Genomic DNA, 235,062 nt, shown 5'->3' with positions numbered 1-235,062 from the left:
TGGTCCCAGGCAATGCAAAGGTGGTAGGGACAGTGCACAGGCCACTGGAAGCCCACCAAGCCCAAGCTTCCTTGAGCATGCCTGAGTTTACAGTGCCTTGTCCACAGTTGGATTAGGCCAGGTGCTGCGTGCAAGCTGCGGCAGCACCCACACAGCTAGCACACTGCCCAGACAGACCTGGGGGTTCTGTTGTTGTGGAGGGAAGCACCGGGACTCCCCACAGCTCAAGGGTTGCTCAACCCAGAGGAAGCTCACACGGGCAGGGTCCACCGCACAGGAAAAAAAATTAAAAAGAAAAAGCAGCAAGGGGCCTGTTTTGGTTTTTTTTCTCTCGGCAGAGCCTGCCCACATCTCCCACAGCTGGGGAGTGAGCTGCCACTGGGCTGAGGTGGGTGCTGCCCGAGGGATGCCACCACCATGGAGGGTAGCACTGGGCCCTCCCGCAGCTCAGGGCTCGCTGGCAGCATACCCCACAACCATGGGAGAGGCGGCCAGGCTCTGGGGTAAAAAAAAACAGGATTCAGCCCCTCACTGCTTGTTTTTTTTTTCCTTTGACACAGCCTGCCTGGGGTGGGGGGTATGAGCTGATGGGGGCCATCACTGTTCCGTCCCTGAATAAAAACAGTGGGTTTTCAATTGACACAATTAAAAACCCACTGTTTCAATTTAGGGAGAACTAAACACCGAGCATGTGTACTGTCATGACCCAATAATTGTGTGTGTGCTTCGGCACTGCAGAATTATTTCCCACCGCATGGAGCTTTCTTTGCACGGTGCAATTCTCAGCTGCAGAGAGAAAACCCCGGTGCAAAGGAGTTCCCGCCACCCGTATGTAAATTTGTTTCCCACTATTGGCTGTTTCTAAATTATTCCCACGTGGCGGCTAGTGATTGGCTTGCTAGTCGTATAAGAAGTTTGAGCAGTTCCCGCCCAAGTTGTAGAGGACTCCACAACCATCTCATGGGGACTCTGAAAACGCGGCACAGTAATAGAAACTTTGTGTGTGTCTCAGAGGAGTTCGGCGGCCTGATCATCCACCAAACTCTTCCCGTCTCGTTTGTTAAATTCTTAAGACATATCTACGGTTTTTGCGCGCTCGTCAAGGGTATCCAGAGCTCTGTCGTGTTTGTTTTTGTGGAGCCTAGCAAACTCCGTGTGTGTGTCTTCGGTGGAGCCTAGCAAACTCCACTTGTGTTTGTCTGTAACTGCAACTCAAGAAAGTTTTTCCTGCCTGCACCACGACCACCTACGGTGTAAGTAAAACAATCTTTAATTAACTGCTACGAATCCGTGCCTAATTCTAGTCCGTCATGCAAAAGTACCTGTCCTACCGTTGCGGGCTCCCGGGCACAGCCCGCCGCGCGCTCCCGAAAGCCTCGGACCGCTCCCGGCCCGCACATGTACAAGCACTCTTATAGCGCTGACAATGCTCTGGACTCCATGTTAAATCCCCAGTAGATATCCCCAAGATTTACATTCAAATAAATGGAATCTTGCAATAATGAGCAATATGGAGTATTGATACCTTCTTGTTTGTATGTATTTTTATATTTTACAATTATATTTTTAATTGGAAAAATGTTTTTAATAATTTTACAGTGTTTAAAAGCTAGTCCTATGTTTCTTAAACTTTTGATACCTAAGGCATACTTTTTGGGGGGATTAAAACTGGTGGCACATTTCATTCTCACACCTGAAAAAGTGTATGTTATGTATGTATGTCTGTCTTCTGTGTGTGTGTGTTTGCATACACCCCGCCATCATATATATATAAATATATAGTTATAGTTATAGATACGTATGTATCTATGTATGTATATATATGTATACATATATATATAAGTATGTATGTGACTTATGCTATGATGCTCAGCCATGGCACCAGTCCACGGCCCTGATCTCAACCATGGCCAGGGCCCAGTCTCACTGTATGGGGCTTGGAAATTTGGCAGCAGGGGAGTAATGGCAGTGTTTATTGCTACTATTCTCCCCGCTGACAATTTTCTGGACCTGTGGGAAGCTCTGTGGGCCAGCTGACATGGTTCCATGGACTGGATCTGATACTGATAAAGTATCATTTTTTGTGGCATTCTTCTACCACTTTCAAATGTGGCACATTCTTTAGGATTCACTGAGCTAGTCTTTCTACTTGGAAATGTAATCAAAATATGAAATAAGTCTAAAAAAAACCTCATTTCCTCTGAGGTCTCCTCCGTATGATTGGCAGGCTGTGTCTGCTCAGGGCTAGAAGGCTGAGAGGCCATGGGCCTGAAACAGTGGCTATCCAAGTTAGGGTTACCATATACCCAGGTTTTCCCAGACATGTCCTCTTTTTGTGTCCTCCCATCTCCATCTGGGTGGCTTTTTTTAAATATCAGCAGATGTCTGGGATTTTGCTCTGCCTCTGCTTTCCTGTTACTTCCCGGCTTGCCGTAGCAAGGAGTAGCTTGGGGCTGGGGGAACAGGGGGCAGGGCAATTGGAGGCAGAGCCATCACGTATGTCTGCGTGCAGGCCCCAGCAGCTGCTGTGTGTGTGTGTGTGTGTGTGCGCACACATGCATGCACGCACGCACGCGTGTGTGTATGTGTGCATGCCTGCCAGTGCTGGGGCTGCAGCAGGGGGGAGGCAGGGGAGGTGCAGCAGTCAGCAGTCAGCAGTTCAGCTGACTTCCCATCCCCGGTGCTGGATCAGACTAGCTGGACTGACTTCCATCCCCAGAGCTAGCTGGACTGACTTCTAGCTGGACTTACTTCCAACCAACTGGACTGTCTTCCATCCCCAGCGCTATGGTTGAAACATTTTGACTTTCAAAACGTTTTGACTAGCCTCATTTTGTTTCGAGGCTTTTTCAAAGCCCTTTGTTTCATTTCGATTTTGCTGTTTTGACCTTGAAATGAGTCGAAACAGTGTCGAAACAAAACGGCTGATAAAATTTCACACAGCCCTAATGCACAGTACCACAAGCTTATGTTTTTTAAGTGATGCTTAATGCGCAGTAGCCTATTTTACTGTGCATTTACATAATTACAGGTTTTTACATCACGCTTTAATAAGTAGTAAAACAAGATACTTGCACATTAAAGCACACGTGTAGACGCACCCACTATATGCAACATCTCACTTGCTATGAGACATCTCACCTGCTGCTTCAGGTACAAGTTATAGCCAAAAGTTGCTGCAAATTCTTTAGTGACCGTGAGCAGAGGCATAATAAGCAGGATTGGTGCCCTGGGCAAACCCTGCAGGAGAATCAGATTGGGAGAACACCAGAGGAGTGCACATTCTGAGGGAGGGGGTGGGAGCCACAAGTGTTTTACCTATGCCAGAGAATCAAAACCAGTCCCTGGCTGCAGCAACATGTTCTACCTGCCGCCCCCAGCTATTGCTTTTATTTCAGCAACACAGTGTCTGGGCACCCAGCTGCTGCTGCAAGAGCAATGCCATAGGACTGCTTTTGCTGCCAGGATGTGGACTCTGCAGAGATGTGGTGTGATTCTGGTACCCTCCTAAGTTGGTACCCAGGGCTGGTATCCCACTTGCCCACTCCTAGCTATGCTACTGGTTGTGAGGACATTCACATAGTACTCAGCTGATTCTGCTTGCTGGGGCCAAAGTTGCAGCCATCTTTGCAGCTATCAGAGTATAGTGTCTACATACGTCTATTCCAGCCAAAAAAAGGGCTTTCATACTTCAGACACGCACCCCAATTTTGGAGGGCTGATTTTGTAGGGAGGGGGTGTATGGTATGTAAGTAAATACAGCACTCTTGTATGTGATTGAAGGCCTATTTTTAATTCTGAGCATTCCCTTTCTTGTTTCTGTGCCAGTTTGTCTCTTTCCCATCTCAGTTACTTCTTCCTTAACAGATAAAGTAGCTAAAATCTTTGTATTTATTTCCACTTTCATCACTTTAAAATTGGTAAGCAGTGTCTGATATTGGCCTTTATTGCAAGATAGCTCCATTATTTCTCCTCTTTGTTCACGTTGGGTGCATCTACATGAGATGCTTAATGTGCAGTAGACTGATTGACTGCACATTTTACAGCATCATGGCAAAAAGTGTGCTATTCCACTAATGCACAGTAGTATTAGTCTATTCCACAGTAACCATCATGAAAAAAACATGCGATTGCACTAATGCACAGTAGGGCAGCCTACTGTGCATTTATTTAGTACTTCCTTTTGCAAGTACTAAATTTAATACGTAGTAGGCACTGCACATTAATGAATGTGTAGATGCAACCATTATGTCAGATTCTGCATATTCTATGAGTAATTCAAAGGACTGCATTGCAGGGTTGGAATGTTGTAACCATGATGGTCCAGGAACTACACAAGAAGCAAGTTTGTTTGGTGACAACTGTTTAGGTGGGAGAGATGTTAGACAAGCTTTACGGCACAAAGTGCCCTTCTTCTGGTCTTCAGGTCAGGCATTTTGTGCCTGAAAGCTTGTCTAAGATTTCTCCCACCTATACAGTTGGTCCAATAAAAGATATCACTAAAAAAAGCTTGTTTCTTTCATAGGGTTACCATATTTGAAGTATTATTTCATCCTGAGGGGTTAATCTTTAAACTGGTTTTGTGGGATTCCATCGTCTTTGTGACTTTCTATATCTCACTATAAAATTTCTATATAAAGTGTATTCTGTTGCAAGTAAAAAGATGGCTTTTTTAACTGATATGCCCATACTCAGGGTCTGTTCTGTTCTCCAGGTCAAACTAGTCTAGCTCACACATCATCACTATAAAGATCAATAGGTAGCTGTGAGAGCCTCTTCTAAAGACAAGTGGTCCATACAGATGTCACTAGGCGCATCTACACCAGATGCTAAATGCGCAGTAGACTAATTTTACTGCACATTAGTGAGGAAGACAAAAACCATGCAAATGCTCTTGTGCACAATAGAATTAGTCTGTTAAACATTAGAATCGTACACAAAAAGTGTGTGCCAGCTCTACTGCATAGTAGTGTTGATTACAACACCTGAAGTTAGTATCTGTTATTAGAGGTACTAAACTTAATGCACCATAATTACAGGGCATCAGTGAAGATGTAGCTGCATCCACCAAGTGTCTTATTTAAGCTAATCTATTTTAGTGGGAATCTGACTTTACAAAAAAATTAAATCTGGCCTTGATTGGGCAAAATAGTCTTGTCATACATACTTTGCTCAGGTGCAGCTAAAATAGGTGGGCTGTAGACAATATTTGATACCAAAAGGCTTGTAGGAGTACTATCTAATATAATATATAGAAAGATCCTAAATCTGTAGAAACTGCTAATTTTAATAACCATATATATAGGTACATATATTAAATTCTTTGGTTGAAACCAGTCATATTAATCTCCTTTAAAAAACATTATCCTCAAGGGGTCACTATTGGTCTAAATACATTATATAGTAGGTATATTAGTTTAATCTAGATTTTTCTTTTTTGGGCACTGACAAAAAAGTCTAAGTTAAGATCTCATAGGAATCAGCATGTTCAAACCATTATATAGACAAAATATCTCATATGAGATTCTTCGATTCTTCAGCTCGTTAACTAAGCCTTACACAAAGGCATATTTGTATTCAGATTATGATTTTTTTTTTTTACATATTGAGCCTAGTCATATAATGCTTAGAGTCAGGATTTGGGGAACAGGAAAATATCAGAAAAGGAATTTTACTGCAATCTTCAGGAACTTAGAATTTAGTTAACTTCCCAGTTTTGTTAAATTGTCCTGCTTTGCTCCTGTGAGTGCTATTGAATAAACTTATAAGAAATTCAGTAAAATTACAGTTTAGAATTTGATGCAGGGAAAATCAATTATTATAATATATACTATCTTGCCTTTCCTGCTTCTATTGGCAAAGATTTGTAAGATAATCAGATCCATGATGATAATGTAAAGGACATCAAATGCCTGGGAATAATGTATTTGGTAGTTGATAGAAAGCTTCCTGCTTGGTATCTCAGTTTCTAAATCTGATTGTTAAATGCAATTATTTGTAAAGCTTCATACCTTTAGTGTTCTTGCATAACTGTTGAGGACCAAATAAAGTTCTGAGTTTGTATCATCCTCATCCTCCACAATCATCCCCTAGGTTCACAGTGTGTGTCAAATCAAGTACAGAGCATAGCAGGCTATGAATGGTCAAGCTGTGCCTACTTGCTCACAAAGGGAGAACTTTTAAGATAATCTTCACTATCCATAAGAATGAACGTTTTTTAATAAGTAAAACAGGTTGCTCCATTTCCAGCATTCTTTAGGCCTTCACAGTTGTCTTTTATACAACTTCATTCACAGACAGCACTACTATGCTCACTTTCTTGAACCACCAGATTGACTTCATTTCTGTGGCCATAGCATTATAGCTTCTTAGCACACCATCAGAGAAAAACTGCCTATGGTCACCTAGCAAGGCAGCAACGTTAATGAGTAGTGATATCCTGGCCTTGTTCACAACCATGATGTCTGGTCAGTTGTATAGCATGGCTCATCTGTGATGGTTGTTGAATCCCAGCAAATATTTGTTTTGTCATTTTTCAGCACTGGCAGTGAGTGACCTATATTTGTACCAAGGGGTGATGGTATTGATTGGTGTTTTTATTATGAGCCAATAGCTGATAGACTACTTCAACCAAGACATAGTGCTATTCGCTATTCTGTGTACCCTTGACTCTAGCATCCATCTGTGATATGGCGGATCATTCACTGTCAAAGGTTTCATAACCTACATATATTGGGCATGTCTTCTTTCTGGATATATTTCATATAAATAATTACTGCATCATCATCATCACCAACATAAATTGGACATCTCCAAATAGCAAATGTATGAATGTTAAATATTTAATTCCAAAGTGGAATAGATACATTAATGATACATCCATTTTACAGGTCATGGCATTGAGAGTTTAACCTGTATAGCTCAAGGCCATGGAGGGGTTAAAACTCTATGGCATTCTGTTTCCAAATCGGTCCACTAGACCATGTTGGGCATGGGTGCAAAAATTAAAACAGTAATTTGCTACGAGTGTTACAACCCACTTACAAAGCCCATACTCTTACATACTAGAATTGTGTATCTTTGTACTTCAGTGGGAACTGGATCTAGCCCTGAATGGAAAATAATCCTAAATGTCTGCTTTACAAATTATAGCAGTGGTTCACAATCTTTTTAGACTCAGCCACCCCTAGGGAAATGCCAGCTCTTAGCTTTCACTTATTTTTTACTATGGAAAAATAATAGAGCAGTTCTGTTGCAAGGAACTCAAGCAGAGCACAACAGGTCAGAATGATTATGAAACTAGGGACTCCTATTGAAATCTCTGAACGTGTCCAGACGAGAGCTCATGTGCAGTATGTGGCACTGCAGACCCATCTGTGGTACCACAAACTACACATGCTGTGCCTGCAGGTGTTTGCCACACTGCTAATTAGCAAAGCGGCAGGTTTTTTGACATTAGGCGATCCTGGTGTAAAAAAAAAAGTGCCTGGGAATAGCAGGGAGGTGCACGTGGAAGCCGCATGCACCATACAAAACTAGAGCCTGGCTGGACAGAGCCATGCTCCAGCTGCTGGCCAGGCTCCGCACACCTGGATTGCTGCCACTGGAGCCCCAAGAGACCCCCAGGACCCCACGTAAACCTGCTGGGGCTAGCCCAGGTGGTGGCCCCAGCCTCTCCTACCCCACCCACAGCATTTTTCCCCATGCTAACCACACATGCAGGGGCATGCGCTGGTGCAAAAACCAATGGTATGAATTTGGGTTGCTGCTTTTTTCCATTCAGCAACTGCACGCCCCTGCTTATGGGACACGGCTTCTGGGTTTATCTTGTAAATCATGTGCAGGCATTTGTACACCTAACTGTGCTAATATTGCACAGCACCCTTAATATGTCATAGCACCCTGGTTGAGAATCACTGAACTACAGAATAGCAGAAATCATTTCACAACTATTTCTGTATGAAAGAAGAGTTAATTGCTGACCTGCAGCTGGTATGCTTTTTTATTTAGGTAAGCCTTGTTATGTTTTATAGTTGCATTAATACCGTATTTTCCCACATACACCATGCATCTTTCCTCCCAAAATCAGCCCTGTGAAATTGGGGTGCATGTTTTAAGTGGGGAAGCTGTTTTCTTTGCTGGAAAAGAGGCACTCCTGGAGACTCCATGCATTCCATGCAGCTGCCAAGATGGTTGCCACTTGTGGCAGCTCAGCAAGATGAAGGGGTGGAGTGTTGTGTTAACCCTCTCACAGCTGTAGCTAATGGCTGAAGACTATAGCTTGTGCCCAAAGTGACAAGTAAACTGTTAGTAGTATCTTGATGGGGCTTGTGGTGTGGAAACAACTTTTCATTTACAGGAACTTATATCAAGAACTACTTACAGTAAAGAAGTAACACTGTTGCTGCTGCCCTTTGCAAGGGTCTGTAGCTTAACTTTGTTTGTCATAAAGTAAGTCCTCTTGAGAACATGTCCAGAAAGTGTGGCATTGCAGGAAATGGTCTGCCATACCAGGAAGTTCCTCTTGCCACACTTCCTGGGCACTCCATGTTTCCAGGAGGACTTATTCTATGTCACACAGTTGGCCTTGAATATGGGAAAACCTTTTATTCCTACATTCTGCCTTCCAAAAATAAGATGCATATTTTATTTTGGGGTGTATTATATGGTAGAAAATATGGTAATAGAGTGCTAACTCCACTTTGATTGAGGCATCAGGAAAAGGGCCACAAGAAAATCTGGCAGGAAAACAGAAAATTGAACTGTTTAAACAGTTTTATTTTATTTCCACTGCTGAATGATTTAGTAGATAAACCAGCCCGCATGTTGGACCCTGATGTGTGTTTGAGAGAGAAATTCCTTCAAAGCAACAAGGCTTGTATTCTTCGCAAGGAGGATTAGCTGTTCATAAAAGCCTAACTAATTTCTTAAACACAGCTCATGTCACTACAAAGGAAACTCCAGCCTTTCTAATACTTGGCTGACTGCTGCTTGTTTCCACTTAACTGCAATCACCAAGGAAGATACAGGCAAAAAGTCTAACAGAGAGCTAGACAGGAAGGATAACAGAGCCAATCTAGCTCCTTTCTCTGCTAAAAGGTAATATGATTTCCTTTTGTAGTCAATGCAGAAACAGGACCAGCTCTGGAATACATAAAATAGTCTCAGAAGATGGATACATGTCAGTCTTTTTTTGCAGAAGCCATGCATGGCACCTTAATTGGATGAATCAGATGGAAGTGTAAGCATTTTGCATACAAAACATCTCTGAGTCTTAAGTCTTAGATTTACATTTAATTTCCATTATTAGTGCTAAGGGTCTATGAGATTCTTTTTTCATGTCATTTACAATGTTCAGTTGTCTAGTTCACACATATCATGTCCTGATGAAAGCTCCAGTTCAGTACACTATAACTGAGTCATCATTTAACAACAGTCAGAAGACCTCCCAATACCTTGAATTAATAAGAATTAATATTAGTGGCAATAGTCCTCTTTGCGGATAGAATAATCATCATGCTAAACTAGAATTCAAGACAGTCTGCCTTCATGTACTTATTAAGCTCATTTGTAGAATGCTTCTTTAGGGGTAAAGAATAACTGTTACTGGAACTTAAATAGACTCTCAAATAAAATACAATAACCAGCTGCAGGTCAGCAACAAACCATTCTTTGTTGAGGTGTTTTCCTTCTACAAAGATCCAGTCTCAAGATGGCTGAATCAATCTCATCCTTTTAAGGTAGACTGTTAAGGTGGACAATATATCCTTTCTAGAGCCATGAAAAATAGTAATACATAAAAAATTACCTATGATTAGTAGCTTCTGAGGGGAAGCATTCACCTTAAAAAAGCTATTGTATTATTTTAACTGGTTAACATAACCTTTGATAAAAAGCCCTGTCTAAAAGGACTAAAATCTTGTCTTTTTTTCGTTAATATTTTATATGTATTTCCTGCTGTGCTTTCCTTAACTTCTAAAATATAAATTGAAAATTAATATTTAATTATATTTAAAACAAAATAAAACACAGGTAAACATGCATAAATCCCTTTCCCATTTAAACATAACAATTTTAAATTATCAGAACTATACTACATGGAGACTGGAATTTACACACACAAAAAATCTACTACCCTCATTTAGGGGATTGTTTTCTAAGTTTTATAACATGTGACAGAAAATTAGTAGTATGTGAAATGGCCTAGAACAGATTCACAAGGCAGGCATCTAAATATACATCCAAAACCAGGGAGAAAATTAGTTTTTTCTAGGACCACAGTTTATGTTCTCAGCCAATACCACCCTGTGCTAATCCCTCAGGTTATGAAGAAACATTTAGAGAAGTTTTGGAAGCACTACAGAGAAAAAAAATAAAAGCTGCATTGCAGCATGACCTCCTTAAAAGAAAAAGTGGCAGTTTATATTTTTTTTTACAAAAATGCACATTAAAGGGAGCCAGACATACAATATGGAAAACCAATTTAGACCACGTGGAAGAGTCTATACAGGGAAACAGCTGTTGAAATGACAATGATTCAGAAAACTGTATATAAAGAAAACAGTGATATATGACTGCAGATTTGAAGTGCAGTACAGTGAAAATATTTTAATATAGTGAATGGAATGGAAAAGTCATGATCCAATAAGTTTTGTTAAAATAATTATCTGAATCTGATTTGCAGCATTTCAGAAGCTTTATAAAAAAGTAGTATGTGAACCTGAAAACTCCATGTTTCTAAAGGGATTGAGACTACCTTCATCAATGTAAAAATGAAAGAGTTTGACAAACAGTATTGTTTAATTTTGCATAAACAAGCAAGAAAAAATATGAGAAAAAACAGTTAAATACAGAAAAATGTTCATAATATAATATTGACTCTAACAAACAAATCTTTATATTTTGTTTTGTTTAAAAGAAACTTTTTGACAGAAACCTTCCACAAGACAAGTTCTGGTAATGCAGGTAAGAACACCAGGAGACACAGGAAGAAGGAAAGACAATTACGCGCACAGAAATAGAGTTAAGGAATGCAAGTTTTTATTGCCTGACCATATCTCATTATATATTTTTGTTTGTCTCTAGATGGAGATAATTTGTCCATGTAGTGCCAATATGGGCAGTACACAATGATTTTTATAGAATATATGAAAGTTGGAAGTCCATTTCCTCAGTTTCACTCTTTTTGGTCACTAGTATTGACAATGTCATTCATTTAACTAATATTATTAGACAATATTAAATGGTTCAATAATATTCACAAGTTATGGTTGGATACAAGTGACAATAATTGCATTGTTTATAGTATGACCAAAGACTTAAAGAGTTCTATTGAATACATCATTAACTCTTACTGCGGTTGCTAATCCTGCTCTGAATTAAAGTTCTGATATCTGATTGTAACAAGGAACCCTTACCCTTGTTACTAGGAAGGGGGAGCACGCATAGCCAGGGAAGATTGCAGAAAGCTGGACTGCCAGGGACAGCAGGTGTGAGCTTTCCGTATAAACTGAGCCACTGGCTACAGAGGGCCAGGCACTGGGGCTCTACGAGTGAAGAACTGGCTCAGATGACTAGAAGGGGACCATGTCGAGAGCATATAAATCCAGCCTCGGGACAGAGGCAGCAGTCTGACCCTGGCTGCTGCAGGGCAAGGAGCTCTGAAAAGAACTGACTGTAGTTTGCAGTGAGGGTGGCTCAGGTAAGGTACCTGTTGGGCTGGGAAGAAGCAAGCCTGCCTAGGTGGGAGGGCTAATGGAAACAGAGACCCAAGGAGAGGTTTATATTTGAGTTAGAGCCATTTGGCTTGGTGTTTTGTGTGTAAATTTGCTCAGAGGTTTGGAAGCAACATGATAGTGTGCCAGGCATGCTTTGTAGAACAAGACTTGCTCTGGGCAGGGATGCAAAGGATGAAGCCTGGGAGCCAAGGTCTGAGTGGACCTGGGCTGAGGGTTTGCCCAGAGGAAGAGGGGGCCAAGGCTGGGATACCTAAAGCCCCAACAAGGGCTTTGAGGCCTGGGGGAGAGGGGGTTGTCTTAAAGTGGAAGCACCCCTGAGGGAAAAATAGAAATCCCTGGGATTAAGCCTGGGCAGAGAAAATCAAGGGCAGACCTAGAAGGGAGGAGCACCACAGAAGCTCCTCCAGGGATCATCTCATCAGTATAATAACACTAACACCAAACGTGTGGTGGGTCTTTACTTGGAGGGGGAGGGGGGCAGGGCCAGAGAATTTGGTAGGTGGGTTAAAATCTGTTTCATCCATCAGATTTGGTGATCTCAAGGTACTTTTATATTTTGTGCATAAAGCTTTACAGGAATAAGCAGAAATGGATGAAAATTTTATTTTCCTATTTGTCTCTTAGATCCAAATTAAATTGCTATTATAGTGAATTAATCTATATGTATGTAATGCAAACAAAGATTTTGACAAAGACCTGTCAAAGATATAAATGACGAGGCTGTTCCCATTTATACAGGGCTTATGATCCATATTGGCTGTAGGAAGGTCTGCTGTGGGAATGTTATCTGATCATTATTATGGATATAATCAAATGGAAAGACTTGATAGATTCATAGATTGTAGAGTCAGAAGGGACCACTATGGATCATTGTGTCTGACCCCCTGCCCCTGGCAGGAAAGAGGACCGAGGTCAGATGACCCCAGTCGGGTAACTATCTAGCCTCTTCTTGAAGACCTCCAAGCTAGGTGATAGCACCACCTCTCTCGAAAGCCCATTCCAGATCCTGGCCACCCTTACTGTGAAAAATTTCTTCTTAATATCTAACGTAAATCCACTCTCAACTAATTTACACCCGTTATTCCTAGTCACTCCCTGGGGCGCCCTAGTAAACAGCGCATCACCTATTCCCTGTTGACCTCCCCTAATAAATTTATAGGTGGCCACAAGATCTCCCTTCAGCCGTCTCTTGTGAAGGCTGAAGAGATTCATCCCTCTCAACCTCCCCCTGTAGGGTCTATCACAAAGGCCACTAATCATGCAAGTGGCCTTCCTCTGGACCCTCTCCAGATTCTCCGTGTCCCTCTTATAGTGTGGCACCCAAGACTGCACACAGTACTCCAACTGCGGCCTGATCAGTGCCGCATAGAGGGGGAGCATCACCTCCTTTGATCTATTAGTCATGCACCTGCTAATGCACGACAAGGTGCGATTGGCTTTGTTGATGGCCTCGTTACACTGCTGGCTCATGTTCATCTTGGAGTCAGTTATGACTCCAAGGTCCCTCTCTGCCTCTGAGCTGCTGAGAAGGACACTCCCCAACCTATAGGTGTGCTGGGGATTTCTCCTTCCCAGGTGGAGTACCTTACATTTATCTTTATTAAATTGAATCCTATTTCTCTCTTCCCATTGATTCAACCTGTCCAGGTCAGCCTGAATCTGCTCCCTGCCCTCCAGTGTACTAACTTTGCCCCATAACTTGGTATCATCAGCGAACTTAGAGAGGGTGCTCTCCACACCCTCGTCCAAATTGCTGATGAAGATATTAAATAATATCAGTCTGAGGACCAAACCCTTAATTTCAGTTATTGTTTTTTTTTGGACGTGCTAAATGTTTTCTATTAATTTAAAATATCAAAATTTAAACTACAGGTTTTAATTCTCTCTCTCTCTCTCTCTCTCTCTCTCTCTCTCTATATATAAGGGCTTAGTCCATCTGTCTGTCTGTAACACTCTTTAAGGGCACCAGGAGCCCTGTGCGGCAGGGAGGGTAAAGGGAGAGGCCAGCTGAGGAAAAGTGAGTCAGAAGACAATTAGATGCACAACACCATCAAGAAAGTGGCCATCAAGAAAGTCGCCATTCATTTGTCATTCTTGATGGGCAATTCGCTAGTACTGACATAAAAGTACAGCTAGTGAGGTCTTTCCCCGCAATCATGTCAATTATCTCATTAGTAAAGCAGGTTTTCCTTAAAAATATATTTTTCCACTTGTTTAAATTGTGAGTTGCCCATAAAGGGGGAAAATTAGTCTCTGTGATAAGCAAATGGACAAAAGACACAAAATCAGATGAAAGATCCTGATGCAGAAAACTTAAAAACAATCAACCAACCCCCCTTTCCCAAACAGACCTAGAATGGCTGTAACTTTGAATTACCTCTATTACTTATAGTCTTATATATTTTACTTCCTAGTGTTGGTATAACCAAGCCCAAATGTAGAAACTGAAGCTATCCAAAAAATGGGCAGATCTGGAGGGGCACAATGGTGTAGCTGACCCCCGTTTTAGACCATTGTTCAGGAGCAGTAGCTGGGGACTCTAACTGCTCAAAGCAGGTAAAAGACGTGCCCCTCCCGCCCCCCGTACTCTCCTCTTTCCCCTCCATGCTCCCATTCCCTCCCTCCTCCACCCACTGCTGCTGCTGCCCCACTGTTTCTGGCTGACCCAGGAGTGGGAGAAGATCCAGTTTCAGGTGTTTTCTGGCAACCCAGGAGGAGGCAGGGAGGGAGAACCCTCTGTGTGCCACCACTGTTCCTGTCAAAGCCTAATTTTTTTTTATGCAACCGCTCCATGTAGTCCCAGTTGGAGTGGGGCAGGAGCTGTTGGGACAGTGGCAATGGCGAGCAGGTCTTCCCTTCCTGAACCCAGAGGCATAAATAGAGGAGAATGGGAGGAGAGGGGAGGTGCTGCTGAGCATGGAGGAGGAGGCGCGGTGAGCTTTTGGGGTAGATTCTTACCTGATTTGAGGACTTAAACAAAAGTCCCCATAGTGTAGTCTGCCTACCCTGGTGGCAGGAGGGAGGCTGGGAGTAGGCAGTGTAGCCACTCCTGCAGTGCCAGATACTATTCCTACACTCTCCTTTTTAAAAACCTGGATCTGGCTATGCCAAAAATATTCACTCTGGGTTATCTGCTGAACTCTGGAAGATTGTAGAAGAATTTAATGCCTTCATTATTGATTCTGCTGACATTCTATGGTACATTTTATGGGTACCATGTACCCATAGAATATGGGTACATGGTCCCACTAGGGGGAATGCCTTGCTGGACCTGGTATTGGCAATGGGGGATGACATGGTAGGAGACCTACAGATCGGTGGTCACCTGGGGGACAGTGATCGCCAAATAATAGAATTCATCATAAGACGTTGAGTGGGTAATGTAACTAGTAGGGTGAAAGTGCTAGATTTTAGGAAAGCTGATTTAAATTAACTCAGGCGTTTAGTCAAGGACGCACTGCAGAGTAAGAGTTTTGAAGAGATGGGAGCCCAGGAAGGGTGGCTGTGCCTTAAGGAAATGATCCTTCGGGCACAGAGGGAGACGATTCCGATGCGGGGAAAAAGGGGGAAAGGGGCCAAGAGGCTTCCTTGGCTGACCAGAGAAACCCAGAGCAGCCTACGGGCAAAAAGGGGGGCATATAAAAAGTGGAAACGGGGAGAGACTACTAAAGAGGAGCATACCTCCTCTGCTCGCGCTTGTAAGGAGGCAGTTAGACAGGCCAAAGCTACCATGGAGCCGAGGATGGCATCCCAAGTTAAGGATAACAAAAAATTGTTTTTTAGATATATAGGGAGTAAATGGAAGGCCCAGGGTGGAATAGGACCCCTACTAGATGGACATAAGCAACTGGTGATGGACAGGGGGGACAAGGCTGAACTCCTCAATGAGTTCTTTGCCTCAGTGTTTCTAAGTGAGGGGCAAGACAAGTCTCTCACTGGGATTGTAGAGAGGCAGCAGCAGGGTGCCAGACTACCAAGCGTAGACCCTGAGATGGTGCAGAGTCACTTGGAGGAACTGGATGTGTTTAAGTCGGCAGGCCCGGATGAGCTCCATCTGAGGGTACTGAAGGCACTGTCTGACGTCATTGCACAGCCACTGGCGGTAATATTTGAACACTCGTGGCGCACGGGCCAGGTCTCGGGGGACTGGAAAAAGGCCAATGTGGTCCCCATTTTCAAGAAGGGGAGGAAGGAGGACCCAGGCAACTATAGGCCAGTCAGTCTCATCTCCATCCTTGGCAAAGTCTTTGAAAAAATTATCAAGGCTCACATTTGCGAGAGCCTGGCAGGAAAAATCATGCTGAGGGGAAACCAGCATGGGTTCGTAGCAGGCAGATTGTGCCTGACTAATCTAGTCTCTTTTTATGACCAGGTTACAAAACACCTGGACGCAGGAGTAGGGGTAGACGTCGTTTACTTAGACTTCAGTAAGGCCTTCGATACAGTATCCCACACCATACTGGTGAACAAGTTAAGAGGCTGTGACTTGGATGACTGCACGGTCCAATGGGTGGCGAATTGGCTAGAGGGTCTCACCCAGAGAGTCGTAGTGGATGGGTCAGTATCAACCTGGAAGGGTGTGGGCAGTGGGGTCCCGCAGGGCTCGGTCCTTGGACCGATACTCTTCAATGTCTTCGTCAGCGACTTGGACAAGGGAGTGAAGTGCACTCTGTCCAAGTTTGCGGATGACACAAAATTGTGGGGAGAAGTGGACACACTGGAGGGCAGGGAACAACTACAAGCAGACCGGGACAGGTTGGACATATGGGCACAAAACAATAGAATGCAGTTCAACAAGGAGAAATGCAAAATGCTGCACCTAGGGAGGAAAAATGTCCAGCACACCTACTGCCTAGGAAATGACCTGCTTGGTGGAACGGAAGCGGAAAGGGATCTTGGAGTCCTAGTGGACTCCAAGATGAACATGAGTTGTCAGTGTGATGAAGTCATCAGGAAAGTTAATGGCACTTTATCGTGCATCAGCAGATGCATGATGAACAGAACCAAGGAGGTGATAATTCCCCTCTATCAGGTGCTGGTCAGACCGCAGTTGGCATACTGCGTGCAATTTTGGGCGCCGTGCTTCAAGATGGATGTGGATAACCTGGAGAGGGTCCAGAGAAGGGCCACTCATATGGTTAAGGGCTTGCAGGCCAAGCCCTATGAGGAGGAACTAGGGCACCTGGACCTCTTCAGCCTCCGCAAGAGAAGGTTGAGAGGCGACCTTGTGGCTGCCTATAAGTTCATCAAGGGGGCACAGAAGGGAATTGGTGAGGCTTTACTCACCAAGGCACCCTTAGGGGTTACAAGAAATAATGGCCATAAGCTAGCAGAGAGCAGATTTAGACTAGACATTAGGAAGAACTTCTTCGCAGTTAGAGTGGCCAAGGTCTGGAATGGGCTTCCAAGGAAGGTGGTGCTCTCTCCTACCCTGGGGGTCTTCAAGAGGAGGTTAGATAGGCATCTAGCTGGGGTCATCTAAACCCAGCACTCTTTCCTGCCATGGAGGGGGTTGGACTCGATGATCTATTGAGGTCCTTTCCGACCCTAACATCTATGGATCTATGAACCTATGGATAGAACTAGTCTTAAAGACAAATATTGTTTGCAAAAAAACTACAGGCTTATCTTTATTGGTGACATTTTATTATACAATGTAGTTTGAAACTCAAAAACAATGCTGGATTTAAAGCCCTGTGCAGTCACCGGGGCATTGCAGTTACTGTTGACATCAGTTGGCCATAGATTCATAGATGCTAGGGTCAGAAGGGACCTCAACAGATCATTGAGTCCGACCCCCTGCCTAGGCAGGAAAGAGTGCTGGGGTTAGATGACCTGAGTCAGATGCCCATCCAGCCTTCTCTTAAAGACCCCCAAGGTAAGGGAGAGCATCACCTCCCTTGGAAGCCCATTCCAAATTTTGGGCACCCTTACCATGACGTTTTTTCCATGTATTAGGACTGTATGGCAAAAAAGCTTTTTACTTATTTCTTCTTGGTTTCCTAACTGGATAGAGATATGTTATCTGGTCTGGATTGGTTTTCAGAACAAATAAAAAGGCTGAAACATTCCAGCCACTCACAGTGAACACAATGGGATACTCCCCACACTTTGCAAAGATCCAAAAATGAATATAAACAGCAGCACTGTTGTTACTTTAAGGGCAGGTCTATGATCCTGCTCAGCCCCATTCAAAATGCCCAGCCTTTCTGGAAGGTGTCATTCCCAAAGGGGTACAGGAGTTGGTAACTGGGTAAGGAAGCAAGCTGAGAAGCGATATTATAATGATTGTTTGCTTTCCTTAGTGTATGGAAAGACTTGAGGAAATAGGATTGGGTCTCTTCAGAGCCCAATTAAGGCTTTTTGAAAGAAATGAAAGAGGAAGGGAAAGGAACACTAGGGAGAGAAAACTATGTTGCTACTGTAAAAGCCTGTTTGTGAACAGAACTGGAGGTGTTTACAGAGATGGTTTTCCCTAAAGATAAAGCTTAGGGATGAGGCCTGAGGACAAGAGAAGTGAAGAACATGTTTGAGATTGTACCAGCTGACTTCTTCTGAGTTCAACTCCCAAGACTTTTATGTTTGACAGACATGCTAAAGCTGACCCAGAGGATCTGAATGAAGTAACATAATCTTATCAGTAGAGGGAAATTGGGGCAGCAGCTGCTCTTGAGTTGGAACCTGAGTAAACAAATCATTTTTAGGGAATGAAGGGCCTAGAGAACATCTATCTATTAAAGCTGAAGGGCCAGATTTCTCTATAGTGTAGAAATCACTAGCGAAGAAAGTCAGGTAGTGCAACAATCTGCATTATTTCTCCAAGGTCATATCTATGCTGCCTTTGTGCCATGCCTAGCAGTTCCATCTTGAAGCATGTCTTGGCCACTTGCTCCCACTTCACATGAGCCAAATCCCAGAAGAGAGGCAGTGTAGCCCATTCACAATGTGCTGAGCATGTGCCCAATAGCATTTTTAGGCTCTCTGTGAATATAGTAGCAAGGTGACAATTTGTGGCCATGGGGATAGTGTACAGCTCTCCCAGTTATTTAGCTGTGTACATGTAGTTGGTTGCAAACTCTGCTTATTAGCTGGCAGACACAAGCTGTCTTTTTTCTTAGAAAAGATGTAAAATACACTTAATAATTTATCCCACTGCTGCATTGTAAGAAATACTGCCCAAACTGACAGCAAATTTTTTGATAGGAGGCATACAAGTGAGTGCTCTGCCTTGCTTCACCGACTATGGCAGGATTTAGCACAAAAGCTGTTATCCTAGGAAAATGCTGCTATTAATGTATAATTTTTGTCTTGCTTTTGCGGTTATTATTCTGTTTTTATGCATGAAACAAAAAGGAAATTGAAAGAAGGAAGTATTATCAACAAACTCGTAGCGAACTGACAAGGATCAGAAAACGGGCAGCATTTCTTATATTTAAGTTAGATAAGCAAAAATAAAGTCTGAATTAAAAGAACAAAGTAGTAAGATAAGTAGAACTTATGTGTAAGACATTAGTTGTCTTTTATTGTCACTTCTGACTTTCAAAATAGTCAACAACTAATTGCAACTACAGTTAAAAACGTAGTTACAACAACCTCACTATTTTATTTTTGGTTGGATCAGCAGACTTTTCACAATGATATCATATGGTTTCCTGCCAAACAAATCTGAAATGTTTGTAATGAGAGGCTGACTAAAAAGAAATAGAGCAAGTCTGTGTACGTCTCCCCATCTTAAATACTAGAATAAATGTTAATATTATCTTGAATACTTTCACAGATTGTTTTACAGGTTAAGCAAAACAAACATTAAAAAGTATAATGCTTAGAATGTGTGTAGAGCTCAAAATGCCTTTACAAACATACATAAACATGATTCTTTAGACAGGAAAACTAATGTATAATAAAGTAAAGTAACTTCCAGTGCAAATCAGTGACAAAGCCAGAACCAGAATCCTTGTCTTTTGTTCCAATCCCATGTCTTCTTCACTGTCAGACCATACTGATTCCCTTTGAAGTGGTTTTTAAAATGTTACTTTGTCTTCTCAAATGTCATATGTAGTCATAGTTTGTTGTAGAATCCATCATTATAAAATGAACCTTTTCAAATAACTGAAATCAACACTAGAGGTTACTGCAAGAGGAATGGTACATTCTGTTATGCTTCAGTTGGGAACATAAAGTGTTTAGTATCAACATGGCCTAAACTGGAGTCATATGTATTGCTAGGTATGATTTAGCTATATATGGTTGGAAACAATAAAATATATATTGTAAGTGGTGTTCTGTTTTGTATCATGGTTTAATGCATTGCTTTGGATACAGTAGTGCGGAAGAGCAATTTTGGAGTTAAAGATAGCCACACAGGATATATAATCTCTGTCCTTCTTTCCTTCCTCTTGTTCTGACCTCAGGTCTTCCTCTGCTTGTACCATTTGAGCATAGGCACTCAGAATGTCAACATTGGAGTACAAGTAAAAATATTAAAAGGAGGCAACTGCCATTTGGCCCCAATGCCCTCTTGTCATCCCATACTATTCTCTTCACACTATTATCTCCCTTTACATTCAGAGTTCTTTGGCACTAAAACTAAACTTTATAACCCTTACTCAGGCAAAATTATCCTGGAATTAATAGGGGCTTTTGCTCAACAAACAGGCGACAGGCTAGCAGAGAGGAAATCTGGGAGTTTTTGTGGCATTTCCCCTGCATGAATCACTCATCAGGGAGAGTTTCTCTCCACTGCCATCCTCCTACAGAATAGGCAGTGAATTTACTGCTAACTCACAGAAATCCCCTTGGTTCTGCAAAAGTCAGTCATCCTCAGCCACTCTGGGTGTCCTCAGTGCCCTTACTCATCTGCCTATGGTTGTCCGTGGGCCTCTACAGAGGTGAGGAGACATATAATGTTCCTTGGAGAATGATGACAGGTGCCTGTGAGATGACAATGTAAATCTCTCTTTAGCTTTACCCATTCCAATATGGGCTTGCAGAGTCTTCCTAGACCCAGATGAAGGCAATCTGGAACCCTGGGAATGTTCCTGTAGCCCTCTGGTCCCAGTCTTAGTGTCTTGGAAGCAGAAGGTACCTTCTCACTTCCAGAGAAGCCAGGGCGATTGTGTGAGGGTTCATCTTTGCAAGAGCAGCAGGAATAACAGCATTGGGATTGTCTTTTTCTGCGTCCCCCAAGAAGCAAGAGTATCAGTAGGGAGGTCCTCACTAGTAATTTCAATCAAGGTTCACCTGTTTTGGTGAGAAGATTTAGGCCTGCACTCTTCCTCCAACATGCATACAGCTGGGTTTTGGCATTAGTTTGTTAGAATGAATGGAGCTGTTGACATCTCTGAGCCATTGTCTGGCTACCTGCAGACTCAAAAAGACATTGCTGCTTTAGTTACACCCAGGTCATCAACAGTTTCTTTGCAGCCATTAGGACTGAAAAATTATTTTTAACTTAAAAGGAAAAAGAAAGTAGGGAAGATCAGATGTTGATGTAATTGCATGATTTGAGATGGTAAGGCCCTAAGCATGAGACTATCATGTCTATAATTTATCCCTTATTGGGAGTGGCCTGTGTGTTGCAAGAGGGCGGTCAGGAGTGACTGACATCCCTCTTGAGAAAACAGGGTAATTCACATTTGGATCTTCTCAATCCATATAATTTTGGAACACAATTAATTTTGGAGAAAGATGGAAGGATTTTGGGTTTAGTCTGCTAATGCAAATTCCAGGGATATGCTATTCCATCCCTAGGGACTAGCTGCATCAAGGCTAGGGATTTATTCAGAATCTGTCCCACTGAGGCCCTGTCCAGAACAGTGGTGAATGTATTCTTAATCAGAGCACAAGTGCCCCTAATATAATGAGCACCAATAGTGTGTCTCTCTGGAACCTTCGTAAAATAAGTGCTGGATTCATTAATATTCTTGAGGATAAGAAATTATCTTCTAGAACAAATACATTTAGATGCAAACGCTACATTATACATCAGAAGGAGGTTAATCCTTAAAGCTGTTCTCATAAATAGTAGGCCACATACTGTATTAAATACTGACAGATCTGTTTTAGATTATGGAAACCTGAAAGAGCAGGATTTTTCCTTCCTCTCTTCACATATAGACAGATTACTGAACTAATCATGTCATATGAATAAATAATGAAAATGTGGCACTGAAATGCTTTAAATGGTTAATATCAAGTGAGCTGTAAAGCTATTCTAAAGTGTCCATAATATCTGTTTTCAAAGTAAGAAGAAAAAATGTTTAAAATATTTTCCTAATTAATTCCACCCAAAACCCCCAAAAACCACCAGTTTGCACATTTTGTGGAGATGAAGAAATAGTTTTGAATTAAATGCTACCCTTTAGAGCTATATGTGTTCTAATTAAATCAGCCAACTTCGAAAGCTTTGAGTGGAATGCAACTTTGCTGGTAGATGTACAGCGGGGGGTGTTTTTGTTGTTTTTAATATCCATCTACAAGTATACCTAAGCAGATCTAGTGGCAGGGGAGTTTAGAATTATTCCTCACAACCTTAATTTCTGTGTGACAACAGTCATTCATAATGTGTATACCAGTTTGTATATGTTCTTTGCTTTCCTTTTCTTGTTTAAAAATTATAGATGGTCATGGCTTTTGTGAGGCGGTGGGGGCGGGGGGGAGGTAGAAGGGGTCAGAGGAGGGGAAGAGAGATTGGAAAGAATGTTAAGTTTAAAAAGAAAAACAAATTTAATATTGAGGTAATCCTGAGCACCTTTATTAATATAAGCAGAAGCCTGAAGATTCAGGTACTTTATTTGCATCTTTGGGTAATACCCGATTTAAAATAAATTTAATCTAACAAACAATACGAAAATTAAAAGTCCCCAAAAGTTAAATAAAGACAAGGATAATCTTCATCAAACAGAAGTCTGTGGCAAAACTTTGATTTTGTTAGTTGAGAATTACATTCTTAATACCTGGCCCCACAAATCTAACGAGTAACTCCAGGGAGCCTGATCCCAGGGCACAGATGTTAGCAAAAATGGTGAGAATAAGCTAAATGCTGAAAGGCAGATTTGTTCTCTTTGCTTCTGTAATTTGAAGGGCCTTCGTCTGACAGATGTGGTTACAGAATGTATGATCTTTACAATTTAAATGTTATTCCTTCCGCAGTCAGACAGAAGCTCCTCCTTTTCCTCCTCATGCGTATTCACTGGAACTCAACTCCATAGTTCAGGGGAGACCAATCAAGAGGGTGGAGTTTTATGGGCACAACTATGGGACTGTATTATACTAATGCTGCAAAAATTTGCAAAATAAGGGATTTGAATTATATACTATACATCCCTTGATGTTAATTTCAACGTAACAATCAAACAGCTTTCCAGCATCAAATGTCAATCACAATTTACTATAATTTATAATGCTCACATTTTATCAAAAATGCTTACATGAAGAATTGTATTACAGCTATATAGTCAGTAAAATATATCATTACAAATCTTAGCATTTGGGAACTTTTTAATAGACATATAAATATGTCTGTACATCTGTGGAATAGATTTCCATCATGAGAGACAACACCACAATTTATTTTCTTAAGAGGCCAAAGTTCTACTCTTCAAAAGGGATGCAGAAATACTCATTCTCGGGGAATATTTGGAATATTCCTATCTTTTCCCCCATGCCATATTATCCAATTTCAAATTAATTTTGATTTTTTTTTGCAGGATGTAGACTAGAAAGCAATTTCTCACCATATATACAATAGTATTTATGGCTTGACATGCAAAGCCTCCAAATTGCTTTAGCTGAATAGGCAGTCAACCCTGAATAGGGAGGAGTTGCTAAATTCCTCATGTATTACCAGGCCCTACTGACAAAGTTCCTGGAGCAGCTGAGCAGTTCTACAGCTCCATTAGAAAATAAAATGAAAGTCAACAAATGTGTTCTCAAAGAAAACCCCAGGTAAATAGCATTATAGCAACCCACCGTAGAGGCTACAGGGCATTAATTGCATTAATGAGGGCTGTCCCTCAGAAGAACAGAAATTACTTGTAAATGTTTCAGAGATGAACAAGGACACTCTTGAACACTATTGAAAGTTAGCCTTTCATATCGTCCTATGCGTTGAAAAAAACTCTTTGTACCTTTAGTGACTCATTTGAGACAAACCTTATCAGGAGGTAGGTCAGCTATCCAGCACAAGCAATTCTCCATCCTATCATCAATACCTTTGCTGTAGACTGGTTTAGTTTCCACTAAGTGTTTTACATCACTGAAATCTTGACCAAGCATTGGAAGAATGCCAAGATGGGGTAGATATGACTGGCTGAAGCTGTATGGGTGTACTAGCAGTGTACTTACTTATGCCCAACATCAGGCTAGTGTATCAGCTATTACAAGGAAGTCACATAAATGCTAAACCATAATGACAAATGAAAAAATGTTTAGCTTGTCCCAATTTTTGTACCCATTGTTGCAAGACATGGCTATCCCACTACACATTCACAAGTAAGGGTACATAATGGAGATCAGGTTGAATTATTTTACACTTACAGTTTGAATTTAAAAAGGTAATTACTGAAATTAGAACATTTTAGGCTTGTTATTCTAAGAGCAGATGATAAAAAAGCTTTCTTAGTCTGTTTTCTTAAAGTGTTGGTTTTCCTCTGCTACCACCTCCAGACTTTTCAATTATCTATAAACCAGCCTTTAATGATGCACTGTTTTACAGTGGACTTCTGAACACAATTATAAAATGAATAATGTTATAATTATTTATTAAAACTCAGATTTAGTGGTCTGACTGCCCAGTGTCCTAAGCACTAACACATCATAAATGCTGAGAACACGTGCAGTGAGTGCCACTGGTGTTGATGAAGTCATATAACACAGCGGAAAAGAACAAAAAAAATATTTTCAGAACTGATTCATCACACTTTTACCTCAATCTCAGCACAAAGTATTTTCCAGGAATTAATGACCAACTGATGTTACTAACCTGTGAATGAGCCTTGGACTAGCAATTCCTCCTAGCCCATCTTTAATTCCCAGGAAATGCTTTAAGCCAAGGTCATTGCTGCTTAATTACAGTGCACAAGAAACAGACTGATGAGCCAGAGAAGTTCCATAGTATTGTGTACACAATTGTGTATTATATACTGTTGCCAGACACAGAGAACTTAGTGGTTAGTTATTCAGGCTTTTACAAAAATGCTTTTGTAGTTGTTTTTAAGGGCTAGTTGTTTATTGGCAGTTTTTTCACTCATGTATCACCAGTCCTTTACTTGGTCCAAGACGGCAATTTTTTATCCTGCTTTTTTTCCCTATTTCACTTGTTTCATGGGAAAACTAATCCTGCAACTCCCCTCCAAATCTGGTTGGGGCAATGAAGGGGAGGGAAAAGACCTGGCTCTGGGTATGCCCAAGACTTTTTTTTTCCAGACAGGAAACTTCATCTTTGCAAGAGTCAAAACCAAGTCACCTAAATATACAGTTTTAGTTTCTGCATGTTCATTTGCCACAAAATCCTTTTTCTAACTGAAATCTTAAGAACTGGTGCGTGATATAGTCAAGCATTTGAGTTACAAACAGGGTGCCCATCACAGAGGACAGTCCAGTTGTCCTCTGTCCTCTATTGATATGAAACTGGATGTCTTTAATTTTTCTCTTGAAGAGAAAAACAGAGGATGTAAAGGCGTCGGGTTTCGTATCAATAGAGGACAGAGCAGCAGAAAACTGGACTGTCCTCTCTGATGGCCACCCTAGTTACAAATCTTTCTCTACATCCTAACTGTCACACAATTACATTACAATGGATATATTAAAACTAAAAAAACAGAAAATTAACAGTCATGGTCTTTAAGATCTATAGCTGAAAATATCTATCAGACTTAAGTATATACTGTTATTTTTAATATAACCTACATGTGTATTTTAAAGCCTCTAGATATCCAATAGCAGTGCTATTGGACATCTAGGGGCATTAAAATATGCATCTATTATATACATCTATTTAAATACACAACTATATATTAAATACACAACTATTATAGCAGTTTCCCAAAATTGGTTCATAATTTTTTTTTTATTATTAATTGTTGTTGCCTTATTATCGTTGTTGTTGCTCATGGATCAATTGTTAGGGGCTGTAAGGCACCTGGTAGACCATGGGGTCCAGCCCCCCTGCACTAGGCAGGAAAAGACAACTGGGGTCAAGTGACCGTCCAGCAAGGTGTCGTCTCTTTATTACTATTCATTCCTGATTGTCCTTGCTGTCCTTGTCATTATTTTGATGTCTAGAGAACGAGGTCGGGGGGGGGGGAGGGGGAGGGAGGTTTTCTTTTTAATCTGGGGAGAAATAGGGCAAACAGGACGTGGAGGTCAGGGAACATCAGTCCGTGGAGGTGCCACCCTACTCGGAAACACATCCAGCGTGTCATCCCCCTCCACCTCGCAGCTAAGGGACAGAGGTCCCTGCTGGGGTGACGTGGGCGTGCCCTCAGGGCAGACAAAGCTCCGCCGCCCCCATCACCCGTGCGGGGCCAGCGGGCTGAGGAGCCCGGCGGGGGCCGCCCCCTTCGGAGCCGTTAACAGCGCTGAGCGCGCGCGCGGCGGCCGTTGAAAGACCAGCGCCCGCGCCCCCCTCCCACCGCCCCCCCCTTTGTGCCCGCGCCTCGCACGTGCCCGGCGCCCATGTGCAGCGACAGGAGCGGCCACCACGCCCCTGTCTCTCTCTCTCAGTCTCTCCAGAGAGGGGGAAAAAAAGTCCCCCCTCCCCCCAGCGGGCCCCTCAGGGACAGTCACCCCACGCGCAAGCAGCCAGAGCCGGCAGGGCGCACTACCCCCTCAAACATTTTTTTTTAAATTAGAAATATATCAAATATACATACAACACAACAAACGCCTCAGCCCAACATAAACCACCCCCAGCTTCCTCCAGCTACACGTCTGCAGCTGCAGTGCGCCCCCCCCCCGCCCCGCCAGCCAGCTAGTACCAATGGGGCTGGCGGAGGAATCCTGTCAGCGAGGCCGGCGGAGGGATCCGTGCCATCCATTGGGCGGGAGGCGGCGGAGGGGTGTGACGCGGCTCGTCGGGGCCGTTACTCGGACGAGGCGGGTGGCGGCTGAGGGAGTTTGCACGGTCCCTATCTCTACCTCTACCTCTGCCCGGGCGGGGGGCGCTTGCCAGCCATGGAAGCATCTCCCGCGCGCTGAGCCCGGCTGGGGCTGGGGCTGGGGCTGGGGCTGCGGCTAAGGGTGCCCGTCCCCTCCTTTCTCTGCTCCTTAGCATGCGGGCGGGGCGCGAGCCGGGACGGGGAGGGCGGCGGCGCCTGTAGGGCGGGCTGCCCCTGCATCCCCGCAGCACCTCCTGCGGGGACGCGGCTCGGGGTGCCCCGGGGCTCTGCCCGCCGCACGCAGGCACCCGCGCTAGGGAGCCGCGTGGATGTGAGATCCGGATTTTGTGTGGCTTTTTTTTTTTTTTTCCAATTTGGGGGAAAATGGAGAATGAGATCTTCACGCCCCTCTTGGAGCAGTTCATGTCCAGCCCGCTTGTCACCTGGGTAAGGCTGCGGTTCGCCCCCCCACCCCGCCTTGCGTGGCTGAAGATGGAGCTGCCGGGCCTGGGGCTGCGGGAGTGAGGAGGGGGGCAGCTGGCGGCTCATGGGGTGCCCCCGGTTCCCTTGCAGGTGAAGACGTTTGGGCCTTTAGCCGGAGGACATGGAACCCACCTGGAGGAGTATGTGGCCCTGGTGGATGGCGTCTTCCTCAACGAGGTCATGCTGCAAATGTAAGTCTGTGTGTACGGGTTACACCCCCATATACTTTTGCCTCCCCCTGGATCATTCCTGAAGATTGAACCTACCTTCCCATCTAAAACACAGTCATCCAGCAACAATGATATGAACATCCCTACAATTAGAGAAAGCAGGATCCGGGTGAGAGGCAAGGATTTCTGTTCTGCTGTCTTTTGTGGTCCTCCCCACCCCCTTGTATTTTCTGGTGAAGGCTTTTTGGGTTCCTACAGCATGCTCTTGACATCTATAGACATTGCTTGGTAAAGATGTCTGCTGGGAAAGCAGAGTCTTTCTGTTGCTGGGTATGTTTTTTGGGGTTTTTTTTCCCCCCCTTGTTTTGTTTTTTACCAGAAGTATGCCTACTGTCAGCTATTCAGAAAATCTAAACCAGACCTGTTCTCATTTGTTGCCACTAGATTTGTTAACCTGAAAGCGTATGCTGGAGGCACAAACAGCCTTGAGTGTACAGTGCCCAGAGGATAACGAAATCTCAGATTCAGTAGAATGTGTTTTAAAGGCGCTTCTTTGTGAGTTTCTGTTTTGAGTGAAATAGCAAAAAAGAAACACTGAATTTAGGGAAGTTGTAGTGGACCCTACTTCTTGAGCATAACTTTCAAGAATTACCCAGGAGGATAAAAATTTGCCTGTTAGTGAGATTCTAGTATTTACCTTAACCAATTGTGGCATACAAATTCCAGAAACTGCAAGGCATCATCACACATCCAATTGTGTGCTTATCAAGTGGGCAGATCTGTTTTTGACCCTCCTCACTTCATTTTCATAGGATTGTGAATGGCAGTTGTTAAGCAGAGTGGCACTGAGATTTTGATTGCTGCTGCAGCAACTAAAATGATCGGTGAACTGTTTTGTTCCTTGTCACAAACTGTACAACAGGGTTTTTCTTTTTGTGTGTGTGTGTGTGTGTGTGTGTGTGTGTGTGTGTGTGTATGGTGTTAAAAATAATTATTGAAAATCTTGACCGCTTGAAAGGCTGTATAATTATAAATGACATGAAATGATATCAGTGAAAGAATTAGATGAATGTCATAATTTATAAAATCTCTAGTTTAGCAAAAATTAAACATTCCATATATTCTATACACATTTCAGTCAATGGAGTGCTGATGTATTCATGTGCTGGTTAAGTATTCCGATTTTTTTTTTTTTAATTTTTTTTTTTTTTAAGCTCACTTGCACAGTGCCAGATACCCACATGTGGAAAATGTTACTATTCATGTAGTACTTCTATAATAAGAAGCAAGATGTTACTAGTGAAAAGACCTTTTCATAATAATTATATTTAATTCATAAACAATATTCCCTTAAGTCATATTTTCCCCTAATAAATAAGTCTTTATACAGAAACTTATTTTATGCATATATATATAATGGCAAGGTAAAATAAATGTTGGCCTACAGATGCACCGATATATGAACAACTGGCAGTACAAAATACTCATCCAGTATGCTGTTCAGTGATGGTTATGTACAGTCTTGCACATTGTGTCTGTGGTCTTCAGTCATCATAAAAATACTGAATTCTTAGTTTTATGTGTAGTATTGTAAATAAATCTACAGGCTCTCTTAAATAGAGCTAAGACCAAATCGTGGGATGCTACAAAACGTGTGAATTTTGTTGCCAACTTCAATAAGATTAATATATAAATATAATTATTGAAGTGTAATATTTGAAGAATTACCCAAAATATGGTGAAGTCAGTGAAAAGCCTTCTCAAAAGTGTTATTTCTTCCGGGAAACTCTCATTATATCATTTGCTGTGATAAGGCATTGAAGAATATTTTTATCTTTCACATATGGATTTACATCTTTCTCTTTCATTTAAAAAAAAATTGAAATAATCCAAGTAAGAAATGTTAAGTGATTTTGTAAAAAGGTGTCAGCTAGAACAACAGTCTTACCTTCTTATGCTACTTACAGAAGTTCCCATACAGAGGTATTTAGGTATATGTTGAAGTTGATCTCCCACTTGATTGAGGAACAGAATTAATTTTGAGGAGTTTAATCTTGAAACTATTTTAAAGATTTCTCCATAAATCTTTAGAATAAGAGCTAAGAATAGGAGTAGATGTGCATGTTTGTAGCAGATATGTATGTTGGTAGCCTGTCTCACAACTGTTTCAAAGAACATCTGCAATAGTGAGTTGTCATGAAGACATAAGTGCATGTCAGACATTGGTGACTTTGTTTTGGCTTTGTATGGAAATCTTTGACCACATATCCTGATAAATATAGTCCATTTAGCTAAAATACAAAACATACGAGCTCCAGGGCTGAGGAAATTTGAAATAATTTGATAGTTATGCTAATAAAAACCACATCAGTTTTTATCCAATAAATAGTATATAGGGTTTGAAATTTGTTATATATTTTCTTTCTTCAAATTTGTTAAACTTTTAAGAGATGTCAAAATCTGTATTTTTTTTTTTTTTTTTACTCTTAGTCAAAAATGGAAGCTAACTTTTAAAAACTGGTCCTGTAGCCAGTAAAGTCACTACAGAACATTCTGTTTTTTGTTTGTTTGTTTTACTTTGTTTTTGGCCTTACCCACACTCTTTTCCCTGTCTTAGGGAAAGTAAGTCACAATGTTGAACTTGCATGCGTAGTCTATCTCTGCCTGCTTCCCAATTAAAGCTACTGGTTGCTGGCTTTTTTTTTTTCCAGCTTTTTTGAAAAATTAAACCTCATTTTGAAGCCTTTAAACTGCCATACTCTTTTTAGAACCAAAGAGGGAGCAGAAAGTGCTGTGTCAGTGATTGCCAGGAGTGCTAGTTGTTATCTGCGAGGACTACAACTGGAACTAGCTGTCTAATACATTAATCAGGGGTACGAAACAAATCCAATTGGAGGGCTGCATTCTCTGTTTTCTAGCTGCCCACAAGCCATGCCCCAGTTTCTTCATGAGCAGCCCCATGGGAAGAAGCCCTGTTTGAGTGTTTAGAGCCCCAGCTCTGGCCACAGGGACAGGGCTTCCACTGGTGGCAGCCAGTGCCACGCGAGACCTGGGATGAGTGTGGCCCCAACAGAACCATAAGCTGAAGATCTGTCACTGCAGTCAGAGTCCTGGCTCTGGTGGAAGGACCTCCAGCAGTGGCAGCCCACACTCCTTGTCATTTCTTCCCCCAACCTTTGGTGGGGAGCAGGCAGTCCCCATGGCACCACAGTCAAAAGACCTGCCATTGGTGGCGGGGTTTCCCCATTGGGGTATCCACTTCCTCCCTGGCTCTTGCCAGGGCATTAATAGCCCCAGTAGTACCATCCCTGGAAGCCCCATCACCTCAACCAGAGCTCCAGCTCTTGACTGGTGGCGGAGCTTCCCACAATGGCAGGCAGTGCCCTTAGTACTTGCTGCTGCGCTGGCCAATGCTGCAGGAAGTCCTGCTGCATGGCAAGGGCTGGAGGAAAAGTCTGCAGACCAGATCATCTGACCTGTGAGCCTTATGTTTGACATCCCTACATTAAGTGTGTAAGCTTCTTGGTTCCTGACTCAAGGGTTCCTTAAGTGTCTGATGTTAATGTTTTACTGTCACAATATGGCATGGAAGTATATATTGGTTGAAGACGTATGAAAGCACTTTGTGTGTCTTGGGGCTGTGTCATCTGGCCTGTGGTACTCCTCACAAGTCTGGAAATTTGGCAGCAGGAGAGCAGTGGCACTGTGGACTGGCCTTGTGCCATTCATCTGGCCCACAGCCAAAAGCTAGAACACCACTGTTCTAGACTTACGCTGTTGTTATTGCCAAAATGTATGGTTGGTGGTGGAGGGGTTCCTACAAGATAGGAAAGTCCTCTTCTAGGAAATTATTTACCTGAGTTTAAAAAATGAGTAAGTAGGTATCATTTGAGCAGTTGGCATTCAGCTGCCTTTCTCCATTGCTTTGTATTTAATGTTACCAAATGTTTTGAAACAAATGAATAACAAAGAGTATTCATTTCAGGTTGGTCATGGTTTATAGAGACGACTACACATAAAATGAGGCTTTGTTACAGAAGACGTTTATGTAGTTTAAAAAAGAAAGATGATTAGCCAGCTATCTTTGGTTTGTAAGCATGGCATTTACTGTGTTCTTTTCTTAGTTCCAGTGAAACTGACCAGTATGTCCCAGAAAGACGCTGATAACTATCAAAATAATTAGTTTCCAGTAGTAATATAATTAGTACTGAGACTCCCTTTTGCATTAAAATTGGCTTCAGTACTGAGAGAGAAATGTCTGTGCTTTGTGTCCTTGCAAATATAAACAAAAATGTATACAAAGAGATTGAAAAACAATGGGAATCATATGGTACCCAAACTTTAGCTGAGGATCTCTTCCTTATTGGGGATGGTACGGGCAACTTAAAACTTCTAAACTAGTATTCTTTAAGGGAGGAGGAGGATCTGATTGTTGTGTTAGTTTGGAACTTGGAACATATGTGTTGATTTCCTTTCCCCCACAGATTTCCTGCATGTCTGTGGAAAAAGTCACTTAGGCTTAGATCCTCAGATGTATTTTTGCATCTTGTCCCCTATTGAAATCAGTGGTGTGCCTCAATACCAGTACTTTTGAGCATTTGAAACTTAGTGCCTTATTGTAAGAACAAATGCATTAAAGATTTAATTGCTTGGATACTGTGATAAAGCACACCTGTTTTAAATGAAACTGTAGTTAAAATTCTGGATTTAAATTTATTTTAATGTGTATTGTACAGCTATTGGACATCTAGGTGCATTAAAATACACGTGTAGATTATGTTAAAAATAACAGTATATACTTAGGTCTGATAGATATTTTCAGCTATAGGTCTTAAAGACTGACTTAATTTTCTGGTTTTTGAGTTTTAATATACCTGTTGTAATATACATAATTGTGTGAAGGTTATGATGTATAGAAAGATTTGTAACTCAAATGTGTATATATTTAATGTATCAGTTACTAAAAGAATACAAAGAAGAAAATAGGTTTTATTTATTTATTTTTTTCACTCGCATGTTCTCAAGGTTTTGATACACAGGTTAGTTTTGTTCTATAAGCTAAGCTATTTAAAAACATCATACAAATGTAAAATTTCTTCTTGGCTCCATAGTGACTACTACAGTTTTATGTTGTGAGTCCGAGATACTATGCTGGATCTCATACATTTTCCAGTATTTTTCAGTGTTTAACAAAACTGACTTGTGTCTGCTTGCTGTAGACATAAACATTCCAATGTACAGTAAAATGTCAAGACTGTAGAACGTTATGCCAGATGAGAAACCAGTATTTTGTTTAATGCCTGCTTGGAAACTATCCTACCATAGCTGTTTTATGTAATTCTATCAGTAACCAACAATCAAAGAAACAACCTTTTATCTGTTCCATAAAACCTTATTTAGAATTGAAGAATGCTGGCTAATGAGGATAGCTGTTGCTGTATTTTTTCTGTTTAAAATATGGAAGTGGTAGGATAATTACTTCTAGTCACTTAAAATAAATCCCTAAGATTATTCTTAATGTTTTTGTTTTACATCTGTTAAGTGTCTTTTATATGCCTGTTCATTCCAGTGAGATTTTTATAGGTATCTCTTGGAGTTTCGTGAATATCCAGCATCAGTTGTAGTTCTTAAAATACCCATTTAACACAGTTTTTAATGGGTATAAATGTTTGCAGGAGAGGGGACCTTTATCGTCATATACACACTACCCATTCACATCCATAGAACTGTATCTTGTAACTGTATTTTGACTTCCATGGACTGCAGCTTCTTGGATTGTGCTTTGTATCCATCTATGGAAACAGGCATTTGAAAGTAATTTCTCAGTCAGAAATCTCTTGTATTTATGTGCAATGTGTCCTTTTAATGGGGGGGGGGGGAGCACGAGGCATAGGAATACTTAGTGGCTTAAAAGAGCTGACTTTGAAAACCTATAATGACTGTGTGCAGACACATGCTGTATTAATTCCCAAGTAGTTTGCACTAGATTTTATTCTGTGGTAAGGAATGGACACATGAGCAAGTTCCTCAGGCTTGTTGTCCAAAGCAAGAGCTATTAGGTGCCTGGTATTAGCTACTAGTTTGCATTGAGCAAATGGTCATCACTAAGGGAAGCTGACAGTAGCAGCAGACATGTGACACACATACTGGGCTAATTTCCCTTCTAACATGGTCAGAGGTAACTTTTGGAGAACAGAATTTTCTGTGGAGTTAATACTGTGCATCATGTGTCATTCCCTAATATCTTCTTGAGGTAACACTGTTTTCAATACTGAGTTAGAAGAATCCACCTGACATCTGCCAGAAGGATGAATAAAAATTGTTAATGAAATAGTCTCACCCAAGACCACTGCTGATGCATTAAATTTTAATGCAGGGGTGTCAAATTCACCCCCTAACCAGGCTGGATCCAGACTCTGTGGGCCAGGGGTGGCAGCGATAGAGGTAACAGAGATGGGAAAGCAATGATGCAGTAGGTCAAGTGGCTGTGGGATGAATGGGGCTGTATTAACATAGCCCTTGCCTGATCCCCTGTATTAGCATAGCCCTTGCCATGTCCATTGGGGTTCTGGATTCTACAGCAGGCCTTGCTCCCCACTAGCCATGTCCCTAAATTCCTTGGCCTGCCAGTAGCCCTGCAGGCTCGATGGAGCTACTTCATTGGCCAGTTGCTTGACAACCATGATTTAATGAATCCAGCCTGTTCCCATTGCTATGTAATTTTTTTTATTGCTGTCTGTCACTGTGTGACTTGCTTTACCCCATTGTTATCAGGAGCCTTTTATCCTTTGATGTATAAGACCAGTGGTGCCCAACCTTTTTGCTCTTCACACTGGATGGGTAGTGCCAGGTCGATTGGAAGACTGGATCCTACTGCTGGGCTTGATCTGGATTAGCAGTGGGAGCCACCAGACGAGCACTGGATGAGCCATGTGCAGCAGCGGGAGCTGTAACCCCCCGACAACCACACCTCTGTCCTGCCCCAGCCCCGACTGGGCAGCCCTGGCCCCAACCCCACACCTTCCCTCACTGCGGGGGACCTTGATCTGCCCCCCCTTCCACCACACCAGACTTACCAACTGCACTTAGCACTCCACGCTGCCGGCTCCTCTCTGCCTACGTGCTACACTATGGCTGCACGCACCCCTGGGCGTTTATTGGACAAATTATTGGCAGCATTGAGCTGATTTCTGATAGAGAAAATATACTTTATATCAGTGCCGATCCAATATTGGATCAATGTATCGGTGCACCTCTAGTTGGAAGTCTCTTGGTCAAGGGAAAAGGAAGAACTAACTGTAAGAGTGCTGTCATGGAGGGTGTCTGCTATACACCACTAATCTGGGGGATGAGGTGGGGGCTGTGAGGGGGAATGTAGGGGTGGCCTAGATGAGTTATTTTTTAACAAACAACTGAGCGAAATATCCAAATAGGACCTGTTGCTGATAGGAGTGATATTTGTTGGGAGGGCAGCTTTTTGAATTTGTTGGGGATAGTATTTTAGTGCAGATGGTGAAGTCAACTAGGAAAAAAGCTCTTCTTGATTTGCTCCTCATTTAATAGAGAAGATTAGTTGAGAATGTCAAGGTGAAGGCAACCTGGGTGACAGTGACCCTGAAATAATAGTTTAAGATCCTGAGGAAAGAAGAGTAGTAGAACAAAAACACTGAATTTCAGAAAAGTAGATTCTAACAAACTCAATGGACTGGTAGGCAGGATTATCTGGAAAGTAAGTGTAAGGGGAAAGAATAAGTGGTTGTATCTTGGAGAAACAATATTAGTGGCATAAGAGCAGCCTGTTGTGATGAATAGGAAGTGCAGCAGGAGACCAACTTCCCAATGAGCTAAACCTCCAAAAGGAATCTTAACCAAAAGTGGAAACTTAGCCATATTACTAGGTATGAGTATAAGAGTATTGTACAGGAATGCAGGGGAAAATAGGGAAGGCCAACGCACAAATTAAAATGCAACTAGCAAGGGATGTAAAAGACAATTAAAAAGCAAGTTCTACAAGCATGTTAGAGGAGGAAGACCAAGGCAAGTGTACGTCTCTTAGTGAGTGAGGAGGGCAATTTAGTAATGGAAGACATGGAAGAGATAAAAAAATATTTAATACCTCTTTTTACTTCAGACTTTATGAATAAATTAAGTTATCAGATGAGAAGCACATTTAGCTGCAAGGAGAGGGGTGTTGCTAATTGGCCTAAAATAGGGATAGAGCAGATTAGGGCAGTGATTCTCAACTGGGGTGCCATGAGATTCTTTTAAAGGTGATGTGGGGTGCTGCCCCATATTAGCACTGTTAGGTATGCAAAAGCCTACAAGTGGTTCATAAGGTAAACCCAGAATTTCTAATTAATAGGCATCCATAATGTCAAAAACACTTTGACCTGTTGTGATTTTTCTGAGTTTTTTGCAACAGAAGAAATGTTCTGTTGTTTTTCTGTAGTCAAAGAATGACTAAAATAAGTTTTTTGAAATGGGGTGCCAGTAAATTCAGAAAAGTTATGGAGACATGCCTTGTGCTCTTGTTCCAAAAAAAGTGTACAACCCAGTATACCACTGGTTTCAAGGTCTCTTGCAAGTTGAGGGAAGTGATTTTTCTCCCCCCCTCCCCGCCCTTCTGTTCAGCAGTACTAAAACCCTATCTGATACCCTATCCACTTTGGGAATCTGCTCTTCAAGAAAGATGTGGACAAAATTAAAAGAATCCAGTGGAGAGCAACTAAAATGTTCACAGGTTTGAGATATAGGACTTATGAGAAAATTTTAGAAGAATAGGGTTTATCTACACTGGAGAAGAGAAGACTAATTGCAGATTTTATGATAGTTTCTAAGTACATGAAGGGTGGTTATGAACTGGATGGTTGTAAACCATATGCTGTAGCTTCAAGGTGAGCGCAAAAAATAATCAGTTTAAATAAGCAGCAAGAGAACTTTAGGTTGATTGTTAGGAAGAACTTTCTAACTCTGGGGGTGGTAAAGCACTAGAATATATTGTTTAGACAGGCTTCAAGCATCAGTGAGAATTTTTAAGTGCAGGTTAGATAAACACTTGGATGACAGCATTTAGGCAGGAATGATTCTTTCATGGTTTAGACAGGAATGATTCTGCCATGAAAAGAGGATTGGACTAGCTGACCTTCTGAGGCTTGTTCTAGCCCTATTTTTCTATGATTCTATCCTTGTCATGCTAGCTAGAGCATGTAGACTGCTTCATTAGCTCATCTACTAAGTTCTCCAGGTCAACAGTACTGCTCTGTTTTCCAGGCTAACCAATATGCAAACCTGACTGGCCTGCTGCTTGTCTGAACTCCAGGCTCCAGTTCTGGCTTCATGCAACAATAAAGGGCACATGCACTATGATGCAATTAACTCCTCGTGGGGAAAGCCACAAAGTAAGAGGCAGTCACTGTCGGGTCCTCCGAGGGAAGGGAAGTATAAAACAAGCAGTTGAGCATCTGTATAATGCAAAATAGTGACTTCAGCAGCAAAAATATGAAAGCTACAGCTGCAGTCTGGGTCCCTCCTCATCCAACTGAGATGAATTGGGCAGGTTTGCAACTGTAAGACCTGTTGTTTTCAGTTTTGGGGTGGTTTTTTTTGCAGATCCTAGCAAGTATTGCTGTATCATTTTGTGCTTACCCATATTTCTATCGTTTTCTGCAAGTGTATGGTCCAGAATTTTTTTTTAATGCAAGTTGATGTCATGGCAGAGTTCTGTGGCATGGAATGAATTGGTCACTTTTCTGTGGTCTTTCTTGTATTTGTTGGAAATGGATCTGTGTAAGAAATGGGATTTCATAATCTAGTGACTTGTTGGTTGTGAGAGAAGCAGCTCAGCAGTGAGACTGCCTTGAGGAGGCTTTTCTGGGAGCTGGTGACTTTGGTTGTCTGGTGACATGTGGCTGATTGACTTGTGCCTATCTTACTCTTATTTTTTTTTTCCTGGAGCCATTGCTTGACAGGATTTGTGTTCACAGCTCTATGAGACTGATTTACTTCAAGTGGGGTTAGCTTAGCTAATTGAGGGGTAGAGCTAAGTTAAGCAGTCTTCTAAAAGATAGCTCCATGGGAGCAGAGAGAGCAGTAAATAGGGAGGCAGTTTGCTGTGGGAGGCAACCAGGGAGCAGAAGACTGTGTGGATGCACAGGTGTTTGGTGGGTTCCCCTTCCCTCTTCCCTGCCTGCCCCCTTGTTCTTTCTTTTTTCTTCTTTTTCTTTGCTTTTTTTTTTATATGCTAGGTGTTCTCCAGGGAGCAAGGGAGGCAGCAATGGAGGGTTGGCTCACAACTGTGAGCTGCCTGCAATGTGCCATATTTGTATTCCTCCCTGAGGGTCACGCTTTATCTGCTCCAAGTGTGAACTGGTGAGTGTCTTGGAGGAAAAGATTGGAAGCATAGGTATCCACTCTGCATGCCATCAAAGAAAATGAAGATTTCTTGGACAGGATTTATGAAAGATTTATAGAGGCCAGAGGGAAGAGAGATGTGACAGCATGTGACTGCTAGAAGGAGGGTCCTCACAATTCAAGAGGAACAGGTTGAAGATGGCAGCCACTGTCAAGCACTCTGTGGTGGAACAGCTAAGGAAAGGCAGAGGTGAGGACATATGTGCTCATGGCCTAGTGGATTTGTCAGTCTAGAGAGCAGGAAGCAGGATCCCAGGGATGTGGACTCTTAAGACCACTACAGATCATGGTAGGCAAGGGCCTGAACAGGGATCATTATGTTATGGAAGTAAACATGTGGCTGAGATGGGTGTTGACCTGAAGACTTTGGCTTCTTTGATATTGGATGAATGAGAGGAGGACTGCTATCAAGAAATGGGATCCATCTAACCAGAACTGGAAAGAGCATCTTTGGGTGTTGTTTTACCTGAGTAGTAATGTGGGCTTTAAATTAGGTTCCAAAAGGGATGGTGAAAGCCTCCAGCAGCAGAGCAAACAATTCAGAGGGGAAACGACTGGAAGAAATAACTCAGTTCTGGGAAAGGGCCAGAGACCCACAGAACAGCAATAGATGATGCAAAAGGGAAATAAGTAGGTTGAAATGCAAATTGTGTGATATGTGTGTACAAATGTGAAAAGTATAGGGAACAAACAAGATAACCTGGAAGTCACAGCCTATAAAAAGAGCTATGATCTGATTGGTATCATAGAGACCTGATAGGACAGCTCTTATGGCTGGAATGTCAACACCTGAGGGCTACTCTTTGTTTCAGAAAGACAGGGTTGACCGAAAAGGTGGTGAGGTCATCTTGTATGTTAAACATGCATTTGGTCCCTCATTCAGGAGGGAGAAGGTAGTAGATCAAAATGTATTTGGGTGAAGATAAAAGTTGACAGGTACAGCACTTATATTGGTGGAGATATAGAAGAGGTGGAAAAGACACTCTTCAAGGTGGTTACAAAATTATCCTAGGGGTGCACCGATAAAGATTTTTTTGGGTCGATACTGATGGCTGATTTTTATTAATGGGCCATATTGACCAGTACTGATCCAATTGCTGATATGCAGCCTGGCAGCTTGGAGAGCAGCATCTGGCTAGTATGTCTGGAGAGGAAGGGGTGTGGGGGAGCAGATCAAGGTCCCTGCGGTGAGGAAAGGGGGGGCTGGGGTAGGAACAGGTGCCGCTCAGCTGGTGTGTGGGATGGAGCCACAAGCATAGCCCCCTGTAGCCCCTCTCCCAGTGCTGCCATTGCCCGCCCCAAGCACAGCCCTGGCCCAGCCCCCCTGTTGGGAAGAGCCTGTTGCTGCCCCTGGCCCCAGCCTGCAGTGGCAGCCTGCCCTTGCACATCCAGGAGGCACATGCCAACCCCATGCTTCCCTTGGGGGTGCATGCAATGGCAGGAGCCAACCCCCTCTCTGTCCCCCACGACCCTGGACAAGCTTCTTGCAGCTCCGTCCCACACTGGGCTGGGCAGTGCCTGCCCCTGACCCACTCCCATCCCACACCGGAGGGGCCTCAATCTGCGCTCCCATACCCCTTCCTTCTCCCTTCCCCTTTCCCCCCAAACAGACTTACCAGCCTGATGCTGATCTCCAAGCTTCCGGGCTGGCTGTGTGTGTGCTGCAGCTGCACCTTTATTGGTGACATCAGCCAAAAAAAGCCAATTGCTGACAATGTCAGTTTTCCTTTTTTTGGTGCCAATATGATATGGACTTGTAGTTATCCCAAAGCTGTGAGATGGTACTGAAGCTGAGACTTCAGTTTCTCAAACATTTGCTGGAAGAACAATACAGTTAAGTATAAAATCTTGAGCCAGTTCCTAACTTGTGTGGAGGACAAGTTTCTGTTCCCAAAGGTAGATGATCACCTAGTTGTATCCTCAATCTTAGCTCTTGTCCTGACAGATATGGGAGAACTGGTTGAGGATGTGAAGGTGATGGGGAAACTTGGAAAGAAGTGATCATGATATAAAATCCCAAAGTAAGGAAGAATGAGGTTAACAGAATTAAGATACTAGGTAGTTTAAGATGCTTTTTAAATTAAGATTTCAAAAAGGTAGATTTCAACTGACTCGAGTTGATAGACATAGTGCCTTGGGAAGACGGACTGAAGGATAAAGGCACCTAGGAAGGCTGGAAGTTTCTAAACGGGCATAATATTAGATGCTCAGCAAGAAACTATTCCAATGCGATGGAAGCACAAGAAGTATAAGAGAGACCAATGTGGCTATACAAGGAGCTTCTAGGATGCCTCAAATGCAAAAGGAAAGCATACAGGCAATGGAAAGATAAGCATGTCACCAAGGAAGCATACCAGAAAATTGCAAGAACCCACAGGGACAAAATCATGAAGGCAAAGATAAAAAATGGGCTGCATCTGGCAAGGGAGGCTAAAGACAACAAGAAGCGGTTCTGTAAACATGCTGGTTAGAAAAGAAGGACCAGAAAATTATTAACTAGCTATGGAGAACTCGTAACAGAAGGTGCAAAGAAGGCAGAGCTAATCAACAGCTACTTTTGCCTCAGTCTTCATAAAAAAATTAAGCTGCAACCCTACACCTAATAAGGATTATTTGGATAAGAAAGGGCATAAGCTGTGGGATGAGATAACAAAAGAAAGTCACAGAGCTTTTGATGGCTCTGAATGAATTCAAGTCAGCAGGGCCTGATAAACTTCATCCTGGGATTCTGAAGGACCTGACAGAAAAGAAATTTGATTGCCAAGGACTCCAAAATATGAAGTCATGAGAGATGGGTGAGGTCTCTGAGGACCGTAAAAGGGCCAACATAGCACCTCTCTTTGGAAAAGGCGAAAATAGGATCCAGGGAACTACAGACCAGTTAGCCTCACCTCGGTATCTGGGAAGTTACTGAAGCATATTTATAGGGAAGGCCATCTGCAAGTATCTGGAGGAGAAAAGGCTGATCACAGGCAGCTGACATGGATTTACTATGAACAAATCATGCCAAACAAACCTAATCTATGATTTGACAAGATAACTAATTGGGTGGATGAAAGGAATGCTGTGGATATAGTATATTGGATTTCAGCCAGGCTTTTGACAAGGTTTTCTCAAAGCAATTGGAGAAATGTGGACTAGACAAAACTAGTATAAGGTGGACAGACAATGGTCACAAGCAAAGGATAATTATAAATGGATCCATGTGTGTATAGCAAGAAGTTTTGAGTGGAGTCGCATAAGGGTCTGTCCTGGGCCCAATGCTGTTAAACATGTTTATTAATAGTTTGGATGCTAGAATCAAGAGCTTTTTGAGCAAAATTGCAGATGACACAGAACTGGGAAGGACTGAACATGTTGGAGGACAGAAGCACAATTTGGAAGGATCTTGACAGATTGGAAAGCTTGACTGGGTCTAACAGGATGAAGTTCAGTGCTGACAGATGCAAGGTGCTACACCTTCAGAAGAATAATAAAAATACAGATACAAAATGACTGGATGCCAGCATCAAAGAGAAGGATCTTGGTAGATCACAGACTCTCTGTGGTGTGATGCAGCTGCACAAAAGGCAAATGTGGTTTTGGGCTGCATCAATAGAAGCATTAGGTGGAGGACAGAAGAGGTGATGGTGTCTTTAGTTGGCACTAGTTAGGTGTCATTTGGAGTGTTGTGTGCAGTTTTGTGTTCCATATTTTAAAAGGACATGGAGAAGTTGGAAAGAGTCCAGAGGTGAATGATAAAAGGGCTTGGAAGGGGAGTACTTTGAGGAGAGGCTAAAGGAATTAGGTATGTTCAACTTGCAGAGAATGCGCTTAAGGGGGACATTATAGTAGCTTTCAAATATTTGAAGGGCTGTTATATAGAAAATGGTAGAAGACCTTTTCTTTGTGCTCCAGAGAGCAGGATGTGGACCAATGGCTTGATGTGGCAGCAAAGCAGGTTTAGATTGGATATCAGAAAAAACCTTCTTTATGTGAGAACAGTGAGGGAGTGGAATAGACTGTCTAGGAAAGTTGTGGACTCTCCAGTATTGATAATGTTCAAGAAGAGGTTGGACAGCCAGTGGTCAGGGATGATCTAGGTGTAGCAACACCTGTGTTTTACTGTGGGGATTTCCCAGGCTTCTGGGCTTTTCTGATTGTCACAGAGCCAGGAAGAATTTTTTTTCCCCTCCTGATGCTACATGTCAGCTTTCTTCACCTTCCTCAGAAGCTTTGGGTGTTGGTTGTAGCCAACACCAGGAATTTTAACTGAGTTGTGCCAGTGCTTTTCCTGGATTTAAACCTAGAAATTTGTGGTTAGAGAGTCTGCTCAGAGTTGGACCAATTACAATATTTGGGGTCAGGAAGGAATTGGTACATTTAGTGGGTTTGTGGTTGTTTTTGTTGGGTTTTTGTTTTTTTTGTTTTTGCTTCCTCTGTAGTGGGCAGGGGGAGGGGCATAGCCCCTTTTTTTGAATCTCTCAAGCATACTTTAACAAGCTTTGCAGCAGGAAGCTGTTGGCTGCCATTATTCCTCAGCTTTACCTGTGGCAGGTCAGGTTGTTAAGTCTTGTGGTTGTGTCAAGGTTGACTGTGTGGTCTTGCTAATAGGTTAGATCAGGGGTGCTCAACCTTTGGCCCGTGGATCAGATCTGCCTGGCATCCAGCCTGCAGGGCTCCCCAAAGGTCAGGAAACTGAAAGCGGGGAGCAGTGACAATACTGATACCCCTGCCCTGATGCCTCATTCCCAAGCTCTGGGCATTTGGGCTGAGACTGTGGCCATGTCCCTACACCACTGTGCAGTTAGGCTGGGGTCAGGGGCTGGGTCCTTGTAGCTGAATCAGGTCATATCATGCCCACCAGATTTGGCCCACTGACCTTCCCATTCAGTACTACCCATCCAGTGTGGGGGCAAAAGGGGCGAGTACCATTGGGTTAAACAATGGATTTATATATGTAGAATAGTTTAGATACAGATGATCCTGTTTCAGGCAGTAGGTTTGGACTAAATTATCTCTGGAGGTTGCTTCCAACCCTACTTTTATGAGATTCTGTGACTACTTTTCAACCTGTTCAAAGCAGGACTTTCCTGAGTTGTTAATCATTTTTGCCCAAAAGACAGACTTAACCTGCAAGAGGTGCTTGAGACATAGACATTTTACCCCTGTTTTTTTTACTGGGAAATCTGAGTAAGAGTGTATTATGCCAGGTTACACAAATTCTATGACTTAGTGGGGTGGAGATGCTTTGGTTTTCAAGTTACTTCCAGTAACTAATCCAGTTAATTAGATTAGTATCCAAATAATGCATGTAATCTCTGTTTACTTGGAAGGAGGTATCAAGTGGGCTTCCCCAGGGGTCTGTCCTTGGTCCAGTGCTGAAACTTGTTTCTGTATTTTTCCTCGCACCCTATCTGGAATTGCTTCTTTTCCTTTAGTTCTATTACATATCTTCTGCTCATACTCGTCTTGTTGGTCCTTGCTTTTCATTTTTCATTCTTCTGGGGTAAATCCCTATTTGTTGCTCAGGTCTGCCTGAAGACTGGGTTACCCTAGTCTCGTTGTTACCAGTAGAGTACTCACTGATGTGAAGTTACATGTTATAGTGGCCGTCGGTTTGAGGTTTAGTTACAGAATCAGGCCTTTAATCTCTCTCATGAGTGCACTAATTTTATACATTTAGAGTGGTTAAGTAGCACAATATTTATAAAAGTTCTATGTCCTCCATTAAATCAGAAGAAGCCACTTCAGGTGCTCAGTTGAAGCAGTTGTGAAGGCCTCCTGGGCTATGCATTCCAAGGGGTTGATCTTTACTCTAAACCGCACTCCTAAGCAGGACATTTGTCTTAATACAATAATGGATTCTTTTCCAGCTGGCTCAGTGGTAGACAACTAGGGAAGAGTTTTGGCTATACTGTGTCCGACCTTTCTTGAAAACTGTTGAGAAAACTCTTCCATAAATCCTAAATACTGCCACTTTCTTGTCTTAAAACCTTATGGGTGCTTGATGGAAGGGAATACTTTAAACCATGAGTTGTCAGTGTTTTGTGGTGTGGGGTACTTCTTGAATGGAATTTAGCTCCATGTGCAGGCCACTTCCACACTGTCATAGCTCTCCTCTGACAGTGCTGATGCCACCATTTCTGAACAACATCCAGTGCATCCTAGTCTCCTGCTGCTTAAGTGCCACAGAAGCTCTGCTTGGCTTCACAGACTCAATAAAATGGCTGTATGAGCTAGATCTGGTCTATGAACTGTAGGTTGTTGACCCCTGCTTTAAACCTTAGGGCTTCTGGATGTGAAATACCAGCTTTCCCATACTGCAGCAGTACTTGAAAATGGAGGGAGGTCTTTCACCTGCAAGTGAATAGAGCAGTATGAACTCTAATGGAGTATGGAGAGTAATACAACTGCTGTTTGTGTTATGGTAGTGGATAGGACCCAGGGTTCCTAATGATCAGGGCTCCATTAGGTACTGTACAAGTGGATCACAAGTCTTGACCCTGCTCTGAAGGGCTTACAATCTCCATAGATATTAGAAAACATTTAAAGAATGTTAGGTTTTTAAAAAATTTATACACTTATAAAAAGAACAAAAGATAAAGGAACATTATGTTCAAGGACTATTTTAAAACACAAAAATGATTTGTTTTTTGAACAATCTTACATCAAAGGCTGGGTGTACAGAGTGATGGATAACTTGTATTTTTAATCAGGTTTTTAAAATGTTGCATTTTAAATTTTATTTTGAAAAAGCAAAAATAAACTGGTTTAAAATCCAAATTTAAAACATGTTACGGTATAAATTAGGGATGTGAAAGGTTAAATGGAAGGGGGGAAACCATGGGGGGAATAAAAGTCATGCAGTGGCCCAGCAGGAATCAGAAGGTTGGAGGGCAGGTGGGGGGAGGAGCAAAGGGGAGGGGAAAGAGGGAGGGGCAAGGGGGACTAGTACCCATAGCCTAAGAGGAAAACAGCGAGCAGCCTAATCCAGGGGTCCTGGTTTTCTGTGTTTAAAAATCCCAAATTCTCTGATTAAAACCTCTAAAATCCATGTTTTTCCATGATTAAAATGAAATGCCACTATATGCATATCAGTTGAACACATTTTATTGATATATTTACAATTTTAAAGCAATTTGGAAGCTTACTGGTGCCTCGGTCACTATAATAACATACGTTCTAAATACCTATATATTTTGGTGTTTGATTTTCTATGATTTAAAAAAAAAAAAATCAGAGCTCCCCTTGCCCCTTCCCTCACCAGGACATGGGTCCAGCTGCGGGTCTCCCTCCTGCTGCTTTTTGGTGCTGAGCAGCCCTGATTATGCTGGTGCCCTGTCTCTGCCCATGCCGTTGCTCCTCGCTCCCAAACCCACAGTCCCCCCACCTGTGCCCCTCCTGATCTGCAGCCTCCCCAGTCCCCACCAGTGCCCCTCACTCACTCCTGACCTGCAGTCCCCTCCCCTGCCCCCCTAACCCCAGGCCTGCCTGGTGCCCCTCACTCCTGACCTGCTGCCCCTAGGCCCCAGTCCCTCAATGTGTGGGGAACTGGGTGGGTGTGTGGGCACAGGCGATGCGTTGGGGGCCGGGGGGAACATATCCCTCAGATATTGGTGCCCACAGCAGGGTGTGGGGCTGCAACCTGGCCGGACCAGCACTTCTGCCTGCACACTGCACTTCCGCCTGTGCTCACCATGGTCCCAGCACCAGCCAGTGTCCACAGTTTCTTGGCAGAGCTGCTCCCGGTGTGGCTACTGAGGTGAGAGCCACCCATAGCTTATCCCCCGCCTGGCTGGTTGTCTACTGCTTGGCATGCATCTCTGTAGCTTCTCCATGTTATGGCACAGCAGGGGCAGAAGGAGGATAAGGAAGAGATGCTGGAGCCAGGGGGAGCTGAGCAGTACCTGGGTGACTATGGCAGCAGCCCTGTCAGGAAGCTGCATGTGCTGGCTGGGGCTGGGAGCATGGGTTCCCTTGGGCGGGAGTGCTTGGGGCTCAGCTCCACGTTGCATGCTGTGGGAGCAGCTGCTGGGCAGATGGGGATAGGTTATTGGTGAAGATATTGAACAAAAACAGCCCTGGGAGCGACACCTGGGGCACTCCACTTGATACTAGCCGCCAACTAAACATCGACCCTTTGACAACTACCCTCTGAGTCTGATGATCCTGCCCGTTTTCTATCCACCTTACAACTCATTCATCCAACCTGTACATACTTTATATAGTGGTGCTGTCCTGTGGGAGGGACTCATAATTAAGACCAGAGGGGTGTTAGGCCTCTGCTAGTGTTCCCAAGGTCAGGTGGTGGGTTTAAAAAGGTACATGGCAAGAGGTATAGGCTTGCAGCCCAGCCCCACCTACGGTATGTGAATCAAAAACACACTAAACAAGATTAAGAATCAAACAACAAGACTATATTTAAGAAAAACTAATAAACAAAAGGAAATAGCAGTGACTGGCATAGTATACATAGATATGTACAGGATAGGATTAACAAACAATAGAGAGCAATAACTTCTCTCCCGCTCTCACTACAGGATGGTAACCTGTCAGTAATACCTCATAGCACTGACAGCTGCTGTCTTATCAGTGAAGACTTATGTTCTTTTTCCCTGTGGAGGTACTCAGGCCTTCACAAACCCAAGAAGGGACTATACATTACCAACTGATTGTAGTGATGAGAAGATTAGAGAAGACTTCAGGCTGAAATTGAATAAACCAGGGGTCACAACTCTTCTTTCTGGGAATGATCTCCCATGGCTCTGTTTCTGTCCACTCATGCTTCACACTTCTAGTCACAACTTGTGCACCGTAACTCCAGTAGACATGATCACAGTTGCACACAACCGGAGCCACCACTTGAATACACGTTTCCCATCAAATGCACTTGCACACTGAGGCACTCCTTCACACTAGTTTTATCCATACCACATCACGCCACCTGTCAGTCATTTGGTTTGACCAATTACCATACAGAACCACATGTCCATCAAGTGTCAATCATTCCTTTGAACACTCAGGTGTCCAGTTACCTCAGGTAAGCTCTTCTACAGTAGTAACATTTTTGTGCCAAAACTTGGTTATATAATTAGTATTAATTGCGCCTGTCCCTTGCTGATAAATAGGTCAGAGCATCATCAAGGTCAGAAGTTTAAAGATTCCAGGGACTTCTAACCTTTAGTCATCCTATGCATGCATGGACAAAGCCACAACTCACTGCTAACAGCAGGGAGCCCAAAACTGGACACAAGTTGACTGGCCTGTATTTCCTCAGATCCTCCTTCTTCCCTTTCTTGAAGACTTGTACTATATTTGCCCTTTTCGAATCATCTGGGACCTCCCCCAATTGCCATGAGCTTTCAAAGATAATGACCAGCAGCTCTGCAATCACATCAGCCAACTCCCTCAGCACCCTCAGATGCATTGCATCTGGCCCCATGGACTTGTACACATCCAGCTTTTCTAAATAGTCCCTAACCCCAGGGGTTTTTAAACTGTGGGGTGCACCCCCTGGGGGACGTGAAGGAACATTGCAGGGGGCACAACATAGTTTGCAAGGAGCTGGTGTTGCTGCAGCCTGACAGGGGATGTGTGGGTGGGAAGCCCTGGGCAGGCTCTGCCAGCTTGCTGCTGTTCTTCCTGGAGCCCAGTGTGGTGGGCGTGTAGCCTGTTACCATAGCGGGGCCAAGGTAGGAAACGCTGGAGCTGTGTTGGGTGGTGCCTACCCCGCTGAGCCGAGCCACAGCGGCTGCTAGGATGAGGGGTGCCCTGTGCTTGGCTGCGCTGCTCCTCTGGGGTGGGGCACGAACAAAATTGCATCTCATAGGGGGGCTCAGCTCAAAAGGTTTGAAAACTGCTGCCCTAACCTGTTCTTTCACCACTGAGGGCTGCTCACCTTCTCCCCAAACTCTGCCACTCAGTGTAGTAATCTGGGAGCTGACCTTGCCTGTGAAGACTGAGGTATTGAGTACTTCAGCATTTTTCTCATCATCTGTTGCTAGGTTGCCTCCCCCATTCAGTAAGGACCCACACTTTCCCTGACCGTCCTCTTGTTGCTACCTTATCTACCTGGTGTGGTAGTCTATAGCAGACACCCATCAAAACATCACCCTTGTTGCTTTCCCCTCTGACCCTAACCCAGAGACTTTCAGTGGGCCCATGTCCAATTCCATACTGCAGCTCTGAGCAATCATACAGTTCTTTTCCATGAAACACGACTCCTCCTCCTCTTCTCCCCTGCCTGTCCTTCTTGAACACTCTGTACCCATCCATGACAGTACTCTAGTCATGCTCAAAAATGCGTTATGTATTTGAATGGTTTATTATTTCTCAAAAAATTTAACACAGCAGCATCAGTATATTAGAGATGTAGATGTTTTAGTATGCATCACCATTCTGCACTGCTCAAAACTTGTACCTCAGTTACCGAAACCAGTTTACCTGTTGCAGGACAGGTAGTCAAAGAAACTGAGTAAATACATGAAGTGGTTATCTCAGTCATGTGCTGCTGCAGCTAGAATGCTCCTGTTATCCAGGGTAGCTAGTTTCAGGTGCTGTCTTGGATATCTCTACTTGACCCTGTAATCTCTGCAGTATTAAATCAACACCTTTAGATAACATGTTAGACACCCACTACAAAGCTTGAAGGAAGTTTTCTCTTTCCTATAAAACTGGTGGTCCACAATCCATTGCTACTAAGCTGTAGCTCCTTATCTTCCGAGCATGGAAGCTGCTCTTTATTTATTTATTTATTTATTTATTTATTTTTTACACTATTATCTCTTGCTTTAGAGTGTACTAGCTTTAGGGGAGCTGTTCAGGGAACTGACTTGCTCATTCCCAAGTATCTCATCTCTTTTTGAGGTAGGTTTCTTCAGATCTGTCTTCTCTGTCTCTTCATGGCAGGGTGGGTAATTTGTTTGTTTTTTCCGTTGTAGTTTTTGTATTTTGTTCTGTTTTTTCTGCTGTCTGTTATACAGATCTTTCGAGAAAAGTCTTCAGAAGACACAGCAATGTGCTAGTGTTAGCCATTTTTTAATTTATTAATGAATCCAACTTAACATATTTAACATTTTAAATATACATAAAGACAAATATTCATCATCAGTAGTGCTCTGTTAACCCAGGTCAGTGTCCATAATGGAGTGTTGGGTTTTTTCTTTTTCCTCTTCCTTTCAGTCTCTGACAGTTCCTTTGCGTTTCAATCTATGTTATGCTTTTGTGTTTCTTCATCTCTGTATTAACCTACATAATAATTTATCTCCTCTTCTTCCTCAGAGTTCTGCATAATACAGATTTCACTATTTCTTACTCATCTCTGCTTTTATATTTTGAAGTCATTCCACATTTGTTCTTAACTGTTAGCTCATGAAACTTGCCAGCATTAGTCATTTTATTTAATTTGAGAGTATAAGTCCTAAGGCTCGGCTCTCTGCTATTGTTATCTATCATCCTCTGATTCTATAAAATATCTGTTTAACAATAACAAACCCATTGCTGCATCTCTTCAAGGGTAACAGCAAAGCAGTAGTTGGGGGAAACAACAGTCCTTATAGCTATGTGGGTAAATAGACCAGTAGATTGAGGGCTACCTTGCCACTCTTGATGCAGTTACTGTAAGCCTCCAATAAAATGTTTTTGTGCATTGTGGTGGGAGAAAAAAGAAATCTAAAAGAAAGCACGTACCTAGGTCTTTTCCATTCCCCTCCGCACACCCCTAAGAAATGCACTTCTAGAGAGAACAGTGTTACAGATTTGGGTTACAATCTTTCATTCATCATTTGGCTTCCTAGGAAGAAAGAAACAAAGGACCACAGCATTGCAACTTCATTCAATCAGGAAAAATTACTGCTTGCCCTAGGATTTTCAGGGATTTTAATTCTCTTTCTGTTAGAGAAAATAATTATGTTTAGCCCAATATTTGTTCTCTCCAGGTAGATCAAGGCCTAATGAGTCCAGACAATTTTGATAGAGATTTTTCACTGTGGTGTGTAAAAGTTATGTTATTTTGATTTGTTTTAATTAGAAGTGCTTGTTTCCATGAACTTTTAATACTATTTGAATTTTGCAACATAGTGGATCCATTTCTAATTCTAGCCAATGCCATTTGACTTCACATGTTCCTTATTTTTCTTGAGGCCAGTGGTCTGTGATGGTCAGTTTGTGACAGGAAAGTTGTTGATAGTCCATTTTTGTGAAATAATTTTAATGATATATTAACCAGAGTTCAGGTCCCTTGATTACTTCATCTTTTTTCAGAAGTCATCCTAGTGCCTGTCAAGATCTGACTCACCTTTTTCAGCCTTTTGGGGGGGTTCTAGTCCAGTTGCTCAAGGACAAACTTCTCTAGTTTTCATTTCCTCTACGACAGGAGTGGCAATTCACCTTGTGTCCATGACTGCAGAGCCAGCCCAGGGCTGTGGTGGTAGCAGTGGGGCAAACAGCCACAGGCCAGGCAAGTGTTTGCCCTGGCAGAGGCATATAAGCAGTGGCAGGCCAGGTGGCCACAGGGCAAGCAAGGGCTTTATTACACAGCCCTCATTTGCTTGCCTGCCACAAATAGCCATGTCCACCAGCGTACTAGATTCTTCTCCTGCCTCTAACCACACCTTCAAAATCTCATGCCCACTGGCAGCCTGGTAGGCTGCATGGAGCTGCTCTGCAGGCCAAATGTGGCCTGCAGGCCATATATGTTTGGCACCCCTGTACTAGGAATTTCAAGTAATTGTCCTTCACAGGTTTCTAAATACAACTGTTTGTGATAATGACCAAGTATGGAAACTTTCATAGTTATATTAAACTCTCTCTCTTACAAAAATACCTTCTTTATCAGTGGAATTTCCAAAATCAGGAGAGGGGCCAGGAGTGTTTTGGGGGGTGATATCTTTTCTTGGACCAATTGTATAGCTGAGGAGAGACCTTAAACTTTCAGGTACAAGGTACCCTTCCATAGTTCACCTTGTACCCAAAAACTTGTCTAAGATTTCTCCCTAGTATATACTTGGTCTAAGAAAAAAATCCAGCCCACAAAAATTCTTGCCTCTCCAGTATTTTCTACAACATCACTAGCACTACTACAATGTGGACCAAATCAGGGATTGTGTTCTTGTGCACTGCTGTGTGCGCTCATGCAAACCCAGTTCATTTTAGTGTAAATGGCTGTCTTGGAAATCTTTTCAAAACTAGTTCCTAAAGTTTTAAGTAAGTAAGAACTTGGTCCTGGCTCTTATTGGTTCTTTCTGTACTTGGTTGCCACTCTTGTGAAAAGTAACAGTGTGAACTGCTAAAATTAAAAAACAAACAAAAAAGAAACCTCACAAGGTACAAATCTTAAGTGAAACTTGACTGAAACTTTAAATCCACTGCAGGCTGGGTACTTACCAACCACTGATTGAGGATGGTTTCTGCTTTGAAAGTCAGATGCTTATTCAGAAGTCTCTCTTACTCAGGAAAGACTTCAGACCAAGAGATTGCTGGCAAGGAAATTAATGCTGAATTATGATTTTGCAAGTAAAATATTAGATTTTGTAAGACTTTTATGAAAACAAACCTGAATTTCATTCTGTCATATAGTTTAGTATTATTTTAAAATTCTCAATTTGTTTGCATATAAACAACTTTATTTTAGCATGCAGTCTTTAACTGTCTCTCTATAAAACTTCTGAATGTGAAAGAAACAAGCTTAAAAATAAAGCAAGACAGTTTGTAGAAAAATAACCAAGAGCAGCTTGTAGTTGGTCATTTTGGCTGAAAATGTTATATGTAAAACTGTGGTATACAGTTGGCAGTGATCATCTTGGGTGGTTGACAGTACTTGTTTGTTTTCTTTTAACATATTTAATAATACATGTTTTTATATTACATAAGGGGCACATGTGGCAGATTGAAATAGAACAATAGTTAAGTTGTTTCATGTTCTGTGCTGGTCAGTTGAGACAGCTGTTTTGGTTAATGTAAAAAAAAAAATTGCTTGCAGGAGTTTTAACTTTTAATGTGTGTCTCTCAGAAGGACTTTCAAAAGAGAGGATTCCTAAATGGTAAGAGGAAGTTTTCATTCCTGTGGTTACTAGTTGGCTGTTTGGTAGACAAAGGAAACTCAACGTCAACCTTAAAAATCAAGAAATTAGTTTGACCCTCTTTCCTTTTATTCTTCCTGTCTCTGGTTTTCATCCTCTACTTCTTTCATACAGTTTCATTTCAAGTGTTTCTTCTCTACCATCTTTTTCTCTTAGTTCTACTTTTATATTCTACAATTCTTTCTTTACCCTTCCTTATTTTTTTTCTTGTTTAAGGTTTTTTTTGGGGGGGAGGGGCGGGAAAAGGGAGGCAGGGTAGATTCTGGTTTGTAGAATACCTGCTTTCTCATTGCTTTTTTTGTATGAGTTATATTTACCTTACCTTAGAATCATGTTTGTATTTTTCTGTAACAGGGCACCATCCTCAGGGCAGTTGCAAACCCCTGGAGGCACCCTAGAGTCCCCTTTATTTCAGTCCACTTCTGGGAAGAGTCTCCCCTTTACTTTCCTGCTATGTCTTGATGTTTCTTTTGGTTCTCAAAGGGGAGGCTGCCCCAGGGCTTCCCAGGTCTGGTCTTCGCTCCAAAGAACACCCCACAGTGGGGAGCTCCTGCCCTAAGGACTAATTGCACGGCTCCATACCACCCCCACACCATGCCCCATGCCTCGCAGATGTGACATGACTGTTATCACCTCTGTTGGGGCCTTGGCTTATTCAGCCACTACACCTTTAATGTGGCTAGGCCATCTAGCCTAGGCCCACTGTGTTAGACCTAGCTTTGAGGCATTAGCTCCACTCTCTCCTTTCCTATTGCTGGGTACCTGGCCCCTGTCTGCTGTGGACCTCTGGTTCTGGGCTCTCTGGCCCCTTTCTGTGCCTGGCAGTGCTCAAGGCAGTTGTGTGCCTCTGGGCACTAATGAAGCCTCCAAACCTCCCTTTCAGCCTCATCCCAAACCTCTAGTTTAAACTACAACATAAACACTAAAGCTAGGGACAGACATCACACAAACCAGTTTATGTGATTAGAAACTGGTTTAAACCTGTAACAGAACAGATGTTCATTGCACATAAACCAGGTTGAAAATGGCTGAAATCAGTTTGAGATAAACATGGTTGAATGTAGTATCAGACTTAACCAATATGGGTCAAACCGGTTTATGTAACGTCTGTCTCAGACCCCTTGCTGGTTTAAGATAAACCAGACACCCCCAGTATCCAGCATGCTCTCTGGGCTGGGCAGGGCTCTTTGCTCCACAGCAGGGCTGGGCCCTCTTCTCTGCTCCCTGGCTGCAGCTCTGGCAGAGACTGTGGTTGCTCCCCGCTCCCCATTCCCTGCTAAGCAGGAATTCCCCCCTCCCCTTTGTCTTGTGGAGAAGTGTCTGTGTATTAGCTAGCAGACCACATGCTGGCTATAGTCTATGGTGAGTCACGAGTAGAATCAACAGGTAGTTGGTAATGTCCCTCTGTTGTTTTTTTAATGGGTGATAAACACTGAGTTAGGAGTGATAAACACCGTTATCAATTCCCTGCTGGGCTGATCAGAGCGTCCTGCAAGGACCTGGCCATACCTCTCCCCAGCTCAGTGCTGTGGAAGGTAGGGAGGGCTGCTCTAGTGCCCTCCAGCTTCTAGCCTAAGCCACTGCAGGCGTGTGCCTGCATGTCTGGGATGCCTGTGCAGTTACAGAGTGATTGAGGCTAGGCTGGTTATAACCTGCAAAGATAAAATCAATTCAGGGTCAGGCTTTTTGAATGTCTTTCCCTAGCCTAAGCACCTGGCTATAACAAAGAAAAAATAGAGGCAGCGTGCCTGCTTACCCTGCGGCTCCTTCTCTCCAGGTCACTCTGCCCTGTATCCTGGCCTGTAGAGCTGTTTTCTTTTGGGCATTCAGGAGCCCACACTCTGCCTCAACCTGGGCTGGCTGGCTGCTCTCTTCCCCGTCCCGCCTCAACCCAGAGTTTATATAGCTCTGGCCTGAAATCTCTCTCGGTCATGTGACAGCCCCAGTCAGCTGACCAGCCTGCAGGGGCTACCCTTTAACCCCTGTTCTGCTGGCAGGCTGTGCCCTGGAGATTCTGCTCTTAAAGGGGCCACCCTGCTTTCTAGAAACAGGGCTAGGGTTCCTTGTTACAATCATTTTCAAAAAGGCATCTGCAGTAACAGCATTAAATATGTAAAGAAGATTTTGGGAACACACATTCGTGTATTGCATGAACCTTTAAATTTCTCTAGCTAGATTGTGGCGTGTTCTGTTGGTAACACTTAGCTATTGTAGTAGGCAACCATCGATCCTCTGGATCATGGTGTACACGCAAGAGATCTAGTCAGATGGCTTATCAAACCATTTGTGGCTGACAAGCCCAATTCAAGAATGATACGGCTTGTTAAGAGTTTCATAGATTCATATGTTGTCTATGTTGGAATCCAAATTTACAGCATGCTGCTTTCTTCTTTCTCACTTTGCTTCCATCCTCTGGATCAAAGCTGCTTCATATTGAGCTGCACTCAGTGCCAGATGTTCCCTCCAGATCAGACAGGATTCTGTGCATTCCTCCCAGATTTGTGTTGATGTTGAATGACCTCATATAATTTTTGCACACATTGTGGTACTGCCATAGAGCGTGACCCCACTTTCTAGAGACGTCTCGGATCTCACTATAAAACATGTTCTTGGGAATATACTCTTCTCCCGTTCTCCTGACACGGCCGATCCATTTTAACCTTTTCTTCTTGAAAGTGGTTTTTAAGTGTGTCAGTTTTGTGTGTTCTGGTACCTCTTTGTTTGGTAGTCTGTCTTCCCACTTTATTTCTCAGGATCTTGTGCAGGCATCTCTTGTGGAAGCTGTCCAGTTTCTTGATATGCATGGTATATGTAGTCCATATTTCTGAACTATAAAGCTAGCATGACAGCACACAAGTCTCATAGATTCGTATCTTCACCGTAGCTGATAGCTTGCTATTATTCTATGCACATTTCTGTAATAGCCCAAGATTTTTAGCTGCTTTTCCGCTTCTGTTAGTTCAGCCTGAAGGTCAAGATTCCTGCTGATTATAGAACCCAAGTAGCAAAAACTGTCAACTGCACCAGGAGTTTTATTCTCTATAATGAAGTCAGGTATTGGTTCTTTCACCCCTTGGTACATGATCACAGTCTTATTGAGACAAATTGTAATCTTGAAGCTCTTGCGTGATTCGGAAAATCTGCCCAAGAGATTTTGTAGGGAAGATTCACCATGGGAAACCAAGGTTGAGTCATCTGCAAACAGGAAATCTTTCAGAACCAGTTCTTTTACTTTGGTTTTCACTCTAAATCTTTCAGTGTTGAACAAACTTCCATTTAGTCTGATTTGAAGTTAAATGCCATCATTGTTGTCCTTGAATTCATGAAGAAGCAGGAACAAAGAGTAAATTAAAAAGTATAGGGGCTAAGACACCCCCCATTGTTGATCAAAGGCATTTGATTCTTTGTTTTCATACACTGTAGTTGCTTTCATACCTTGATGTAATGAGCGAATGATGTTCAACATTTTGGGGAGACAACCCAGTTCTTTCAGAACAGTAAAAAGGCCCTATCTGTTGACTGTATTGAAGGTCTTCATCAGATTGATGAAGGCTATGTATAGTGGTATTAGTTATTTTTCTATATCTCTCTTGCAGGTGCCTGACCAAAAATATTACATCAATAGTGGAGCATCCTGAGTAAAGACCAAATTGAATTTCAGGATAGTTTTTCACCTAGAGATAGCAGCCTAGGGAATATAATACAAGTAACAGCTTCTCCAACAAGGTTTAACAGGGATAGATACCTCTATAGTTGTCACAGTCACTTCTCTTCCTTTTCTTTTTGTATAAAAACTGAACATCTTTGAAATCTTGTGATACTGCTTGCTCTTTCCAACACAGCAGCATAACTTCATACAGCTTTCCAAGTAATTTAGTTGTTGGCAAATTTGTAGATTTCAGCAGGCAAACAGTTGCTGCTGGATGGCTTGTTCTCAGGAATCGATTTAATGGCTTTCGGTGAATTTTGTAATATAGGCTCATTGTCTAATCCAATATAACTTTAAACTGTGGTAACTATTTGAGTTCTTCATGTTTAATTTCAGTCTCACTGGAGCATATAATTCTGTAATGTTCAATCCAACACTCAAGTTGTTTTTATTTATCAGTAATGATATTTCCATTTAAGTCTTTCAATGGAGCTGTTTTCTTCTTGACCAATTGCTCGTTTGAAGCCTTTTTACATTCTGTGGTTATCACCTGTGTCAGCTGCTTTCTGAATATCATCACAGAGTTTCAGCCAAAAATCTTGGGCACACTTCTTGGTCTCCTTCTGCATTTCTCTCTGAGCCTTTCTCAGATTTTCTAGGGTTATGGTGTTAGGAGACTTCTTATAGTTGGTTAACACTGTCCTTTTGTTATCAACCAGAGTTTCAGAGTGCTGTACAAACTGGTCTGCAATTTTTGGCTGTTTATAGCAGGATTGTACATGTTAGTTTTTAAGCTTTCTCAAGCTTGGTGGCTGAGTGGTTAGGTAAAGTTGCTTTCACAGCTTCTTTGTTGAATAGTCTTAATTTTTCAGTGTCTTTAGTTTGGCTCATATCTATCTGAGGGCAACTGGTAGTTTTGCTACAGTGGATCTTTTTTACAGTGATTCTGACATGGCATGGCCAGCATCTCAATTAGCACTGTGACCTCTTATGCAGGATTTCTTTCAGGTGGTTAGATGTTTCCACAATGTCTTGGTGTGATTTTTTTTCCCCAGTGAAGTAGGTTGATATCAATAGTTGTTTAAAAAAAAAAAAAATTATTACTTGCCAATTTTAGTCTCCCTTTGTTTTTTCCAATCTTTTCAACATCCTTCTGTTCTATTTTTTTTCCCAGGAACCACCTCTTATGTCTGGAGAGTGCACTCCTGAGCCACACCAGCCTGGCCCCTATCCATCTCTGGCACTTAATTTGTGAGCTCAGGCATGTGCTGAGTGAGTGAGGCTTATGCCCCAGAAGCAGTCCTGAACTCACTCCAGAAGCTGTACTAACTATGCATAGAGATAGAACATGATCTGGTTCATGGTGTACCATCAGTACATAAGAAAAAATGAATTGTCGTGGCACTTGCCACCTCAGATTGTCCCTGATGGTCTAGATAGCAGTTGGCAACCTTGTCTTGCGGGTCAGAATGGCCCAGCTCGGGTCCACAATAGGCCTGTGCTAGGATCCTGCCATTGTTGCATTTCCCCACTGCCTGGCTTCAGCATGGTTCAGTGCAACATGAGCAAAGCCCCTGCTGCCAAACCCCTAGCTCTGTGAGCTGGATTAGATGTCTCTGCGGCCTGGATGCAGCCCGCAACCTGTAGTTTGCCAACCCCTGGTCTAAGTTAGTCCTGCAAAAATAGCATGCTCCAGTTTCTCTTTCAGCTCCTGGCATACTCCACTCACACACTAGAGCTTTGAAAGCCTTACCTGGGTTCTATTCTATTTAGTCCATTTTGCAAATACAGACAGATTCCTTCTCCTTAGTTAAGAAACCCTTAGCTTTTGTGGAGTGTGCATCGTTATAACTCAAAACACCCTAGCAGAGGAATGTCAGAAGTCTCCCTTCCTTGCTTACTGCCAGCTCCTTGAGACTGGATTTTGAGCCCGCTTTAAAGTCACCTGCCTAGGCACCTGATCATTTCCCTTGCATGATAATCTGATAAAGTAAAAAAAAAAAAAAAAAAAAAAAAAAATACCTGTCAAGGCCAGCTCGGAGAGAAGGGATTACTGCTAAAATCATGCTACAAGGCTCCTCATCCCAGGTTCTTAAGAGGAAAAACATCCTGGTTTTTCAATACCTTCCTTTCCTAGATACTATCTGTTCCCTAGGAAGCCTCATTTTCCTCTCTCCCGATGATTCTGATATATTTTAACTCAATTAAATGGTCTTTCAATGTGCATTTTGGCCCTAAAGCCTGTTACACTTCGCTTTAAATGCAAAGAACAGTTCAGTCATAACTGTGGAGCTGCAGCTAGAACCTTCATAATATACTCAGTGGCCTTTTCCAGGTCATTACTGAAGATGTTAAATAAAGCAGGACTTAACACCAAATATGACAGTATCCCAAGGCACCCACTGTACCTAATTTTAGTATTTCCATTTTGGGCTGAAAAGATCCTAGGCAGTGGGGGTTAAGAGAGCCAGGGCAATTCAAGGCTGCTTTAAAAGCCTTGAAATCCATAGAACCTACTTAGCTTCACTGATTACGTGGTTAAGTGGAATACAGTTACATTACAAAGTAGACAGGGAAGGTAAAGAGTTTTTTCTGTGCCTTTAAGTGGTTTATGCACTTTAACCAGTATGTACTATAGCCAAGGCTGCTACAGTGTAAGAGGGAGGCAAAAAATTGAGACCAGTGTTGTGTTTATGCAGTGTAGCAGGTACAGCCCCAGAGGGTGGCTATGTCACCCCCTGGTGGTCAGATTTACCCTGCACCACTTTTCACTGGTCTCCCAAGGCTACTGCTTCATACTTACGTCCCACACCTTTGTTGCTGTTACACAGTCCAGGATGCTGCCTCTGGAGAACTGGAATGTAGTCTTGGGTACTCAACTCCACTCAGGCCAGTCCACTTGGCCTTGCTCGCCCTCTGACGCAGTTCCCTGCTCTAGACCCTGTCAGCTTGGGTTGTGGCCTGGCCCTGCTTGCCTGAAGGACCTTAACTGAGGCAGCCAGCCCCCCCTATAACCATGCCCATACCTTGCAGGTGTCACTCAATCTCTGTTATTTAGGTAATTTGGCCCCTAGGATTCTTGTCCCTTTTGTTTAGGCTTTGACTTCTATTACTTAAGTCCCTTTCTTTTGGCTGAGGCTTTTGGCTCTAATTGACTTGTTCTAGCCTTGCCCCTTCAGTCTCTGTCTCTCTGGGCTCCTGGCCCAAATGCAGCCTTCGCCTCTGGCTAAAACTTCCATCCTTTTGTCCTGGCTCAAGCTATCCCAGCCTTGTTCTTTCTCTATTCCTTCCCCCAGCCTTGATATAGTCACTGCTCAGTGCAGGATGCTCAGTGGAGTGCTCCAGTGCTTCATGGCCTCCTGACTGCCCCTACAACTACAACCCAAATCTCCAGTTAGACCCAAAACCAAAACCATGAGTGAGCTGCTTCACTCCAAATAAAACACTGCTTAGTCACTGTCCCAGATCAACCCCTTTAGCTCCTTAGGGTACCTTGTGCCTGTGGGCCTGTCTGTATTCTCACTCATCAGGAACTCTTCACTCTGCAGCAACCAGACCCAAGGGCTGACTTAAACATCTTCTTGATCATGCCCATATTACTTGAGGTGCTTAAATACTTAGAATAAATCAGACAGAGTTAACCCATACTGTTGTCCACTGATGTACTCCAGTTAATACCCTTGTTATACTACGAGTGTTAAAATAAATTGAGACTGTAGCATTATGCTTGTTTTATTTGTAAAACATGCTTAATATCTTTTCCATTTTATAATGAACAATACAGAGATTGATGCAGTTTTTCAAATCTATGAGGCTTTGGTATTTGAAGTTTTTAAAAAGCAAGGGAAAAAGAATGATAATGTTCTTATTGGAGGGTTTTGGCTGAGAATATAATTTTATTCAACCAATACCATTTATTTACAAAGGTAAGTAGGATACTGTAGGTTAGAATTCAAATCACTCTAGCCATTTTTTGCTGTGCAGATGTTAGAAAGCTTGTGTATTGCTTTATTGTAACAAATTTGAGTAATATTATATTATAAATTATCTTTTAAAATAATTTGCACCATAGTAGTGCATTTAGTTATTAAGTGCCATCAATGAACAGATGGCAAGAGGGGGCACAATTAGTTTGAAGTCTGTTTAGACTTAAGTATGAAGCCATTAAGCTATCAGATTCCTATATCTGTTAGGTTTTAGTCAATGAATAAGATGCACATGCCCTGATTATATGAGGTCTTAATCTGTAATTCATGGTACTTACAGTATTTCAAATGTCTGAGGTTCTCCCCATTTTCTGTGTTTTTTTAAACTAATGCATTATTGTGGTAGATGCTCTTGTCTGTTTTTGTCGCCATTGAAATTAATGTAACTTGTCATAAGTAGGTTGCTCTTAATGTAAAATTGCTTAAGGCTGTCTTTTACTGCTGTGCTGCCTATTGACTTACAGAAAGATTTGCCCTATTTTGTGGGGCTATTTGCCAGTGAAGCATTTTAATTTTCTACCTTACAAAGGGAGCTATTCAGAGTCGTAGGATTCATTTCCTTGGAAAAATAGCTGTAGTGTGACTAGTGAGGGAGCTGTAGCATCTTCTATCTCTATATCATGCAGAATTTATTTTGGCAAGTCATTTTCTGTTTTTCAAAAAGATCAGTTTTTAGAACCAACATACGTGTATTTTAAAAGTTATTTCTCTTTGTCATCTGTTTTGAGTACAGTTATTCTATTTTTTAATTGTATGAATACTTCATTATTTCAGTTTTAGACCAAATACATTCTAGTTGATAGAATTTTCTATTATGATTAGAAATGGGTTTCAAAATTCTGCTTATGCACACACTCATTTAAGAGCAATCAATAATAAAATTAGTTATGGTTAAAAGAAAATTTGAACATTTAGTATAAAATGCAAGCCTCTAATATTTGTGTTAACCAGTCAAATACATTTTATGAGCTTTATTTCATAATATTTATCTTTTTGTATACGGACAAATTTCTTTCCCGTTTCAAGTGTAGCTTGTTGCATTTTTTCCTGATTTTTTTTTTGTTTTTTTAGTTGTTTAAACATGTTATATTTTATAATAGGTTATTTGTTTCATTAAAAAAAAAGATGCCTCTCCTAGGTTTTCTGCACCCTGACAAACTGTTAAATAGACAGTTATAGTGAAAGGCTATAATGAAAATATAAAACTAGCTGCAAATGCATAGTGTTGTAAGACGGCCATCTCCGAGATCTCAGAGCTTCTAAAAGGAATGTCTGAGCAGATGGACTTAGCAAAATGACCTGAAGATCCCCAGATTCAGTTGCAGACAATTTTTGATTAAGGGAGGTAGTTATAGTATACTCATGGAAAATGTCCTGTCAAGGGTACTGTCTCATAAACCAGGCAAGTTCCAGTGATTGTAGCTGTGGTAGCATCACATGGCAGGAGAAATGTTCTCTCAGGCAGGTTCCAAGTTAGCTAATAAGGTATTTTAGGCTAAAATCACTAATTTAAACACCATGCAAAGCCCAAAAGGCAACCAGTGCAGATTGTGAGGTAGTAGTGTCTGTGTACCCAGAAAGATTCTTCACTTGCTGAGTGGGCTGTTGCTTTCTGCATAAGCTTCATGTTCTGAAATTTTTCAATGTGTAGCCCATAGAGAGTACATTGCTATCCATGTCATTGTTCAGTTAAGAATGAATTAATACAAAAGTGAAATCCTATCGTTAATGAAGTTTATGGAAGTAAGAGGAAGACCAAAGAAAGTATAGATCCCTTAGTGAACATAGAAAACAACATAGTTGTGAAGGATGCAGAGAAGGCTGAAGAAGTATTTAATGCTCTTTTTGCTTCAGTCTTGATCAGCAGGGATCTGGGTTTTTTGTTTGCCACGGAAAAATGCAATTAAAACCTGGACTGTCTTATTTTAAGGAGAAAAATCTGGATTTTCTCCTTTTAAAGGAGAAAAACATGGGAAACAGTCAGTTTCCCCTTGCAGGCTGGCAGAGTTCCAGCCTGCAAGGGGCTCGGGGAGCGGGAGAAGAGCGATCAGGCAGGGGGTACCATATGCACATGCATGCATACGCGTGCACATGGCTGCCAAGAAGCCTGGAGAGCAGCTACCTGCAGATAAATCTCAGGTGGGGGATTGAGGCTGCCATAGTGAGGGAAGGAGGGAGTTGGGCAGGGCTGGGGCTGGGGCTGGGGCTGGGGCTGCTGCCCAGCCTGGACGGTGTATGGGGCTTGGGGCCCAGAGTGGAATATGCAGCTGCAGTGCCTGGGTGGGGAGAAGGACAGAGCTGTGGGTGACTCATCCGAGGGGGGGCTGGCACCATGCCCACTGCCCACACTCCCATGGGGGGGCATGGGGGGCATCTGCCCCCCAGATTCATGTATGGGGCGGGTGTGGGCTGGCTGCTGTTGGCTTGGGTTTCCCATCCTGCTGCCTTTCTTCCCCCCCCCCCCCCTCGTGGCCCAGTGAGCAGGACCTGGTGCAGCAGGGCAGCGTGGGGCAGAGAAGCTTGGTGCCACTGTTCCACACCACTAGGGCAAGGTACCCCTTGCTTACACAGCAGCTGTAGGGGTGGCTGTGCAGAGTTGTTCCCCTTGGTGCTGCCGGATGGGCAGGGGGCACCTTGCAGCGTGGAGCTCCCGGTGATGGCAACAAGCTTCCCCGCCTGGTCCTGCTCTGCTGTGCCATACTATGCCCTGCCCACTGTGTTGCGGAGACCCTGGGTGGGGGGGGTTGGGGGGGGAGGCAGCCTGGCAGGGAGTTCCAAGCCCATAGTAGGTAGCCTGCATTGCTGTGCCCGCCCCTCCCCCGCCCCGGACAGGCTGTACTCTGGCTGTGCCACCCATGGGGGAGGGGGAGCTGGGCTCTGTGCTCTGCTATGCTACAGCAGCTGCTGCATCCCGTGGGCGGCAGTCGGGGCTCAGGGGGGGACAGGGGACTGCAGACCTAAGTCCCTAGCCCTCTAGCCTTGGCTGTTGGAGGGCCCCCTCCAGCAGGGCTGGGTGGGGGCAGGGGGACTGCGGTCGGGGAGTGAGGGGCACCAGCAGGGGTGGGAGGGAGGGAGGGCTGTGGGTCTGGAGTGAGAGGCAATGGGGCAATGGCATGGGCAGAGCACCAGCATATCAGGGCTGCTTAGTGCCCCGAAGCGGTGGGGGGAGGTGGGGGAGGAGGATGGCCACAGCTGGACCCGTGTCCTGGTGAACAAAGGGAGCAGGGGGTGCTCTGATTTTCCGTGATAAACCAAAAATGAAACGCCAAAATTTATAGGTATTTAGAATTGGGACATGGGACTCTTCAGCCTGGAGAAGAGAATGCTCAAGGGGGACTTTGTGGCAGCCAGTAAGTTTATAAGAGGGGTGCATGAGGATCTTGGAGAACAGTTGTTCACCAAGGCTCCCCAAGGGATAACAAGGTCTAACAGCCACAAACTTCTGGAAGGCCGATTTAGACTGGACATAAGGAAAAACTTCTTTACAGTCTAAGTGTCCAGGGTCTGGAACAGACACCCCCCAGAGGTGGTGTAGGCACCTACTCTGGACTTTTTCAAAAAGCGTTTGGATCTTTTTGAGGAGGAAGACCAAAGAAAGACCTTATCTTGCTGGGAACATTTGATCCCAGCAGACTTCCTGCCTAAGGCAGGGGAGCTGGACTCGATGATCTTGTGAGGTGTGTTCCAGCCCTAATGTCTATGACTATATGAATTTATTTTATTATAGTGCTTGAGGCACTGGTAGACTTCCAGATACCTTTAAAATTTTAAATATACATAGTGGTGTTTCATTTTAATCACGGGAAAACCTGGATTTGGGGGGGGTGTTTAATTGGATAATTTGCTATTTTTAAACAGAGAAAACCAGGATCCCTGTTGATCAGTAGTACTCAACCTCTGGGCCTTGGGAGCCAGATGAGTAGTGTGGGACTGATCTGCGGGGTGGGCTGGGCTCTGTGTGCCAGCTCCACCATCTGTCTTTCTGTGTGTGGATTAGGCCCTTGGCTGCCTCTTTCTACCCCATGTGTGTTTGGATTGGCCCTGCCTGCCTAATTTGTGTGTGCAAGGCCACTTTATCTGGCCTGTCAAACCTCCCCATGACTCCAGAAATCTGGCAGCAGGGAAACTGCCACCAGTCCCCTGCTGCTAAATATTTGGAGTCATGTAGAGCTTTGCATGTCAGATGGCATGGATCCATAGGCCAGATCTGGCCTGTGGTTTGCAGGTTAAGCAGTCCTGTTTTTGATAAATAAAGTCGGCCATCGGATGGCAAGCATATTTGGCAGTAAACATAGGGAAGGAGATAATTGTGCTAGAGTGAAAGAACAAGTTAGGGATTACTTAGAGAAGTTACATGCTTTCAGGTTGGCTGAGGTAATTTCAGAGCCATTGACTGCCCTCCTTGAGAACTTGTGGAGGTCAGGTGAGGTCCTGAATGACTGAGAAGGGGCAAAAATAGTGCCCATCTTTTAAGAAAGGGAAGAAGGAGGATCTGGAGAACTGCAGTCCAGTCAGTCTGACTTCGATACCTTGAAAGATCATGGAGAAGGTCTTCAAGAAATCTATTTTGAGTTACCTAGAGGAGAACAGGACAAACAGGAACAGCTAGCATAGATTCATCAAGAACAAGTCATGCCTGATTAATCTGATTTCTATGATAAGGCGACAGGCTCTGTGGATGTTATGAGAGCAGCAGGTATGATAAACCTTGTCTTTAGCAAGGCTTTTGATATTGTCTTCCACACCATTTTCATTAACAAGTTAAGAAAATGCAGTCTAGATGAAAGTACTATTATGTGGATACATAAATGGTTGGATCACCATTCTCAACAAGTAGTCATCAATGGCTCAATGTCTAGTTGGAAGAAGGTATCAAATAGAGTTCCCTGGGAGTCTTCATTATGTTTAACCTCTTCATTATTGATTTGGACAATGGAATTGAGTACGCATTTAGCAAATTTGCAGGAGATGCCAAATAAGGTGGAGATAGAGACCCTCTAGAGCAGGGATGGGCAGTTATTTCAGGCGGAGGGCTGCTTAATGACTTTTAGTGAGCTGTTGAGGGCTGCAAGGGTAGCCCCGCCCCTTGACAGGTGTCCTGCCCCTGGTCACCATCTTGGGACCAAAAGTCCTGCCCCTAATCCCTGACATTTGCCACTGGAAGTCCCTCCCCTTGCCCCTTGAAGTACTCTTATTGGGAGGGGGGACTTGCTATCTTGGAACTGGAAAAAAATCATATATTAAAAATCAAACATGCACTATAACATATTTAAATGTTATTTCAAAAAATATTTTGTCCTGATTTGTGTGTTTCCATAGTGTATATAGAGGCAATTGCAGAATAGCTCAAAATAAAAGTCTTTCTCTTTTATATTGGTTGGGGGTGGGGTTTGTGGGGGGAGTGTGGGTATGTTTGTGAGAGAGTGTGGGTGTGGGCTAATGTGGGTACAGGGGGGTGTTGGTGGGTGTGGGATTTGTGGGGGGGGCGTGTTGTATTGTTCCTCACTACATACTCCCTCCCCCAACCATGGTGCACAGCCCCTGATGCTGGCAGTGGCAACAGCCACAGGTGGCAGGCCCTTGGTGTGCTCATCGTCCATGGCAGGCAGAGTTCCCCTTGGTGTGCAGCTCTGGCTGAGTTTTGGGATTTGCATGTGGTGGCATGGAGCTGGTCTGGCCTGGTCTGATGGTACACGGCTTCTCACTAGAGTGCCAGGAGCTGCAGGAAGTTGTGTACCACCAAGCTGGGCTGGCTCTGTGCCTCCATGTGGGGCTCTCAGCACTCCATTGGGGATCTGCATGTGGTGGTACAGAGCTGGCCTGGCATGGCTAATGGCACGGAGCTCTTGCCTGCAGTGCTGGGAGCTCCATGTTCTGACATGAAGCCAGCCTGGTTCAAAGGTTTACGCTGACATGGAGACAGCCTAGCCTGTTTGATAGTGCGCAGCTCCCGGATGGAGTGCAGGAAGTCCCATGTGGCGGCATGGAGCCAGCCCAGTCCAATGTTTGGCTTCCTGCAGCTCCCAGCTGGAGTGCCAGGAGCCACAGGGAGACATGCACCATTGGGCTGTGCTGGCTCCGTGCCACTGCATGGAACTCCTGCCTAGAGTGCCGAGAGCCCCACAGAGGTAGAGGCACAGAGCCAGCCCAGTTTGGTGGTGGGTGACTTCTGAAAGCCCGCATGTCTGGCTGGGTTTCAGAGGGGCAGCCGCAGGCCAGTAATAATTGTGTTTTGGAGGGGCCCTGCAGGCTGGATAAATTGGCCTGGCAGGTTGGATTGAGCTCATGGCCTGTATTTTGCCCACCCCTGCTCTAGTGGGTAGGGTCAGGATCTGGAATGACCTAGATAAATAGAGAACTGGAGAAATTCAGCAAGGACAAGTGCAGAGTGCTCCACTTGGAATGGACTAATTGCATGCACAACTAGGGAATGAGTGGTGAGGCTGCAAGACATCAGAGAAGGACCTGAGGGTTACAGTGGAACACACTGTAACTGAGCCAACAGTGTGCTCTTGTTGCAAAATAAACTGACAGCATATTGGGTTGTATTTTGTCACTTGTAAATCAAGGGAAGTGATTCTTCCACTCTGTTGAGGCGTCACCTGCAGTACTGTGTCCAGGTTTGGGCCTCACACTTGCGAGAAAGATGTAGACAGATTGGAAAGAGTCCAGTGGAGAGTGTTAGAAATGATTAAAGCCTTGAGAAATGTGACTTATGAAGAAAGGCTGAAAGAAGTAGGATTATTTAGTTTGGAGAAAAGAAGACTGAAGGCGGGGCTTTGATAATAGTCTTCAAATACGTGAAGGACAATTACAAAGAGGACCTATGATTTTTAACTTTTTTTTAAAAAAAGAAGCCTCATTCGTCCAGATGTGTTTTTCAAACTGTATAGGAATTAACAAATTAGCTTTTCTATAGGGGGATGGAAGAAGTGTTCGGCCCTGATAATTGCAAACTCTGCCTGGAAATCAGTACCTGCTGTCCCAACTTAAGGAAAACAGCCTTCATCTTCTTGACCCCAGTTGTTTTTTCCTGCCTAGTGCAGGGGGACTGGACCCGATGATCTACAAGGTCCCTTCCAGCTCCTAACAATCTATGAATCTATGAAACAGACTATTCTCTGTGGCTGTGGGGCAGTGTTTGGCAACATACAGCCTTCCGGGTGGATCTAGCCACTGGATCTGACCTGTACAGCCTGAGGATTTTGCCTATGTGGATGCCCAGGTCCTCACTAAGACTAAGCAGTGAGGAGCTGTATTGAGTCCAGGCAACTTCTAGCTGCACCCTTGTTACCATTGTTTCTTCCCCTGGGTTCCAGCTTCCCCTGGGTGCAAGTTGGTGGGGACCTGCATCAGGTTTGGGCAGCTAGTAGGTACACCCATACTTATGGCCCTGCCCCTGCTCCCCTGCCTCACCCTGCCAGTCTCCCAGCTGTGGCACAGAGTCTTGGGGGGGGGGGGGGTGGAAGGGGTGTAATGGAACCCTAGCTGAGTTTTGAAGAAGAGGGGGCCAGGGAAGGAAAGGCAGTGGGCTCTTTAAGGCCTAAACATTTGTAGCCCAGGAAAGGGGGCAACTGCCTGCTGTAAGAGGGACACAGCCAGCATGGAGGGGTTGGAGAAAGACCGCAGCTGTCGAGGGACGCCCTAGCTGGCCAGGAGGGGAGCAAGCAGTTGGCAGTAGAGAGGAGGAGCCAGGGACCCAGAGAAGGGATGAGGCCAGGTTCTGTGCCAGGGGCTCACACTTGCTAAGCTTAGCCAGCTACCAAACCCAGCAGGGGGAAGAAAGCAAGTGATTGAGCACACTTGCACCCAAGGATCAGTAATCCCGGTCAGCTGACCAGGCAGGCATAGCTGAGTAAGATTTGAACTTGCCCCAGGCCAAAGGGAGGGAACTGGCTATGGCACTGGAGGGAGACAGAGCTTTGCAGCGAAGTAAGGCCAGAAGAACTCCTCTGGCCAGGAGAACTGGTGCCTCAAAAGAGGGACTTCGGTTGACCCAGAATGAAGGAGCAAGTACCCAGGAAATACTTGAGTACCTCCTTTTTTCTTTTCCCTTATCACTTTTTTTTTAATGTTTGGAAGGCCCTGAGAAGGGAATACAAAAATTGGAGGTGGTTTTTATGTTCACCCTGGAGGAGCCCCAAAAGGGAGGGGGGAGGTGCTAAGTATGCCCTAACAGACTAAGAACTGTTTGTAGTGACACCAGAGGGGCCTGGGGAAGCGGGTTACCTTAAGGACCACAGACTGTCTTGAGAACCCAATGCAGGCCTGGTTGCTGTTCTTTTTTTTCCTTTTTTCTTTTTTCTCTACTCATGACAGTAGTAACACCCTGTGGACCAGGGTGGCTGTGAGGGGAGGCAAGGAAGCTGCAGGACAGAGGGCTCAGTACATACAGCTGGGTTGATTTTTTTTCTGTGGGGTTTTGGGGTTGTTGTTTTTTTTGCAGGTTTTAGGGAGTGAGAAACCAGGTTGGGGTGGCCAGAACTCAGATTGGACAGATCCTGGATAAAAAGGAGCCTGGGCAAAAAGGAGGACTAAGACAGGCTGAAGCCTGGCAGCACTGGACAGCCAGTAGGCAACTGCTGATCCTCTGGATCATGCTTTTTTTCATACGAGGTCTGGTGAGGTGCCTGATGAATCAACTTGTATGGAGTCAGGCAACCATCACACCATTACACTGTGATCTTTGATACGTATGCCTAGGCAAGAGTATGGAGGAGTGCAGGCTACCCAAGACCTACCATCCCTCCTTTAGATCATTGAGACAGAATCTAAAGGCCAGACCAAGTCCAGACATTCAGTGCCTTTCTTGATGGTTGCAGCTTCTGCTAGAGCAGGGGTGGGCAATTCTTTTGGGTAGAGGGCCATTTACTGAGTTTTGGCAAAGTGTTGAGGGCCGCATGACAGGCAGCCCAGGGCAGATGAATATTCATTTTCTAAAATTTTTAGGGGCCCCGCGGGCCAGATAGAATGGCCTGGTGGGCCGCATCTGGCTCCCGGGCCACATTTTGCCCACCCCTGTGCTAGAGAGTAACAGATAAAAACAACTGTTGACTGTCTAACACCTCAGGGTGCATTTCTGTCAGGGTGATATCTCTTACCCTTCCTGCCCAAGGAGTACCCACAAGGCAGTGGGGACTTACTCTGGAGTTTACAATATTGTGGTATTTTATAGGAGCTACCCCACCATGAGTAGCCTCACCACCTTGCCACCATGTCCTCCAGTCAGATGCAGTTTATGGTCATACCCAGGGCATCCACCTACTGGCAAGAAAAAGAAGGGGGCATGGGAGAAAGAGGGGGTGAAGACCTGTGCAGCCCTGTTAGACTTGGGGCTGGAGACAGGATAGGGAGACAAGGCGCCTATGGCCTAAGCTTAGCTTCCTTAAAGACAGCCTGTCGAAAAACATCTCAACACCAAGATGTGTGGCAGGAGAGAGAAAGAGAAAGAAAGGGGGCCAAACTAGGGGACCAGAATAGGCAGCCAGGTACTGCTCCACCCCAAGGCGGCCACCCAGTTGTTGCTGAAAGAGCACCTTATTACAGGGGGATATACTATATCAGTGGTTCTCAACTTTTTTTGTACCAAGACCCATTTGTAAACATTGATGGCCAGTCTCAACGCAGCGCCCCTCACTTCCAACCTGCTAACCCCTGTCCCCATACCCCAGCTCCCCAGTGTGTGGGGCAGGGGTATGTGAGGGGCATGGGGGCCCTAAGCAGCCTCTTTCAGGCTGGAACCCTTCTATCCTGCAAAGGAAAAGCCACGGTTTCCCATGATTTTCTCCTTTAAAGGAGAATCCATTTTTAAAGTTAGTTGATCCATTTTTAAAGTTTGTTCACTTTCATATATTCACGTGATCCACTTGTGTTCGCGACCCATGGGTTGGGAAACACTGGACTACAAGACCCCATAAGGTGCCTTTTGGCTCTAGTTTCCTATGGTTCTGAGATTTTACCCCAAGACAAGTTCTGAATAGTCTTTCGAGATATAGACTGGATAACGGGCTTAGCTACTCTTGATATGTAATTGTTCTAACCAGACTTGCAAGATACAAGTTAAAAGCAATGGACAGATAACCTCTATCAATGCAAGTATTATAATGATTGCTGTGTTCTATGGATCCTTTCTTCCATTTTTTTTTGGATTGAATCTCAACTGACTGTTTCTTCTCATTGCCTTATTCTGGATCAAGGACATTTGATTCATTGGGATGAAATGGGACTTAGACCTAGGTGTTGCTATTGCACTAAAAATGCCTGTTCATATCTTGTCACTGCTTGTCCTAAAAGTCTATTGTAAGTGTCAGATAGAGTTGATAGTAAGTGTATAGCATCTCACAAAAGAATGCATAGGCGTGCAAAGCAGTTATTTCATGCTACATGTATTTTTTTTTTATAGGAAAAAACCCCAAAGCTATCAGAGCAGTTTTCTGATAGAGCCAGTACTATTAATATGGGTATCACCAAGAGTCAGATGAATCAGGGAACAAGAGTGCTTTTTCTGTGCAGTTGTAGTCTAGTTTAACAAGGGGCATTGATATCCAGATGTAATCTGAAAGGCCAAGGTAGGTCTGAGCAAAATTAAGCAGTCTAAAAGAATGATTAAAGGAAAACTTTAGCAGAACTCTTAATTAAGTAAATATGGAAAGATGTAAAAACTCTTGTTACTTCAGTTACAATTGATAATGGGCTTTTTTAAACTTGAAAACAAGAAACGATTATATAGAATCAGGCAGGTTATGGAAATGAAAAGTTAAATGATTACAAATGATAATGGTTAAAAATCTGGAAAGGTTACAAATAACACATTTTTTAAAACCTAAAGAAAAGAAGACTACAATTCTGTGATCCTGAAGAACAAAGGAAGTTCTTTTAATACTTCAAATTTACTAAGTTCTAAGGTTTTAAAATCATTAACAGGTGCCAGTCTGTTAGGACAAAGTACTTTACCCAAATTTCAGAGACTAAGTCCTGAAAGCAAGGGTATCTAACTTCTGCAGATGGTTTTCTCTTCCTAAACAGAATTTTAGTGCAGAGAGGGACACCATCTGAGGACGTATGATAATGCGAACTGGTCTTAATGTTAATATTTAAAACACATCTTCTATTCTATTATTTTGCAGTCAGAGTAGATACAACCAAGTCAGACCAAACTTTCACTTCCCTGTTCTTCCCCTGTCCTTGTACCATTTCACCTTTATTATAGCTCTACAGATATCTCATCCTATGACACTGCCTTGCTTGCTACTAGTTCCTTCAATTTTATTTCTCTCAGTCTAACTGATTAAGAATATTTGGCTCAGTTTATTCTAAGTTACTCCTGTAAAGCAACTAATGCTTACTGATGTTGTAAGAATTATCTATATTTTTTCCATGCTCTTATCCAGAAATTGAAGACTATGGATAGAGTATGAATATCTTGAGATTTTTCTGTGAGCAACTTAGAATTCTGCATTTCCTATGTTGGTATTGATAGGGTTTGGACAGATATTACATTTGTAGCATTACTGGTGCCACTGAGCTTTGAAACGCTACAAAAATATACTGCTATATGTAGTGACACCCTCCTTCCAAGTTCCTCGGTTGGAGTGCTATAAAATTGTTGTAAAGGCATCTAGTGGCATGCTCTCCAGTGAGGCATGCATGACTGTCCAGATTAGGGTTACCATATTTTGAGGTCCAAAAAAGAAGACACCTGTCGCGGGGGGTGGGGGGGGAGGGAGAATATGATGGGAGAGGGGAGTGACATACCAATGCCCTGCCCATTCTGTTGCCCCTCACTGACAAGCCACACCACCCCAGCCATGCAGCAGCATCTCACTCCAGACCCACTGACCCCAGCCCTGGCAGGGCCCCTCACTCTCGACCCATAGCCCCCTGGCACTGCCAGTGCCCTGTACACCCAACCCACAGTCACCTGTCCCATCCCCCGTGCCCCTCACTCTTGATCCGCAGCCCCTGCCCCCCTGCCCGACCCACAGACCTCTGCCCCACTGCACCCCTGCTGCCCACGCAGCTCCCGCATTGTGCATGGACTGTCTCTCTTTCTCTCGCTTCCTCCCTCCCACTCCCCCCAGCTTGCTGGAGCGGGGAGCACATGACCCCCAGCAGCCAATCACCTTGCCCGCTGCTCACAGCCCTAAGCAGTCAGCCCGGGAGAGTAGAAAACCCGGACATTTACTCTTATTTTAAAAACTCACCTGTACACAGCACAGGAGTCCAAAAAAGATAAGTTAACTGATTTATCACTGCACTAATAGGTTAAACGATTAATAGTTTAACCTTTCACATCCCTGCTATTCATGGCCATAGTCTTCATTATCAAAGGGTTGACATGGGTCTGACGCACAAGTTGTGACAGAATTTTCCCAGCAAATTCAGACTCCTATTGAGCAGCGCTTCCTGAAACTCAAGAAAAAGGGCTGAGTACTTTTCCACTCCGGTTACTGTACTGGTTTCATGGACAGCATATGGTCCAAGTTGCCTTGGTTCTAATCTATTGTTTTTAATACCCATAAGGAGATACTAAATATTCTTTAAAATGCAAGGAATGTTGCTCAGTCATTGAAATGGCCTAGATAAGTAAAGTTCTGCACTCTACAGGAAAAATCTGCTTAATTGACACTGGGTACTCTGGTGAAGGAAAGAAATATTTATTTCTTTTCCACAGTAACACAGAACAAAAGTTACTATATTTACTCAGATAGAAGATGACCCCCTAATAATAAGATTCTGAATATTAAAAATGTATACACTTGTTATAATTTTCCAGGTAGATAATCTAATTATTGGAGGTTTGCCTTGAATTTGTCCCCTTCCCATTGCTACAGCAGGGAAAGTGAATCTGGGAAGCAGAGGTCAGGTGACTTCCTTGACACCCCCTCCCCCCTGCCTTACTGTCAGGGGTATCAGGAAAAACAGAAAGCCCTTCTGCTACTTTTAGGACTGGGAGGTTAGAAATTACAAGAGAAATGAGTGACAGGATGAGAGCGTGTCAATTTTTCAAAGAATAGCAAGTGTTGAAAGAGGGATATCGGGAAGAACAATAATTTAGTTTAAAAATAGGTTCCCAGATGATTAAAAGGTTGATTGGGCAAGATGGTTGTACATGTGGAAACAGATCTGTTATAATATGAGATGGTATGAAAGTGAGAAAAATGGAGAACTTGATTTTAGGAGGAAAGGAAAATGAGAAGCTCAAGGGAGTAGCTTATGGCTGTTAGCCATAAGCTTAAAAACTGGATGGAACAGGGTTTGGAGAAGGCAAAGTAGTAGGAAGGAAAGGTGAATATAAAAAGATCATTTTATATCTATTGATGAGGATGAAAGGAAGAAAAAAACCCAAGTGTGCTCATCATGCATGTTGTAGAAGAGCAGAAGGGAAATGGTAAACCCGTTTCTTACCAAATTAAAATGTTCTGCAAAATTCTGCAAAAAATGGAACTATTTTATGCCATGTCCAGATTCTAATTAACATTGTATTGAATAATTATTGATAAAGCATGAAGGGGGAGACATAGAATTATTACTTGTTCTTAATTTGTAAAAATTATAATTGTATAAGGGTAAAGTGCAATTTTGAATCTGTTTTCAGGCACCTCAGGGCAGCTGTTTTTGTGTCTTGAGTTCCTTTATTGAATTTTTTGTGGCTTGCAAACAAATTTTGAATTGAGTAAGACTGCAATTTTAGATTATGACCTAGGTGGTTGTAGAGTACTTGGGAATGATCAGAAAGAGGGAATTGAAACTAAAATATATGACTGTAAAAGTACTGCCAAACATGATGATAAAGCCTAGAGAGAGAAGCCTGTGTAATAATAATTAAAGGCGAAGATTAAGGGCTTAAATGTGCCTTTTTGGAGATATAAATACACAAGTACAAAACTTCCATTGGTCTCTGCCTGCCATCATGTCCATAAAATTTGTCTTGCAATTTGGCTGTTGAGTTTCATAGATGTCTGTATTAGTTTGGCTCTGGAAGGAATTATTAAATCCAGAGTGCAGGGTGTACAGAGTGTGTAGTCTCTACTTAGTCACTTTTGTGACTGTTGTTTTCGTCTTCAGATTAATTACTCCAAGATGGCTTTTTATTTTTATTTATGGACCATCCTACCAAAGATAACACTTAAATATGATTTATCCCCTAGGAATTTGGTGATTCCCCAAGTAAGGATCAGCTTGTGCACAAATTTTGCTAGATTCATCTTCATAAAAAACTAAGCCAGAAAAAAATGCACGAATAGTGCGTAAAAAATCCAAACCTGTGATGTGTTTGGAAGCTGGATTTTAAAAAATGAATTGGCCTCCTTTTTTGATCTGGATGCTCTACTGTGCTTTCCATCCTATCCCAATTAAACTAAAGAAATACTGACAAAAAAATCTCCCAAACCTTACTCCCACGCTTCCAAATCAAACTAGTATTGTTTTGCACAGTATAAAACCAGGTATAGGGCAACAGAAAATTGAATCCAGTGCATTCCCTAAAAAGATTTATATTTAAAATGTTTAATGTGGTGTACCAGCACTATTATGTCACATTCAGACAGACGCACACGGTATGTCTACATGCGCATTAATGTGCTGTTGTCCTTATGCATTAAGTTTAGTACCTGTAATAACAGGTACTAATTCAATGTGCAGTAACCAGTGCTACTGCGCAGTAGTGCTGGTGCATACATTTTTAGTGATGCTGATGTGCAGTAGACTAATTCTGCTGCGCAATAGCATGGTTTTTGTTGTGACACACTAATGTGCAGTAGAATTAGTTCACTGTGCATTTAATGTCTTGTGTACATGCGTCCACAGACTAGCAGAGAAATGCCAACAGGCTGTGTATGGAACTTTGCTTAGAAGACTTGCAAATTAGCTTCGCAAAGGCTCAACCTAATTAAAAAAGTTATTTCTTAAAATTATTTAAATTAATTACGCTGTTTCACACTGATGCAGGCCAGTATGGAGGCCTCATTCTCTGGATTTTTTAAAATTAAAAAGCTTTACACATGGGTTCATAGAAGTTGGGGAGGGAGTCTGAAATATCTAAAAATTGGTGTAAGGACCCCTGAATAGAAGTTTCTACACTTGAGGAGGATCCCTACTTCAATCTGAAAACAACGATACATAAAAACAATTTTGCTACAAACAGGCAAATGTTGAGGAGAATGCATGCATTCAGTTGGGAGAATTTACTGTATATGGTGTGTGTCCCAGAATCAAACTTCTGGAATAAGGTTGGATATGTAGTGAGAATAACAGGATGCCAGCTATCAAATAATCTGTGTAGTGTTCTTATTGAACCTTCCTGAAAGCTCTGCAAGATGTAAGAGTTATAAGGAATTAACCTCTCATTTTGTAGTGGCGACAAGAATTGCAATTGCAGAAGCCAGGAAGAGAAGTAAAACGCCTAAAATCATTGAATGGTTTTAAAAAGTTTGGGAAGTTTTAGTAATGGAAAATGTTACCCTATCGAGTCAGTGTTCTACAAAGAAGAAGGGGAAAAAAAAAAAAGATTCTGACTTAGAAATTTGGTGGAAATTCTTGGAATTTACAAAAAGGAATCTTTTCCTGCTTCCAAACCAGAAAGTTTGAGAAACATTTTTCAGTACTGAGAGAAGAAAGCTCACAGAATTTGCCCTAACACTTGAGAACAAATTTGGAATAAATTAAAAATTTTAAAGCAGAGATGAATAGAAGATAGTGAGATTTGTATATGTCAACTTCTGAGGAAAAAGAGGGGAGTGAATTATTATTGGGGACCTACCTAATTCATGGAGGCTGGCTCCAGATTTTGCAGTGTTTCACGGTGTTGGGTGCCATTTTTGCAGTACTGCACAGTGGGTTCCTCTAGCACTTCTGGCTGAGGGGCCCTGGAAGTCCCACCCCTTCCTGAAGATTGACGGGTAGCCAAAGTGGAGCACCTTCATTAATTTTTGTCTGCTCCAACACTGGCCTGCTGCAATACAGCCTGGCCCCCAGTGCTGTCTCTGGATGGATGGATGGGGGAGAAGGTGGGGGAAGGGAGGTCCATTCTGGGGTTTTCCCAGCCATGCTGGAGTTGGGGGGTTGGTGGATTGGAGCCCCTCACCCTGGGGGCTTCCCAGTCCACCCCCTCCCCCCACTGTTTCCAGAGATTAGTCTACATCTGCCTTAAACTGTGCTGCCTAAAACTAGTTTCAGGAATCCATCTGAGGCCTTAGTGCCAAGTAGATAGAAATAAATAGCTCCCTGTCTGACATACAATGCTCCTGTTAATGTATTGCCTTTCTGGCACACCCTCATGTTGTTGTAACATTTGGTTTGTAGTTTAATAAAACCTTCATATCCTTTTCAGCTATACTGCCATCTAGCCAGTTATCCCCTATTTTGTATTTTCACATTAGATTACTTTTAGCTAAGTATAGCTTTTTGTACTCCTCTTAATTTAATTTAATTTTACTCATCTCAGAGCATTTTTCTGATTTATCAGGCTCACTGAATTCTAATCCTGTTGTCCAGAGTGCTTTTTAGTCCCTGTAGCTTGGTGTCATACGCAGATTTTATAAGTTCACTCTCTATTCCAGTGGTTCTCAACCTTTGGTACCTTACGTATCCCCTGCCGATCGATGCAACAAAAGCAAAACTGGAAGTCCCACCATGGCACTTCCGGTTTCACTGTCACGAGCTGAGTCCCACTTTTTCCACCACAGCCCGGGACAAAGCCTGCGTGGGGCCTCCCTCCCTATCCCCCGGCACACTGACGCTGGGGAGTGAAAGCCCCTGTGCACCAGACACAGCAGGAGGGGCAGTGGCTGGAACTTCTAGCCCGCAAAGACCAAAACACAGCACCCATGTACCCCCTGCCCGTGTCTTGCCTTACATGCTCTATTCCATCATAAGGTCATTAGTGGCAATATTCAAAGGTATTAAACCAAAAACTGTAATCTGAAGGACCCTGGTTAATAGATTCTCTCAACTGACAGCAAGGTATTGACAACTACTAAGTGGGTGCATCTATACAAGTAATTACTGCACATGAATAAACTCTGGAGCAATACGTTACAGAATGTATTTATATGCAGCATGGTGAGCTGGGGGGGAGCAGCCCTGGGCAGCCTCCACAGTGAAGCACCCTCATGTCCCAGCCAGCCTGGGTAGCATCTACATGTGCGCTGCTGTGAACTAAATTAGTTTACTCTGGCCTAATAGGGGCACATGTGTAGATGCCGAGACATTTACTGCACTGTTAATTAGTCAACTGTGCAGAAAACATCTTGTGTAAACATGCCCAGTGTGTCTCTTCTCCTCCCCCACCAGTTGTATGCTAACTTAATAGTAATATTACCTTTTTGCTTAGGAGATCTTGTTGCGGAACTGTGTTTAGTGTTACTAAAGCCAAGATATATAACATGAAATGCACCCCACCAAAACACTAGGCCAATTACTCTGTCAAAGAAAAAAAAATAGATTGGTTTGACATTGATTTTGATCATGAGAAATTTGTATTGGTTGGTTCTCATCCTTTAGATCAGGGCTGTCCAGCTTGTGAGAAGCCGAGGACCACGGCCATATGGGCTTTGGGACCTCCCAGGTCGCATACCATGTGTCCTCTTCTCTTGCCCCAACCCACCCCACCCACAGAATGGGGGTAAGGGAGTAAGAGGATGAAGGGGGAGTCTGGAGACACCAGCGACAACAGCAAACCAGGGTGATGGGTATAATGGTACCCAGGTGGGAGTTGACAGGCCACAATTTTACCCCTTGACTTTGTGGTTGGAGAACTGGACAGCCCTGCTCTAGATCATTCAAGTTAGATACTTTGTTTCTTGGTATCAAAGTTTGATTGAACTCTCCAGTCCTGTGTTTTTTCTAGATAAGGGGGGAAAGGGTTTATTTTCTTTGTACTTCTGTTAAATCACACCAGAAGTTCATGGTGCAGTGGCACCTTTAATCTTACTCTTTTTGCCATGCGTTCCCTTGCTGTTGAGTTTCCAAGAGTCAATTAATGCCCAAGTTTTCCCATACTCAGTGGGTATGGCAAAAAGAGTGAAATTGAAGGTGCCACTGGTGCTGTGAACTTCCTTTGCAATTTAGGTAGGTCCCTGCCTATACTGTGTTTGAAGGAAAGACTGACAAAAGAAAATATTTGTTGAAGAAATTTTAAGGATGCTTCAAGGTGGGTTTATTAATTCTATTTCTAGAAAGCAAAGAAGTGTCCAGTTAAAGGATATGAAAGAGCCCATTAACTGCAGCTGTAGACTGCAAGGTGGTACATCCCCTGACCTAGTAATTTCACGTTAAAGTTAAGTAGTTAATATAGTGCCCCGCATGATCTGTAAGCTCAAGGACCAGAAGGTTCCAGAGAAGATGAACTTCTCACCTGTGGTGAGGTATTAACTTAGTTTTGAGATGTGGGCATGCCCAGTATGTTCTGTGTTATATAACTTTGTTGGTGCCAAATGCCAAGTTGGTCACTGTCACCTTCCCTGAGGTGTAAGCAGTGACGTAATTGGTATTTGGATGATTGACAGCACCTCTGTGAGGATGATTGGTCCAAAGTATGATTGACAGAGGTGGTGTGATTGAAGGTTATAAAAGGGACCAAATCAGAGGGATCTGTTGTCTCCTGCAGAATGAGTGTGTTCCTTGCATGTGGGTGCTAGTGAGTGTATGTTTAGAACGCTGTGGCTGGAGGAGCCAGAGTAGCCAAAGGCTGGCGTGGTCCAGCGCGTGATTGCATCTAGTGCATTTGAGAAAGTGGCAGGACATTGTAACCCCACAGAGATTGTAACCCCACAGGAGAGTGTGGGAGGGCCTGGGAGGCCAAACTCTTCTCCAGGTGCTTGTGGGTATGTGTGCAGGGTGAGGGTTGTTGTTTGCTGTTCAAGAGCTGAGACTATTCCTTATTGAGCTGAAGCTGAGAATTACTGGTAACCTGCTTGAGGAGTACAACAGTCATGAACAGATCTTTCCAAAAGTTCTTCATTTGCTAGTGAAACATGATGCGGCAGATACTTTGTGTGTTTTTTTATCAGCAGCAGAATCGGTCTTTGTGTAGGATTCACTTCTTCATTAAGTCAAGCTGTCCACCATTTCTTTCAGCAGACAGGGTGTGCAAAATATCTCAAGGTATAACCTAGATCTAGGTGGGAAGCCAGTTTCACTGATACTTTCTGCTTGACTGGGCTCAGAAGTTTTGCTACAAGTTCCCTCAAATTTTGGTGATTCAGGAAGTAATTCAGAACAATAAACAGGATGGACCCAAGATTCTGTTCAAAGCCTTGACCTGATCCGTAGTTTTGACCTGATCAGTAGTTTTGTTTTCTGACTGGAAACTGATATTACAAAAACATGCAAATGTTGCTTTCTGTTGTCTTGGAACCATCTGATATCTTTTATTAGACCAATTAAAATAGTTGGAAAAATTCTTCTTTGCAAGCTTTTGGGTACTGTGGCAGGGCACTGTTTGTGCCTGCCACTTTAAGGGCCTGGAGCTGGCAGCTGCCAGGTGCCCGATGAGGGCAGCCATTTTGAATCAGGGGCTGCCCATATAAACAGGGAAGTTCTGCTGCTGGAGGCCAGGCAATGACATTGCCTGGCTGCAGAGCTGCTGGTATCACCTGGAGGTAAGGGAGGAGCTGTAGGGGATGGTAAAGAGGCTCCTGGTCCTGGATATGACTTAAAACTGCACCCTGCTGCGAGTGGGTGGCCTGGTGGGGTTCCCAGTGGTGCGGGAGCCCCCAGGAAATACCAGGCCAGTTACCACCCCAGTGAAAGGCGGGTTAGGGTGCCTTAACCCCTAACCCCCACAGCCGGGTGGGTTACCCCTTGTTGGAGGGTCTGGAAGGTGGACCCCAGGGAGAAAGAGTGAGGCCATAGACTCACGCCTGTCTGAACTTCCCCTGACTGGTCCATGCTGGGACCAGGACCGGAAGGGTCGAAGGGCCAGGGACCCATCGCGAGAAACGCCCAAGAGCTGCGGGCCTGGGGTTCTAAGTGGCCTGGAGGTGGGCCAGGGCTAGTGAGTTGAAGGTCCCGGGGGGGACCACACCCAAAGGGGAAGCAGTTCAGGGAGCTATGCTGCCCGGTATGAAGGCGGATGAGACTGCCGGAGGAGAGGAATCCAGGTGGGGTCCAATTAGGAGGATTCTGGGGCCCAGTGTGGGGGCCGGTGATAATGATAACATCGAGATGTCATCTGCGAGGCTTGGGCTGCCCCTGGCATCAGGGCAGGAAATGGGCAGCCTCCCACTTAATTACATCTATTAATCAATTAGCAACAGGGCATGGCAGGCGAGAAGGCGGGCAGTTCGCCCAGAAACAGGTGGGCGGGCCACAGTGAGATCGGCCTGGAGTAGGCCCCCTGTTATAGGTACAAACACCCTTCTTCAGACGGAGTATCCTGAAGAAGGGTATTTGTACCCAAAAGCTTGCAAAGAAAAATTTTTTCAACTATTTTAGTTGGTCTAATAAAAGATATCAGACTTACCCAAAGAATCTTGTCTGCCTATGTCTTTGGACCAACATGGCTACAACCAGTAGGGCTGTTCAAAGCTTCGGTCGCTGATTCGATTCGGTGGAGATTCGTCCTGATTTGGTGGCTGAATCTCTGAATCTGGATCAAATCAGGAGGCCCTTTAATCTCACTGAATCGAATCGGAACCCTCCGAATGGATTTGGAGAGATTCAGAAAGATTCGATGTTTTGGACATAGACACAGCTTTAAATGTTTTTTCTACATAACTCAAGGTACCAGGCAGCTCATGAACGCTGAGATGGTGGGGTGGATGGAGCATCCCACAGGAGTGTGTGTGGGGGGTCCCCAACACACTTGGCAGAAGACCTGGAAGTGGACCACAAGCACTTCTGGGTCTGCTGGGGAGTGCGGGAGGGGCCCTGTGCTCCCCTGGCTCAGCAGCTGGTGCCTCCTCCGTCTGGGTGGGGCACCCAGGGTCCTCCCACCATTGATCACTGGGGGGGGCAATGCACGTGCCCCAGCATCACAGTGTTCACGAGCCGCACCTGGTACTTTGAGGTATGTAGAAGAAACATTTAAAGCTGTGTCTGTGGCTGAATCGCTGATTCTCCAAACCAGCATCGAATCTTCAGATTCGGATTCAGCCGAATCGAATCGGGACAGTGATCCAAATCAATGAATTGAAACACTGTCCCCGACTCAGGCTGAATCCAAATAGAATACAGTCCCTTTCGCACACCCCTAATGACCAGGACCCCTGTTGGGACTAGTATTGTGTGCTCATTTAAACTACTTGTGCCCCACTGTGCAGTTGGGACTGAGTATGGATTGGCAATGGGATTCCCCATCCATCTCCTAGTTTACAATGAGCATCAGGAATAGATCAGAACAACCAAAAGATTAGTATGGAAGAGACTGGTGAAAGACAGGCTCTTGAGAAAAGAGAAAACTTTAGCCTGCTGAAAGGTTTCTGATTTTTTTTTAACTGATTTAAATCAATTGAATTCACATTGAAAGAGAAAGACCAGTACTGGAACTTTGGTTATACCAGTCATTTTCTATTTCTGTTTATTTCAGAGAAGTACCTGAAAATGATGATCTTTCAAGATAAGAATTTTAATTTTAATTTTTAAATTTTTTTCAGCTATCCTAAATCTGCCACTCAGCGAATAAATAAAAAAGTCAACAATGATGCATCTCTTAGAATTCAAAATTTGTCCATTTTGGTGAGACAGATAAAATCTTATTATCAGGTAAGTACTTTTTTCCTTGCTCCATTTTGTGTGGAATTTAAAAATGTTCGGATAGTAGCACAAAAAATGTTAAATGAGTGCTCGTACCTATGTGAGTTTTGATTATTTTTTAAATGTCCCTTAGTCAAAATGTATCACTATTTAGTGTAAACTTAGTTCCTATGATAGATTTTAAAACAAAAAGAGGGCTCCTAAACCAACTTATATAGAACTGATGTTCTTTTCATATAATTATCAGTGTCTTTATATATTAGGTTATATGACTGTCAGTAGTATATGATTCAAAATGTATTTTATAATTGTAAAAAGTAAACATATTACCTACAGAATCAGAATCTGCAACTTGCCCTTGTGTTCATAACAAATTTAATGAGATTTCACACTGTTGCAGTGACTGTTTGATTTTCATTTTTTATAGTTTTTATTTTATAATATATAATAATATTTTATTATTTTTTTGAGAAGGTTATTCTCAACTTCAGTTGAGAACCACTGGGCTGCAGATATCAGCTGACTGAGACTGCGTCAGAAGTAATTATCATAAACATATGCCAGCCTGAATCCAGACGTTTGGGATTTTGAGAGAAGATGGGGAAGGGGGGAATCATTGTCTCTTATGGGGAAATAATTTGAGATTTTTGAGAAGCTCCTTTAAGCTAGTTGTACTCCTGGGAATTCTTTTAGTTGTTTATTTATGCATCTCTTTCCACATTTGATTTTTATTTGTAAGTCTTTCTAGTTCAATTTTTCTTTCTGTCACAAGAAGCAGAAAAGGATGCAACACTTTCTTCTGGTTTTGGTAGTTGCAGTTTGAAATTCATTAAGGTTGCACATTTCAAGTTGGGTTTGAATTTCTGCTGTTCTTAGAACTTCTTTCAAAGTTACACATTTTGAAATGGGTAAGGCTAGTTTAGTGTTTTAATCAGCATGAAGTGGTAATTTAGTGGGGGATTTCTTTTCTGTTTGAACTGTTGCCATATAAGTTCTGCAGCATGGTGTTCACATTTGCATGAGATGTAAAATGAAGATTTTGGCCACTTATTATTGTTAATCCTGTTCTCAAGAATAACCTTTAATTGTGATATCCTGACAATGATCCATTTTGAGGAATTACCTCTGAAATTACCATCTCCAGCTGCAACTATTAATGAAGTTGCCTCTCTCAAATTCTTGTCTAATTTTACTGTTTCATTATGGCACTCACTCTGAGTGGCAGCATTTCTTTGGTGGGTGAGATGTTTCATGAGTACTGTCTAGAGAAGCAGTTTTGCATAAAACATAATTATTGATGGATTATCTAGAATTCAGGTTGCTGAGAGATTTTTCCCTTCCTGATTTGTTTTTTCAAGATAACAAGTCTAGAGGCCTGGAGTAATTGTTCCCCATGGCCAAAAAAATTGAAATGTCCTACTTTAATATTAGCTTCAAGTTTCAGTTGTTTCTGTGTCTGGCAGGTGAAAAAAAAGAAGAGATGAAGAGTATAGGAAAAAAAGTAGCTTTCTGAGGCCCAGTGTTTTATGTATGTACAGATAGATTTCCTTACAGACTCACAGAAGTTTAGGCCTGGAAGGGACCTTGTGAGATGATAGAGTCCAGCCCTCCCTGCTCTGGGCAGGAAAGACTGCTGGGGTCAAATAACCCCAGTAAGGTATGAGTCCAGTCTCCTTTTGAAAATCTCCAGGGCCTGTACCACATTTGCTGGGAGTCTATCCCAGAATCTGGTCACATGAACTGTGAAGAAGGTTTTCCTTATATCCAGTCTGAAACTTTCTTCTAGGAGTTTATGACCTTTGCTCCTGGCTTTCCCCTGTGGTACTTTGGTGAATTGTTGTTTGCCTAGCCCCTGATGCTCACCCCTGATATATTTGTAAACTGCCACCCTGAAATCTTCTTTTTTCTAGGCTGAACAGTCCCATATCTGTCAGCCTTTCCTTGTATGGTTTGCTTTTCAGGCCTCTAATCATGCAAGTGTCTCTTCTCTGGACTCTTAAGCAAGCAGCAACCTGCAGGTTCTTGATTCTCTGTGTGTCAGCCACCCTTTGCCAGCATTCGCTATGGCCAGTACTGACCAGTGTTCTGGGCCTGGTCACAGGCACAAAGGTGTATATCTTGCCATTCCTGTTATAAGAGGAGTACTGGAGTCAGATGATTCCTGGTATCCAGGGGGAGGTTAGTGAAAAAGATTTCCATGTGGGAACTTGTTATTGGGATTGCATAGTGTCTAAGGTTATGACTACACATTCAAATAATCATTCCCCTAGGTTTGTTCTGTTGGTAGAGAAACGTAGCCACAGCCACATGTACAGACATTTGAATGTGTTGGAGGGGTGGGGGGAGGTTCCTGCGCACACTTTTCAGTGTTCTTTGCAGGCTACGTTAGTATGCCTGACAACAGATGGCAGTAGTGCATGGCTGCCTCAGACTGCCTGTGGTCAGCCTGTGTTTCAGGAAGACAGGGTCTGCTTTCTGCTGCTTTGAGGTGGTGCTGACAGGTCTCCCTGGCTCCTCTGAGGTGGTGCTGGAGGACTGTGCTTTCTTTTGAGAGAAGCCCATAGCATGTACAGACATTTTCTCTCCCAGGATAGACTCTACTGGGAGTGATTTAATCCTGGTTGTTCCCAGGTTATTTTTCTCCCGGAAGGGCTATTTTTCTCTGGGAGAAAAAGCCTGAACTTCTGTACACTTTTGATTTGTCCTGGGAGAGTGATGATCCTCCCAGGTGCCATTGGGAGTGGGGAGCCATCCAGGGCCCCCCACCCCCAATGACTGTGCTCTCCTTCTCCCTTCCTAGCTGTACAAGGAAGAGATTTTCTTGCCTTCTCCCTGTGGCAGAGCAGGAGCATGACACACAACCCTTGCAGGGAGCATGCAAGTTCCCTAAGGTGCTTTAATTTAGAGCACCTTCATTTTTTTACTTGATTTAACGAGGGTTACTTTTTTTATGCGATAGGCCATTTTAAAAGCACTCTGCAGTCAGGCATGTGTGTTATGACGTGACTGTAGAGTACTGTAAGGGGCCAGATTGCATGAAAAAATGTAACTTCTGTCTGCACCCTTCTTGAGTGAGGTTGATTCATCTCTCCCCTCAGGGAGAAGCACATGTCCCCCGTGCTCATACAAGCTATGGTGGATGCCAGTATGAAACAATCAAGGACTTTTCTACTGTGCCTCCCACTTCCTCCAACACATAATGGGAGAGAGAGCCAGAAAGCAAGCATAACGACCAGAAGCCTTCACTTAAGAGAGTTTCTTGATTAACTAATTAATCCCATCTTAAATTGTGACCTGGCCACACATTCAGTCAATTAATAGTGATAAGGAATAAGCCACAAAGTTATTACATAAAGTATTTGTAATAATTCTTTGGCTGGTTCTTATCACATCTTTAATTGAAAATGTGGCCAGTGCCCAGCCTCTGGAGCACTCAGGAGCCTTTCAATGTATGTGGCGAGCTTAACAGACACCCCAGTCTCCTGCCCCTTCTGTGGGCAGAGGGATACTCTGGCGCACATGACCCTTGAGTGCACCAGGCTGCAGCCCCTCCACCTCCAGAACCTCCTCTCGGTGTTCCCCTCTCGGCTCTGCTTGGTGTCCTCCTCAGGCACACTTATTTTCACATTTTGACCCTTTAACCCACATGTCACTCCTACCTTGTTTTTTCATTAGTTGTCCCAAGTATTTTGTTGTAACGTTCACCCAGTAGCCCCCATACAATAGGGGCTACTCATTAGCCTGGTGGGCATTAGGGCCCACGCTTTTTTGAATGTTACAAATAGACAGGAGCCTTTCAAGACTCCTGTGTGCTCCAGAGGTTGGGAACACCCTTCAGCTGATTGGGGGTATCAGCTGGGGAGCTCACCATGTGGTCCCTCACCTGGGAGCCCCCGGTCAGGTGATTGGAGCTCTTAGACCAGTGTTGGGGGTGCACTATGCAGTCCCCCAGTTAGGAGCTCTTATCATCAGGCTGGGGTTCCCAGGCATGGGAGGCATGGCACACTCAGCTGTTTGGGGCTCTCAGTTCGGGGAGCATAGGGAGCCAGGCTTCCTACTTGGTACAAGATTGGGCTCCCCCTGCACTGACAGTATGGTGTGATGGGATCTGACATGGGATCCAACAATTGCAGCTCCTGCTATGCATGTGTGGCATGGAGGAAGCACAGTTGTTTGGAAACTTGATTAGATTCCATCTCACCTGTACTTTAACCTCTGTCAAGGGCCTCAGACTAGTTTATCTGAGAGGCTGTCATAATTTATGAATGAAAACATCAAATAGAAAATTACTCTGTTATAGTTAAATAATACAGTGTAAAAATATACTTTTATATACACAATATCTGTAGCTGTGTTACACAATAAAAAGAATAATACAACTGTCTTCTTTAAATTAACCTAATCTGAATCTTTTTTTGTTCAGCAGGAAGAAAAGCTAGCCTTACAAACATGAAGTAGTTTATAATTAGATAATGTACATACTCATTACAGACTTATTACGATATGTCATTAATAAAGAAAAGGTCACTCATCTATTTCTCCTTACTACCTTCTCACTGAAAAAGAAAAATCATGTATAACATCTGTTAAATTTTAGATTGTTCTACTGGATAAAGGCCAAACTGAATTTTCATAAGATTTGAAAAAAAATTCACTTACATTTTTCACTTCTAAAAGTTCTCCTCCTGTCCACTGACTGAAATTCTGAGTCTCCTTGGTTTTTGTAGTTTTTCTAAGGTATGAAAAAGAAAAAATGCTACATTCTCCTTTAAATGCAAATGTTTAACTTGCATTGATGTTAATGAGAGCTAAGGATTCCCATTAAAGGAAAAATGGCTATTTGTTCAAGATCCCTATATGATCTGGCCCTATCATGCATTCTAATTACTGCATTAAGACATAAGGGACTAATTAGTGAATGTTTTCTTTTTTTTAACCATAACTCATCTTTTTGTAAATGTGATTCCACAACTGTTCTGACTTAGTCTATGCTAGTTAAACCCCAGGGAATTATGGGCAGAAATATTCAAAATTATGTGTAGAAAATTCAAAATAATGCAAACTTAATAGAGGCCCACCAATGGAGATTTTGGGGGCCAATACTGATAGCCAGTATTTAAGGAGACATATCAGCCAATACCGATCCGATATCTGATATAGCTGCCTCCAAGTGGTAAGTCTGGTGTAGGGGAAGAGCCATGGGGGGCGCAGATCAAGGCCCCTGTTGGTGAGGGAGGGGGTAGGGGTGGGTGCTGCCCAGCTGGGTGCAGGGGGGTGCCGTGGGACGGAGGCATGGCTCGTGGGGTGGGGGCAGCTCCCGCTGCTGCTTGCACCCTGGGAGGGCAGGGGTGTGTATGCCTCTAGATCTGCATGGCATGGGGTGAGCTGGAGCTGCAGGGTGGAGCTGGACCCAGTGCTGTGAAGGGCTTTTCTTGCTGGGAGCTGGGCTTGGAGCTGGATCTGGCGGCGCTGGGAGGAAGCTGCAGCCACCCCATATTTTGCCGCAGCTCTGCTCCCAGCCCAGCCCAGCCTCACCTTTTCCCAGCGCTTGGGTGGAGGCAGGGCGTTCAGGCAAGACTGTGCCAGGTAGCTGGTGTGGCAGCACTGGGGGTGGAGCTGCAGCAAAATTTGGGGTGGCTGCAGTCTCCTGCCAGTGCTGCTGGAGCCTGCTGCGAGCCCAGCCTCTGGCGAGAAAAGCCCTGTGCAGTGCTGGCTCCAGCTCCACCCTGCAGCTACAGCCCACCCCATGTCACACAGATCCAGGGGCACATGCCCCCCTGCCCTTCCAGGGTGCAAACAGCAGTGGGAGCTGCCTCCACCCCATGAGCTGCACCTCTGTCCCACACCACCCTCCTGCCTGGGCTGGGCAGTGCCTGCCCGTGCCCCCTCCCTCACCACGAGGGGCATTGATCTGCCCCCCCATGCCCATCTCCTCCCCCCTCTCCTTCCGACTCACCAGCTGGAGGCAGCTCTCCAAGCTGCTAGCTCTGCTCTGTGCTGTGGTGCAGCACAGGCATTTATCGGCCCCAAAGGGCTGATATCCGATATAGACAATTTTCTTCATATCAGTACCGATCTGATATCGGACCGATGTTTCAGTGCGCCTCTAAAAGTTAATTACATTTTTTTTTTTTTACAAATTATACTAAATAGATCACTGTTTGAACCTTCTTTAGAAATATATGCAGGTACTTGTGCATGTGGGAGGGGTGTGGTTGGGAGATGGATGTTGGGTGTGTTTGTGGGGAGGTTTGTGAAAGTGTGGGTGCGTGTGTGAGGTTTGGGGGTGGGTGAGGGTATAGGAGTGTGTGGGGCTTGTGAGAGAGTATATTGGGTTTCATAGTTTCATAGTTGGTAGGGTTGGAAGGGACCTGAGCAGATCATCAAGTCTGACCCCCTGCCATGGCAGGAAAGAGTATTGGGGTCAAACGACCCCAGCAAGGTGTTCATCCAGTCTCCTTTTAAAAATCCCCAGGGTAGGAGCCAGCACCACTTCTCTTGGAAGTTGGTTGCAGATCCTAGCCTCCCTGACAGTGAAGTAGCGCCTCCTGATATCTAGCCTGAATCTACCCTCTGCTAGCTTGTGACCGTTATTTCTTGTCACTCCTGGTAGTGCTCGGGGGAACAGGGATCCTCCCAATGCCTGTTGGCCCCCAGTGACTAGTTTGTAAACGGCCACTAGATCTGCTCTCAGCCTTCTCTTGTGGAGGCTGAACAGGTTCAGGTCCCTTAGCCTCTTCTCATGGAACCAGCCCTGCTGACCCCTGATCATGCCTGGTGGCCCATCTCTAGATCCTCTCCATGTTGTCCACATCCCTCCTGAAGTGCGGTGCCTAGAACTGGACGCGGTACTCCAACTGCAGCCTGACCAGTGTCGCATAGAGGGGGAGGATCACCTCCTTGGACCTGCTTGAGATGCATCTGTGGATGCATGACAAGGTACGGTTGGCCTTCCTGACTGCGTCCACACACTGTTGGCCCATGTTCATTTTGGCATCAATAATGACTCCAAGATCCTTTTCTGCCTCTGCACTGACGAGAAGGGAGTTCCCCAGCCTGTAGGTGTGCTGCTGGTTCTTTCTCCCCAGGTGCAGTACCCTGCAATTGTCAGTGTTGAAACCCATCCTGTTCTCATCCACCCACCCCTGTAACCTGTCCAGGTCCGATTGCAGCCTATTCCTCCCTTCTAGTGTGCCCACTTCCCCCACATCTTAAGTGTCGTCTGTGAATTTGAACAGGGTGCTTTTTACCCCCTCGTCCAAGTTGCTGATGAAAATGTTGAAAAGTGCGGGCCCGAGGACTGAGCCTTGGGGGACCCCGCTGCCCACATCCCTCCAGGTCGAATAAGAACTGTCCACCACCACTCTCTGGGTGCGGCCCTTCAGCCAATTAGTGACTCATCTGATTGTGTATCAACGCCACAGTCGCCTAGTTTTTTAATGAGAATGGGGTGAGAGACCGTGTCGAAGGCCTTCCTAAAGTCCAGAAAGACTATGTCCACTGCGACACCTGCATCTAAGGATTTTGTGACCTGGTCATAGAAGGCCACCAGGTTGGTCTGACAGGACCTGCCTCTAATGAACCCATGTTGGTTACCCCTAAGCATAATCTTCCCTGCTTGCCCCTCGCGGACATGCGCCAGGATAATTCTCTCAAAAAGCTTACACAGGACCGAGGTAAGACTAACTGGCCTGTAGTTTCCTGGGTCCTCCTTCCTCCCTTTTTTGAAAATGGGAACCACATTGGCCCTTTTCCAGTCCTCTGGCACAATGCTAGAGCACCATGAACACTCGTAAAGCCGTGCCAGGGGTCCCGCAGTGACCTGTGCTAATTCCCTCAGCACTCTAGGGTAGAAATTGTCAGGACCTGCTGATTTAAATACATCCAGTCCCTCTAGAAGTTCCCTGACTAGGTCCTCTCTGACCCTAGGCCTGGGTGTGCCTCCCCTGAGGCCTACAGGGGTCTCAGTGGGGGGGATGACCCAGTCCCTGCTTAGAAAAATGGAGGCAAAGAAAATGTTAAATAGGTTAGCTTTGCTGTCTGGTACGACGACCAGATTTCCTAGCGTGTCCTGCAGAGGCCCCATGTTACCCGGTACCTTCTTTTTACCCCCTATGTATTTAAAAAAAGACTTCTTGTTGTCCTTGATCCGGGTAGCTAGTCCCAGTTCCATCTCCGCCCAGGTTTGTGGTGGAGGATTCCAAACACACCCACATGTCCCCCCAGTACAACCCCCACTGCTACATGCCCCTCTGCGCACAGCCCTCCTGCCACATGCCCCACCGTGTGCAGTCCCTGTCACCACACCCTCCCCAGTACAGCCCTACACTGCCACACGCCTCCCCCATGCACAGGCCCCTGTCACACGCAGCCCCACTGCACAGCTGCTGCCACCACATGCCCGCCCAGCACAGCCCCCACCTCCGGTAGGCCCTTGGGCTGACCCTGGCCACAACAAGCAGAGTCCACAGCAGCATGCAGCCCTGGCGAATCCTAGGACCTGCACGTGGTAGCTCAAAGACAACCTAGTTTGGCCTGCTGGCAGGCACCTTTAGGCCAGATTGGGCTGGATCTGTGCCAACATGTGGTGCTCACAACACTGCAGGCAGGAACCATGTGGGGCCCCAGGCACTCAGCTGCAGCCTTGTGCCACCAGGGGCTCTGCGTGTCCTGGTCAGGAGTGCCCTGAGGGTCCACCATCCGCTGATGCAGTTAATGGTGGGGGCTGTGCACCATGGGGTAAGGTGGTGTAGCAGGGTGGCCCACACCCGGCCACGAACCCCACACACACCCCCACATCCACCCTCCTGTCCTGCAGGCAGGAGCTCCCCTTCCCACTCACCAACTACACCCTAGGAAATTATGCAATATTATGTGCAGTCATACATTTTCCATGCAAAATTACATGGGCATGTAATTGTGTAATTCCCTGGGGGGTAGCTAGTACCTTTCTCTGCTCTGTTTATGAAAGTTGCATGGTCCTTTTTTAACCAGTAAGAAGTAATTATTGCATAAAGCTGCCATTAACTAATGTACTTTCTGCAAGGCCTTCAGTGCAATAGATAAAGGTACAAGATTCAAAATAAATTAAATTGTAATAGGTTTTCTGAATATTTGTCACCTTTTATAGAGATTTGATGTTTCTTATGGTATCATTTAGCCATAGCCAGCTGTCCATGCTGTATACTCTCTGATTTGTAAATTGCCAGGCAACCTGCAACAACCTGTAGTTCCTCTAAATCCCAGTAACTCAGGTCCAGAGGAACTGAACCCAGTTTTTAGATATACATGCATTACCCTCTTCTTCAACATTGCAGTTAACATATGTAATTTCTGGAAGGACGTATTTCTGTCAGTTTCTAGATGTAAACTACAACTAAGTTACACAGCTACAGAAAAGCATGTTATATGAAATCTATTTTGGAGTCCTTGCAAGTTCACTTTTGAAACTTCTTTGAAATGGGAATTGTTTTATTGATGAAATGTGGTATGAGGAGGATTCAGATTGTTGTCTTGCTGTAATAGGGACTATGCTGGCATCTGTCAGTAAAAGCATCACAGTTCTGCTACATCTCTTTCTTACTCTGTCTAATCCTGTTGTTTTCTACGATCACACACAAAATGAATTGGCAAGATTAAGAGCCATGTCCACAAAAGGTATTTATGTACCTATCTTCTTTTTATTTCAATGAGAATTACACACTTAAATAGAAATTAAGTGTCTAAAGTCTAGAAAATTCTGATTCAGACGATATTCCCCTAACTCCCATGTTCAGTAGCTACTGATGCCCCTTTCCTCCAAGAATTTGTCCAATCCTCTTTTGAATCTGGTTAAGCTGTCAGCGTCTACGTCTTCTGGCAATGCATTCTGCACGTTAATTATACAACATGTGAAAAAGAACTTTCTTAGTTAGCTTTAAACTTACTATTTACTAGTTTCATTTTATGACCTCCAGTTTTTGTATTGTGAGGGATGATAAATAAGTCCCTATCTACTTTCTCTTCACCATTTAGTATTTTATAAAGCCCCCTCAAGTGTCCCTTTTCTAAACTGAATAGACCTAGCTTCTCTGGTCTCTCATATGGAAGCCCCTCCATATCATTAGTTATCCTTGTTACCCTTCTCTGTTCCTTCTCTGGAGTGCTTCCTCACTCCTACCTCTGAAAGGATATGCTATAATTAGAAAAGGTACAGAGAAGGGCAGCAAGGTTGATGAGTGTCATGGAGAAGCTTCTGGAAGAGCAAAACTATGCATAAATAGGCTAGAACTTCTTACTTAGAGAAAAGATGACTGAAGGGACATGATAGAAGTTTATAAAATAATGAATGGTGTGGAGAAATTAAATGGGGATTTATTTATTTGATCATCTCTCACTACTAAAGCTAGGGTGCAGTGACATTATTATTAAGCATTATTAATGTTTTTGATGATGATGAAGTGAGAGTCACCACACTTGTATATTGGAAACATGAGGGCCAGCAACAGGTAGAATGGTCAATGTCAATAAGACCTTGGGTGCCCAAAGGAGGACCATAAAGGCATTCATAGATGATGTGGTCAGCCACCTGATCTTGAGCACCACATCTTCAGCCAGCATCATTGGAGAGGCCTCAAGAGTACATGCTTGCCTTAAACTGCCCAATGCTTGTTCTGAGATGGTTAAATGCAGTCCGGGCCCTGCAGGGCAGCTGCCATCCTGAAGGGCAGAAATTGCTGTTGGGGCTGAAGTTCTTTAGCTGCAGTTCTTGTACAGCATATTTCCTGCTCCACAGATGGGATGTCCATGCCATAAGTGACGTACCATCTGAAGTTTTGATGAGCTTATTGGCCTGAGTGGAGAACAGACTCTGAGTCTTTTGGTGGTAGTTGGTTTTCTGGTTTGCTGTTACTAGGCTGCAGTGTAAAGACTAGTCCAGATCTTAGGCTTTGAGGCTTAGTACAAGGGTAGCAGCTTGTCTCTAGATGGTGGGTGGGGGGGAGGGGATGCGTGAGAGGAAGTAAGCAGCGAACTGGGGTTGGCATAAGGCATCCGGGAATGGTCCTCATGATGCTGTTAAGGCTGGAATCCATTAACTTAGTGTGAGTGCTCTGGCCCCATACTGGTGCACAGTATTCAGCAGGAGTATATGCAGGTGCCAAAGCAGAGGTGTGAAGTATTTGGAAACTTGCACCCCAGGTGGTTCCAGCAAGGCAATGGAAAGGAGCTCCTCTGCTGTTAACCCTTCCCTGGACCCCTTCCAGGTGCTGGTGGTAGGTAAGGATCTGGTCCAGCTTGACTCCTAAATAAGTAACAGTGTTCAAGTGCCCAGTTGCCAGTCTTGACTTTTCTCTTTCTTTGCTTGGTTGTTAATTAGTTGGAAGGCTGTTGCCACTGTTTTAATGAGGCTGAGTTGGAGACACCATTTATGGAAGTAGTTAGCAAGGGTATTCCTATCTGATGTAAAAGTAGATTCAGTAGCTTCCCATTGCTTACTTGATTTGATGAGAGCCAAGTTGTTGGCATAGCTCTACTTCTGGGACAGGCAGGCTGACAATGTACACATTGAAAAGCAATGGAGAAAATATTGAGCCTTTTGGGAAACCATTCTTAAGACTTCTACAGCAGCTTTCCTGTCCATCAGTGGTCTTAAGAGTGAAACCTCAGTTCTGAAGCATGAGCATAATAAAGCTGACAGTCGTTTTGTCAGGTATCATTCGGAGGAGGTTGTAGTAGAGGCTATGGAGCCAGTCCACCAGGATAGCATCGACCTTTTCCCCAGCCTCAAAGCTCTCTTCACTAAGGAGAGTTACCTGCTCCACTGTTGAACTTCCATGTCTAAAACCAGCCTGCTCCTTAGGCAGGTGCGGATCAATTATAGGGTAGCCTCTGGCATACTCAGGTGTTCCAGTAGCTCAAATGGAATTCACAGGAGGGAGATATGTCTTTAGATCTTTACATCGTCTTTGGGCTTGTTAGGCTTTAGGACTGCAATGACTATGGTCTTTATCCAAATGAGAGGGATCTTGTTGCTTTTGACACAGTTGGAGATGAACTCATGAAGCCAAATGATCATCATCTCCCCAGAGTTGCGAAGAAATTTAGCATGTGTGGCATCAGGCCCTGGTGGTTTGTTGGTCTTTAAAAGCTTAAGGGCTACCTTCATTTCCTCAGTGCTGAATTCTCCAGACAGGTATTGGGACCGTGAGTCTTTCAGAACTGTTTGACTTTTCTTTATCTGCCTAGTGAATTCCTTGTCAAGTTTGATGTAGAGGCCATTATGCACAAGTTGAGCTGCAACAGCATCAGCTTTGACTTCACACTTGATTACGCTTTGTTTCCTTTTCCTGAGATGATTTTCAGTTTGTATCAGTTTTGAATTTTTCCTATCTGGCTTTGCGAAAGTTCTACCTAAGTGATAGTCTGCTGTTAGTTGATGCTACAAAGCTTAGGTGTACAATTAGCAATGGCCAGTGTAACCGTGGGAGCTTCTCCAGCACTCATCTGGTAGGCTGACAGCTGACACTTATACTTGAGAAAGCCAGGTCAGGGTATCTGCTATCTTCTTTATTCAAAGCTGTTGGGTTCTTTGGAGTCAAATAGCAGATGCAAGTTGTTTGTTGATGCTCAGTTAACCAAGAACTCTCCCCATCAAGATTTATGTTCTTATACCCAACTCCGTGTGCTATAAATTGAAATCGCCAGCTACAACACATGGGTGTTGGATTGGTGGCAGCTGGGCAGAAGATAGAGGAATTTCTGGAGGCTTATAGACATTGACAGTGGAAGTGTCACTGATCTTGATAGTGAGCCACTCAATGTTATCATCTGGTGAGGAAGCAACTTGGCACCACTCAGTGTAGTGTCTCTTCTGACAAAGATTGCAAGTATGTAGGTCTTGCTGAGAGTGAAGGCAGCCAGATTAAAACCTTGCAGCTCTAGTCTATCAGGTGATTCATAGTGTGTTTCCTGCAGGAGGATGACAGCTGCACTGTAATGTTCAGCAGCAGTCTGACCAACAGACAGCTTAGCTGTGCTGCTTCCTTTGATGTTGAGATGTAGGATGGTAGACAGAGATTCATTGCCTACTAGCGGTGGCTGTAACCACTCACCCTAAAAGGGGTACTGTGCTTTGTGTGAGACTCCTGCTAGGAGTCCCATAAACTACTTGGCTGGTAGTAATCTGAATGCAGGAGTGACAACGAAAGTGCAGTATTAGCTTCCCTCAAAGAGGTACTGACTGAGTAGACCATGAGAAGGTTGCCACATAATACCCCTTTTGGTGATAAGTGTAAGACTACTTAGTGGTCTTACTAAGTGGTAAGACTATAAAGGAAAAATATTTGACTGTTTATCAAGACTATAATGTAGTTCTTACATAGTGAGCTGTCTAAATTTTTGTAGTAAGAAACTTGACATTAAACATTTATTTAATCTTATATTTGTCATATAGCAAGCTAAAGTAGGTACAATTTTCACTCGGATTTTTTGTAATATTCTTTCTTCATTATAATAAATATCAAAAATCAGTTTTACGCATTTCAGTATGGTATGCAAAATATATTTTAAAAATTTGAAAATGGGTAACTACTGATAATTAGCTTTCATTAGGAATTACCTTTCTGCTAATAAACTAAGTAGATGTTACTCTAATCCTTCTCCCCCTTTTCCTTCCAGAGAGACGATGAAAAATTCCTGTGTAGTATTTTTTTTCCAAATTATTTTACTTTTGTCTATCAGCAGTGGTAGAATCCAGTAGATACACAGTGGAGCTGTTGTGTGAAAGTGTATTCTCTATATTTTGTTTATATGTAAAATAATTGTTAGTGTTGGTAGCTTATTGCTAATGTCATCAATAAGTACTAAATAAAGTTTGTGTGTACAGACAATAAAGGGAAAGAATATAACAAGGATGTTGGTTTTAATATCAGTCTTCAAAAGGTATTCAACAGTAAAAAAAAAGTTGTCTTTTTTCCCTTTGAAGCAAAGTTATATATTCTACCTAACTTTCAAAACAACAATAAGACCAACATTTGTTTTCCTTTGGAATTTTATGTTAAAAGTTAAGTGTTGTCACCATGCGCGCGTGTGCGCCCCCCTCCCCCCCCCCCCCCCCCCCTTGGTAATAAGTCTTTGTACTGCTGTGTTTCTTCTTTTACCACTTTATAGCAGTGGCATTCACCCTTTTAAAAAAAATATCAAACCTGAAAATCAGAAATGAGCTGAGGGTCACATAGGAAAGTATTATGGTTTTATACTTTTGTATATTAATTTAAATTATTTTAATGTTAGAAAGGAAACATACCCTTTTAGTCATTTTAGGTTTATTAATACAAAGGAAAAAAATCAATATTGTGTAGCATTATTTTAAATTTACTGATTTAAATCTACAGATGGAGATTGCCCAGCTGGCAGGCACTATACCTTACCTCAGCTCCTTGTGCTTCCTAGTGTTCTGCCAGCGTTTTCAGGGGCTGAGGTGGTATGGGCTTCTGTTTGACCGCCTAAAGATTGCAAGTTTGAGGCCATAGCAGAAACGCTCATGGCTGGCCTGTTAGATTCCAATGGATCTGCAAATTCTGCTAAATACTTTGTCACAAGGACACGAAAAAGGAAGGAACAGCATCTTCTGAATAGAGAATTGTTTGCTTTGAGAACATGGTGGGTGTGGGACCATGCTCTGTCCCAGAGCAGTGGGGCTTTCTTTGAAACAGCTCTGCCGTTTTCAGGTGCTGTAGCCGGTCCTGTGCTGTGCCATGTGGGTGTGAGTGCATAGGACTGCCATGGGCAGGTCTCCACTGCTTTTCCCCTTCCAGCTGCCATAGTTTTCACAGGGCTCTGGAGACCAGGAGCCGAGCATCCCTGCCACTTGTTCCCCGGATTGGGGACCACTGAGTTAATATTAAGTATGACTTGGGTCTAATAATATTTCCTTTAATATTAACCAGTTGAGCTCTAAATTTGATCATTTCTATGCTGTGTGCTGAAAATGTATCCCACTAGGGGCATAGATAAAGCAAATTTTCCCATGGTGTTTAACTGGCAAAGTTCCAGTAAATAACATCTTTTTTCATATATGCTGCATGAAGTGAATTAGCTTTTCTCATTTTGATTCTTAAACACTATCGTTTGCTATATTAAACATAATTAAATACCTTTGAATGTAGGTCAGAATACCTGTTTTGTATTGGGAACCAGTATTACACATGTGGCTGAATTAGTTAAGTTTAGAGCAGTGGTTCTCAACCTTTTCAGGGCACCCAGCTTCTACTTTTCTGAATGTGGCAGAACCCCCAGCTGTTGGTTCTGTCTCAGCTTACCTCATTACTTTCAACCAGGTTTTGCTGCCTCTGGATGGAACTGCCTCCAAATGGAACTGCCCATCATGCCTGCTACACAGCCAGCCTTAGAAGAACTGTGCTATGTGTATGCATTCTCCCTGCATTAGGGCCCTCTAATCAGCCTAAAACAGGCAGGAGCTGCCTTGTGCTGTGTAACCCTACCTGGTCTGGCATCCCCTATACGCCTCCTGGAAATAGAAGCTGAACATATACTGAATTTACTTAATGGGGATGGGGATCCTGGTTTTTTGTGTTTAAAAATGGTAAATTCTGTGATTTAACCCCCCCCCCCCCCAATTTCTGGTTAAAAGACCCAAAATATGCAATTAAAATGAAATGCCACTATATATGGGGGGGGGGGGGAATGCCACTAATATATATATATATAGAGAGAGAGAGATAGGTGTGTGTATATTGATCTATCGATCTATCTCTATCGATTGATGTATATGGCTCCCAGTGGCAGGAACAAGCTTCCCCACCTGATCTCTCTCTCTCTCTCTCTCTCTCTCTCTCTCTTTCCTTCCCCCCCCCGTGTGTATATGTGTGTGTGTATGTGTATGTGCGTGTGTGAATCAATTAAACACTATGTTTTATTGATATATTTACAATTTTAAAGTAATTTGGAAGCCTACCAGTGCCTCAATCGCTATAATAAAATAAATGCTAAGTACCTATAAACTTTGGTATTTGATTTTGGGTTTTTGATCATGGAAAATCAGAGCTCCCCTTGCCCCCTTCGCATACCAGGATGCAGGTCCAGGCCCTTCACTCCCAAGCCAAGGCCCCTGAGCCCTGCCGGTTCCTGTCACCCCCCACCCCCTGGCCCTGCTAATGCCCCTCACTCCCTACCCACATCCCTCTGCCCCTCTAGCTGCCAGGGCTACAAAGCCAGAGACCTGGGTCCACAGCCCGTTGCAGCAGCACCTGAACCCCAGCTGCCATCGAGCAGAGTGCAGAGCCTGACTCCCCTCCTCCCTCCCATGGGTAGCACAGCCAGAGTGGAACCTGTGGGGGACCAGGGCTGTATGGGCTGCCTACTGCAGGCTCAGGCTCCCAGCCTTGCTGCCCTCCCTGTGGGATCTCCACAGCCCAGCGGGCGGGACCCAGTGCGGTAGGGCAGAGTGGGGTCAGGTGGGGAAGCTGTTCCTGCCACTGGGAGCCCTATGCTGCCATGGCAAGGCCCCCCATGCCTTCCCAGCAGCAGTGGGGGGGGCGGTGGGCAGGCGGCACAACCCTGCACCATTACCCCCGCTGCTGCTGGGCAGGCAGGGGGTGCCTCACCATGGCGGTGTGGGGTTTGCAGTGGCAAAGAGCTTTCTCACCTGGCCCACTCTGCCCTGATGTGCTCAGTCACACCGGTTGGGCTGTGGAGGCCCTAGGAGGAGGGCAGCCCATCTCTGCACCACGTTCAGATCTGGGAGGCACGTGCTCCCCGCGGGAATGTATGCAGCAGCAGGGAGCCATCCTCCACCGCCCCCCGACGAGCCACCTCTGGCCCCATCCCACTCCCTGCTGGGGCCCTGCAGCTGCACATTCCAGCCCCGGGGCACAAGCCCCATGTACTGCACCAGCTGGGCAGCAGCACCAGCCCCAGCCCCATCCAATTTCCTCCCTTCCTCCTTCCCTACCTTTGGGGCCTGAATCCCCCCTCCCCCACTGCCATACTTACCTATAGGAGCTGCTTTTAGGCTGCCTGACAGCCATGTGCATGTATGAGCTTGCACATGCATATGGCACCTCCTGCCTGATTGCCCTCCTCCCACTCCCCCTAGCCCCTTGCAGGCTGCAACTCTGCCAGCCTACAGAGAGCTTTTTGCAAAAGTGGAAAATCCACATGTTTCTCCCTTAATATGAAAAATCCATGTTTTTCTCGGTTGAAAGGGAAAATCTGCATTTTTTCTATGAGAAATGGAAAACATGGATCCCTGAAGATGATGCCCCAGTAATTTGGTTCGATACAGGTTTCCCTTGATTTATGCTGTACATGTGTTCCTGGAGAACAGCGCATAAATCAAATTCATATAAAGCAAACCCACTTTACAATGTAACAAATAGGGATAGGTTCCCATGGCAGTGAGGGAGGGAGGGAGTGAGGCTGGGACTAGGGAAAGGATGGGGAGAGGAGTGCTGCTCCCAGGGATACACAAGGCGGCAAAGCATAGGGAACAGAGCAGCACTCACCCCAGCCCTGGCTGCAGTGGCCCTGGGAGTGGCTGGTGCCAGCTGCCTGCAGCCACTGGGCTGCACCGTGCTCCACCTGTCCCTACTCACCTCTGCTCCTGGGCTGTTCTGTGCCCTGGTTCAGGCAGCTGGTGTCGACTGCTCCTGGGGCTGCTGCACCCAGGGCTGGGGTGAATGGGGTCATGGCCCTTTGCCCTCCCCCCACAGACATACCTGCTGGCAGGGTGGGGAGTGGGGGGATCTATGCTGAAAGCATAAGAGTGAATTTACCTTGCATATAACGAATAATGGGTCTAAACATGCTCATCGCATAAGAGTGAATTCACATATAAAGAAACTGCATAAATGGAGGAAAACCTGTATATGGAAAATATATAAATTTATTATAGCTTTCCAGGTATAGAATCCAAGTATTGGAAGGTTGTCTTGGATCTCACCCCTGCCTGTTACAGCAGGGAAAGCAGTGGCTGAGGGTGGGGAGTGTGTCAGGTTGGCTCCCTTGCCTTCTGCCCTTCCCACTTCTTCCCCCTGCAGCCTTCCTTCTTCCCTGTCACCTGCTCCCCTTCACCCCCAAATCCCTCCAATCTCTGCCTCTTTCCCTCACCAGTTCTCCCCTAGTCACTGCCTCTTCCCCCTCCCTCTCTGCCCCTTTCTAGCCCCCTTACTGTCAGATGCTGCTTGGATTGCTCCATCCTGGAGCACAGCATATGGAAGCTCAGCTCTTGCCTAGCCATGTAGCACTGTTGGTGCTGCTGATTGTCCAGGCACGCAACGCAACAGCATCAGTTCTGCTGACTGGCTGGGCAGGGGAAGGAGTTTCTGCGTCAGAGATGGGCAAAATGTGGCCCGCGGGCCGGATGTGGCCCACCAGGCCATTCTATCTGGCCCGTGGGGCCGCTAAAAAAATTAGAAAATTAATATTTATCTGCCCCTGGCTGCCTATCATGGGGCCCTTGATGGCTTGCCAAAACTTGGTAAGTGGCCCTCCACCCAAAATAATTGCCCGCTTCTGTTTTATGTGTTCCATGCCTAGGAGAGACCCCAGCCCAAGCTGGAGCCCAGCAGCATATCACAGTGAAGGGGATGGATGGGGGAAGCAGAAACAGCAGAGGGGAAGTGGAATGGGGTGCAGGAGGCTACTGTGGTCCGGACTCTGGCTCTGACTTGGGCTCAGGGCTAGAGTCAGTCATAGCAGCTGTGTGCTCCCACCTCTGCTTGATATGTGAATGTAAGACAAGGGGCTGCTTCCCCCCCATGCTGACTGGGTGAGGGAACCTCATTTTATATTCAGTTAAATATGGAAGTTTTACCTGTATCTGTTTCCGGGAGGAGCATAGTAGGTGCTAGACCAGGAAGCACTGCACAGCATAGCACAAGACAGCTTTACTGCCTGCTTTCGGTTGATTATGCAAGGTGAGCACACAGAGCAGTTTTACTTGGTTGCTGATGCCATGACATCCCTGAAAGGGCCTTACAGCATCCCAGGGTGCTGCAGCACCCCAGTTGAAAACCACTGGTTTAGAGAAATCAAAATATGACTAAAGCTCCATAGAGGGTGATTCTGTTGTGGGATAAACACCTGGCACTGGAGAAAAACTGTTCTGTCTCAGAAAAACTCAATTCTGCCTAGATTGGGCATCTGCCTTGATTACAGACTTTGGTGCCTAATGGTCACCGTAGTTGTCAATGTGGAATCCTTAGTGTAGACAGGTAAAGTGAGAGTCTATATCAGTGCAGCTTATTTCTGCTTTAAACCAACCTACCACCCTTGTGTTCTCTGACCCCTGGTACAGACAGTGGCTTCATTTGGCATAGGATCAGTACACTGGCTATATAGTTTCTAGCAGGTTGGATGATTTTCCTTTGCCTAGTGGTTCCAGCTCCGCAGCCAGCAGAGAACAAAGTTTTTATGGATCTTGGGACTGCAATAACTTTTTATAATAAAGCCTATATAATTAAGTCTGCAGTGTGTGAACTGAATTTGAATAAATTATTACTATATTATTTAGCAGTTATTTTTATTTTATTAACTTCTGTTTTAAAAGTACATAGCATTTGCTTTTGAACTTGGTTCAGTACACATTAATAAAAGGTTTATTGTATTCATTTTTGTAGGAGACTTTGCAGCAGTTGATCATGATGTCTTTGCCAAATGTCTTAATAATTGGCAAAAATCCCTTTTCTGGTAAGTAATTAACATTTTTAAATTGACATAAAGAAATAATTTGATGTTAGTTTCATAGGCCATTTCAGTCTTGCGTGAGCATCCAAGTTAGAACTTGCTAAAGATGTAGAGATGAATATTGACATGCACATATATCTTGTATCACGTCAAGGTTTATTTGCCACATATAAACAGAGCATGGGCTAGGGGTCACAGTTTCCCTGGAAGTCCTTTTCTTTACACTGATGGACAGACCCAATCCAAATATGTAGCAATATAAGCTTTTTGTGGCTGCTACCAAGAAGACTTTGTCCATTCACAGATATAGAACAACTGAAAGCTCTTCTGTGAGACAGTGTCCTTATACATGTTCTGCCATGAATATGTGCTTGCCTTGTTCTCAATTCTGGAGACACGTGCCTAAATCAGCAGACTCCTGTGCTGCTTCTGCCCCACCTCTGTCCCCTGACCCCTGTCAGGCAGCTGCCCTTTGAAAATGAAGCCAGGGACATTTCCACCAGGTAAGAAAATTCCTCAGTACCTGTTGCACAATGAAAATAGTGTCTGCTGGTGGTCTCAGCCTGTTGCATAAAATTGTTTGTAAAAAGTCTAAGAAGGTTAGGAAAAAATTGGCATAATTAGTCCATTCAGAACAAGTCTACTGATACACCCAAAGATTTTAACTAGTATATTAGATGAAGCCGTGGATGGTAGCTGGAGATAATTTCATCTTTTAAAGATGGGAGACATTCAAACATGTCAGTATTATCAGGGGAAAGAGCTTGAGGAGAGTGAGAGGTTAAAGAGTAGTCAGGGAGGAGAAATGGTTTAGATGCACTGGGGATCAGGAGCTGAGATGGGAATGAAGTTACAGGAGTAAGGAAGGAGATTGAGTGAAAGCAGATGAGAAATTTCTTGCATCTGATAAGATGAAAAGAGAAGTGAAGAAGAGGAAATAAAAGTGACCATACCCTGTAGAAAGAGAGCATAGCAGGGGCAAAAGAAGGGAAATGTGAATGAAAGGTGGTAAAGAGGCATCTGGGGTTGTGGATACAGGATTCAGTCCGCTGGGAATCCAGTTGTTCTTTTAAACACTCTTCCTCTCCAGCCTGGGATCTAGTAGAAAACATTCATCATAATATTCATCACTGTGGCTCTGTTGGTGTTCATTGTGCTCCTTTGGTATGTAGGAATCCTTCATCTACTCTCCCAAGGGAGAATAATGCTCCCTCCTCTGCAACACATCATATTTATTTAAGAGAAATAATTGGTACAGTCCCACAGCTTGCACCAGCAGGAGCAGGACTCTGCTTTTCTGTAGCGCAGGGGTGTCAAACTCATCTAGCCCCACAGGCTGGATGACTGGTGCAGGGCCAGTCCATAGGCCAGATGCATGGTGTGTGGCCAGCCCTATGGGCTAGATTGGGCCCAGGCACCCCCCCATCTCACATGCTGGATCTAGCTCATGTGGTGCTTGCTCTGGCTTGTCTGGAACTGTAAGGGTCATAGGTGGCTTGGCATAATGGTTAGGCCACTAAGGGAAACCAGGGATGGGTCAGAGTTCAGGAGCCACATTACTAAATCCAGGGGCAGTGTCCACACCACAGGCCAGGAGTAGGGTCCAGGAATTGAATGCCAAGCTACCAAATCTGGGGGACAATCCACAGAGTGAAATCCAAAAACAAGCCAAAACTAGGCTTAGGAACCAGAAGGCTTGCCCCAGCAGAGGGGGTCAGAAATGTGGGCAGGCCGGAAGTGTGTTGCCACAGTTGGGAATAAATGGGGAGACTGAGCTCCCAACAGCCAGTCAGAAAGCCAGCTGGTTAACTAGCTGGGCAGAGCTTGTTAGCCGGGAACTCAAGGCAGGTGTGACTGCTTAGCCAGTTAGCCCAAGCTGGGCTGTGCCTGCTAGGATTCCTGACTGGGACTGCGCTATGTGCAGCACCCACTCTGGGACTCATGCTGCATGTGGCACTCACCCTGAAGCAGCTGGGAGTGGGGTACCACGTGCAGCCGGGTGATTGGCACAGCAATTACATGTAGCATTATGTCCCAGACTGGCCAGGGTAGGCACTGTGTGTGGCACGTGTCCCAGACTTGAGTGGGGGGAAAGAGGTGTGTTATGTGCATCACACATCCTGGGCCCTGCATGTAGGGTTGGTTCTACATGTGCTGTGTGGGTAAACTCCAGACTCACAACACTGGGAGTTGGATCCAGCCCAGGGACTGTATCTTTGACCCCACTTCTTGGCACCAGGTGTGTTGCCATTATTAGGAGGCAATCAAAACAATTCAGACCACTGTAATTCTTTACCCCCCTTTTGGTAATTGCTTTTTAATTTTCTAGAAGCTTTGAAGAAAAATATGTGCAGGAAACAGATTCTATTAGCCATATTTCCTTTCTCACCAGTTCTTTCTATTGTGAACCAGTTTATAATTATAAAGTGTTTTTGGTTCTCACATGGCAAACACCTTGGAGATTTCTGGGAGGTAGCACAAGAAGTCTTACAAGTTATGGTACATTCTGCACTGCTTTGTGCCTAGTCGACTAGCTGTGCCATTAACAGGGAGGTATTGAAACCAACACAAAAAAAATTGTGGTAGACACCAGCATCTGTAACACCTAACTATAAAAAAGCAGTTGGGCACTATTGAATCTCATCCAAAAGGTTAACATTTTCCTCTATGCATCTTGTACACTTGTAGGATGAAGAGAGTTCCTTTCTTCCAAAACAAAAATTCCAAAAAGTGGTGTTGTCCTCAGATGCCACCAAGGAACAAAGGACCAAAAATTTTGGTGTCTGACCAAAACACACATTCCTCTGTCAGTCTACAGATGCCTTTTTCAGACTAGCAAAGGATCAAATATGATTACGTAATTTGGGATAAGTTGTTGTAATTTATAGAGAAGGTCCTGTAAGTAGAGGGGGAGAGGTAAAGTCTGTTGTGTGCGATTGTAGAATTATTAGTCAGAGTATTGTTAGAACTTTGTTAGATGCTTCTGATATAATGCTGTCTATGTTTATACTGACAAATCCCTGTAGTCTCTAAAAGATTCAAAGCTACTTTTACTCAATTGGAGTTATAAACATCTTCCCTTAGGAAGCAAGTACTATTCCACACAGTTTTACCAAGTAGAGACCCTCTACTCACTATCACAGTTCACAGAGGACATTGGAGCTGCCAAGAAAGAAGAGCTGCTGTCATAAGAGGCCATCTGTCTCATTTTCCTTGAATATACATCTCACATCTGCCTCATGGCAACAGGCTTGATACAATTATCAGGAGCCAGTTGGAGAGCAATAATAATTCCCCCCCCCCCCTTTTTGTCAATGCCAAATTATTTTCTGGAAGCCTTGACTCTGTGGGTCTTGGAAATTATAAACAAGGGATATTCTATCCAGTGTCAGTTACTTCCAACCCCACATCCTCATTCACTGTCTCTAACAGTGTTTCATGAGAAGGGTCCCTGAAGAAAGTAGTTAAATCTGCTTTAAATCTTGGAGCTGTGGAAAAGATGCTTCCTGGAATACAGAGGGAAGGGCTTTTAATGCTGAAGAAGGAACATTAGTAGCTCATTCTCTAGATTCAAGACTTCTCAGATTCAGATTTCAGGATGATACTATGCAAAATTTCTTCTCAAAACGTCCAGGCTTTTGCATATTCACACAGAATATACCTCAGATTTAAAGAAGGAACATCTCACTGCTCTTTCTTAGTCCTTGGTCTTTTAACAGCACAAAAGATATTCACTAAATGCTTAATGGTCATGGCAGGTCACCTCAAGAGACAAAGGATTGAGGAATATCTATCTATATTAAAACAACTGGATCATGTAGGATCTCTGTAGCAGGCAAATGATTCCATCCACTTAAAATTAATTTGTTTTCCACCTTGAGAATTGGGAGCAACAAGGAAAAGTTCACAATGTGAACAATTTCAAGGATAGAATTTGTAGTGGTAGCGTTAGAGTTGAGATCATGAAGAGCGCATCTAAAGCAGAAGTATCTGCAGGTTCACCCAGAAACATATAAAAGCAGGACACATGGACTACTTGCTACTTGTATGTCACAGAGTATACCAAACTTAACCATTTTCACACAGAATATAAGTGAAAAGCAGTATATTTACTCACTATGCAGACTTAAGATAGTGAAGAGAAAATGTTTTTGAGTAAATTGGTAGAAGGAGATCTGAAACTATTGCTATTTTCTCCTCTTTTGCTTACCAAAGGGCAGTTTAGAGTTGCCTCCCCAGGAGGCAACTTGGATGGGGGAGTTCATGTAGCTTGCTTTCAGGTGCCTGGGCTCCCTAGGAAGATCATATGTGTATAAGGTTAGGGACAGAAATTACACATAAACTGGCTTAAGGGATCAGAAACTGGTTCAAATCTGTAACACAACAGAAATTCAGTGCACTTATACTGCTTTTAAAATGGCTGAAACTGGTTTAAGATAAACCTGGTTGGATGTAGTATCAGACTGAAATGCTTTAGGTTAAACCAGTTTATGGAACTTCTGTACCAGACCCCTTCCCAGTTCAAATTAACTTACAGTCCCCCAGCATCCCAAGATGCTTTGCAGCCCTGGGCTGTGCTGTTTGCTCCAGAGGAGCAGGGTTGGGCCCACCCCTCTGTTCCCTATCCAGAGCACTATCACTGTTCTGGCTGGCTGAGAAGAGGGTGAGGGTGGCTGCAGCGTGGGGCACTGGCTACAGGGTAGGGGAGGGGCCATTCTCCTCCACGACAGGAAAGAGCCTGAGAAAAAGCTGTGTGTGGGGGAAAAGTGGCCCCTCCTCCACCCTGTGAATGGTAGCACCCCTGCTGCAGCCACTTGCAGCCCGCAGGGCTGTCTGGAGAAGGCACAGGCAGCCCCATGCGGGCTGCAAGTGGGGTGCTGGCCACGGGGAGAGCGAGGGGCCACTTTTTCCCGGGCTCCTTCCCTGCCTAGAGTCCTGCCTCTCCCCCGCCTTCCCCCTTACCTAAGGTTCCGTCGCTGCCAGGGCAGCCTCATGGTCCCAGGCCAGAAGACCCTGCTGGGGTGTCCGGCTGGGGGAGGTGGGGCTGGGCGGGCCCTGCTGTTGTGGGAACCTGCCAGGCTTCCCCTGGGTCCTACTGCCCTTGGTTCCTGTCAGTTTTTACAGGAACCAAGGGCAGATAAATATTAATTTTCTAAATTTTTAGGGGCCCCACGGGCCGGATAGAACAGCCTTGCGGGCCGGATCTGGTCCGTGGGCTGTATTTTGCCCACCCCTGCTCTAGGGCCTCTCAGCTTCTGGCCAGAGCCACCGCAGGCATGTGGCTGCATTTCCAGAATCAAAAGTTGATGTCTGCTCTCTTGCTTCTTAGTTCAATCTACGCAGTTTAGACTAACATGCAAAGATTAAACGAATTCAGTCTTGGACTTTTTTGGTTGTCTATAGTTATCCCAACCTTTTTAGGACTCGGTAATTGTGGACAGATATAACTTTTAAGTCCTTTTAAAAAGGGGAGAAGTAGTTTCCATTTATAAGTAAGCTAAATTGCTGTAACTAACTCTGTTTCATCCAAACTTTAACACTGATTAAAGTTTTTTACAATGGCTTTTGCTCCACATAATTTTATAAGGGCATATAGATGTAACAGTTATGTTGGAACAGATTATACTAGTATGTTTGTCCACATCCAGAGTCATTAGCTTAGCATGCACCACATTTCTGGAAAAACGCAGCAGCAGTGTTTTATTATGAGACAGGGAAAGTCGTGACTGTTTTTTCCTCTACTCCACTCAGTAAGGAGTGGTTTCTCTGGAATGGCTGCATCTGTTATCCAATTATATTAGCAGTTCTGCATTCAGTAGGCTTACAGAATCTCTTGCTAGATCAACTCAGCAGTATTTTTCTGATCTTCATGAAAAAGCTCAGTCCTGAGGAACATCTTTTATAGGTGAGGAACATCCAAGAATATTTGCTAGATGTCAAAGTAAGAAATGTTAAATACTCTGTTCAAGAAGACAGTTTTGCCCAGTTTCCTTGTTGGGTGCTTTTCTCATCTCACGGTCACTGGGGATCGTTATCCACGCTGTCAAGACTGTTGGATAAATATAAAGCAGGAATAATCATGCTGTCCTTGCTTGGTTTAAACAGTTCTGGCATTTGAACCTAACATGAATCTGTCAACACAGCTTCCAGTCATGTTTCCCCATTACCTAATATAATTTTGCAAAATGAAGGTCATAGTTTATATCCAGACCTAGCATCATTATATTTGACAGCCTGATTGCTGGCTGGCTGATTGTCATTGAAAGAGCTGGTAGATGCTGTCTTGGTGTGGTATTAATCTAGTGCTGGGCAGCCAAATTAAGGAAGTTTTCCATTTGAACAGCACTAAATCAACTTTTTCCTTTGAAAAACTTCATTCCTGTCTGCTGTTCCTAAAGCATTTATAGTTATCTGTCAGCATGGGGAAAACGCCTACGAAAGGTATCCCCATCACAATATGCTGCTGAAGCCCCATGTCTGTGAGTCTGATGCAGAGGTTGCTGAATCTTGGCTCAGTAAGTTACAAAAGGATCATAAGTGATCATGCCTTTAGTGGGTGACTAGTCTGTATAAGTGGTTTTGTAAATCCTAATGGGTACCTGTCAACAACTTCAGGTACTTAGGGTATGTCTTCATGACATGACACAGTGCACCCCAGAGCTAACTTAAGCATCATGGCTAGGGACAAACATTCAAAAAGCCTGAGCCTGAATTGATTCAATCTTTGCAGGTTAGTCTAACCTGACTAGGCTGAACTGGTTTGAAACTGGACAGACATTATCTCTGGACTGAGAAAATTCAGGCACATGCCTGCAGTGGCTCAGGCTAGAAGCTAAGGGGTGCTAGAGCAGCCCTCCCTGCTTCTACAGGGAGCTGAGCTGAGGGCGGCATGGCCAGGTCCCAGCAGGGATGTCTGCCTGCATGGTCCCAGGCTTTTCCCCACTGGCTGCTCAAGGGATGGGAGTGTTGCCAGCCACCAGCCCCAGGCTAGCACTCTGAGGCAAGGAGGGGTGTCCAGTGCATGCATCCGTTGATGATACAGAGCTTTTCAATCTTCCTCCCTGCTTTGTCATACTGTCTGCAGCAAAGTGACAGACGAGCAAGCCAGTGGGGGGGTGGGGGAAGAGGCGGTATCTGATAACAGTCTTTATCACCCAGTTAGCAAAACAATAGCTTCTCTCCACATTATTTCAAACTTCTTAGGCAGCTTACTGGGTGACTTGTTGATTAGCTCCAAAAGCCCTAAGCAGTCACTGTTCTGTCTGCCTATCCCAGTGAAATTGGAGAGGGACACACACATAGACACCTCTCGGCATTAGCTAGCATACCACAAGCTGGCTACGGTCCCTGATGTGGCAGAGAGGAGGAAGGGATCTCTGCTTAATCAGCAAGTGGGAAGGTGGGGGAAGAGGAGGGAATGGGGAAGGCAGGCAGACCCTGCTGTGCCTGCAAGTCTGTGCTGAGCTTCAGTCAGGGAAAAGAGGGGAAGGCCAGCTCTGCGTGAAGCAGAGAGCCCAGTCCAGTCCAGAGAGCATGCCGAGGTGCTGGGGGACTCTGATTTAACTTAAACCAGGAAGGGGTCTGGGACAGACATTGCATAAACCGGTTTGAGCCAAATCAGTTAAGTCTGGTACTACATACAACCAGGTTTATCTCACACATTTCAGCCATTTTCAAACTGGTTTATGTGCACTGAACATCTGTTCTGTTACGGTTTTAAACCAGTTTCTGATCACTTAAACCAGTTTATATATAATGTCTGTCCCTAGCCCATATGCAGTAAAGTCATGTCACTGGTGCTCCACCCAGGCTAAATGCTCTTGCTGAGAAAGTGTTTAGTGGCCTCAGGCAAAGTGCTATTCTAACTTTTCTATGCTGGTTAGAGTAGAACAGGGTTGTCCAACTAGTGGTTTGGGGGTTAGGTTGTGGACCCCAGGCTCTGACCTAGCTGCTGTTCTCCCCAATTCCTCTGGCTGCTCTACCTGCCTCTGTCTCAGGGTGGGGCAGTATGGCTCTGCCATGCACAAGACTGCATGGTGGGGGGTGGTAATGGAGCTGGGCATGTGAGATTGCACCTGTGTGGTGCAATGGTGGTGGTGGGGTATGCACCTGTAAGCATGTGTGTTGCAGTGGATGGGGGGAAATCATGCTTGTACATCCACCCATTGCAGTGATGCGGTGCAATTATATTCGCCTGCCCACATGTTGCAGGGTGGGAGAATCGCACTTGCATGCCTACATAGTACAGCGGGGCAGGGGGTAGGGTGCCTGGTGCTTTGGTAGATAGTGGGCTGCCTACATTGGCGTGAGGTGCAGTGGGAGGGTGGGAGAGGGTAGTCACTCAGCCTAGTGGCTGTGGCTCGACTGCTGTGGCCATAGCATGTGGCCCTCCAGGGGCTTGGAACCTGGACAGCTCTGAAGTAGAATAACATGTTTTATACTTGAAACTATTCATGATCAGTAAAGTATGTGTTTTACAATGAAAGCTGCCTTTCTTATGACAAGCCAATCAAAGAGCTAAAAGTTTGAACCATTTTTCTTCATCTGCCTTGTGATTTTTCTAAACTAGGCCAAAAAGTTCAATTATGTAAATATGCAGAATGTGCAGTTCAGTAAAAGGGCTCTTTTATGCCTGGAAAATGCTTTGAAACCATATGTAAACAATTCCATGTGTAATGAATCATTTTTTATTTTAGAACCAGGTACTGAAGAAATAAAAAAGCTACTATTACTTTTACTTGGTTGTGCAGTTCAGGTAAGTTGAAATATGTTACTGTGCAGATGTAACTCCTTTCTTTAGTTGTGGCTTCCTGATAATGTATCTTCTCCCCAGTTTTAATACATGAATTGAAATGAGGAGATTCTAACAAGTAAAGTTGTTTCAATAATACGTTCTAAATATTTTATGGCATAAGTGAATAATAACAGCATTTATGACACAACTTATTTGATTTATATTTAGTAAGGAAATCTGGAATGCTTTATATTATGTATATACCATATTAATTATTTAGAATTGATGCTTTTTAGAATTTCTCATTGTTTTATTAATGCTAATTTAAGACAAAATGACATGATACTTTAAAATATAGTTTACATTATTTTCCTTCTTAAGTGAATTTGAGAGAGTTTTTGAAACTACCAAAGAATTATCTTACCCTTCCAGAACAAAAAGTATTATGAAATAGTTTTTAAAAGCAATATTTGCATTTTGGCTGACTACTTATATGCTTGATTTAGCTCAATCCAAACTAAAACAACAGATCTTCTGTATGTATTCCTTATAATAAGTTCTTAATACAAATCGTAACATGGATGCATTTCTTAGGAATAGATTGTACTTCTGTTGGTAAGCAGTTATTTAGGCAAGTAGTCTGACTTCAGTGGAATTACTTGTATGATAGCAACACTCAGAAGGAAGTTCCAGGTTCATAGAATGGCTTTAAATAATTTAAATAATGACAAATAATTGATCTTTGATGTGTATGTTAGTGTTACTTTAGGCTTATTAAAATGCTGTTTGTCATTTGCAATTACAAAAACAGAATTGACACGCTAAATATTATGTAAAAAGCAATACAACCTGTAAGTAATTATTTTTGTCTATAATTATGTTATTCTAGGAATGGAATATTATCACAGGATAATAGTCATTTGATGATTGTTTTGGAACCTATAAAATATGACCCAACATGTAATTGGGTTGTTCTTCCAAGTCCGTGGTAGTCAATCTTTTTCCTCACTGGGCTGAATGGGAAGTGCCTGGTCTGGCCATGGGCCATATCCCACTGGTGGTTCGGATCCAGCACTAGGGCCCATACGGGGGGGCAAGAGGGGCAGTCTGGCCCAGCAGAGGGAGAAGGGGGCTTCACGCAGCCTCACAGGGGAGAGTCATGACCCTGCTGGGGGTATAAGTGAAGAGGGCATGGCTCAGCCTTTCCCTGGCTCTGTGGGGGATGGAAAGGGGCATGGCCCAGCCCCAGCCTGGCCCTGCAGGGAGGAAGGGGGCGTGGCCTGGCCCTACAGGGAGAGGGGCCGTGACTTAGCCCCAGCCTGGCCCTCTAGGGGGTAGGGGGTGCTGCCTTCCTTCGACTGGGTGCGCAGGGCTCGGGAATTCGGCAGGGATAGGGTGACCGTATTAGTGGCCACTGCTTCCCCATTGCCAAATATCTTGACCTTTGGGGAGCCCTGTGGGCTGGATTCTAATGCTCCATGGATCTCATTTGGGCCACGAGTTGGAGGTTGAGCACCCCTGTTTTAAAGTGATTTGTTTTAGGTCCTAGGTGCTGCCTGTAACTATTTGTGTTTGTACTTGAATATCTTACCTGATTTTCAGTGCTAAAGCTAAATGAGATTAGTATTAATTAATTGCTTACCAAATTTAGTTCTGCCTGGTACAAATATCTTGCATAGCATCAAGTTGAAGTTGGCCATGTTATTTGCAGATTAGGAGACATAGATCATATGGTAATGCTATAATTTTATTTTTATTACACTGAAAGTTTAGTGTAGTTTTAATTTTTTCTTGTTGAGAGGGCTGAGGAGAGTTACATTTAGTACATGTTTATACTGCTTTAGGAGCAGAACTCTGGAGCGTGCCCCACCTACCTGCTTTTGTTCTGTGCGCATCAGATATGGAAATAAGGTGGTAAAGGACTCCAAAGCTGCCCCCTACGGATCTTCCCTGTGTGGTTGGGAGCAAGTGCGTGGGGTCCTCTCAGAGAATAGCTTCACCGCCTCATTTCCAAGTTTTGTATGTGCAGAGTGGAAGCAGGCTGAGGGGGACATGCTCATTGAAAGCAGTGATCCTGAGAGCACTGCAGAAACAGCAAAGACTGGGGTCCTTACTAGGCCCCCAATCCTGTAAATGTTTACATGCCTGGTGACCGTATGCATAAAGTTTACTTTCATTGTTCATACGCATAACATCATGTAGATGAGTAAATTTTAGTGTCATCAGTCTACTAAACCCACCTACCAAGTCAGGTTAATTAACGTGATATTAACCTTTTAAAACAGACATAAAATTGAGGTTGAATTTTATTAAATGAGCTGTGTCTCCTAATCTAAAAATAATCATTTGAGTTGAATGGCAGTGTTACTATGCAATTGAGCTGGATTACAGCCTGTATACATTACTGACTTGCTACAGTTTGAGTGGATTAAAGAACATAATAGCTTGCTTTCATTATCTAATGACCAGTCTATCCATGAAAGATCTGTATATAAAACACAAGTTTACTATACTTCTCTAAGTAAATTATTTTCTAATGGGCTAAAAGTTTGGAAAGTAAAGTATAGCTGGGTTTAGTTGAATAATATATAAACATGTAAGGTGTATTTTCTTAATAACGTATTATTGGTTGCATGAGTACTAAATGAAGGTATTTAAAAATAATTATGGAAAACTTTGTCATAGAATGTGAGCAAGAAATTAGCAATTTTAAAAAGTTCCACTATCCAATTTCTTTTTTGATTTTTTTTTTAAATATATTTTATAAGACCATAAATTTGAGAAATAAAAACAGATACAGTGACGTTATAAATTAAATAAAAATCTGTACCAGTCGACAAGAACATTAGAGAGCTGATAATTATTGATTACATACCTTTAAACGAACTACATTGTTATTTTCAGTTTTCATCTTTATCTTTTGTAGCGCTCAGAAATGCAAGGATGTGGGAATAATTATGGTTAATGTATTTGTTACAGTGTCAGAAGAAAGAAGAATTTATTGAAAGGATCCAAGGCTTAGATTTTGATACAAGAGCAGCTGTTGCAGCTCATATTCAAGAGGTACTTTTATTTTTGTACTATATGATAGCCAAATGATTTTCATTTTTGCAGTTGTGGAATATTACAGAGAGAATTATTTAATTCATTCAAAATTAAGTGACTCTATTTGACAAACACTAAAGGGACTTGTAATGAAAAGAGGCCTTTTGATTTATATGCATGAGTATAAATTACATTTCTTTCTATAAGAGCTACTTAAATAGCACATTTATTTGATACTTAGTTTCCTGTCATACTAGAATATGTAATAAATATTAAATATGATAGTATCAATTGCACTAGAAAAGAGTGATTGCTTTTATGAATCATAATTTCAACAAATTAATTATCATTGTGGTCTATTGAGGATTTAAGGGAACAAATTGATAGTTTAAGCAAGACTGTTCAACTTTTGGTCTGCAAGTCCCCTGGCCACTTGTTGCATGGGCCGCATGCCATGGCATAATGCCACACAGGTGCTATGTGATGGGTGCACACCCAAAACACTGTACCAGCACCCCCCACACACATTGTGCTGTGTGGTCCCGCTGCACAACATACCCCATACTGTGCAGAATCCCTGGATCCCCATAATCTCCCTGCTGAAGACTCCCTTGGGGTGGGGCAGGGCAGGATGCCATCCTACCCTACTGTACCCTACCCCATTCCTAGGAGTAGGGGCAATTAGTGGAAGCTGAAGGAGGGAGCCTGGAGTCTCTGGCAGCAATAGCAGCAGGTGGAATAGTTGGGAAGAGTGGCATCTGGACTGGGAGCCTAGGGGCCATTCTCTCTCCTCAGGGGTCACTTGCAGTTTGTGGGCTGCCAACTGGTCAGCCCTGGTTGCTGGTTTAGAATGGGATTTGCAGTGGATCTTTCCAAGTGCACGGCAGACTTCATTTGGGCTCCATGTGAGCACAGCAGTGCATTTCTTTGTGGGATCTAGTTCTTACTTAGTCGTTTCACTTTATTTTAAAAAAATGCTTGGATGTTGTGTGTTTTGGAGGGCATGTACATGTTTGGGAGGACCAGTAGCTACTCCATCATTAAAGCTGACTTCAGAAATCAGTATTTCTTTTTAACCAAAAAATAGTAAGTACCTAATTTTATACTTGCTCTTCGGAGTCCTGTTGAAATGTAAACAATATTATTTTAGAAAGAAATGTGACTTTTGCCAGAAACATTTTTAAAAGTTCACTTTCTGAGATTTCTGCCTTACCTAAAAGAATCTGAGACAATAAACAGCTATCTATCCACTGAGCTACATGTGAAGTATACTGCATACTGCAGATTTCTAGATATAATATTTTAAGTTATTTCCTAATTTTGCCATTCAGGTAAGCAGCTCCATAACTACTAGAACTCCTCTGCTCTCTCAGTTCTTAACACACTAGCTGGACTTGTCACAGAGGCCTGGTAAGCCAGGACGGAAGCATTGAGGAAGCATTGAGGAGTCTGGGATTTCAGACTCCGTGTTTCCTTTCGATTTTAAAATTAAATAACTTCATAATTTTATAACTCATAAAATGAACTTCATCTGTATTTTTCTGCTAATAAACCTGCTTTACCATTCCTTTCCTTATTGCAACCATATTATCACCTGCTATCAACTTTGTAAATATGAAGGAAAAAACAGACAATTCCCTATAATGCAACTAAAAACCCAGCATGGTTTGAAAAAAAAACGTTTTTCTACAGTGCACCCAGGTACCTCATCCTGGGGTCACTACATGGATCTACTGTATGGCAGTATAGTGGTGTACCTAGTAAGGAAAGTACCAGTAAAGCTTTGTATTTTACTAGTTTTAATGATTGATTTTTTTTTTTAATGAGCTGAAGTGAAATACTGTTGTATGTTTATAGGACAGGAGAATGCCGAACAACTGTGCTCCCAGTCATCCACATGTTGTCAGACACTGTTTCTGCAGTGCAGTTTCCTTCCTTCTCTTTAAACATCTATCAAGAGCTTATGCTGCTTTTTATTAATCAAATCTCTTGATCTTTGTGAGTGCTTGAAAAAAATGCCTTTTTAAAATTCCTTATTTGTTAACAAACTACTTTAAAATGCAGTCTCTGGCTATGGATGTAGGGCATATTTAAGTGATTCAGAATGGAAGAGGGAGTTGCTGCTTCTGACTGTACATCAACTGCTAGTCTGAAACTGTTAGGGTCCTATTTTCCTGTAGCAGTACAAACAAGCTGCATTGTTGTAATTTAACCCTAAATGAAACAGGGTAAAAAGTTACAACAGTTTTGCTATACTTGAAATTCTACAGAAACATACACAGATCCGCTGCATGATTTCTTAACTCTGCAGGGTTTAGTCTCACTCAGTGCTTGTGTTCAGTTTTCTGCTGTGTTTGATTATTCTTTCATTTTACATAAGCAAGTCACTGCACGATTTTCTTGTACGAGTCACAAAGATGTACTTCCTTAAATGAAACAACTTAGAAAAAGTATTTTTTATCCTTTAAAAAAATCAGGTATTGTAAATGGATGAAGAAAAGGAAGATGTCACAAACAAGTTCTTTATGTAAAAACTTCAACTGAAACTGTTTATAACAATTAATTTCCCATGTATGAATCTACTATTCCAAAAATTCCCTAAAACAACAGGACTTTTTTTTGATTTACTGGATTTTTTTGTGAAAATTCTTCATAAAAATGTACTTATTTAACTAAATAAAAATACAGTTATGTGACAAAGTAGCATTTTTGCTCATATTTTATGTATTTACAATTAGAGAACATAAATTTGTTTTCCTGATTTTAATAACATAAAGAGAAACTATTGCATCAAATCCAAATTAACATAATTTTAATAGTTATACATTTTCTAATAAATTACAACTTGCAAAGATTAAATGGAATTTGGAGACGAGCTAAGAGGAGTTTGCCCAGTTTTTGCTTTTTTTAAAAACTTTTTTGGTGCTGTTACAATTTGAGTATACATAAAGGTCATTTTCACAACTACTTCTTACTTTATATAGGTAACTCATAATCAGGAAAATGTATTTGATCTGCAGTGGATGGATGTCAACGTACTTTTACAAGAGTATATTGAACCTCTCGTGAAGAATATGGCATTACATTTAAAAAGACTTATAGATGAAAGAGATGAACAAGCTGAGGTAAGTATGTGCTTATTGGTCGCCTCTACATGTACATTGAGGCTGCTCCGACATGCTGTAATTACAGTGCATTGGAGCAGACTTGATTAATTGAGTCTGCTGGAGTATGGTAATTACCGCGTTCCAGCAGACTCCAGCATCATGTGCATCAGCATCCCCATACTGAAAAATGGTGGCGAGGGCACTTTAACTAAAGCTCATTCAACGAGCTTTAGTTAAAACACCCCCGACACCATTTTTTCGGCATTGGGACACTGATACACATGACGCTTTGGGCACTTTAATGAGAGCAGCTCTCAGACCTGCTCTAATTAAAGCGCCTCTTCCCAGAGCACGTGTATAAACGCCCATCGTTTTTAAGAAGAGTACAAAAAACCACCTTTTTCAAGTATTTCAAACTGTTTATTGAGCATTCCTTTAATATATCAGTTGTTCACATAATTTAAAATAATACTTCTCTAGACTTGTGGGAAATTGAGGCAGCTATAGGCATATGCAGTCTTGCCTTTGAGCTCAAGAGTGGTTTGTTGGTAAGGGGGAAAATGCTTTAAAAATTCTGTCTAATCTATATGTCTGTGCTTCTTTGTATCCTTTTTCCTATCGCATTTTCAGGAGTGTGAAGCAAAATACATCTGTGTTGGGGGTGTGGAATTGCTACTCCAGAGAAAAAAAATCCAATTATCTCAATTTTCTTGTCATAATGCCATATTTAAAAAGAGAGTACAATGTGAAGGAACAAATAAAGGCTTGATCTCTTCTTTCCTGCCAAACTTTTGGTAAGTAAGCAGTTTTCTTTGGTGAAAATTGCTTGCTGCCAGTGCTAGAAAATTCTGTCCCAGGACATGACAGCAAATCCATCCTAACTGTTCTTAATTACAGTGATTTTATAAAACTCTTGACATGAGTAGTTATATGGTTGCCTTTCACTAGTCTGCGGCCTACCTTTCTTTCACAATCACAGCTGTTAACCACACCACACTAAATGCCATTGCAATCAACAAATTATTTTATCTATCAAAAATGCACCTAGAACAGCACCTTCTGCAAAGACTTCTCAGAGAAAATTGTTCACATCCCATATCACTTCTCTAGCTATGAGGAGCAATGCAACCACATCGCCTGCTTTTTCTGAATCACTTTGTTTCACAACAGGGAGAGCTGAAAACAGTAGGAGATCCCAACACTTTTGCTTGATCAAATAGAGTAAAAATTACTTGAGAAACTGGATAACTGAGAGAACTTGGTACCTCTAGCTAAAGGAAAATCTTGGAGTTTTAGGGCTTGAACACACATAACACTTAAACCAGTTTAAATGGAGTTGAAACCTGAAGCAAACAAGCCTGTTTAAACTCATTTAAAGTTTTGGAATGGTTCAAAATTGTACCTAGAAAATTAAATACTGTTTGAACTGGTTCACTGTCAATCAGTTTAATGTTATTTGTGGATACCAAGCATTCTATGACAAGGTTCTAGTCAGTCCTCCAGGTATCCCACACTGCATCATTCCTTTCTATTCTGCCTCCCCGCTGCTGAAACTGGCCATACTGGTATGCAGGCAGAATTCTGTTGCTACTCCCCCATGCCCTTTTCCCCGCTACCCAAAGCAAAGGGTGCTTTGGTCTTGGGTGAAATATCAGCGTCCTACCCACATAATACAGGCATCCCAGTTTTGGGGACAAAGGTACAAACTGCATGCAAGAGAAGGTCAAAAATGGGACTGGAGACCCTGATTTCTCTTTTATTGTGATCATGCTGGTATTACTGGGACTCTCTACAACAGTTGTCAGGCCATAGAATGATTTTGTCTTTAGAGGTGACATAGGTCAGTAGTATTATAGTTGATACTTGACTGTATGCACAGTGATGATATATGTACCCACTCTGCAACTCAGAGACATTGCCTGGGAAGTTACAAGGATCCATTCTATTCTTCATCAAGTTTCACATCTGTGTGAAGCTGTTATTAAATATCAGTTCAGTACATCTTGTTTCTTTTTTGACTATACTACACAAGCCACTAAAAGTATGTTGCTCCACTTCTCCATTCTTTTCATTAGCTTCTTATTTGACTACAGGGGTTATTTCAGGGTTGCAATCTTGCTCTTCAGCATATTCCAAGGGATTTATTCAGTTTACTTGAGGGATTGCTTCACTGGATTTGATTTTGGCCTCCAGTGATAGTTAGGTTCTGTTACAAAGATGCAGCTATCAGCCTCAAGTGAGAATTGCATTGACAAGCAGAAGATAGTACTTAATAGCCCTTTGACTGTGGAATTTGCTATCAGGACAAATTACCACAAACTTTAGCACTGTACTTTGGAAATTCAAACCTAACTGTCTCAACCTATCCTTACCTCACTACCATAATGTAACTTTTTATAAAAAAAAATGTATTTACTTAAGGGAAAAGTAGATGATACATAGACCACTCTTGTCTTTATCTGTACAGGTCTACCCAACTCAAGGAGGAAGCTGGTCAATTTCACAGGCAGATCTCAGAGCTGGCTGCCATTTTCTTGGGCCTATCATGGCTGCCCCCCATGCCTCTGGTTGGCTGAGGGGCCCTGGTGGCCCTGCCCCTTGCCACTGATTAAATTTGAGGGTTGTTGTCATACAGCCCTAGCCCTTGTTCTGATTAATTGAAAGGGCTACCTATCATGCAGCCCCGCACCTCACCGCTGGTGGGTGGAGAGGGGCAGGCCTGCATGACAGGCAGCCCTCTCAGCCAGTCAGCAGTGAGGGGTGGGGGCAGTAGCCTTCTTGGGCTCCCTTGTGTCTCAGCAGCTGTGCCACAAGCACCACGAGGACTGCTGGCTCCCTCTGGAGAGCCATCATTTTATTTTCAGTAAGTTTTCTCCCTTTTTTTGTTGTTGCAGATTTCACGGATATTGCCCACTTTGTGGGCAATGCTGGATTTTGCTTTTTCTGCAAAATCCACAAAATCATGATTTTGGTAGGCCCCTACTTATCTGCAATAAATGTTTAGGTTACTCAGAAAATAATATCGAGAGATGCAGTGTAAGAACATAACTTAAAACCGCACTTGGTTTCTATTTCTTCTGAATGGTGTAATTTTTGTTGGTTTGCTGTTAATAGTTTGAGTGCGTCGTGTTCTTCTATAGCATGCCTATCTAAAATGTGCACTCTGGATTTAATTTTAAAAGCCCTGAGTTTGCTAAGTATGTAGTTTTTGAGGGTTCTTACTTAGAATTATTAAATCAAAAACACCTGTTTTCTGAATCATGTAAAGGTACTCATTCTTCAGGAAGACTGTGGCTTACCTAAGTTTAAAACAACTTTAATGTATTAAATGCAGTTGGATCTCTTGTTCAGATGTGATTAGCATTTTTAAAAGAGAAAAGAGGAGTTTTTCAAGTTTCTTATGATTCATGAAGAGCTTAGATTTTTGTTCAGATTCCTTCTCTTCTCCATCCTAAAGGAAATCACTAGAGGCTATTTGTGCAGCTAGCCTAACAGTGAATAGTTCTGGTCAGTTCTAAACATCTGAAAACAAGGAGTTAGAAAATATTAAATTTTGTCTTTGTATATTTAACCAGAGAAGATACAGTGAGGTGAGGTGGTACAGTTGTATCTCTCTTTTGATTCCTGCTCCACCCAAAGTTTAAAACCAGCTGTTTAGCAGAGGCATTTAGGCAGCAGTGAGGGAGTTAGCTGACTTCATGATTCATAATCCACCTGATTCCTGCTAATGTCTCTTCACTCTATGGATGTTAACAACCCTTTCTTCTTTTTAATGTGCTTGATATTCTGTTAATCATGCTATGCTTCATCTGTCATTTATTAGCTATTCCTGGTAATGTAGTTCCTATTTCACAGCCCTGCAGACTGCTTTAACTCTAGTCAAAAGCATTAACTTAGCTGTAGAAATGACAGTGCATCCAAAACTTCACCAACAGTCTAGACATACAAAAAGGCTATATATGTTTTATGAATCTGAATAAGAGAGTACATTTAAGGACTACAAACTAATAAAACAACACATTTTGATCATTTTTGCTCACTTTGTTTTTTTTTTATACATAATTTGCAGTATAGCATATTAATGCATATTCCAATAAAGTTATATTTGATCTTAAACTGAATAACATAGCTCTAGGCCCCTAGCATATTAGTAAAGCTTCTAGTCCTGCTCCCTGCCTGGGCCCTGTGGCCATACATGGCCCCAAGCTCTATGCCCCACCCAGGCTGAGCAACAGCCCCAGCCCTGCCCAACTCCCTCCCTTCCTCACTATGGAGGCAAAATTTCCCCCTCCCTACCCAGACTTATCTGCAGGAGCTGCTCTCCATGCTGCCTGGCGGACATGTACCATATGGACATGCACCATGCGGATGATGCACCATACCATCTTCACCCCACTTTTCAAAATCCCAGATCAGCCCATGCATTTTACTTTATAGGTTGCTACTGGTGTGACTAGTATGTCGGAATAAATAGCTTTAGTGCCCTGTTGATTATATAAAAACTAGGGTAGAAAAACAAAAAAGAGCTTAACTAACTAATTTACTGTATGATTCTGTGGATAGAAGTCTGGAAAGCAGTGGAACTCTCAAGGTTCCCAAAGAGAGAGATACTCAAAATAATGTCTTCTGGTAATCTATCATGATACCAGCAAATGATTTTAAAGTAGAATAGTTGCCAACCTTCAGAAAATCTAGTAAGGAAAGGAAGAGTCTCCAGACACTTAAAAAAAAAAAAAGAAAAAAAAAAAAAAGACCCAATTGAAAACATAACTGTGTTTGGGTAGATGCATACTATTTCTAGTCATATGAGACAAGTAATGATAAACGTAGAGAAGGGATTTGAAAGGTACGTGCTTGGTATATACCATCTCATTATGTTAAAAGATGACTAATTTGAAAATTTGAGTATTCAGAAGTTAGGAAATCCCTTAATTTTTTCCCATGTATATCCATCCCATGTAATGGTTTCATGGGCAACTGGAAATCTGGAATTATCTAACTTTTCTGTGCTTCACTTTAAAACATAAATATCATTCTTTTAACATAGAATTGAGTATTCCATTTAAAAAAAATGCTAAAAGAACATTTTTTTAAAGCTTTTTAGGTATAGTATTGCTTTCTTGATCACATAAGTATAGTTGGCTGAATCTGAAAACCCCCAGAAGCCTCAATCAGTTACCTAATGGTCTGCCAGTCCAATATGTTCTTATTTATTTTAAATTATTTGAAAAGTTAAATTATTGGCTTGCTTATTCCCTTTGTTTTTGATTTCCAATCTAGAAAAGTTTTTCAGCTGCAGGAAAGAAAGAAGTGAAAATGTTGTTCTTGTAAGTCAAGCAGGACATCTGGGAAATTAGATTGGGTAAAAAATGGCCATCCAATCTAATTTAGTTCACCTATGTGTAGACCTTAAGCTTACATCCCCAGTTAGGTCAGTCTAAGTGCTGAACCGGACAGACATTCCCCGAAGGTCAGACTGGTTAAAAAATAGTCAGTGTGATTTAACTTTAGTTCACCTGGGATATGTACTAAGTTAAATCGGACATGGTTAGACCAATCTACCCAAACATCCATACACATTTGTAGCGCTGCCCTGGGGCTGCAAAAACCCAACTGCTCGCTGCAGCCCCAGGATCCCTACCTACCCTCCCCGTGCCACTGGGCTGTTGTCCCAAATGGACAAACCCCCTGTGTGGGCCAGCTAGTCCCACTGAGCCCTCTGAACTGCCCCCAACCCTGCAAGCCACCACAGGGCTGGTTTTACCAGCATTCACTTGTGCTGGTAGCCTGATCAAATTATGTCAGAGTAGGGGGGAGGGGTCTGCAGGGTGAGGTTGTTCATTTGGAGGTGGGGATGTGGGGGGAGGGTAGAGAACCTCCTTATCCAGCCAACCCTCCTCAGACTCTACCAACCCCCCACCATGGAGCTGGTAGACCCCAAAACTGCCAGCCCACCCTGGAATCAACCAACCTCCACATGGAGCTTCTGGTCCCCCCCCAATCCCACCAACCCCCCTTTGCAGAGCCACTAGCCCCCTCCCCAATCTGCCTTCACCTCCTCCTGAGGCTTCTGGTACTAGCAAATGCTGGTAAAACTGGCACTGGGAGCAGTTTTTTGGATAAGGAGGGGTTTGCCTGAAATGGGGAGGCTCTCTGACTCTGCCAAACTCTTTTCCCCAATCCTCCCAAATCCCCATGGACCCTGCTAGCCTCCCTAATCCCACTAGCCCCCCAACTCCCCCAAACCTCCATGAGGACCCCACTAGCCCTCAATCCCCCAAGCCTTCCCATGGTTCTGGTAGCCCCCCCCCACCCCTGATCCCACCTGCCCCTCCCCCAGTTTATCTTAGATTGGGTTCTTGTCACCTATGTAACCACTGAGATTGGGTGGCAATTTTTAACTCATCTAACCTCTTGAATTTCTCAGTGTAATGTCTATGCACACCCATCATCAATACAAGTTAGAGATAATTTTGGAGAAGTGAATTATATGGGAAGTTGGCAATTCTGGAAAGGCTTGTACGATTTCACAGAGCAAGTGTAGAATTGTAACCTTGAAGAGAGAAATTATATTTTATTAACTATTACCAGCCAAACAATAAAATACATTTAGAAGGTCAGTGAAATTGCTAGTATTGATGTTGAAAGAAATGTTTTGAAAATAGTTCAGTTTTGTATGTAGCTAAACAGTCTAACTATAGCTTTTTAACACTTACTTTCCTCCTTTCTAATTCACTTTCCTTGTTTATCATGTTTCCTCTTTGCATCTTTTCTTAAATTAGTCCTCAGTCTTGCAAAATGAATGTCTTTAACTTAATGCAGGGGTGCACAACCTCCAGCCTGCAGGCCAAATACAGCCTGTGGAGCCATGGCATCTGCCCTGTGGGGTGAAAATTTGGTGGCAGTAGGGTGGTGTTCATTAATATAGTCACCCTTCCCCCACCAAATTCTCAAACCCCAAGACCTGCGCAGCTGGTTGCAGCCAGGCCTTGCCTCCTTTCTGTATCTGGATCAGGGACAGGCTAGACACCTTTTCCCTCCAGGGCCAGGTTTGGAGCCAAACCATGCCTCCTTTTCCCCCACAGAGCCAAGCTACGCCTCTCTTTCCCTGTGGGGCCTCCCGCCAACCCGCGTTGGGGTTGGGCCATGCCCTTTTCTTCTGCGGGGTCACGTCACACCCCCGTTGCCCACATGGGGCCAGGCCACACCACCTTTTCCACATAGGGCTGGTTTGTGGCTGGGCTGCCCCACAGCACCCCTCCATGTGGCCAGATGGTGCCTTCTGTACTGGCTTTGGTGTGGGGACTACCAGTGGGATCCAGCCAGAGGACGAACAGGGCACTGCCCATCCAGCCCACTGGGGGAAAAGATTGAGCATCCCAGACTTGATGCATTGGGACTTGCCCCATAGGGTATAAAGTTAAGAATGTGTAAGTCTTTCTGGGATTGGAAACTTTAAAATGGGGCTATGTTATTTTAAAAGTTTTGTACAGGACAGAATAATGGTTCTCTACACTTGATTGGAATATACCTCAGGCACTAAGACAGCACTGTTAATCATTCTGTTCAGTTGTATAGCATCTTTTATGTGATGTAGTATCTTGCAACGTTCACTCATTTTACCTCAAAACACATTAGATGGTAAAAATCATTATCTGCCTTTTTGGAAGACCATCCTAATTTATTTTTTGTATCATGTCAATTTTTGGTCTTCTGTAAAGGTTTCCAGCTATAAAAGGTGTTTGTTTGTTTGTCAGAGATAGAAACAGTCTGAAATAATGTCTTTCATGATTTATTTCTTAGACTATCATAGAACTCTCAGAAGAGCGGGACTGTCTTCGTTTTCTACCTCATGCATCAGCAGCACAATCACCTTGTGGCTCTCCGGGCATGAAACGCACTGAAAGCCGACAGCACTTGTCAGTGGAGTTAGCAGATGCCAAAGCAAAAATAAGAAGACTTAGGCAGGAACTGTAAGTATATATTCAGTGGAAAACAAACCTGATTGCGAAAATGTATTGTTGGGTGTTAAGTGTTGCTGAAGACACACAATATGTAGTATTCTTTATGTAATATGTCTGGTTTAAAAATATTTGCAGTTTTGAAATCCATTTTATAACTATTTCTGTTATGATAAGATAATCCCTGGACTGAAAATATTAATAGGAGAGTAGCTCTAGTTCCAGATGCATGTTAGAATGTGTTAAAGGAATCTATTGATGATGTTTTTACTAGAAAACACCAACTAAATAAAGGGTGATCTCCTTGTGTACACTATGGTCATTTTGTGCTGTGGTGATACAGTGGAACGATGACAGTTAAATGCACCTAAGAGCATGTCATGGAGCTTCCTTAGGGTTCCCAGGTATGTTTTCAGCAGTCTTGATGCATCGTGTAGGTCAGTACTTACACTGATCAGTGGTTGCCCATTTAGTGTAACTGAGTGATTTCTCTTATTAGATAATTCAGCATTACCTTTCATTTTACATATTACACCAGTATCATTATTTCAGGCCCAGGTACTTTCTTTATCAGTAGTGAGTGTATCTAATATGTATAGGTATCCTCTTGTAGAGGAATATTCTGACCTTAGCTATTGAGGCCATGTCCAGGAATTCTATTTCTATTGGGAAAATTGCTGCTATCCTGGTAAAAACTAGACATGCATTCACTCAATTTTTCTCAGGGAAAACGTACCCCTTTTGGTTGGAAGATCTTTCAGGTGTCAGCGTTGAAGGTCTCCCTGTGAGACAGTTTCTCTTGCAAGAATGAATGCTTGTGCACTTCCCTTCCAGTCTGGTCTGGGAGAGGAGCAGTGGGGCAATGCTCCCTGCCTCTTAGCCAGACCATGGACTGCCTGTTTTGGAGAGTGGACTGGGGGTTTGCCTCATTGCTCCCCTCCAGGACTAGTCCAGGAGCAGAGGGGTTGGGAGGGGAGCAGTGGGGCAATGCTTACGTCTTACTCAAACCAGGGTCAGGAACTGGGCTTGAAGATGCTGGGTGCAAACTCAGCTTCTGGCTCTGCTGGCTTCACATACCATCTCTGCTTCCTGGCTGGGGAGCAGGTGCAGGGATTGCAAAGCTGATGTGGCCAGCAGTTGGGCTTGGGGAGGCTGTCTCCTCTTTGCTGTCCCACCACCCTACTGGGCAGTGGGGTAGTGATTTAAAAGCTGACAGGGTGAGAAGTGGGCTTGGGGAGATTCCCCCCACCCCAGTTCCCATGTCTTCTAGTTAAATGCTGTGTATGCGACCCAAGTGGGCAACACTCGGCCCACTGGGCCAGGAAAGACCTCCCTGAGGCAGTGGGGCAATGCTCCCAGTGCTTCCTCAGACCAGAGTACCTTCCCCAGACTAGGATCACTAAAGTTTTGGGAAGGCTCAAAGGATGAGGGGGTAATAGCAAGCTGAATGACTCTCTCTGAAACATTTCTAGAAGTGGAAATTTATCATTCATGTTAATGGCCTGAGGCAGTAGGACAAAACAGAATTTGGTGTTACAGGCAAGTCAGGAAGGATAGGTGGAAAACACTTGCCATTATAATTTCCACACGGTCCCCCATGTTGAGTCACTCATTCTCCTACACTTGCTTGTTCTTCTTCTATCTTTGTAATAGTTTCCATCTCTTGCAGCCCACAAAGAGAAGTTTAAACCTTAAGCCCCACTGAAACTCCTGTTCCACTTGAAGCATGGTTGTGAGCCTGGCTATATAAGGAAGCATGTTTTGAGCTAAGTGGCAGGAGCATTTATTTAGAAGAAAGTTTAAAAACAACTGTGTATGTGCGCAATTATTCAGAAAGAAGCAAATAGAGAATCTAGTTTGAGGGCAGAGTTAAAACTACCGCCTGCCCCTAACCACACTTTCTCCATTTATTTCTTTCAGATAAATCATGTACATGTTAGGATTAAACCTGTTAGGATGAAATATATGCAGCCGAAGATTAGTTATGTGTAATTTAAAGGGATACAATTTCTCTGTGTACACTAAACAACTTGTATTGTAGAAAGTGTACCTAAGAGTTTATCCCAATGTGTCTGCTGGAGAGAGAAAACAGATAACATTTAGAGTTGAATAAACCACATTTATTAGATCACTCATCTGCTTTTATAGAACTCAGTAGACCAGATCATCTAAAATTGACTATGCTAAGTATCTGGTTGATTCATTCAGCAAACTCCCTCCCCCACTACATTTTGGTCTTCATGAAGATTAGAATAAAAAGATATGGCTCTCATTTTCTGATGTCTGTATTATTATGTGTCTTTTGAAATGAGCCCGCCCAGGATATTCTATAAACAGCTGCAGCAGGAAAATTAGTGAAAAAATTGCTGTTATTAGTTTGATTGACAGATAATAGATAGCCTAAACAGTGAACACTGCAGTGTTCTGTATAATTTAGTACAATCCTCTCTAGTCTGTAGCTGAAGCATGCAATTAAGACCACAGTGATGGCTCTGAACATTGAACATTTTGCACTGTATTTGAATTTAATTTGTAAATAAATTTCCCCGAGGCAAAGAAATATATTTAAAATTCTAGACCACTTTAAATGATTAAACCATGCATAACACTTGGTACCATATACTATGTAGCATTTTTCGTTTTAAATTATGAACGTACAAATAAATTAATATCTTGAGCCAAAATAAATTGTTATGAAAAATATAACCTATTTTTGGTGGAGGACTTTCTTTTCTTAATGTGCTGCAATAGTGAAGTTTCTTAATAAAAAAGTACATAATATTTTGCTCATGAGATGTATTTTCTACATGATGCACAAGGAATTGCAGAATGTAATACAACATCAGCTGTAAATTTGTTTTGGAAAGGACTCTATTCTATTCATAACAGTTGCAAGCCTAGTTTGTTCTACTAAAATCAAGCTACAGGTTTTTATTTTAAAAGATAATCTTCTTTATTAAAATATTAGTGAGCTGTAAGAGAGGGGGACCATAGTTATCTATTCTGATGATGTTACTCTGGAGTTTTCATTAATTCTCTATGGGCACATCTATACATCATCCTTCTAGTCACATGGGTCTACACATGATCACCAGTTACATCACCATAGCAGCACACTGTTGCAGTATGGCAACGTGTAGACACCCTCTATGTGGATTCTGGAAGTCTGTACATGGGTATGTCTTTGGCTGTTCTTATGAGTCCTGATAGAGCAGTGAAAGATTGGCCCCTGAGCACACGTGGAGCCCCACTGATTTAAGGAACTCTGCCCTGGTACAGGACCTATCCAGCTGGAATTTATTTTAAGACAGGAGCCTTTATAAAAGAACAATGCTATTCTAGTTGTTTATTTTAAGCAAATGTTTATTTTGGTTTTTCTTTTTAGACTGTTATTTTAATTTTTTTTTAACTGATGCTCCACGGTAACTCACTATCGTAAATTCTCTTGTAATCTACCCCTTCTTATGTTTCTGTCTTCTTTCATTAGACATTTAAAATCTTAGCGTATTCAGTAATACAGGAAGATATAAGAATGTATGAGTTCAAATGGAAACATTTTTTTAACTTTCAAGTGATATATTTAGTTATGGAGAAGCAGGGTATTTTCCTAGTTTTAAAGTCATTAGGTTACATTTGGAAAAAAAAAGTTGCTAAGCTGTATCCTGTTATTCTAGGTAGAGGCACTCAACTAAACTTAGCTGACTGAAAGAAATGATTATTTTTTTCCAAAAACACACCCATCTAATTGGGACCACTTACAGATATTCATCAATCAGAAATTTAAGGTTATTGCATGATGTTGCTAAAAGAAGATAATATTCAGACCATATGAATGGCTAATTGTGTATTTCCTTATCTTAATTTGTTTGGATTTCTTTTAGGTTTAACTTATTTATTTTCCTGGGTGTGGAATGCTTGTTTTTGTCATAATTATAATATACCTGTTGTTTTCTGCTCATACAGTTCTGATACATATTGACAATATTAAGTCCAATATACCACAGATATCCACAAATATTATTTAGATATTTCTAAATGTTGCAATAATATTCAAATATTTTTCTGTATAACACATTCATTAAAATATTATAGATTTTCATCTATGGTTCCTACACAACATGGTTATGGATTAAATAAAGACAAAATAATATAAATATTAGCAAAGAAAATAATGATTCAGTTATGTGGGATTATATTACTTTAATAATATTATTTTGTATTTTCAAGTGAGGAAAAGACTGAGCAGTTGCTGGACTGTAAACAAGAACTTGAACAGATGGAAGTTGAACTAAAGAGATTACAGCAGGAGGTATGCATCTTGGGAGCTATTCTCTAAAGGCAGTTTATAAGAAATTTACCACCACAATAATAGTATTAGTTTTCTTTTTCATTTTATACAATTTTTATATTGTTCTTTGTTTAATTGCACACTTGTAACTGTGAACTTGTATAACTTGAATTTTTATTAATTGATCCAGTGAGTTTAATCCACTTAATTAGACAAATTCTCTTTTCTCACTTTGCTGTATATTCCTGTCCCAAACTATATCTTTCTCTGACATTTTCCTTGAATGGGTATTTATAGAGGTCATCTTGAGGAACTCTGTTAACCTTCACTTTTTATATAACTTCAGTTATTCTTCAGGATGACTGTATATAAAAGTGTTTCTGGGCATTCATAGTTCACCACAGTAGATGGAAGACATTTCTTTTTTCTGTTGTGGTGGTAGAGTGAGAGGGGAGAGGTACAAACGCAGATCTTTGTTGGTGAGGGGTAACTTTTGGATTCTGTTGACAAAATGCCAGCATAGTTCTGCCTTAGGAGACAGCTAGAGATTAATAATAGTTTGTAAAATTAATGTAGATACCAGGGGAAACTCAACAGAAATCTTTCAGATACAGATTTATATTGTTCAATATGTTGGAAATGGGATGGGGAAACATAGCTTATTAGTTACATCAGGGGTTCTCAAACTGTGAGTCATGGCCTCCCGGGGGGTCACAAGCAACTTAAAAGGGGGCCACAAACTTCCCACAGAGTATGTGCAGCAGTGGTGTGTGGCAGCGGCATGGATGATGGTGGCAGCTGCTGCGTGCGAGCTTCCCATCTCCTGCCGCTGCCATCCAGCCCTCGGGGTTACAGTATCACAGTTTGAGAACCCCTGAGTTACATGAATACAAGACAAGGTTTTTCCCCCCCTATCGGCATGGGGGGGAAAGCCCCTTGTCTTAAAATTTCATACAGGGAAGTCTCACAAAATAGATAGTCTGTCATTAAATTGCTACCAAAAGCAGCATGTATTCAGCAATGGAAACCAACTGTGAAGCTGTATACATTCAGCCAACACTGAAAATAACTATAAAACATATGGCCCACATTGGACAGACATGCTGATGGGAACCTTTTTATTTTTGTATGGTGCTTAAAAAAAGGGGCAGGGTGAGAATGATATTCCCTGTGCAGGTTGCTGGCACTGGGCCTGGAGGTGCTGCCAGGCTGGCACCAACCAGGTGGGCCAGAGCTAGCCCTGACACTTCTCCCACACCCCTCCCCCCCCCTTGGTGCCAAAAATGTAAAAGTTCAGATGACAAAGTTCAAAGCACAGGGACATACAGAAAGACCTGATCAGGGGGCTGCATAGTGGAGGACAGGGATAGGGGTGGAAATGCAACTAAGCTGCACGTGAAACATGAAGCCAGCTAAACCTGGTGCTACATTTGACCTTAGTCAAAAGGGCTGAGATACTGATGGGACCCTACCACAAGGATAGGGTAGTGCAGTCTATCTGAATAAGACATATGGTAGTGCCTTTTAAGCACAGTTCTCCTCACCATCAACTCTTCTTAAGTCATGATTAGCCACAACATTGCATATATTTTGACTTCCTCTTCACTCCAACATTGGAGCTGCTCTTTTCTTACCGATTTCCAATGATTCCTGTTTCTTCACCAGCCTTAAATGCTTGGCAGACATCATAAAACAGAGCCCCAAATAGTTCACCCAGAATCCTTCTGTCACTCCCTCAGCCTGTTGCATGTGATTAGTATGGCCCTGCCCTCCATGAGGTGAAGCCAGACTAGGTTGCCCTGTGCCTCGTCTGCATGTACATTTTTGAAGCATCCTAGGACTCATAACAAGAACACTTGGTTCCAGTCACGAGTGGGGGCTAATTAGCACATGGGTCCTTTGTGGGGGGTATCTGGAGTACACACATATACTGAGCAGTGCTGAGCCATGTCTTGAAATGCTCTTGACTCTGGTGGGGGCCAACCCAGTGAACTATGTGGTAAATCTCAAGCCTTTGCCTTTGGAGCAAGGTAATTTTTCCAGGGTGAGGCCTGTCCTTTGCATCCAGGCAGGCTGACCCCTGAGAGTTTCCCTAAATGCAGGAAACTTGACTGCATAATTTTGTGGCAATGGGAGACTGCTTTTTTGCTTTTCCCCCTAGCTTGCTCCCTGGCCTTTTGGCTAGGAGCAGGTGAGGCTAGGAGGCATCCAAACCTCAGTGTCTCTGGGCCCTGGGCTTTCATGTAAGATGCCTGCCACTGCTCTGGGGAGTATGTGAAGCCCTGGACAGATGGGTCTGAACAGGAGGATGCTTGCCCAGTGGTAGAGCCACACAGACTTGAATGATTTACCTCTGCTCACTCAAAATTTGGAACATGACTATTGGGTTTTGCCCAATAGAATTTGGATCTGATTAGGCTCTTGAAACAAACAAAAAAACCTGTACTACATATAAGTAGGTATCAAAGTGTTGCTCAAAAGTGTGTTCATAGAGTACCTGTGCTGAAACTTGAATAAATTTTAAAAAAAATAAATTAAAGTAGCATGCATCAATTCTGGATGAACTAAGTGCATTGATACTATATGTAAATTATTACAGCCATATTTCATTTCAAGGTTATTTTCAAATTTTCTCCCCACGTCCATGTGCTCAGGGAGAGCAGAGTCTGACAGTAAGGAGATGGGGAAGGGGCTGCAGGGTAAAAAGTTGGGAGAAGCAAAGGTACTACCTGATTGGGGGAGGTCCCAGATGATTGGAAAAGGGCAAATGCAGTGCCCATCTTTAAGAAAGAGAAGAAGGAGGATCCAGGGAACTACAGACCAATCAGCTTCACGTCAGTTCCCAGAAAAATTATGGAGCAGGTCCTCCAAAGAATCAATTTTTGAGCACTTGGAGGAGAAGGTGATTAAGAACAGTCAGCATGGACTCACCAAGTGCAAGTCATGCCTGACCCAACCTGATTGCCTTCTATGGTGAGGTAACTAGCTCTGTGGACAGAGAAGCTGCTCCGCACTTCTTCCCTGCCCTACAACCTGGTGTGACGGAGATCACAGTTCCGCGTGGGGAGTCATCTCGCCTGCTAGAGGGCATCGGCCCTCCCCCAGACAAGCCAGTCACAGCCCTGTCCTGCTTTCCGCTGGGGCCCCAAGCCCCACCCAGCTAGGCAGTAGGGCTATGAGAAGCTTGCAGCCCATTTAAAACAGATTCGGTGGAGGTTCGGCTGAAATGAAACAGGACAGTGATCTGAAACACCGAAATGAATCACTGTCCTTCGAAACGGCCAAATCCGAAACCGACTCAAAACACAGCTGTTTTGCATAGCCTGACTGTGGGTGTGTCTGTGGGTTGTGGATAGGTGTAGGGGCGTGGGGTGAGGGAGTATATGGGTGTGTGTGGATATGTGGGGTGTGGGTGGGTATGGGGTTTGTGGGGGTTTGTGTGGGGGGGAGGGTAGCTGGGATGTGTGACGGGTGGGGGTGGGGGTCTGGGTGCATGTGCGAAGGGTGGGTGTATGGAGGGGTGTGTGTATGGCACTCGCTCTATGAACACAGACACACACAGTTCCTCCCTACACACACACACACACACATACACACTCATCACCCCTGGGGTACCAGCGCAGCCGCGTGCTGCGTGGTCCAGTGATGCAGCTGGGAGCCAGGTGGCGCCAGAGTAGTGCTGGGGTAGGGAAATGGCTGGGGGTGGGGTGGGGTGGGGCAGGGCTGGGCTGCTGCATTCCTGCTGAGGCTGCCCCTGGGTCCTACAGCCCCTTGCTCCTGTCATCCTTGACAGGCAGCCAGGAGCAGATAAACATTTTTTAAATTTTTGAGGGGCCCCATGGGCCAGATCTGGCCCGTGCGCCAGATTTTGCCCACCCCTGTCCTAAACTGTCCACAAGCTCCCTGAACATTTGTACCACCATTATTGGTGGTGCTGTCCCAAGGTCCTTAAACATTGTTGATCCTATCCAACACACTATCTTATAAAATCAGCAGTTGAAAAATATTTCAGTAAAGCACCCGTTGTTGCAGCCTATTATGCAGAAGGCAATTGGATGCCTTTGTCACTTCCTCTTAGAAAATCCACCTCTACTTCCTTTGACAGAGGCCACAAATATATATAATCAGAAATTGTTTTCTGGAGCCGTATCAATCCAGTCTTTCTCAAGGAGAATACGTGGACAGGACTCCCTTAAGACACCATGTTCATCAACTGGAGAGGCTGCTTTTCAAATATTCAGGAGGTGCTGTTTCCAGGCAGAACTATATCTGTCTCTTCATTATGCTTATGCTGCCAGTGCTGTGGGATGAAATTGCCCCACACACCTGTGTTTTCAGGAGGCACATTGGAGCCAAAATGGGAAGAGGCAATAGCAGAAAGATGCATGTAATGCAGGCATGCCTTTCTGGTGCAACTCTTCCCAGTTTGGCTCCAATGTGCCTCCTGAAAATGGAGGTGTGGGACAATTTAACCCCATGGCAGTGGCAGCCTGGAGATAAATGCCCCTGGATCAGGTAGAACTGTGTCATGCACCTCCATTTTCATGAGACATGTTGGAGACAAACCAGAAAGAGCTGTAGCATAAACAGTATGCCTGCCTGCATTATGCTGCAGCTGCTTTGTCAGTTTGTGTCCAATGTGTCCTGAAAACAGGCACATTAGACAGTTCCATCTGTCCTGTGTGCCTCTGTTTCTGGGAGACACTGTGCAGGGCCAGACCAGGAAGAGCTGAGGCAAGAGCATGCACACGTGCTGAAGCTGTTTCCTGATCTGGCTCTGCAGAAGGTGTGCAGGATGCGTGCGGTGTAGTTCAACTTGCTGAAGTGGCGGTGGCAGCGGGGTGAATATAGAGTAATTCTAATGACCTATTCAAATCAGTTGCTAACATATTAATGAATAATAGAATTATAATATGTATATTTTAATACATATAATATATCTAAATTAGTTTTTTTTAATTAAATGCTGCTAAATTTTGAAAATTTTTGCAGGAGTGGTTGAAAACCACTGGTATAAGGAAATATAGAAAGGTTGTGAATGTAGTGAATACTTTCTTCTTTAACTGAAGGAAGTACTTAATCATTTTAGTTTTTCAATTTTTCATGTGATTACATTAAAAAAAAACAATTTTGAGGTTAATTAAATGTTATGAGTGTCAATGCAAATTGACAGGTGTTTTAAAAATATAATTAACAGCAATCAAAGCCATAAAATGCTTGCCTTTCCAAAGGCTGATAAGAAAGAACCAACGTGTTATTGGTGACATTAGTCCTAATTTTTGTTTTGCTTACCTTTTAAATATTTGTTAATACTTCCCAGAGTAACTAATTTTAAATGCTTTCAGTCTGACTGAACCATTTGTCTAATCTGATTTTAATTTCAAGTGTGTATAAAAGGTTTTATCTGATTTTAGTTGATACAGAGGGCCTATTTATGCTGTTTTTCTTTACAGATGGCAATTCTACCTTTGACTTAAAAAAGGAAAGGAATCAAGACCCTTTAACTATGTCTGAATAAAATTTCAGTTGGAAACTTATGATGCTAGTGTGTTTGTATATATATACATATATGAAAGTATAAAGAAATTCTGTTTTTCCTGTGGAAGCATCCATATTGTTCTGTTGTTCCCATTAATAAAATAGTGACTTTTTTTTACAAAGACTATTTTTATGTATAGTTAAGTTTTAAATTTTTTAATTAGAAGCAGGGTATTATTTTGTATATTACCTAACATACCTATTTTTTGTTTTCTAGAATATGAGTTTGCTTTCGGATGCTCGCTCTGCAAGGGTATACCGAGATGAGTTAGATGCTCTTCGTGAGAAGGCAATTCGAGTTGACAAGCTTGAAAGTGAAGTCAGCAGATATAAAGAGAGGCTGCATGATATCAAATTTTACAAGGCTAGAGTTGAGGTATATATGTTTAATCTAAACTAACCACATTAAGTATTTTTTAAAGAGATTTCCTCACTGATGTTGCTTTTTCTGTCTTATTTTGACAACTTTGAAAAAAATGAAGATGAAAACAGTTTGATAGATTCTTGCACTTGAATATATGTCAATCAGTCTTTTATGATAAATTACATTTTTCAAGGGGAGAAGTTCAAGCATTTACTCCCTTTGAGCTTTATATGAAGTCAGCAAAACTCTCCATGGGTAGAAAGGCCCTCCTGTGCAGGCTCAGTTGGGATTGAGATCTAAAAGACATACTTAATATGGCAAACCTAAAGGAGGGAGCTTGTTTGCAACTTATATTTAATCAGTCACTTTTTGCGGACAATATGATGGAAGGTAGTTTTTTAGAAGTCAACTGAATAAGGAAAGTGGGATGATAAAATAGAAGTAGGATGGCATTTGTTCCTAAGATATTTCAGAAAAACCAAAGAGATAAAAGAGAAGAGGCAGTTGAAGTTCTTACCTAGGAACAGAACCTAGACATTGTGGGAGGAAAAAACTTTAAGAATAAAATTTTGAAGTCTGAGTTCTTTTCTGGGCCAGCAATATTATCTGTAAAATGGCTGAGTGAATGAAGTGATGTGGTGAAATTTGCAGATGAAATGATTATTAAGGTAGTAAAAAATAAGAGGTCTGTAGGAAACTTCAGAAGGATTAACAAAACTTGAAAACAGGCAGGAAATTGACAGATGAAATCCAACAAATGCTTATTAAAAGGGATTATTGGACCTATATTGCTTAAATTTAAGTGTCACTGTGACATTCAATAAAGTCCTGACATCCAGGCAAAAAATGAATAGTGTTAGAGTATATAAACCTAAGTTATAAATAAAATGTTATAACATTATAATTTGATTGGATGTTTTCACTTTAAATACCACATTCAATCTGGCTACCCACCTTGAAAAATGATATTACAAAAATTGAAACGGTTTTATAGACATACTAACAATTATTAGAAGGATATAAACCCTTCTATATGCATAAACATTGGAAATATATAAATATTTAATATAAAGAAAGATTAAGTGAGATGCAGTGTAACAGAGGAATGTAAAATAATATATCGCAAAGAGAAAATTAGTCTGGGATTCTTACTCTTTCTTTTAAAAGAAAATCAAGGAAATCAATAAGATAAGAAAAAAAAAAACTTACTAAAAGTGATGCCTGAAAATTTAAATTCTGTTTTCACGCACCCCTTGATTGTGGAGTTATAAAGGCCTCGGTACTCTTCCCAGTCTTGTTCAATGCTTTTTTTATATCCCCTGTGAGAGAGGATATGTAGTTTGACATATTGTAGAATAAAATTAGGGGTATCTGGATAACCCACTGTTTAGCTGATGTCTGTGCATGGGTAAGGAAGAGGTAATTAGAATTTAAACCCTTGTAAACCATATATGCTCATGTGGACATTAACCTTTAGATTTTGTTGTTATCCTTATCCTATGTACCCCCTGATTATCAAAGTTGTCCTATTCAGGAGCTGTTTTAAGCTTCTTGCTGGTGCTGATACCTTGCATAGCATTGTCCTATGTAACATGTTTTCTGCTTTCAGATGGTTAGGAGACTTCATCCCTTTATTTTATCTTTTTATAGGTGATGAATTGGCTCTGGTAGTACATACCTTTGTCATTGTCTCATTTTGATAATAACACTACTTCTACCTGAGAATAAAAGTGTTAGCCTGAAGAAAGCAGCAGTGGAAAAAAGCACAGTAGCTAAGACCATTAGTAGCACCAGCCATATTACCCCATTGTTCTTATAGCTTATGGAAGCCATGCGTTTAAAATCTGTGATCTCATTTTTAAGTTGGTAAATGTTCTAGGCCCAGAGCACCAGGTGGCTTACCAAACCTTGTGTACTCAAATGTCTTCAGTAACACCATTCTTCAGTTTCAGAATTATTTTTACTGTGGTGGTGGTGGTGGTGATGACGATGATTTAAAAATAGCATGTAGAGGCAGTCTTTCCCTTGAGACAGAATAGAGAGTAATTATGTTAGTCACAGTTTTAATTTGTATTCTGGAAGGTGTTCACTTGCATCATTGATGAGTGTGGTTGTAGGTCAGTACACTTGGTCTTGGGTTTACCAGTTCATAATGAAGAAATCTGATTTGCGATTAAAGGTAAAATAAAGAAATAGGGTCAAGGAAGTGGGAAGGTTGGATATATTGTCAGCACAAAAGTTGAAATCTTTGGGGCAAACACATTTATTTAATTAATTTTAAATTGTAGATTTTTGTTTCAGTGACTTAGCCTTAATGTTAATGCTTCATAGTATGCTTGCAAGTCTCCATAATTTGTTTTGTAAATGTGAAGAAATCTTAGTAATTTGAGATCTCAATACCATATTCTGCTATTAATTTTTTTTTGAGAAGTTGGAATACTTTGCTCACTTCTAAGTGTGAAGTGTGAATAAAGTGAGATTTAGCTGGGTTCAAATGTAAAAGAAAAAATGTACATTTCTAAAACTTTGGAGTAACTGCTCTTGAGAAGTGTAAAATGTAAGTGTTGCAGATGCACTTACAATAATGAAACAGCCATATAATGTTTAATATTAGGTGGCGAAATATTAACGAGCTGTTTTTCCTAAAAATATTCAGATTAAATGACAAGCAAATAATCTTTTTCCAATTAAAAATGAGAATTAAGAGTTTAAATCATACAATAAAAATAGAAGAATCACAAGCTAATTAGCTTTTCAGGTAATCATGGAGTTGTGGATCTATTTCTGAGCTCCATTAGAGACAGAATTAGCACGCTGATAACACAGTTAGTTTTAGAAATAGCAGGTGAACTTATTTTAGCAAAACACCGTATCTAGATAAAGCAGCAGTTTGAAGAAACTGGACAAGAAAGTAAATTTCAAATACACCAGACATTTTCCATGTTCCATTTCCTCTTTCCATGAGGGCAGAACAGGGTCCTCATATGTGTACCATCTGGAAGGGGTGAATTTCACCCATAGTATATGAATTATTTCATGAACTACTTATATGTGCTGCTGGAGAAACAGGGATTGGTAGCATATGGGGAAAAACTTGATGAAGGAGGGACTTAAAAATAACAAAAACTGAACAGATAACTAAGTAGGTGGAATTTTTATTTCCACAGAATGCCATAAAACCCCTTTTTGTTTACATGTTTTTATAAATTTATGTATAGGTTGCAAGCTAATTTTGGATATCCATGTATGCCTAAATAGAGACAAGTTAGTCATTATGCCACATAAAATATTTATAAAAAATTAATCTTTAACATTTGTGCAGTGAGGTACAGGAGTAAATATTTCTGGTCATTCAGTGATTTCATTTTCATATGGTGCTGCTGCCTGGAGGCTGCAGAGTGAAAAAGATGTGCATATGTTCCATGGGTAAAACCTCCAGTTGCTGTAATACATTCTTCATTATTTTTATTAGATGCCATTAAAAGTTATAAATACTAATGCCATGTTTGAGATATGTGAATGTGGTGAATCTACATGTGTGAATCTTAAGTTACTTTTGGTTGAATTGACATGTAGAGTTTTACTTCGTGTTTTCAATATAGTCTTTGCCTGCCCGTCTGGCAGCACTCTTTCCCACAACTGCGGCTGGATTCACTTATTTATAAAGGTCCTGGGACAACCATGACACTATATGTGCATCAAATAATGGCTTTGGGAACTCTGGCATATGACACCCTTTTAAGCCTGCTTCTTGCATTCTTGATACCAAGCAGAGGCATGAGTATAAAATAAGTTTTTGTGTATTATAATTTTGATCAATTGGAAATTGCTGTATGATGCTTTGCTTTCCAGTTCCTACAACTCAGATATCCACAGGATCTACTTGATGTTATTTTTTTTAAACGAGGGTATAAAAGCAAGGGAGAGAAGTGTTTTTATTGGGCAGTGAGGTAGTTGGTATAGCTTTGCACAAGTACTTTGAAATTCTGATACCATTTTGCATGTGTTGCTCAGTTAACACTGGTTGCTTAGGGCAGAGTGACTTAATTTTTGTCAAAATCCAGACTTGTTGTCATCATTAACAGTTTATCTCAAAGCAGCAGAACTTGTGAGATCCTTTGGAACAAAACAGAGGCCTGGAGTCAAGGACCACCTATTTCTTCTTTATTTTGAATGTACTGCTACTGGGACTTCTGCATATTCCTTTCTCCCTCTGTGGAGAGTGGAGATCTGCTGATACAGTACTCTACCAGGCCTGCCTTCCAGGCTACTCTGTTGTCATTTATGCTTCTTGGGTAACAGGGGAGCATTACGGAACAATCTAAGCTGTAAGAGTAATTGATAGACCTCCTAGCTCATTAACTAGAAGAGTGTCCTGTTCCAGGTATGAAGCTAATGTTATTTATAAAAAAAAAACCCAAAACAAGCTGTTTGATAAAGCCAGGACACTGATCAGGTTTGTGTCTTCTCAGGTCAAATTTCAAAACCCTAGAATGATCAGAGTTAAAATAAGAATTAACTAGTATGTTATCCATAATATTGTCGAGAGAATTTCTCTTCCTTTAACTAATGATAGATAATAAATGTTCACAGTAAAATTACTTGAAATGTCATATATATACAGCAGCCTGCTTGCATCACAAAGAATTCATAGTTTTCAAATTTTGTATGTTCTTTTTAGCAATCATATACTTGATTATGTAGCATATAGTTGTGAGTATGTTCTTCATAACAATTCTATAAGCCAAACTAGCCTTTTAGAAATAAAATTATTTTGTGTATTTACATTGATGTGTTTTTTAAACTAGTTTTGTGGAACATCAACTGTAATCAAATTGTTTAATTTTTAAAGGAGTTAAAAGAAGACAATCAAGTGTTGCTGGAAACAAAGGCAATGTTGGAAGATCAACTAGAGGGGACCCGAGCCCGTTCGGATAAATTACATGAATTAGAAAAAGAGAACCTACAATTAAAAGCTAAACTACATGACATGGAGATGGTATGTAAATAGAAAATTATACGCATGCCTGTAATTGTAAGAAAAACACAACTGATGTGCTCCAAATTTGTATTAGGTTTTTAATAATCCAGTCACAGTTGAAAAGTACTTATGACCTGATTTGCTTACAGTTTTCAGGGAAAGCAAAACTGATGTTATTGCGGTAACGGCTTTTGTTTTCCATAAGGAATCATATGCTCCAAAGGGGAAGGCCTTTTAATAATACATTGTTTATGAGCTGTAGCATTTATGGAGTAGGAAAAGAGAGTCACTAGAAGAATGACAAATAAATTGGTCTCTTTTTTTAAATACCCATCTAAAATAAAATTGGTCAAAATTTGTAATTTGAACACTATTTTTCACAAAAGTATTTTTCCTCAGAGAATATTTTGGGTTTTTTTAACACCTCTTATCCAAAACAATGAAATATTGTTTCTAGAACTGCTAATTATGTTTTGTATAACTTCTGTTTTTTCTTTTCTTTTTCCCCAATATGACTATTGATGAAAATATTTCTTTATATATTACCTCTAGTATGCTCTAATCTTGCATGTTTAGACAGTTCAGTTTTAATTGTGATAGTACTGAGATTCATTACTGGACAGAGCTTAGATAGAATGAAGGAGAGGACCAGATGAAACTCTAATTTGTGGTTACCCAAGCTCAATAAAAGATGTCTGCATAGGCACAGCCCTACCTTACAAGAGTGAAAATCAAGTTCTGCTCATGCTGCTTGATGTGTATATGCTCTGCCTCTGAAACGTGTGCTTTCTCTTTACTCTGAAGTGGGGCAGGGTATGTTGCCGTAGAGTAGCTCTGTGTAAGGGAAGGTTTTTACCAGTTGTCTCTTGGCTCTTTAATTTAAAGTAGACTTAGAGAATCCACACTATTCCATGCTGTATATATTTTCTCACATGCAACAAATAAAATACACACCTTGTTTTTGAAAGGCAGAATGAAGAAAAAAGTTTTTTCCAATGTTTTAGTTGCAGTAGTGTGGGGGCCCAGGCTAATCTTCAGGACTGCTTATACCTGTGCTCGGGGGGGGGGGGGGGGGGGGGGCACTTTTTAATTAGAGTGGCTCCTGGACAGCCACTCTAATTAAAATGGCTCAACATCATGTGTACTAAGTCCGTCCCCCCATCCATATCCAACCCCCCCCCCCCCCCCCCCCGGCATTACAAAATGTCCACAACAAAGTGTACTTTAACTAAAGCTCATTCAACGAGGTTTAGTTAAAGGGCTTCTGCAGCCATTTTGAAACTTAGGGTGCTTTATACACATGACGCTGAGGCGATGCTAAGGTGTTCTAATTAGAATGCAGAGCAAACTTGATTAATTGAGGGTGTTCCGACACATTCTAATTAGAACATATTAGAGAATGTCTGTAGGTAGCAGCTGACTCAGCCTCCTTTCCTGCTTAACTAAAGATGAATTCCTAGCTGCTGCTAAAGACTGTTCTTCATGGATGGATCTGTGATTTTGAAAAGAGCTAAAGAGACTCTGAAATAAACCAGAACAACTAGCAGACAGCAAAATGGCCCTAAGAAAGGCTAGTCTGATTAATGGAATACCAGGACCATTAAAAAGGAGTGACAGATTGTTAATACCTATAGAGTGAAGAACAATGAGCTATTAAATCAATTGACTCCCTCAGCTGCCTGAACAGTAGTACCACAGCTGCTTCACTGTAGAACAGGAGTCTAATCAGGGTGATTCCAACCCAGCAGAAAATCAGTTTTCCATTTAACACACGCACGCGCATGCACACACACGCATGCGTGCACATGTGGTATGTGACAAAATATGGTATTTTATAAACTATAGGCTATTAAATTTAATGTATTTGTGCATTTTGAGACATGTTTTTAAATGTTCATGTGAATAATTCTTAAGGAGCGCGATATGGACAGAAAGAAGATTGAGGAACTCATGGAAGAAAATATGACTCTAGAAATGGCTCAGAAACAAAGCATGGATGAATCATTGCATCTTGGCTGGGAACTTGAACAGATGAATAGAACTACTGAGCTCACTGAAGGTAGACAAAGCAATTCTTGCTGACAGTTTAAACAAAAATATTGAAAATGGCAAAACTAAAATATATGTATATTTGGAGGTCGGACTTGATGATCTGCTCAGGTCCCTTCCGACCCAATGTATCAAAATAGTACAGTGAAATGAACATTGAAAAAGTATATATGTTTACATAATTATGCTTACCAACAAAAACATCGCCGGAAATCCTTTTTAGTTGATGTGTCTTGACTCTATTTTTAATTTAGTAAGCAATAACCATATAACTAAAAGACTTGCTGTATGAAACTCTTAAATATGATTTATTGTGATATATTAATGATTATCAAAATTCCTATTTCCCTTAGTTCATTGGCTAAAATACCTGTATGTTAATGGCTAATAGGTCTTTGAGTGGCCTCTGCATATTTTCACTTCCATGCTTGACATTCCTTTGCTTTGAGGCTTACAGTCTTCTAGGGAGCAGTATTTGTTGGGGCCAAAAGCTGCCCTTTTTTCTCATAGTGTGTAGGGTTCTGTGGCAATGACAGGGGAAGTGACTCTAACAATCCCTTCGGTCCCTTTTAATGTTCAGAGATGAGATTAGGTTACATGAAGTGTCCTAGATGCTTCTCTTGTCAGTTTTTGTTTCTGCTCTTTTAGGGCTATTTTTGTTTGTCTGTTTGTTGAAGTTAGATTGAAGTTAATCACCTCCCTAAGAAAGAAGAAAGATGCCCGCATCATGGGCATCTTATATATGCAGGGCTAGAGGACTTCTTTAACTTTGTTGATGTGGAAGTGGAAACACTTCAGACTTAGTTGGATAAAGCCAATGGTGTGAAAGACCAGCATCAACTTGAGAGATTCACCTGCAGGAATGGAAATTCTTCTTACATTCCCCTCTTGCTGGGCAAGATTCTTCAGATCCAAGTGAATAATCTTGGCAACATGTATATCTAGCAAAAGCAGTGCAGAGATCCTTTGGTCTGTCTCACTTGACTGAGGCTTGTGCTTAGGACTTGGCATTATTGACTCTGCTTTGTATATGTAATACCATAATCCCTAGATCAGTGGTTTTCAACCTTTTTCATTTGTGGACCCCTTAAGAATTTTGAATAGAGGTGCAGACCCCTTGGAAATTTGAAATGGAAGTGTGGACCCCTTTGAATTGTAAGTGTGGGTATTCACATACTTTTGATTGATCATGGTCATCTTTTGCACCCCTTTAGACACAGTCTGTGGGACCTCCAGAGGTCTGCAAACCACAGGTTGAAAAACACTGCCCAAGATCTTTCCAGGTCAACCAAATCTTTTGCCAGGATTGTAGGAACCTAGGCTCAAGAGAACTATTTTTTCAGCTGATACTGTACCCAGAATAGGTGGCATATTGACCCCAAATGTATGTATGTAAACTAAGTAAATTATACTCGGGGGGGGGGGCAGTCATCTTCAACAGCACTGGAACCGTCTGCCAGTTGGACTAGAAATGAAAAGGAATTAGAACTGATAGTAATTTAAATCCTTCAGTGGATCTGTGACTGTTGAGAAAGCCTTAGCATTTCATTGTTTGAAAATCTTTTCTCAAGTCTAGAAGTGGCTTCAGTACCTACTGGGTTTTTGTAAATGCTTCAGCACTTCTCGACTCTGAAATTGTCTAAGTATCCTTTATGTGATTCTGGTGTCTTATTTTGAAACCAGCTGATGCTTAAAAAGCTGGTTTCTGTATTCCAGGTCCTGAGATGCCTAATGCAAAAGCTCCAGTGTCTGTAGCTTCAATTCTGAAGACAAGCCAAAAAGAATTTTAGGCAAATCCCACTGCTGACACCGCAATCCCTGGTATTCTGCCAGTTACCCAGTTCTAACAGTTGTTGCGTACCGCTTTGAAGTCCCAAACAGGATTCTTGCCTTTGCAGGGTTTTTCTGTTCTTTTGGAAAAACTTGCATCCTTCATGTACAAGTAGTGAAGAAATTATATTGAAAGGACCTTCCCAACTTCAGCAGAACAGAGCTATTAAAAGAAATGGTCATGACTCTTAGAACCATACTGCCTCAGCATCCAAGGCTTTGGTACTGGCTTTATTTGTCTTCCCTATGCCACACCAGTAATATTGTAATCCCAGGACACTCTACTTCAAGGTTTGAAAAGATTATAGGCTTTTGCTTTTTGCATTTATAAATCTTTCCTCATATCCAATGGGATGATTAGGTCTGGCGCTTTAAAAAAAAGATTGGTTGATTCACATAACCTGAAAATCAGTGAGTCACAAATAAGGATAAAGGGACAAATTACTTAGGCTTGCAGGTTTGTAAAGTCATTCCTTGGCCACAAACTATGAGAATTACAAACTTTCATGTGGTTTCAGTATTGCATCATTTCTTCACAGGGAATATTCTACTGACCTTTCATAGCATTTCTCAGAGGGACCACAAAGAAAAAGTGTCCACTTTCCTCTGGATTTCAGATGCTATCTATCTGGTTAGCCAAAAGTAAGCTTCAGACATGTCTCCTTCTGTCTGTGATACTGCCTTCCAGCGGCATGTTTAATTGCCATTTGTGGGGGGAAACAGAGCGTCTTTCTCAGGATCTGAGCCATTCCTGTCTATTTGTAGACTTTGATTTATATGTAGATAGGCACATTGTCCCAAGCCTTGGAGCTTTGTATGAAAAAAGAACTAGTTCTCTTTTATTCTCTTTAAATGTGAGATACATTGGAGCCATGACAAACTCCAGAACTGGTTTGGGTTTTTTTGTTTTTTTCCCCCAGTGGAACCATGTTTCTATGGGATAGGGATAATACCATCCCTTTCTGGACAAGGAGAATGGCTCCTGTCCCTCTCTTTTTGTTCCAGGGACAAACAAGGCAGACCATCACTGTCAGACTCCTTTTCTTTTGAAGTGAATAAAATAAGAGCTTCCTTTATCCCCTCCTCTTCCATTGATTCAAGAAGCCTTTTTAGAAGTCAGGACAAAGCCAGGAGACTGTTAACAGTCCAGTCCAAGTGTCAGGTCTTGTCATCCAGCATCCTATTGAAACCAAAAGTCCTACTTTCAACCTACTAAATTATCCCAGGGACCATGTGAGAGTGTCCACAAAAGCCTTAAACTTTTCATGTTAATAGACTGACTTCTGGGAGGCTTAATGAAGATGTTTTGGGGTAGTCTCAGATTTCATATGGGAAAGTAGAAGCTTTGGGCATTTTTACACATTCAAGCACCACAGCTCTGTGCACTTTGGAAAGCACTCTGTGCTGCAACGCTTGCTGTTGTACAAGCAGTGAAATGCACGTCAGCACTGAGAAAATGGTGCTGGTGCGCTTTTGAACTAAAACACCTTGGAGGTGCTTTAGTTCAAAAGCACACTGCTCGCATTTTTTGTGCGCACACAGCACAGTGCAGTTTGCCTCAGCTCATGTGCGAAGCAAACTCGATTAATCGCGTCTGCTCCGAAGTGGTGGATCTCCAGCGCATCATGGGAAAAAAAGTGTGTGTATAAATGCCCCTTTTGATCAGACAAACCCACTTTAATAAATTGGGAGCATTTACTCCTCCAAGCAGGTTAGAAGGGAGTGCACTGAAGCAGTTATCTCTTACTTCAAACTTGATTTTATTTTACATCTATAACTGTCGAAAGTAAGTTTAAGCTAGTTTAGGGTGCATAATGTTGCTTTTCCAACATCACACTTGAATGGGCAAAGTAAGAGTCTTCATTTTCTTTAATATAGGAGTGTCAAACAGATGGCCTGTGGTCTAGATCAGGTCTGTGGGTCACCAGATCAACCCAATGCACTGGCCCTGGTTCTGTGTAAAACATGAAGCATATGGTCAGGACCCAGAGCCTGAATCTTAGGGCACCTATACCAAGTGCTGAGGCTGCTTCAATGCCTTGGAATTCCAGCGTGTTGTTGGAGCAGACTCGATTAATCAAGTCTGGTGTGTGGCAATTGCTGTGCTCCAGCAGCCTCCTGCACCTTGTATATCAATGTCCCCATACTTAAAAATGGCGCTGGGAGTGCTTGAACTAAAGCTTATTTGATGAGCTTTAGCTCAAGTGCCCCCACTGCCATTTTTAAGGGCAGAAACGCAGCAAGTCATTCTAATTGAAGTGCCACCCTCCTTCCTCCAACCCCCGGACCATTTGTAAAATGTCTTTATATTCCAGAGAAGCATATTGTTTCTACGTCCTTTGCTTCCTGAACTAGAAAGAACCAGAGAGCTTGGGCTCTAGGTTTGCCTCTCTGGTATATCTCTAGGTCCAGCATTGGATCCCAGTGTCCAGGGCCCTTTCAGGTGTTCATACTGGCTGCCTACTGAGATTTTCAAAAGGGTTTATTATTTTTCATTGGAAGCAGTGGGAGTTAGGTATGTAAGTAAGTTGCATTTTTAGGCACCTGTAATTCTGGCTGATTTAATGGCTTCTCTTCTATGTTCAGTAGGGAAAATCTAGTGCTGTCTGTCCTTTATCCCCATACACCTCAATTTTTGGTCTGAAGTTGCTTCTGATTTTCCTTCTGTTTCAGACTGGTAGCACCTTTTCTCCTCCCCAAGCTCCTTTAAAATTATTGTTAAGAATTTCCATATATTCAAGTATGTGAAAATATAAGAGTAAAAGTATACAAAGCTAGAAAGAAATTGACAAATATAAGATGCTTTTACAATAGCTTCATGAAACAAATCTTGTAGAACTACTTCTTGAAGTTCTAGATCTGTTTTAAGGAAATAACTTTTGAGGTTGGGCTGTGCTGGAAAAAAAGTGAAATTGCATTAACTTCTAGTATGTTCTTGACCTGGCATCAAGAGCTGATGCTCATTTTGGCAGTTATTCAGTCCTTGAACCAACTTCTTATGCTTCTCACTCAACTCCAACAAATATAAATATTCAGAACCCAGTCAAAGAAGAAAAGAAGGTTATTCACCAGTAACTGAAGTGTGTGAGGTGAGTTTCTGTATATTTACATTCCCTGTCCATCTAACTCACTTCTTTGGAGTCTTACATTAAGAATTCTTGAACTGATGATAGGAACTGAAGAATGGTCATACTATTTCCACTTTTAAACCTTTGATAACCTTTGCTAGCTTGGGAAAATGGGTGCTTGGCTCTAATGAGCATTGCTCAGCAGAATTTTAGAGGATTATGATGCAAGCTTTAAATCCTACAAATGTTAAATGTGAGGCTGCCCTCAAATTATTTAACTCCAGTTACTGGTAAGTAACATTCTTCTTTTTTTTTTTTTTTTAATGTTTCAGTGCCACAAAAGTCACTTGGACATGAAGTGAATGAATTGACATCAAGTAGATTACTGAAGCTGGAAATGGAAAACCAGAGTTTGCTGAAGACAGTGGAAGAGCTGCAAAATACAGTGGGTTCTGTAGAAGGCAGTAATTCGAAGATTCTGAAAATGGAAAAAGAAAACCACAGACTTAGTAAAAAGGTATCCATTAGTGTGCATATTATAGATAAAGTGTGTAGTACTGCCTGTTGTTCTGATTGTCGAACATTTTCCTTTATTAAGGTCTGCTTTAGAAAGCTATCACTTTGCGGATCATTTCAGGTCAAATTTGGCCTGGTAGGGATTGTATTAAGTTGCAGTTTTTGGCAAATTTGGAATAAAAAGAGTAAGCCATATCCAAGAAATAGTTTTCCAGTTTTTCAGAAAGCTATAGGATCATGGAGAGAAGGAGTTAATGTTGAAATTTGGCAGGCATGCAGTTAGTATATAAAGGAAGTACTTTTTGAGGTTCTGAGAAACTTTGAACCTGGAGATGTTTAGTTCCTAAATAAGAAATCTATAGCTATGTTTATATGCAGTGATTGCAGTCTGTTATATTTTTTACTAAAATGCCTCATCATTCTATAAAGATTTCAGTGCCTACATGTCTGTTAGATTGTATGCACCTTCATAATACAGGAAAGAAGGAAACTGGATTGACAGGCATTTGCACACTGGGGAGACAGTGAGAGGCAAAAGGAAATGTTCTGACAACAATGTTATATTGATCACGCTTTGAATTGTGCATGTCAGATTAGTGTTTGTTGACAATTTCTGTCAATTATTAATATATAAGAATCATAATTTAAAAGTGTCATATTAGTGAGATTAAAAGCAGATTTAACTTTTAATAGAGTTAAATATCAATTGTCACTAGAATATTTATTGAAGGAGAATCCACAAGAGATGTAAGTGGGAAGGCAGAAGGGTGGGAATGTGGCAGTGGTATAAAAGCCATTTAAAGAAATCTTTGCCAGCTTCCACACTCCATAGAGATCAGACAATGCAAAGCAAAAGCTATCCCAGACTGATTTAGTTCACTTCATATAGTGTGAGTTATAATATTGTCAGCTTGCAGGAACTGACTGCAAGTCATGGGATTTTTACTTTGCCAGAAATCTTCTGGCAATACCAGACTCTAGTCACAAATACTAGGGATAGTCCAATTGAGTCCTTCTTTAGTTTTAATTACTATTGTTGTTGTTTTCTTTCATTGCCCTTTGTCGTTCATATGAACAAACAAAACTCTTTGTGTGGTATGTTTTTTGCTACTGGGCTTTTCTAACCTGGGAAAGCTTTTGGTAGGTCTGGTTTCTTTTCTCGAGAGATGACTGTCTGATCTCTTTGTGTTTGCAACATGGTTTTTTCCACATCTACAGGCTTCGGATATTATCCCTTACTTGGGGCTCTCCAGCTTCAATGCAGCCTACAGATCATATGCTGCAGGGAGAGCCCTCCTGGGATTCCCCCATCCCACTGTGCGGGCTGTACAAGTTCCCCTTTGTGCAGGCTGTACCAGTAGTGGACGACCTCCCCGCCCTCCCCCAGGCTATGCAGCAGTGGGAGAAGCAGCTGCAGAGGAATACCTGCTGGACATCCTTGTCTTACCTGATGGCCCTGTGTCTGCCAGTTACCAATCTAAATTACCTACAGTGTCTGGGAGAACTTAATATTCCAGGAAAGTTTGTCATTTTTAGGTCCTTCCCTTAAGAACATTAGAACTGCCATTTACTGGGTCAGACCATAAGTCCATCTTGCCTACTATCCTGTGTCACACAGTGGCAGAGAGTGCATGCTGAAAGGGAGAGGGAACCAGGTATAATCGGAGGGTTTTCCCCACTTCCTTTCTCACTTGCAGCCTCCAGCATTTAAGGTCTAGGACAGAGGTGGGCACTTATTTTGGGAGGAGGGCTGCTTACTGAGTTTTGGCAAGCCATCGAGGGCTGCATGACAGGCAGCCAGGGGCAGATAAATATTAATTTTCTAAATTTTTAGGGGCTCCACAAGCTGGATAGAATGGCCTGGCGGGCCACATTTTGCCCACCTCTGGTCTAGGAGGTTCTGATTCAGAGGCTGTATCCCTAACCCATATGCTCAGTAGCTGCTGATGCCCCTTTCCTCCAAGAATGTGTCCAATCTCTTTCTGAATCTGTCTAAACCAGGGGTGCTCAACCTTTAGTCCACGGGCAGCCTGGACAGCAGCTTCCTCTGGTAAGTGGGTGGGGAGGATAGAGGCCCCCATAGGAAGGGAGGGCAGGAGTTGGGCAGGGCTGGGGCTGCTGCCCAGCTGGGGGGTGCGTGGGGCTTGGGGCCTAGGGCTGCAATGAGTGGCTGCAGGGCCCTGGCTGGGAGCAGCTACCCGTCACTGCATGCACTGCCTGGGGTGACCCGTGCCCCTCAGATCTGTGTGACCTGTGTCCACGGCCCCCTGCCTCTGGCAGCAGGCAGTGGCTACTGCAGCGGAGCAGAGCCTGGCTCCCCCTGCTTCTGTCTGCTGCCTGCTTGCTGTGGGCTCAGGTGGGGGAGCGGCTCTCTGCCCCCCAGATCTGTGTGCAGGGTGGGGGTGGGGTGGGCTGCCCACTGCAGGCTTGGGCTCGGGCTCCCGCCCTGCTTCCCTCCCCCAGGGTTTCCCCAGCCCAGTGGATGCAACCTTGTACTTCAGGGAACAGTTGGGCTTCACAGGGAAGCCCCTTGCCACTGTGAACTCCATGCTGTCCTGGCAAGGTGTCCCCTGCTTGCTCAGCAGCAGTGAGGGGCACAACCCTGCACCACCACCCCTGCTGCTGCTGCTCATGCAGTGGATGAGCAGCAGCAGCAGGGTAGCATGGACCTCGCAGCAGGAAGGAGACCCTGTCTGATGATACCTTTATGCTGTGAGCAGGGAAACTGCTGTTCTGTATATTTGCTTACTCACTCTGATACCCAGAGTATTGTGCAAAGCCAGACAAGATTCTTCATGTTTATCTTGCTGGCCCCAGTTTGTCCAGAGCAGTTTTAGTTCCTAGTTATCTTCCATCTATCCCTGTGGAGCCCCAAGACCTTGCTGCTGCTCTCTAACCTGCTGTCCCAAAAAGATGGGAAAAAGATCCATGCAAACCTGAATTCCTTCCATGACATGACCTGGATGTTGAGATGGCTTTTTGTGGGAAAGAAAATATGCTTTGCTCCACTTAGGGGCATGCTTATCATCATTTGTAAAAATTCTAGGCAAGCAGGACTGTGAACTGGGAAGTGCACAAGTTGTGTACTGGGAGGTCCCTAATTCTATCCCAGCCATCCATCCCACCCATCTTGAACTACCTGCTGGAGCTGAAGTGCAATCACCTATTTCCAACCATGGTCAAGGTACAAGATTTGAAACACATTACTTGTTTTCTTGTTCCCCCTCAAAAGTAGTAGACAAAGACAGCAAACCACAGGTACTCAACTTCCAGCTGGCATGCAGGCAGAGTTCATGCTGTGATAATTGAGTAGGCAACATGGAAACTCGCTTCCAGCTGTCATATGGGCAAGATTCATGCCAAGGTTTCTTGGTAGGCTGTGGGGAAGCCTGGCTCACAGCCATCATATGGTTAAGTTTCTGCTGAGAAAGTTGAAGATACTGTATGAAAGCTTGCCTCACTGAAACCAAACCAAAATCAGTAGCATGGATCACTGGCAATCTTTATATCAAATATTTGCATTTCAAAGTCATTTCTCCCCCAAAGCAAACACCTCTTCATCAGGCATGAAACCAAGACAGTCTTTTAGAAGAGAAGCAGAAGGTGGTGTCTGGTTCCCAAATATTAGCCTTCATTTCTGACTCAGTTTCTGGGTCTCCTGTGTAAATACCCAGCACTTATTTTTCTTACTTCCAGGCAGCAATTGCAGCAAATTAATAAAGTTCTTAGTCCAGGTCCAATACTACCATCTTTCAGTGAATTGATTCTTAGTATTATTTAGCAGCTATCTAGCACCTCATTCAAAAAAGCTGATCATATGTTCAGGTGTCAGACCCTAAATAAAGGGAACATTCCTGGCCTCACCTAGGACTTGGAGAGGATGTAGGCAAGGAAGGAGATGACATAAATTCTTCTATGTCCACCAGATAATTTTTCAGAAATATGAGATATACATAACTGCTGTGATGGCAGGAAATCTTTGGTATGCTCTTGTTAATGTCCTAAGCTGCAGCTAAGTGTTAAAGTTCTGTACTAAGAAGGAAGTCACATTTTGGCTGTCTCAGTAAGATACCTTTAGAACCTAAAGAATTCAATCTAGAGCAGTCCACCACTGTCTGGGTTGGAAGTCCAAGTTCAGTGTAAAAACCAAAAGAGAGGTATTGTGTGAAGGAGACACAAAAAGCAAAGGTTGTGATCTCTGTATCTCGGAAGTGGGCTGAATAGTAGTCTCCTTTATGCCTTTCCCTCCTCAGCCACAAAGAATAAAGAAGGTTAACAAGATTGTGATGGTAAAAACCACAATGATTATAATGGCCCTCTTGTTAACACTGAAGAGATGGTTCTCATATCTGACTTGAGTATAACTGGAACCCATTATTAAATTCACAGCACACTCATGCTCGGACACAAAATGCGCAAGGAGCTATTCTCAGTCAGAATCTAGGAGAGCCAAAACCTTTCTTTTGGGAAGCTGAGAGGGAAGAACTAAAACCTTTTATTCTAGAAAGTAGTAAACACTCGTGTTAAATCTTGTAAGAAAATTGCAAATGCTAGATGTGGAAACTATATGTGATTAATATACAGTAATATAGTTGAGATTTTACTTTGTAGTAAATTCATTCCCTAGCTCCCTAGTAAGGAAGGGACACAAAACCAGGTCTCTCACGCTGGATGCCTCTAGTGCAGGGGCGGGCAATTATTTCAGGCGGAGGGCCGCTTGATGAGTTTTGGCGAGCTGTCGAGGGCTGCATGGGTAGCCCCGCCCCTTCAGTTGCCCCACTCCCTGGTTGCCATCTTGGGACCGGAAGTCCCTCCCCTTGCCCCTGGAAGTACTCCTTTTGGAGAGGTGGCCTTGGAACTGAAAGATACACCCTGTCATATGGTCTGTGTCATAAGACTCACCCACCCAACACCAAACTGCCCCACTCACCGTATCTGTCCCAGAATCCCCTGCTCTCATCGCACGATCCCTGACATCAGAAGGTGTACCCCTTGACTGGGAAACACTGCCCAACACCAGGGCCCACCCTCACAGTACATGGCCTGCTCCTGGGGCCCCACAAGTTCTTCCCTTTGGGCCATGAGGCACATTCACAACTTACCAGGTAGCAAGGGGTTGTGACTCCTCTAACATCCTGCCCCAGCAGTGGGGTTTCAGGACAGCAGAATGTAGCCCAGCTTCCCTTCCCCTGGCCAGTACTGGTCACCATACCCCTCCCACAAGCAAGGACTCAGCAGGCCCCAGGCATCAAAAGCTAGTGCCAGCATGATCTGGTCCTGACCCATCTCAGCCTGCCCCCCTCCTACCCGTGGCACAGCAGAACCCAGCCCAGGCCCAGGTCCCCTCACCAGCACAGCACCCTCCAGTGCTGTAGGATCCCTCCTGTCCTGAGCCACAGAGGGCTCCGCCACAGCTTTCCCTCCCCGGTGGGGCCTGGCCAGCCCATCCCATCCCCTATCAAGCAGTGGCTTCCCCAGGTGCTGCTGCACTTTCACCCTACCTGTGTCAGCTGGTCCCAAAAGGCAGAAGGCTCTGCTGCTCGCCCTGTCCCCAGCAGCATGTGGGAAGCTGGCTTCAGCCGCATGCTGCTCTGGATGGGATGGACCTGGCTGGGTCTGCAGCGGCCAGGAAAAGCGGCATGCAGCTGAAGTCAGCTTCCCACGTGCTGCTGGGGATGGGAGGAGCCCGGCTGGGTCTGCACTGGCCAGCAGAAGTGGTGGTGGAGCCATTTGCCGCTCGGGACAGGATGAGCCTGGCTGGAGCGGCAGGGGCTCAGCTGCACTTTCCGTTTGCCTGCACCGGTCAGTCCCAAGCGACACACGGGTCTGCCACCACTTCTGCTGGCTGGTGCAGACCTGGCCAAGCCCATCCCATCCCAAACAGCGTGAGGCTGAAGCCAGCTTCCCACTTGCTGCTGGGGACAGGAGAAGCCCGGCCAGGTCTGCACCGGCCAGCAGAAGCAGCAGCGGACTCGTGTGCTGCTCAGGACTGACCAGTGCAGGTAGGGGAAGAGTGCAGCTAAGCCCCTGCCGCTCCGGGTGAGCTCATTCTGTCCTGAGCGGCACACTGCTCCGCCACCTCCTCTCCCTGGTGCTGACTGGGCCAGAGCTGCGGCCCAGCTGCTGCTTCCCCTCCCCAGTTGCAGCCCAGCTCGACCCTGCATGGCCCAAGCGGCATGGCAGGACACAGGGAAAGCCTGCCCAGCAGCTGCTGTCCTGGGCTTACCTGCAGGGCAGGGCCCTTTCCAGTCCCATGCAGCAAAGCAGAAGTTGGCCCAGACACTCTTTCCCCTCACCGGCACCACAGGTTCTGGCCCAGCCCCTCCTGCCCCTCTCAAGCTGCAAACGTGGCCTGAGTCAGGGGCAGGGCAAGGCCAGCTGTGTCAGGCTGAGGTCAGGGTTGGTTGCCTCACAACCAGAACCCAATTAAACAGCCTGAGGTTCTGCAGCTGGCGGCTGGTTCTGCTGGCTGCTGTTGGAGGCTTTTAGAGAGGCAGCCGCCATTTCCTGGGTTTTGAAGGGGCTTTGTGGGCCAGAGGGAAATGCTTGGTGGGCTGGATGCGGCCCACGGGCCATATTTTGCTCACCCCTGCTCTGGTAGGTGCTTTTATAGCACCTGACTCTAAGGTGCCAGGGTAGTCACGTTTGCATTGATCAAATGGCTGCTACTGGGATGACACTGACTACGGGAAGAGACACCAATAGTATACCAACATAATATACATCAGCATAGAGTTACTGCTCACATATAGAGGAGGGGTAGCTTTACCTTGGAGTTGAGTGACATATTTGGAGTAGGGCCGTGCTCCACTTTTACTCCATAGAAAAGATGCTATGTGTCTGCACCTACTGTGTGTCAACTGAGGCTTAGACATTGGTGCCACAAGGGACACATGTCACAGCAAAATCAACTGGAATAAAGGCCATTATAATATTTTTACAAGATGGACTCATTTTAGAGGACAGGGACAGAACTTTTCTGAGGGGAAAAAGTCAGTGACGAGGCATGCTATACTTTAAGAAACCCAGGTTCAGTACTACTGTCATATAACAAATTCCTGAGAATTGCTATTCTTACCAATTCTCTGACAAATGCAGATTCCTGTCATAATTTGAATTTGTGCATGAGTCTTAATGAAATCACCTTTCCACCTCAGAGTTCATTTGTAGTTTGCTTCTTCTCTTTCTCATTACTTGTTACCTCTTTGTCCAACAGGTTTTGGAGTTTGGTATGGTCTCAGCAAAGTCTCTGTCGTATGTTCCATCAGTCATGGTACTTTCATGAGCCAACCAGCCTGTTTCCCTAAGGTCAACACAAATGCCTTCCTTGTGTAAAAAGAAAGCGGTACTGCTCCTGTTTCAATCAAATCTAAATATCTTAAGGAAATGGAAATATTCATTTTAGGGTAATAGAAACTATTTTCTACATCCTGTCGTGAAGATCGTCTGACATGGAAGGGACTGAAGTAAAATTCTCTTATCTGTAAATTTCTTTCTAGGACTTTTCATGGCAGACAGTATAACCTTCCCTCAGATAGTTGTTACACCTACATCTTTTTTGGCTGTTGCTTTATGTTGAGCCATTTAAAAGGAAATGCCTACTTTTCATTTCAAGGCAAATGTATGAACTGAGTAGCACTTTTAAACTTTCACACACTCTGTGGTTTTCAAAGTCTGTAGTTGTTCCCGAGGTTTCCCTGAGACATGGTCAGAAGGGGGATTCTGGTCTCAGAGCAAAGATGTGATCCACTATGGAGATGGTGAATGCTCCACTGTTAATGAAATGTGTTAACAGTCCTTGAATGAAAAGGCACAGGTAAAACTTTTTCTTCTTTCCATTGTACTGTATGATTCAGATATTTACCATTCACAACTATTCTCTTTGGTCAGTTATCTGCTTGCAGCATGATGTGCTCTAGCATTATAGAGCTGTTTATAGCAAGACAGGGTACTTTCCTGTTTCTCAATTAATGGATATGTGGTGAACCTAAATAAAACACTTCTAAAATGTTCACAGCACTTTTCTACCTAGGCATAATCTTGGACAGCTTCATGTGGAGAACTTTTATCTTCCAAGGTCTTGTCTTAGAAGGCTACTTTGGACTGCACAGCAGGGCCTGTATCACAGGGATGCCTGACAAGTAGTTCTTGGCTCCTGAAGGACACATTACCTCTTAATCAAATATTTAGTTTCTTTGAGAGCTGGGGACCTCAAGAAATCATAAAGTCTAAAGTCAGGTTCACTGAATTGCCTATTCTTTCCTGCTAGAGGAACAGTTCAGTTGTACAGAGATAAGTTCCTGCCATATGCCATTGGTGAAGCTTTCCCTTGAGGGACTGATTGACTTCTAGGTGCCATATGAGGCTTCACAGCATTATTCATCACTTGCCCAATCTTATGACCAAGATCTGTAAGGCCACCACTTAGTATTCACTTTACACGTTTATTAAAATTTGCCATGCAGACCTCAACACTTCTGCAGAGACAGATTTTGCAGGTAAAGTATTCCAGGCTCCATTTCAAGTGAGTCTGTCTTCTTCCTGAAGGTACTGTTTACCACATCCACTAGTTCTTCTGTATTTCCTGTAAGATAATAGCAGAAGGAAAAGAACACGATTCACCAACAAAGGAGTTTATCAGAACATCTCTTCTTTTATCCTGTGTGCAGCTCATGCTCCTCCTCTAACTTGTTTTTTTTCTCCCTTTTTCATTGGGGAATCTGGTTTGGACTTAGTGTTGAGTTTGAGGGGGAAGTCATCCTTGGGACACTTGCTCCTCTTTGACTTTGCATTTCATTATAAGTAGTGGTATAAATTCTAGTTCTTCTGTACTTCTTGCAGGATAGGAAAGGAGGAGGGAATAAATTTCCCATTTCCGCACTGAGAGGCAGAAAGAAATCCAGTACAGCCTGTTATATTTATAGATTTCATAGATTTCTAGGGTTGGAAGGGACCTTGTAGTTCATCGAGTCCGACCCCCTGCTCTAGGCAGGAAAGAGCACTGGGGTTAAATAACTCCAGCTAGGTGCCTATCTAATCTCTTCTTGAACACTTCAACTTCTGAGAAGGAAAAGGGGTTGTGATTCAATTTAATTAAATTAAACATTGTTAATGAACTGAAAGAGATGAGGGCTGTGGGGTTTTTTGCTTGCCTTCAATGAGAGGTGCCAGAGAAAGGTATGGCTTTTTCCTAGCGACTGGCGGAAGACCAGGCTGGCGTTTCGCGCCCTGGTGATCTTGGTTTAGTTTCTGGATCTGGTGTGATGCCCATTGCAATCCTGCACATCTCTGCATCAGTTTCCCATCTCTAATGGCTACATTGGATGTTCTTTGGAGCAGGTATTGCTTTCGCTAGGTTGGTACAGGAACCCAGCAGGATGTGGCCCTGATTACAGCTGGAGTCTCTAGGAACCACAGTCCTGCTGGCTGCTTCCATATGACCGGGGGCATGAATTTAGGGAGGTACAGAAACACTGTTTAAATAAGAAGTGGGGGACAGGAAGCTTCTTTCCCTGGCTGGGGTTGATGTGATAGTACTGAATGGATTTGAAAAATGGTGACTTCTTTTGTTGTAGAGCCTTACTTTAGCTGGGTTTAACTGAGACTGGAATCAGACCAAGCAGGTTTCTGCAGCACACTACCCGAACGTACTCTATGGCAGAGGCCTTTCCAAGTGCTCTGGACCAAGGGACTGTGGTCAGCTCTCAGGATTCCCCATAGATCATAATGCCCCTGTAGCATCAAACTTGTGAGAACATGATGAAAGGTGCTCCACAGCCCAGTGCGACTTGTGGACAATTGACTAGTACCTTATGGACCAGTGGTGGTCCAGGTTTGGGAACCAGTGCTCAAGAGAAGCATCCCTTACAGGCAATCAAAACAAGATTTCAGTAGTACCACCTATTGCTTTACATCCGTGGAGCTCGAAGCCCTTTACAAAGGAGGGCTGAATCCTTAGTCTCATTTTCACAGGCAGGGAAACTGAGGCACAGAAAAGGGAGTGACTTACCCAACATCATTAAGCAGAGATGGGAAACAAATCTAGGTCTCCTTTGCAACAGGTCCAGTGGTCTATCCCGTATGCAAGGCTACCTCTCCATTACATCATTAAACCTTCACCGACTCAGACCCTAAAGTTAGGGCAGTGACCTCTAAGCAGGCTGGATTAGCAAATTAACCCCTTTTGGAGCACTGCATCTTTTGTTCAGATACACGCTAACAGATTTAGATATAAGGGCTGAGAATTAGAAGAGATCTGGCATAATTATTTCATATTTTGAGATTGTCTCAGGATATTTGTCCATGAATAAGTTACTATGACATAGGTTTGGGTGTGAATTTATGTTATGTCAGCTGCCCTGCAGTTACAGTCTATAGTAGACGCAAGGTAGTTTACCCCAGTTTCATTGAGTATTCATGTTGGCAGTTCCCACTGAGCTCCTGATGTGTTGTAAGTTCACATCCTAGCCTTCTTTAAGGTAATTTGTTTGTATGTCCTTGCCCTTGGATGAGTAAGTAAAGATTATCACCAAAATGAAATAATTTATTTATTGAAATTTTAAATTCTTAGGATTTAAGGAATTCCAAGATGTAAAGTGAAATCAGAGTCTTCAAGATAAGAAGATTACGTATTTGTGTCTTTTGTAAAAATGACCAAATCCTAAAAAATAACCAAATAAATCTCTTTTTAGCTTTGCTTATGATATATTAAGGTGCTGAGGATCCTGGCCACAGAAAAATTATCAGATTGCAAATTTAAGGACATTGAGCAGAACTTCAGATATCAGAAGATACTATCTGGATGCTAATCCACAGTAGAAATGATTTTAGCATCTGAGACTGAAGTAACTGTGGAATTCTTCCTGTCTAGACCTTTTCTGCCAAACCAGATTCTCTAAAGATTTAATTAAAAAAATTATAACAGGTTTGCAACTAAAAAAAGACAGTTAATGTAACTTCCTTATTTTGGGTTGATACAAGTATGTAGTTTGATGTAATAATGCATTACCATGCAAAACTAAATTACATTTAAGCTTTCACACTGTCCTTAAAAATAATGTTTGTAGGAAAATAAAATTTAAGAACAAAAATATTTACAATTAAAATTACTGTACCAGCTTTCAAGGACCTAAGCATAAGACTTAGGAAGCCTCCTCCCACCCACACTTTTTTGATGTTCGAGCCTCCAAAATTAAGTGGTTAGGGCACTCGTCCAGCAAACTAGGGAACTAGGCTTTAAGCCCCCTTTCCCAGAGGGGGTTGGGGTTTGCATCTCTCTGCCTTCCCAGCACAGTGCTCTGACTACTATCTCAGAGGTTAGGCATTATCCAATTACCCTTGCCAGTGCACCTCTTGAAATGGAGCCATTGCCTCTTGTACTTAATGGCCATTGGATAAAGTGGTTGGAGAGAAGTGTTCCTGGATTTTCGTGGCTTCACATATCACTCTTTCAAGTCAGTGAATAAGTGACTCTTGGCACTTTCTGAGGGAGGGAGAATAGAGTACCTATAAGGCAGTTTCCAGCCTTCATATAGACCAGAGGTTGGCAACATTTCTGAACAGAGCGCTGAAAACACCCGCAAACTTGGCTTGTAAGATGTTGGTGTGCCGGGGCGGATGGCGGAGCAGCTGCAAGGGGCCCAATCCTTGTTGTGGCAGTGCAGCCCTGGCCTCTTCCCTGCTGTTCACCCCGAGGTGCGCATGCCAAGCCAAATGCCTTCACATGCCGCATTCTTGCACCTGTGCTGGGAGTTGCTTACCCCTGGTACAGAAGATGAATATAAAAGCTAGAGATGCTTGGCCCTTAGTGGGAGTGTAAATAAGAGGGAGTGTGGTCTCTGACTCGGATGTCATATACTTATTTTATTGATTTCTAAAAGCCTGCCCTTGTGATAGGTCTTAAGGATAAGGTGCAAAATATGGTAATCTTTGGTTTATAGGATCGACAATTAAAAATTGAATTAATGCCCAAATGTCGTAGTGAGTTCATTACTTTTTATGGGGCTTACGCTTTTTGGCAGCCCTTACTTGAAATATAGATGCTATCAGTTTTAAGAAAATCTCCCTTTGCTTATAAACTTATGCCCTCTGAACACACAGACTCGGAAGGAGAAGGGGAAGAGATTTAGAAATCTTTTAACTTATTTTCATTTTTAAGTATGTTCTCATAACTATAACCAAGGAAGAAGGCAAGATAACTTCATACATTTAGTTCTTTTTTTGCTGGAAATATTTATACTTAATTCTTTAAAAATATATTGTGTACATTATACTATTGAACAATATTCAGCTTGCATAAAATAAAGAATCAATGGAGAAGCAGTGAAGGAGCATTCAAAATGGGAACTTTCCTAAGAAAGATTTGGAAAATATCCATCGTCTAGTAAAATTTGGTCTGTTATATAGACAAAAAAAATACATGCTTTTATCTCTGAGTATAAAAAATAATGACATAGGTGACTGAGTATTATTCAGAGATGAGATAAAGTCTGTCCATTTCAACTATATTGTGTCTCTCTATTTTTACTATTAGATAAAAGTTAGTTCAAATGGGGAGGGGGGGGGTGATGCATTTTCCAGATCTTAATTTATTTCTATAAAATATTAGTGGGAGCCTTTGAATTATTTTCAGTAGATTTCTGAATCAAGCCTTAATGCATATGTTGAATTTGAAAATGAATAATGAAAAACTTTTCACTTTACCCCTTAAGAGTAGTCATATATGCTGGTAGTCATATCTGGATGAATTTTTAATATTTTTCTCTTTAGCTGGAAGGACTTGAGAATGAAATTAGCCAAGAGAAACAAAGTCTTCAAAATAGTCAAAACCTGAGCAAAGATCTGATGAAAGAGAAAATACAGCTTGAAAAAGCAATTGAGACACTCCAAGAAAACTCAGAGAGACAGGTGAGTAACATACTGATTAAACATTGCGCTTTGGCCCCTTTACACTTGGCATAGATATCTTAAAGGCAACAGGTCTGCACATTAAGCAATATCTGTATTATATAGGCTTCCTTGAGATATAGAGTTACTCTGGGAGGCAAAGCTAGGGATAAGAATTTGTTTTTGGAATTTAGCAGTGCGCTACTTGTTCTCTACTTTTTCTATGGCCTTACTGACCAAGCAGAAATTAAGGCTGTCTAGAGGTATAGCTCAGCCAGAACAGAAAATCAGGGACTTAACTAGAATTTACTCTTTGACCAAGTACCACTCTGTGCAGAAGAAACAGTGGCTAGAGATCTGTTACCAGCCCCAGTAAGAGTTACAGCAGTCTAGGGTTAGTAGTGCTGGTGGAAGAATGATAGAATGGAACTTTGCTCTGCTGTGCTCTTGCCCCAAACTTCCCTTTTTCTTTGTAAGACACCATCTATAGTACGGATGTGGAGGACAGTTGGCCCAAGAAGCTGCCTCTGCCTACTTTAAAACTATGTGGAGTTCCCTGTACCAGAGGAGTTCCCTGCGGGGATTTTACAAATAGATTTCGGGCCCTTTGAGCTGTTTGAATACCAAAAAGGGACTGAATCTCAATAGAGAATATGCCCCTAAATACGTAACTCCGTTTAAACGGCTTGATTGTCACAGATAAAATCTTCAGCTTTTTAGCTACATTTAAACTTTCAATAGACATTGTTTTAGGATACAGAGTATAATGCAAACCATCTGGAAAAAGAGGGAGGGAGGTCTTATTTAGGCTCCTGACAGATGTTATATTTATCATGAGCTTAGCATGTTAATCATGCACTAAATTGTAATATGCCACATGTTTGATCAGTTTATCATGTGATAAAAATGACAAACTAGTCACAAGGAAAGATGTTTAATGTGAAACATCTTTGTGGTTGTTGGCATTATGCTTTAATTTGAATGTTTAGCATGTTAAAGCCATGCTGTGCAGCCCAGCAGCTCCCCATGCACCAGCAAGTAAAACTTCGCCATGCAGACTGATACTGTGCTTGGAGATCTTTAAAGCCTTGGTATGTAACCCATATCCCTAATGTTGGGCTGAACAGCATGACTTTAAAGATGGGCACACAGTGGGTGCAGGCAAGTGAAGCTCCTTGCTGTAACTCATGGCACTTTGCAGGACGTTCCATGGATTACAGCTGTCCCCAGGACCCTACAGACATTTGCTGTTGGGTCCTGGGGATTGGGAGATGAGCTGCAGTTTAAAGCAGCTGCATCTGCAGCCGCTCTCCTCTAGCAATGCCCCTCCCAGCCTTGGCACTATTTTCAGAATGGCAGGGGGCAAAGGGAGTGGAGGGAGCTCATTCTGGGGGTTGCCCAGCCAGCACTGGAGGGTGGGGTGGGTGAACTGGAGCTTCAGAGAGATGACAAGAGGTATTCCAATCCACCTGCCTCACACCCAACACCAGCTGGGCAACCCCCAGAATGAGCTCCCTCTGCTCCCTTCCCCACCTCCCATTCTGAAGACAGTCCAGGGAGCAGGGCTTGGCCGCATCTACTTTGGAGCATCGTCATCTGGACCCTCATATAACAAGGATTCAGATTTTCACATGATTGGCCATTTTTAAGGCACTCTGCAGCTGTGTACTTCTGTCAGAGCACAGCTGTAGTGTGCTTTCAGTGGCCAATCACAAACTGTCATGTCTGTCAGCACCCAGTGGGATCAGAGAAATTATATCCCAGATTCCAAAAATTGCATGTCCTGCCCTGCCAAGTCTTGGACAACTGGGATAAAATTCCTTAAATCTTTTTAAATTAATGTCGGCCAAGGGCCTTAGTTCCACTGAAACAAAAATATTCAACATTAAAATCTGCACTCTTTTTTTTTAAATGACTGCACTATGCTTGGGTTTTTAAAGTGGGGATACAAAAGGGCATGTTAAACTGGTTGTTTAATATTGTACGTAATGGGAGTAGTTTGAAAACTATGCCTGTTGTGTTTGTTCTGTTGAGAAGCATTTTCCATAAATAGATTATAGAAACATTACTAATTATGCATTTGTATAAATTGTATTTGAAAACAAGATTATGTTTTAATGATCTATTGTAACAATTTTTGAAGAAGTTATGAGCCCCAGTGCAGCTCTCCACTTCAGCACCAGTGTAAATTTAAGCATGTGAATGGAGCTGAATCTTCAGGGACATTGTTCATGCTTTAAAGTATGTACTTAGGTGATTTGGAGTGTCATCATTGTTCAGAACTTTCCTAAGATTTGTACTGATGCCACACGAATGTAACTTATTCATACAAACAAACAAAACATACAATTTAGTTCCATATTAACTAAATTGGTAGCATAAAAGACTTATCGATCATAACTTCACAGTTAATGTTTAAATATTGTCAATACATAAAAACATAGTCAATAAATTATATTTACTGTTTGTATTCAGCAATGTTGAGTTATGTAAAAGAACATCACAAAAATTTTATATGCAGATTCCCATTCTAGGAGTCTCATGGGGATTTCAAAGCATTTCACCATTCCTGGGCCATGTACATGTCAATCTTCATATCCAAACAGGCAAATGAAAGCACATATGAAAGAACAGAGTCTATAACTTTTTAAAACCTTTTTATACAATTTGTACTGTAAATCAGAGGTTTTCAACATTTTAATAAGCGTACCCCTGTTGGGGGGGGGGGGGGGGGGCGGGGGGAGGCTGGTTTACTTACACATCTCAGTGGGTTGTTTAGTTACCTACCAGGTCATAAACCCACTAGTCTAATGCCTTCAGCAAAAGCCCCACACCTGAATATTGGTTTGGATACACTCTTAAATTTAAGAGGTGCAGATGTATGCATTTGTTCGATCCCTTTTGCAAAAAAGCTAGTGATTTTCTTAATAAAAGATGAGAATAGTCTTGTTATATGGAGTCAAAAAACTTGGTAGAGGTTTAATCATAGGCTCTTCCTACTCCAGAGATCAACTCTGTATTTTCAAATAAAATAATAAGCTAGGGAGATAATCGCCTCCTGTTCCCCACCCCATCCTTCCTTGAACCTACATGTAGAATCTTATCCAAAGTCATGATTTAACTGATTTTCTCTTTTTTGAGATGTGTCCATTTCAACTATATTGTGTCCCTTAAAGCACCAGTGTTTCAGAAAAAGCCATTGTGTTAAAAGGTGACCAGAAGTATTTTGTGTTTAGCTTGTTTTTATTACTTTAAAAAATGTCCTTGAAAAAGTTCTGTACTTAAAATTTGTTGCATAACTATCAGCCTACATATACTACATGCTATTATATGTATGGTAGAATAAACCACAGAATTTTTTTTTATAAGAATGTCATCCATCTACACCTGTCTTACCTTAGCAACCTGCTGTATATGTATATGTTGTGTGTATGTACGTGTATAGATATATAAATGAATGATTTATTTGTTTGCATGTAACTGACCTAATTTAACATTTCTTTTTAATTATTTAGATTAGACTATTAGAACAGGAGAATGAACACTTGAATCAAACTGTAGCTTCTCTAAGGCAACGCTCACAAATCAGTGCTGAAGCAAGAGTGAAGGAAATTGAAAAAGAAAATAAAATTCTCCATGAATCTATCAAAGAGACCAGCAGTAAGTTAAATAAGATTGAATTTGAAAAAAGGCAAGCCAGAAAAGAACTAGAACATTATAAAGAGAAAGGAGAAAGAGCAGAAGAGCTTGAGAATGAATTACATCACCTTGAAAAGGAAAATGAATTATTACAGAAAAAGATTACCAATTTAAAAATTACATGTGAGAAGATAGAAGCCTTAGAGCAAGAAAACTCAGAATTGGAGGTAGAAAATAGAAAGCTGAAAAAAACTTTGGATAGCTTAAAAAATCTGACATATCAGTTAGAGTCCTTGGAAAAAGAGAATTCACAACTTGATGAAGAAAATTTAGATCTAAGAAGAACAGTTGAATCTTTGAAATGTACAAGCATGAAGATGGCACAATTACAGTTAGAAAATAAAGAACTGGAAACAGAAAAGGAACAACTTAAGAAAGTCCTGGAGCTTATGAAAGCCTCTTTCAAGAAAACAGAACGCTTAGAAGTCAGCTACCAGGGTTTAGATACTGAAAACCAAAGGTTACAGAAAGCCTTAGAAAATAGCAACAAAAAGATTCAACAGTTGGAAAGTGAACTACAGGATTTGGAAACTGAAAATCAAACTCTGCAGAAGAATCTGGAAGAATTAAAAATCTCCAGTAAACGCCTCGAGCAGTTGGAGAAGGAGAACAAGCTATTGGAACAAGAGACATCTCAACTGGAAAAGGATAAGAAGCAATTAGAAAAAGAAAATAAGAGGCTTCGACAGCAGGCAGAAATTAAAGACAGTACATTAGAAGAAAACAATGTAAAAATTAGTCACCTGGAAAAGGAAAATAAATCTCTATTCAAAGAGATAGGTATATTTAAAGATTCATGTGTACGTTTAAAAGAGCTAGAAAAAGAAAATAAAGAACTTGTGAAAAGAGCTACCATTGATAAGAAAACCCTTGTCACACTGCGAGAGGTAATTTGCAACTGATTTCCATTCTTGTATTAAGCTACTTATAACATAGAGGAAAAGGTACTAATAGTAATTTCTGAAAAAGCATTTTCCCATCTTGTTCATATGTTTAAATCAATAGCATGTATAGTATCAATATTTATAAACAACTTTTAATGATAATGAAGATCTTTCATACTGTATTCATGAATCATTTAACTTCAGCATTATTAATCTCTCATATTGCTTATAAAACCTACGTAGGTATTATATGTGTTGTTAGGGAACCTTTTACAGACTCTTAGTTAAGTACCTACTCTGACTAAAAGGTTAGTTTGCTTCTTGATAGTGTTATGTTACCCATGATCGTCCAGGAAATATGCGAGAGGCAAGGATTTTTGTGGGTGATATCTTTTAATGGATCCGCTGCAGGTACAGTGAAAAACAGGTATACCAGAAGATTACTGTGCCTGCTTTTCACTCAGACCTAAAGAAGAATGCATTGGATTCAAAAGCTTGTCTAAGTCTATCCCAACCATACAGCTGGTCCCATAAAAGATAGTATCCATAAAAATCCTTGTGTCTCACATACTTTGTTATTTATTTTTTCCTAATGATCCAACAAAGTTTAAAAGGGAATTTCTACTAAAAGAAAGAAAGTAAACCCCTATGATGAAATCATACTTGTATTTAATCAAAAGTTGTGTGGAAGGACAAAGTTAACTTTAACAGATTATGCAAGCTACATGTACATATACAAAGCTCAGATATAGATAGTTCCCAGAAACTAGTGTTGTATTATTTCTTTTTTCAGTTTAATTTCTCTTTATTGACTTTTATTTCTCTTGTGCAAGGATTTGGTGAGTGAAAAACTGAAGACGCAGCAAATGAATAATGATCTAGAAAAACTTACCCATGAACTTGAAAAGATAGGCTTAAATAAAGAGCGCCTCTTGCATGATGAACAGAGCACTGATGACAGGTGAGGGTGAATCAACCTTTGTGGGATAGTTCAGTGTTGTTTGCAATAATAGAATATTCTGTTTTTCCTTCAGCAATTTTCTCCCTAAATTGTAATTTTTGAGAAAATGTAAATAAGCTAGAAAACAGACTCTCTTTGAAAATAACATGTTGTGGTAATAAATGTCCTCCAGGAGTGGGATGGGGGGAAGAGGGAGGGGATGGGGCACTCTAATTAGAGCAGCTCCAAGAACCGCTCTAATAAAGTGCTTGGAGTGTCGTGTGTACAAGTGTCCCTGTGCTGAAAACTGGCAGTGGGGGCATTTTAACTAATGCTCATCAAACAAGCTTTAATTAAAGCACCCCTGCTGCCATTTTTCAGTGCAGAGATGCTAATACATGTGACCCTGGAGTCCTCTGGAGCATGGTAATTACCACACTCCAGCAGACTTGATTAATATAGTCTGCTCCAACGTGATGTAATTACAGCACATCAGAGCAGCCTAGCTGTGCATGTATAAGCGCCCCCAGATTCCAGATATCTATGTCTTTGAAAGTAAATTGCCACGTTGGTGCTAAGAAATACAGAAATGTATGGCAACAGCTACTGTTTGTGTGATTGCTCATATTCTGAAACTTCTAGTCAGCAGTAGGAACAAAAGACAGAGCTGTTTTAAATGTTAATAGGCTCAGTATTTTGGCTACTTCAAACTTTAGGATTCTTGTCACTGTAAGATTATCCACGCTCCTCTCAACATCCCCACTTGTGTGGGCTGGGTAGTAGCCGATATTTCGAGCCTCTCCCAATCCCCACACTGTCTCTTGTCACTCTACCACACCTGCTAATATACAACAGCTGAGATCCTGACATCTGTTTCCTGTGCTCTGTTCCATGTTGTGTCCTGTTTGACTGGGATTCAGGGAAAGTGAATGTCAGGAAAAGACTTAGCATGGGCTTCTAGCCAGCCCTTCTTTCATGATGCCATTCATTTGTGAAAACATGACTGGTCTAGTAGTCTGTGATTACTACTGATTGTCATAAATGTGGGGACAAATTCCAAGCCTTCTTTTAGTGATTTTTTTTTTTTTTAAGATTCTAGGCCTTCTCTCCAGGAGGCAGCTAGATATTTTATCTTCATTCCCCCTTTGCCTACTGCCAGTGGTCTGTTGCTGGATAGTGTCTGCGCCTCTGGAGGAATCTCCCAGTACTTTTTGTTTTCTAGCAGTATCTGTCCTCAGCCTCCTTTCCCAAGGTGGAAATACTCTTAGTCAGAAGAGCATTTAGACCTAGGATTTTTTCCTCAGTGTTCATGATCAGTGCTGAATGAGGGGATGTAGAGCAGTTCATGCCAACACAGCATTAAGAGTTAATTCCGGAACACTCATGCTTTTTGATGTAGAAGCCTAAGTTCAATCTCTGTAGATGGCTTTTTCAATGACATTATTACAAGTAGTGTTCTGTAATGAGGATTTGAGCTGTTGGGGACCTTAAACACTTGGGCTGAGCTTCCTTAGAGAGAAGAAGCCTGCCTGTCTGTGACACAGCAGAGGCTGTGGATTAACATCATCTATTATTAGACCATGTATAGAGACTTCTGAGTTGGGTTCTGTTTCTTAGCTGACATTGTTGGTTAACTAGGATTTCATTATTTCAGGGGTGCACAATACATTAATGACACATATATTGCTGTACCAGGGTCTTCCATTGCTTCCTTTGCTTCTGAATTCTTTTAGGTAGTTATGAGAGCTTTTCCCCAAGAAAATATTCTATTGAAGGCCATATACACTGGGGGCTAGCTGGCATTCCTTTTCTAAGATGCTGAAAACCTATAAATGAGGAATGTTTGTTTTACTTAACAGAGATATTGGCTTGTTCAGGATCATAATTTCTAAAACTGTCATAACTTGTGGTCATTATTCTCAACTTCTGCTATTACTGTCTTCTGGTGGAGCAGAAGGACACAGTCATCATTCGTTATTCAGCCTTTATTGGTAGGCATGCCCAATTCTTACAATGCTTTTGGAATGCTAGTCTTTTGTACACAAGCTGTTTTCTGTTTCTTTGTATTCCTGGCCTGGCTCTTCATTTTGGTATAGAGATGGGAGATATTTCACTTGCATCTAACATATCTCCTCCCCGGAAATGTACAGGAGTAGGCATGTTTTTTTTCTTCTGAACATTCTTAGCAGTATCTTTAAAATCTTTCCCTCTTCCTAGGCCTGACCTGACATAGTCTGATAAGGAGGACATTACATTTTTTCAGTTTGTTGCTTTGCTTTTCAAACTCTTTGGGTTGGATTCTTTAGAAAAAGTAGATCCATCCTTCACACATTCTGTTTAAGATTCTTCAAAGTTTATTTCATAACCAGACAGTTGTTTGAACCCAGAGAATAAATCTCTATTACTAATCTTTGCCATGTTCCTTCTCTATCTACCCTAGTATTGTCTTCACATGTGCTTCTATACAAGAAGTTAAAATGACCTTTCATCCATGGTGTGGTGATTACCCGCTTAGTGTTTGCCAGGTGTGTGCTCATCCTGAAATTCCTAGTCAAATCTGAAATTCTGGGATGATCTCCCACTCATATGATGATGATATTTTAAGGCAACTGTATCTTCTTTCCAACCCTTTTACTGATAGTCCTCTGCTCCAGTTACTGTTTAGACCAGTGGTTCTCAACCTATTTGTCATAGTGGGCCACACTTGAAGCTCTCAATGTGTTGTGGGCTGCACCCGCCCAATTTACTTCTTGTATATCCATTTTAAAAATGTTTTAACAGGATGTCATATGGGCTGCAACAGTATGCTGATTGGGTTGCATGCAGCCACATGGGCTGAAAACCCCACTGGGCTAGACATACCTGTTATGCATTTAAGAATCTCGTGCATAGTAGTGGACCTTATACACTTGGGCTGGGTTAATAAACCTAGTATGCTGTTCAGGAGATGAGACTGGAGGCTAAAATGTGTTTAGTTTTTCCTTACCTTTGGGATAAATAGAAATATCTAAGATATAAAAATAGTAAGGAAAGAGATTTTATTCCAAGTTCTGAGAGCATGTAAAATAAGAGACTAAATAAAATGCTTAAGCCACTTAAAAAGCATTTGTGATGTGATATTTTAATATTTTCTGAAATGGCTGTTAATTGTTTAAGATTGCATTGACAGTCTCAAGATGTTGTTTCCAGTCCACATATTCAGAATCTAACACTGCCCCTTAAAATAAATATATTTTTTCGCCATGCTCTGTGATATAGTAAATGCTATTAATAACACCCTCCAAAAAGGTCAGTACTAGACACTGAAACAGAATCTTTTAAAGTAGCAGGAACTGGACTCAGTATAGTATGCAATTCCTACATTGTGAGCAGGTACATGAAATGAGCATTCACCTGCATAGTGTAGTCTTCCTCCTCTTTTGACCCTCTGTTTTATGAACAAGCAGGAAAAGGAAACTGATGAGAATCTTGCCTTCCAAATATTTCTTATTCTAATCAAGTTCAGTCTCCTGCTTGACTCTTTGAAATGGAGCCAACAGATAAAACGCAATAATTACATGCACACTAAAGACCCAAACAAAGCCAGTATACTGGTATGTATATTGCTGTTGATTTTATAATGTTGTAACTTTTTCTATATCAAGGAAATTTATTTTAAAAGAAAATAACATTTTAAAGGATTTACAGCTTTACAGTGATCACTTAAACATCTAAAGAGGAGAATTAGAGGACTTGAGTATTGGTAATAAATGCACCTGGTAACATTGGTCAAATACAGCCCAGGTCAAATGGAAGTGTATCTTTGCAGTGTTATCAGACATTCTAAGGACTGAAATGATGTGAAACCTTACAGTAGCCTGACAGGGCTGACCAGGACTGCAACCCCAGGTGCTGCCTTTTGGGAGGGGCGGGATGCAAAAATAGCTGGGGCAGCAGTAGCAACTGATTATGCCACTGCCATTAGCACCATGGCATCCTGCACTGCTCTATGTACCACAGCTGCTCTGGGCGTGAAGCTGTCCTGCTATGCCTTTGCATTCTTACCTACTTTCATTCCTGTAGTGGTCTTCCAAGTCAGCATTGAAGCATTTTGACAAGGATTCAGGGAAACTTACTCTGCTGCTGTCTGTGTTGTATCTGTAGACAACTAGTCTGTAGACAAATAGTCATCTTCCAAAACTAAGCTAGTTTCTCTAAAATCTTTCAAGAACATTACATTGGAATTTAACATGTATATGTAAATGTTTCAAATTTTATCCGTGTTGAAGTGTCAATAAAAAGTACATCTTCATATTTCGTTGAGTAGTAGGTACAAGCTTTTGGAGTCAAAATTAGAGTCTACCCTAAAAAAGTCTCTTGAAATAAAAGAAGAAAAAATTGCTGCTTTGGAAGCTCGTTTAGAAGAATCAACAAATTTAAATCAACAGCTGCGTCAGGAACTTAAAACAGTAAGGAAATAACATGACTATTTTTATTACATGAAATTATCGAATTTTTGTTGTTTTTCAACTTTAATTGCAGTGTATAATGAAACCTGAAAAATAAAGTATAACTGACAAAAAAACCAAACAAAAAATCCTTACTCTTCTATCCAGATCCTTAAAGCTTCAGAAGTAGTGTTTTTCCATTACAAGACACATGAAATTTGTCTGGAATTTTCTGAGCACTAATTCTTTAAAAGCCAAAGTAACAAATACAGAAATTTTTAAGATAGTCACATCTTTGATAAAAAAGAATGACGGTCCCCTGAAATGATTTTGCACTGAGCATTTTGAGGTTTTCCTCAACATTTGCTATTTGTAACAGTGATTTAAAAATAAGCTATTAAAAGTATCTAGCCTTTAGGGTAAAAATGCCAAATGCTTCACTTTAATGATTAGTAGTTCTTATGGATATATTTCAAGTGCCATGATTTCTGCAATCTTTGCTACTCATATTGTCACATGCTACGACTTTTGCCCCAAGAATGATAGCTGAACAACTTGCAGTAGCCTATGGCAGCTGCAGAATACCACTGACTTCCACAGGGCTTATTAACACCAGAAAGGGGTGTTTAGAGAGGATATCCTTGAGGGCTTCGTATCAGACATATATTCAGCCTGCCCTTTTCACCAAGCAGCTGTTGAACTTGGTACAGGGATAGTGGAAGAAAGGACAGAGCCAGTGTCCCTTTTGGGAGAGGATGGAGCCAAGAACACTACCATTCTGCTTGTCAGAGGGACAGGATTTGGGGATGGCCAGCAGTCAAGAGATGAGGGAAAACTGAGTGGAGACCTGTTGGTTGTGCCCAGAGGGTGCCTGACAAGGAAACTCCATAAGGGAGAGTTAAGAAAGTAATTCTCTCCCATCAATTGGCAGGAAAAAAAGGGGAGGACCCTTTCCCTTGGGTGCATTTAGTTTTGTGATGAAAATATACACACACAAGAGCAAAGAATGAGCTCTGTTAAGACTTTAATAAAGGAGATAAAATTAGGGGTGCAATAATAGAGATTTTTTGGGACAGTACCGATGACCTATTTTTAATGAGCCATATTGGCCAATACTGATTTGATTTCCGATATGCAGCCCCAGAGTGTGGAGAGCAGCAACCATCTGGTAAGTCTGTTGTGGGGGAAGGGTTATGGTGGGGGGGGGGGAAATCGGGGCCTCTGTGGTGAGGGAGGGACTGGGGCTCGGTTAGGTGCTGCCCAGTTGGGGCAGGGGGAGCAAGGGACAGAGCCATGAGTGGCTCATCTAGGGGGCATGGTGGGAGGTGGCACCCCAGGAGGGCATGGCGGGGACATATGCCCCCAGATCTGTGTGTGAGGCGGGGGCAGGCTGCCGCTGGGGGCTGGGGCCGGGGCAGTGCTGAGCTCTTCCCAGCAGGGGGCTGGGCAGGGCTGCACTCAGGGTGGGCGGTGGTGGTGCTGGGAAGGGGGCTATTGGGGAGGGCTGCAGCCACCCCACAATTTGCTGTAGCCCCCTCCCAGTGCCTCTGTTGCCTGCTCTGAGTGCAGCCTGGTGCAGCTTCCCCACCAGGAAGAGCTTGGCATGGCCCCAGCCCCCAGCAGCAGCCCGCCCTTGCTCTGCATGCAGATCCGGGGACACATGCCCCCCATGCTCTCCTGGGGTACTGGTAGCAGTGGGAGCCTCCCCCTCAGACGAGCTATGGCTCCATCCCATGCCCTGCCCTGCCCCAGCTGTGTAACGCCTGCCCCACTCCCTCCCTCACCATGAGAGCCTTGATCTGCCCCCCCATGCCCCTTCCCTTCCCCCACAACAGACTTACCAGCTGTTTCTGGCTGATCTCCACACTGTGCATGAATGCTGTGTGCCTCTGAAGGCTTTGGGGGGCACAGTGAGCTCCCACAGGTGGCGGCAGCGCTGTCAGCAGGGGGAGCGTAGTGGTGGTGAGCTTCCGCAGGTGGCCACGGCACTGTGGGGGTGACGGGGGGCAAGCAAGTGCCAACCGGCTGTCAGCGACCACCCACAGACACCAGCAGCAGCGGCTAGTGGCAATTGGGAACTGCCCACAGATCCTGTCAGCGGCAAGGTGTTGGGGGTGTGGCGAGTGGCAACTGCCTGCACACACCACTGGCAGTGTTGGTGGTGCTTTTTCCTGGGGGTGCACCATCAAGCTCAAGGGGTGCACATACACCTGCATGCACCCCCTACACATTGCCAATGACACTGCAGTTCTGTGCTCCTGGCTGCCTGCATGCTGCTCTGCAGGTGCGCACATGCACAGGGTATTTATCAGCCATATTAGCCAAAAAAAAAAAGGCAATTGCCGATACTGTCGATTTTCCTTATATTGGTGCTGATCCAAGATATCAGTGCACCTCTAGATAAAATCTAAAATAAGTGAGAAGATTGACAGATTGTAGATAAATGTTATATATCACAGGCCAGGGAATATTTCCTCAATGATGGTGTGTGAAAAGAATAATTTGACTGAACTTGGGTCTTGATTTGACAAAAGATCCCCATTTCCCAAGAAACACAGAATTTTATGACGCAACTTACAAACATTTAGAATGGAATAGCCAAATATGAAATTTACCCTTCTAGATTGTTATAGGTAACAACCTACTTCATCAGATGCATCTGATTAAGTATATTGTTGCCTACAAAAGCTCATGCCTTTCTGAGCTAATTAGCCTCTTGTCACCCTGACCTTCCTTCTGCCTGACTTGAAAATAATGTGGCTAACCATCCTCTTCTAGAAGTAGAAGGTACAGTAGAATGTAAATAAAGAGAATTTATCAAATACATAGTCAGGGGTGTAGTTATTTCTGCTTTGCTGGAAATTTCAATTTCAGAACTTTTAAAAAGTGCTTATCGTGACTCAGTTGTCAGTATCTAGCCTATACGTTTATTTTGCATATACCTCCCACTCACCTCAATATGTATACATAGGCAAACACAAAATTTAATGATCAAATTATGTTCTAAAATGTAAATACTAAAATATTCATGCGGTTTCCCATTTTGTTCAAGCTACGATGATTATGTAGTTGAAAAGATGCTTGTTTTTAATTATTTCTTTTCTTTTCAAAAATTGTCTTGAATGATTTTAGGTGAAAAAAAACTATGAAGCCCTCAAACAAAGACAGGAGGAGGAAAGAATGGTACAGAATTCTCCCCCAAGGACTGGTGAAGAAAATCAGTCTGTCAATAAATGGGAAAAGGAAAATCAAGAAACTACCAGAGAACTACTGAAGGTTAAAGATAGATTAATTGAAGTAGAAAGGAATGTAAGTTGTTTTAATTTTTACTTGTTTTATGTTTCATATTCCATAAACATGAGAGAGAAGATTCCTAAGAACTTCAAATTATTGTCTAATTGAGGAGCCTAGCAGATATGAATTCATTAAGGTTTCTAAGGATACCACCGCATTTGTACTGAAGAGAACACCCGGGATTGCCACCTCACCAATCTTAAAAAAGGCTTTCGCCCAACAAGGACACTCCTCCAGAGAGGAAGATCGCACGTTTGAAAGAGCCACCTAGATACCATGTGAAGAACTGCTGCAGTACAGAAGAAAAACCCCCACAAATCGCACACCGCTGGTTATGACGTATCACCCCTCCCTTGAACCTGTACGGAAAATCCTCAAAAAATTGCAACCCATACTAGAAAGAGACCCTATTCTTAAAAAGATCTTCCCAGAGCCACCCATCCTAGCCTTCAGACCAGCACCGAACCTCGCCAACCTCATCACCAGAAGCAAACTTCCTCAAGCCCAGAACACACCAAAAGGATCCAGACTGTGCCATGACAAGAAATGCAAAACCTGCCAACACATCACCACCCCCACAATTACCATACCCCACAACAGAGCCATCAGCATCCCTGGATCTTACAGCTGCACCTCCAGAAATGTAATATACCTCATCCAATGCACCAAATGCCCTGATGGAAAATACATAGGAGAGACCAAACAACAACTGTGCACCAGAATGAATGCACACCGGAAATCCATCAAAGACAGAAATACCTAATTACCGGTGGGGGCACATTTCTCACAGGAGGGCCACTCTCTCTCCAATCTCTCAGTCCTGATCCTAAAGGGAAACTTACACAACACTTCCCAGAGATGAGCCTATGAGCTCCATTTCATCAGCCTCCTGGATACTAGAGATCATGGACTAAACATAGACATTGGATTTTTGATACTTCATAATCTGCCTGGCAACTGACTCCCCAGCCCAGCCCCTGGCTTCTTTACTTTTCATTCCATCCAGGAAGAGCATACACGAACTGCTGAAACTTCCTTAGCCTGACAAAGGGTTTTTGAACCCGAAAGCTTGCTTAATAACTATTCTCCAACTATTTGGGTTGGTCTAATAAAAGATATCAAATTCACCCAAGGAACCTTGTCTGCTTAAGGTTCCTGAGACACTTGGATTCTGCAGTGATGAGACACAAAGAAAACTCATGGCCAAAATTAAAAAATAAAAAGAGTACCAAAAATTTCATAGATGGGACCTAGGGATATGAAAGGTTAAATGTTTAAACAATAAGTATATTTATACCGATAATGCATTACCAGTTAATGTTTAGTACAGGGCAAGGAAGGGAAGTGGTGGGGTGCCTCAGGACCAGGAAGGCAGGAGGGAGGTAGGAAGGGAGGTGCAAGGAGGAGGAGGAGGGGGACTAGTACCCATACCTAGTCTGCCCACTCCTTCCCAGTGCGCTGGCAGCTGGAGCATGCTGGAAAAGCCCCTTACCTGCTGCTACTGCCTGCGGCTTCACATGGGCTGTGTTGTCTGGTGGGGCTTGCTGCCACCCCTCTCTCTCTTCCCCTCCCGCCCCCCTCCAGATCAAAGGCCTACCACCTTCTTCTTTCTTTCACCTTTTGAAAAATCTTCTTCCAAATCTAGCATTAAGATTCCATTTTATGAAATCTTGTCCTATAGTAATAATTTACTATACTTGCCTTATGTATTATAGGCTGATTTACAAATTTGTTCCACTTCTCTCAGTTTCTGTTAATCTGTCTTGTATCCCTGTATCCATACACAGATTGAATTCTGAAAGCATCTGAAGTGATCTAAATTGATTGTTAAGAGTTGTCTTTTTGTATGTGCTTTGAAAAGTGTTCTCCAGAGCAGCGTTTCCCAACTTTTTTCACCCCACAGCACACTTGCCTAAATAAAAAAGAACCATGGCACACCAGATGCGGGGTTAGGGTGGCGTGCAGCCAGCCGGATGTCAACAGGGAGGGGTGGCGGCCAGTTGGACAGCATTTTGGGCTGGAGCCACACTCCCTGTCTGTCTGTGTCCACAGCAACAGAAGGCAGGGGCAGGGCATGGCTTCAGCCAGGCTGGGGGCGTGGCTGCAGCCCAAAATGCCGTGGCACACCTGGATGTGCCTGACAGCACACTGGTTGGGAAACGCTGGTCCAGAGTAAGGTTGGAGTTACTTTCTATTCTGAGAATTAATTAATTCATACCTCTAAATCCCCCAGAAAAAGAGTCTTTTGTTCTTGAATTTTTGCATTTCTAGGTCTTGGAATAGGAACATTTTAAAAAAAATTTTGAGAAGCATTGGACAAAATGTTTCAGAGATTAGAGATGAAATCCTTTCTCCCTGCAGATATTGTCTAAACTTTAGCTGGATTTAAGGGGACCAGAATTTCACCTTTGGAATATAGAGGTGAAGGGTGAACAGGTTCAGTTTTTGTAACATTTCATTTTTTAAGAAATGCCTAGCCTAGAAATTTCAGGTGTTTTATTAGATAGGGCTTAGTGAGATCTAATCAGTTAGACCTTTTGAAGAGGATTGGTGAGAACTTCCAGCTATTTATGTAACTCTGGAAACCGTCATGGTTCCTGCACAGCTCTGTCTTCAGCATTGCACATAAACACACTATCTTACTTTCCTACCTACCATCTCAATGTGCAGAGGTACACACTCCTTTCCTCTCCCCTGCTTGTTCCTTTCTGTCTCCACATATATCCTTTCTACTAGTACATACACATGAGAGTGCCATGCAGCAAAGAAGAGTATGCATGTCTTCCCCTTTCCCACTGGCATCCTCATCTGATCCCCTTGTGTACATGTAAACATAATCTTTCTGCTTATTCCCAAATCCCCCAAACAGTCTTCCTTACACTCCAAAATGGAGAGGAAAAGTTTGAGGTAACATTTCCACATTGTTCAGATACCTGAAAATTTTCCTCTTTTGTGATTTAAAGGGAAACTCTTAACTGCAGCCTGTTTGTATTTAAAGCAAATATTGCCATAGTAGAATAATGTGTAATTGCTGGTGCATGAGACTCATTTTCGATATCTTTTATTTTTTAAGAATGCTACTCTGCAGGCAGAGAAACAAGCACTGAAAACTCAACTAAAGCAACTTGAGACACAGAACAATAATCTACAAGCTCAGATTCTGGCACTTCAGAGACAGACTGTTTCTTTACAGGAGCAAAATACTACCCTGCAAACTCAAAATGCCAAGCTTCAGGTTATATTTTTTATTTTGCTTTTCCCCAATGTGTTTAAAACTAAAGAGAGATTTCAGCACTCTCCCTTCTGCCAAGTGATTTTTTTTAACTGTACAGCACTAGTAGGTACAATGGCAATCGAAGCAATAAATCAAAGCTTTGCAATTTATGCTCAGGAGATAAATGTACTCAGGATGTAAATTGTCACTCAGGATGGAATCTGTTTCCTTTTTGCTTCTAAATTGCATATTTTTAGCTGTGGCATTTTTGGTACATAGCTATGTGTGCATGCCCATTCTAGACGCCAGCCTGCATCTCAGTCAAAAAAATGTAGCTGGTCAGAAACTCATGAGTAGTAGATACTGGATTCTAGAGAAGAATCCTTTCATATTTTAGCTCCAGTAGCCAAGTAATTAAGGAACTTACTCAGGAAGCAGGAGATCTAGGTTTAAGACCCCTCTCTACCCGCCTCACCCAGGGGGAGCCTGAACCTACATCTCTGATTTTCCAGCACCGTATTTTAATTGCCACACCACAGGTCAGGGATTAGCCTCTACTTATTCTTGTTTTGAGACTGGTTCTCTGAGGACAGTCAAGAGAGGGAGGCATTTGGAGCCCAAAGGAACAAGCAAGCTAGGTGGTGTGTGGCTTAGTGTGATGGCTGCTGGTATAGAAAGAAGCATAGTCTGGCTTCTAGTCTGGACTCCCAATGAGGAAGAAACTTCCCTTTTAAACTGCTCTTCATTAATTGACTATTAAGTGCAAGGGGCAGCAGCTCAGGATTGCTGTCACTTTCCCTCATCATTTTTCCAGGACAGTCTCAGATAAGCATATACGTGGGCTGTGGGCTACATGAACATAACTGTGTACAAGCCTGGCCAATGCAATCTGTGCATGCTTAGTATATATCTGCAAGCTGATGCATTCAAAGTGATAGCCAAGTGAGAGCAAGTGTCAGTAACAGACAAGTAGATGGCCAGGAAACTATCATTTAAATGCACAAAGGGAAAATTCCACCCTCAGTCTCCAACATCCTATTTTACCTTATCTTTTCATATAAAGTAGAAAAACATTAAAGTGCACCCAAGAACCAGTATACTATTTATAGAACCATAGGATCATAGGAAAGTAGGGCTGGAAGGGACCTCGCAGGGTCATCTAATCCAACCCCCTTATCAGGGCAGGAGCATCCCTGATTAAACATCCTCAGCCAAGTGTCTGTCTAACCCATATTTAAGTCATTCATATTATTTTATATTTTAACATATATGCGAGTTAGAATTAATAAAATCTAAAATTCCACATAATACTAAAAAAAGTAAGTGTGAATGCATTGAAAGAGAACTTGCAAAAGAGCTTGGAAATTAATGAGGTGAGATTTTATCAAGATAATCCAGTTATGAAAATAGGGTTAATTTACATGCATAACTTTGACTTTTGAGAAAATCAAGGATTAATTCTAAATGCCAGCCCTCCATCTCTACTTACCTATTTAAATATGCACTTTTTTCAGTGTATTAAATTCTCCTGCAATTGCATCTGATGCTTTCTAGGGATCTGAAAATTAAGGAATGTTAAGTAGTATAATATCCTCTATTTAACAAGAACTTGTAAACAAAATGGTATATGTGATCAAGCATGAATGGAATTTAGAAATTAAAGGACATATAGAGGAATGGATGAACAACTCCAGACAGTCAAGAAATGAGGAAGGGGGGGTTGCTTACATATACTAAGAAGGAGGACACAGTTCTGTTACAAGTGCAGTTTATATATGACACACTGAAACCTGATTAGTGCATAGTTCTCTTCATTATAGCTGTCGAAGCTGTGAACAAAACAGAACTCCAATGTACATGTTTATCCTACCTGGTTCTGGTATATCCAGAGAAGGTATTCAGTAATAGAATAAATCAGGGCTGTCCAACTCATGGCCCATAGGCCCCATGTGGGTCACATGGGGTCTGAACTTGTAGCTCCTAGGTTTCCAGCAGCCTAGGTGTTGCTCTTCCCATTGCTCTACTATTGCTGGTGCTGGCATCTTGGGGCTCCGTCTCCCTTTTCTAGCTTTTGTTTCCTTCTTGCATCCCATGCATGGCGAGCCCATGGAGCCCAGGGAGTGCATGCCGGAGGGAGTGGGGGCAGGGAGAATGTGGCCTTGTCATGTTGCTCAGGAGCTCTGCAGCCCCTGACTGCACAGAAGTTGGAAAGCTCTGGTATAAATAATGGCCTTACTATAGAAATTCATATATATATCCCTTCTTGAATGACCTATTCAGTATTTTGTTCAGAGAGAAAGTAGCCATCCTTAAAAATAAATTTAAAAAGTGAGCATCCAAAGCTTGATTTGAAGACCCCTCATGAGACAATCTGAAGGCAAGCATGAAGGACAGACAGTATAGAGCAGCATCTCCTGGTGTCTGAGCATGAGCAGTCTCAGGCCTTCTTAGTCCTCTCTCTCCTTCCTATTACATGCTGTTGCTTTTTCCTTTTGCCTGCCTATAACACTGCTGGGTCACAGGTAGGCAGACAGTAGTCTTTCTTTGCTAGTCTGTGCTGGGATGGGGGACCATGGCCATCAAGGATAAGGCTCAGGTAGGCTGGAGGGGACAGCAGAGTATTGGGTACAGTTGGAGGTATTGGAGTGTGCGGGTGAGTAGAGGACCCGTAAGCTGGGGGCAGCACCGTATAAAAATATTGCTGCAGTCATGCAGGGTTGCCATCCCAAAAAACTATTTTTTATTGTCAATCAAACTTTTTACTGTCAGCTAAACTTTTTTATTATGATTGGTGTTAAACCCTTAAAATTGAACTGAGCTTTGTCCCAAGTCTATCAGAAGGGTTACATTTCCATTATACAAGACATGTGCTAGTAAAAACATGTGCCAATAAAATTTTTTCATTGGCACTAAAAAGTTTGCAAATTATCAGTAAAAAAAAAAAAAAAAATTGTCTTGGATTGATCACCCTGGAGTCAGATGGCAATGGGTATGTGGACAATGAGGTTTGATATTAGTCATGAGCCAGGGGATCAAGAGCAGATAAAGGCAAGTGCCAGAAGCAAGGGTCAGGAGCCAGCAGCTAACAGCAAAGCAGGTCAGGAACCAGCAGTACATAAGTTGGAACCAGGAGCAAGGAGCCAGAAACATGGGGCTAGACAGGGAGGCATCCGTCCTGCAAAGAGCCTCCTGGGCACTGAAAAGGCTGCTTATAAATAGGCAGCCATGCTCATACAAGTAACTAGTGCCAGTTGAAAGTTGTTTCTGATGTGGCCGTCTTAGAGGCAAAAGGCAGAGTCTTTCACAATCTGCGAAGGAAGTGGTATTTCTTGGACAACAGTGAATTTGTCAGTAGCTGGTCTTGGAAAGGACAGGGACACCCTACCTCCCCTAGAGAGAGCTCAAGGAGAATTATGGGGCATGAACCTGGAGAAGTCTCACTGGTGAACTTCCAGCACTTCCACACAAACTGGGGGGAAGGGGCATGACATGCTCCAACCTATGCTCCTAGAACATGCTCATGCTCTAGGATAGACAGGCCCAGAATTGACTTTGTGGCCATTTCATCATCTGAGACTACATACCATATTTACTCAATTCCAAGACAAGGCTTTTTCCCCATTTAACATGGAGGGGAAGCCCCTGGTCTTGGAATTGAGTATGAGGAGTTTGGGGGGCAGGCAGCTGCTTCATTTCCAGCCCTGACCTGAGCTGCTGCCTGCCCTCCTGCAGTGTTGAGCCCCCTGCTGCCTCTTCCATTTCCCGCTCTGCCCTCTCCCCCACTTCCCCGCGTATTCTTGCTGCAGTGCTAGCAGGCTCCATCCCCATTGTAGCCTGGGGCAGGGTCCATAGCCCCAGCCTGGTCCATTTGCAACAATAGGGGCAGCAGAAGTGAGCAAGTGTTGGTTGGTGGGGAGAATAGGAGGCAAGGAGCAAGCTGCTTGACCCCTCCCACACCTGTTTTACCCCACTGCTTCCCCTACTACCTGCCTCCCATTGCTTGCTACTTGCCACTTCTTTTCCTGCTGCAGCAGTGGAGGAGTGTGGCAAAGTGGGCCTCCGCAACTAGCCACAATGCTAGTTTGGGCATGCCACCCACTTGACTCTCCTGCCATGCTTTGTTCTTAATTAATCATGATGTTAATTAAGGCAGGAGGCTGCCCATTCTTGCCTCGATGTCAGGGGGCTCTATCTGTGGCTCCAGTCCTCCCCTACACCGCAGCTCAAGCCTCGCAGATGGCATCCAGCTGTTAATCTCACCGGCCCCACACTGGGCCCCAGAATCCTCATATCAGGACTCCAATATCCCTCCAATCAGCTGACCTACCCCACCCTCATTTGCAGCTGCCTAGCTCCCTGAAACTATTTCCCCTCTTGGGTGTGGTCCCCTCTGGACCTTTGGCTACACAGGCCCTGGCCTCACCTCCAAGGCCAGTCGGAACCCCAGGCCCTCAGCTCTGGGCATTCCTTGCGGTGGGCCCCTGGCCCTTTTGGCCATTCTGGTCCTGGCCCCAGCATTGACCAGTCAAGGGTACTCTATAATCAGGCCTCTGAGCTTTTAGCCCCACTCTCGCTCCTGGGTCTGCCTTCTGGCCCTGCTAGGGGTTAACCCACCCTGTTGTGGGAGCTGGGGTAACTCACACCACAACTAGTGTTCCAGGGTCTCATGGGGACACTCACTCCCCCACCAGAGGAGCATGTCATTGTGCTTTCTCTCTCATATATATATATATATATATATATATATATATATATATAAATAAACATACTGGGCTCTCTGCCCTCAGGTTTCCCCCTCCTTCACAGGGGTTCCTCATCTCTGCCCCCTCACTGGGGCTCCACAAAGCCCCTTCACTTGGACCACAAGGCTTCCCTCCCTGGTGGGCTCAGGTGGCCGTAGCCATGCCTGGCCCTAACTACCTTTCCTCAGGGTCTTGCACCCCACAAGGCTCAGGTGTCCGCAGCCATGACTGGCCCTACTACCTCCAATGTGACCAGACAGACCCAAAGATGAGGGCTAGGTTTAAGGCACCTGTCTTTCACTGGGGTGGTAACTGGCCTGGCATTTCCTGGGGGCTCCCACACCACTGAGAGCCCCACCAGGCCACCCACTCTCAGCAAGGTGCAGTTTTAGGTCGTGCCCAGGACCAAGAGCCTCCTGACCATCCCCTACAGCTCTTGCTCTTACCTCCAAGATTTTTTTTTTTTTTATTACAAAGTATCAAAACCATAAGAATTTCAACTCGACCAACAAAAACACCAACTTTCCTCTCTTCAACCTCAAGACAACACATCCCATCATAACATAAAATTCCCAAACAAACAAAGAAATACTTCTCCCCTTTTTACATAATCAGCTCAAAAACATTTTTTTCCCCCAACACACAATATACATCATAACCTTATTCCTCCTAAACCTTCCCTTCCCCTTCAATCCTTCCTACTCAAACAACTTTCTCCAATCAATATCTTCCCACTCCCCTTCCCCTTTCTTCCTATAATACTCCAGTTCCGCGTATACTAAGCACACACATTCCTGTGAAGTGAAATATAGCCCCTTCTGAACCAGCAGACACCTTGTTTTCCACACCGCCACCCGTGTACACAATAACAATATCCGAATTTCCCACTCCCTCACCTTATGCTTTACCAGACCATACACCGCCCCCTCATAACTCACGCAATCCCCCCACCCTATCGCTTTACAGAAACTTGCCACCCGCTGCCAAACCCTCTCTGCATAAAAACACTCCCATAACACGTGCAACACCGTTTCCTCCCTCCCGCACAATTCCCTCGGGCGCTCCCCCGACTGCAACAACCCCCATTTCCTCTGCTCTGCCCTCACCGGTATTACCTTCCTAACAACCCTCCACGCAAAATCCTCGTGCTCCCCCTTCCACCTCTTTCCCACTATCCCCTTCCAGACCCTCCCCACCTGCCCTTCCGCCACCTCCCCTATATCCGCCATTTTGTCCCTCCCCCGAATTTCCCTCAATACCCTCTTTGCTTCTCTCAACCCCTCCCACCCTAAACCCTCCAGCCCTCAAAAACCCCCATCCCCGCTCATACCACCTCACCGGTCTTTCAGCCCACAGCCCCATCCACCTCCCTCCATATAGCCCCAACCTTCTCAAAAATCTTCCCGCCCAGTATCTACACATTGCCCCCACTTTCCTCCCTTCCAACCCCGCAGCCCTCACCACCCCTTTCCAAAAGTGCACATACAAAAAGACTTCTAATTCTGGAACACCCCACCCTCCCAGATCCTCCCTCTTGTATATCTCCCTCCTCGCCACCCTCTCCGTCTCCCCCCCCCAAAAAAAGACACATTTCCCTTTGCACCTGCCTCACCTGCAACCAGGTGGGCGGGTACACCATTGCTACAAACAAAACTACTGGCAACAAACACTGCTTTATAATCCCCACTTTCCCTCTAAATGATAGTTTCCTAGTCCCCCATATCCCTGCCGCTTTCCTCACCCTCCCTCGAACCTCCTCCCACGCCTGTTCCCCCTTCCCCCTCACATCCATATACACTCCCAATACTTTCAAACCCTCCCTCTCCACCCACCACCCTTCCTCCTCCAAACCCCTCCATTCCCCCACCACCAACAAAGCGCTCTTCCCTTTGTTCACCTGTGGCCCCGCCGCCTCCCCATACTCCCTAATTCCTTCCACCACCCTCCTTAAAGCCCCCTCATCTCGAACCATGAAACTCACATCATCCATGTATAAGCTAACCCTCAACTCCCCTCCTCCCGGTATCGGAATTCCCCTCACCCTCCCATCCCTTCTCATCCTTTGTGCCAGTGGCTCCATACCACATATAAACAAACCTGGAGACAGGGGGCACCCCTTGCGCACCCCCCTCTCCACCTGGAATTCCTCTCCCAAAAACCCCTTCACCAGAATCCTACTCTGTGCCCCCCCATATAGTGCCCTCACCCACCCCACAAATTTCCCAGGAAACCCCATCCGCCCCAACAACTTGAACAAAAACCCGTGCTCCAAACTGTTGTACGCTTTTTCCAAGTCCATGCTCCCCATCACCACCCTCCACCCCCTCTCTCCCACATATTCCAACACACCCCTCCATACCCACTGCGTATCAACCAACCTTCTGCCCTTCACCCCACATGTCTGATCTTCCCCCACCACTTCCCCCAACACCCTCCCCATCTGTATTGCCAACACCCTTGCAAATAACTTACAATCAACATTTAACAAAGTGATCAGCCTCCAATTCGTGAGCGCCTCCCTATTTCCCTTTTTATATAATAACAACACCACCCCCACCACAAAACCCTCCCCCACTACCCCCGTCTCCATAATTTCTTGAAACACCTCCACCACATCCCCCCCACCAGCTCCCAAAACCTTTCATAAAACTCCTTCAGCAGTCCGTCCAACCCAGGTGTCTTCTCCCTTTTCATTCCCCCCAAGACCTCCCTCACCTCCTCCTCCCTCATATCCCTTTCCAAGTCCACTCCCCCCCTTCCCCTACCCTCCCTTCCAATTCCCCCAAAAACCTCTCCCCCATCTCCCTGTCCACCTCCCGCTTCCTATACAACCCTGAATAAAAACCCGTGACCTCCCTCAACAACTCCCGTTGCTCTTCTGTCTGCACCCCCTCCCCCGTAACCACCACCTCCACCTCCCTCCTCCCTTTCCTTACCCTCTCAGCAAAGTATTTTCCCCATTCCTCCCCCTCCCCTACCCACGGTGCCCGTGCCAAAAACAACCTCTCCCTCCCCCAAAACCACTCTTCTACTGCCCGCTTCGCCTCCCCCAATTCCCGCTTCCCATCCTTCCCCCCCATCGCCTCCCGAACCAAATCCTGCACCCTCCCCTGTAGTCTCCCCAATTCCCTTTTCCTTCCCCATGCCTTCTGCTTCCCCACTCGTATAAACCACTTTTGAATTTTCTCTTTTGTTGTTCTCCACCACTCCCATTTTGACTTGAAAAGAGCCTTTGTTGTCCTCCACCTCCCATATTCCCTCCCAAAAGCCTCACACACCCGTTCGTCCCCCAACACCCTAGTATTTAATCTCCACACTCCCCTTCCTCTCCCCCCCCTTCCCCAACCCGCAAATCCACCCTCAGCCACTTGTGATCACTAAACCCCACCTCTCCCGTTTCCTTACCCTTCACCCTCACCCCCCCCCCGACACAAACACAAAATCTATCCGTGACACCCTTCTTCCTCCCGGATCCATCCTTGTTCCCACCCGCTCCCCCTCCCACACATCCTGCAACCCCTCTTCCCGAATCCAATTACTCAACCATCTCCCCGTAGTGTCCAAATGCCCACCCCCAACACTCCCTTCCCTATCCCCTTCTATAATGCAATTAAAATCCCCCACAACAACCTTCTTCCCTCCCCCTCATATCCCCAACTTCCTAAAGAATTCCCTTCGTTCAGCTTTCACCGCCGGTGTGTATACATTAAAGATCCCCACCTCCACCTTCATATGCTGCAGCTGCCCCTCAATTAGTGTCTCCACCCCAATCACCCTCACCCGTGTCCCATTCAGCAAAATACCCACCCCCGCTACTCTGTTCCCTCCCACCCCGGCCCACCAAGACTGCCCCTTTCCCCAACGTTTCCTCAGGAACCCATAACCCCTTTCCCACCCTATCCCGCATTCTTGAACACAAATCACATCCACTTCCAGTGTTTCTAACCACCCCCCCACCCTCTCCCACCTTTTCCTTGTTAACAAACTCCTCACATTTAGTGAAACTATCCTCACCGCCATTTCAAATTTTTCCAAAAACAAAACCACCCACTTCTGTCTCCTCACCCCTCTATCCCACTCCCACTCTCCAGTTCGCTCTCAGACCCATCCCCTGGAGACACCATCCCTTGTCTCCATATTCCCGTTGTTACGACCAACCTTTCCACCGCTCCAGGACTCAAATACCGCCCCCCCTCCTCTCTCCCCCCCACCCCATCTCTTCCCTCCCTCCCTTTGTTCTTTTGTCCCCCTTTCCCTCTTCCCTCTTTCCCCATCTCTCCCAAATCCCCCACTTCCGTTTCCATTCCCACTCTTTTGTTACCCCCTTTCACCCCCCCTTGCTTTTTCCTTTTCTTTAAGCTCCCTTCCTACCCTTTTTCCAGGGCTTCCATTTCTTCCGCCCAGCTCCCCCATTCAGGTGTTTCCGCTTCCCTCAAATGTTCCACCATCCCTCTCAGGTGTTTTAAAGCTTCTGCCCCTCCTTCCTCCTCTCCCTTCTGCCCCTTCTTCTCTCCTTCTAATAACTCTTCCTCTACCAACCCCAATACTGCTTCCTCAATTTGTTGTCTTTGTCCTCCCTCCCCCTCAGGTGTTTCTTCTCTTATCAATTCCTCCTCCTCCACCCGCGCCTCCAGGTGTTCCCCATCCCCTCGTTCCGCCTCTTCCCTCTGTTCCCCACGGTCTTCTTGTACCCGTACTCTGTTAGCATACGAGAACAGGCAATCTCGTTGAAAGTGCCCCTCTCACTTGCACCCCGTGCACACCAGTTTCTCAGTGCAGAATTGTGCCCTGTGCCCCGTGCCCCTACACTGAAAACAAATTGTTAAAGCACAAAACGCCACCAAGTGCCCCCCCAACCCATACCTACTACACAGCTTTGGCTGGTCATTATATGTAATGTAACCCTTATGCATCCCCATTCGCACAACTGGTAGCAAGTGCTTCACACCCCCTGGATTCCCCATTTCTTCATGTAAGATTACTCGTGCCCTCCACCCCACCCCCATCCAAACCCTCCACCGGTCAAAACACTTTTCCACCATTTTCACCTGCTGCACCCTTGCTTCCAGCCAGTTCACCACATCTCCCTCCTCCACCATATCCATATACATTTTTATATACACTGCTCGTTACGTCTTCTGGCCCACCTCAAACCTCAGCCCCTCCAGCACCCCCAGCTCCACGGCCGCCCCGTGGGCATCCCAAAAAGCATTATATGCTTTTGCGTTCCAAAAGGACACATGCCACTCTTGATAGTTATCGAATGCTACCACGCGGACTAAGTCTACGGGTTGCACCTTCAGGACTCCCAACAAGATTTTAGACATAAAGTCCCAGCGGCTCAAAGTCTTTGCTCCCTGAAATCCTTCCCTTTCCAGAGTCACCTTCACCTTCCAATGAACATCCCTCCTTCGGTCGTCTTCTTCCCTCTCTGTGTCCACCACTTTCGCCGTCCCTGCCACCTCCTTCTCCTGCCTGGCCTCCTTCCTCCGTCCGCCCTCCATCGCCGCCGCCGGTCCGCCCTCTTTGGGGGTCTTCCCATTCCCCCCCACTCCCAGCTGGACCTTCCCCCGGCGTCCTACGATACTCCAACCCTCCACCGCCGCCGTCTGCTCACCTCCTTCTTTGTTCCACTCGCCTCCTCCGATGGTTCGACTGCTCTCCCCGCTCTCTCCTGGGTCTCCTTGTCTCCTCTCCGATCTCCTCTGCTCCCCGACCTCCGTCCTCTCCGATCTCTTCTGCTCCCCGACCTCCGTCCTCTCCGATCTCCTCTGCTCACCGACCTCCGTCCTCTCCGATCTCCTCTGCTCACTGACCTCCGTCCGCCTCACCATTTTCTTCATCGCACTCGTCATCTGCACTGCCATCTCCGCTCCCGACGCCCGGCCTCTCGAGGCCCAACCAGGCAGCAGCCGGACCTAGGCCCATCTGCTAACCTGATTTGAGCCTTCAAGAGGCCGAGAAGCGATCTCCCTTACCTCCAAGATGCTCCAACCAGCCTTGCAGCTAGGCAGTGTTGCTGCCTGCCAGTAGGGAACTGATCTGTTTATATGGGCAGCCAGAGATCTAAAATGGCCACCACAATCAAGCACCTGCTGGCTGCTTGGCTCCAGTCTTGAAGTGGCAGGTACCCACAGTGCCCTGCCACACACCTTCCGCCATAAAATGGTACCTGAGGGAAGTTTCCCCTGCTGCTCCGCCAAAGCAAGCTCCCCTCAGAGCCTGTGAGAGCCCTCAAGTGGCGAGCACCCCAAAGGTGCTCCACCAAACACCTTCCCCCTTTAAAATGACATCCGGGGGCTTCACTTGGCTGCCTTCCCTGCTGGCTTTGCCCCAACCTACTGCAGCCCCTGCCATGTGGCGAGCACCCCAAAGGTGCTCTGCCACAGGAAGGAACAAATTTAAGATGACCTGCCAATAATTAGATTCTGTACATGGAAAATTATAATAAACTAGCCAACTGCCTGTCAAGAATGACAGTGCGGGGGGGGACAACGGATTCTGTGTCCACTCTCCAGTCCGGGCTTGTTCCCTGCTTCCCTCCTGCCACTTAGGGTCTGGCCCCGCTCCCCACTTCCCTGCCATGGCAGCGGGGGGAGGGGAGGAGTGGGCTCGGGCCCAACACAGGGGGGGATGTGGGGGAGGAGCAGGCCCGGAGGTGGAAAGAAGTCGGCCTGATGTGGTGGCTGGGGGGTGGAGCAGCAGGCCCTGGTGAATACAGTGGGGGGGGGGGGGGGGATAGAAGGAGCGGGCTCAGGGCCAACATGGTGGAGGGGAGGTTGGGGGGGGGGCAGGATTGGGCCTGGGTCCTGGAGGGAGGAGGGCTGCTCCTCCCCTCCCCCCGTTGCTGCCGCTTCTGGAAAGCATATAAGTAGAACTTTCAAGTTACCCATATGCTTTGGTATTTTTCTCAATGGAGACTAATGTGATGCAAGTGTATACATAAGTGCTTTCTTTAATTGTGGCCCTGAAGATGTAGACCAGTTTGTAAAGTTTTAAAGTAAAATGTTCCATTTAAATTTATTATTAGCAAAATCTAGTCCCTTTGAAAGCTGTTAGGTAATGGAATAATTAGCAAAATGACATTTGTGAGGTCACAGAAATATTTACAACTAAATTAAATTTTACTCGGGAGTTGAACTAGATGACCACCTGAAGTCCCTTCCAACCCTAATTTTCTATGATTTTATGAAATGCACCAAGAAAATAATTAGCTTGCAGTCCTTCATTAGGAGTAATAAACTAGAAGACCTAGAAGGTCTTTTGCAGCCTACGACTCATGACAATATACTCTTCCCTACTTTCATTATCAGCAATAATAAATTCAAATGAACTTTATTCTTCTACCCATATCTAATATCTGTTTATAACTACAGGTTGAAAATTCTACCCTTAATTCCCAAAGTACATCTCTTATGAATCAGAATGCACAATTGTTGATCCAGCAGTCTGCTTTAGAAAATGAAAATGAATCCATTCTCAAGGAACGGGAGGATCTGAAATCACTGTATGATTCACTTGTTAAAGATCATGAAAAACTGGAACATCTTCATGAACGTCAGGCTTCTGAATATGAATCTCTAATTGCCAAACATGGAAGCCTCAAGTCTGCACACAAAAATCTTGAGGTGGAGCATAAGGACCTAGAAGATAGGTAATCTAGTATGTTAATGCCTCATGTGTGAAGTTCAAAATCCATTGTTCTTAATAATGTGAAAACTCCTTTGTATAATTGCAATAATTAAAATAGATCTTATATCTTGGGGATAAAAAAGACCATGACATTTGAATTCTTAATCATATTAATTCTAGGAGATACAAACAAAGCCTTTATGTTAACTTTGTTTGCAGGTACAATCAGTTGCTGAAACAAAAAGTGCAATTAGAAGAACTGGAAAAAGTGCTCAAGGCAGAACAAGAGAAAATGTTGCAGCAAAATGAAAAACATGAAAAGGTAGCAGCAGAATACAAAACACTTCGTGATGAAAATGATAGGTATGGCAAAATTCTGACTTTATCAATGTTTAAATAATATATTAAATAAAACATCTACATTTTCACAGGAATAGTCTATTGTTTAAACAAATGTAATATACTTTGAAGTCAGTACCCAAGAGTGGGTTAACAGAATCATTCATTGTATGTCACACTTTAGACACAATATTAGATTCTCAGTATGTTTGCTTATAGGAGGCTTCTAGGTGCTTATGATTGTTGAAAAAGTCAGGTGGAAGTCTAAATATAATATAGAAGCTTAACTTTAGTCAGCTTTTTTTTTTTTTTTTTTTACAAAAAAGTGGGTCATTGACTAAAGAACTTGATGCCATTGTGCATGCACCCTGACCGTGGATGTGGGTACATATGCTTCTAAGACACATTCCTGGGGTGCTCTCACACCTTTAGAGTTGCCTTCTGCCCCAAACCCTTCCCTGCTGTCTGCTGCTTGACCACTGAGAAGCAGCTGAGATGTGCCAGAGGCCAACTCCTTGTCTTTATGTCACCTCAGTCTTACCAGTCTCACCCAGTTGTTGCCAGCTGTTACCAGAGGGAATTTTGTCAGCTATAAGAATTATACCCTTGTCCAGTCATATGATCAGAAAATATAATTCCTTAGAAAAGGCTTACTGGTATGGTCAAATGCTCTGGAATCACAGTTATCACGGACAAGTGGGTTAGAAAAGGTTTATTATTAAAAAAAGAACAACCATAAGAAATCAGTAACCACATACAGACAAGGCATAAGAATAAATGTGTGAAGAAAGTCAGACCAATAACCTGTTCTTACCCTGCAACTTAAATCCAAGAATGCATTTCCTACTCAAATCAACAAGTTAGAAAACAGCCCCTACATCTCCTGTCAGCTTCCTTTACTGAGGGCCAACAGCCTTCCTTGTACCCAGGGTAAATATTTTATTTTTTATTAGACCAACTCAACAGTTGGAAAACTATTGAGTTGGTCTAATAAAAGATGTCACAATTACCCAAAGAATCTTGTCTGCCTATGTCCTTAGAGACCAACACGACTACAACCAACACTTCTTTGTACCCAGGAAGATTAGCGACCCCACCCCCTGCTTTCAAGGCAGGACTTACATATACCTTTTTATTTGGCCATTTACAATGTCACCCATTGGAATTTTGGGGAGCCTGCACTATGCATATAACTTCTTGCTTCCCCCTAAGGGAGAAGGTGCTTACTAGACTTAAACGTTTTTTCCTGATCTAATTAGCAGGAGAATGTGTATCCTTTCAGACATGAAGAATATTAATCAAATATACTGTCTCTCATATGATTGTCCCCAAGTGGGAAATGCTCTTTCTATTCCCAGGTTCTAGTTACGTTACAGTTTATCTTTTTAAAATATGAAGTTTTCATTGTCTACACAATGAGGGCTATTCCTGAGTAAACACGTTCCTGTCAGAATCTAATTCTCAGCTGTTGCCTCTTCCAAGTATGAATAGAGGAGGAACACTTAAGTTAATCACTGCCCCACTAAAAACATTCTTGCCTATAATATAAAGTTGTATCAAAATTACGTTTATATGAAATACCACAATTCTTACAGATACAAGAATAAGGCTGAACACAGCTTCATACTGTTTATCTGTAGAAACTACATATGGCATATCAGTAAAACAACTTCAAAAAACCACACAGGATGCCTCATGAACCCTTTAAGTTCATGACAGTCATATGTCATGGTTAACAAATCTCTTGGTCTAGCTGACTTCTTTACAAGCTGTTTTGTTTTGATTCTCTTTTATCTTAATATAAGAATTGGATCCCAAATATACCCTATTAACAAAAATCATTTTCTAATTTAACTATAGAAACTTCTAGCAGCACTTGTTTTTTTCCCAGGTATTTTTAAGAAAGCTAATATATGAAAGATATTTATTTTTAAAAAGAAAAAAAGGAGACTGCCCATAATTTAAAGTATATAATTGTATTATTTCTGAGAAATAATGTTTCCCATTTCTCAATGAAAACTAAATTTTCAAAGGTTAGAATATTTTGTTTTAAATTGACTGGTCATAAGAGTCTATGAATTAATATATACACTAGTTTCCCCAAAAATGTTCATCAGCAGTCTTAAAAATAACATGGAATTATGGAAGGTGTAAACTTTAAAGAGGATTGTGGTAATAAATGCATATTACTTCATCTACATATGTTCTTCTGTGCCTCTTTTAATTACAGACTCAATCACACATACAGTCAACTTCTGAGAGACAATGAAATTCTTCAAACTGACCATAAGAATTTGAAAAGCTTGTTGAACAATTCCAAATTAGAACAAACACGGCTAGAAGCTGAATTTTCTAAACTGAAAGAACAGTACCAACAACTAGATATTACATCTACAAAACTGAATAATCAGTGTGAGGTAATTAAGAGTTTTACTGTCTTCTGATAATACTTTGGTTACTGTAGCATTTTAAATTCAGATAATTTTATGCAATGTACATGCCTTTTTATTTTACTATTATATCTGCTTGGCAGACAAACATTGCCAAAGAAGAATAATGAACCCAGCTTTTTCATGGTGCTGCTGTTTGGTATTGTTGTTTGAATGGTGCAGTTTTATATCTTGGGTGCTGCTAATACTTTGACCTATAGTCACAACTGTCCAGCACTTATAGTCTCATTTTTATACTCTCAGATCTTGTCAAATTTTCAACTTCTTTGCTTCTAATTTTCCAGGCCAGGCTGTTGCCTCAGTCTCAGATTTTTTTGGAAAATCTCAATCAAAATGCATCAGCTGTTTCTTAAACTAAGATCAGCTAAAATGCTTTGTTATTCCCATTATGTACATTCTTACAGCTGTTTTTGTGAGCTGCTTTACTGTGTCTTTGCTTTGGAATACACACTTGGAAATTTGTCAGAAATGTCATCATTTTAGTGGCAAAGATGAACTGTTTGATATCCCCTGTGAAAATCCACCCTTATTTGACAAAATTATATGCCTCTGAAAAATGGTTGCTATGAACGTTTACAACCTAGTGTAATTCAAGAACTGCAGAACTGTTTTTACTTTTTTAAAGTATATGGATCCTTATTCTGACTGCAGAGGATCAAATTCCAAGGGGCAGTTTGGGAGCATGTCACTTGCTGTACACCAAATAAGTTTCCTCCAGAAAATCTACAAAGAAAGGGATTGAGCATTCCGGACCCTCCTTGCCAAACAGAAATTATTTAGTATTTATTCCAAAAAAATCATCTAACACTTCTCTGGTCAATTTAAAAAAGGAGAAAGCTCTGAGGTGTCTCAGATGCATACATGATCAGGTGAGTCTATGGCTAGGAGTCTAGCCCATTTAGGTGACGCACATTCACAAAAGAAAAGTATGGGTACTTGCTAGGAATTTACCCTCCAGTATTACCCAATTCCGTACCTGAAGGTGGTAATCATACAGGGGCAACAAGCTGTTTCCCATCCCCTACACTGCGTTGTGAGCTTAGTTGCAAATGGTTCTAAATAAGAAGAAAGATTATCTGATAGCAATGGAAATTAGTTACTTAATATCAAAAAATAAATTGAAAAAGATAAAAAGGTCAGAAAACACAAGGCAAAAACCAGAAAGAACCTCAAAAGTCTCCACCTTCTCTTCCCTGTGCATTGACACATTTTCCCAGGAAATGGGAACTCTCAGTTTCAAGAGCAGAACTACAAAATAGACATTCAGGAAAAGTTTCTTGAAGCCCCAGACTTGCTGATACCATGAGGGGGAAGGAAATGACCACCTCCCAGAGAAAGGAGGCATGGAAGCTAACCTTTCCAGTCAAAACAGAAACAAAACTTGCTGTTCCCTGTATTTCTCTTTTGGACATCATCAGGGAAGACTGGGAAACTTGCTGTAGGAAAATGAAAGAATTGTCACTGTATACCATGCCAGCCAGTCTAGTCGATAGAGCCAGGTGTGGAACTGGTTAGTTGCAGGGATAGGGCTTGGAAGCCACAAGTTGGGGACCAAATGCTAAGCCAGGGTCAAGAGTCAGAAATCAGAAGCCTTTGAAGGGTAATCCGCAGGGCAGAGTCCAAGAGCAAGCCAAACCAGGGTCAGGAGCCCAGGAGTCAGGTCCGCAGGGAGAATCCAAAGCCGAACTCCAGTAACAAGTCAAAAGCAGGGTCAGGAACCAAAGAAACCAGAGCTGCTCAGACTGAAGACCAGTGTGTTGTGCAGCAAGACTCAGGTGCTGGAGTGGTTCTGTAGAAGCAGCTCCAATAGAAACTGAGCATTATCGTAGAACCCCAAAATGTCTTCATCCTCACTATGATTGATCTAGCAAGTTGTATGCCTGGCAAGGGATACCAGTTCCAACTGAGTGGTGGTTTTTTGTTTTGTTTTGTTTTCTTAAGAGACTCTGCAGAAAGAAGGAATTTCAGAATTCCTTGTTACAGAGACAACTTTAAAGTTTCTTCAGTTTCCCTACAAGTAACTTACTTTGCCTTGGCTCCAGTGTTTTGGTGCAATGACGTAATGAGCTTAAACTTAAATAAAAATGAAGGAAAACTGTTTGTGTGTTTGTACTGTATTATATGCACCATAGACAATAGTCAAAAAATTGGGGCAGAAATAGCCTATACTCCCACTGTTATATTTTCTTCTCTATTAAAATGGATATGCTAGTTAAATTAACTAGCCCATCTACCTAGCATATCAATTGAACTTTTTTTATCATGGCACGCATTGATCAAGTGATTTTTATTTTTCTGTCTAGTGTGTCTGGCTCATTAAATTCTTTGTAAATTCTGATAATGTTTTCTAGATAACTCCAGAAAATTAGGTGGTATGCTAAGTTTTATACTTAAGTGCTGTTTTATATATTTTAACAGTTGCTTAGCCAGCTTAAAGGAAACCTGGAGGAAGAAAATAGACACCTGCTGGATCAAATTCAGACACTAATGCTACAGAATAGGACGTTACTGGAGCAGAATATGGAAAGCAAGGATCTTTTCCACGTTGAACAAAGACAGTACATGTGGGTACCAATAATTAGAAAACTGCTGTTCAACACTGTGACAACTACAGTTGGGTTAATATAGATGCAAATTAAAGAAACCCACCTTCTACATTTTTATTTGGTACAGGAATAACCTATTTCCCTAACTTTTCTTTACATAAAACATAGCTAAAGAAATTGAGTTATATCTGAAAAATTTGTAAAGTTTTTTTTAAAACTAAAAAAAATAGCATAACAATATTTATTTATGGTATAAACGCCTAATTAATAGTATTGGTTCATCCTTCCACTTCAGTTTAAAAAGAATCCAGCAGAGAGCAACAAAAAATTATTAGAAACATGACTTGTAAGAAAAGGATGGAAGAACTGGGAGTATTTAGTCTGAAAACAAGAAGACTGAGAAAAGTTTTGGGAATCCCTCAAATACTTGAAGGATTGTTTTAAAGAGGATGGGTATAGACTATTGTCTGTGGCTGCACAGGACTAGACGAGTTCTTAAACTGCAGCATGGGAAATTTAGGTTGTATATTAGGAAGTGTTGTCTCACTATGAAGGTTAAACATTGGAAAAGATTTCCTAGAGAGGCTATAGAATCCCCATCTTTGGAAATTTTTAGGACCATGTAAGACAAACATCTATCTGGAATGGTATAGACAGCGATGATCCTGCCTTGAGCAAGGGATTAGACTAGACAACCTCCTGAGGTCCTTCAAGCCCTACTTTCTATGATTCAATCAGATTCTAGGGTCTTTTGATATTTTTGTTGCTTTTTTCCAGCAGAAAATTTTTGCTTCTTTTTGGCCATGTTTACAGGGTACATTTATTGTGTTCTAAAAAAATCTCCTCAATCATGTTAAGCAGGCTGCTCCCTGAACCAGAAGCAGTCTTCGCCATTTCCGTGCACTGCTTCGAAAGTACAGACAGAAATTATATTTGTTCTGTGATCAGCCCTTTGAAAGCTGAAGCCATGCCCAGACAGAAGAGCACAGCTGCAGAGCCCTCCAATTGCATAAGAAATTAACCCTCATTGCATGAGGGCTCAAATGAAGCTGCTCCCTACTGGAACGACTGCATTAATTTCTGTCTGCTCTGGCTACAGCAGAGCCCATCCCAAGCTTCTGTCTCTGTAAGGGAAGGGGAGAAAACAGGGGTGGGAGGTCCCTTCTGGAGTTTTCTCAGCCCTTCTGAAGTGGGTGGGCAGTGGATTGGAGCCCATCACCTTTGTGGGGGGCTCCAATCTACCTGTCCCCTCACTCCAACAGGGCTGATAAAGCCCCAAAATGACCTCCCTCCCTTGCCTTCTCCCCCTGCCCATTCAGAGACAGCAGTGGAGCTGGGGGTGGGGGAATGGAGCCAGGGATAGACACAGCCTGTCTCCCTGGATCACCTCTAAATTGGAACTGATCCTCCACCCTCCCAATATAACAGCTAACTTCTGTTGGGAGGGTCGGACTAACTCATGGTGATTTCTGTGAATCGCCGTGAGTTGGACCCAGGAGCTGCACCTCAAGTGAGCCAGCTGCCACTGAGTGATGGTACCAATTAACCTGCCTCTGGTGCTATGTGGATATAGCTATCCTAATTCCAGCCTGCACAGTGTTCTTGAGGATAGTGTTCTGGAACATGGTAAGTTTATCATGTAGATGGCCTCAGAGGCCCTCTAAAGGAAATGTGCATTACTAAAACAGCCAGGGGTGTGGCAATGAGGCATGCAGCAGTGTAGTTGCGCCTTGCTTTGATTGTGCATCACTCACCGATGTGTCAGTGATGTGAAGCTCTGCATGTGCTGTGAGTTCCATGAGCTTGCAGCACAGACTCCCCCCGAAGTCCTTGTTTTCAGCTCCAGAGCCTGCTGCTCTTTGCTATTCCTCTTTCTCTTTCACCCTTTCTTGTATTCCGTAGCAGGAGAAAGATGAGCAGCAGAATAAGTAGTGACAACTCAGCCCCTACTTTCACAGAACCTTGGGGACTGTGCACTGCTGCTGCTCAGACCCTCTTTTCCCCTGCTGCTGAATTTGGGGATGATGGGGGAGAAGGAAGGGGAAGAGCAGACAGTAGCAGGCTCCAGAGCTGAAAACAGGGGCTCCATGCAGACTCCAGGCTGACATGCCATTGAGTTCTGAGATCACTGGCATCCAGGATCACGAGGGATTGTGACCTTTCCCCCTTTGGCTGTGTGGCGCATGCGCTAAGAACTAAGACCTCTCTTCACTGTGCATGCGCCATACAGCCAAAGTGGGCATGGCAGCACCCCCATCACTGTGATTTTGGATCTTCCCATGAAAACAGCCAAGGTTTTTTTTTTCTGGTATCTTTTATCGGACCAACTGTACTGTTGGGAGAGAGGTTAGACAACAAGCATTTGGGCACAACCTGCCCTTTCTTAGAATTATATCAGACTTCCTCAGACGTGAGAAAAGCTTGTCTTTTGGTTGACATGTATTTCTACCAGTTAAGTGAAAACCAGGACTTTTTGCAGTCTGTTCCTTATTTAGAGACAGGCAGGACAGCGGTTTAAATAAAAACAGGACAGTCTGATATAAGACAGGACCAATGGCCACCCTATGTCTAACCTCTCTCCTAGCCATACAGTTGGTCCAATAAAAAATATCACAAAAAATGCTTGTTTCATACATTTCCTGCCACAACATTACAGCACGCAGTTACAATATTTTCACCCCACTGTTTTTAAAACACTCATTTATTATATCCATTTATGGACACAGTGTGAATAAGGTGCAATATGAAACCATATTAAAATCTATTGGATGGCCCATAAAAGATTTAAAAATCTTTTTATTTAGCCATTACTTTTTTTATATATATAAATTCTGTTTTACCTTTCTTCCTCCTTTATGATTTAGAAACTCTTGTTTCTTAGCAGTTTACATGCTGCTCCTGTTTATTCCCCACCTGAAAGAGAATCTGCTTTTAAGTAATAAAAAAATGTAAAAGAATATGCAACATAATATAAGCATACAGATATATAATCATACTCTTGAAATATCAATTGTGGTTCATTTCTGTTTACAGTGACAAGTTAAATGAGTTGAGGCGGCAAAAGGAGAAATTAGAAGAAAAGATCATGGATCAATATAAATTTTATGAGCCATCTCCACCAAGAAGGTACTGCCAAATATATTATGAAAAGGAGTATAAACACAAATTTTAATTTGCTAAAGACCTGGCTCTGTTTCCATTCAAACTGGATCATGAGACTGTCCTCGACTTCAGTGGGAGCAACACCCTTATCCTGTAGTTAAATACACATGCAAATATTATTTAATTATACAGTGTATAAGGATTAAAGTAATGCATTATAAATTCAGTAATGGATTTAATTTTTTTTATATTAGGAGGGGAAACTGGATTACTCTAAAAATGCGGAAGTTGATAAAATCTAAAAAAGATGTTAATCGAGAGCGTCTGAAGTCTCTGACTCTTACACCAACCCGTTCAGAATCCAGTGAAGGATTTCTTCAGCTACCCCATCAAGACAGTCAAGATAGTTCGTCAGTGGGCTCAAACTCTCTTGAAGATGGCCAGATGCTGGGGACCAAAAAGAGCAGTAGTGAGTACTTGCAAAAAAAAATGAAGGTGTTTTTAGTTTGAGATTGTTTGGTTAAACATCTTTCAGAGGTGGGTAAAGCCTCAAAGGTGCCTATAAAAGTTCAAATCTGATATAATTGTTTTAAAGTGATGTTAAGAGATCTTGATTGTGCACCCCTTAAGATAGTGACAAAATTCATGGACTTCAATTTTGTCTGATCTAGAGCAGTGGTTTTCAACCTTTTTCCATTTGCAGACCCCTAAAATTTTTTTGAATGGAGGTTCTTTGAATTTCTTTGAATGTAACTGTGTATTTACATACTTTTGATTGATCACAGTCATTTTTCACAGACCCTGTAGACATAGACCACAGGTTGAAAACTGCTGATCTAGAGCCCAGGAGTGTTAGATATTTTTTCCTTTTTAGCATTTCTGTGAATCTGAATAAAAACATTAACTCTGCAGTATCTCAGAAATGCAGATGACACCTTTTCCCCCAATTTATTTCCTTCCCACTGTGTTTTTTTCATCCACATGTGATTTCTTCCATTCTTGAGAGTGTCTCTTCATACTGTGTCCACACTAACATCCCTTAGCTGCTATATAAAGATTGTGTGCCGCTGAACTGCTCCTCCTTAATTCCCTTGATAGTTTTGGTGACAGTATAATAGGGAATTTGAAAAATTATGGATAGAGATAAGCAATAAAAATTATCTGGATCACTACTGATTCTAAAGATTGAGAGAGACTGATGTATGCTGAGGTGTGGGAAGATCAGATTTTGTCAGATAATCTGTTAACCTTGACCAAGCCATTTTGTCTTAGCGATTAGGTTGCATGTGGCCTATTTTGTGCACCATATACTTGTTTCTATTGTTGCTCATTAATAATTTAAATCATGAAAAATTCAGTGGCAACCAATTAGTTTGATGCCGTTCCTACTCATATTAACAAGTTGCATTTATTGATTATTTAACAGATTCATTTCACTACTGTGGTATTGAGTATATATAAGCATCAGTGTACACTTGTATTATAATTCTTACCTTTTTAGTAAGTTTAGTATTTCAGTAGTTTTAGATCACAGGGGAACTAAAATGTGGTATTCTAGTTATCCCCCTTAAGAATGTTCTTAAACCTTAAAACCCCTCATTCTGGGTTTTGGTCTTAAAGCTTGCTCCACAGACTTAAATAAAAAAGTTACAAAGGTGAGTAATATTTGGATACTTTTAAGGAAATTTAAAAGTTGAACTGATTTTTTTAAAGAAGATAATAGATAGGGTCATTGCTGTTAATTGTTTCCATTATTCAAGTTGTAAAATTTGAGAAGCAAGAGTGCTCTTCTCCATTTGGCATAGAAGACAAATACTTTGGTATAATGTTTATGGTAAGTGAAGGCACAAAATTTAGTAGATTAATTAATAGGACTGGATCTATAGTTGTTATCTCTAACAGACCAGTCCTACTAGATCACTCATTCTAATTTCTCGCAAGTTTCTCAGCTGTGTCTTTCACCTAGAAAGGGTGTCCCGTTTCTACTTAGATTGTCTGCAGCAAGTGACTACTGTCTCCAAGCACATCCCAGAAGAAAAAAAGGACTATTTTGTGGAGAAAAAATAACATAAGCATTAGGTCTTTAGGGTTGTTATGATAGTAGTAGATTGTTATTATGAATTGTTTTGATTTGTGGAAGGAAAGAAGCAGATAGAAAAAAAGCTGAATGGTCTTCTTTTGGACCTACAGGCAATGCTTCCACTGAAAAACGATGCTAAAAACTCTTAGTGTATTCTCATTAAGAAACTACCAAAGGGTGTATGTCTCTAAAGCCCCTGGCAGATGTTACACTTAACATGTGATTATCCAGTTAATCGTGTCTTAAGTGGTAACCTGGACACACATTCATTCAGTTAATGGCACAGTAAAACAGAAAATAAGCCACAGAGTTATTGCTTAAAAATGTGTAATAACTTTGTGGATAGTTCCCATCGCGTCATAATTTTTGCATGTGTGGCCAGTCCCAAAGCCTCCATGTGTTGCCACACCTCAGAGCCCCAGTCAGCTGACTAGATCTCTCAGCTGGAGAGACACTAGCAGTATGGTATTATGTGGGATTGGAGATCAGATCCCAAGTCATGTCTCCTGCCATGTATGTGTAGCATGGCAGGAGGCATGATTGTTGGGGTCACAGTTCAGCTTCCATTGCACCTTTTTCTGAATGTCTGCTAGGAGCCTTAAAGGAAATACTTTATAACCTGATCCAGCTTAAAAGAAACACTTTTTCTTGCCTGTATTTTGTGTATTTTGATTTGCTTTCCTTCAGTTACTTTGTCCTTACTAAAGGAAATGATTCTCCCCTCAGATATGACGTTAGTGAGTTATTAAAGGACCTTATCTCTGCTTAGTCTTCCATAAATTCATTAATGAGAAACCCCACTCCAGTGGTGTGGACACTGGAGTGAGCAGCTGGAAGCACAGAGGTCGAGAGTTTGAGGCTATAGCAGAAGCGCTCATGGCATAGCCATCTCAGATTCCAATAAATCTGTAAATTCTGCTAAATACCTTGTCACAAGGGTACAAGAAAAGAAAGATTAATGAGAAATTGGTAACATGGTCTCTGACAAGAGAATCTTTTGCATTAGCTGTTGATTCATTGTAAATCAGGTGCTTTGTGAATGTGTCTACTTGGCAGTACAGGCAGTCCTCGGACTTGCAACACAATTGGTTCCTGAAAACCACATCTTAAGTTGAAACGCCATAACTCAGAACCAATTTTCCCATAGGAACAATGTTATAAATGGGAAATTGGTTCGTGAACCAAGTCCCAGTACCCTATTTTCACCAAAAATAACCCAGAATTTTTTACTCAATCAATTATAGATGGGTAATATAGCTACATCAATGTATTTATACTGTAAATAGCAATCATATTGATTTAGAGGGACTACTTTGAGGTGCCTTTGCTGGACTTTTTGAAGGGCTCTTGGTTGGACTTTTTGAAGGGTTCTTGGCTGGAGTCTTCTTCAAGAGTCTTGTCTGCTTGTCTTCCTTCTCCACCAGACCCCTGCCCCAGGCTCCTGACCCCCACCAGAGCCCACCGTGCCGCTGCCCCAAACACAGTGGCCGCAGCAGCTGCCCCGTGTCCTGGGCTGGATTTGGCCTGCAAGGAATCCTAGGGTTCACATATGGGCTGGGGCCATAAGTGAGTTTGACACTCCTGAGTTAAATAAATCCTCTCATTCCTAGCTTCTTAGAGATTTGTACTTGTGGTGAATCTCCTAAGAATAGAAACCTGTGCTGACAATGCTGAAAGTAGAAAAGAATAGGTATTTGAGTTCTTTATGAAAGTGTGGAACCACATAATCCACTTTTTATCCCCACTTTTTTGTTTATTTGAGTTTATTACATTCTATGTAAACAGCAAAAAGTGAGATTGATGGTAGATGAAAGATTTGTCCTCTTTCTTTTCTTTAGGTGTGAGCAAGGAATTTTCTTACTTTATGGAAAGTGCTAGGATCTTAAAGCCATTGAGTATTAGGGGTCCAGAAGATCTAGAGACCTTTTTCCTGCAAAGGAGCTGAAGAAGGAATATCAACTGTTAGATCTTCATCTCTAACAGACTTTGTCTTCTCAAATGCTGTTCTCTCACGCTCTCTCTCTCTCCGCCCCCACCTTTCTCTCACATTAGTTTCAGAAGATTAAGAGATTCTAGAATTAGAATCCTCAAGAGGAAGTATCATTATCTTCCTCACCTCCTGGCAGTTCACTGGTTCAAATGTCAGTATTCTAATCTGATTATTCTTGGTGAGAAAAGAACTGCTGACGCCCTAGATCTTAAACTAGAGAACTCTCTTGTTCTTTATTATTAAGCTTCAGGTCAAGTTATCAGGGACTCAATCTCTCTCTTGTATATAAAAATATACCATACCTACTACTCAGTGTAGAGCATATTATTTTTGAAATTTAGAAGTTAATCTATTGTTTTATCATTTAAAATTAATTTGAAATGGTTTTGTATCTTGCTTCTGGTTTTGTGCCTTGTAATCCTGTGAAGGTTTGAAGTGATGATTTTGGGGAATCCCTTGAGTAAATAGTTGCCTGCAAACAGAGGAAACTACAGTCAATCACCCAGGCAGCTCCTTCCAGGCCTGTGTTCCTGTATTAAATGTTGCTTCTTTGTCTGTCTTTTCCTTCCAAATTATCTTAAAAATGGAATTACACAGGCTTTTCAGAATTTCCCTGTAGTTAAAATCCACTGAAATGTCATACATTGACTTCATTTGGAAAAAAAACTGCTATAATTAAATTATTAACAACTAATTATTATGATTATACAGGCTAAAAATGGTCAGGTAATAACTTGAAGTAACTCAACCAATGACCACTCGTAGCCTATACCTGATTTGAATACATTCATACTTTGTTTGTAAAGACTCAGTAGTTGTGTGTCAAGAATTTTTATTAGATTACCTTACCGAATTGTTTAGCGGCTGTCTGCTAGCTTTCAGTATCAGTAGGCAAAAGGTTTCCTATAGCCTCTCTGCCTCTCTTCTACTACTGACCAAGACAGCATAGGCAAGGGAAGTGAGAACAAAATGTAGAGGAAAGAAGCCCTTAAAAGTGCAGAGACATCAGGACTTGAAAGTTTGACTCTTCCTCCCTCCACTCCACCTTTCAGTTTAAAGCATCAGATTAATTATCAGTTGTGGGCCTGCATCATCACCTGCAGGAGTGGTGGTGTAATTGTAATCCCTACAATTAATCAGGGCATTCTAAGACCACCTGAAGATCTATGCCTGCCCCTTTCCTCTGTAGTATCTGTATCTGAGAGTTGACAGACATAGTCAGATGTCAAAAAAGGACAGTATTTTTATGCTTGCCTGATCCACAGTTCCATAATAATTTCTGAAACCTAGGAAAGATCAAAACAATGTCCTCCTCACTTGGTCCTGAGAGACAGAAAAGTATAGCGATTAAAACGCTTAGATAGGTAGGTTTCATTCTGTAAAAACACATAACTAATTGTGAAGCAGTGCTAGCAAAATTCTACCTGAAAAGGGTTCCTTTTAATAGAGGAACTTTTATTGCAAGAGGCTCAGACAGAGGACATTGGGCCAGTATACAATGTTTCATACTGCTAGACTTTGTGATGCCATTAGCCCTGCATGTGAAGACAGTGGCAACTACTGTTCACAGGTACTTAACCCTCTTTCTTAAAATCTTTGACTTACCAAGGGAGTGATGAAAAGTTATAGAAAATAAGCACTATAAGGAGCCTGAATTGTTTGGGGTTACAACAGATTGGTGACAGTGAATGAAAAAGGACATAATTATCTACTTCTGACTTATTGGCCCTGAAAACCAATCTAAAACTGGTTATTTATATTTCTGTTACAAATTAGTCTGTTGGTTTTGTATGCATTCTTTTGGCAGACAGCGAAATAAAACTGTATCCCTTTACAGGGGTAGATAGAAAATGTGATTTCTTTATGGAGGATTTAACCTCTCTACCTTTTTTAGCAATCTAATATTGAAAATATATTTACTATACTTTTTTCTTATGTAGGTCACAATGCTTCCTGTTCTTCTTCCAATTCTGACCCATGTCATGGTCTAAAAAGTTGGCTTGTATTAGAGATTTGCAACTTCTCTCTGGTCAAGACACTTTTGTAATTTGGAATTGTGAACATTTTCTATGTTGATTGTTTTAATGGTATAAAACTATATTTCATGTACTCGTCTAATGGAAGTTGTAGAATATGCTGCCTTTTGGTTTTATTGTAATATTTCAGGCTAGATTTTAGGAGTCATGTTGCAGATGAGACCTCTAAATGAAGTTTAGTTGAATCCATATGGTCTCATGGTTCTGGTTGTGTGCAGCAGAAATTCTCTCAAAATTCATAGGTACATAGTACATTGTCCTCTCAGCTGAGCCGAAGGTGATAAGGAAACATGGTTAATGATCTTCCTTTAGCTGCTAGTCAGTTCTCCTTTGGAAATTTGGTTTGGAACTGTGATAATTACACTGCCTGCCATATTATGGCTGCCCTCATTACCTCTTCTCCAGCTGTGTATTCCTGTGCAAGACCAAAAACAGTCTTGCCTTGATATGCAAAAGAGATTAAAAGAAAGATTTTAATAGATTAAAAAGTACTTAGCAGCATCCATTTAAATGCAAAAACATTTCCTCATCACTTGTGGCAGGTAATTTTTTTCATCACCATTTTGGTAAAAGATAGGTGGGTACATTTTATTTCATTTAGTAGTTTTTTGTTTTAATTTTGCATAAATCTAATATTAATTTATTCTTATAGGAAACTATATTAGAAATACTGTACAAATTCATAATGGAAATTAGAAAATTTGATTTCTCTGTTGAAGTACCACTCCTTACACTGAAAAAAATATAGAGCAAACACAGATATAGGCACCCTTTGTAGGAAGAAATGTAGAAGAAGCAAAAGTGTCTGAAAATGTGGAAAATGTATATTTAAAAAAATGCTATGTAGGCATGTCATTGTTTCAACAAAAATACTAATGTTAATGACAAAATCTGTGTCCACAAAACTCAGAGAGCAAAAACCTGTAGATCTTTCTGAGCTGGTGGGCTTTGCATCACATATGCATGCAAATGAAGCTAGGGCTTGTACATACATGAGCACCTACGAATAATTTCTAAGACCCTTTCTGTCTGAGATTTGTCTTTACATTACCATTGTTTGCATGTGGCTTCTTTGTTTGGCTATGTCTGCTTGTAACAAGTTACTGCTGCAGAGAAGTCCCGCCAAAAGACAGGAGTAACTTGTGATTTTTGCCTTTTATAATATTTATTGTAATGTTCATGCTGTTTGCAGACATTACATGTATTATTTTATTTTGTCTCTGATTCCTTCATCTGTGTCGAACTACACCCCCAGTTTTGGTTTTTGTGTATATTTGTTTTTAGATCTTCTGTTTGGTTCTTGTTTCCAGTAGACAGTATGGTACCATATCAGCCAATAAATCTTGATTACCAGCATAGATTTCATAGACTAGTGGATTTTTCTAGGAAATAACTACAACATTTTACACTCCATGAATCCCTTGAACATATGTACCTTAGAAAGAAGTGTATAAGCAAAAATGAAAGAGGGAGAGATATTAAAAGGTACAAAACATAATGAGTAAATACTGTTAAAAATTTAGAATACAAGTAAATTAGGTAAAAAATCAAATTAGAAATGGCATTGATGTTATAAGTAGCAAGTAATAAGATACAAACACTTTAAAATGGATATTTTATAAATATTACAAGTTAGTCAATTTTCAAAAAAATTTTCACATTCAAAGAAAATTTGTTATTTAATTTATACAAATTCTCTGCAGAGAAGTTCCTTTTGTTTTTTTCAGGAACTTGGGAGATTAGAACTTTCAAAGTATATTGCATTCCTCATCTTTGTCTTCAGTGCTTTTCTGAGAATATTAAAGGTTTCATAGTATAATTTTCATATTTCATTGTCACGCAGCAGCATGAAAATGATAGTTCTTAGCATAGCATACATAGCTGAAACTCAACATTCATTTCTGTCCTTAGTTTCAACATTTAACTTCCATCTGTTCTTCTCCCTTTTTTCTTTCATTTCCCTGTTTCCGTTTTTCCTCATGCTATGACATAAAAGTGGTTGCACTGAAAAGACTGCCCTTTTTGAGGAACAGACCGAAGGAAAAAGACAAAATGAAGGCCTTCTACCGTCGCTCCATGTGTAAGATTTTATGACAGTTCAGCTTCTCTTAAATGGCTACACTGGCTTCCATTACTAATTTTTCACTAACCTTTCCCCTGGACTGCGCTGTATTTTCCCGATTTTGCAAGGTGCAAGTCCTGCTGCTATATAACAAGAAGCTGGAGCATTTTTTTCAAAACCTTATTTATATATATATGCTTAAGATAAGTATATATATTAAGTATAAATATGAATAGTATATATTAGTATAAGCATATTGGTATAAGTATATATACTAATATACTTAATATATATAATAAAATATGCGATGCTCACTTCTTATATATAATATATATACACACTTACATATACACATACATATTTTCAATGTATTGTGATTACATGTATTTATATACATATTTACTATATATACACATTGTGCATATATGTGTATATAAGTTCACAGAGCACTTGATAAATTTAGATAGTTTGAAATTTTAGTTAAATTCCGCTTTTTGTAATCATTCTAATTAATTATCTTATTTTTTTTATTGAAGAATCTTTTGATTGAAAAATAGTGCAAGGATATAAGGTCTGTTACTCTTAAAATTTTTGTCATATTTTTTTCCTACCAAAATAATCTGGGGTTTGTTTTTTTTAAGTGACGGGGTAGAAATAGCATTGTACAATAAAGATGAATGCCATTTCTTTTCTCAGCCTTTTACATAATATCATATAATAAAAAAACACAGTATTCTGGCAGTAATAAAGTTACCAGCACTGAATAAATACCCCCTTGCTGTTGCCAACACTGAAACTGTATTAGCACCTCTGCCCATTTTACCCTTTTTCATTCCATTTGTCATTGTAAAACAAACACCTTATCAAAGCTTCTGACTCATACATTGCCTATCATTGTAGCACAAGCATGGCAGTTGTTCCTAATAAAATGAAAAAATCATATCTGAACTGAAAGAAATCTTTGGTGCTTAACACTTTTCATTCATTGAGCTGATTGCATGTCATAACATGGATGATTCTGTGTTTGTAGCTTTCAGTATTCAATATGCTTTAATGCTTAGACAAATATCAAACATTTTGCAATACGAAATAAGAATGAAAACAAATACATTGACCATGCTGATTCATTTGCTTTCATTTGCATCCCAGCCATGAATGACCTGGTGCAGTCCATGGTCCTAGCAGGAGGACAATGGACAGGTAGTTCTGAGCATCTGGAGGGTCCTGATGATATATCTACGGGTAAAAGGAGAAAAGAATTGGGAGCTATGGCCTTCTCTACTACAGCTATCAACTTTGCAACTGTCAACTCTTCTACAGGCTTCAGATCCAAGCAGTTGCTAAATAATAAAGGTATAGGTAGAAGCTCTTTGCACCGTGATGTGATTATGTTGGTAACACTGATTTTATATGAATCATGATTTTGTTCCTTCATGTTTTACATTCCTCAGCAACTAATAACCTGAAAGATTAAATTTCAGTAATAAGAAGTAATTGAATGGGTTTAATTGTTCTAAATGTAAAATACTTCAGGGGTTTTTGTTTTTTTCCTACAGAAGTGCTACATAAGTAAAGATGGAATGGAAAATAATTATTTCATTACATTTTAGAGATGACAGTTTTTAAATTACCTTTTCTCAGTTAATTTTATTTAACACCCTGCTTTGTCTTTTACATGTAGATACTACGTCCTTTGAAGATGTAAGTCCACAAGGTATTAGTGATGATTCTAGTACAGGATCAAGAGTTCATGGTAAGATGTGAACTTTAATAAAGTATTAAATTAAGGATACATTATGTGAATGCTAAAGAAGTTTGCACAAAAACAGTGAATGGCAACATTACAAGTGAGCATGTTTTCTAGAATTTGCATATCACTTAACTCTGTGGTATCATTTCTTCAAACCTAATACTTCCCTCCTTTCTCTGTAGAGCAATTTTTCAGCTAATTTGTATATTTTTAATAGGAAATATCTATAAAGTGCATCTGAACAGGATCCAAGTGTATTGTACATTTTAAAATGTATATGGATTTAATTATGAAATAGAGAACTTTTGACTTAATTAGATTCCTCTTCAATCTAAAAAAAATGATTCACTAAAGTCTAAATTTCTCATTCCTTCATACGTTCATTGAGTAAAAAATGCAAAGTGAGAGCTAAAATAGAAGTAATTAGAATAAGTGAAATTGAAACCACTTTATGAAAAACATTTAAATGACTATAAGCAAAACATCAATAAAGTATTTTGATTTAACATTTTGGAAAGTATTAATGCAATTATTTCCCTTGTATTGGATAGGAGTGCAGGACATTAACTGTGCAGATGCTCTTGCTCCTGTTCGTGGCATTTCAACAATGTGCAGGGTTCCTTGTCAGATCTGTTGTAAGTGACGTAATCACATGCAGCTCTCTGCATGCCGTTCTGTTCATCTATGAAATCCTGGTTTCCCAGTAATAAATCTTACTCAGTTCTAAACGTGCACTCTATTTTTCTTTTCCTTGTTACCTTACTGTTCCTGTAGTGCCCTTTTCTAAAGTGTCCTCTTGGACTGCCTGGAAATCCCTTCGCTGTCTGATCTGTAAGAAACAACACTTTGTTCACAGTGGGCATGTTCAGCCTGTGAAAAGTGCATGATACCTGCTTCAGAGCATTCTGTGATCAGAATGTAAAGGTAGTGTCATCTGCTAAAATTTTGTTTATCATGCTGTCTCCTGATTTTTTTTAATTAGCTTCCAGACCAGCCAGCCTTGATAGTGGCAGAACATCCACTAGCAATAGCAATAATAACGCTTCGCTCCATGATGTCAAAGGTATGCTGTAGGTGAATTTACATATATGCTTCATTCCATGATTTCGTAAGATGGTCTCTACTGTATAAAATTCATAGCACGTCTTTCTCTTAACATTTATGCCTTTCATTTTCTAAATTAGGGATGAATATAAACAATGTAGAACTTTACATGCTTGTAGTAAATACCAAAGTAGAAGCAATTACAATATATTAATTTGAAATTATGTCTAAACAAACCTAATCAAAATAGAAAAGAAATATATCCTAATAAATATTAACCACAAAATGAATTTTAATTTAATAATACTTCAAACAAATAAGTAAGTCTCCTTAATTTGTTGGATAGCATGCATGCGCTGCTGGAATCTTACTGCAGTAAAATCTGTAAAATGTACAACACAAACTAACTGAAATGGCTTCAAAATATATTTATTAATCACCCTCAAAATATGTCGAACTTTGCCTTTAAAAATTAGATAATATTACCATTTTATTAGTAATTTTCCCAGCATTTCCTCTGTTATTTTTTAAAACCATTTTAGTACTGTTTGTGATGGACACTCCACAAGATTTTGTATTTGCTATTGGCTGGAGAATACTGTACATGTTAGAGTAGTACCCATAAGCTCATATGCATAAGAATGCTTGTAATACAGTTGATAGATATTTTCTGGATTATGTCTGTTTGCTGAGACATGTAGGGATGAATGCTAGTGCAGGATTTTGTTGGCTTTGTTCATTTCTTTTGGCTTTAATGGGTTTGATAGTTTCTACTATGAAAGGTCCTTGAAGTAGTTGGCATCCAAGATTGTATGTAGCACATCAACAATTTCTAATATAAACTATTGATTATCTTAAAATGTAGTTACATTATTTAGAACTAGCAAGAGTTATAATACACATATTATATTATTAAACATAAATTTTGGCACTGTTCCCATAAGAAACGTTAAAAGTTGAAAGGACTTTTTTTTGTACTTATTGCTGTATTCTGCTTTTAGGTCACTATGGATGCTGACAAATGTGGGGAAAAAACAGTGCTTTATCGGAAAAGGAAGCGCATTAGTTCAATTTGGCTCCCTAGCGTCTGTATATATCGGGTGCTTCAGAGGGGCTTTTTGGTGCTTTTATCTAATAGCTGCTTGAATCAGCTATTAGGTAAAATGCCAAAAAGTCCTGCTGGAACACCTGATCTATACAAATGTTGGGCAAGATGAGTCAAACTAATGCAATACCTCTTCTGGGCATTCACTGCACTTGGCATGGGGGCACACTGAGCTTAAAAGTAAAGCACTGTTTTGGTTTTGGTTTGGGGGTTTTTTCGTGTCTGTAAGTAGCCAATCATATTAAACTAAAATTGACATTATAAGGAATACAGACCTAGAAGGGGCTTCCTGGGCCATTGAATCCAATCCCCTGTGTTTTTCTAGCACTTGTTTACCCAAGAGAGTACCAGAATTATTACCACTTCAAATTATCACACACAGCTACCAGATTCATTACTCAAAACACAAAGAACAAACTATACCAAGCCATAAATAAAACTGGGGGAGGGGGTGGACAGAGATGAGGTCATTGCCATAGTCCTGCTAGTGCAACATCAGGGAAGTAGTTGGTTAGGAACATCACTTCTGAAATATATATTTTTTAAAACCTTGTTGAAGAATTGACAGATTTCTTCTTCGTATTCCACTTTTGGTGTCTTATTTGTATAAGAGATCACATAATAAGAAGGAGATGACAAATATATACTTACATATGTGAACAAATCCTGTATTGTACCAGTTTGAATCTAGTACTATGGAGACAGAAACAGATTTCGAGTGAAGGATGTTCTTTTATTTGAAAACCTGAAAATTCAGGTTAAAAAGCTGCAACAGGTAAGTCTAGGAAAATAAATTGTATAAAACTTATAGTAGACTGCTTGATTTGAATTATGGAAGAAAATTAGATTCTTCAACATTTTAAAGAAACATGGGTAACAAGTATTATGAATATCTTTAATAGTAGTCCAGGTATTGTTCAGAATGTATTGTTTAACAATGTTCATGTAATTTCTGTTACAGAACACTTAATACTGTTTACCCCAAAAGCAGGTGCAGTTAACAACCAAAGCAGACCACAAAGCCACAGCAGTGGGGAATTTAGTCTGCTTCATGAACCTGAGGCTTGGTCTAGCAGCAGCAGCAGTCCCATCCAGTATTTGAAAAGTCACACCAGGTCTAGTCCTGTGCTCCAGCAAAGGATGCCTGACACACTGGACAATCAAGGAAAGCATATCAAAACTGGTTCTCCTGGGAGTGAGGTTGTTACTCTGCAGCAATTTTTAGAAGAAAGCAACAAGATTACCTCAACTGAGGTTCGTAAACAGAAATATTGTAACTTAGCTTTAAGACTACAAAATATCCTATTTTTCGCACAGATTTAATAGGTGCTTCCAGTGTATTTCATTTGCAAGACCCCCTTAAACGATATGAGACATTGTCAGCTTAATTATTAGGTGCAACACTTAGACTTGCTTAACAAGAAAGAAAAGGTAAAAACATTTCAGAACATATGTAAGACTATGCTTAGTAGGAGCTAAATGGCATTTTGGGATAAGGCATTTTGACTCAGTCTATAGAGGGGAAAAATATTTCTGCCCACCAGGGACTAGCAGAGGTGCTCAAATGACAGGTATTTCATTTAACTGTCACTGTGCCTTTCCCTTATTAAAAGGGAAATAGATCTTCAACCTACTTTAATTTGAAAACAAAACATTTAAAAGCCTAAGAATCTAGAGATGGTCATCCCTTCTCTGGCCACTGCATTAAGTAAGGAAAGATGAGGACACTTACACAGAATTGTCTGACTGTTGATGCTGTTATTTAGCAATGCATGTGTGAGTAGCTATACAGCATCCACACAGCGCTTTTGATGCTAATAACTGGCAGTTTTAATAAGCAGCGACAAATTAAAGTGATCAAAGTAAAAAGCCCATGTGGAGTCTGCCAAGGAACTCTGTACAGTGTTTGGTGCTTCATTGTATTTTACTTGTTAATTTTAGCAGTTGGCAGAGAAAAAAGCATGTACACAGATTTTAGTTCAATTCTTTATTATAATAAGCTGCTAATAATATAAATTAAGGTCTTAATAAACAGTGGAAAATGCATGTGAATTTTTTTCTGCATACGTTTGTATTTTCAGTTTTGATTCTATGTGGCTGATTTAATTCAGTAAGATTTTAAGGGCATCCAAGTAGTATTTGGGGAGGGTATGGAGATAATTTGTAGCACACCTGCCAAAAAATGACCCCCGCTGTCCTAAAACATTCTTGCGATTCCCATTACAAGAGATAAAACTAGAAATAGGAACTGTAGAGGAACTCTGTTGTTAGCAAGTCCAGCGTCCTGTTGTTGCAGGCAATTACATCATATATAATCCTTTTTCTGACAATATCATTGATGCCAAGACAATTAAGTTCCCTTGACTTGGTTATGATTTGGAATAAAATTTTATTCTTTAACTGTCCTGATGCTGGAAACAGGGCCATTTATGGCCACATAAAATATTTTGCTCTGGTCTAGATCCAGCTTTTGGGATCTGTACATTCCTGAGGTTAAAACCAGAAATATCCGCATTTGTTTAAAAAAGACCAGATGGCTTCCAAACCTTTCCTTCAAGATTTTCTTTCTGGCTCAAAGACTCTTGTATGCTTGCAGTAGTCCAGCTTCAACAGCAAGGGTATAAAGTGCCCTCACCAGGACTTTAAAGTCTGGTAGGTAAGGCTGTCTTCTGGGAGATGTTTGAACTCCCTCAGGCTGACGGAGGTCTAGAATCCATATCTCCAGTCCCTGGGTGAGTGCTCTAACCACTAGACTGTTATGTAAAAAGCGGACATCATCACTATCTCCTCTTGTGGCTGCATTGTTCATGTGACAGTAACAGGGGTGCTGTGCTTTTACTGAACTCAGTGCTCTTGGTGTGAGTTAGGTGTGCCAAGAATGTGTCTAATAAATCCTGCCATAGATGTTTTAGAGACATAAGTGAAGTTTAGGCATCACCCCACCCCATTCTTAATTACATCAGAGTCAGACTGGAGTAAAGCACCCAGCTGCTCAGACTAGGGTGCTTCACTGAATTTGTGGAAGCCTGCCTTTATGAACCTCAGGATCTTTTTAGGTTATAATGTAGATGCTGAATGAATCTAAGAACATACAGGGTTCTCTGGTCACTGGCGTAGAGTTATTCTGGATTCCTTTTTTTGTTACTAAAGCTCCTAAATCCTGCCTACATCCTGTCTCGATACCTGCATAGATCTGACCAGAAATCCATCCCTGTTCACTTGAGCACTTAAGCATATGAGAAAGTCCCATCCTATTTGTAAAAGTAAAACTGTGCTTAAGTGCTGTGCTGAAGAAAGATGGACTATAATATTTGTCAAACAAGTGCTTACGTGCTTTGTTTAATTGAAATCCTGGAGAAAAATATATTAAGCTTGTCACCAGGCTTGTGCTAGTCGGCCTTTCAGAAGCGATCTTCTATAACTGTTTATTACTTGGTGTAATTGAAGTCCACTTCAAGAGCTGGATGCTAACATAGACCTACACTAGAAGTGTCAAAGATACAACCCCATGGGCCAGATTTGTCCCTCAGGGCCCTATCATCTGGCCCATGGTGCTGCAAGCAGCATAGAGGGTACAGGCAACCCCTGCTTAACGCTGTTTCACTTAGCGTTATTTTACTATAATGCTCATTTGAAATTGATACCTGATTTCACTTTGCGCTCAGCAAGTTTCATTATAATGCTTGCGATTGCCATCTTGGGTCATTAAAAACAATTGCAATCGCCATCTGGGGTCATCAGATATTTTCAGTTTCACTTAATGCTCATTTCGCTTAACGCTTAGTTTTTCAGGAACCAATTAAGAGCGCTAAGCAGGGATTGCCTGTACTCTGATGGCTCCACATATGATGCTCACTCTGGCCCGTGCTAACTCCATACCAGGTTACAATGGCACATCCCAGAGCAGCTGTTGCATGTAGCCAGGCCCTGGAGCAGCCATCATGTGCAGCACAGCCCAAGAGTAAGGGCCACATAAAGCCTAGCTCTGGAGCAGGACTCTGAAGCATAACATGTAGTGTCCTCTAGGCCTGTGTGAAACGGCTAGTATTTGCTTTGGATTCAGATTTGGCTGATTCTGGGGACAGTGATTCAATTTAGTGATTCACATCACTGTCCCAAATTGATTCAGCCAAATCTCCGAATCACCCAGGGGGCCCCGCAGAGCCAGGCACAGTAGCAGCGGTGTGGAGCTGAGCAAGGCAGCGGCTCCACATCCAGCCGCTCACTACCTTCCCCTCACCACTGCTGCTGCCATCGGCTTCTTTGGGTCCAGGGCCTGTGGGATCAGAACAGGGGCAGGGCCCCGCATGGGCTGATATGCCTTGGGCCCCACACCCTGCTTGGGTCACCTCTGCCTGCCTCTGGGGGTCCTGGGCCAGTCTCCGTGGAGACCCCTCCCACCTGCCTGTTCCATCTGGCAGTGGGTGCAGGGCTAATGGGCCCCGGTGCCTAGACAGCATGACCAAGTCCAGTGATGGCAGTGGAGACCGCCAGCCAGCTGTTGGGGAGACGGTGCTACCAGCTGCACGCGTCGCAGCCTGGGCTGCCCCTATGCCTGGGCTGGCCAGGAATGAGAGACCCACTGCGGGCTGGATAAAATCCCTTAGTGGGCCAGATTCAGCCCATGGGTTATATTTTGCCCACCCCTGGACTAGACTTTAGTCATTTAATTCCAGATTGGTGAATCCTCTTATATAGAAAAGGAAACTTATGTTCCTGCTTTTGCATATTGGATTTTTTCCCCCAAGGACTTTCAACCATGATCAGTAAACACAGAAGCTTTCATAACAGTCTCCAGATAGAACTAGTAGCACATGTTGTTCAAATTGTTATGAAATTGATTAATTAGTTATTTAATAGAGGGCAACTGGGTGAGAAATTCTGATTAGTTGATTCACTGATCAACTTCTTGTTATCAGACAAGAAACAGTAACTCATAAATTGCAGATAGTTTTGCCTTCCATGTGAATCCAGTTCCTTAAAGCCAATGTGCGCAAAACCTCAGAATTGTATATAATTTACATACAGGTGGTAAAGTACCTTTTGTGACTTTCCCAGGATTAATTATTCTTACACAGTTAAAATAAATGTAGCGTTACATACAAACTAATTATATGCAGTAATTGGTGTTTATTTTCATGATAAAAAATTGGAAATTAAATGAGAATTATACAATACATTGCTTCGGATATGTTTTGACAGACGAAATCTTCAAGCCAAGAGAATCTTTTAGATGAAGTAATGAAAAGTTTATCTGAGTCTGCTGATTTAGCAGGAAAAGAAAAACTAAGGAAGCAGTCATCTGCCAGCTGTGGCATCATCAGGTCATTAAGTGTGAAAAACACCATCGACTTCTCAGACAACAGGTCAGCAAAACCTGAACAGCTTGTAAGGCCAAGCCCTCGTAAAACTGAAGACACCTATTTTACCAGCTCTTCAATAAAATCTTCATCAAGCACTCAAGGGAAAGCTAAGTTAGTAAAAGAAAGAATACAAACAAATATATCACAACGACAATCAAAAGATTGCAGCCTTTATGCTACTTTACCTCGTGCAAGCAGTGTGATTTCTACAGCGGAAGGAACTACTCGAAGGACAAGCATTCATGATTTTTTATCTAAGGACAGTAGGCAGCCTATTTCAATTGATCCAGCACCACCTACAGCTGATAGAAGCACCCCATCAGCATCTAGTGAGTACTGTGTGCACCAACAGTCCTCTAACATTTTTCATTATACAGCTCACATTGTAAATTTTGTTCCACAAAATGATTTATCTGATACAGTTAAACCAGATCACTCAGGATATAAATCTGACAAGTCTAGGACTTCAAGAATGGGAAGATCAAATTTTCTTGACAAAACTTTCTCATTCAGCAGTCTGTCTAGTGATAAAATTGGTGTACCTGACAATGATAGCACAGGGTCTTTTACTGTGGCTCATCTATCCCAGCCATTTTTATCCATTAACACTGAATTGGTTAGTAATATAAGTGGATTACCTCAAAGGTCTGTATCAAAAACAGCTGATCAGACAATTTCCGCATTGGTTAAATCCATACAGAAAGATCAAAAGCAGTCTTCTGATAACCAGAAGTCTGATAACAGTAATCTACCATCATCTCTAAGTAGTGATTTTACTACTGCTGCATGTGTAAATACTAGCGAGAATGAATCCCCATTACTGGTTTCTGAAGATAATCAAACAGTTTGGTATGAGTATGGTTGTGTATGATAAGAGAGATGCAATATTAAATATATATGTTCAGATATAGAATTTAGTAGTTCTCATCCATATGCTGGTTTAGGGAATGTTCCACTAAAATTAAAAAGTAGTTTTCTTGTAGGTCTGTTTTTTTTATCTATGAATGATAATATAGTGCTCATCTGTGAATGATAGCATGTGTATGAATGTAAAATTGTAACCACACCAAAGCTTGCATGAAACCATTAATTGCACTGTATATTTTTGCATGCCTTTAAAAGCCTTAATATACAAGCTAATGTTCTGTATTTTTGTCACTTGTTACCAGTATTTTGGGTTTTTTGTACATTACTGAATGCATGTTAAAGAAGTTGCATGCTCTGTTGCCAAAAATGGCATAGCGAACTAAGTGATTTTCATCAAGACAATATTTCTCAGCTGTATTATTTGCTTTCAGATGCACAGCAACTCATAGATTACGTATTTTGAGTAAAAATGCCTATGCTTATTTTTTGCTTTCACAACTACAGTACTAGTACGAAGAAAATGTTCAGAAAGATTTCAGTGTCTTGCTTTTTATTTATATCATGTTTTTATGTGTCATTCTGCTCAAGAAGTAAGTTATAGTGCAAATAATTCAGTGCCTGTAGTTTGCACAATAAATATGGGCTGCTGTTCATATTTATTAAATATCTGAACTTTAAATGCATTGTTAAGTTTCATAAACATAAATGGTAATTTGTGTTTGAAAGATAGCAACCAAACTAAGTGTAGCATTTGCATTGAAAAAATCTCCCCCTTCATTCTTTTCTCTTTCCTGTGCTCTGTCTTCCAATGTCTGATGTACAAAGGTGGTCAAGTGTGCTCTGTTCATTTGGAATCAAGTAACATAGTTTTATGAGTATCTTACAATGTGTAATAATAAAAACCTTTACTAATTATGGTGGAAATTCTTATTATTTCTTCTGCTCAAAGACAGCACTGGTGAGTTAGAAAATGAGGCATATAAAGATTTGGCAATAATATTAACGTGTAGTGCAGCTCAAGTCAAGTAAATTTTAAAAAATTAATTATAAAATATGTCAGCTCAGGAATAATTAATGAAATCATCTGTTAAACACAAGATGGCCAGTTAAACAGAAAATGCCGAAAGGGAACCATTTAAAATGTGGTAAATAAACATTTTAAATAGTTTTAAAATTATACCAGACATTAGTTATTATTTAAAATGATTGTAGAAATTAGACCCTGATGCAGACATCAACATTGTTTTAAGAAATAAAAACATTGTTACAGACATTTAGGGCTGACATATAGTTGTATTATATAAAGGAGTTTTGCAATATGCAAACCTGCAGAAATCTGTCTAATAGTGAATTTTGAATTCTAACTTCTAGATTTGTTCTTTGACCTTCAGTTTTGTAGGTCACAGCATAGCCAAAAGGAGACATTGGATTTCACAGTCTCAGGCCAGCAAGGGGGCAGGAGTGCTGTAAGAACAAGTACTGTAGTGTAACAGGAGAGAAGCACTAGTTTTTGTGTGTCACTTCTCTAGGAAAATCTCCAGCTGATGTAGGAGCATCACTGATAAACTCCAGAGGAAGCCACTTCTGTGTCTCTTCTGCATTATGTAGTACTTCTGAAGGTGGGACTGGGAAGTGGAGAAGGTTAAGTATCTTAAAGATTCTGTAAGAAAAAAAGTATGTGTTTTTCAAAGTGATGTTCACACACATCACATATTAATGGGATGTTAACCCTCCCTTCCCCCCCACCCCACAGTCTAGTTATGTTCAGAACCTCCTATTCATGTCATTGCTAGATCTCCTCTAAAGTTAGTGCCTGGTATAAACACAAAAAGAAATACTGTCAGCATACTTCCTTCCTTCTCACATATATAGAATATAGTAATCTTGAATCACTTTGTTTTGCTTCCTTTCTTTTTGTTCCATGTGTGATTAATTCCATTTTAACATATGTAGAGCAGAAATAAATTTTACAAGTTATATGTTCTATATAATCTCATAGATACGAATTCCTTCAGTACCTGACATGAACTTGGAAAATAAACTACAAGCATTAATATTTTTTAACTAATGGCAAGCTAAGTCTTGTAAGAACTGACAGCTTATTTTATTCAGGTAAACACCACAAATGGCATGGCATATCTGTTGGTATTCAGTAGCTAGGCCAAGGATTGAAAGGAAAAAAATTGAGTTTTAATGTATCCTCAAACTATGAGTTATCCTCAAACCAAATTAAGTTGAGGCAGGGGAAACTTGCCAATGATGTCATTGATGTCAATTGATGTCATTGTCTCTGAATCACTCTAGTTCTTTCCTAAGTACAAGTTTTCACAAACAAATTAATTTGGTGACTAATACAATATCTATAATTTAAGGCAACATTTACCTAATTATATATAAAATAATTTCATTGTCCTGTGCTAGTTTTTGTCTTGTGCATATGACTGACCAACCAAATTACAGATGTGCAACTTAAACCACTTCCAGGAAGAGCACACACCAACTGCTGAAACTTCCTTAGCCTGACGAAGGGTTTTTGAACCCGAAAGCTTGCTTAATAACTATTCTCCAACTATTTGGGTTGGTCTAATAAAAGATACCAGATTCACCCAAGGAACCTTGTCTGTTAAACCACTTCAGCACTTGATCCTAATTTATCCTAAAACTTTTTATTTCACTCTGGCAGTTGGAAGTAGACTTTGTTGGTGTAATTTTTCTTTACAGTTGCTTGCAAACGACTTTATGTGCCAGAGTAAGGTAAAATAATGTAAATATTAATGAGAAGCAGCTGGTTAAACCGCACAGCTTTAATTGGGGTTCTGAAATGGTCTTCTCCAGCCTGAATCATTACAACTTTCTGCTTTTTAGATTTCTGACAAATGTGTTGCATACCAGCGATAGCATGATTTTTAAAAGTAATCCTATTTTCCTGACATATTTACACTGGGCCTGTTCTTGGCTTATTGTGTAGTACGAGAACAAGAGCAGGCCCCTTTATAAGGCAGTATTTCATTACATTTCAAAAACCCACTCTTGTCAGCTTATTAGTTTATTATATTTGAAAGAAAGCATTCTCATATAGAGGGTTTTTCCGTGTTCCTCTGGACTTCTCTGCCTGTCAAATGCCAACACATGTTGATTCCATCTTTTAGTTTCTGTTTAAGTTTTGGAGGACCGTGGGATTTTTTAGATCCCCTCAGTGTTGCTCCTAGATCAGTCAGAGGGCTCCCTAACAAAGCACGTAATGCATTAATTTCTTGCTCCCAGCTATTGCAGTTCTAGTTCCCTGCTGGCCTTAGTCAAGGAAAAACTAGGCTAAAAAAGCATTTTGCATGACAATTTAGAGCACTAAACATGTAACCACCAGTCAAAAATGGTTGTTGGGCATTAAGTATTTGTATTGTTATAAACAGTTTTGCTTGCAATGGAAGGTTTGCTTGACACTGCTTTTCCAGGTGAACAGTAAGATATTACATTTTGCATGTTCCATGTGCTGCATGCAAAGGTTATTTCCCATTTTACAGAGTTGAATGTAGCAATTTCAGTAAGTATGCATAGCTACCTGCAGCTAGGGTGAAAAAAAATAAAAATTGAACCAGATTCTCTGCTGGTATAAATGGATGCAGCCCCATTTATTCTAACAGAGCTTTGTTTTTCTTTCATGCTGGCAGAGGTTCTTTAAATGTTGATTTTATCCTCTTGTGTTTCTTAAATACTTGATTTCTTTTTTCAATGCAAAAATAAAGGTGAATTGCCTACAGGCCTATGGTAAATAGTAGTAAAGTGATTCTCTTCCTTCCCTCTCTTCTTATATGGTCCCATTCCTTCACAAAACATCTTTTATGCCCTCTTGCAGGTGTATTCTACTAAGCAACAATGCATTGTAATGTTTGAGGGATTTTATCTTGTCTTACTAAATGAAATAATATGAAATGCTTTTTTCCTACAGATGTGGAAGCTATACCAGAAAGCAGAAATTCAAAAAGCAGGTCTAGGGAGCCACAAAGCTCCTAATTCTATTACCCACTACATGAGGTGTGGGCCAAGTGGTGAGTTTCCTGCCCAAAATGTAAATGAGATTAATTTCATTTACAACAAACTAACAGCATTACATATAAGAACAAGTGCACATTGCATTAACAGATGTAAATATTGCTTGCTTCACTGGCTTTCTATCTTGCTTTTTATAGTAGTAAGCCAGAACAGGAGTTGTGTAACTAGTTTTTGTTTTGTCTGCCTAGGCAGGGATAATTAAACCATTTAAACTTTTTTCCCCTGTAAAATGTCACTGTTTTCATAGATATATATTCCAGATTTCCAGGATATTTTTAAACATTGTCAGAACCTTAAAATAGAAACATAAAATCAGCTTAGAAAATAATATGGAAGTCACTCTTTTTAGAAAGGGACAGAAAATGCAAAAGTATCTATCATGTATAACTATTTAGTTGTATGTGCTGTTCTGCATAGCAGGGAAAGTGCTGTTATGTAAAGTTTGTCTTTGGCATTCTGTCCTTTTCTTGTCCTCACCAAAACACCTCCTATGCATGCTGTTAGTTCTGTTAGCAACTTTGCACTCTGTATTTTTTATCTCTTCTACACTTCAAGCTTTTCTCATGTTTTCTTTCTTTTCTTTCTGCCTTTCACTTGAACACAGAGAGAAAAGTGTCCTTCAGTATCTCAATATGAAGCCTTTATTTCTGAAGTAACAAGACAGCGACTATAGGAATCATTAATAAAAAATAATTAAGGGAACTTTTTACAATACTTCGTGAATAGAGCAGGCAAGAAATACAAACCTTCCTTCCTTCCTTGAATCAAGGAGCTCTACTGGAGTCTGCTGCCGAAACTTTTTAGACGGTCTTAGGAATTATTGCACATTGCACTGTTGTTAAGATCTACTGAATAAAGGACAGTTTTCATCTCCATAAGGACCAAGCATCTAAGGTCTCAAGAATTACTCCAGGAAAAAAACTACTACTTTCATCATTTGTTTATGAACTTCATCACTGGTTGCTTACAGCTTCTGCTAATAATTAGCAAAAAAATCTAGCTGTTTATATCTAGTTCTGTAAATCTGAAATAAATGCTGTAGTATTTTGTGGAAATGTACTGTATATTCAGGTACAAAGAATCCCACAAGCTTACTGGCACTTCACTGCCTTACTTGGTTAGCATTATCTGCATGAAGTTGCTCTTTAAAAGAAAAAAATCTATGCTGATTATTATTTTGGTGCATACAGCAAAAGAAAATTCTGTTTACAAACACATTTGACCGGATCCCATAATAAAATGGGGGTTTTGGAATATTAACGCTACATAGAATTTCATGTTTTCCACTTGTGTTTTCAACATTCACAAGTCATACAACACATATATATTCAGATGTACTTGACAGGAAATTAACAAAAGTAAATTAACAATAACTTTTTTGTAAGGTGGTTTTTCAACAAATGGCATTCCCAGGATAAAACTGTCTGATGCTAAATGTTTGTGTTTTAACTACTTTATTTTCTTAGTGTTTTTTTTTAATTTGTGTTTAGACATGAGCTGACTGTGGCTTAGAAAGTATACTTATCACAGTGTAAATAATGTCATCCACATTTTACAATATTTTTTTCTTATGATTGTTCCCTTCTTTTAGTAAGCTATTGTTTTGTTCATTATAATTTTACATTAAAGTTGATAATTGTTATTGGTACTGTTAAAGGATTTGTATGCATTTGTTGTTTTAAAAACGTGCAGAAAGGAGATTTAATTAATCCAAGGAAACATACATGAAAGTATTGGGAGATCCCAATTTATATTAAATATCATAATTTTATTTTCTTACAAATCACTAAACAGATTAATAAGTTCTATGAAAAACGTTAAATTAACTGTTAATCCTGAAAACAGTTTTGCACATGAGCAACTTCCCCCCTCAGTTGATTCCATGGATGTTAACAGGATAATGAACATAAGTTTATTTAAACATAGGCATAAATGTTTGCAGGTCAGAGCCATAAATAGTTTTTACATCAAACTGACAGCTTTTCCTAGCCTGTTTGATAAGGCACCTACAACTACTTTAAGTCTGTTAGACTTTTTTATGATCTATAAAAAACAAGGTTGCTTGAACAAGTTTTAACAAAATCATTTTCCATTGGAGAATGTATTTTGTTGAAAATTAAACACTTTGTCAACTCATAATAATTTTGATGAAATTTTGTAAATGAGGAAAACAAAGGTGGGGGGATTCTGGTAATTTTTGGAATGCAACATTTTGATGTTTCCTTTTCAAAAAACTTTTGTTTTTAAATGTTTTTTGCATAATAGTATTAAAATAGAAGTCTAAATAAAAACAAACCAGTTGGTTCTTGTAAAAACAAAAATGTTTTGATCAACTTGAAGCAATTCATGTGTGTTTTCTTTCAAGAAAATTGTGAAAATTTTAGATTTTGTTCATAATTGGAATGAAAAAATTTGAAATCTTCCACAAAACAATTTCCATTCTCCATTCAGCTCTAATAATCACATTTGTGATATTTTCTCAGATTGGTAAGATTTTTTTGATCACTGACTCTTACGTAGAAGGTACATTCTGGTTCCCATTATTGTTAGTTGCAGACACACATTAGTTTGCATGGCAAAAGCTTTGGGATTATAGGCTAAAGCAAAGGTTTCCTTATGTTATTTGGTAGACAGCACAGTGCAAGTGTTAATTAGGACACTGCCCATTATTATAAAGGTCTGATAATATATGGCATTTCTCTCATGCTGTGTCTTAATCATACTTCTGCATTCTTAAAGCTCTAATCCTGTAAATAGCCCTTTTTCACAAGGTTCAGTTGGGACTAATGGCATTCAGCACCTCATGCCATAGTAGAAAGGTTGGTAGTATCGGTAAGTATAGCCATCTCGATTTACCTGGCCTACATTTTAATGGCCAAATCCAAGTTACAGGGTACAGGTACAGGGATTACGCAGCTCTGTGTTCATAGGTATGCCTGCCTGCATTCATTGAAAAAATTCCTGCCAGTGTAGGGTCAAGAATGGCATATTGGCATGACCAAAGCACTGCATGTTGCCTGTTCTGTTGCTTTTCTTTGAAGTACATTCTGCACAGCTGTCATGACTAACATGCACTTCTGTAGTATGCCCTCACCAAATTTCTGACTGGCCGTGTCCATATTCTCAGACTGGGACTTCTGATGTCGCATTTATTTAGTTTTTCAGTACCCTTGTGAGTTTGGCTGAGATTTAAAATTCTCACCCTCCTATACACACTATCTGTTTGCCTCTCTTGCATTCCTGTACTCAAGTGCATCTGTATGGTAATAGGCAGGATCTATTCCAAATATCCATATATCTTTATGAATATAAAAAAGTGCAGAATCCCTCCATGTAGCTGCTCTCTTAACACTATCTCCCTTACAGAGCATATCACAGGGTAGAGGAATGTAAGCTGATCATCTCTGCTCCAAGGGTTATGATCTATTCTATACCAAATAAATAAAAGCCTTGCACTACTATAATGCCTCTCACATTTACAGTCTACTATTTTTATAAAATCTATGAGAAATGTCATATGAGAACCACTTCACACCTATAAAAAAAATGCAAACACATCTGGGGGATGCAACAATTATTTAACCATGCAACACAACAGCAATTTAAGAGAAAAAAGAAAACGTGTTGTTCCCAATTTAAGATTACAATAGGTGTAATACCATGTTATGTATAATTTCCATTTAACTTTCTTTTGAGAAAGGTTCGTCTGATGCTACAATAACATTTCCAGAATGTATTATTTCTTTAACCCTTCCTCTAAGACACGATACAATTTCAGCAAAGGAGCTTATGTATGATCTTTAGTGTAGACGATACTGTATGTGTAGATAATAACTTTGATAATAAAATTGCCTTAAAATAACGAATCTGGGTGTGACATAGAATTTAAACACCATTTTACATAATACCACATTATTTTTTAAGAAATACATATTAAGGACTGTTTAAGTAGTCATTTCATACATTGTCATTACATTGTTAACATGTCAAATCCATTTTATTCACACTTTGTGTGTTTACATTTTGCAAAGTAATGATATTGGAGAAATGTGTTTTTAAATGAATTATCAATCTGTGCTCACTTAATATGACACTAGCTCTATCTTCAGAAGAGTATCATCTGAGTAGAGTAGAGCTCTTAGTTACTTTTTAGTTTTTCTTGCTGCTGTTAATTTTGTGAAGAACTGTAGCTCTTGACTACACATTGCTAGGGTATTATAAAAACATTAGGAATATGGTGGAAATTTGTAAGTAAATATAAAACGTCACAATTTCAGCTATTCAGTATTTGAAGCTTCGATTTTTGGTGACTATTACTGTTGCTAAGACCAAGTATGAAATGTTGGACTTTCTGAGGAGGAGGAAGGGAAGAAAATTGAGGTTCTGTGTCCACTGGGGACAGAAGTTACACATAAACCAGGTTAAGTGATCAGAAATGGGTTTAAACCTGTAACAGAACAGGTTTGTTTGCTGTTTGTCTCAGCCCTACCAGTCTCAGGGATCAGAGGGAAATTCTCTTGCTCCTCAACAACCAGTTTTGCATTAGCTGCTGCAAGTCTGAGGCAAAACGAATGCAGGGCAGAGAACTTTCCCTCCACTCCCTAGGCTATCTTTGAGACTTGCTGCAACTAAAGCAAGGAGCTGGGGTCAGGGAGGGAAAGAACTCTCTTCAGCTTCCTGGGGCTGCGCCAGACTGGGGGACCCTGGGCTGGAGTGGCCCCCTCCCCCCCCCCCACAGTGGGGACTCCCTGGTGTCTCCATGTTGGGGTGCACGGGCAGACACTTGGCCCAGAGGTCTCCTCCCTCCCCTGTGGCAGCCACTGAAGCAATTACTGTGGGGGGCCTCAGCTCCCCAGGGTTGTCTGGGCTGGGGAACCCAGGCTGGGAGAAACCATCTGAGGAGGAGGCTCCCCCAAGGTGGGCCAGCACCCAGACAGGGGGCTTCTTAACCTCCTGTTGGAGGACAGCAGAGCTTTGGGGACACTTGACTGGGCTGTCAATGGCCAGAAAGCTGGGAGACGTGCTCTAGTGCCCCCTGCCTACTGGCCTGGGCTTTTCCCAGTTGAAAACTGAATGTCAGTTAAGTTGGATATCAGTTCAACCTACACAGCTTAGAGGAAGCTGCCTAGATTGAATTGATTCAGCCTCAGGCTTTTTGATTGTCTGTACTTAGCCTTAAAGACCTGTAAAACATATCAAATAGTTATTACACAAATGTAGAGGTAGCTGAAAAATATAGGCACCATTCAGTCATTAATGGCCCTTATTTGAGGTGATTGAAGTCATTTTTCATAGATTCATGGATGTTAGGGTCGGAAGGGACCTCAATAGATCATCGAGTCCGACCCCCTGCATAGGCAGGAAAGAGTGCTGGGTTTAGATGACCCCAGCAAGGTGCATATCCAACCTCCTCTTGAAGACCCCCAGGGTAGGGGAGAGCACCACCTCCCTTGGGAGCCTGTTCCAGACCTTGGACACTCTAACTGTGAAGAAGTTCTTCCTAATGTCTAGTCTAAATCTGCTCTCTGCTAGCCTGTGGCCATTATTTCTTGTAACCCCCAGGGGCACTTTGGTGAATAAAACCATTTTTATTCCTTCAGAATGTTGTCTTCTGACTTCAAAATAGTTAATGGATATCTCATAGAAATACTAGTGTACATTTTCAAAAGCATTTAGGGATTTTGGGTGCCCAGAAGAAGATACCTTAAATGGAGTGCTTTTTTCAGTACTTTAACATTTGCTGATTTTTAGGTCTGCATTTTAACGTCCTGCTGTCTTGTGGTTTGTGGATCCAGAATGCTCAGAAAGTTCATTGAATCTGCCTACTCATTGTTAGATGTTGTATTTAGATCTTTTATTTAACTAAAATGTACAAAAGTGCATGTAGCTGATCATCTTCCTATCTACTGTTCCATATAGGTTCTGCTAGCCTAATTGATCAGCCCATTCTAATCAAACATTTACCCTAGTGAGGCATCTGCTATCCTGCATTGATGGAAAACCTGTGGTGAATATGCACCTTTTTGGTGGGCAAGAAAATATGAATTGCCACCAGGTCACCTGTCCCTTAGTTCAGCTACTCTGAAAATAGCAAATGTCAAATGTTTCAGCAGTAGATGCTAACAACCGTGCTATGGATAATACTGAAATAATCAGCTGAATGGAATTTTTTTTCCTAATTCATATCAGTTAGTGATTGTCTTAATTTCTAAAAAATAAAGGATTTAATTCTGTTATGAGAAAAAAATGCAACATCATATTATGTATGTTCTCCTTATACATAAAAGGCTGCCTTTTTTTTTTTAATCCTTTGAAGACCTAGGGCATATTATTAAAATGTAGCATAAGTCCTAGAGATAGATCTTGCATTGTATTTGTAAGAGATTCCTTTTTTTAGAATTCAGCTATTTTGTTTTTCATGGTCTTTATTACTGTATTTACTCGAACAGAAGATGACCCCCATTAGAAGATGACTCCCGAATAATTAGATTCTATATATGGGAAAATGTATAAAATTATCATTTTCCAGGTATAGAATCTAATTATTGGAGTTTTGCCTTCAATTTGTCCTCCTTCCTACTGCTACAGCAGGGAAAATAAATCTGGGGGGTCAGATAGCTCCTTTGCTCTCTGATTCCTCCCCCCACCCCAACTTGGTCCCCTAGCAGCCCCTTCCCTGTCTCCTTATTGTCAGACCCTGCTCTCTCTGAGCACTTGGAAGTAAGGAGGAAATTCAAAAACAATAACCTTGAATTTAAACATGGCTGTAGCAATTTGCAGATAGTACCCATGTACTTAGTTCACCCAGTATTGATGCATGTTACCTTTTTTAAAAACAGCAAGTTTTAGCACAGGTACTCCATGGACATTCCCTTAAGCAGCACTTTGGCACCTACTTACATGTAATACAAACGTTTTTATTATTATTATTTTGTTTCAAAGGCCAAATTAGTTCTAGATTCAGTTGAGCAAACCCCAATAGTCAAGTTCCAAAATTCAACTGAGCAGAGCTCAATAATCAAGGCTGTGTGGCTCACTCCCAGACCCATCAGTTTGGGGCTTTGGATACTCCCCAAATCCAGGCAAGCATCTTACACACAAGCCCAAGGACCAGAAACCTTGGGGTTCAGGTGCCCACTGTCTTGCTTGATTTTTTTTTTTTAAGTAAATGTTTTCTTGTTCCAAGCCAAATCCATTCCAAACCCATGAGTCATTCAAGAACTGTGTGGCCCTACTACCAGTCACCACCACCCGGCGCTTCAAATGTTTCAAAATCTTAGCATGTTATTAGTCCAAATCCAAAAGCTCATGATTTACTACATAGTTCATTGGGCTGGGCCCCACCAGTCAACAGCATTACCAGCCATGGTGACCCCCTAGCTCAGTATGTGTGTGGACTCTAAATACCACCACAAGATCAACATGCTAAATGAACCCCAACTTAAGACTGGAACCTAATGTTCTTGTCATGAGCCCTGGGATGCTCTAAAAATGTATATGCAGATGAACTGCAGGGCAACCTGGTCCAGCTCCACCTCATGGAAGGCAGGGCATCACTGTGCCAGGCTAAGAAAGGGGGTGACAGGGATTCTCGGTAAACTGTTTGGGGTTCCATTTTGTGTTGTTTGCCAGACATTTAAGGCTGGTGGAGAAACAGGAATCACTGGAAATGGGAAAAAAAGGGACAGCTCAGCTGTGGGAGTGAAGAAGAAATAAAAATGTATGTAATGTAGTGGCTCACCAAAACTTGCAAGACAGCACGGAGGGGAAGGCTGACCATTGTGAATCTACAAATGCCTCTAAATGTGAGCATCTCAGCTATATAATTTATGGTGGTGGGGGATTTGCTTTTGGGGTTTCCCCCTAACTTGCTCCTTTGGCCTTTTGGCTAAGCGAGTAAGGCTACGGTGTATCTGAACTCCAAGGCCTTAGGGCCTAGGACCTGCACAGTAGAATGCTTGCCATGGATTTGGGAGTAGCTGAAGCCCCAGACTGGGGAGTCTGGGAGGCAGGATATTTTTGGTAGCGTCATATAGACTTGAAAGATTGAGCTCTGCTCAGTCAAAATTTGGGACTTAATTTGTAACTATTTTGGCCTTGGAAACAATTACAAAAAAATCAGTATCTCGGCCTTCCAGTTAAGATCGAGCATTTTTGACACCAAGGAGATGATGTCAATTGGCTATGGCCCTTCCAGACCTGGTGCTTGTTCCCTCCTTGGGGAGCAACTGCTTGTTGTTGTTGGGTTTTTTTTAAGAGCCACACAAAAAAAAAAAAATCTTGGGTAGTTTTTTCTGGGACAGCATGGCCAAAATTGGACACACAGCTCCAGGTACATAACATTCTTTTCAATGACCCCCAGCTCTTGTGATAATTTAGAATCTCACCTCCCAGATCCATATATGGACAGTTTCACCACATGCAGCTTCTATAACCCTTGTGCAGAAGACCAGCTCAGGTGCCCTTCCTGTAGAGCACTGTTAAGGTGATGAGAGGAATGACTAGGTGGAGACAGAGTACATTCCCAGGAACTAATGCATGTTACTCCTTAAGTGGGGAGTCACCATGGACTTGAGCTTCTGCATAGCCTCTTAGCAAGTGGAGCTTGGCTTCTGAAACCCTTGTGCTCTGGCTTTTCTGTTGGACAGCAGGTTCTTGCTCCGTGAAAGAACAAGCTGGAGCAAACTCTACAAGGGGTTTCTTGTGGGAATTTCCAGTCCCTGCTGGCTTTAAAGAGAAAAGAGAGAATCTGGCCTTAAATCTGAACTTGGTCTGTCTCTCTCATTTCCCACAACATATATCAAAGTAGCTGTCTAAACAAAGGAAACCCAATGGCTGGAGCAGGACTGATACCAGCAGAGACCCCGTTTCCAATGAGACTGCAGGACAGAACTAATTGTGAAAATGGAAAGGAAATAAACCTGCACCACAGCTAATAGACACTCAAACATTTTCTTTAATATAGCAAAGTTGGGTTTCTAGGCAAACCAACACAATGCAAATGCAGAGGGAGGCATGCAATCTACCTCCCTCTTCATGACTGACTCTGCCACTTGAGAACAGTCCCATGGATTTTGCAAAAGTTGCAGTACTCCAGGCTGAGCCAGCGTGTCCCCCCTCTCAACTTTCAGTTCAGCGTGAATGAAGAAAAGTTTCTGTTTTATCCAATTTGTTAAGAGAATACTGTAAAGTGACTAGAGTGGAACTGTATGTGGTGTAGCAAGAGATGTAGAGAGATCAGATTCACAAAATCAAAAACTAATCTTGTAGCAGAAGCAAATGGTTTGTTTTTTTAACTCTAGAACAATGTGAAGGTTGTGTTTGCATTAGAAAAGAAACTCCGCGTTATAAAATGCAAAGCTGCTGAGTGAAAAACATAAGTGCCCGCCTGTTATTTGTAAGTAGCTGCTATGTCATCAGCTAATAAGCCCTGGCAAAATTTGCAGCAGGGTGATATTTGCCTACTTTGCATTGTCCTCGAAGTGGATGAGGAGGGGATCATGCCCCGTGGACTTCACAAACCTCAAGAAGTCTTCAGGCGTCAGGCCCATGGTCGCGGCATTGGTCATGGGATGGAAGTAGACCCTGTCGTAGCCCCCGTCCAAGAAGCCGGCGTCCAGCACCAACCTCACGTCCCCGCCGGTGTCACAGAAGAGGGCCAAGGGGGTGGCGCAGCCCTGGCCTACTTTCAGCTTCTCCTGCATGACTTTTTCATCCGCGAAGCGGAGGGTCCCGCTTCCCAGCCCCAGCTTCTTGCCTAGGTCGTTGAGGTTCACCTGCCGGTCGTGCAGCGCCGTCACCAGCCACAGCCCCTTCTTCTTCTTGTCCCTCAGGAAGAGGTTCTTGCTGTGCCCGCCGCCCAGGTGCCCCACGTGCCGCATCAGCTCCTCCACCGTGAAGACCTGGAGAGGAGGAAGGGATGGAGGGCTGTCAAACTAAAGGCCCGCGCGGGGCAGCGGCTTCCGGGCACACGGGGAGTCCCCCAGCGGCCACGTGGCGCCCCCGCCAGCACCTCGGGGTGCTCCACGCAGAGCGGGCTGATGCCCAGCGCCCGCAGCCGCGCCTCCAGCTCCCCCCGCAGCCCCGCGCCCGCCGCCGCCTGCTCCCCCTGCGCCTCCATGGCGGGATCCGGCCGGGCGGGCTGCAGGGCCCCAGCTCCTCCCCGCTTCTGGGAGCGGCGGCGTGAGGGCGGCCTCTGCCCGGAGCCAGGCGGCGGGTGTTGTGAGGGGGGGGAATGCAACAAAAAGAAAGGATCGACACAGCTGTGGGGGTTATACGTCCTTTTGATACAGCCCTCTTGTGAATCCCAAATCCCAGTGACCCAAGCTCAGAAAGAGCCAGACTCTCAGCTCTGGCCTCAGGCGAAGGGGCTTCGCACGGTTTGGAAGAAAGCCCGAGGATGGGCTCAGCTGTCTGCGCAAGGAGCTGCGGAGCCACCGACCTCTGCAGTTTCACCGCGGCTTCCCCGCACTAACGTGGAGCCCGGCATCGCTCTTGTGCTTTACCCACACCAGTAAGGAGTGACCAAGACAAAGAAGGTGCAAATAAGGCAAGGAAAGGAGCAGGCAGTTAAACCCAGTACCTGGCTGCTACCTCTCTAGAGGGCCACAGCTTGGCTGGCATCAGACCCGCAGCCCTGAGAGTTGCAATGCCCCCCATTAGATCGCAGTGGCCAACTCGTGGCTCTTCAGAAGTTAATATGCGTCTCCTTGAATCTTTGCACAAGCAGGCGGTGGCCAGCTGCCATAGGCCTTGCATTACATGACGTGACACAGCTCCTTGCAGCGAGCGTGTTACTCCGGTTGGACTCGAAAGTTTGGACCCCGGAGCCGCGGGTGGGCCACCCCTGCGCTAGATCTTAGCCAGCAGGCTGAGAAGCGATCCATAGAGGTGAACTAGTGACTGTGCAGGTTGGCAATGGGAGGGGGTTCGGGCCTCACCAGACAGACTTGTTGGCTGTTCTGACACATCGGAGAGGCAAGGATTTCTTATTTTGGTGCATTCAGCACCAGCCTTTAATTGGACCAACTGCCCAGCTGGGATCAAGTTAGATGAGCTTTTAGATAATACACATTCTTCTTTAGGGGCTCACAAAGATTTCTGGGTTCACTGAGTTCCTGTTCGTGTAAGAGGGCGTGACTCGGTTCACCTTGCTAGCCTATGCACAGAGAATGAAGGGTTAAATGCCAAGGCAGAGGTGGAGGACAAGAGGATCTGGAGAGAAGGAGGCCAGCAGGGGATCTTGGGGGCTCAGGAGCTCGAAGGCTGGGAAGAGAACAGCAGAGCAGTCTTTGGGGGTGCTGTGGACTGTGTTGCCTGGTTTGGGGACAGAGGAACTGCTTAAGCCTTTGAAGGGAGGGGCAGAGAACCTCTGGCTGGTACCTTTGCCTTGTTAGGTGCCTTTCTTGAAGCAGAGATGCCTGCTTGATGGCTTTGTTGCGCTTGGCCTCCCCAGTTAGAAATAAAGACCTTCTCTCAAGAGCAGAAGTGGATGGTAGCTCCTGGAATCAGGGCTACAGAGCCATGGAAGGTGAGGGCTGAAAGGCCAGGGTCTCAGAGTGGGGAGGAACCTGGGCTCCCCCTTGCTGTAGAAGGGCTGGCATGGGAAGGGGCAGGGGGCAGAGGAGGGGACTCTGAAAACAGACAACACTGGGGTGATCCTGAGCAAGCACCCCTGCCTCCTGGGGACTTAGTGACACGTGTTAAAAGCTTGATTTTTGGTGTCTCCTTTGATAAGGTGCCTTATGCAGAGCTTTGCTCGCTCAGTAGGTCAGAGCCAGATCTGTGTGACACATTTCCCTTTCTGCAGCACCCTTCTGCAGTGATTTGCCAGTCAGGATTAAGAAGTGAGAGGCTGTTTTGGAATTTTCCACTATGTTCTTCATCAGCGCATGGACTCTATTCTCTAGTAAGTGCAGTCTGTGAACAGTTTCAAAGTAGGAAACTGGCTGCAAATGGAATAAATTTGCATTAATTCCTATGGAAAAAAAAGCTGCAGTTTCAGGCATGGAGCCAAATAATATGAATCCTGCTTGCCTGCAGATTCAGGAGTGGATGTTTTGCAAGGAAAAACTGTGATTCAAATAAGTGTTTTGAAAATACAACTTGTATTTAATACATTGTATTTTAAATGTCAGCTACCAGTCATTCTTACAGTCTGTGTAAAGGTTTGTTTGTTTGTTTTTTTAACTAGAGAGAGCTGCAACAGAGATCCCACTATCAAATCATTAACATATCTGCATTCACACACACAGGGATGGTGGAACCTTAATTAAGCTGTAGCCCTGTCATCTGACAGAAGGCTTCAGGACTGTGTTATGTAACTAACTTGTGGACAAATTCCCTGTGAAAGGGATTGTTGGTATTTATTTCTTAAAAAGCAAATCCCAGTTAATGAGATTATATATGCAAACAATTCAAACACAAGAATGGCCATTTTTATGATAATTCATTGTGTTATGGTGGTAATCTGAGGCTCTGGCAATGATTGGTGCTCCCTTGTATTAGGTCCTGGTACAAACATGAAGTCAGAGATATTCCCTGGCTCCAGGAATTCACAATCCTATGAAATCCAGGGTAAACCAGGTCTGATTTACACAGATAAGAGCAACTAGGGGGGCAAAACAAGACAGCAAAATCAATGCAGTGACATCAGCAACTTTTGCTTTTGTTAAGTGATTGTTTAGGCTAAATATAGATCCTATGAGTTAGACTCTTAATTTGTATTAAGATGTCTCAATAATTAAAAAGAGATATTAAAAAAGGTGGAATACCAAGGATTCAGCAAACCTGAGTGTGAACTTTGGATATAATTTACATCATGACATCCCTTCTAGTAATAATGAGGCTTTAAAACAGGATACTATGCTGACTGGTGCTTATCGACAGGATCCAGCTTCTCTTATTTAGAGAGAGAGGAGCATCAAAAGAAAATCAGAGCGTTTATGTATTAAGGATGTGCTCAATAATGCAAACAGCTTTGTTAATCAAACCAGATGCACAGACGTAATTTCCAAATTGGATCAGAGGATTAAGAGCTCTGGTTTGATTTAAATGTTAGGCCACGTTAGAGAGGCTACGAAATTGCCCACAAGATCCACATGAGGTGTGGGCAACTAGGTTCTGCTGTAGGTGAGGTGTTGAGGAAGAGCTGAGTTTTTGCTACCCACTCAGAAACAGCGGGATTAGGCACGTTGGGGAAAGGTTGGGTCAAGTTTGAGACTTGTAGCAACCCCATCTGGAGCCCTTGTTTCAAAAGGGCAACAGCTGGAGTGCTTGAATTATGTATGAAGGAGCCAAGAACATTTCAAATGTAGCAAAGCTGCTCCAATGTTAACCTGGATGAAGTAGCTTTAAAGTTGGAGTGTTTCACTGCATTTTAATTGTTCTCAGTTAATTCACACCATATAACAATTAGAAAAATCTGGCTGCTGATCTTTTGAAATGGTCCTTTTGAAAGGGGTCCAAATGTATGTGTCCGAGACGGTGCTATTCACAGATAAGCCAGGCATTTCCATGGCCAGTCCCTACAAATCCCTCCTTCAGTCATCCTAATTAGGCACTGAAGAACCAGAGAACTCTCCATAGCTTCCTCTTGGAGAAACATTTTGCCCTTTACCAGAAAACAATGTTTAACTTAAAATATATCTCATGTTACAAAGAGAGAGATTTTTGGCTCTTTTTCTTGATTCCAGTGTGGTAAAACTAAAGTAATGCAATTGCCTGTTACTAATTTTTTAAAGGCAGACTTTTCTTGAGAAGACAGGACTCCACCACATTTGAAAGAAATGCCAGTTCATCGTGTACAAGTAATTGTTTCCAAAAACATAAAGACAGCTGTGCCTCTCTTATAACAAAGAGATAGTAATTATGGACTGCACTCTAGCTAATGCAAGAAAAAATGTGCAGTGTCCTCACAGCTGCAGCAAACATGGTGATGTGTGGCTGTATTCTGCCTCAGATCAATCCTTTGCACAGGCTGTCCTGCATGTTCTAGCTAGTTACAGGAATAAATTAGAGACAGCTATGCTTTAGACACCCTTACACGCTCCACAAGCCTGTACACTGTACTGATTTCCCAAGTTCTGCTGCACTTTTTCTGTCTTGATAATTATAGGAAAGCTTTGGAACTAATCTCCCAGTAACTATCCAGAGCATACAGAAATGGGCTGGCTAGTGCTCACTGTTATCCTTTAGGTTTCCCAGTGTGTGCGCATGACAGCAACACTAGTTAGAATTTGATGCACCTCAAGAAAGGAGCTGAATTTTAAAAGCATTAATTTTAAAAGATATTGGTTGTGATTTTATATGAATGCGTATGGACTTTTAATAGCAACCAGATTTGTAAAAAGCCTAAGTATATGCTTAACTGCCACAACCACATACATACAAGTTAATATTTATCTATTTAACTATTTATTTGCATGTACATTTACAGGGCCTTCCACATGCTAATATGGACACAGACACGCAGTTTTGCTTTACCCACCCACCATCTAACCAGTAATGAATGACAAATAAAAAATAAATTAAAAACAAGTAACCTAATATACAGTTAAACTGAGCATGTGAAAATGTGTACATTTACTACAATAAAAGCAAAAAATAATAAGTACTGGTTATTTCAAAGAAGGGTTAAAACAAATAATTGACCACAGTTCAACAGAAAAAGTTTCTAGAACCTAACACACCATCCTTAACTATAGCATCGGAAATAATTTGTGGGCTTTTCCCAGATCTTTTACAAAAATAAGCAACCTACAATGAAGGCTTAATTTGCAACAGTACGCATCTGTGGTTACAAGACATGTGGATACAACATGTTTCAATGCTAATTAAAAGAGCATTATGGCAATAAATGGAATAATTTCCAGCTGTCAGCAAAAAAGATTAATCAAAAAGCATATTTGCACTGATCCCTAGTAACTATTTTACATTCTAATTTTAAAAGTCCTTCAAAAACAGATTATTTGGGTCTACTCAAAACCCACTGATTATGTACATCACAGGTGGGATCTGCACACCCTGTGGTTGTGGAGGGACAGTTGAGCGATCTCATTTGGTACTCTTGCCTCCTTGAAAACAAAGAAAAAGGGAAAGAGCCCGAAACTATTGGCCATGTCCGCTGTTGAACACGCAGGTCTCGAAGATGCCTCTGCAGTCGTCTCTGGACTCACCTGTGGCTTTCTTATTTACTGGAAGAGCCACCCTTGTATTGAAGGACTCCTGCCACTGCCAGCTGATGTCACGTGTACAATTTTTTCACTATAGATGAACACAACATAATTGCTATGTCCATGTTCAGTGTGTGGAAAAGGTCCTTAAGAAAGGACACAACAGTTCTCAAAGACTTCAAGGGCTGCCATAGAGAAGAGGGAAAGCACCTTTTCTCTCTTGCTGCAGAGGGGTGTCTCTAGTGGGTTATGGAATAGAGAAAATCCCACACAACTTACTGATTCATTTGATGCACTGGCTGGGGAAATTTTTAGCTACTTCCACGATTTCACAATGATTGCACACTTAATTCATACAACACAATTTTATTTTTAAATTCTTTGCTATGCATATAACACTGCTTAGCTTTAAGAAATACCACAAACATTAAGAACACAATAACTACATATATCAGAAACAATGCTCCAAATGCACTTCCTTAAAACAATTACAATTACAACTAAAAGTTAAATTTGAATCAATACTATTATTTTCATACTTACAATCCTAGAATTCCAAGAAGCCAAACACCTAGATATGCTTTCATTCCTCAGTAGTACAATTTAATGGGTTGGCCTCAGTAGTATGGTTCAATGGGCTCGCCTCAGCAGTACGGTTCAACGGGCTCACCTCAATACTGATAGGACTAAGTCCCCTTCCTTCAGTCACTTTCGGGCGCTCCGCGGCTTCAGCGTGAATTAAGAGATTCGTGTTCACAGAGAGGGTGGTTCAGGTGATCAGTCTGATCTGGCCTACGCTTGCGATTCTTCCTTAGTTGTTCTGCAAGTGAGGTTACCTCCAAATTGGGACAGTAGGTTACAGTTTTTATTGGGCGAGTTGCCGTCTTGGGCCCCTCCTACCCAAACCTGTCACTACTCCCAAATTTGGGCT

General features: G+C 42.3%; 2 protein-coding genes across 11 annotated transcripts; one reads left to right on the top strand and one right to left on the bottom strand.

Annotated features, from left to right (window-relative positions):
* The first annotated feature begins 26,821 nt into the window (after positions 1-26,821).
* Positions 26,822-222,824, top strand: CCDC88A (coiled-coil domain containing 88A). 9 transcript variants are annotated; one of them, XM_019500729.2, is made up of 34 exons: positions 26,824-27,283; positions 27,410-27,510; positions 81,191-81,299; positions 100,910-100,979; positions 109,673-109,731; positions 112,690-112,773; positions 115,740-115,880; positions 123,666-123,835; positions 128,051-128,132; positions 133,867-134,025; positions 138,866-139,012; positions 140,909-141,053; positions 146,274-146,458; positions 159,226-159,363; positions 162,858-163,928; positions 164,759-164,886; positions 169,172-169,313; positions 172,425-172,601; positions 175,660-175,821; positions 187,919-188,196; positions 188,394-188,537; positions 190,744-190,930; positions 193,382-193,527; positions 196,543-196,635; positions 196,866-197,080; positions 204,714-204,797; positions 205,929-206,132; positions 206,461-206,532; positions 207,081-207,164; positions 207,512-207,592; positions 209,640-209,932; positions 213,881-214,370; positions 218,855-218,954; positions 219,563-222,824. In XM_019500729.2, the coding sequence occupies exons 1-33, from the start codon at positions 27,221-27,223 to the stop codon at positions 218,917-218,919; spliced, it is 5,769 nt and encodes a 1,922-aa protein (XP_019356274.2). In that variant the 5' UTR covers positions 26,824-27,220; the 3' UTR covers positions 218,920-218,954; positions 219,563-222,824. The 9 variants fall into 9 exon arrangements, with proteins under 9 accessions (XP_019356273.2, XP_014450562.2, XP_014450561.2 ...); XM_006274434.3 differs by lacking the exon at positions 207,081-207,164 and having other exon boundaries at positions 26,825-27,283; positions 209,667-209,932; XM_014595076.3 differs by lacking the exons at positions 218,855-218,954; positions 219,563-222,824 and having other exon boundaries at positions 26,823-27,283; positions 209,670-209,932; positions 213,881-215,821.
* LOC102570279 (prolyl-tRNA synthetase associated domain-containing protein 1) lies at positions 215,097-229,457 on the bottom strand. Of its 2 annotated transcripts, none has more exons than XM_059719441.1 (3): positions 229,400-229,457; positions 228,481-228,860; positions 215,097-216,568 (listed from the first exon to the last, which is right to left on the bottom strand). In XM_059719441.1, exons 1-3 carry the CDS (start codon positions 229,445-229,447, stop codon positions 216,412-216,414), a joined length of 585 nt encoding a protein of 194 aa, XP_059575424.1. In that variant the 5' UTR covers positions 229,448-229,457; the 3' UTR covers positions 215,097-216,411. The 2 variants fall into 2 exon arrangements, with proteins under 2 accessions (XP_059575424.1, XP_019356393.2); XM_019500848.2 differs by lacking the exon at positions 229,400-229,457 and adding an exon at positions 228,971-229,086.
* Between the last annotated feature and the right edge of the window lie 5,605 nt (positions 229,458-235,062).

Source organism: Alligator mississippiensis, chromosome 1 (genome assembly GCF_030867095.1).
Source record: "Alligator mississippiensis isolate rAllMis1 chromosome 1, rAllMis1, whole genome shotgun sequence".
NCBI classification, from domain to species: domain Eukaryota; kingdom Metazoa; phylum Chordata; order Crocodylia; family Alligatoridae; genus Alligator; species Alligator mississippiensis.
This window is presented reverse-complemented; position numbering and strand designations above follow the sequence as displayed.

Bases quoted from the DNA above. Each gene is read 5' to 3' on its own strand.
- LOC102570279 (XM_019500848.2), bottom strand. From the start codon at position 229,078: ATGGAGGCGCAGGGGGAGCAGGCGGCGGCGGGCGCGGGGCTGCGGGGG. The intron at 228,861-228,970 runs GTGCTGGCGGGG...CCTCCTCTCCAG, and splicing joins TCTGCGTGGAGCACCCCGAG to GTCTTCACGGTGGAGGAGCT. The intron at 216,569-228,480 runs GTTTGTGAAGTC...TTTTTCTTACAG, and splicing joins ACGCCTGAAGACTTCTTGAG to AATCTTTAAGATACTTAACC.
- CCDC88A (XM_019500726.2), top strand. From the start codon at position 27,221: ATGGAGAATGAGATCTTCACGCCCCTCTTGGAGCAGTTCATGTCCAGC. The intron at 175,822-187,918 runs GTTATATTTTTT...TTATAACTACAG, and splicing joins CTCAAAATGCCAAGCTTCAG to GTTGAAAATTCTACCCTTAA. The intron at 188,197-188,393 runs GTAATCTAGTAT...CTTTGTTTGCAG, and splicing joins CATAAGGACCTAGAAGATAG to GTACAATCAGTTGCTGAAAC.